The 288,358-nt window shown below is 45.0% G+C and overlaps 1 protein-coding gene and 1 long non-coding RNA gene across 5 annotated transcripts; one reads left to right on the forward strand and one right to left on the reverse strand.

The window, feature by feature from the left end:
- Nucleotides 1-39,955: 39,955 nt before the first annotated feature.
- TBX3 (T-box transcription factor 3) lies at nt 39,956-58,370 on the reverse strand. 3 transcript variants are annotated; one of them, XM_068239837.1, is made up of 7 exons: nt 57,155-58,370; nt 56,031-56,307; nt 54,677-54,823; nt 53,105-53,181; nt 46,879-47,036; nt 45,477-46,114; nt 39,956-41,747 (listed from the first exon to the last, which is right to left on the reverse strand). In XM_068239837.1, the coding sequence occupies exons 1-7, from the start codon at nt 57,544-57,546 to the stop codon at nt 41,322-41,324; spliced, it is 2,115 nt and encodes a 704-aa protein (XP_068095938.1). In that variant the 5' UTR covers nt 57,547-58,370; the 3' UTR covers nt 39,956-41,321. The 3 variants fall into 3 exon arrangements, with proteins under 3 accessions (XP_068095938.1, XP_068095948.1, XP_068095955.1); XM_068239847.1 differs by having other exon boundaries at nt 56,040-56,307; nt 57,155-58,367; XM_068239854.1 differs by lacking the exon at nt 57,155-58,370 and adding an exon at nt 56,962-57,131.
- LOC137521080 (uncharacterized) lies at nt 57,269-197,425 on the forward strand. 2 transcript variants are annotated; one of them, XR_011022023.1, is made up of 5 exons: nt 57,269-57,892; nt 156,528-156,567; nt 168,056-168,194; nt 186,310-186,446; nt 197,095-197,425. It is a non-coding gene; the product is annotated as an uncharacterized lncRNA (long non-coding RNA). The 2 variants fall into 2 exon arrangements; XR_011022024.1 differs by lacking the exon at nt 168,056-168,194.
- The last annotated feature ends 90,933 nt before the right edge of the window (nt 197,426-288,358 follow it).

A 288,358-nucleotide genomic window follows, 5' to 3' on the forward strand; every position in this document is an offset into this window, starting at 1 on the left:
CGGGGGGGGGGCTGTTGGGGGGGCTGTTGGGGGGGGGCCACATCCAGATTCCGCATCGGGGCCCAGAGGTTTCTAGCTACGCCACTGGACTTCAATGGGGAGGCGAACTTTGAAAACTAGAAAAATTTATGCCTGCCAGAAAAGTGATGGAAAAGATGTTTCAAGGGGTCTAACACCTGGAGGGGGGCATGGCGGAGTGGGATAGACGCCAAAAGTCCCGGGAAAAAATCTGGAATTGACGCAAAGCAGCGTTTTAAGTGCAGAAATCACATTGAATGCTACATTGCAGGTCTAAAGTGCTTTAAAACATCTTGCATGTGTATACATCAATCAGGGAGTGTAATTACAGTACTGCTTCACTCTGACACGTTGTGATGGCCGTGCTGGACTGGTGCGCACCATGGCGAGATTGCTCTTCCTCACTCAGTGATGTCAGGTAATGTCTGACTGCCTTATTAATTTTCTATGGTTCTTTCTCTACCACTGTTAAAGCTTACATCTATTTTTTTAAATACTTGTTCTGCTTGCTGTTCAGTACCTGCATCGAGAATCTTTTATGAAGGGCAAGTCTGCCATTGCGAGTGACCACAGGTAATGGTCAGGGAATCCTGGTTCGATTCCGGTCCGGAGTGGGAGCCTAAGAAATGGCTACCACCACCACACATCCATGGAAGGCAGCAGGCACGCTGTGGGCAAAGGAGCAGGAATGGCTACCACACACATCCAAGGAAGGCAGCAGGCACGCTGTGGGCAAAGGAGCAGGAACGGTTACCACCACACATCCAAGGAAGGCAGCAGGCATGGCATGCACGTCCCAAGGCAGTGACCAAAAATAACAATACAGGAGCACTTTCAAGGCCCTGCTGTATATGAGATGACTCAACTTTCAATCCTTTAATGAGAATCTGTTATGGTCTGCCATCCATTCAAGTGAAAGGTATGCACTGACTGCCAGGTATAATACAATGTGAAGATGCAGTGAAAGGTATGCAGTGAATGCAAACAGCTGTTTGTGTAGTGACGTCCGTGCTGGACTGGTGCCCACCATGACGAGAGTGCAGGTGATGGCGGCTTTCCAGCCCATATGGTCGCCGGGCTGAGGTAGCTGAATGACAGAACAGTGACTGTCAAGCTGATCAAATTTGGTCTGTCCACAATGAAGCAACGACCTTATTATCTTTGGTGTGCCACCCCCCGAGACACTCATATAGCCGGCGGTCATTGCTGCATTGTGATACGCAAGCTCCTTCACTGCGGCAAAGTAATAATCACGAAGGGGAATGGGCACATGTACATGCCTTTTATTTTGTTGTTGCAGCTGCACGTCGAGCAGCACAAGCCCCCTGTGACTCCTGCTGAGGCTGCCGCCTCCTCTTCCTCCAAAGAAACACCTTCCTCATCATCCGAGTCTGACTCCTCTTCCTCACACGACTCTTCCTCCTCCTCCCCCCTCTGTGCTGCCGCAGGTGTTGTGGAAACATCTGGTTCTGTTGAAAATTGCTGCCACAACTGTTCCTCCCATAACTGTTCCCCTTTATGCTCCTCCACAGCTTGATCTACCTCTCTACGTACAGCACGCTCCAGGAAGTAAGCGTACAGGATCAAGTTGCTGATGGTTCACTGCGACTCACCAGGTTGGTCACCTCCTTAAACGGCCGCATGAGCCTGCATGCATTTCGCATCAGTGTCCAGATGTTGGGCCAGAACATCCCCATCTCCCTAGATTGTGTCCTTTTACTGTAATTGTACAGGTACTGGGTGACGTTTTCTCCTGTTCTAGCAGTTAAGAGTAGGGATGCTCGCTGGATTCTTAATTCCGCGATTCCGGCAGGAATTAAGTCATTTCCGATTCCGACGGTCGGAATGGAATTGCTAAACCTCTAAAACGGAATTCCACGGAATTTTTTTTAATTCCGCAGAATTTTCCGGAATTAAAAGAAAAACTCCCTCTCTCTCCCTCTCTCTCCCTTTCCCTCCCTCTTCCTCCCTCTCCCTCCCTCCCTCTCCCTTCCTCTCTCTCTCTCTCTCTCTCCCCTCTCTCTCTCTCTCTCTCTCCTCACTCTCCCTCCCTCTCCCTCTCTCTCCCTCCCTCTCTCTCCCTCCCTCTCCCTCTCTCTCCCTCCCTCTCCCCCCTCCCTCCCTCTCTCTCCCTCTCTCTCTCCCTCTCTCTCCCTCTCCCTCCCTCCCTCCCTCCCTCTCCCTCTCTCTCCCTCTCTCTCCCTCTCCCTTCCTCTCTCTCCCTCTCCCTCCCCTCTCTCTCTCTCCTCTCTCTCCCTCCCTCTCCCTCTCCCTCTCTCCTCCCTCACCCTCCCTCTCCCTCTCTCTCCCTCTCTCTCCCTCTCTCTCCCTCTCTCTCCCTCTCTCTCCCTCTCTCTCTCCTTCCCTTCCTCTCTCTTCCTCTCCCTCCCTTTCTCTCTCCCTCTCCCTCCCCTCTCTCTCTCCCTCTCCCTCTCTCTCTCCCTCTCTCTCTCCCTCTCCCTCTCTCTCTCCCTCTCCCTCTCCTCTCTCCCCCTCCCTCTCTCTCCCTCTCTCTCCCTCTCTCTCTCTCTCCCTCCCTCTCCTTCTCTCTCTCTCTCTCTCCCTCTCTCCCCCTCTCTCTCTCCCTTCCTTCTACACTGCAGCAAATATGCACCTGTGAGGACATCCAGGATTTTACCTCCACAGATGAGGAGAGGAAACTCTACATCCTACTGGGGGAGGAGGAAACAACCGTCAAATAGCTGCCCGATATGTCACAGCCTGCCACCAACTGAGAGGAACATGATACCACATGGACTGTATTCCCCCAATACCCCCCTATGGACTGTATATCCCAGCCCCCCATATTGTCCCTTACACCCTCCACACACCTATGGACTATATACCCCAACCCCCTATATCCTTTCCTTATTCCACAATCCCCCCTCCCAATGTTAATGTTTTGTTTTGCTTTGGCAATGCTAAATGTATTTGGTCCTGCCAATAAAGCTTTTTGGGATTTGTATCTCTCTCTCTCTCTCCCTCCCTCTCTATCATCTTCTGGTATCATCTTCCAGGGAATTGTAGTTTTTTCAAAAGCCAGCTTACATACCATGGCTGGGAATTGAACCCAGGCTGGGCTGGGAATTGAAAGCCAGGCTGGGCTGGAAATTGAACCCAGGTCTCAGTGTGTGGTAGGCAACTGACTTAACCGCTATACCACCAACAACACTACATGCTGAAGCCAGCCTAGCATGTACCATTATGATCAATCCAAGAGAAAAAGTAGCATGTCAAAAGCCAACTCACTATGGCTGGGAATTGAACCCAGGCTGGGCATTGAACCCAGGTCTCAGTGTGTGGTAGGCAACTGACTTAACCACTATACCACCAACAACACTACATGCTGAAGCCAGCCTAGCATGTACCATTATGATCAATCCAAGAGAAAAAGTAGCATGTCAAAAGCCAACTCACCATGGCTGGGAATTGAACCCAGGCTGGGCATTGAACCAGGTCTCAGTGTGTGGTAGGCAACTGACTTAACCGCTATACCACCAACAACACTACATGCTGAAGCCAGCCTAGCATGTACCATTGTGATATACCCAAAAGAAAAATGAGCGCTCTCTCTCTCTCTCTCTTTCTCTAGGACTTGATGCCATTGAACTGAATTTTCAGCTTAAAACCATCAACGGATACCGGCAGAATTTCACAGGCATTTTCGGAATTCCGCCAGATTGAAAAGCAATTCCGTTCCAACCAAACGGAACGGAATGAGCAATTTCCGCCTAAAAATTCTGAAAAAGACAATTCCGCGGAAAGTGGTGACCATCCCTACTAAAGAGAGAGAGAGAGAGAGAGAGAGAGAGAGATGAATCTACCTGGCTATCTGGGGTTCTCTTCGGACAACTGTTGACACAAAAGGCAAGGCCATGCCTGCTGCTACAAATCCTTAAGCAAGCTAATTTTTCTCTTGGATTGATCATAATGGTACATGCTAGGCTGGCTTCAGCATGTAGTGTTGGTGGTATAGTGGTTAAGTCAGTTACCTACCACACACTGAGACCTGGGTTCAATTCCCAGCCACAGTGAGTTGGCTTTTAACACGCTACAAATCCTTAAGCGTCTCCTAAAATCCATCCCCTCGTCCACGCCGTGGGAGACGGGCAACGTCACACGTAGGGAATTGCCTATGGGGGCGAAGTACAGTGGGAACTTCGTGTGTCCCGTGACCGCTACGGTAGCTGTGAAGGCCCTGGAGGAATCCTGAAAGTGACGGCTAACGGGGCTCTGGTAAAAAGTCCTTGATCAGCAGATGTGGCGGAGAGGGAGTCCCTTGGAACGGCACTGACGGTGTAAAAGGCACCCTTTTCTCTGGGGTCAGTAAGAGAAACCGCTGCCTTGCGGAGAGGAATTCCTCAAAGGCTAAGGGATAAAACCCTGACAGAAAATAAGGCATGCCCAGAGGCCAAAAGGAGGCAACCCCTCCATTGGGCTAGGGGACTGTGGGCCAATCACCCGCATACCCAAAAATAAATGATTACAGAAACCTCAACAAAGAAAAGAAACCGGACTGATGAACTGAAGACGATTTTTGGCTTGAAAACGGTCACGAAAGTTGGTTTTTGGAATATAAGGACGCTAAGACAAACCGGGAAATTAAAGCAAGTGTGCTCTGAGATGATAAATTACAAGCTTGACATCTTAGGCTTGAGCGAGGTGCGTTGGAAAAACCATGGAGAACTTAAGACCCAAGAAGGACCCATCTTTCTTTATTCTGGCAACGAGGAAGGCAAAGACCACTTAGAAGGTGTTGGAATACTTCTAAGCAAGAGAGCAAAAAGGAGCTTGATCAAATGGGAACCCATCTCAGGGAGAATCATAACTGCTCGCTTCAAAACAAATATTAGAAATATAACAGTAGTTCAATGTTATGCCCCAACAGACACCTCAACTACTGAAGAGAAAGACCAGTTTTATACCAAACTACAAGAAACCTTTGACAAACAAAAGAAGAAAGACCTTGTCATTATGATGGGTGACCTAAATGCAAAAATAGGTTCCGACAATGAAGGAATGGAACACATTATGGGATCTCATGGTGTAGGAGACCAGAATGAAAATGGAGGAAGATTAGTAAATTTTTGTGCTGAAAAAGATCTTGTGATAGGTGGTACCATCTTTCCACACAAATTATGCCACAAGGTAACCTGGGTCTCACCCGACGGCACTACAGCAAATCAGATAGACCATATAGCCATCGCCAGGAAGTGGAGAAGATCTCTGCTGGATGTACGAAACAAGAGGGGAGCAGATGTGGGAAGTGACCATCACCTTGTCACTGCCACCTTCCGAATGAAGATCAAAACAGTAAAGATGTTATCACAAAGACATCCAAGGAGATACGACATACTAAAACTCCAAGACCAGGACAAAAAGCTAGAGTACAGAACAAAACTTCATAACCGATTTGAGGCACTTCGTGAGTTGGTGGAGGTGGCTGAGAACGACACTGCCGAGACTAGATGGACCAAAGTAAAGGAAGTGTACACAGAGACCTGTGAAGAAGTACTAGGCTTTAGGGAGCAGGGAAGGAAGGACTGGATGTCAAATGATACGTGGCAGAAAATTAAAGCAAGGAAAGAAACAAAGCTAAAGCTAAATTCCTGCAAAACAAGAGGCCAAAAGGCAATCCTCCAAGGGAAATACAACGAACAAGATCGAGAAATCAAAAAAAGTGCCAGAAGAGACCGAAGGCTCTGGGTAGATGAGCAGGCCCAAAAAGCTGAAAAGGCAGCAAAAATAGGAGACCTTAGAACACTGTACAATATAACTAAAGTTCTGTCAAAGAGGAAAGACAGAACAGGAAGTCATGTCAAGGATAAAGGTGGAGCAATCCTTACAAATGAGAGAGAACAGCTTCAAAGATGGAAGGAACACTTCCAGGAAGTTTTGAATAAGGATTGTAGAGAAAGCGGCCAACAATTTGAACAAGAACACCCAGAATGCAAGGAACACGACCCAAACATAAACACCGAAGCACCAAGGAAAGAAGAAATCATCAAGGCCATAGAGAAGCTGAAAAGCGGAAAAGCTCCCGGGCTCGATAACATTACAGCAGAAATGTTAAAAGAAGATGTTGAAATTTCAGCTGCACTTTTACAGCCACTGTTTGAGAAAATCTGGGAGGAGCATCAAATTCCCGCAGACTGGAAAAAGGGTGTCCTTGTGAAGCTGCCAAAGAAGGGTGATACAACGGTGTGTGATAATTGGCGGGGGATCACATTACTTTCTATTCCCAGCAAAGTATTCACAAGAATTTTACTAGATCGAGTGAAAGACCACGTGGATCAAAAACTCAGGAGAGAACAAGCTGGTTTCCGCAAAAACAGATCTTGCACAGACCAAATAAACACACTGCGCATTATAATAGAGCAATGTCTGGAACTAGGAGTCCCACTGTATTTGGTCTTCATAGATTTTCTCAGGGCATTTGACTCCTTGGAAAGAATGTCCATGTGGAAATCCTTAGAGAAATACGGAATACCAAGAAACCTCATAATTCTTATAAAACAATTTTATGAGGACTATACATGCCAAGTTGTTCACAATGGCATGCTAAGCGATCCAATAGAAGTCAACACAGGAGTCAAACAGGGGTGCGGCCCTCTCCCCCACTATATTCCTGATAGTAATGGATCTGGTCATGAGGAAGACATGTCTTGGAAACAGAACTGGACTACAATGGGGGCTGACACAACATATAGAGGATCTCGACTTTGCAGACGATGTTTGCTTACTCTCACAAAGTTTCCAACATATGGAAATAAAGTTAGCCCACCTACTAGAGGAGAGCCAGAGGGTAGGTCTGATGATTAACTGCAAGAAAACTAAAGAGATGAGATTAAACAGCAATGTTGATCCTAAACGAAAGTTCCAGGTGTATGGAAAACCTTTAGATACTGTGACTGAGTTTCAGTATCTGGGCAGCCTGATGACAATGAATGGTGGTGCCAGTGCGGATGCCAAAAGTCGAATCAAAAAGGCAAACGCAGCCTTCGTACAACTGTACCAAATTTGGAGATCCCATGATATTTCCACGAAAACCAAACTGAGAATATTCCAAAGTAATGTGAAGACAGTCCTCCTGTATGGATGTGAGACATGGAAGGTGACAGCAGAGATAACAAAAAGCCTCCAAACCTTTATAAACCGCTGCCTTCGAAGAATACTAAATATCTGGTGGCCAAATGTAATTTCAAATAAAGAGTTGTGGGAAAGAACCCAAGAACAACAAGTGGACTTGCAGATCAAACGCAGAAAGTGGAGATGGATTGGCCATACTCTTCGCAAGGACAAGTCAATTGAGAAAGAAGCCTTAAAATGGAATCCTCAAGGCAGCAGAAAAAGAGGAAGACCAAAGATAACTTGGAGAAGAAGTGTAGAGGAAGAAATAAAGAAGGCGGGGGCATCATGGACTGAGATAGAAAAAATCGCCCAGGACAGAAACCGGTGGCACACATTTGTTGAGGCCCTTTGCTCCAGTGGGAGACACAGGATTAACACACACACAAATCCTTAAGCACGCTACTTTTTCTCTCGGATTGATCATAATGGTACGTGCTAGGCTGGTTTCAGCATGTAGTGTTGTTGGTGGTATAGCGGTTAAGTCAGTTGCTTACTACACACTGAGACCTAGGTTCAATTCCCAGCCATGGTATGTAAGCTGGCTTATGAAAAACTGCAATTCCCTGGAAGATGATATAAGGAGGGAGAGGGAGAGGGAGAGAGAGATTTTTTTTCCGACGGAATCCGGAATTCCGCGGAATTTCGAACAAATCCGACGGAATTTTCATAGCGATGGAATTTAACACTGACGGAATTCGTGATTTCCGGCGGAACGGAATTTGCTGCTTCTGATCATCCCTAGTTGAGAGACGGCTAACTGTCCCACTGATTGTTTTTATTAATATTCCTGAAAGGTTCTAGCCTTCATTTTTAAGTATATTCAGGATAATGCACTCTTTCCATCCTTTCGTGGTTATTAATAGTATTTTTTCTATTTTACATATGTGACGTGTCACAGAGATATGAGCATTTGGCATGCTGTGTCACCAGAGGCGTAGCTAGGATTTTCGGCGCCCGGGGACAAAGACCATCTCAGTGCGCCCCCAGCCCCCACCCCTCCACCCACAGGTGGTTGTGCGGCATGTAAAGCGGGCATGGTCATGCAGATTGTGGGTGTGGTCATGGGTGGAGCTAAATGTACATTGTCCATCTGCACAACAGCAGGCTCCATATACAGTACAATCCCTTTATAGTGAATTTCAAGGGACGGGGCCAAGTAGTTTACTATATCAGAAATTTACTGTATTTGGCATATATTGTAAATTTTTGGGACCCAGGGACTGAGATAACTATATGAGGATAGGTCATACATTGTATAGTCATGCAGGTACATGATTGGGAACTGAGGACTGAGTTTACTACTGTATATCAGGATTGGTCATACATTAAAAACATAATGACTGTCACAGTGGATCAGATCTTTAAGATTCCCGACGACTCCGGGGAAAGTACCGCGATCTCTTGACTTCCCATTCACACGGGATGTTTAACATTACACATACCCGCCGCCAGAAGATGGATTGCTGAACACTCGTGTGAAGGGGGACGTCGCTGGATCCATCTTCCTCTGGTGAGTACTTATGAGTATTTAGCTTAACCACTTGAGGACCCACCCTTTACCCCCCCTTAAGGACCAGCGCTGGTTTAGGTGATCTGTGCTGGGTGGGCTGTGCAGCCCCCAGCACAGATCAAAGGGCACTCAGAGCGATCAGATCGCCCCCCTTTTTTCCCCACTAGGGGGATGATGTGCAGGGGGGGTCTGATCGCTCCTCCTGGCTGGCATTTTGCGGGGGGGGCACCTCAAAGCCCCCCTCCGCGGCGAAATCCTCCCCCTCCCTCTCCTACCTGCTCCCCCGGGAAATCTGGGCTGCACAGGACGCTATCCGTCCTGTGCAGCCAGTGACAGGACGTCCCCTGTCACATGGAGGCGATCCCCGGCCGCTGATTGGCCGGGGATCGCCGATCTGCCTTACGGCGCTGCTGCGCAGCAGCGCCGTACAAATGTAAACAAAGCGGATTATTTCCGCTTGTGTTTACATCTAGCCTGCGAGCCGCCATCGGCGGCCCGCAGGCTATTCACGGAGCCCCCCGCCGTGAATTGACAGGAAGCAGCCGCTCGTACGAGCGGCTGCTTCCTGATTAATTAGGCTGCAGCTGGCGACGCAGTACTGCGTCGCTGGTCCTGCAGCTGCCACTTTGCCGACGCACGTTATGAGTGTGCGGTCGGCAAGTGGTTAAAGGAGTCATCAGGCAAGTTAATAGTAAATAAGTGGTACTTACCGGGGGCTTCCTCCAGCCCCAAGCTCCCAGGATGTCCCTCGCCGCAGCTCTGCCCGCAGCCGTTCGCCGCAGGTCCGTCCCGGTCCCCGGCGATGACGTCAGAGCGACCTCCAGGTCGCTCTGTACTGCGCCTGCGCAGTCCGCTCCGTCCCATGTGGCGGTAATTGACAGCACCGCTCGCACAGGTGCAGTACAGAGCGACCTAGAGTTCGCTCTGACGTCATCGCCGGGGACCGGGACGGACCTGCGGCGAATGGCTGCGGGCAGAGCTGCGGCGAGGGACGTCCTGGGAGCTTGGGGCTGGAGGAAGCCCCCGGTAAGTACCACTTATTTTCTATTAACTTGCCTGATGACTCCTTTAAAGAGAACCTGAAGCGAGGGGGATATGGAGGCTGCCATATTTATTTCCTATTAAGCAATACCAGTTTCTTGGCTGTCCTGCTGATCCTCTGCCTCTAATACTTTTAGCCATTGACCCAGAACAAGCATGCAGCAGATCATGTGTTTCTGACATTGTCAGATGATCTGACAAGATTAGCTGCATGCTTGTTTCTGGTGTGATTCAGACACTACTGCAGCCAAATAGATCAGCAGATCAGCCAGGCAACTGGTATTGTTTAAAAGTAAATAAATATGGCAGCCTCCATATACTTCTTGCTTCAGGTTCCCTTTAAGCAGGATATATATATATAAGGGCAGCACGGTGGCATAGTGGTTAGCACTCTCGCCTTGCAGTGCTGGACCCCCATCTTCGAATCCCAGCCAGATCAACATCTGCAAGGAGTTTGTATGTTCTCCCCATGTCTGTGTGGGTTTCATGCAGGTACTCTGATTTCCTCCCACCTCCCAAAACAAACAGATAAGTTAATTGGCTTCCCCCTAATGCTGGGTACACACGATGCGATTTCCCGCTCGATCAGCGGGATCGATTATTTCTGACATGTTCGATTGGGTTTCGATCGATACAGCCGTCGATTGTGCATACTTAACATGCAAAATCGACGGCTGTATAGATGGAAACGCAAATGAACATGTCTGAAATAATCGATCCCGCTGATCGAGCGGGAAAGCGCATCGTGTGTACCCAGCATAAAATTGCCCCTACACTAGACGATACATACATAGACATATGACAATGGTAGGGATTAGATTGTAAGCACCTCTTATGCTGGGAATACACGGTTCGTTTTTGCCTTCGTTTAAACCTTCGATTCGTTCGGTAAACGAATCGAGTGTTGAAAACGTATGTGAAAATAGTCATAATCTCATTATAGTTTCGATTAATAGACCCCAAAAACGAACGACTAGTGATCGAACATGTTTGATATTATCTCTCTTTATCCATCTAATCGAGCCATTGGTAGGCTTGATGGCTGTTCAGATCGATTATATGTTCGTTTATGTTAGTCCGTCCCTGTAAAAAGGGATTTTCGTTTCGTTTCTTTGCAGCCTTCGATCATTGGAAAAACGAAACCATCAGAATCGAAAAAAAAAACGAAACCGTGGGTGGTGATATTAACCGTATGACCGATTATTTCGGGATCGAAAAGGACAAAAGGCACAATCGAAACGAAGGTTTAAACGAAGGCAAAAACGAACCGTGTATTCCCAGCATTATGCTGAACATACACGGTTCGAGAGTGTCCTTATCAATTGAGCCGCTGATGGCGCAATTGATAATATCCGACAGGTCCGATGACCCGCTGAATAGATTTCCCGCTCGATCCCCGCAGGCGGACAATCGAGCGGCTGATAAGGAGCGCCGGCGGGGACGAGCAGGGATCAAGCCGCTGGCTCGATACCGGCGCATTATCGTGCCGTGTATGCCCAGCATTAGGGACAGTTAGGTGACAATATACTCTGTATATAAACACACACACACACACACACCACACACACACCCCACACACACACCTCACACACACACACACACACACCACACACACACCACACACACACACACACACCACACACCACACACACACACACACACACACCACACACACACCACACACACACACACTACACACACACACACACACCACACACACACACACTACACACACACACACACCACACACACACACCACACACACACTACACACACACACACACCACACACACACTACACACACACACACACCACACGCACATGCACACCAAGCAGATCAAACATAGTGCAATTAGATTGCATATAAAGGAACACAATGACAAGGTTTACACTGTAGGTCACACATAATTAATCAATTTACTGCCCTGATAATGCCTCCCCGTGAGTCCTCTCACCAGTCACAGGGTCAGGGCTTTGGGAGATAAGCGTCCAGTGTGCTGATGCTGGCTTCCAGGGAGAGGTGTGCAGAGCCTGTCTCACACGCACAGCGGGCTAGTCTGTGTGACTGCAGGAGGAGAGGAGAACTGACAGCTCTTCAGTCTAGCAGCAGCCCCAGCCTCACCCATCCTCGTCCGGTCCCCATAGCTGGCTCATTGCTGCTGCTTGAAATGTTGCTGCCGCCCTTCTACTACTTCCTCCCCTCACCAGCGTGACCCAATCATCACACAGCACAACAGAGGGGAGGGGGTTGAAAGAGGAAGCAGCGTGTAGCTGTTGTTGGGCTCAGGCTGTCTGTATAGAGGATCGGGTATTAATTGATTCTCCACACAGCAGCAGCTGATGAGCGCCCTCAAGTCCCAGCGCCCCGGGGCATTTGTACCCCTCGTCCCCCCCATAGCTACGCGGCTGTGTGTCACGATGTCAAAAAGGTTGGGAACCACTGTCCTAGGAGATATCTCAGGAGAAAAGGTTTATTGCATATGGGCCTGTGTGTGTGCATACGTGTGCACGCACGTGGGAAGAGGATGGGGGGGGCACGAAAATCAGGTTTTGCTCAGGGCGCAGTCAAACCTAAGGCCAGCCTTGGCCTTCATCTGGTTGTAACAGAAATGGCTGTGCATCAGTGATTTCCCCACCAAATAACTCCTGCGAACTGTCAAATGTAGCGGACGTGGTACTTGGAGTAGCGCTGGTAGCTGCGGAAGATGAGGTGTTCTGTGTTAAATAGTCAACCACATCCTGACAATCTTGGGAGTTGATGGGACGTGCCTTCTTCTAAGCACTGTACTTTGGTCCAGGGCCGCATGAAATCACATCACCATGACCTCGCACAGACCTGCCAGGTGGCCTTCCTCTGGGTCTGCCTCTACCTCTGCCTCTACCTGTTTTGTCCGTTTTGTCCATATCGGGGGGATGAAGTGAAAGGTATGCACTGATTTGACTAATACAATGTGCAGTCACACAGGTGCAGTTAACAGGTATGCACGGAGTGGTATATCACACTGCGTGCACTCATGTAGGTATGTGGGTGCACTGAACACAACAGGTAGGTATATGCAGTGATGAGGTGGGTGCACTGAACACAACAGGTAGGTATATGCAGTGATGAGGTGGGTGCACTGAACACAACAGGTAGGTATATGCAGTGATGAGGTGGATGCACTGAACACAACAGGTGGGTACATGCAGTGATGGGTATTACAATGTGCACCTGTCACACACAGACAGGTAGCGGACAGGCACAGTGACACTGCGTGCGCTCAGCTCACATAGGTAGGTGGGTGCACTGTGAACAACAGGTCGGTAGGTATATGCAGTAATGGGTATAACAATGTGCACCTGTCACACACAGACAGGTAGCGGACAGGCACGGTGACACTGCGTGTGCTCAGCTCACATAAGTAGGTAGGTGCACTGTGAACAACAGGTAGGTAGGTATATGCAGTAATGGGTATTACAATGTGCACCTGTCACACACAGACAGGTAGCGGACAGGCACAGTGACACTGCATGCGCTCAACTCACTTAGGTAGGTGGGTGCACTGTGAACAACAGGTAGGTAGGTATTTGCAGTAATGGGTATTACAATGTGCACCTGTCACACACAGACAGGTAGCGGACAGGCACAGTGGCACTCCATGTGCTCAACTCACGTAGGTAGGTGGGTGCGCTGTGAACAACAGGTAGGTAGGTATATGCAGTAATGGGTATTACAATGTGCACCTGTCACACACAGACAAGTAGCGGACAGGCACAGTGACACTGTGTGCGCTCACGTAGATGGGTGGGTGCACAGTGAACAACATGTAGGTATATGCAGTGATGGGTAATGTGCACCTGTCACACACACAGGTAGTCACTGAATGTGCTGGGCCTGGCAGTGGCACACACAGTATGAATTATCAAGGCTGTCTATGCAACACAAGTGTCAGTGGGACACACAGAAAAAAAAAATCACAAGAACAAGATTAACTCTTAAAAGAGCTGTTGTGGGGTGCTATTTTAGCAAGAAGAATCAGCAAGGAGCAAGCTAAGAAGCCTACAAGAGCCTAACTAATCTGTCCCTATGAGAGAGTCTGCAGCAGCTGTCCCTTCTCTATTTACTGCAGGCACACGACTGAGTAAAATGGCCGGCGATGCCTGCCTTTTATAAGGGGGGAGTGGCTCCAGGAGGAAGTGTAGCCTGATTGGCTACAATGTGCCTGCTGACTGTGATGTAGAGGGTCAAAGTTGACCCTGATGGTGCACTATGGGGGCGAATTGAATTTCCAGTAAAGTTCGCGGTTCTCCGTGATCGTGAACCCCCGGAAGTTCGCCTGGAACCGTTCTTCGGCGAACCGTTTGGGCCATCTCTACAGTTGACATGTTTTAGACCAAAATGGGTTCTTATTCATAGCTCAGTAGATATAAATAGAACAGTAAAAATAAAGAAATGGCTCCAAAGTTTGGAAACAGTCGGTTAATCCAGTAATACAAGATGCAAAAAATGCATATACAAGATGATTTTAAAAAAAAGTAATAATTTACAGTAGATGATTAATAGAGAATACAAATAAGTCTTTAAAGGGAACCCGAACTGAGTAAAGTGATTTAAAATAAACACATGAGGTAACTTCAAATGAACATTACATAGTTACCTTGCCATCAGTTCATCTCAGAAGCTTACCATTTTCTTCTGACAATGATCCCTTCCAGTTCTGACAACATTTTGTCAGAACTGAAATATATCAGTTGCTGTCAGTTATATATCAGTTGCTGTCAGTTATAGCTGAGAGGACAACTGATGCCAGATGATGTCCATGTTTCCCTATGGCTCAAGTGGGCGATGTTACAGTTTAACAGTGTGCTGACCAGACAGCTGTTATGGGGTAATGGGCATTTTCAAAATGGAGGACGGAGAATTCATTTGATCACAGTGAACAAACAGGATGCAGGACAGGAGAAAGACGCTGAGGAGTAGACTACATGGGAGGTAAGCATGACTTGTGTATGTTTATTTTGACTTTTAATTTTCAGTTCAGTTTTTGTTTAAAAGAAGAATAAAAGAATAAAAAAAATGTGATCAAACAATACAGATGATCAGAAAATACAGATAATTAAAAGAAAAATAAGGATATATATATATATATATATATATATATATATATATATATATATATATATATATATATATATATATATATATATATAGTGATTGAATAAACTCGATGATCGGAAAACTTACTATAAAAAATAATTAAAGGTAATCTAGTATTAGCTGATCAACAGAAAATATAGATGAACAATGACTAAGAATGATCAAAATAACAAACACTTTTATAATCAAAACAGAAAAAAAAGAAGTTGAAGTATAGCTTGTCAAACATGTTCGCCGGTGATCGGCGCCCAGCGAATAATGATGACCAATCGCTGTTCGCATTTTATCGCTATTTTTCATGCACTAAATTCATGTTCATATTTAACATGGAAGTCAGTGGCTGCTGACTTTAGCGGCTATTTGTAAAGCCACCATATATGCTAGAGTCACCAAATGTGTATGGTATGTTAAGGAGAACAGTGGAAACTGTTTCTTTCAAAAAAATACCTGATATCGGGGTGCTCTAGGTGCTGGCTTGGGTGGTCATGATATGTGTGTGCAGAGGGTGGGGAGTAAAGCGGGAGCCAACGGCAGTATTGGAGATGGGAGCCTCAAAGAACCTTTGTATTTCCCTCCAGGGCTCCCCATTCAGATTCCCATTGGTCTGTTAAAAGACCAATGGGGAGCCATAGAAGGACTTGAACATAGCCTTAAAATAATAATTTTGCCATTTTAATTCAATAAAAATAAGAATGATAGAGACATTTCAGTTGTACTCATTCACACTTTCAATTGTGCTGATGATATGACATGACTGTACTTCAATGATCATTTTGTGCAATGTCAGATGCTCTGAAGCCCTAGTTCAACATTATGTATTATTGAATGACATATTTAGAATGAGATTTGGAGGGAAACCCAATTCAAGCTGGTTCACAGGGATTAGTGAGTTTTTAACAGTTTTGGCAAGCAAGAATCTCCATCAGGATATTCAAAGAGACACTTTAACATCAAAAAGTTCCCCTGGGGGGTACTCACCTCGGGAGGGGGAAGCCTCAGGGTCCCAATGAGGCTTCCCATGCCGTCCTCTGTCCCATGGGGGTCTCGCTGCAGCTCTCCAAACAGCAGCCCGACAGATGCGACAGCCTGTTCAATATTTACCTTTCCAGGCTCCAGCGGGGGCGCTGTTGCGGCTTTCGGCGCCGAAGTAGATGGAAATACCCGATCTAAGTCGGGTCCGCTCTACTGCACAGGCACCGGAGACTTGCGCCTGCGCAGTAGAGCAGACCCGACGTCGATCGGGTATTTCCACCTATTTCGGAGCCGAGAGCCACCACAGCGCCTGCGCAGGAGCCGGGAAGGTAAATATTTACATTGCCGCTGTTCAGAGGGCTGAAATGAGACCTCCAAGGGATGGAGGACAGCGTGGGAAGCCTCATTGGGACCCTGAGGCTTCCCCCTCTCGAGGTGAGTACCCCCCAGGGGAACTTTTTGATGTTATAGGTTTTCTTTAAGTTCTTGTATGAAATGCCAAAATACTCAGGAATATCTCTTCCATTGTTTATGGGAAAGCCTAGTAATTAAAGCAAACCTGTGATTTTGAAAAACACAAAAGTTAGATGTTGATAGATGCATAGTAACACATAGCTGCTCGTGCACTGTGTAGAAAGCCATGCACAAATAGCTCTGCACATTATAATGGAGCCAGAAATTGACCCCTCATTCCAGAGGCAGCAGACACATGTCTGCCAATCATCTATGCCTCCCACCTGGACCCCCCACCAACTATCAGAAATCCAACACAGCAGCCATTTTACACTCTGCCTGTGGCTGCTGTGAATGAGACTAGGGACAGAGCTGTACTGCTATTAGGGAAAGCGTTAGTTAGGCCTGTATTCTGTGTCCCCAGTGGAGTTTCTTGCTGCTACAGTACCAATTCACCATCTACACAATTCCAAGAGCCCTTCTAAAGGCTGTGTTATGATCTTGCAATATTTCTGTTTAGTGTGTCCACACAGTGCACTTTAGATGTTGCATACAGGTGCAGTTAGTGCTTAGTGCTACAGTAGTTCACCCTTGTTTTTCTTCTTCTCGCTATTGTTATATTGCAGTTCTGTGTGTCCAGTGCACCCAATAGCTGTTGGAGACAGGTCTGCCTGTCCTAGTAGTGCACCGACTTAATAAATCAATCGCCATTGTAAGGGCTGTTTTTCTTTTTCTTGCTAGTGTTATATTGCAGCTCTGTGTGTCCAGTGCACACGTTAGCTGTTGGAGACAAGTCTGCTGATCCTAGTAGTGCACCGACCATAACCGAATAATCCTTCACCACCACTACTGGCATCTAGTATCCACTACTGCCCCCCTGTATAAGGCCTCAGTGTAGAATCAGTGTTTTTTGTCACTTAACTGTCATTGAACTACCTCAGCACTACCATAGGGGCTTGAAAACCGCTATTGCCTGCACTCCTGCGAACATGCGCACAAGCACCACTACACACCACTACACAACAATTGCTGCCAAGAGGGCAAACATTTATGTCCTGGAGGTGTCAGCTAGCAAAAACATTGATTTTCTCACTTGATGTTAACAGTAAAGCTCTTTGCAGTTGTTTGCGGTGCATTGAAGCTGTATTTCATTTGTCAGTGTGAAGTGGTCCTAATCCTTACACTACTTTATCGCCGTGTACACGCGCTGGAGGTTTTAAAGCACCTAATTCCACAAATTTAGGAATGTACTGTGATTTCTGCCCTTTAGAGGTTAAAACACGATTCTGCGTCAACTACGTAATTTTCTGGTGAGACTTTTGCCATGGATCCCCCTCCAGCATGCTACTGTCCAGGTGTTAGGCGCTTTTAAACAACTTTTCCACCACTTTTGTGGCCAGAAACAGCCCCTATAGGTTTTAAAATTTGCCTGCCCTTTGAAGTCTATGGCGGTTTGCATGGTTCGCCTGTTCTCAAACTTTTGCGAAAAATTTGTGACCGTAAACCGAAAATGTGATGTTCGCTACATCACTACTGAGCAGTGTGGCCGCACTTGTACACCAGGACACAAAACAACAGAAATAGCCACATATTGAGAATTTTTTGGGGAAGATGTACAGGCTTCATTCTGAACATGTTCAATTACAAGCAGATTTGATAAAAAAAAATATTGAAAACTGTTGTCAATTTATTCTTCTTTTGGGAGATTTAAAGGGTACTTTGGGTAGGTTGGAAGTATAGTTGGGCTGGATGGTTTGATCCAGAAGAGAGTTCCCCTCTACCTCATAAAACCAACTCTCCTTAGCCTCCATGCTATTTCTGAGTTGAAATAAATATGAAGAAGCAGTTTTTTGTAGTATACTTTTTTGTATTATATTGTAAATGCATTATTTGATCTATTAGATTTATTTGATTTATTAGACCAGTGGTTCCCAACCTTTTTAGAGTCATGATGACACATCACGTCAAACATTTAGATCTCCTCTGCTTGTGACTCCTCTGACTGCTAGGTTGCTGCTGGCACAGGGGCTGCTACCAGCACAGGAGTTGCTACTGGCGCAGGTTCTGCTGCTGGCACAAGAGTTGCTGCTGGCAAAGGGCCTGCTGCTGGCACAAGGGTTGCTACTAGCACAGGGGCTGCTGCTGGCACAGGATCTGCTGCCAGATCTTTTCTCTATAAAGGACGTGGACTTCCTTCACTCACCACGCTGTGGTGCCAACTGAGTAATTTGGGCACTATAATTGCAAACCTGTGGAGTTAGCACCGGAGTTTGGATATTATCCAGTCAAGGTTTGGCTATTAGATAAGGTACCAGTGGTCTATCAGTGAAGGTAGCAGGGGCAAAACATACGGATAAGTTAATTGGCTCCCCCTAAAATTGGCCCTAGACTACAGTACTTACACTACATAATATAGACATATGGCAATGGTAGGGATTAGATTGTGAGCTCCTTTGAGGGACAGTTAGTGACAAGATATATATATATATATACACTGTACAGCGCTGCGTAATATGTCGGCGCTATATAAATACTAAATAATAATAATAATAATAATTTCAGCCAGATGCAGGTCATCTATTATGTAGCCGAATCCTGGACACCAGTGGCAGCAGCAGTGAAGTTATGTAAGTGCCACCCAGGGTTCAGATGGGTATCAACAATAACGGCTGGCAGGGGGGGGGACAATCGGAGCCCAGTGTTCGGTTATCATAATTAGTGATGTAGCAAACGGTTCGCCGGCAAACGGTTCCAGGCTTTGGTGGTTCGCTTTCGCCTGCACCAGGCGAACGTTTGCGGACGTTCGATTCGCCCCATAATGCACTATGAGGGTCAACTTTGACCCTCTGCATCACAGTCAGCAGGCACATTGTAGCCATTCAGGCTACACTAAGCCCTGGAGTCCCACCCCCCCTTATATAAGGCAGCCTCCGGCGGCCATTACAGTCACTCGTCTGCCTGCTATTAGACAGACTAGGGCGAGCTGCTACAGATTGTTCTCCTAGGGACAGATTATCTAGGTTCTTGGCTGCTTAGCTTGCTCCTGGCTGATTATTATTGCTTTTATAGCACCCCTCAACAGCTCTTTTCAGAGCTAATCCTGTACCTTTTTTTTTTCTGTGTGTCAAACTGACACTTTTGTTGCATGCACAGCCCTGCTAATTCATAGTGTGTGTGCCACTGCCAGCAGCCCAGCACATTCAGTGACTATCTGTGTGTGTGACAGGGAGCTGCACATTGTACTACCCAGTACTGCATATACCCAGTACCTGTTGTGTTTACTTAACCCACCTCATCTCTGCATATACCTAGATTTGTGTTATTTGAACCCAGCTCACTGCATCTAACTACCTGCTGTGTTGAGTGAACCCAGCTCACTGCATCTACCTACCTGTTGTGTTGAGTGAACCCACCTCACTGCATATAACTACCTGTTGTGTTGAGTGAACCCAGCTCACTGCATCTAACTACCTGTTGTGTTCAGTGAACCCACCTCACTGCATCTAACTACCTGTTGTGTTCAGTGAACCCAGCTCACTGCATCTAACTACCTTTACTGTTCAGTGAACCCACCTCACTGCATCTAACTACCTTTACTGTTCAGTGAACCCAGATCACTGCATCTAATTAACTTTATTGTTCAGCGAACCCAGCTCACCACATCTAACTACCTGTTGTGTTGAGTGAACCCAGCTCACTGCATCTAACTACCTGTTGTGTTCAGTGAACCCACCTCACTGCATCTAACTACCTGTTGTGTTTAGTGAACCCACCTCACTGCATCTAACTACCTGTTGTGTTCAGTGAACCCAGCTCACTGCATCTAACTACCTGTTGTGTTGAGTGAACCCACCTCACTGCATCTAACTACCTGTTGTGTTCAGTGAACCCAGCTCACTGCATCTAACTACCTTTACTGTTCAGTGAACCCACCTCACTGCATATAACTACCTGTTGTGTTCAGTGAACCCAGCTCACTGCATCTAACTACCTTTACTGTTCAGTGAACCCACCTCACTGCATCTAACTACCTGTTGTGTTCAGTGAACCCAGCTCAATGCATCTAACAACCTTTATTGTTCAGTGAACCCAGCTCACCACATCTAACTACCTGTTGTGTTCAGTGAACCCAGCTCACTGCATCTAACTACCTGTTGTGTTCAGTGAACCCACCTCACTGCATCTAACTACCTGTTGTGTTTAGTGAACCCACCTCACTGCATCTAACTACCTGTTGTGTTCAGTGAACCCAGCTCACTGCATCTAACTACCTGTTGTGTTGAGTGAACCCACCTCACTGCATCTAACTACCTGTTGTGTTCAGTGAACCCAGCTCACTGCATCTAACTACCTTTACTGTTCAGTGAACCCACCTCACTGCATATAACTACCTGTTGTGTTCAGTGAACCCAGCTCACTGCATCTAACTACCTTTACTGTTCAGTGAACCCACCTCACTGCATCTAACTACCTGTTGTGTTCAGTGAACCCAGCTCAATGCATCTAACTACCTTTATTGTTCAGTGAACCCAGCTCACTGCATCTAACTACCTGTTGTGTTCAGTGAACCCAGCTCACTGCATCTAACTACCTGTTGTGTTCAGTGAACCCAGCTCACTGCATCTAACTACCTGATGTGTTCAGTGAACCCAGCTCACTGCATCTTACTACCTGTTGTGTTCAGTGAACCCAGCTCACTGCATCTAACTACCTTTACTGTTCAGTGAACCCACCTCACTGCATCTAACTACCTGTTGTGTTCAGTGAACCCAGCTCAATGCATCTAACTACCTTTATTGTTCAGTGAACCCAGCTCACTGCATCTAACTACCTGTTGTGTTCAGTGAACCTAGCTCACTGCATCTAACTACCTGTTGTGTTGAGTGAACCCACCTCACTGCATCTAACTACCTGTTGTGTTCAGTGAACCCAGCTCACTGCATCTAACTACCTTTACTGTTCAGTGAACCCACCTCACTGCATATAACTACCTGTTGTGTTCAGTGAACCCAGCTCACTGCATCTAACTACCTTTACTGTTCAGTGAACCCACCTCACTGCATCTAACTACCTGTTGTGTTCAGTGAACCCAGCTCAATGCATCTAACTACCTTTATTGTTCAGTGAACCCAGCTCACTGCATCTAACTACCTGTTGTGTTCAGTGATCCCAGCTCACTGCATCTAACTACCTGTTGTGTTCAGTGAACCCAGCTCACTGCATCTAACTACCTGTTGTGTTCAGTGAACCCAGCTCACTGCATCTAACTACCTGATGTGTTCAGTGAACCCAGCTCACTGCATCTAACTACATTTAGTGTAGAGTGAACACCGCTGCATCCCACCAAACTCCACAATAGTGCATGACCTGGTCAGCAAATCCAGGAATCACAAGTGAAAAAGAAAGGGTCCGCACATGTCAATGAAGATTTCCTTTATTGTTGGACATATCCAAAACATCCAGGGCACACATCAGGTAGCTGACATGTTTCGGCCTAACTGTCCTTAATTATAGCTAACAAGATAATGGCCAACTAAACATATAAATAGAGTTATCAGTGCACTGCACCCGCCCATGAGTCCCACCCTCGTGGGGAGGAGTCAACTAAATGGGTAGGTGCATGAAAACTCAACACACACACTAATTATATCCTATACAAAACAAATGTACAAAAAAATAAAACTGCATGAATACAGAATAAAAACAAGAAACAACGTTCTAAAATATCCGCTGAATGACATAAAGTCAGAAATGGAGAAAATCAGACAATGGTAGTCAAATCCCATTTGGCATTTAAGCCATGTGGAATTCTAGTGTTCAATTCGAATATCCACACGGCTTCTCTTCGCAACAGTTTTTTGTATAGATCACCTCCTCTACTAGATGGCACAACTTTCTCAATCCCGCAGAATGAAAAGCTAGTCATGTCTCCTCTGTGAATATACCGAAAGTGTCTGGCCACATTACTAATGTTTAAAGTTTTCCAACCAGCACCCAAATAATGTTCGGCTACCCTTTCTCTCAAAGGCCGGATGGTGCACCCGTTGTGTTCTGTGAAACCACCTCACTGCCTATAACTACCTTTATTGTTCAGTGAACCCACCTCACTGCATATAACTACCTTTACTGTTCAGTGAACCCACCTCACTGCATATAACTACCTTTATTGTTCAGTGAACCCACCTCACTGCATCTAACTACCTGTTGTGTTCAGTGAACCCAGCTCACTGCATATACCTAGCATCCCCCCGAGATGGGCAAAATGGACAAACCAGGTAGAGGAAGAGGTAGAGGCAGACCCAGAGGAAGGCCACCAGGCACCTGTAGGTCTGTGCGAGGTGGTGTTTCTGTGATTTCGTGCGGACCTGGCCCAAAATACAGTGCTCAGAAGAAGGCACGTGCCATCTCTTCCCAAAACTGTGAGGACGTGCTTGAGTATTTAACACAGAACACCTCATCTCCCGCAGCCACCAGCGCTACAACAAGCACCACATCCGCTGCATTTGACACTTCGCAGGAGTTATTTGGTGGTGGTGAAATCACTGATTCACAGCCACTACTGCAACAACAAGAAGAAGGCGCAGGTACACCACCATACGTCTGAGTTAGGTGGCGATAGTATGGACGTTACGTGTGAGGAGGGGGGTGATGAACCACCTGAAGTTGATGCAGTTGAGGAGGTGTCTGAGGAAAGCGAAGCTGAGCAGGAGGATTATGATGACGATTATACGGATGCCACGTATGTTCCCAGTTGATGAGATGACCAGGGGGACAGTTTAGAGGGGGAGTCAGAGAGGAGTAGGAGGAGACGACTCCATGATAGAAGCAGAGGGAGCTCATCCTCAGAAACAGCTGGGGGCAGTGTCCAGCGCCATGTATCGCCAGCTATGGACAGCCAGCCAACATGCCCTTCAACGTCAGCTGCTGATGCCACCGTAGCGCCATCACCCCCCAGGGGGGCTCAGCGGTTTGGAAATGTTTTAACATGTGTGTCTCAGATCAGAGCAAAGCCAACTGTTCTCTCTGCCAGCAAAAATTGAGCCGTGGAAAGGCCAACTCTCACGTAGGGACAAGTGCCTTACGAAGGCACCTGGAGAAAAGGCACAAACAGCTATGGCAAGAACACCTGAGGAAAAGCAGCACCCAAAAGCAAGCCACCCTCCTTCTCCTCTTAATCCTTCAGGTGCATCATCTTCATCCGCTTTCTCCCTTGCACCTTCACAGCCACCCTCCTCCACACCGCCTCTTCCCTTGAGCGGTTCCTTCTCCTCTGCCCACAGCAGTACCCAGCTGTCCGTAAAGGAAGTATTTGAGCATAAGAAGCAAATGTCTGCCAGTCACCCTCTTGCCCGGTGTCTGACAGCTAGCGTGGCGGAACTATTAGCTCGCCAACTATTACCATACAAGCGGGTGGAGTCAGAGGCTTTCCGTAAGTTTGTGGCCATTGGTACACCGCAGTGGAAGATACCAGGCTGCAATTATTTTTCACAAAAGGCCATACCCAAACTGTACCATGCAGTTGAGAGGCAAGTGGTGTCATCTATTGCGAAGAGCGTTGGGTCAAGGGTCCACCTGACCACGGATGCCTGGTCTGCCAAGCACGGGCAGGGCCGCTACAGTACGTACACATCCCATTGGGTCAACCTGGTGACTGATGGCAGCAAGCAGGGAGTACATGGCTGCGCAGGGGACCGACTTGTCACACCTCCAGGGCTTGCAGGCAGGCCTCCAGCCACCTCCTCTCCGCCTGCTACCACCTCTTCGCTGTCGTCATCCTCCTCCTCCTCCTTGGCTGGTGCTGTGATCTCATCTCCAGCTACACAGCCCCCGCACCCCAGGGCCTATGCTGCATGCCAGGTACGACGGTGTCACGCAGTGTTTGACATGTCTTGCCTCAAAGCGGAGTGTCACACTGGAGCAGCTCTCCTCGCTGCTCTTAACAAACAGGTGGAGCAATGGCTGACCCCGCACAAGCTTGAGATCGGCAACGCGGTGTGTGACAACGGCAGCAATCTCATTTCCGCGTTGAATTTGGGAAAGCTGACACATGTACCCTGCATGGCACATGTGCTGAATCTGGTCGTGCAAAGATTTGTGTCCAAGTACCCAGGCTTAGAGGACATCCTGAAGCAGGCCAGGAAGTTGTGTGGGCATTTCAGGCGGTCTTACACGGCCATGGCATGCTTTGCGGACATTCAGCGTAGAAACAACTTGCCGGTGAGACGCCTGATTTGCGATAGCCCAACTCGCTGGAATTCCACCCTGCTGATGTTCTCTCGCCTGCTAGACCAGGAGAAAGCCGTCACCCAGTACCTGTATCATTACAGTACAAGGACACAATCGGGGAAGATGGGGATGTTGTGGCCCAACAACTGGACACTGATGCGAAATGCATGCAGGGTCATGGAGCCCTTAGAGGAGGTGACCAAACTGGTGAGTCACGCTGAGGGCACCATCAGCGACTTGATCCCCTACGCTTACTTCCTGGAGCGTGCCGTGCGTAGAGTGGTGGATACAGCTGTGGAGGAGTGTGAACGAGAACAGTTACGGCAGCAGGAGTCGTGGGAGCTATTTACATCCGAACCAGATGTTTCCACAACACCTGCGGCAGCACAGAGGGAGGAGGAAGAAGAGGAGTCGTGTGGGGAAGGAGAGGAGTCAGACTCTGATGATGAGCAAGGTGTTTCTGTGGAGGAGGAAGAGACGGCGGAAGAAGTACAACCGCGGCAGCCGTCACAGGGGGCTTCTGCTGCTCCACGTTCCCGTAGTATTTTTTGTCGCTGGAGGGAGGAAGGGGAGTTGCGTCCCATCACTGAGGAAGAGCAAGAGGAGATGGAGAGTATGTCTGCATCCAGCTTTGTGCAGATGGCCTCTTTCATGTTGTCCAGCATGTTGAGGGACCCCCGTATCAAAAAACTCAAGGCGAATGACCTGTACTGGGTGGCCACGCTACTAGATCCTCGGTACAGGCACAAAGTGGCGGACCTGTTACCAACTCAACAGAAGGTGGAAGGGATGCAGCACTTGCAGAACAAGCTGTCGATGATGCTTTACAATGCGTTTAAGGGTGATGTGGCTGCACAACGCAATCAAGGTACCACTGGCAGTAATCCTCCTCCTCCCAAGTCCACGCAGGCAAGGACAGGACGCTCCAGCGATCTAAGGGTGATGTCGGACATGCGGACATTCTTTAGTCCAACTCCTCGCCATAGTCCTTCCGGATCCACCCTCCACCAATGCCTGGATCGGCAGGTAGCCGACTACCTGGCCTTGAGTGTGGATGTAGACACTGCGAGCAGCGACGATGAACCCTTGGACTACTGGTTGTGCAGGCTTGACCTGTGGCCAGAGCTGTCCCAATTTGCCATACAACTTCTCTCTTGCCCTGCTGCAAGCATCCTGTCAGAAAGGACCTTCAGTGCAGCTGGAGGCATTGTCACTTAGAAGAGAAGTCGCCTAAGTCACGACAGTGTTCAGTACCTGACCTTTATCAAAATGAATGAGGAATGGATCACGGAGGGCTACTGCACGACCGAAGACTAAGTCAGTCCCCACACACAGCATCTCTGCCTGCAGGCCACTTGCCTTCTCCGCAACCACCAACAGGGTCCAGGACTCTAGGCGGATGCCTGAATTTTTAAGGCTGCTGCTAGCAGCATCCGCTACACTAATTTTTCGGGTGCGTGTACATGCCTGCCTAATTTTTCTGGCTGCACTGCGGGCTGCTGCAACAAAAAAACAAAATGCATGTACATGTGCCCATCCTCCTTCGTGATCATTACCTTGCCGCGGTGAAGGGGCTTGCGTATCACAATGAAGCAATGACCGCCGGCTATTTGAGTGTCTCGGGTGGGGGTGGCACACCAAAGATAATAAGGTCCTTGCTTCATTGTGGTAAGACCAAATTTGATCAGCTGGACAGTCACTGTTCTGTCATTCAGCTACATCAGCCGGGCGACCATATGGGCTGTAAAGCCACCGTCACCTGCACTCTCGTCATGGTGCGCACCAGTCCAGCACGGCTGTCACTACACAAATGGCTGTTTGCAGTCACTGCATACCTTTCACTGCATCTGTGACTGCACATTGTATTATACCTGCCAGTCAGTGCATAACTTGCACTTGAATGGATGGCAGACTTGCCCTCCATAACTGATTCCCGTTAAAGGATTTAAAGTTGATTCATTACAATACGGGCCTCAAAAGTCCTCCTGAGTCCTGTATTGTTATTTTTGGTCACTACCTCGGGGCGGGCATACCTGCTGCCCTCCTTGCCTGGATGTGTGGTGGTAGCCATTTCTTAGGCTCCAACTCCGGACCGGAATCACACCAGGAAGGGTTCCCCCGCCATTACCCATGGTCAGTGGTCACAATGGCAGACTTGACCTCCATAACAGATTCTCGCCGGAGACCAACCTGGTATATCGCAGTGAAGGCACCATCAGACTTGCCCTCCATAACTGATTCCCGTTAAAGGATTTAAAGTCAACTCATTCCAAAAACATCAGGGCCTCCCGGGTCCCGTATTGTTATTTTTGGTCACTACCTCGGGGTGGGCATGCCTGCTGCCCTCCTTTCAATGGATGTGTGGTGGTAGCCGACCGTTTGTTAGGTTCCAACTCCGGACCGGAATCACACCAGGAAGGGTTCCCCCGCCATTACCCTTGGTCACAATGGCAGACTTGCCATCCATAATAGATTCTCGTTGCAGGTACTGAACAGCAAGTAGAAAATGTAATGTAAAAAAATTAGATGTAAGCTTTAAAGAAAACCTGTACTGAAAATTAAAAGTCAAAATAAACATACACAAGTCATACTTACCTCCTGTATAGTCTACTGTTCAATCTAATTTTCCTCTCCTGCGTCCTGTTTGTCCACTGTGATCAATGGAATTCTCCGTCCTCCATTTTGAAAATAGCCATTACCCCATAACAGCTTCCTGGTCAGCACACAGTTAAACTGTAACATCGCCCACTTGAGCCATAGGGAAACATGGACACATCATTTCTCCTCTCAGCTATAACTGACAGCAACTGGTATATTTCAGTTCTGACAAAATGTTGTCAGAACTGGAAGGGATTATTGTCAGAAGAAAATGGTGAGCTTCTGAGAGGAACTGATGGCAAAGTAACTATGTAATATTTATTTGAAGTTACCTCATGTGTTTATTTTAAATAATTTTACTCAGTACAGGTTCTCTTTAACAATGGTAGAGAAAGAACCACCGACAGTTGATAAGGCAGACAGACATTACCTAACCAGACATCACTGAGTGAGGAAGAGCAATCCTCGCCATGTTGCGCACCAGTCCAGCACGACCGTCCCTACACAAACAGCTGTTTGCGGTGCGTTACACAGTGAGTTTGGTCTGTCAGTGTGAAGCAGTACACTAATTACACTACCTGATTGATGTATACACATGCAAGATGTTTTAAAGCACTTTAGGCCTGCAATTTAGCATGCAATGTGATTTCTGCCTTTAAAACGCTGCTTTGCATCAAATCCAGATTTTTCCCCGGGACTTTCCGCGTGTATCCCACTCCGCCATGCCCCCTCCTGGTGTTAGACCCCTTGAAACATCTTTTCCATCACTTTTGTGGCCAGCATAAGTGTTTCTAGTTTTCAAAGTTCGCCTCCCCACTGAAGTCTATTGCGGTTCGCGAACTTTTTCGTGAACCGAACCTTCTGCGGAGGTACGTGAACAGGGTTCGCGAACTGAAAATCGGAGGTTCGCGACATCTCTAATCATAATGCCAAAGAACAGATCAGATGCGGCTTGACACTTGGCTACATTATTGCTGGGCGTATGGAAGGGAAAAGGTTAGTGTTAGAAATAGCGCTGCGTAATATGTTGGCGCTTTATAAATACAATAAATAATAATAATAATAATAGGTGGGGGTTAGTGTTAGGTGTAGGTGGGGGGGTTAGAGCTAGCTGTAGGTATAGGGAGGTTAGTGTGAGGTATAGGATAATAGGAAGGATAATAGGATAATAGGAAGCCATTACTAAAATATCAGTAACATTACCGATCAAGTGAGAAGAATATGAAGGCTGCCATATTTATTTACGTTAAAGCAATACCAGTTGCCTGGCAGCCCTGCTGGTCTATCTGGCTGCAGTGGTGTCTGAATCACACCAGAAACAAACATGCAGTTAATATTGTCAAATCTGACAATAATGTAAAAAAATTTGATCTGCTGCATGCTTGTTCAGGGTCTATGGCTAAAAGTATTAGTGGCAAAGGATCAGCAGGATAGCCAGGCAACTTGTATTGCTTAAAAGGAAATAAATATGGTAGCCTCCATATAACTCTCACTTCAGTTGTCCTTTAAGACACTTAAAGGGAACCAGAGAGGAATGCTTCTGTAAAATAGAAAAAGGATTTTATACATACCTGGGGCTTCTTCCAGCCCCATAAGCCTGGATCGCTCCCACGCCGCCATCCTCCGCTTCCTGGATCCGCCGGTACCGCGGGCCTGTCACTTCCGGTGGACGCGGCCAATTGTCTACATCACGGGGCTCCCTCCATACCCGTACGCATGCGGCTGCGCAGTAAGCAGCCACAGGTGTACCTGTATGGAGGGAGCACCCTGTGATGCGGAGAATTGGCCGTGACCGCCGGCCGACTCGCGGCAATGACGGGACCCGGTACCGGCGGATCCAGGCAGCGGAGGATGGCGGCGTGGGAGCGATCCAGGCGTATGGGGCTGGAGGAAGCCCCAGGTATGTATAAAAGCTTGTCTTCATCCTCTATGGTTCCCTTTAATTGTAAAATCCTCTGAGGGTCTCCAAAAACAGTTTCTATGCAGATCCCATGTGTGTGTTTAAGTGGCTTAATAAGTGTTAGCATTTAAGAACACACACGGTATTTGCATAAAATCTGTTTTCAGCCACTTATTTAGTTGTATCATTTGTTCTTGTTATAAATACAAGGAAGGAATGAGTTATGGACTATAGGTGACTTACATGTATGTTCCAGGAAACCTGAAACCTTCAGGACTCCTTGGAAGTCAGAAGTACTCACGTCCCCGCATGTATTTGATGCATCCGTCTTCAGAAGTACTCGGGGATGCAAGTACTTCTGAAGATTGCTGAAGAGCCCCGAAGGGTGTTACTTCACTGGGGGGGGGGGGGGGGGTCAGCCGTGGGACCAGAAAATATAAAATAAATAAGTAAAATAAATGTTCATTTTCCTCCTTGATTGTTCCTCACCAAGGTAAGCTACAACTAAAATAAAACAGTTTTTAGTTTGTTTTTTTTATTATGGACAGCTGTCTCTCCAATACGATTGCACTGTCGTCTCAACAGCATATGGAGATCTCATCTAGGTATTTTAAATATATTTCTTACAAAAAAGTTAAGATGCATAATACACAAGACTTTATGAATTCCTAGTTATTGCAAACTTGCCAGCATCTTTAGTAAAAACAGGGGTTTAGCTAGGGCTAATGTGCTGTGCTGCTTACTATAATGATTATTGATGTTGTTGCTGTTGTTTACAAAAAGCCCACATATTACATAGAGCTGAATGTTCTGTTCTCTAAAGGGAATAAACTGAACACCAAACACTGTTTTGCTTAAATGGTTATAAGGAAGTACAATTTAGAAAAATCAGAGTAAGAAGCAATCTGAATTAAAACCACTTCACAACTAGAGCTATGGCTTAATTTATATATATATATATATATATATATATATATATATATATATATATATATATATATATATATATATATACCGATACTTACAAACAAGTTCTGTTCAAAATGATTGGAAGTCGTTTGTAGGTTGAGTTATGTGTTAAATACATAGTGAAACATGGATATAAGCGTTTATTTTTGGCCACTCTTATGGTGCCCATACATGGTACAATTTTTTTCATCCAATCTTACCATTTCTATGTAGTATAAGGGTAAATTAAGTGAATATACTGAAAGGATAATTTAGGCAGTTTCCTTATATTACATAAATGGTAAGATTGTATGAACAAAATTGTACCATGTATGGGCACCATAAGGCAAATAGTACAATGTGTTATAAACTACTTACGATGGGTTATACAATACCGTAACATATAAAAATAATAAAAGAACAGAACTGCATATTTTTTCTTTGTATTTATCAAACATTGTAACTCAAGTCATTTGTAAGTGGGGCACTGCCTGACTGTATGTTTTTGTTTTGTTTTGTTTTGTTTTGCTTTGTTTTTTCAGGACAAACTAGACTTTTTTGGGTCCTATTTTTTGCTAAGAATTATTCTGTTTTCTGTTTATTTTTGAAAGCACTCATTACGTTTATTAGTAGCAGAAGACAAATATTCACACTACAGAGGCTTTAGATGAAGTTTCAAAGGAGGTACATTGAGATAACAATAAATTGCAGATTGGCTGATATAGCACTAAGAAATGTTGAGGTTAGGTTCACAGTGGTCAGTAGCATAACACATGCATTATAATGAGCATGAACAGCAAAGGACACTGGACATAGACTAAATACAAAGCCTACATGCTGCGAGTTACAATAACTCGATAAGTTACAACACAATACAGTGAACAGGCCCATGTATGGGCAGTGAATTGACATGCAGAATTATTCTGCAACACTACTTTAAATAAATAAATAAATATATATATATATATATATATATATATATATATATATATATATATATATATATATATATCAGTAACTATAGAGGTGTGAGTGTTAAAATGTGGTGCAGTAAATGCATTGTTTCAGGTATTTAAAACAGGTAGCAAAGTGTTTCCGAGGACCATGTCTTGGCATTAGTTCAAATTTCAGGTAAATTGTATGAAGCTTTAACTTGGACCAATAAAAAAGGACAAGAAGTTATTCTGATTGGTCCAATTTCAAGCTGCATATAATTTACATGAAATTTGAATGTTAGGAGAAAATATTTGCATCTCATTTATTATCTCTAGTACAAAACATCGAGGTTGCAAAGTCAAGTAGTGTGCATATTCTGTATGTTTGGGGGTTATGCAGGTGGTAAGATTTTTATTTTATTTTTTAGTAAAATGTTGTATTTTCTGTCACCCACCTATAATTATGGCAATGTTATAACAAAATAGATATTTTAAGGATTTGTCCACAGGACCTATAGTACTTGTGGGAACTAACAGAAGGCTGTGCAGATGTAGCTGGAGATTCTGTTTGGTTTGTATGATCATATTCTGGTTCACCATGAACTTGTTGGGCAATCTGTAACATTAAAGGACGAGCAGACACTTAATTCTCTGAGAAGAGTGCAGTCCAGAGCAGAGTGGGTCTGTGGAGCAGGAAGTGACTGGTGACGTGTTAACATGGTGCTTTGTAAATGATTTTTTTTACTTAGTTAATTTAAGAGTTCACACGGCATTGTAAGTGTATATGCTCCCGTTTGGAATTGTAGACTTAAGTTCACAGCACAATGCACGAAGAAACGAAAAAAATGATGTATTCTTAGTTGTGGGAGTTGGGTGTTTTCTCCTTTGTAAACTAAGACATATACTGGATTTTTGTTTTCGACTGCAAGGGAACACGTTTCACTTCATAGACTGTAAATAAATGAGTTGAATTGCAAAATAAAATTGGTTCCAGCAGCCTAGATGTGTAGCATGCGGTATTTGTTGCATCCTTCATTACGCATAAATATTTTGCAAAGATTCTATTTCACCGGTAATGCTTAGTACAGTCAGTGCATGGCACAGAATGTTTTCTGTATCAGTGTGTCACAGCCCAACATGTACAGTGCAACACCCAGTGGCGCCACATAAATAAACCTGTAAACACATAGACGTCTTTGCGCAACTCATGCTAATAGATATGTATTATGTATGCATTAGTTGTTCAATAGCAGCTTTTATAGGTGGAATACTTCTCCTCGTTTGACTCGTAAACCTTTGCTACAGGAGACAAGCTGCACGCTTACGTTTTCTCCAGCAGATGGCGATATTTGAACACAATTGAATTCACCAGTTCAGGTTTCCTATGAGAGAATCTCTGGCTGCTCGAGTCCCAGTCAAGCAGGTGAACCTTTCCTCACTGATTGTGCTGTACTGTACATCCAGATAAGGTCTCCTCCATCAATTAATCATATTATTTATAGTTACGCTGTTACTGCTGTAATTTATTTGCTATTTTACAAATACTGTTATTAAAAAGATACTCCTAGTTCAAAGCAGGAGCCGTAAATTAATGTAAAATTGCTGCCAGCAATGTCTACAATTAGAGTGGGCTCCAGTATATTAAACACTAATGTATATATTATTTCACTACACTAATATATTATTTCTGTTTATCTTTAAACCTGAAATATAAACAGGAATCATATATATATAATTGATTATTTACAAATAAAACGTAGGCGGAGGAAAAGTACTTGTTGGATACAGTTTCCATACAAAATCCTTCATAAAACATAAACACATAATACATAAAAATAACAAATGTGCCATACAGTATAATTTTACTGCGCTGATCTTAACATAAATGTAATAAACTATTTTATTCCAGCTACACATTTTTTCTCCAAACTTTATCGAAAAAAATGTATTTTGAAAGTTTGAAAAATAAAGGGGACTTATAAAGTTCAAGAATCCAATTTGTAAAATACATTTATTGATACATTTTTATTAGTGATTAATCCAGCATAATTTATTGTAATGATGCAAGTAATATCTGCCGAAATATTATTAACGACAACATCTAAATTAAACAGCTTTCAATGCAGTGTGTCAGGACCAGAAATACTTATTTCGATAGCTATTTACATGTTATTATATATATGATGTGTCAGTTTATCAGATAGATAGATAGATAGATAGATAGATAGATAGATAGATAGATAGATAGATAGATAGATAGATAGATAGATAGATAGATAGATAGATAGATAGATAGATAGTGATGTACGTAATAACATAGTTTGATGGAAAAAGAGACATCCGTCCATCAAGTTCAACCAGGAGGAAAAAAAACAAACAAATAAAAATCCTGAACCCGGACATATCCCAATTGTTCCAGTGTTAACGTAATTAAATTGCCTATGTTTCATGTCAGTTCCTGCAACACCTGACAGCTGAAAGCTCTTTGTAGGTAAATATTTTTCTTACACATGATATGTGTATTATAGATAGATAGATAGATAGATAGATAGATAGATAGATAGATAGATAGATAGATAGATAGATAGATAGATAGATAGATAGATAGATAGATAGATAGATGATTAAGTGGATAATTAGATAAACATATATAGTATGTTACTATATTGAACTATAGTAATATTTCAATGGTTAAAAAAAATATTTAGTGAGTGCAGTGAGCTGAACATGAGTGTAACAACGTAAATACAAGATATATAAATAATGTGTGTGTGTGTGTGTGTATGAATGTATATATATATATATATATATATATATATATATATATATATATATATATATATATATATATATATATATATATATATATATATATTATAATTAGCCGTGAATATGTTTCTATTTATCCTCTGCTTTATAATTAGCCAGTTGTAGGTTATAAAAATGATAGAGTGGTACCTGCTGTATACTTATCTCAGGTCATGACTTTGGAAAGTTTCCAGTTTGCGGACACAGGACAGCCGGAGTGTATATAGGGGTATTTACAGTAGCATTCTGTCCCTTTTACTGAAGCCTGACAATATGTTTTGGTGAACAAACAGCAGGCAGAGGAGTTGAGGCATGACACAAACAGGCCGGCCCTAGCACTGTGGAGGTGCGAGCATTGTTGTCTGGTACTGGGGAGGAGAGGACAGCTCCATCTGTCAGAGGCCACTCTGCCACCAGACTTTACATTTCCTGGGGAAACACAACGCACGGCTTTCTACCAGACACCAATTATCTGCCCTGCTGGAAAGATCAATTGTGCTTTTTGTACATAGCCCTGTAATCAATTCCCTGCACTGCGCCATGTCTTCCATCATAGGCATGTAATTGCGCACACCGTCCACTTGCGTTTGCCAATGGGTATTGGCGCTGTGCGCCTTTGGAACCCCCTGACTCCATGCATACAGCCTGGTCGGCAGAACCCATATTTCTCAGCAGCCAGCCAGTCACCCATAATGGAGAAATATTCTCCATAAGAGGACCAGATTGAATTTCAAGGTGGATGCAGAGCTCGCCGAGTCTTCATTATTTAATAAGGAAATCAGCCAGACTTTAAGTACTCTCATTTTTCCCTTAAAGTTGAAATAATAATAATACAAAGAAAATACACGTGAAGTCCGCGTAGCATGAGACAGAGCAGAATAAATAGCTGGGGAGGGTATAACGTGTCACAAGGCGAATGAAAAGTGGATTCAATTTCAAAGATCCAACGTGAGTTCCTGAATGCTAAACAGCAGCAGCTATGGCAGCCCGTCTGTTCTCTGCACATATTCACAGTCACTTGCTGATTTTTCTTCTTTTTTTTTTTTTACTTTTTCCCCCCTTGAAGTAATGGAAGGCCTAAGTTACCAGTCCATTATCCCCTGCCCATCACAGGCTAGTACATATCTCAAATACAAATGCTTATAACTAACTTCAATCACTTCCATAAAGTGTACACTAAAATAATAATAATAAACAGCAGAGGTTTATGTGCGGCTGTGGACGCCGCTAGAAAGGGCTTCTTGAAGTCACTTGCATAAAGGATGAGTCCTATTTAAGGTGGTTTTTATAGCCATTTAGATCTTTATCAGCTAGTTCTGCATGTGAGCTGTCCAGGGCCCTGTACTTCCCCAGCCAGCTACAGTGACTGCTCACAAGAGTCCCAATGACAGATAGGCGTAGAGGAGCCGGCCCTGAGTGCTCACTGTCTCTGTCTGTCCGTCCCGTGGCTCCTGCTGACTATCTCTCCATCTACCCCCCAGACTTCATTCATCACAGCAGCAACAAAGATTGATCATCACACGCTGCCGGCCTGCAATCATCTCCCAGCAATGAGTGCGATCAGGGCGTACAGTCACTCACCTCTGCTGTTGGCCACTGTATAGGGCGCTCACATGGGATAGAAGTGACACCACTATCAATTGAACAAGAGTAGAAAATACGCATTAGCTATGGGCTTGTCCTTTTGGAATATATATATATATATATATATATATATATATATATATATATATATATATATATATATATATATATATATATATATATATATATATATATATATATATATATATATGGTGCAGACTTAATAGTTACAGTGACAAAAGTGAGGTGATGATTACAATGTATAACAAAATCCAACACACAAAAGGGTGGGAGAGCCCTGCCCTTGCGTACTTACAACCTGGGGGGGGGGGGTCTTCAAGAGGAGAGGTGGGGTAGTAGGATACACGCAAAGATATATTGTTGATTTTGTTTTTTGTTTTTGTTTTTAGAAAGCCCGAAAGCGAGGCGGTTGAGTGAGAGTGCTGGTCTAGACATGTTTATTTTTTTATTTGCATACACACAATTTTGGAGGGTGTTTATATTATATTACTTTGTATATATTTTATTACACCTAGGGAAACACAATATAGACCTGTTGTGGTTTGGTTTGTCCTCTGCACAGACTATTTGATTGCATAACGAACCTGATTTTCCACGTGATTGCAGTTGATAAAGGTAACGCCATGATGAACAAGCAGTCTGCTGGTCACCGGTTTTAACGATATCACAAAGGACGGGACGTTTATGTCAGTTAAACAATCTCTTCTCTCTCTAGACCAGCAGAAAAGGGGAAAAAAAGCTTTTGCAAGCGGTTATTTTATATCCTGCTGCAGTTAAAACAGAACAGATGTAATACACGTTTTGAGGAGATGGGGAAGGAGTCGAGAATCTGTCGCTGAAAAGTATTGGATTTTAATTTACAGCATTTTGCTGAGTTGATGAAGATAAGGAAGAGATGATGGAATTGCTTCCATCTCTGTATCGCCCGTGTAATGATAACCCCACTGGGCTCCTCCTGCATTCTGTAATCTACTATTGCACAGTGTATTTTGCGATGGTGGCAGTATGGCCAGCGCTGTGTATTCACCTGGGCAGCTGACATATTTGATAGACTGCCGAGTTATTCCTTTCATTTGCACAATCATTGAAACCCTATTAATACCTCCATAAATTATAGCATAGTGGATATGGTTATCTAATTATAATGGTGATCAATCGGTGCTGGTGTTGCCGGTATATTGCTCATTGTACATTCAGGACCGCAGGTTGGGTGAACAGCGACCTTGGGGAAAGGTCAGCGCAGGCACTGGGGACAGGTTAGCACTGATGTGACCCGGAGAGAGCTGCCAGTGATGGGCCTGACCTCTCTGTACTATCACACTGACATCTGTCTATGTAGCGTGTCTCCTACATAGGAATGCTAGACGGCTAACAGACGCTCATCTGTACTGAGCCGCACTCTGACATGTACATGTGTTCCCTGTGACATGTAGAAGGCGCCTTACATAGTCTATATTAACTCCCGTGTCCTGTCACGTACGGTGCAGTATAGATTGTGTGTTACCGCACAGTCATTGTCTGTCTAGTGCTCAGTTGCCGAATCATGCTCCATTCTTATTAAAAAGGGTGAATCTATAGACGAATATTGTGTAATGGGGCTTATTTACTGAATTAGTCATTTATAAGTAATAACGCAACCCCCTAGTCAGTCTAGCCATTTCATCTATGGAGTTGATTCCCTTGCGTTCATCCTCTGGAGTCTGGCCATGTATTTTAAAGTAGGAACAGAATCAGATGTGAATTTCCACCTTCGGGCCGGCGCGCTGTAAACGTTCTTCTGTAGCCGATGTTGGAGGTCACTATCGGCAGTGGTACTTTCATATAGTGAATTTGATTTCTCAAATAATGGAATAATATTCAATAGCAGAATTCGCGTAGTCGAGTCTCTTTAAGAAATAAATTGTATAACAGATAAAACTGAGCACATTTAAGTGCTATACTTGATCACTCACAATGTACTGGATATGTTTGTATTTTCCAGCAATAGCGTCTGTTAGGAGACATGAGCTAAAGGAAATCATTTTACGGTGTGGTTGTATCACTGCACAGCACATCCCTCACCTGCCCCCACCCCCAATCCCACCGCTCATAGCTGATGTGGCCCAAAACAAAAAAAAATAAGACATATTTTACGTCTTCTTGTTTCGTCTGCCGGATCTTAAAGCTGCACTGCGTTCTATTTCACTGCAGAGTGTCTGTATATGGAATCCAGAAGAGAAAACAGCCAACCCCCACCCCCTCCTCTATTTTTGGGCAGGGGACAGTTTCGCTGCTGACCACAAGGTGGCAGTGGGGGACAGCGCAATTTCACTTAATCCTCCCCTCCAGCTTTCAACAAGCTGAAGAGCCATAAAATGATCGGGGATATCAAGCAAGGCGCCAGGTGAGTAATACGCAGGATAATCCAGAGATATGACTCGCTTTACTCATACCCACCAGCGCCACTATAGTTACTCATTAACCTTACTACCTACAAATAAGATGCAGGGAAGAGCGGTGTGGAGACAGGCTCTAAATATTTGTTTTTAATTAACCCTTTGAAGCAAGGAGAAAGGGCGAAAGATAGTGTGGTGACTGAAGGTTGCTATAAATAAGGCACTAGAGTGATGAGCTTAGTGATTTCTAGTAAGTGGTTATTATAGGAAGGAGATCTTTAGATTTATGAACATATGCAGCCTATCTACCGATGTATCTAGCTATGTATTTCTGGATCACACGTAGCTGACAGGCGTAGGTCTGGACTCGGTCTGGAGTGTGCTGGGCACATGGGCGACACACTTGGTCAGGAGTCACTGATAGGCTGTCTACCTTGTCACTGGGTGTGTGTACCACCAATGCAGAGAGCACTCTCCTAACAATAATCATTGGGTATAAAAGTAGAATGATACATGCGAAAAGTACCGTCTTTCCCTTTATCATGTATATATAAGAAGCGCTACAGCCTTATTGGGCAGAGAAATCTTAAATAGGTTTCCTTTATCAACTCTCAATACAACTCTCCTTTCAGGCTAGCATGGGAAATAAATTATTGATAATCGATTCTGCAGCGTTAAATATGTACTTTTATTATGTGTCATTTGTTGTATTTGTTTTTTGCTATACCATAATAGAGTTTATGCTTTTTTAAGGAACTTCAAGACACCTTTTTCGCTACTGTGAATTTATTTATAATTAAACATACTGTATTACCTATTATTTATAATTAAATATACTCCATAGAATGATAGATAATTTATTTGGGTACATTTTAACACACTACGCAAATATATAATTGTGATTTACAAATAACTGAAAATATGACATCTAATTAAATCACTGCTTCCGGTATTCGGGGTAAATGTGTATAATTTTATTAGTATCTATATAATACGTTTTTTAAATTATTTTATTTGTATTATTATTGGTCTGATCAGATAAGGAAACCTGACAAACGATGTGTGCTTTCTCCCAAATATTGGACCGTGCTGCGTTTATAAAAGCCACATTTTGGAGTTCCAATGAAACAGCCATGCATATATAAGGTATGGCACAATAAATAACATTAGACTATAGATAATATCTCAATAAAAACAAACGAGATAATATCGTCATAAAAGCATAAAGGACAACCTTGCAGAAATGTAATTCTAGTGTCTGGAATGGCTCAGCCCCAAATATGAAAATCGAATCTTTCATTTATGTCATTTTTTTTCTAGTCGAGGAAGTCTTGCATTTTGTTAGTTTTTATGCTATTTTTAAGTTTAATAAGAGCTATTTATTAAGGAATTAGTTCTGTGCAGTCGGTAATTTATTTTACACAGGATAAAAAAAATATAAGCGCTCATGTTTCATTCTTATCGATAAGCTAAGCCACATCAGTAAAATCTTAATAAAGCAGTTACCAGCGAGATGTAAAAAAAGGCAAATTCTTCATCTGATTGTTATTTGCAGTCTGGCAGGCCTGGCTTCTCTGTGAGCCAAATCTCATGCTTTAAATCTGACTTTATGAACAGGAAACATTAAGTCACCTGCTAAACGCACAGTCCAATAATCATTTCTATAGTCCAATTATTTTCGTGTCCCTGGGACGCTAAAAAAAATGTAATTGTTGTCTGGCTGGAGAAAATAAACCACTATCATAGTTATTGGGGAAAGAAAAACGTATCTTATCTCTGATACATCACAACTGTCAGTGGGGGTTACCCTGCGACTTCTCAGGAGTTACAAAGAGCAGCTGTTTCTGTCTAGGCTGGCTGCGATTGTGCTGCTGGATGAGGATCATTACAGAAGGCAGGACGCGGGCCAGGGACTGTCTTCCGGGGTTTCAATTCCTCCCTGTCCCCCTCTCCCCCTTCCTGCACATGGATATAAACTATTAGGGGGGGGGGGGGGGCGTGTGTGTGTGTGTGTGTGTGTCTTTGCTGCTGAGATATTGATACAAACAGAGAATGAAACACGTTGCATAATAATAATAATTATATTAACAACAATTTTCATTTCTAAAGATCAAACAAACACACACGTGAATACCCATCAGACAGGAGACTACCCCATAACATCTGTAACCCCCCACCCCACCTCCGCCGTCTCAAAACTATTCTTAAAGTATTGCTTATGACACTTCCGGTCGCATACAAACATTCGCACAGGCAGTACACAATTCAATAAAAAAAAAAAGATTTATTGAAACTCGTTGAGACTTTCAAAATAAAGAAATACAGGGGGAAACAATACCTATGAAACATTCATTACATCGTATGTATAGAAGTAGATATTTAGACCTTCATATATTATTAGGCACACAGCTCAGGGAGAAGCTGCACACAGACAGAGCAGCAAGTAAGAACCATGGCAGGGTGACACAGAGATGCTGGAGACTGGAGTAGCCATTGCCTTGCTGCTGAAATGTTCGCTAATGCCGATACAAGCCTTGCTGTACTCTTTCATGGAGTCTTGCCTTCCAAGGGAACGATTCGGGAAGGATCCAATGGGTGTACACATCATAGCTGTCAGTCATCAGAGCACCGTGCACTGTACACGTGAAGCAGGAATGTGCAGCAGCCCTGTGAAGAGTCCCTGTCATTCACAACACCCTCTCTCGGCTGGGAATATGGACTGTAGGACTGAAATGGAAATGACTTAACCCTCTCTGTGCCGCACAAGTTTGTTGTTGTTTTTTTTCCTTTTTTTTAATTTTTAGTTGCTGTCCATTTGGCACCCAATAGGTTTAACACACTCCTAAATAAAACACAATTCGAGGCTTATGTACAAAACTATATACAATATAAATAAATTAAAGTTTAATAGTCAGAAGAATCTGTATCCCAGGTATGTACAGGAGATGCCAAATAATTACATAAATACTATTTCATAGATGCCTCCCCTTCAGAAACATTATGCCCTGTTATTGCATTGCATGTGTGTGAATATATATATATATATATATATATATATATATATATATATATATATATATATATATATATATATATTACAAGAGGGAGGATGGGTTTGCTTTTTCCAGATTGCCAAGCAGGAACTGGGGGTGCTCAAGGGCAAAAGATTGTTCAGCATGCAAGCGTGGGCTTGGAACACCACAAAACTACTACAAAGACATACGTTTTCCTGTAATGTACACTAACAACCATATTATCAATTGCCATAACCGGGGCTATGTATAAATTAACCGATATTCAAGTTTTAGTAGTGTGCAGTGAAGCTGTGTTCTATATATATCAACATATCCTCTGTTTACACCCAGTGAAGATATTTTACTCTACTAAACATGCAGGTAAGCACTTGTCTTGTCAAGGGCTGGGTAGTGGTAACAGATACCTTGATATGATCTGGTTAGCAGCTTACAAGCAACCCTCTCTTCTGCTGTTTCCAGACTGAAGATAGCAGTGGACTGAACGTGTGTGCACAATAGTGTAACTAGGACATGGCGGAGGTACGTTTCTGGATCATACAAAGTGCAATAAGAAATCGAGTATGGAATGAGACAAGCTCATCATACCTCCCCCCCCCCTTCCCCCTCCCCACCAGCAGGATTTAATGCTGTCAGGGGGAGCCACTTCTTGATCTGTCCTGCTTGGAGTCCAGTCCACTGACAAGGCGCTGGATGTTTTGCAGTTCACTGCTGGGCTCCTTGTCTGGACACAGTTTGGGGGATAGAGAAACAGATCCGGAGGACAGCGTTGAAGATCTGCTGGTCAGTTCAGAGTCCAGAGCTGCAGAGGCAGGGCTTGGTACCAGGCTGGGGCCCTTCCCGTCTAGGGTGCCGTTTGGGAGAGAGTGGAGGGCAGTGGTCAGGAGACTATTGCTTTCAGGGATGGGCATTGGGAACGAATACGGATTGTACCTCAGCCTGGGGCGCATTGCATTCAGGAAAGGGTGTCTATGGACAGCAGAGGACGCTGCAGCAGCTGCTGCCATGTAGGTGTAGGGATAGGAGAAGAGGCCTCCAAAAGGGGACATGGCCAGACCCTGAAAAACATACAATAATGGAAATATGTCAGTACAGCAGTATGCAACATACATGAGAAATACAAAAAAAAGCAGGAATTTTATAAGGAGTGAGAGACAATGAAGAGATTGAGGGGGGGGGGTCTCCATATTATTTCCTATAAAATGGGGAGATAGGTCTGCAGGTTTATTTTCTATAAGGATTGTGTTAGAGCAGTGTTTCTCAACATTTTATTGGTATGTACCCCTTATAAAACCCTGTATTCACCAAGTACCCCCTAGCATAGTAAACATTATCACAAGTGCCCCTTGACAAATATATATTTAATCATAGGACATGATAATTGGTTCTGAACGATTTCCAAACATGTACTATTACTTTTAATTAGCTAAAACAATAATTTTGTGTTGTTTAAATAAGATTTACCATCTTCTAAAACTCTAAATTTGTTATTCTTGGTTAAGTATATCAAGCCTGAGTACCCCTTGGAACTATCAGAAGTACCCCTTGGGGTACGTGTACCACACGTTGAGAACCTAGGTGTTAAGAGGACACTCTTTTCTCAGGGGCAAACCAAAGATTTTCAAGGGGGGTTGGGGCGATTCCTGAAAGGTCTCCCTCAGCCATGCACAATACAGTATAATATGGTAGGATGACATGGTACACATAATGCAATTTCTCGACCAACTGACATCGAGATCGATCAGGAGCAGTTTGGATACAGATAATAATGAGGACAGCCGACATTGGTAATGATGCGGAAAGTGAAGCATTCACCCAGCAGGGCAGAGGGCTGTGCTCGTACCTGACTCTGTTGAGTTCCCCAGAGCTGCTCCATGCAATGTACACATGCTGCTGCTCCATCCAAAGTCAACTGAAGCAGGGAAAGAGAGGGTGCAGTGCAGTGAGCAGCAGGATACCTGCAGATATTCTGCTGTCTCAACTTGTGCCTGTCCCCAGACACTGCACTGGCCCTGGTCTGAGGGGGGATTCTGGGCAGCTGTAACCCCCCCCTGCGTTTGGCTATGGAACTTCTACATAGTGTGTGTAGATCCTGAGTATTAAAAAAAAGGGGGGGGGGGGAAAGGGGGGGGGAGGGATTCTAGATTATTATTCTCTAGAAGGTGGAGGGAGAGATCTTAACTATACTATCTATAAGATGAAGGTCCTGAGACTCTGAATATTACGCTCTATAAGGTGGTGGTACTAACTATTACTTTTGTATATGGCGGGGGTACTGAGTATTACTCGGAGGGGGGTACTGAGTATAACTGGGGGGGGGGGGGGAGTGTCTGAGTATTACTCTCTACACGGTGGTGGTACTGAGTGTTATACTCTATAAGGTGGTAGTGGTCCTGACTCCTGAGCATTACTCTCTGTAAGATGGTGGTACTATTACTTTCTATATGGTGGAGGTACTGAGTGTATTACCTGGGGGGGTATGTCTCAGTATAATGCCTAATACACACGGTATGTTTTCCGTGCGGTAGACGGATCAGACAAATAAAATGCGTCATAACCGATATTGCTCTCGATCGTTTCCACGGCTGGAATTCTCATAGCGGTGAATGGAAAAATAGAATAAAAACGAATGACAATAAGAAAATTGAGTGCAGAATCGAGTGCGGAATTGTGCCGCAAAAACGATCGGGTCGGAGAATCGCACGAAAAAACCATAACGTGTGTACCCAGTATTACTCTCTACAAGGTGGTGGTACTGAGTTTTATACACTGTAAGGTGGTGGTAGTACTGAGTATTACTCTCTATAAGGTGGTGGTGGTACTGAGTATTGCACTCTGTAATTAGGCTTCTTGCACACTGCAAGCGATTCCGATTCAGATTCCGCTTTTTAATCAGTTTTTACATCCGATTCAGATTCCGATTTGCAGTGTGCAGGGAGCAAACTGCAAATCAGAATCGGAAGTAAAAACAGATTAAAAAGCGGAATCTGAATCACTTGCAGTGTGCAAGAGGCCTAAGGTGGTGGTTCTGAGTTTTGCTCTCTATAAGGTGATGGTATTGGGTATTAGTCTTTATACGGTGGGTGAGGGGTAGAGAATGAGACAGACAGATTGAATGTATTATTCTGCATAACGGTTTCAAAAGGTACCCAATTAGGACTAGGATTTCTTAAGGGATAAAAAATAACCTGAAACTCATTTACTAAAAACTATGCATAATACAATTCTACCTTTTTGTAAGAAAAGGTATGGGCAATTATTAAAGGGGAACTGAAGTAAGAGGTATATGTGGGCTGCCATATTTATTTCATTTTAATCAATACCAGTTGCCTGGCAGCCCTGCTGATCCTCTGCCTCTAATACTATTAGCCATAGCACCTGAACAAGCAGATCAGGTGTTTCAGACTTTAAAGTCAGATCTGACAAGACTAGCTGCATACTTGTTTCTGGTGTTATTCAGATACTACTGCAGAGAAATAGACCAGCAGAGCTGCCAGGCAACTGGTATTGATTAAAAGGAAATAAATATGGCAGCCTCCGTATACCTCTTACTTCAGTTCCCCTTTAAGCAGAGGCGGAAGGAGGTGTGTGTGTGTGTGTGTGTGGGGGGGGGGGGGGGGGGGTAAGAGAAGGAGAAGAGAGAGTTTATACCATCAATGAACCACTATTCTGCACTCCTGTATTGAGGCAGCATCAAATATCATTAATGTTGGGCACAATATAAACTACCCTGAGAAGAACTAAAATGTAAGCTTTGAAATTGTGTTTAGTGTCACCTTTTAGCGCCTGTATACACTAGATTATTCCACAATGTGTGGAGGTCATAATTCATAATTCATGACACATATAACACATTAATCAGCCGCAGAGATCATGGCTCTGTGAAAGGAAAGGAGGCCTGAGATGAAAGGAGAAGGGAAAAGCACTGCCATGATTATCATCATTATCACACACATACTCTACTACACACATACACAAATATTTATATAGGTTTATTTATTTATTTTTTTACACATACACACTATATACACACATACTGTAAACACACTGTATACACACACATGTATTTTAAACACACACTGCTCATACACATGCACATGGTGTACACAGGTACACACACACACACACACACTGCTTATATACACCATATATACTCATACTGTAAACACACTGTACACACACACACACACTGCTCAGTCATATGCACTTTGATACACATACTGTAGACTCTCAAACACCTCAAACACTGTACAACCAAACACACAGTAAATAAACCCACCCACCCATTAGTACACCCACACTTTACACACACTGTACAACCAGACACACAGTAAATACACTCCCCCACTTAGTACACCCACACTGTACAGTTGTCTACATTCTCCTGAGGATTTTCTGTTGTAGCCCAAATAAATAATTAAGTAGCTTCTACTGGACGTGAAGATTTGTATTCAGGGTAATCTGCCTTGTTCATCATATAGGTGGCCTGGATATGTGGATTTCTACATAAAAGGTCCGTTCTGTGAATGGCTTGTACATGAACAGCCTCATCTCTCTGTGAGCTAAAGGGGGAACGTTCCTAACTGCTTGTAGACACATTTCACCAAATGCATCTAAAAGGGCAGCCGACACGGCCACATGCCCCATAATCTACCCATGTTCAGAAGTTATTATTACTACATTTGCTGCTCGACTATCCTTGATGTCCTTTGACAATCTCATTCTGTAGACTGTAAGTAACATAAAAGAAAGGTTGACGTTTGTATAATGATTTGCTTGGTGGATACCTGAGAGGCGAGGACGTGCTGCTGGAGGTGGAATGGTAACGCTGACGTCCCTGGCAGCCCTTGCGATGAGGAGGCCATCACTGAAGAATCTAAGCTGTTCACTCCTGATGCAGCTCCCGAAACCGAGGCCAACAATGGACTCATGCCAGCAGCCATGCTGGAAAATGCCCCTCCCATTGCAAACTGGCTGGGATGAAGAAGAAGCGGGTGTGTAGCTCCAAGGGGGTTAAAGAACTGCTGCCCAGTTAAACCAGGAGGGAATCCCAGGTTCTGTAGATGGGCTTGGCTTAGATGGTGGGGGCTGCTGTCTGTCTGCACAGTTAGAGGTGGGAAATGTTCTTTGTGGTGTTTAGGCTCTTCCAGTTTATGTGAATCCCTTGTGGGACTTTTGAGGTCCTCCACGCTCAGGACTCTGCTGCTGGAGGAGATCTGCCCGGGGCTGTGCCTGGAGTCTGCAGGATTCTTCTCGCTCCTACCCCTGCTGCCTACCTCCGAGCTGAACGGGGAGGACTTAGTCGGGCTCCTCATCTCCTTTGGGTTCTCAGAGGTGGTGGTTGAGATTTTGGCCGAGTCACATGTGTCGTGACCGGCCTCATCTTTACTCTCATCCTCACTGTCCCCATCGCTGTCACACAGGCCTAAGGAAGCACATAAGAACAGTTTTAGCGACAATGTATTAAAGACGCCTCTTTTACTTTATTCCCTGTTCTATTCAAACATCCAACTTCAGATAAGCAAAGTGGAAATAAATGGGCAAACAAATAAATGCCAATCCCCCAAACTCTTTTTCATGCAAAACCAGGAAATGACAAAAATTGCTGCCTCAGTCCACCAGCCTCTGCTACTAGAACTGTCTCTTCTTCAGTAGTGGAGTGGAATGCACTGCAAAAGCTGTTGTCATACAAGTAGCATAAAAAATAATAGTAATAATAATAAATAATAATAAAATAAATTATTAATTACAGCAACAACAATAATATAACAACACAAGAATAAGGAATAAACATTAAATTATGATTGATGATATATGATATGTATTATTATTATTATTACTACTGTTGTTGTTTTACATACTTCATATTGCAGTCAGAGTGCCGGTACTGCACAATTAAAGGCACCTTTCTCCCTGAATATGGAATGTAGGAAACAAATATTTGCTTGCCACCACCACTACCTTACTAAAATTCTCTGCATTGAGCGCAGTTTTCAGTGTGTGCATTGGAAGGGTTAATCGCAGGGAGCCGCCAGCCGCAGCTTGCCCTGACTTCTTCCTGTTAACCTAGGGAGCCCCATTTAAGCACAAGATGTGGGATTAGCAAATGGTTTGTCGGGCATCGCGTATGTGATCTCAAGAGGGTAGGGGGTTCTGAGTGATGGGGTTAATGGGAGATTAGGAATGTACCTTTAAGGTTTGAAGTGCCCACTGCAGATGCGGTTGGAGAGGAGGTCTGGGCAAAACATTTAAACGCGGTCTGTTCACTGGAGGATTCATCTGAGCTGCCATTATCTTTCTTCTGCTGCTCATCAAAGGCTCGCATGGACTGAAGGGTCAGTTGTTTCCTTGAGAAAAGCAAATTGCACATTAATGTGTATAATTCCCCTCCACAGAATATAAACAGCCGGGAGACAGAAGTATTTGACCTCTGGTTTAATGTCCTCCCTCCTGGAGACCTCACAAACCCCGGCACTGTGGAGAGCGGGGGCCGGCCAGACCTGGGCAGGGGTCTCATAAACCTCACACGTCTCTACACCTTGATCACTCACAAAGTGCTTTGCTAAGTAATAAGAGGGTGATTTACTCAAGGGAGGACATTGTGCGCCAGCCCGGGACTCCTAGATGCTACCCTTTAGGCCCAAATTCAGTATTCAGATGGGCCAAAAGAGCTAGAGGACGCACAGAGACACAGTCCAGGGGGGCTGGGCTAACCCTAGCATTGGGACACAAAATCACATCTTGCCCATCTACCAACAGGCATGGGCCCTTACTTACTCAAATCACTTTTTCTCTTACATTTTCTCCTAGGTGATAAGTTTCCATCTTCTTTTTAAAATATCTTTTAAGGTGGTGCAATTTGAAAAAAGGTCTAAAAAGTAGGCGAAAAGTACTGTCAAAATTGATCTGAGTATTTTGTTGCTTGCTGGTGGCATTTTACTGATAATGTGTGAAATATCCCCTGGAAGAAAACTTATAGAAATGTGAATTGAAGTGCCCAGGTGCAAATAAAGGGATATCAGAGGTAAAGTCTAATTTTATTCTACCGAGAGAGACCACAAGAGAAGCAGCGATAAAAGGGAATAATGATCATACTAAATGCCCCCCCCCCCCTCTCTCTCTCTCTCCTTTCTTCACTTCTCTCTCTTTTCCTCTCTTCTCTCTCGCCATCTATCAGTGGCCATATGTGCAATGTATATAACCTGCTGCAGACAAGCACCTAGCCGAGAAAAGTTACAGAGAAAGACAAAGTAATCTTGCAGTTGGGTAACAAAACAAACACATGAAATGGCTTCTATTAGGCGCTCGGGTGAGATGGGCGAGTTATGTGACAGCACAGTGTCAGTCTGCGTTTTCTATCAGAGGTGTAAGAAATTCTTGGACGGACAGAAGATGCCCTCGGTGTGGTAAATCACATGAGGGCAGCTTGAAGCTGGACTGGAAACAACTCTAATTACAGGGAGATTTAAGATCGCTGCCAGCAGTGCCAGCCATAGGTCTATGCACTTAATTCTGCCTCGGGTTTTACAAGCATTTTTTCATATTCTGTGTAAATATTACAGCGAAATACTCGCACGGGGTAAAGAGGAAAAAAGAGAGCAGCCGCTGAGCGCATTGGAGCGCTCTCCAAATATATGATGTCGCTTGGCGCAGCGTTTTATCTGGATGTGCAATAACATTTGCTTTCATATTACTGGCAAAGCCAAAATACGCAGTGCCCCCACCCCTCGTGTTTATTTTAACTACGTTTGGTTTTATGACGAGATTTTTGAAAACTGTATTTTTTTTCTTAGCCATTTAACAGAAACGAACATTTCCTCATAACTTTCACGAGGAATGAATAAAATTAACAACTGGAAAAGCAAAAACACTGACCAAAATATTTCAAGCTCCTACTTACTTTATTGTGTTTTATAATTTTCACTAAGTGGTTAGTAATGTAATGGCATACAAAGAAGCCTGCTCCTACAATTAGTATACAGCACAATTTCATACTCGTGATACAGAGTAACCTGCATACTATGCAGTGTACACATTAGGACTTGCTCATAATACAAAGTAACCTATGCACACCAGTCTCCTCATAATACAATGTAACACTGTACACGTGCTAATGTGCTCATAAGAAAAGGCAACATACACACCAGTCTGCTCAAAATACAATGTGGCCTACACACCAGTCTGCTTATAATACTATGTAGCCTACACACCAATCTCCTCATAATACAATGTAACCTACACACCAGTTTGCTCATAATACAATGTAACCTACACACACGTCTACTCATAATACAATGTAATTTATAACACACCAATCTGCTCATAATACAATATATCCCCACAAACTACTTTGCTCATAATAACATTTAGCCTAAATACCAATCTGATCATAATACATTACCTGCATACACACATTTGCTCCTAGTACACTATTGCCTGCAACACACTAATCTTCTCATAATGCAATGTGACATACATACACCAGTCTGCTCATAATACAATGTAACCTACACACAACAGTCTGCATCACACACACACACACACACACACACACACACACACACACACACACACACACACACACACACACACACACACACGACAATCTACTTACTATATACTGTAACTTGCACATACAATGCTAATAGTAAAATGTAACCTGCTCATAATACAATGTAACCTACACACACACATACACACACACACACACACACCAATCTGCTCATTATACACTATAACCTGCACAGACCAATACTCTCCTAATACAATGCAATCTATACAAACACACACACACACACACACACACACACACACACTTACACACACACATACACACACACACACACACACACACTCACACACACACATACACACACAACAATCTGCTCATAATACAATGTAACCTGCACACACCAATCTGCTCAAAGTGCATAGAAACCTGCACACACCAATCTGCTCACAATACAATGTAACCTGTACACAAAAATCAGCTCCTAGCACAATGAAGGCTGCACACACCAGTCTGCTCATAAATGCAATGCAACCTGCACACACCAATCTGCTCATAATGCAATGTAGCCCATACAAAACAATCTCCCAATCTCCTCGCAATACAATTTAACCAAACAAATCACTTCATAATACAATATAACCTACACACTCCAATCTGCTCAAAGTGCAATGTAACCTGCACAAACCAATTTGCTCATAATTCATTTCAACCTACACACATCAATCTCCTTAAATACAATGTAATGTGCATGCAACAGTTTGCTTATGATACAATGCAAACACCACACTTACTACATACACTACTACTTGTTCATAATAAAATATAACTTACATATACACAGTAGCATACTCATAATACAATGCATTCCTGCGTACAGCACATTTTGCTCATGAAACAATGAAACATCAATTCAACAGCATGCTCAGGATAGAGTATAGAGTAAATAGCAGAAAAAAACAAACAAAAACAAAAAAAACAGTTTTCTCATTATAATACAATTTAACCTAAGTAGCAGATTGCTCATGATAGTGTGTAGCTTACACACATCAGTGTGCTCAGGAAACACTGTAACCTACACACACACACACACACACACACACACACACACACACACACACACACACACACACACACACACACACACACACACACACACACACACACACACACACACACACACACACACACACACACACACACACACACACACACACACCAGTATACTCAGGAAACAGTGTAACCTACACACTAGTCTGCTCAGGAAACAGTGTAACCTACACACTAGTCTGCTCAGGAAACAGTGTAACCTACACACACAGGTGTGCTCAGTGAAACATTGTAACCTACACACACCACTGTGCTCAAGGAAACAGTGTAACCTACATGCAACAGTGTATTCAGGGAAACACTGTAACCTACACACCAGTCTGCTCAGGAAACAGTGTAACCTACACACACCAGTTTGCTCAGGGAAACAGTGTAACCTACACATACCAGTCCTCTCAGGGAAACAGTGTAACCTACACCAGTGGCGGGCGTAGCTAAGGAGCTGTGGGCCCTGATGCAAGTTTTACAATGGGGCCCCCAAGCACTCTAAACATAACAATTGATATGGCGCACCAAAACCTGCCAATGGCAACTACAGTGTCAGAGGTGCAAGAAGGGGATGGGGAACAGTTTGTTAATGATTACCACTATTCAAAGTATATATAGAAGTGATTATTGAGTCCGCCAGGAGAAAAGCGCGATATAAATGTTCTGTATTTGTTTGTATTATGAGCACAGGACCAATAGAAAGCTAATACTGTAGTTGAGGGAGAGCCCTTCGGAGCCCCTCTGGCCCAAGGGCACCTCTGCAACCCCTATTGCTACGCCTCTGACCTACACACACCAGTCTGCTCAGGAAACAGTGTAACCTACACACACCAGTCTGCTCAGGAAACAGTGTAACCTACACACACCAGTCTGCTCAGGGGAAAAGGGTAACCTACACACAACGGTCTGCTAAGGGAAACATTGTAACCTACACACACACACACACACACACACACACACACACACACACACACACACACACACACACACACACACACACACACACACACACACACACACACACACACACACACACACACCAGTCCACACAGGAAACAGTGTAACCTACACACACCAGTGTATTTAGGGAAACAGTGTAACCTACACACACCGGTGTGCTCAGGAAAAAGTGTAACCTACACACACCAGTCTGCTCAGGGAAACAGTGTAACCTACACACAGCAGTTTGCTTTTGATACAATATAGAATGCTTACAGCACAATTTAGTTCAAATACAATGCAACTTGCTCACAGCAGTTTGCTTATAACACTGTGTGTGCCTGCATATACAACATCATAACACATTGTGCACTGCACACATCACAGCTACCTCTGAATACAGTATAACTTGCAAACATCACTGCAAAGTAGTCTTAATGCAATACAACCTAAACTACAGCACAACGTTCATATAATACAGTATAGTCTGCAAGCACAACTGTACCCTAATACATCCTGAACACAGCTGAGTGTGGTCATAAATAATACAGTGTAACCTACATACACAATAGTCTGTTCACAATACACTCTGACCTGCACACATTACAGCTGTGTAACAACTAAGCACAGGCCAATGCAAAGTGTTCATAATCCAAGGTAATCTCCATACATATACAACTGTCTCAATAATGCAATGGGAATCACAACAATCACATCACAACTTGATCATAATGCAATATAGCCTGTAAGCAAAACAGCTTGTGCCTCATACAATGTAACCTGCAAACATCACAATACAACATAACCTGTACACAACACAGCTTGCTGATATTAACCAGTGTAACCTGTAAGCACAACAGTGTGTCCCTCATACAATGTGCACACACCACAGTTTGCTCTCAATACTGTTTAGCCTGCATATACAACAGCTGGGTTCATCACAATACAGTAGGGCCCACACATATCACAGCTGTTTCACAATACAGTGCAGCTTGCACACACCACTACAAAGTACCCATAGTACAATGTAACCTGCACACAGCTCAGCTTGTCTATAGTACACAGTGTAACTTGCACAGACAACAGCCTGCACCTCATCAAGTGTAACCTACAAATACAAGAGCCTGTTCACGAAACAGTGAAAAAAATGCACACACCACCAGATTGACCTCATTATACATATTAGACATTTTCAATATGTATTAAAAGTAAAGTAAGACACATTGTTCAAATCCTTTATATATATATATATATATATATATATATATATATATATATATATAAAGGACTTTACTTCCACCATTATACTGAACTGGAAAGACCCTTTGGCTATATAATATAGACTGTATTGTATATGACGAAATATTGCTAAAACAATGTTTGCTCTGGAGTATACTAATTTAATACAAGATATTACAACACTAATAATCTTGTGATGCAATATCTACAGTTACACACATGTAATTACTTTGCATATTACACACACGAACACACACACAACTTTGCATCTTAGCAAAACGCATTACTTCTCATACACAAACTACACTACCGAATCTCCACAGCAACTGTGTGTATCATTGCACCAATAAATATGTATGGGGAAAAGTAGCACGGAAGTGTAATGAGCAGTAGTTTGAACATAGAAACTGGGAGGAGAAGACGTGTACCCCGATTTCCCCCCACAAACAGTATAGCAGTATATCCCCAGAAGCTGTGTATTTTACTGCAGGCACTGAAAATGTATCACACGGGTGCAATTGTCAGAACCTACATCTATGGAGGGGTTAATGAACTTGTGACTGCTGTGGTAAAGCTGTCCCTTGGTCCCTATCTCATACAATACACACAAAAGTAGGGGAAAAAACTCACCTCTTCTCCCTCCTCCCATTGCCCGTGTCACGGAATCCTTTGGCAAAAGGGTTGTTATCGATTTTTAATTGCGTGATCTGCGGGCAAAGAGTGGCAACAGACATCCATTTAGATACATCAGACAGAAATGAGATAATTTACGGTTGGTGTAACGTGTACCCTAATCTATGCTCACAAGACCTTAATTAGGATTAAAAAAATAATATATAACCATAAACATTTCCCTAATGGGTGATAGTACACGAGGACAGCTCAGGAATTGAGGCACAGAAAGATCAGAATTGACATAAAAAGCAGCGCGGCGTTACTGTAAGTTCTCAGAGGGCGCCTCTCGGTCTTTGTTGAATAGCTCGGTGTGGGATAGGTTAAACTTTTGGCATGGAACTAATGTTCGGCGTGTCTCCAGTCTCTACAAATCGGTAGGAACTGGGGCGCTCTGTAGGGTGCTCGGGCCTTGCTTCATTAGGGACTTCTACTTCCACCACAGGGCAAATGTTTTTTAAATTATAAAGGGGACGTGGATCGGGATTGTGCAGGGAGCATTTGTTTTCAGTTATCTCCCTCTCTCTCTCTCCCCCCCTCTCCTCCTGTCTCACCTTAGCAGAGCCAAGCCAAAGTCACTACATAATGGAGGTTTATTGAACGTCGACTACAACTACAGGATTCCTCAGGGGGGGATTCGTTTAAAAACAATCATGTAAGGAACGATACTGAAAAAAACTTTTTTTTTGAAAAAAACAAACAAACTGAAGGCTTTAAAGTAAAGTTTAAATATCTGCCTATGGATCGATCATGTGGTTTTCTTTTGTTTGTTTGTTTATATTTTTAAAGCATGTTTAACGTTTAACTTCTCAATAATTTACTCTCATAAATTCCACCCTGGCAAACGTGGGCTCCTTTCTGATAGCAAAACAAAGAAATCAATTCAATATTTCCCGATATGCTCTGCAACTATTTGGATTTGTCTTCTACTCCCTATTCCAAAAGTGTCCACCTTGTGTTTACCTACAGTAAATAATATCACACTGACACCAAAGCACAGTCAATACACAAGAACGACCACAAATGCTGCGGCTTGCGTTCAATGGAGATTCTCGATGTCTAGAGAGTTTTAATGAGGTTGGAAAGTGGTAAAAGATTAAATAGAAGCTTGACGTAAATCTGGCGGTAGGTAAGATGTCCTAATCAAGGCCCATCAGACGTCCCCGGTCATATAGTGAGGCAGAGATGTAGCCAGCACAGGCCATATAACTATGTTAAACATCTCAGAGTCTCCATATTGTTAAACATTTACAAGCAACACATACGTTTACCACTTTGATCTTTCTCAGGCATACTTTGTACTGACAAAAGTGGAAAGTCCACTGTTTAAAGTGCACAGTGATCTGCTAGGCTGATTCCCTGAGTCCAGCATAGAGCGATGATGTTCCCTGTACTAGATAAGGTAGGCATGCTGGGGGAAGCTGGGGGAGGGGAGGTCTACCTTCTAGGATTCAAAGTATCAATGCATAATAAAATCTTGGTGGAAAAAAGCCAAACCACGTTGGATAAATCCCTACACAAGCTCCTTACCTTATCATTCTGGTATGCAGTCACTGCAATGAAATCGGTCTCGGGGAACACATAGGTTCTGAATGTGCTGTAGGGTAGTTTGAGAATATCATTGGCTCGCACTATATGGAACCGGGGCTGATACTTGTGCATGGAGTTCAGTATAGTCTGCAATACAAGACAGAAATCAGTCAATTCACAGAAGCTTCGCACTGCCAATGACAGATCTGGGGACATCTAATTTCTTAAGGTCCTCAGAAAATTATCTGTGGCTATGCAGTGTGTTCAAACACAAAAAAACAAACACTGATGTTTTATAAATAGAGCTGTCTAAAGACAATTAGAAAAAACGTAACACTGCAAGTTTGGCTGTTATTAGAATGTCAGGCGGACAGCAGCATTTGTATAAGCAAAGAAACACAAGAGAACATGAATCATATGGGAAAAACAGAACAAACTAATGTTATCCCCAGGACAACCTACCAAACGCCTTCAGAAAACTCCCTGCTTTACATACTGAGGCAATTTATACATGTCCCAAAAATTACGAATATATATATATATATATATATATATATATATATATATATATATATATATATATATATATATATATATATCAACAAAGATATATACTACGGCACTACGCCCTGCGAAGCAGTTTCAATACGTGAAGACAAATAATATGGGTAAACAGAGAGAAGGCAAAAAGCACGTATAAACCCTCTATTTTTTTTCGCAGACTAAAAGCAATCTGACATAATTTATCACCCACTCTCAACTAATCAACGTGCTTATTTTATCTCATTAATAAGCCGCTTTCATCAACTGCAGTAATAAAGCTATCAATTCCACTGAAGAGAGCAGAAAATTAATTTGCATCTAACTCAGCCATCGATTATATGTTTGAAGGCTCACACTTTATTATCTGTGCTACCCCCGCAGACCCGGGGCCCACAGCGGCGCCTTCATCTCCTGCAACTAAAAATCACTTTACCCGAAAATCACTTTTTACTTCTTTTTTAAAAAAAATTTTTTTTATCATTATTGTCACACTTTTGTGTACACACAGTTATAACTTGCCCAGCTGGGGGAGGCGTAAGTGGATATGTAAAACTATCTCAAAACTAGTAATTAATATAGAGGGGGGAAGTAAGTTCAGGGTTATTTAATGATGTGTTAAAATGTTCCAAAGAGAAATGGTTAATCAAGGACGCGATATATTATTATGGCTGGACTTTTCAGTGCAGAATAAATACATATATATAGAAAATACAATCCCCATTTCCTTGTCTAGAAAAAAGAAATAAATAGCAAATGGCACATGGAGAGGGTATTGTGTTGTTGAGGTGTGAATTAAAGGAGTAATGCTGACCATACTCACAAATCCATGCTTGTCGGAGATATTGTTAGTGAGTTTGAGTTTATGGAAGGTCACCACTTTGGACATCCATTGCTCCCCAGTGGCCGGGCTGTCCGGGTGGATATACATCCTCTTGGGCATCTCAGGGTCAGCCTTGCCAGCCACCATCCATCGGGAGTTATGGAACTTGTATCTGCAGTCATCTGCAGCCACTATATCCATGAGCAGAATGTACTTCGCCTTCTTGTCAAGGCCTGTGCATCGCACCTTAAATGGGGGGAACATTCTCCTAGGAACAGGAAAGAGTTGCATATCTGTTCAATAATTACTATAACTGTAAAATATACTTATTTAATCGTAAAGTCCTTGCGTGGGCTTTATTACGAATGCAGTGCTAAAAGCTCAACTCTAGAGTTCTGCAGTTAAATACCTAACTTTGTCATTTTTAATCAATGAAGGAGTTAAAAGGTCCTGTAAATCTCGGGATATTCTAGTCTACGGGTTTTGCATATAAAAAGTGAGTATCTTGGTTTTATTCCCATTGAGCTCTGCGACAGACGTATACACAAGCTGCATGCGGAGGTGTACACGTTTAAACTTTTGCAGAAGGCCCCATGTCAGTGTCTGTAATACTGTAATAGCGATTAACCAGGAAATGCATGACATCATAAAAGTATCATCATTCTCCTCTGGTCTTTGATGCAAAAACTCTGACCACAACAATCACAGATAGGTAGCGAGGTCACGGGGGCCACACTCACCCTCGCCTCACCCCATTAAAAGCCTTTAAAAAGTGGAATCACAGTAATAAAACTGCGGTATGCGTGTCAGGACAGTTACAGCGCACGTTTCATATATATATATATATATATATATATATATATATATATACACATATATATACATATACACATAATGCTGCAAGCTGTGACAAGGGGATTACCTGTGCACTCTGACAAGGTATCTTTCCTCCTTGGCATGACAACAATAGATCTTTGAAGTGATAGGTGAAGAATTTCCATTCAGCCTATTATCTTCTCCTAGAAGCTCCTCACTGTCTGCACTTGGAGAGTCTGCATGTATGTTTAGTGCTGGGGCCAATTAATAGATAATAAAAACAAAAGGCTATGACTCACCTCCCTGATTTGGTGATGACCATCTCGGTCCCCCTCTTGTGGAACTGTTCCCAGAGATCCTTGGCTTCCAGATGAACTTTTGGATCGTCTTCAACTTCTTCTTCTGGTTCAAGGGTTTTGAGAGGCCTCAGATGAGAAGCTGCTTGGTGACCCAGAGACGAAAAGGGGATGCCTGCCTCTGCGGCACCCACTAATTGATCCATGATGGGCTTGGCTAGGGCACCAGGAAGGGAAAGAGCAGCCCCATTGGGTGGCAGAGCCAGGGTTGGAAAAAAGTGAGGCTGGTGTCCAAGAACTGCACTCATTGCAAAGTCCGGTGCCCGGTGGGAGAGAAATGGGTGGTAAGCCATGCTTGACCCTGAAATGACTGGATCTCTCATGGATAAATTCATCCACGCCAACTCTTTGGATAGCTCAGCTCAGGACTTTGTCCAAACTAAGGGACCTTCACAGGTACATAATAAGTGCAGCTAGAACGTCCTGGAAACTACAATAAATAAAACAGGCCGACAGAAAATGATCAGTCCAATAAAACAAAAAAAAAGAATGGAACTCCAGATGGTGACGCGCAGAGGAAACAGAGTTAAAATCCCACAAGAGCCAAGGACACTCCTTCACAAGAGTCCACCTTTGTGCTGAGAAGTGTGAGGGATCCCAGTCCCAGATACCTTGTCCTTCTGCAATCAGTCTAGCTCCCTGCAAGTCCTCTTCCTTCTTCCACGTCTGCAGCCTGGTAAGGTAAGAAGAGCACTATGTATATATGTTAGATTTTGTAGTTGTCTCCTCTGTGTAGACCTAGACTCGCTTCCCCTTCAGCATGCAGGCTCCCCTTCTGTGTAGTAGCTTCTCTTGTGCTGGGAGAAATGTTATAGTACAGGAATATTCAGAGAGATGAGAAGGAGGAAGAGGGAGAGTGAGAGAGGGGACACAGAAGGAGAGAAAATAGAAAGAGGGACACTCTCAGCTCCAAGTATTCTCTGTGTGAATGCACTCTCTCCTTACACCAGATCCTAGGGATGTGTTGTGGCAATGCAAGAAGTCCAGACCTAGTTGATTGGCCCTTTGACGCTTTTGGACCAATTGTGTGGCTCCATAGGCGTGGTTTTGACAGGTCTGGTGGACGGGGACAGGGTTGAGTTATAAAAAGAAGGTGTCGGAAGCTGTAACGTTGCAGCAAAGCATCACTACTACATAATGCCGTGTGAATATGTCAACATGATCAGATGGGAGGGGTTAGAGCAGGAAGGTGTAGGGGGTGGAAGAACAGAACAAGCTATTCAATCACTGGCAGAGAAAGTCAGTAACCTCTAGGTGGCTTTGTAGGAAAGACAGAGAGAGAGGGAGAGAATAAACACATACACAGGCAGCAGCAGCAGCAGCACACAGGGGGAGGGGAGCAGCCTGGAACTGGATGTGTCCACAGAGGGCAGGCTTTTCCCTGACACCCCATCTGCAGCACTAGGTTCTGTTCCAGAGCCTTTCGACCACTTCCAATTTTGACTTATCAACAGCCTCTCAGTGGGGCTCCCATTTCATCGCCTTGTTCTATAGTACAATGGCAGGAAGGATAAGTGCGAGCAGTTCAGAGACTTGGGGCTGGACTGAGGGAAGCTGAGACTCTAGTGTAAAATCTGACACATTGACATAGACACGCGTGTGCAAAAGTGGCCAGGGTCACGTGCACCATAGGGCCTCATTCTGTGCATATACTGCCGAGGAGTGCATCGTGTGGACATGTATGATTTATGAATGACTTGAAGTTACACACTCACACACTTACGTTTCTGTCTTTCAGCTTGAATGCCATTTTGTGTACCATACATCTAGCAATTTGGCTGTACGATCAACCATTCGAATCAATAATTTTATTAAATCAAAAGAGAATAGAATGTGTTCCAGCATGTCAGATGGATGAAAAGTGGCTAATATCATGTTGAATCGGCCAACTTAAAGTAGCCATACAACTAGCAATTCTGATTCAATTGACAAAGCAATAGACTTTATTAAAGAATCGATTTCAGTATGGTTGATCAAAAGTCGATCGACTAGTGACCCACACGCTAAAAGCGATATCCTATGCGATTCACATTCATATTTGATTTGACTAATGTTGTGTCTCCTTGCTCTGAATGCAAAAATTGATTTAGAGTCGATCGAATGACAAGTGAACTGTAGCCGATTCCTGTGCGATAGACCGATATCTTGCATCCTGCTCAATTGACTAAGCTGGTCGATCCAACATGAAATCAGCCACTTTTCATCACTTGGGAATTCTGAAATACACTTGATTCTATAAAATGATCTAATCGAATAGTCGATTTTTCAGCCAAATTGCTAGATGTATGGCCACCTTTAGTCAATAGAGCATGATATTGGTCGATTGCACAGGAATTGGTCGATTGCACATTCAATGGACACTGAATCGATTTTTGCATTCAGAGCATGGAGACACAACATCAGTAAGATCAATTAGTAAATGTGAATTGCACAGGCTATTGCTTGTAGTGTGTTTAGGCCACTAGTTGATCAACTTTCCCTCAACCCCACTGAAGTTGATGGCCCGATAAAGTCAATCTCTTATGCTGGGAATACACAGCTCGATTCTGGGCCATTTAGATGTCTCGATAGATAATTTCCAACATGTCCGATCTCCCAACCGATTGTTTCCGCGCTCGATTCTGCATGGAGAACAATGGGAGAAGATAAGAAAAATAAGCGGAAGAGAATCATCTGCAGAATCCAGCGCGGAAAACGATCAAGCGCGGAATCGAGCGGCAAAATCGAGCCGTGTATGCCCAGCATAAAAGTGGTCATAAATCCATCGATTTTGCTGCAGGATCCACCTTCTCATTCAAGCATTTTATTGAATTGAGAGAGAATCAAGTTTGTCCCTGTGTGCTTGATCTATGAACACTGGCCGATATCAAATTAACTAAGGTGGAAGATATTGGTTGATTGATCAGGAATGTATAGTATTCACATGATTTTGATCGACAAAGAATCAATTTTTGGTTTAGAGCATGGAGGCACAGATCTAATGTGCAGGAGAATAGAAAAAGACCTTATTGTGGGCCACTAGTGTAGAATAGAAAAATACCTTATTGTGGGCCACTAGTGTGGTGGGCCAGTAGTCAATCGACTCTCAATCAACCTCACTAAGGGCCCTTTTCCACTAGCAGTCGCTAGCGTTCACGCTGAACGCTAGAGATTGCTGAATCGCAATTCCGCCGATTTCCCGACGTTTGCGGCCGCGATTTTATTATGCTATGCACTGCATTGCAAAATCGCGGCAAATATCGATCCGCCGCGCGTTCGCGTTCCCGTCAAAAACGAATCACGGTAGTGGAAATGACCTACCGCGATTCCTATGTTAAAAAGCAAACCGTAGCGATTGTAAAATCGCTAGCGGATTGTGACTTTACGATTTTGCGCTGGTGGAAAAGGGCCCTATAGTTGATTATCGATGGATTTGTAGATTGAATCCAAATTGCTACGTGTATGGCTACCTTTAGTTGATGAAAGTCAAATCCCTAGATGTATGGCCACCTTAATAATTCTAAAGTTTGCACTGAATCCTCAGTAAACCTTGTTGGCGCTGGACGTGAGTGTTTTGGTGTGTCCGTCCAGACACCCCCCTTCCCAGGAGGTCTGGTTGGAGAAAGTGTATTTAGTAGGGATAAGGCTTGTAATCTGCGAGACATCAGTGTTTCTTCTCTGCACTAATTCCGTGTGATATCTCACCCTGGGATCACTTGGACAGATTGCCGACACTGTAGCCTTTCTTCACCCCGGCCCCTATCTCTGCAGTAATCAAGACATCATTTGTAAGACACAGCGTGAAATGTCCAGTCCCCAGCTCTGCTGCCTTCTCCCCTGACACAGAGGGGAGGGGGACAGAGGAAGGGTTAATCCTGTTGGGAATATAGCCACTAATGCCTCCCATCATACAACTGCATTATCTAGTCCACTCTTCGTGATTGAGCTGTCACAGGAGTATTGATTTTTATTGTGTCTTCTACAATACCCGTATAATCCTAAACATTTAATGCTCATGCTATAATCACAATATTAACTGCACTACACCATCGCTCCAAATCAATCCCTGCCCTTATTAGTCTGTAAAAGCTGGCAGCCAAGGAGTTAATTGTGTGTGTGTGTATTCACCCCTTTCTGTGAAGGAAGGGGTTAAGTGGTAGATGGGAGAGCAGATTGTTAGTGAGGGGAAGAAAGGAAAGGGGCAGCAGCATTGTGAGCTAAATGCAGTGAGATAGGAGCGGAACATCTGAAGTGATTAGCTCTCCCAACATCGCATTTTTGACTCACATACTTAAGAGCATTCGGCGCCAGCCTGGTCAAGTCTGTTTAGTGGCCAGAGTCTCGGATCGCTCTCATTCACCAGGATATATTGAATGGGAGGGGGGCTCAGTCTGCAAGGAGAGGGAGGAAGGCCAGCCTGCATCCTTCAAGCACATGGAGCTTGCCCGTGTTTATAGAATATCTTACACACATTTTCCCCTCTGGGGAAAAAGTGAAAAGTTTACATATATATATATATATATATATATATATATATATATATATATATATATATATATATATATATATATATATATATATATATATATATAATTATTATTATTTAGTATTTATATAGCGCCGACATATATATTCACAGTAAAGTTTTAAGATGAAATTCCCTCTAGGCAACAAGACACTGGCACTCTTTTCCCAGCGCTGATGGTTACTTGTTTTTTTTTGTTAGTTATGGTGGGGACTGGCAACCACCGGGCCCCGAGACTCCCCCCAGGCCCTAGGCTACAGCCTAGAATTATATCTCTCTATCTATCTATCTATCTATCTATCTATCTATCTATCTATCTATCTATCTATCTATCTCTATATCTCTCCAGGAGTCACGCCGCTGAGCCCTTGTGGTGACCATCAGAGGTCTGTAGCCTTTAGCTGCACGTGTCGCTTAATTAGCTCCAATTTTCACCTTTTCTGGCCACAAAGACTCACACAGCACAGGAGGTGCCCCAGTCTCTGCCCTGCCAGAACTGTCACATTTTACTGCCGCCCGGGATGTGCACAGCGGGGATAAACACACGACCTGATTGTGTTTGTGGAGGGGGCGAGGGGAGGGTGTAAAGGCTAGTATGGGCTAGCACCTGTACAAAATGCCAGTTACGTTATTTTTTAGCTGAGGAAATGAAATGCTCAATTAATTTAGCAATTATGGTGCTAAAAACACTCTTTCTGCCAATCACTAATAGACGCTGTATAATAGATGCAGTGCCACTTTCATAGAACTGTGCATCCTGTGGCCCACATCCATTATTAATGCTGCAGTAGTAGCAGAGCCTTGTGAGCAGCAGACAGCAGTCTGGCCCATTCCTAGAGGCTTGGTCCTGTTTGCGCTCTGTCCTAATAGTCCTGTGCCTGCCCTCCCTAATGAGTGACCTCCCATCCTCAGCTCCCTGGAGTCTAGTATTGTGTAAGGAGGCTGCAATAATCTAGGATCAAAAGCAGGAAGGTGCGAACCGGCTTTGTGTCCTGTGACCGCCCTACTCACCCTCCCGAGTGCGATAAATCTACACTGGCGCCGACTGTGTGCTGGGTGATTAATTTGCAAGCAAACAAAGAAAGATGTGATGACCAGCCATTCTAGTTAAATATTGGCCCGTTCTACCAGCTACTTGTTATCCACTCCTTCCATCTACTAGGCAAAGTCCAGGAGCATCCCAAGGCTCTGCTCTCCACGATGACAGCTATTTGTTGTGTCTGCTGAATAGGGCGCAGAGTATGCTGTGGTATTCACTCCGGTAATCTTTAACCTATCAGTCTGCTTTTAGCACCATATCTGTATAAAGTGTCGTCTTGCTCCATCCACTAATGTTTATCTAATCAAAACAGACATAGACAATTGTCATAAAGTGTAAGCAACACACAAAGTACTCGAATGCTTTCAACCATATTAGTCGACTGTAATCTGTGGGCTCTCTTCACACACCACAGGCAGCACCCTGATTGATTGGGCATGCTGGAAGAGTCAAGACCTGGTTGAATAGTTTGAAAGGTAGCATACACTTTAAGGCCTGTACATACGCTAGATTAATGTTGGATGAGTCGGTCGATAACAACCACCTCTGCTGATAATCTGGCGTGCGTACAGCAGCCCCTGACCATCACCCAGCCAGTCCACAGATCCACCAGGTGGATGAACTCAGCCAAGCAACGCCCAATAGCTTTGTCCTCGTCGCTCGTCCTGACCGCTGACGGTTGTCATGGCTGCACCGCTCTGTTGGTCATCAGCCCTCCCGCATTGCAACAGTAGGCGTCGTAAACCTGTAGTCTGAATCTTCATCTGTACAGCCTGGGTTTAGCGATGTCACCAGAGGGATTGGCTCCTGATCCCCATCTGGCGAAAACAATCAAGCGTGTGTATGGGTGTTAAAGGAATCATCAGCCAAATTACATGAAAGCCAATTTACTTACCTGGGGCTTTCTCCAGCCCCTTGCAGCTGACTGTCCCACGCTGATAGCTCAGTTCGCAGCCGCCGGCCTGGGGTCCCCGCATGGTGCAGAGGACGACCACAAGGTCAACCAAGCCCACGTTGTACGCGGCATACTGCGCAGTGAGCCGCAGAGAACGTGGGCTTGATTGACAGCGGCGCTCGCGCAGGCTCAGGAGAGGACGCCTGGTGAAACACCGTGCACGGACCTTAGGTCGGCGGCAGAGCTTCAGCGTGGGACATGTCAGCTGCAAGGGGCTGGAGAAAGCCCCAGGTAAGTAAATAGACTTTCATGTAATTTGGCTGATGATTCCTTTAAGAAGCATATAGCAAGAAATTACATCATCATGATTTAAAAGTTCTTGCTAGATATACATATAGTATGATCAGATTGTTTCAAACTGAACAGATAAAAACCAACCAACTAACTAACTAAAGGTGGCCATACACTGGTCGATTTGCCATCAGATTCGACCAACAGATAGATCCCTCTCTGATTTAATCTGATCAGAGAGGGATCGTATGGCCACCTTTACTGCAAACAGATTGTGAATCGATTTCAGCCTGAAACCGATCACAATCTGTGTAGCTGCCGCTGCTGCCGCCCCCCCCCCCCCCCCTCTCCGCATACATTACCATTTCCGGCCGGTGCGATTCCCCTGGTCCCCGCTGTCTTCTTCTCTGCTCCGGGCTCCAGACCGTTCCTGCAGCTACTGAATTTCCTGTCCAGGGGAAGTTTAAACTTCCTGCCGGGACAGGAAGTTCTATGTAGCTGCAGCCGGTCCGGAACCCAGCGCGAAAGAAGACAGCAGGGAACCAGGGGAATCGCACCGGCCGGAACAGGTAATGTATACCCGCTGTATTGCGTCGGTCATCGGGCATTCGAACAACGCTATCGACGCACTCCCAACCCGCCGGCGATCGAGAGAAATCTTCCGCACGGACGGATCGACGGGAATCGACGGGAACAATCGATTTCGGACGGAAATCGATCGTTCTGTCAGCGGTGTGCGCGGCAATTTCACAGCTGAATCGATCACTGTGATCGAATCGGCCGTATATCGGCGGGAAAATTGTTAGGTGTATGAGCCCCTTAACTGCAAGAGTCAATATAATTACATCCCAACGTAATGCAATTATATTTCTACGGTATGTTCACTTTGAGTGTGGTGCAGCAGGTTTCTGTTGGCGGAATGGACACCTTCCTGAGTTTACCAGACAACATGTGCGTTTACAGTGGCAATGAAGCATGCGTTCAATGTACCTTATGCTTCACTGTATGCATTGTGTTCCACGTCTAATGTGTGCTGCGACTTTTCACTACTGCTGCACTGTGATCTTATCGCAATGCAACGTGCATAGTGTGAAAGGAGACTAAATCATGCCTGATCAGTTCTTTTTTAACCAGGAAACAAGCACTGCATGCAACAGAGATGTGCTGCAAGCAGCTAATGATTTTGGTTTGAATGAACACACGTTAGATAAATATTTATCTGAACCTTATTAAAACGACCAATTAACAAGCTTTTGACCAATTTTTGGCAAGCAACTGCGCACGACCGACCGTCACCGATGGCAACAAACAACCAATATCGGGAGTCAGTCATGATACATCATGTTGGATTTTTTTTGACCAACAATCATTCACCAAAGGGTGTGTGTACAGCTAATTAACAATATATAATGGTCTTGTTGTGTACAGCGCACACACCACAGTAGATCGTTCATAATTGTTCATGTTTATACAGATATCGTCAATAGTTTCAGTTAATTGCACCTCAGATGTCACTCTCGCATCTGTCAATTCCTTCTTTCTTGGATCGTTCATGTGCATATATAGGTCAGGCTTTTAAGATCGTTAACCTTCCACCGATTGATCGTTAGCCAAATTTCATTTAGACCAATTTTCAGGGCTCATTCACACCATGTGTGTGTTATAGCGTAAGTTAAGCAATGTATTGGATTCACAAGCCAAGCTTTGTGCTACCAGACACTGTACACTACACTTACATTACAAATGATTGGTGATATGATACTGTTGTGCATTGCTAAAAAAGACCAATTTTAAAGGATACCCGAGGTGACATGTGACATGATGTATGACATGTGACATGGGTATGTACAGTGCCTAGCACACAAATAACTATGCTGTGTTCCTTTTTTTCTTTCTCTGCCTGAAAGAATTAAATATCAGGTATGTAAGTGGCTCACTCAGTCCTGACTCAGACAGGAAGTGACTACAGTGTGACCCTCACGGATAAGAAATTCCAACTATAAAACACTTTCCTAGCAGAAACTGGCTTCTGAGAGCAGGAAAGAGATAAAAAGGGTCAGTAGTTCTTAGATTTTAGCTCTGGCATACTTCAATGAATGTGTCATTGAGCAAAAACAATAAAACAGTTAAAATTTAAAAAGTAGATAAAACTGTGGAATATCTTAAAAAGTCATTTTTAGGAGAAGGAAGATATATACACTAGTTTATTTCATTCATTTATTTTTGCCTCGGGTGTCCTTTAAGATCTATTGCAACATACTACATAGTTACATAGTTACATAGTTATTTTGATTGAAAAAAAAGACATACGTCCATCGAGTTCAACCAGTATAAAGTACAACACCAGCCTGCTCTCTCACATATCCCTGTTGATCCAGAGGAAGGCGAAAAAACTACATGCACATCATCACATTGGTTTCATTGTGAACTTAGCCTAAGGCTATATTTCCACTATGCTCTGAATGCGTCTTGTGTGATGCAATGCCGTCACAGCTGTGATGCGTCTTGCAGCAGAATCCCTCCAGCTCCGCTATGCACGGCTATGGGTTTCAGATGGGTGACGGGAGATTATGCTGCATGCTGTCATATTTTTACCCACATACAAATTCGCTGCTCTCTGTTGACTTCAGTAGACTGCTAAATGGCATCTGTATGCGTGTGTGGGCAATCGGGTGTTGAATGATTGTTTCAGACTGCAGTTTATTAACTAGCCATGACACAATGTATGAGCTGCTCACCTTTGTGATTGCTTCCCCTTCCTCAGGAACTTAAAGGGATACTGTAGGGGGGTCGGGGGAAAATGGGTTGAACTTACCCGGGGTTTCTAATGGTCCCCCGCAGACATCCTGTGCCCGCGCAGCCACTCACCGATGCTCCGGCCCCGCCTCCGGTTCCCTTCTGGAATTTCCGACTTTAAAGTCAGAAAACCACTGCGCATGCATTGCCGTGTCCTTGATCCCACTAATGTCACCAGGAATGTATAGCACAATCCCAGTATGGTCTGTGTCTGCGCAGTACGCTCCTGGTGACATCAGCGGGATTAAGGACATGGCAACGCAGGCGCAGTGGTTTTCTGACTTTAAAGTCGGAAATTCCAGAAGTGAACCGGAGGCGGGGCCGGAGCATCGGTGAGTGGCTGCGCGGGTACAGGATGTCTGCGGGGGACCGTTAAAAGCCCCGGGTAAGTTCAACTAATTTTCCCCCGACCCCCTACAGTATCCCTTTAAAGAGAAACCATAACCAAGAATTGAACTTTATCTCAATCAGTAGCTGATACCCCCTTTTACATGAGAAATATTTTCCTTTTCTCGGATCACCAAGGGGCTCTGTATGGCTGATTTTGTGGTGAAACCCCTCCCACAGTGTGATGTCAATGCCTCACAACACTGAGGTACTGACATCACACTGTGGGAGCCTTGTTGCATTATGGGAAACAACAGCTGTTTCCAACTGCAAAAAAATCAAGCAGCATCTCCTTCCAGTGACATCACCTGCCAGCAGTAAAAATGTCACCATATGATAAATATCTGAATGTAAATCAGGGAGAGGAAACATTTTACAATGGGCAAACACTGACTTAATCATTTATACATAATTATTGTAAAAATTAAGCACTTTTGTTATTACATTCTTTTCACTGGAGTTCCTCTTTAAAAGGAAGTGAAATAGGTGTTGGGTGACAGTAGTCAGTCCCACCAGATCACAAGAGGGTAAGTCAGTAACAGTCAGGCAGGGATGAGCAGAAACTACGCCAGTGCGAATTTACGCATCATAGTTCGCATCTACGCATCGTAGTTTGTAGGTGAAGTTTGAAAACTACCCTTACAAATTTACGCGTAGCGAAGCACCGCTACGCGTAGCTTACGCTCACTATGCGTAGTTAACGTGTGTATTGCGTAGTGAACTACGAATGCGTTACTCGCGGCTAATTTTCCGCGTGTGATTGTATGCATACAAATTTACGCATTGTCAAGGGGAATGTACGCATAGAAGAGTACCCAATATAATCATTTAAATAGAAATTAATGCGTAAAATTTTCTGCATACTGGCATAAGCATCGACACAAACTACGCTTCGTACTACACGTAATTGCGTATTTTAACGCGTAGTCTACGAAATGCATACGAAGCGAATATTTGATTTCGAAGCTGTAGAGTGGCAAAGCGTAATTGCGTAAAACTACGCGTAGTTCCAGCGTAGCGAAGTTGGCTGACTACGACCATCCCTGCAGTCAGGGCTGGATTTCTGGGCAGGCCATAAAGGCCAGGGCAATGGGTGAAAAAAGTTAGAATTGTGGCAAGATTCGGGAGAAATAAGAGGCCACATGTCTAAGTTATCCCTGTTCGTCCTTGGCAATTTTGCTTTGCTCTGTGCATACTTTCTGCAGCCTGAATTCTAAAGTTCCCTGCATCTCCCTCACTTACTGGAAGCACAATGTGATAACTGTCACAGAGTCCTCTGCTCCATCTGCTGTCTTCTGATGATCTCGGGACATACAAGTTGCATTGATCATGCATCAGGGTTGTAGAGAGTAGAACTAATGATTTTCCTGCACAGCACACATTTACTGATGACAGACAGGGAATGTAAGGTCCATTTTACCCCAGCTGGTAACAATGTACATATTTTAGATAATTGACACAATAAGGATGGATTGATTTTGCTGTGGATCACTAGAGGGTAGGCCAGCAGATCACTGGAGATGAGGCAAGCAACATTGGGGGACATTGTGCAGTATATACTGAAGATATTGGGCCGAGATGAGCAGGATGGATTGCTCTTGCTGGTTATCACTAAAGGGGAGTCCACTGGACTACCAGAGAGAGGAAGCCAGCAACTTCAGGGTGTCATACATAGTTTAGAAGAAATTATGAGGAAGAATTGTTTAGGCATAGGATCTAGTCTAAAGTGTACCCATTGCTTTTAATTTTGAGTTTTGTTGACACACTATATTTCTGTCAACCAAACTGTCCATTTCTGATTGTCTAGGTTCATTGGGAAAACATTAAAATTGTGTGCAGGTACATATACACCCTAGATTCAACTCAGCTGAATAAAGACTCCTAGGGCAGGGGTGTCAAACTCAGGTACTAAATGGGCCAGAATGGGAACAAGTCACTAAGGAACTAGGAACAAGTCACTAGGGATGTCGTCAACATGAAATTTTGTTTGCGATCCGTCATTAACTTCAAAGGGCAGGCGAATTTTAAAACCTATATGGAATGTTCCTAGCCACAAAAGTGATGGGAAAGTTGTTTCAAGGGGTCTAACACCTGAACTGTGCCATGCCGGAGGGAGATCCTTGCAAAAAGTCCCATCAAAAATTATGTAATTGACTCACAGTTGTGTTTTAATCTCTAAAGGGCAGAAATCACAGTACATTCCTAAATTTGTGGAATTAAGTGCTGTAAAACGTCCTGCGTGCGTACACGGCGATAAGGTCGTGTAAGGGTTAGGCCCGGTTCACAGACAGATGAAACGCCTCATTTAGCAAACCGCAAACAACCGCAAAGAGCTTGAATGCTAACGTCAGGTCATTGTTTTTGCTGGTTGACACCTCTAGGACATAAATGTTAGTCCTCTCGGCAGCAATCTTTGTGTAGTGGTGTGTAGCGTCCGCCGTGCTTGTGTGTACGTTCGCAGGAGTGCAGGTTTTCCAGCCCCTATGGTTGGGCTGAGGTAGCTCAATGACAGTTGAAGAGAAACTCCGACCAAGAATTGAACTTTATCCCAATCAGTAGCTGATACCCCCTTTTACATGAGAAATCTATTCCTTTTCACAGACAGGCCATCAGGGGGACCTGTATGACTGATATTGTGGTGAAGCCCCTCCCACAAGAAACTCTGAGGACCGTGGTACTCCTGGCAGTTTCCTGTCTGTGAACCTTGTTGCATTGTGGGAAATAGCTGATTACAGCTGTTTCCAACTGCCAAAAAAGCATGCAGCAGCTACATCACCTACCAACAGTAAAAATGTCACCATGTAATAAATGTCAGAATGTAAATCAGGGATTTAAAAGATTTTACAATGGGTAAACACTGACTAAATCACTTTTTTATTACATTAGTTTCACTGGAGTTCCTCTTTAGGTGACCCCCCAAAAAACTCATACTGCACTGAGGCCATATACAGGGGGCAGCAGTGGATACTAGATGCCAGTAGTGGTGGTGAAGGATTATTGGGTTATGGTCGATGGACTACTAGGACCAGCAGACCTGTCTCCAACAGCGAACGTGTGCACTGGACACACAAAACTGCAATATATCAATAGCAAGAAAAAGAAAAACAGCCCTTAGGAGGATGAACTACGCACTGACGGCACCTGTCTGCAACAGCTAAAATGCACTGCGTAGACACACTGAACAGCAATATAACAAGATCAAAACACAGTCCTTAGAAGGCTACATTATGTAGATGGAAAATTGGTACTACAGCAGCAAGAAACTCCACTGGGGACACAGAACACGGGTCTAATGCTTTCCCTAATTGCAATACAGCCCTGTCCATAGCACCCACAGTCAGAGTGTAAAAAGGCTGCTGTGCTGGCTACGTGTGTGTGTGTGTGTGTGTGTGTGTGTGTGTGTGTGTGTGTGTGTGTGTGTGTGTGTGTGTGTGTGGGGGGGGGGGGGGGGGGTCAAGGTCCAGTTCAGGTGGGAGGGATAGCTGATTGGCTGCCATGAGTCTGCTGCCTCTGGGGTGAGGGGTTAATTTTTGGCTCCATCATAATGTATACCCTCAGGCAGGGAACACACTACATGCGTTTCTGCGCGTTTTGCCGCGAACGGCAAAACGCGCACGATTTTAGAGGCTATTGAAATTAATAGCCTAGCTCGGGAAACGCTGCGCCGCATGCGTTTGTGCACGTTTGCGTTCGCGTTTTTCTCTGCGTTTTGTACCCGCACAGTTTTCTGCTTTTTTCCGCACATTGCATGACACTACATGGCATGCAAACGCAGAAACGCAGAAACGCACGCGGAAAAACGCACGCGTTAGACGCGACCGCAAAACCCGACGGAAACCTGGGAAACGCAGGGGAAAACGGCCCTGCAAGTGTGTTCCCTGCCTCACAGAACAAGGTACTTGGTATATAGCTGAGCAGTGTTTCTGTACAATGGGTGTTCTTAAACACGTGCATGAAAAAAGGGCGGCATGAAAAAAGGGCCTGGTTGGATAACAAAATGGCGATGGTGGATAACAAAATCTGATAACGATAAACATCATTGTCAAACTTGGTTAACGATAAATACCGTTGTAAAAACAGACGGGAAATAATAACGAAAAGATATTAACGTTAAAAATTGTGACGTAATTCCATAATACAGCTTAACCAAACCCTTCTCTCATACAGAACCCTCCCCTGGTGGTGCCTAAAATGAACCACTCCCCTAGGGGCGCCTAAACCTAATCCCCCCCCCCCAAGTGGTGCTTAAACCTAACCCCCCCCCCCCCCCCCCCCGGTGGTGCCTAACCCTAACCAGAGGCGTAGCTAGGGTTTTCAGCGCCCGGGGACAAAGACTATTAATGCGCCCCCTAAGGTGAAGGGTCGTGACCAAATGTGGGCGTGGTTATGGGTGCTCCACATTTGGTCACGCCCCTTCAAATGTACATGGAGGTTAGCAGGCTCACGCTCACCCACCCTCCCTCAGTATGTACCTTCCAGCATGTTCCAAGACAAATTCAGCAATCATTAGCCCCCCCCCCCATCAAGACAAATTCCGCAATCATGAGCAAACATGAGGCCCCCAACATGACCAACTCAGCAATCATGAGGCCCCCAACAAGACAAATTGAGCAATCCTGAGGCCCCCAACAAGACAAATTCAGCAATCATGAGGCCCCTAACAAGACAAATTCAGCAATCATGAGGCCCCTAACAAGACAAATTCAGCGATCTTGAGGCCCCCAACAAATCATGAGGCCCCCAACAAGACAAATTCAGTAACCATGAGGCCCCCAACAAGACAAATTCAGCAGTCATAAGGCACATAAATAGACAGAATTTCACATAAATAGGCAGAATGCCCCCTTAATATGGTAGACACCTCTCACCTGGCAGCAGTTCCCCAAAATACACTCAATCTGACAGCAGTGCTTCCCCAAAAATAGGTAGCCCCAGGTCTATAGGTGTCCCCAGAATAGGTGACCAGCAGTATAGATGTCCCCAGAACAGGTAGCCAGGGGTAGAGATGTCCACAGAACAGGTAGCCAGGGGTATATGTGCCCAGTATATGTAGGCAGGGGTATGTGTCCCCAGTATATGTAGCCAGAGGTATATGTGCCCAGTATATGTAGCCAGGGGTATATGTGCCCAGTATATATAGTCAGGGGTATATGTGCCCAGTATATATAGCCAGGGGTATATGTGCCCAGTATATGTAGCCAGGGGTATATGTGCCCAGTATATGTAGTCAGGGTTATATGTGCCCAGTATATGTAGCCAGGGGTATAATATGTGCCCAGTATATATAGTCAGGGGTATATGTGCCCAGTATATGTAGGCAGGGGTATATGTGCCCAGAGTAGGTAGCCAGGGGTATATGTGCCCAGAGTAGGTAGCCAGGGGTATATGTGCCCAGAGTAGGTAGCCAGGGGTATATGTGCCCAGAGTAGGTAGCCAGGGGTATATGCCCAGTATATGTAGTTAGGGGTATATGTGCCCAATATATGTAGGCAGGGGTATATGTGCCCAGAGTAGGTAGCCAGGGGTATATGCCTAGTATATGTAGTTAGGGGTATATGTGCCCAATATATGTAGCCAGGGGTATATTTGCCCAGTATATGTAGTTAGGGGTATATGTGCCCAATATATGTAGCCAGGGGTATATATGCCCAGAGTAGGTAGCCAGGGGTATATGTGCCCAGAGTAGGTAGCCAGGGGTATATGCCCAGTATATGTAGTTAGGGGTATATGTGCTCAATATATGTAGCCAGGGGTATATGCCCAGTATATGTACTTAGGGGTATATGTGCCCAATATATGTAGCCAGGGGTATATATGCCCAGAGTAGGTAGCCAGGGGTATATGTGCCCATATTGGTAGCCAGGGGTATATGCCCAGTATATGTAGTTAGGGGTATATGTGCCCAATATATGTAGCCAGGGGTATATGCCCAGTATATGTAGTTAGGGGTATATGTGCCCAATATATGTAGCCAGGGGTATATATGCCCAGTATATGTAGTTAGGGGTATATGTGCCCAGAGTAGGTAGCCAGGTCAGGTGTCCCCCTCCCCAGCAGGAGGGGAGCAGCGCAGAGAAGAGGAAGAGCTGCTCTCCCTTCCTCGCTGTCCCCTCCAATGTCCGGGTGGCTGGCAGCGGCGGGCGGAACTCACCTCCTTCTCGTCGCAGCGCCGGATGGATCTGCCGCTACTCTGGTCTGGTCCAGACCAGAGCAGCCGCTGCGCACCCGAACTTCCGGCCGGCGCTGGAGCGAGACGGAGGTGAGTTCCGCCCGCCGCTGCCAGCCACCTGGACATTGGAGGGGACAGCGAGGGAGGGAGAGCAATTAAGGTGAGGGAAGGAGGGGGGAGATGGCCCCCCTTCCCCACCGTCCGCACAGCTCTCCCTCTTCTCTGCGCTGCTCCCCCCCGCAAGAAAAAAAAAAAACCCCGAAGCGCAGCTGGGCGCCCTTGGGGACCAGGCGCCCCGGGGCACTTGTCCTACCCCGACCCCCCCCTAGCTCCGCGCCTGACCCTAACGACTCCCCTTGTGGTGCCTAACCCTAACAACAACCCCTTCTGGTGTTGCCTAAAACTAACCGGCGCCTGGGTGGTGCCTAACCCTAACCACTCCCCCTGGTGTTGCCTAACACTAACCACTGCCTCTGCAGAAACACCCTTTTCCACATAGAAATGATAATATCTTTGATAACGTAAAATCTGTACATACAAACGAAATAATATAAAAAAAACTATAACGTTGCAAGCTTCTTAATCGATAACATACTTCAAAAACTTTAATGTTCTAATGATGTTAACGATACTTATTGTGGTGCTGTTTTTTTCTGCTTTTTTCACCGTATTAATGATAATTGCATTAAAGTCTATGGTGGTGCCCTTTTCGTCCACCCTCAGCCGGCGGCCATTTTTCCTGCTACCTCTTAAACTGTACATCTAAATGATCACTAAGAAATTTCTCAAGCATTAGAAATATAAAGTGTGTGCATACAGTCTGTACAAGACTGAGAGTGTACCTGAAGAGGCATTTGACATAATGAGATAACCATAGCGTACTAGTCCTACTTATACCTCATCTGAGATTTGTCCAGGGGCGTAGCAATAGGGGGTGCAGAGGTTGCGACCGCATCGGGGCCTTTAGGCCAGAGGGGCCCCTAGGGGCCCTCCCTCAACTGCAGTATTAGCTCTCTATTGGTCCTGTGCTCATAATAATTACTTCTATAGATACTTTGAATAGTGGTAATCATTAACAAACTGTTCCCCATCTCCTTCTTGCACCTCTGTCACTGTAGTTGCCATTGGCAGGTTTTGGTGCACCGTATCAATTGTTATATAGAGAGTGCTTAGGGGGCCCCAATGTAAAACTTGCATCAGGGCCCACAGCTCCTTAGCTACGCCACTTTATTATTATTATTTTTATTTTTTTTACTTATATAGCGCCAACATATTCCGCGGTGCTTTACAAAGCACAATAAGACGAAAAGGGGAACATAGATACAACTAACAAATGTACAGCAGAGTTCCAAGCAGCACAAATATTGTTACAAAGCAGTAAACATTAGGAGGGTGACCCTGCCCTTGCGAGCTTACACTCTAATGGGTAGTGGGGGACACACTAGGTTAGGGGGTGGAGGATGGATGAGGCAGTGACCCTTTGCCTCTGATTACAATGTGACAGATAAGGGCTATAGAATGTTATAAGCTTGTCTGAAAAGGTGTGTTTTAAGAGTGCGTTTGAAGATGCCCAGGTTTGGAGCATGACGTACCGGCTGTGGAAGAGAGTTCCAGATAAGGGATGATGCTCGTGTAAAGTCCTGGATACGAGCATGAGAGGAGGTGATCAGCTTAGAGGCCAGGAGAATTTCTTGGGAGGAGCGAAGGTTGCGGCCTTGCGGGAGGGACAATATCTTGAGATTAGTGAGGAGATGTATGGAGGAGACAACTCGCGGAGGGCTTTGCATGTTAGAGTCAGGAGTTTGAACTGGATCCTCTGGGTAATAGGTAACCAGTGGAGAGAGCGACAAAGTGGGGCTGCATCAGAAGAGCGTGTGGAAAGGTGAATGAGGCAGGCTGCTGAATTTAGAAGGGATTGGAGAGGTGCTAGCCTGTTTTTTGGTAGACCACAGAGCAGGGTGTTGCAGTAGTTGCAGCCACTTGATTTGTCTATTGTTTTTTTACATTTAAAGATCTAAAAAACGATTGCATTTATTCATAAAAATGTGGCACTAAGCAGTCAAATGCAGCCCAGCTCTCCTGAATAATAAATGGAGACCAGAACATGTCTGTTTGGCTGAGAAAATACTGTTGATAACAAAGGCAGGGCTGTAAATTCCAAACAGCTATTACCGGTATTTATTTGGTTAGCAGCCTATCTTGTCTGCTGTTTAGAATTTAGTCTTATGCTGGGGATACACGGTACGTTTCTGTACCGTGTATCGACCAGCTGATCCGGCCAGCTGATAATATTCAGCTGGCCCGATCATGCCGTTCGACCCCCGCCCGCTCCATCCTCGCAGGCGGACAATGGCAGGGAATCGATCCGCGCGCACGCGTGGACGAGCGGGGACGCGGCTCGGGTCGATCCGGCGGCTAATCGAGCCGGTCGACCCGTGTGTCCCCAGCATAAGAAATCCCTTAAACTGAAAAAAATAATAGAAGGAGACTAAGTTCAGGTTTTGTTTAAGAATGGATGGCATGTATGCACACATGTTTGACTATTCATAAAAAATAATGCCAACCCAAACCTTGTTCTTATGAAATATCTTCCATGAACACGCACTGTGAGCAGACCTGCCTTGTTTTGGGAAAACAATTATTATTGTCGGTTTTACCCACCTCCATCAAACAATTACGTACACAGATGTCTTTACTGGCTCAACTGATTGGAGGAATATTTTCCACATAATTGCATCATTCACCAAACCCTCACACTAAACCTTCCCTAACCTGACTTGACCTTCCTGAACCTGTGAACTGGTTACACTTACCCAATGGCATTGGGAGTGTCTGGGAGTGTCAATACTTGTGCCTTGTAGAGCTGAACCAACGCTCTACATATCCAACATGCATTGCATTGCCACCAGTCTATCCCTACAATACAAAGCTGCAAAGATTTTACTGTATTTAGAAATTAAACTTTTGATGGACAAAAATTTGCAGTCTTTTTCAAAATCAGTCTTTTTCAACACCATCTTCTGAGCTTGTCAAAACTCTGGCAAGAAGCAAACTACAAATATGGAAATGTTCAACCAGTTGTTTTTTTCCTGTATGCTATGTTTGAGCCTCCTGCTTCCCATCCCTTCCCCATCCTCGCAGGACTGTAGTACCTGTAGGTAAACCATCACAGGTTACCTGCAATTCAGACTGAATGAACTCAAACACTTGTTTTAGCTGTTAAAATATTACATTTTGTATAGGAGTATATCAGCACTAATCTGTGTCTGAGCACTACAGAAATATTTGAAACTGCAATGTCCTGGTTGAATTTAGGAGGACATTGAAACATTATATTGAGCACTGACCAGTGTTAAGCCTCATCTACACGCGTAGATGAGTCGGCGATCCGGCGGCTCGATTAGCCGCCGGATCGCCTCTTCCACGTCCCCGTCGCGTCCACGCTCGCCCGCGCGTGTGCCGAATTCGATACCTGCTCATCCCCGCGCCGCGCCGCTTATCTTCCGCTCGATTCCCTGCCGTTGTCCCCTCGCGGGGAATGAGCAGGGAATCGGCGGTAGCAAGATCCGACCTGTCGGATCTTATCAATCGAGCCGCATTAGCGGCTCGATTGATAAGCCACATCGCCGCCTCATCTACGCGTGTAGATGAGGCTTTAAGGTGGCCAGACATTAGACAATAGCCACCAGATAGACTATCAGGATGGACCCCTCTCTGATCAGTTCTTATCAAAGAGGTAGCTATTAATATCTGCCCACACACTGCACACAGATTTCCCATTGACAATAGCAGGAAATTCACTGGATGTCTACCATACTAGCGCTGCCTTCACCTGCTGGGCCCCCAGACCCTCCCTCCATGTAAATGTGTACCACCCCAGGCCCACAGTGTGTGTGGAAGCAGTGATAAGCTCATCTATCTGCTGACGCACCTCCTCCAGTGTACTATGCCTTCTCTCTGTCTCATCAGGGCGACTACCCCATGACCTGACGGCACGTGCGTGACCTCGTACATGCTTTCAGGCATCCAGTTGTAAAGAAGAGAGGACACTGGTCCCTGGAGGAGGTGTGTCCTGGCAGATAGGTGAGCTTAACACCACTTCCACACGCCATGGATCTGTGTCTGTGACCCTGTTATGATCGTATCTATGAAAAATCCACCACACTGATTGAGCAATTCACATGCTCAATTGGTGTGGTGGATTTTTCATAGATATGATCATAACTGGTTTAGATACAAGTACAAATCAGATTCTTAAATGCTGTAGATCACTTAAATACTTTTGTTTTGAAAATCTTTTCTTTTTATCTGAGTCCTCTTACTGAAAATGTGACTGTTGTTCACTAAAATTCACACCATTATTAGGCACCTTTAATCTTTTACAGTATTAGGTCAAACTTTAGGAAATAACTGATTAGTACAGATAGTCATAGTCAATGAGTTTTAGCTACAAATGGGGCCCTGGGGCAACAGTAACCTGGGGGCCACCCTGACAATGGGTTGCAGCTTTGAAGCAGCCAGGAAGGACCAGTCAGAGAATGTAAAAGTTTACCAGGAAAATCGGAATACCGTGGACATTTTAGGCCAATCACAAGACTCAAAAATTTCGGAGTCTTGTGATTTGTCTAAAATCAGAATCAGAATCAATTTATTTTTGCCAAGTAAGTTTGCACCTACAAGGAATTTGTCTTGGCAGTTGCTTAACAAACACAAACAAAAACAATACAAGGACAGACAGTGTGTATATTACAAGTCAAGGACATTATATCTGCAGTATTCCGATCTCCGCTGTAAACTTCTGCATTCTGTGATTGGTCCAATACTTCCGAGTCTCGTGAATGGCCTAAAACTTCCATGTCTTGGTAATGCTGTATTTCTGCACTCTGATTTCTGATTACCACTGCAGAGAAACAATTTCTAATCATACATCGGAATCCCACAGAAATTTTTCAACCACCCCTACTTAAATTCTATATTGTATGCTATTTGGCAACAGAACTAACCACCTAGCCATTGTGCCACCCATGGATTCTGAATTTCATTTTCTTTATGACTGACAAATTATTATTATTAGTAGCATTATTATTATTTACATAGCGCTAACTTCTTCTACATAGCTTCCTGGCAATCTGTCAGTACTGTTTCACAAAGGTGTCTTGCCTTCCTGTAGATTCAAGTGGATCCGAACTCTTTTTAATTCCCCCTTATTTGTGTCTATTCACGAGTTATAATTTGATCTCTCCCCTGTGTCACATGACAGCCATGGCAGAGATGGGACATAAGCTAATTTGAAAGCACAGGGTGTTAACAATATGTCTGCTTCCATAAAAAGCAGGAAGTAGAAACACTGCAGATTTATTTCAAAATTTGTATCAGCTGTAACAAATATTTTTTTTTGTTTAAAGGTAATTATGCTGTTGCTTATCTTTTCAAGCAGAGAGGAAGTTCTGAATTCAGGTTTGCATTAACTGAGGATGCAGGATTTTAAATGTTTATATATTGTTCAACTAATTGGACATTTTTATTTCTTTTCAACCCAGTTAACCATGTAACTATTTAAACATTTGATTCCCTACACAAGTAGATTTATGCAACAAGGTGCAAAAAAAAAAAAAAAACAGAAACAAAATAAGCTTTAAGTGTACAAAATAATGAAATGCTTTTGCCACTCAAAAACATACCCCTAAATATTTTCTCAGTGATTGTCAATGAAATAAGGCCTATCGCAAGCTTGAGATTTGGGAACATTCTGCTTTTATTGAGTGACTTTCTTTCATTTGTTTCCTCTGTAGTAAAGGCCCTTGTTGTTGTGGAATTTATTGCATTTAGCTTTCTCTACTGTTCTGCTAAGAAGGGAATGCTGAGGGTTAGTAATGAGCAGTGAATCAGCATACACATTTTTACTTCTGCCTTTTAAATGGTGCTGTAGTTGGGATAACTAGCGATAATGATCACTTAGAGTATGGACATGCCTGCGTGGGCTCAGGCTGGCTACAAATCTAGCTCAGAGCTGACATTAAAGCACACATGAGCCAAACACATACAAAGAAAATAAACATATGAGCACAATACTTACCCCTTGCAGATTATTTTCAACATCTTCTTTCCTCCCTCCGTTGTCCCGTTTATCCGTGGTTCCACTCTGGAAACCAACACCCCATCTAAAATGGCACCAACCCAGATGTCCTGGGTCCATGTTTCTTTGTGGAGACGCAGGAATCGGGAATCATGGGCGTGAACATGGTAGGGAAAGGGCAGACTAACGGCACATTACTAGCCTTTTTCTCTTTCAAAGTTTGCCAGCCATTTTCTCTTTCAACGTTTGACTTTTTCCAAAGTGAAATCAAGGGGAGCACGGAGGGCAACAGATAATGCACAGAGGCATATATCATTATTTAGTATTTATATAGAGTCGAGCCAGGGAAGCTCATCCGGATCCGGGTAAACCCGGGTATCCGACCATTTTTCCGCTATCCGGATTCCGGATACCTGGGGCCGGATCCGGATAGCTCTATGCGGGTATCTGGCCGCATAATTCTGATACCCGCGGGTACCCGACTGTAACAAGGGAGATGATGTCATTGAGCCAATCAGAGGGCTCCCAGCCAATTAGAGGGCTCCCAGCAGAAGCCCTAGCAACCAATTACAGAGGGGAACTCTGGCCAGCCCCACCTGACCTCATTGAGCCAATCAGAGGCCTCCCAGCCTAAGCCCTGGCACCCAATCACAGAAGGGAACCCTGGCCAGCCCCCCTGTGTAATAAGGAGGGCTGGCATGATGAGACAGATCGTCCTTGCTTGTGTGGCTGGTTGGCTGGTCACTGACAGACTTGCTCCAGTGCTGTTGGCTTAGCAAGTGCTGCCTGTATACAGTGATAAACCTAAAGCTTTGAGTGCTAAACACCTTCACTACACTATTGTTCTATTGTTTTTTTGTAGCTAGCTAATGTAATTGTTTGATTTCATTCACTCAGTTAGGTCCTGTCTGTGTTTGTGTGTGCTGTGCAGGCCAGCAGGACAGTATAGGTTAGGGAATAGGATTACTGTGTTATTGTATTGTATTATATAGTTAGTTAGTACTGCAGTTAGTTGTTAGAGAGAGTAGTACTGTGTTAGCTTACTACAGATTACTGCAGTGCTGCTGTGCTGAGCATTGTCAGTGTGACAGTTAGATAGATAGGGCCTGATTCACAAAGCGGTGATAACTCAGTTATCACGTCTAAAAGACTTTAGGCGTGATAACCTTTGCACTAGCAGAGTTATCACCTCTTTGTGCTGCTGATCGCGCAAAGCTCCCGGGCGCAAAGTTTTGCGCGTGCAAATGCGCAGGCGAGCGCGCAAAGTCCCATAGGGCTTAATGGTTTTGGGCGCGGGAGCTTTGCGCGAGTTACTTTTGATCACGCCTAAACTAAGTTTTGTGAATCAGGCCCACAGTGTGCACTGTCTGTCCTCTACTCCAGGGGTCCCCAACCTTTTTCGGCCCGGGGACCGGTAACCGTCCAAAATTTTCTCTGGGGCCCGCGGGGGTTGGGGGGGGGGGGGGGGGGATATTCGCGGCGGCACAGCAAGCACAGTTGCCCCAGTATAGGGAGCTAGTATAGAGACCCAGTATAGCTAATATAGTGCCCAGTGTGCCCCAGTATAGCTAGTATAGTGCCCCAGTATAGCTAGAATAGTGCCCCATGTGCCCCAGTATAGCTAGAATAGTGCCCCATGTGCCCCAGTATAGCTAGAATAGTGCCCCATGTGCCCCAGTATAGCTAGTATAGTGCCCCATGTGCCCCAGTATAGCTAGTATAGTGCCCAATTATAGCTAGAATAGTGCCCCATGTGCCCCAGTATAGCTAGAATAGTGTCCCATGTGCCCCAGTATAGCTAGAATAGTGCCCCATGTGCCCCAGTATAGCTAGAATAGTGCCCCATGTGCCCCAGTATAGCTAGTATAGTGCCCCATGTGCCCCAGTATAGCTAGTATAGTGCCCCATGTGCCCCAGTATAGCTAGTATAGTGCCCCAGTATAGCTAGAATAGTGCCCCATGTGCCCCAGTATAGCTAGAATAGTGCCCCATGTGCCCCAGTATAGCTAGAATAGTGCCCCATGTGCCCCAGTATAGCTAGTATAGGGCCCCATGTGCCCCAGTATAGCTAGTATAGTGCCCCATGTGCCCCAGTATAGCTAGTATAGTGCCCCAGTATAGCTAGAATAGTGCCCCATGTGCCCCAGTATAGCTAGAATAGTGCCCCATGCGCCCCAGTATAGCTAGAATAGTGCCCCATGTGCCCCAGTATAGCTAGTATAGTGCCCCATGTGCCCCACTATAGCTAGTATAGTGCCCCAGTATAGCTAGAATAGTGCCCCATGTGCCCCAGTATAGCTAGAATAGTGCCCCATGTGCCCCAGTATAGCTAGAATAGTGCCCCATGTGCCCCAGTATAGCTAGTATAGTGCCCCATGTGCCCTAGTATAGCTAGTATAGTGCCCCATGTGCCCCAGTATAGCTAGTATAGTGCCCCAGTATAGCTAGAATAGTGCCCCATGTGCCCCAGTATAGCTAGAATAGTGCCCCATGTGCCCCAGTATAGCTAGAATAGTGCCCCATGTGCCCCAGTATAGCTAGTATAGTGCCCCATGTGCCCCAGTATAGCTAGAATAGTGCCCCATGTGCCCCAGTATAGCTAGAATAGTGCCCCATGTGCCCCAGTATAGCTAGAATAGTGCCCCATGTGCCCCAGTATAGCTAGAATAGTGCCCCATGTGCCCCAGTATAGCTAGTATAGTGCCCAATGTGCCCCAGTATAGCTAGAATAGTGCCCCATGTGCCCCAGTATAGCTAGAATAGTGCCCCAGTATAGCTAGAATAGTGCCCCATGTGCCCCAGTATAGCTAGAATAGTGCCCCATGTGCCCCAGTATAGCTAGAATAGTGCCCCATGTGCCCCAGTATAGCTAGTATAGTGCCCCATGTGCCCCAGTATAGCTAGAATAGTGCCCCATGTGCCCCAGTATAGCTAGAATAGTGCCCCAGTATAGCTAGAATAGTGCCCCAGTATAGCTAGAATAGTGCCCCATGTGCCCCGTATAGCTAGAATAGTGCCCCAGTATAGCTAGAATAGTGCCCCAGTATAACCCCCCACGTGCCCCAGTGTAGGCCACCCTCCGCCCCGCGGCCGCCGCTCCTCCTACCTTATGAGCTGGCGGCCGCTTCCTGTCACAGATTCCCGTAGCCGCTCTCCTCTGTACAGCATCTTCTATTTACAGCAGCGCGTCGCACGGCTGCTGTAAGGAGGGAAGGAGGCGGGCAGCGGTTCCCATGGTAACGGCGAACGCCGCTACAGGAAGCCCCGGGCCCAGCCTCCTTCCCTCCTTACAGCAGCCGCACAGGAAGCGCTGCTGTAATAGGAGATGCTATACGGAGGACAGCAGCTACGGGGAATCAGTGACAGGAAGCGGCCGCCAGCTCATAAGATGACAGGAGCGGCGGCCGCGGGGGGAGGAGGGGCGAGAGATCAGACTCGGTGCGGCCCAGCTGGCAACTGCCCACGGACCGGCAGTGGGCCGCGGCCCGGTGGTTGGGGACCCCTGCTCTACTCTGCGGTCTGTCACTCCGTGCTGATTTGATTTAAAGTCCAACCCCAATTTCATTAAAGTAAAAGTACCCCACATCATCTGGTGAAATCATCATCACGTATAAATTGTACTATGTCTGCTGGCACCGGCAACCGGGGGAGGGGCAGCAAGGGCAAGAGGACAGGGAGTAACATTACGGCCACCCTCAGAAGGTCTGCCGTGTCAGTGTCGACCCCAGCGGGCAGCCTACCCTCAGTCAGCGAACTTTTCACTCCAGGCGCCACGATTGAACTCAGGGCTGTTAGCTGCAAGGAGTTTGAGGAGGATGTTCTGGGTTTTGAGGAAAGGGGGGGGGGGTAGGATGTTGATGATGGGATGAAGGACTGTGACTACCATCCACAGGATGGGGGTGTCAGCTCTGACTCTGAGGAGGAGGATGCGTCGGTGGGTTTGGCACGAAAGGATCAGCATTGCAGACAGTGGCCGTGGAATGCGGGACCCACCACATCCTTCTGCCGCTACCACCAGCCGCAACACTCAAACCCCAATGGCGACAGGGAGAAAAGCCGCAGCATCCCATTCAGGCTGCAGGGGAATGTTCACCTCCCCAATCTGGCGGCTTTTCACTCTGCCCTCATTGGACAGCAAGTTTGCCATATGCAATGTGTGCAAACTACAGATGAGCAGAGGTTGTGACCCCTACAAGTATGGCACCTCCAGCTTCATCACCCATCTGGCCAAAAAACATGTTGTTGAGCATGAGGAGTTTAAGAGGCTGAAGCAAGCTGGCGCTGGCTCCCACCGCCACGGTGCCACAGGCCACTGCTGCTGATACCACCACCTATATTCAACCCAAAACACAATTGCAGTGTCATTTTTTGGAGGTGTCTGGACTGAAAACTGTCATGTCCCAGTTGTGCGATTGGACTTTAGACACAATGGGCTTGATTCACAAAGCGGTGCTAACTGTTAGCACGCCTGTGAAAACCCCCTTAGCACGTCTAAACTTTACGCGCGCAAAACTTTATGCGCGTAAAACTTTACGCGCGTACTGCACAGAGCACAGGGCGCACCGCGCGAAGTGCCCATTAAAGCCTATGGGACTTAGCGCGCGTAAAAACTTTGCGCGCGTAAAACTTTACGCGCGCAAAGTTAGCGCACGATCTGATTGAGAAATCCGGTGCTAACCTACTTAGCACCCTGGTTAGCGCGTCTAAAGACTTTAGACGTGCTAAGTAGGTTAGCACCGCTTTGTGAATCAAGCCCAATGGGCTTGATTCACAAAGCGGTGCTAACTGTTAGCACGCCTGTGAAAACCCCCTTAGCACGTCTAAAGAAGCTTTTCGCGCATAAAACTTTACGCGCGCAAAACTTTATGCGCGTAAAACTTTACGCGCGTACTGCACAGAGCACAGGGCGCACCGCGCGAAGTGCCCATTAAAGCCTATGGGACTTAGCGCGCGTAAAACTTTGCGCGCGTAAAACTTTACGCGCGCAAAGTTAGCGCTCGATCTGATTGAGAAATCCAGTGCTAACCTACTTAGCACCCTGGTTAGCGCGTCTAAAGACTTTAGACGTGCTAAGTAGGTTAGCACCGCTTTGTGAATCAAGCCCACTGTGGGCTGCACAACCGCTGTCTGGAACCTAGTCATGATGTTGACAGCTTTTTTTTTTTTTTTTCATTTTATGTCCACCAAATAATAAATTAGTGTTTCCCTTTAAAAAAAAACATGATGCTACATGCATCATTTACCCTAAAAACCCTTTTAAAGATATTTAAAGGGCACTTCCGGTTTTTCTATCCGGATACCCGAATAGGTCGGGTACCCGCAGGCAATTTGGGCGGATATCCAAATTCACTCGGATATCCGGAAGGTCGGATCCGGATATCCGACTCGGATCTGGGTATCTGGGTACCCGGATCCGGGCGGGTTTCAAAAAGTACTGCCCAGGCAACCCTGACATCTTCCACCGCATTGTACAGAATATATGGTCTTGTCTTGTGAGTATGTAGTCTTAACTGTTCCTTTAAAGGGGCTCAGAACCTTATTCCTACCATAGTATAGGGACCATTAAGGAGGAAGCCAATTAACTTATTTTTTGTTTGTGTTTGGAATGTGGGAAGAAACCAGAGTGCCTGGAGGAACCTCAGGGAGACATGAGGAGTACATGCAAACAAATTCCGTGCAGATAGTGCACTGGCTGAGATTCAAACCAGGGACCCGGCACTGCAAATCGAGAATGCTAACCACTACGCCACCAACTAATTAGGCAGCACACCTCTGTGCTTAGTTACTTAGTTAGCTACTTGTGTTAGAATCAAGTATACTTTTTAAAGAGTACATGAAGTGAGAGGGATACAGAGGCTGCCATCTTCATTCCAAATGTTTGGAATGGTTTTCCGAGTATAGTAAAGAAACAAATTATAAACTAAATAGACAGAAAACAACAGTACTAGATTTAGGATGCTCATCACAAACAAGAGAGAGCATAAAAGAGCATTCCAAGTTCCAGTGGGAAAAAAGAACAATCAAATATTTGGGAGTGAATAGATGCGCACAATCAGAAGATCTTTATAATTATAATTTTAGAAATATGTTGGGAGAAAGTAAGGCAATGTTACAGAACTGGGATGGCTCAATTTTTAATATATTAGGAAAGATCGCAATTATTAAAATGATGATTCTACCTAAGATATTGTTTCGATTGCAGTGTGTGCCTGTATCGCTCCCGGATAGGTGGTTTAGAGCATGGAGTGCTATGCTACAAAAATGTATCTGGTCCAGAACTCGGCGCAGATTATCTTACTCCACGATCTCAAGAGGTAAGAGGTACGGTGGCATGGCTGCTCCGGATATTTATCGATATTATGTGGGCATTCATTTATTACGGATATTGGAATGAAGAATTAATGATAACAGTAGAACTTGGGTGAGACTGGAGGGCGATGATCTGCGCCGAGATTCATTGGAATCCTTGGTGCCACAAGAAATCAGACGGGCTGTACTATCTCCCTCGCATCCATTATTAGTACCGTCGCTAAAGGTTTTCTCGAAGATAGTTAAACAATGGAACCATAGTGAAGGTCTTTCTCCGATGATGACTCTTGCGGCTGTCCCCGATTTTGCTCCAGCAAGAGATAGAGCTTGGTGTACGGCCAACAAAATTGATGCAGATGTGAGATTTATCCACATTATTGGTAGTAAAAAAATTAAATAGTCCATCAATTTTGGACAGGGGGGTCTTATCAGCTTTTAGTAAGATACAACTATCTAACTTCTGGAGAGTGTATATATAAAAAAAAGAAGCAATAAGACACAATGTAAATTTATACGAACAGTGGTTTTTGAGAAAATTGAGGCCAACAAACGCATTATCAAAGATTTGTAATTTACTGGATGAGATCTCGCACAGGGCACTGCCCGCATATGTGTCCAAGTGGGAAAAAGTAGATGGTATAAAATTGGATGAGGAGCTATGGGATAAGATTTTCCGCTCGATATGGATTACATCTTATACAGGTACTCAGTTAACCCAATACAAACTAATAGCAAGATGGTACTTCACTCTGGCAAGAATGGCAAGTAATGGCCTAATAGTAAATGATCTATGTTGGAAGTGCAATAGTCAGCGTGGTACCTTGGCACATATGATGTGGGAGTGCCCTGAAGTGAGAAGTTTTTGGAGTGGGGTGGAAAGTTTTTTTAGAGATAAATTTACCATGAATCTGACCATCGATATTAAGGAGGCTTTGTTTGGTATGTTGGACGGGGTTCAGGAATTGGGTCAGTCACGAGAGTCATTGTTAATCCTGGGAACAGCGGTCGCAAGAAGACTTATTATAAAATTATGGAAAGCACAAGAAAGACCATCTGTCCAGGAATGGGTAGCTGAAATGACAACAATTCTGGAGGAGGAAACAAGTAGTGAGATGGCTGAGGAAGGAGAGGATAAAATACAACCCACCCCTAGAATAGGGAAAGAAATAGGTACACTATGGGTTAGTAGGTTATAATTTCAATGTGATGGCATGAAAGGCTTGATCCGGAATATATGGATGGTGGGAGCAAATGGATAGGTGAATGGTTGGATAAATGGATTGAATGAAAGTTGTAAGATGTTTGAAGTGGGGAGGGGGGAGTAACTTACTGTTGAAATTTGGAGTAGGAGTTTTTGAAAGTGTGTTTTTACTATATTCTAGCGGCTCAATTTCATAAACAGATCCCCCAATGGGGACCTTCTTCTCCCTTTTTTTGGTAAAGAAGGTAGTGGGCCTCAATAGTTCATAGAGGGGGGGAGTGGTTTGCTTAAATATGACCCTCATATTTATTTTTGGAAGGTCCGGATCTGTTTTTCGTACACTATTATTATAATAAATGAGTTCATAGGAAAACTCAAACCATGATGCAAACCACCCCCAACCATGGGATGATTCTGATGAAGCCAAACTAATAGTTGGGGCCTGGCTTTGGTAAAGCTGCTGAGTTGTTCTTATCAATCGAGCCGCTGATGGCTCGATTGATAAGATCCAACCTGTTCGATCACCGCAGCGGATCGATACCACGCTCGATCCCCGCGGGCGGACAATAGAAAAAAACAAAGCGCTGATAAGAAGCGCCCATGGGGATGAGCGGGAATCGATCCGAGCACACGCGCGGATGAGCGGTGATGCGCCGGCATCCAGCCGTTGGCTCTATACCGGCGCATAAACGCACCGTGTATTTACAGCATTACAGGTAGATATTTCTACCACACACAGCATGAAACCTATTATGCCCAATACTCACGGGCAACATTTGTGGCCTGTCGCTAGCACACTGGAGCGTGTGCGCGTCAGGCCGGCGACAGCTCGTCGCCAGGTCCCTCCGCATACACACGGCGGAGGGACCTGGCAACTGATGCGGCGGAAGCTGTCGCTGTTGATCCTCTGCCCGCCGGAAGTGCAAGGTATTCCCTGCTTGTTGCTGGCGCTAGTCCGCATACTCACGCGGACTAGCGACAGTTGCAGCGGAGTTGTGGCGGCAACTGTCGCCAGGCGATTGACTGCGCCAATCGCCTGGCGACATCAGCGACGAGCGACGGTTCGGGGTGCGCGCCCGTGCCACGCCTTATACTCACGGGCGTGTTGTGGCAACAATTGTAGCCCGTGAGTATGGACCATTAGAAATCAATTGAACTGCAGCATTTCACAAAGAAACACTATGAGGCTGTTGATCTATCACCACTCCTCCCAGCCTTTGATCTGCATATATTCCTTTTACGGATGATTGTATTAATTTTTTTTTTTTTGCATGCACTACAGTTACCAATAAAAATAAATGTAAACCTTGTTTTACAAAAATGTGTTCTTGAATATCACTTATATCTAGTATACCATTATTGATGTACATAGAAACACTTATACAGTAAAAGAGTTCAGAACATGTATGCTGGAAGGTATTATATTCTCATACTAAAGTACACTGGGATGTTAAGTACTCAACCATGAACTCCTCCTCACCCATTTGATTCACCACAACAACCTCGTATTCGGTATGTTAACCTATATAATGGGAGATTTCAATTTGCAAGGCAACAGCCATGTATTCCTGATGCCATTATGAAAAGGCTTTACTTTGTAGTATATCCATAAGGCTCTTCAGGGCCTGCTTGAGCCTAGTGGAGGCACAAAGCTAATGAAATGGTACAGGCAGGTGTCTGCAAGTGGTAGAGTTGTCCAACCCTAGTAGATCCTGTATTGTAGAACAGTACATCAGTGCACAGGTCTCACGCTCTAATGCAGCTGCATTAACTGGTTTACCTTTCTGCATCTCTGTTAAAGCATACCTCCCTTAATCTATTTAAGACCAGGGAAGGTATATAATATCAAAGCTTACTAGGACAAAAAAGCCCTGCTGTGTTCATTATTTTAATGGCATTTATCTGATTGCACTGAGTGCAAACTAATGGCTTGCCAACTTGGAATCTCCAAATCTTGATATTTGCAAGTTTCAGGATATAGTGGTATATATAAATGTTACCTAGGACGGACCTCTAGGGTGATATAAGGGTGTAAAGCTAGCTTCACACTAGTCCTAAAAATTTACTGTTTTCCAGAGCACAAATAAGTGAACAAACGGATTCTACGTTATTTATGGAATCTATTCAGAAATGTCAATTTTCAACAAAACTGTTGTCTTCATTGTTGAATAATGCAAGATGGTGGTAGAATAAAGACAAAAATATAGGGCATTGTACAAAAAGGCTGCAGCTTCTGCACACACAACTGTTCTGCTCGGGTAACGCCGACACAAATCGAAAGAAATGTAAGCCCAGACCCCTCAAAACACTAAGAAAGCAGGAAGTTATCATCAGGTCTCTTTTGCTGTCTGCTGTCAAAAATGCAAAACACATACTACAAAAAACACCAGCAGCAATTAAAAAATGTATATCAACTGAAACAGCGGATCCAGCTTCTTACTAAAAAAAAGCTATCTAAATATAAATTTGCCTTCTTGAAAAAAGGTATTTGCAGTTATTTAGCTTTATGTGGACAAGAAAGATCTACCATGATGCATCACTGCTGAATATGCAAATCTTCCAGGCACACATTCAGAACCTCCGGAGTGCCAATTCATTTTACAGAGCCATACTAATACACTATTTAATTTTAATAAAAGAAAAGAGACAAATCTGAGAGACAATAAAGTCATGCTGGCAATCTTTAATAATAAACACAAAAAACATTTCCAAGCTAAATTTATACTGTAGATTGCAGATGATGCAGACCAAATGAATGTTGAGATAGCCTGACTGACTGTATCTCCCTCTGATCAAATGTTATAGGTTCCTGTTGCCCATCTTGTAGCTCTAGGGCTAGGCCCATATGCAGTCATTCAGTAAGGCATTGGGACTGTTTGACCCATAAGGGTAAAACATAAATTACAATATCAGCATGCCACAACATCATTTTGAAGAAAAAGCAACTCTTCAATAAACTGTTAGGGCTGGTTCACATTGGGATGAATCTTCAGCACTTTGCTGGTCGGCGGCGATCAGCAAAGCTCTCCTACAATGTATCCCTATAGATACATACACACTGCAGCGGTTGCAATTTCGATTAATCGCAAATGTGCTGCATGCAGCGTTTTGGGGCGATTGCTCTGTGATTTTCGTTCTATTGAATGGGAATCAGAAGCGCAAATCTCACTGAATCGCAAGATTGTGTCCGTAAATCACAATCGTGGAGCCTAGTGTGAACCGACCCTTAGGGCTGGTACACGCTAGAACTGGAATACGGTAAAATTCATGATGAAATGAACAAAGAAACATGCCCCACAAATCCTATGTTTAACATAGGCTCTGTTCAAATACATGCTGATATATCGGTCTAGTGTCCATTCTTATTGCTGCAATGCCTGTGTAACGCAATCTCACGGCATGCATGACTTTATAGGCAAGGCATATGCTTCGGATGCCTTGGGAATTAATGAAAGCCTATGGGAATTGACAGTCATTCTTACTAGGTTTTTTGCCATATACATTTGTTCACTTTCTTCTGTTCTGTCACCTTCTGTCACCTTCTGTCTTCTTCTATCACCTCCTTCCTTCTTCTACATCACCACAGAGGCTTGGGGCTGCTGCTGCCACCAGGACAAGCATATATACTGATTGGAACTGCGGCAGAAACATAACCACTGGGGCTTCCCATGTGATTGAAGCATAGCAATGGGAATCCTGCCTGCCCAATCAATCTTCCAAATGATTTCCAGCCAAAATCGGTCTAAAGCATCGATCGGACATGCTAGAAAATCTCAGTTGCAACTGCTCGATTGGGTTTGCTGCAGTAAATGGCATTCGATATCACCATGACAGACGTACTGGATGGTCTACCCCAAGTGTCAAAGAGTACCTCCCCATGCCGCCTCTGGTAGCCACTGTCATTGCAAGCACCTGTGCCATGTGGCACCAGGCACATGTGCTACATCACTACATGTGAGTGGTGCCATGTGCCAGGCACTCGCGGTGATGAAGAACTTTATTGATGCCACTGATATAGACTTTACTGAGCACAGGCACCTTGGATTAAGGGGCCCATACACTCAGCCGATTTTCTGGCCGACCGATCGATCCCGATCGATCGATCGATTGATCGTTTGCAAATCGGTTGGCCAATCGACCGATCGATGGCCGATTTCGTTCGATTTCGATGGATTTCCATCGAACTGGCAGGGTGGAAAATTTAGGTCGATCTGATGAGATTGCTTATCAGTTTGCATTGGCCTTAATGGAAATCTGATGGCAAAAAAATGGCATTAGATCGAATTTCAATAGATTTCAAACTGAAATCTACTGGAATTCTATCCTGGTAAAAAATGTTCTAAAAACGCATCAGATAGATCATCAGATGCATTTCTTATCTATCTGCTGCCAATCTGACTAGTGTATGGGCACCTTAACACTTGGGTGACACTTAAACACTTGGGAGGGGGGGGGGCGCTAAGCAGGTGGTGAGGACAGACATTGGCACTAGGCCGATTTCTGATAGATTTCATGCTGAAATCTATTGGAAATTGGTCTGTGGTGTATGGGCTGGCAACAGAACCCTTTCTGAAAAGATTCATTCAGAGAGGGGTCTGTCTCATGGTTAATCTGCCCATAATTCGAGTGATGTATGGCTGCTTTTAATCCTATCACATATTCAGGCAAAATCCCCCATTTTTTTTTACTACTGTGTATGTCTTTTGGATGATAAACCATCTGAAATTTACTAGTAGTTCATCAGTGTAGGTCATATTGCCATGCAGTGGTTTGAAATCTGGGAAAGGGGGGCTCTAAGGATGACCTTGTTTAAATACACATTGATGGTCAAACCAAACAGTACCCTGTGCACTCATTTTTCACGTAGAGAGCTCATGAGCTGTGTATATGTAGGCTTTAGCTATTGGTGATGCTAAATTAGAGCAGTATATAAATATGGCTGGAGAATACTGACCAACTAACAATAATTAACCTATACAGATTAGCTATATCACTTTCAGTTAGGTAACTATCTCCCTCCCTAAATCCTACACAGCAAAATCACTTAATGCATACTGTAATAATGTAAATAGCAATCCACTAATTAGGTGGCCTTTTCTAGACAGAATCACCATCCCCAGGACTTAAATCACACGTCCTGACTCCTGATCTCATTGATTGTTTCAGACAAACAATAGTAACAAAAGGAACAGCAGTGAAAAGTAACTAGGCCCTTTCATTAACCAGAAAGATGAGTCTACTCTCATTACACATTCATTAGACTAGTATATATGAAAGTGGAGCCCTCAGCCAATTAGGAATAAACACTCAAAAGCCAAAAAAAAGCTAAATGTGATCCTCTATCATATTAACAGACAATGAACCATCTAAACACATATTAATGTGTGCGTTAACTACAAAGCATACGTTACTCAATTTTCATAAACCTGTTTACATAAAAAGCTCTGGGTGACACATATGGAAAATGATATATAGCAGTGCTTTATAGTTTGTGAAAAATGTAACGTTTCTATATTTTGTATATAAATGTGACCTGAAACATTGTCTGATTTTCAAAAAGGTCCTAAAAGTAGTTAAATAAAAAAAATGAAACAAATAGGGACGGACAATCATGTTTATGGAAAAAAATATCTATTAAAGCCAATGTGAATTGAAAAAACAAAAAACAAAACAGATACTTACCTATAGAGAAGGAATGCACTGGGACCTATAGAGCCTTCCTGTTCCTTTCACGGTCCCCTCATTGCAGCGCTGTCACCGCATTCTAGTCTGCCGCCATTGGGAGGCTTTAGAAGTCTTCATGAGCCCAAGTGCTCCTAAAGACAGGCAGCTCTGTACTGTGCATGCATGAGCTCGGGAGAAAGCACGCTTGCGCAAATGCAGTAAGGACCCTTCCTTCTTCAGAAGCACTTGGGCTCCCAAAGTCTTCCGAAGCCTTCAGCCGCATCTACACGCGTAGATGCGGCGGCGATGTTCCTTATCAATCGAGCCGCTGATGCGGCTCGATTGATAAGATCCGACAGGACGGATCTCCCCACCGCCAATTCCCTGCTCGCTCCCGGCGAGGGGATAATGGCAGGGAATCGAGCGGAAGATAAGCGGCACCGGCGGGGATGAGCGAGAATCGAATCCGGCGCACACGCAGCGAACGGGGACGCGGCGGGCACGTACGGGGACGCGGAAGAGGTGATTCGGCGGCTCATCTACACGTGTTCCATGGCAGCACAGAGAAGTATTCGACTGACTGATCGGTCTAGAATTGCTTGTCCATGCGTACTACTGATCAGCTGTTACTACAAACATTTATTGGCAATTATACGGAGAGCATGATTCTTGCTGCACAATGTCATTGGATCATTTTTTTTTCAATAAATATATAAAAATGTATAATTATTTTTGTTTTAATAATTTAACTTCATCTACTTTTAAGGACTGAATGTTTTAGGTCCCATTCATATAAAATCATAGAAAATTATAGGGTTCATGAACTTTCAAACTTCACTGCAAATGCTTGATATGGCTGTGCAAAAAGTAAAAAGGAGGCATAATGTGGGAAATATTATACAGTAACTGGCCCCTTCATTCATTTCCATAGCAAAAAGAAACTGGTATTTTGGTGCCTTATTTTACCGTACCTAAAATGGCTGTCACATAAAAAATATAGGTTTGTAAAAATTAATATAAATTGCATTTGCTGACAAAAATGTTACTGTTTGTAAAAGCCCTAATTATGCTGAATCCAACAATATAAGATATGTATAGGTAGCCAGGTATAGGTGCCGCCAGTACAGGTAGCCAGATATAGGTGCAGCAAGTTTGGGTAGCTTGAAATAGGTGCCGCCAGCAAAGGTAGCCAGATTTAAGTGCAGCCAGTTAATGTTGGGCGAACAGTGTTCACCACTGTTCGGGTTCTGCAGAACATCACCCTGTTCGGGTGATGTTCGAGTTCGGCCGAACACCTGGTGGTGTTCGGCCAAACTGTTCGGGTTCGCCCGAACTGCTGAATGCCCGGCCGAACAGGGCCCCTGTTCGGCCGAACAGGGCCCTGTTCGGCCGAATACGGCCCCCCTATGGGGTCGCAGGCATAAGGGGGGAGCATGCCTCGATCGCGGGGGGGGGTGGGGGGGGTCGGAAATTCCCCCCACCCCCTCCGCTAGCGCTCCCCCCTCTGCCCACTTCCCCATACAAAAGTTTGACGAAAGTAAAATAGTACCGGTGGTGGTGGCTGGCTGCTGCAGTGGCTGGCTGGCACTATGAAGTGACTGAGGAGGAGGAGTCGGAGTAGGACGCGTTGAGGGAGGCCGGGCAGCGGGCGGTTCAGCGGTAGTACCCTTGTGGTACTTCCGCCCTTTCTCTGACCTCACGTCCTCTGCGTGATGACGCATACGAGGGTACGCGTGACGCGTACCCTCGTATGCAGAGGACGTGAGGTCAGAGAAAGGGCGGAAGTACCACAAGGGTACTACCGCTGAACCGCCTGCTGCCCGGCCTCCGAGCGGGGAATCGATCTGCACGGTCATCGGACCTGTCGGATCATGTCATCTCAACCCAATAGAGTATCTTTGGGATGTGGTGGAACGGGAGCTTTGTGCCCTTGATGTGCATCTTACAAATCTCCCATCAACTGCAAGATGCTATCCTATCAAAATGGGCCAACATTTCTCAAGAATGCTTTCAGCACCTTGTTGAATCAATGCCCCGTAGAATTAAGTCAGTTCTGAAGGTGAAAGGGGGTCAAACACTGTATTAGTATGGTGTTCCTAATAAACCTTTAGGTGAGTGTAGGTGCAGCTAGGTATGGGTGCCGTCGGTACAGGTAGCCAGGTATAGGTGCCGCCAGTACAGGTAGCCAGATATAGGTGTCACCGGGGGAGGGGGGCCTAAATCATCCTCCCTCGCTCTCCATGGGCCCCCCTCCTGTACCCCCCCACCGAGCTGGAACAGTGGTGCGGTGTGTAATTAACTCACCCGATCGCTCGGTCCATGCAGTGTCCCCACTGGCAGCAGGCTCCTCTATGGCAGCCCGATCTCTTTATGACGTAAACGTCATACAGGGAAACAGGAAGTAGAAAGATCACCTGAACAGAGAGGGATATGGAGGCTGCCATATTTATTTCCTTTTAAATAATACCAGTTGCCTGGCAGTCCTGCTGATCCCTTTGGCTACAGTAGGGTCTGGATCACACACCTGAAACAAGCACGCAGCTTGCAACTGATTAAGTCGGACTTCAGTCAGAAATATCTGATTTTCATGCTTGTTCAGGGTCCATGGCTAAATGCATTAGAAACAGAGGATCAGCAGGACTGCCAGGTAATTGGCATTGTTCAAAAGGAAATAAATATGTAATGCCTGGAATACATGAAGCGATAGCTCCTTATCAATCGAGCCACTGATGGCTCGATTGATAATATCCGACAGGTCCGATGACCGTGCAGATCGATTCCCCGCTCGATACCCGCGGGCGGACAATAGCGGGGAATCGAGCAGAAGAAAAGGAAGCGCCTGCGGGGACGAAAGGCAATCGATCCGGGCAGCCGTGGGGACGCTTGGGGATACGGTGGGAGTCGATCCGGCGGCTAATCGAGCCGCCGGATCGCTCCGTGTATTCCAGGCATCAGCCTCCTTATCCCTCTCAGCCCAGGTGTCCTTTAAGGAAGAGTTCACTTCACTGAGCTTTCTCACATATATCAGCAATATTTGACTTTGACTAACTGAAATGAATGAACAATCCATGAGTCTTGGATTTGTTTTCTACTGGAATCTATACAGTACAGTACAACTACCATTCTTGTACAATACAATACAATACAATAACATTTCTATAGCGCTTTTCTCCCATAGGACTCAAAGCGCTTGTAAAAGGATATGAGAAAACAGTCCATGCAAGCACCTACAGCTATCTGCAAAGATACTGTGGGCTTGATTCACAAAACGGTTCTAATTGTAAGCACAGCTGTTGGCACAGCTTTTCACACGTTTTAGCGCGTTTTCGCATGAAAAAACGGTTTTCGTGTGAAAAACGGTTATCGCACGCAAAAATTTGCATTTGCGCGCTAACGCGAATTTTTCGCGCGTTAACGTTCACGTTCGTGCGAAAACGTGAATTTATAGTGCAAACATGACAGTTTTGCGCGATAACCATTATCACGCAAAGTTTCACGCAAAACACTTTTCACAACGTGCTAACAGTTACCACTGTTTTGTGAATCAAGCCCCGTATGTCTGTTGAAACAGTGCCAATGGTCCTTGCTAGAGTTGATAAACTCCTGCAGATGCTGTGCTGATACAGAGAGGAACAAGAGTTTCAGTATTCACTGCTGAGATCTTTAAATTGATTTCGGGCTGAAATCAGTCAAATGCATGGATCGGGAATAGTGGAAAATGGCGGTTGCAAGGGCTCGATTAAGCGTATTAGTGTCGCCCTTTGCCTGCATGCAGTGTTAAAGGCTCACCTATCCACCAGCATGACTCCTGGATTCCTCCGGTGTCTGCCATCAATGCGAGCACCTGTTCCTCGTGACACTGGTGCATGTTGTGATGTCACTACCAGCGCCGAGTCACGTGGTACAGGCGATGCAGTGACGCCAAACACCGGAGGAGGCCAGGAGGTGTGTTGCCGGAGAGGTGAGACTTTAACACGGAACATGGGCATGGGGGATACTTATATCTCTTGGCAGGTGGACCTGGCAGGTGGAGGCAGGAACATATTAGAATTTGCTGTGCAGTGTGTGGGCAGTCAATAGATCCCTCTATGATCAGATTCCATCACAGAGGGATCTATCTAATGTTCGATCTGGCCATATAAAGAATGATGTATGGCCACCTTTAAAGGGAACTTAAACTGAGAAGGATATGGATTTTTCCTTTTAAAATAATACCAGTTGCCTGACTCTCCTGCTGATCCTGTGTCTCTAATACTTTTAGCCACAGCCCCTGAACAAGCATGCAGATCAGGTGCTCTAACTGAAGTCAGACTGGATTAGCTGCATGCATGTTACAGGTGTGTGATTGAGCCACTACCACAGCCAAAGAGATCAGCAGGACTTCCGAGCGAGCAAGTGGTATTGTTTAAAAGGAAGCATCCATACCCCTCTCAGTTAAGGTTTCCTTTAAGGCTTGAGCTTTAAGCCTTCCATCTTTTTTTTCCTTATGCTGGGGATACACGGTACGTTTCTGTACCGTGTATCGACCAGCTGATCCGGCCAGCTGATAATATTCAGCTGGCCCGATCAAGCTGCTCGACCCTCGCCCGCTCGATCCCAGGGACGAGCGGTAATCGATCCCCAGCATGAGTCTCCTTTTATGTGCTGGGGCATACACCTATGCTCTATTGCAGTGTATCCAACCTGATGCATTGAACTGTCGGGCATAAAATAAAAAATCAGGTAAGCCAGCCAGCCAGGTGTTCAGTAAGCCAGCACCTATTCAGTAGGAGACCTTAGGCAAGTCTCCCTAACACTGCTACTGCCTATAGAGCGCGTCCTAGTGGCTGCAGCTCTGGCGCTTTGAGTCCGCCAGGAGAAAAGCGCGATATAAATGTTATTTGTCTTGTCTTGTCTTGTCTTATTTTTATCTGGTAAGCAAGTAATAAGGATGCTAACCAGGCAACCCAAAAGTTAAAATCACTATTACTTTTCTTGTTAAATGATCATTCCTCAGTTTACCTGACTTATTTGGTATACACAACATTTGGTACACAAAAAGGAAGTTGCAGGGCATGCTGGGTTGTCCTTTTTTTGCTTCTCTATTTCCCCTCAGACGTAACTAATGCAGCCTGATTGGCTGAAGCCTCTTTCCCTCTTATTTTCCCCTCCCACACCTCTGTTCCTCTCTGATTGGCCAATATTTCTCATGCTGAGACAATGCACTTTCTATAGTGAAGAATGGGCAAATCAGGCAGAGGAGAGTAAAGGAGGAAATGACATCAGGATTGGCTTAAAAATAGCCACACTTAAAATGGGAAATGCTAAGAAGGATTTTCTCTTTCTTTACTGTAGAAAAATCACTGAACTCAAAACATGGACAGTGCAATACATATGTTATGTAAGCAGAGCAAGTATTTACCTACTTATATATGTGTTTTTTTTCTGAGATAGAATGGCTGACAGCTCCAGTCCTCTTTAAAGGGGACACCATTCTACTACAGTGCTACTGTGAAGCATACTTTCATACTCTAATGCTGGGGATACACGGTACGTTTCTGTACCGTGTATCGACCAGCTGATAATATTCAGCTGGCCCGATAATGCCGCTCGACCCGCGCCCACTCGGTGGACAATGGCAGGGAATCGAGCAGCTGATAAGGACCACTGGCGGGGACGTGCGTAAATCGATCCGCACGCACGCGCGGACGAGCGGGGACGCGGCTTGGGTCGATCCGGCGGCTAATCGAGCCGCCGGTCGACCCGTGTATCCCCAGCATCAGGGCTCATTCACACTGAAGGCATTTTTGGCTTTTTTTCGCACGAGTGAGCTTTTTAAAAACGCCCCCCCGACCGCGTAGACAATGAATGTCTATGAGAAGGTTCATATCAGCGCGGGTCGTGCGCTGTGCTACTAGCAAATTGGTGTGTGGACAATTTTCGGGCAATTCCGCCTCAATAGAAGGTATAGGAGAAACGTAAAACGCTCACAAAATCGCATTGTGCAGCAATTGCATTCGTGTTTTTAAGAATAAATACATTGTATTTATACTTTTCTGGGTCAAAGGGTTCACTTCCTGACTTGCGCCAGGGAGTGAATTAAAAAAATGCTTGGGAAAAGTGCTTAGAAAACTGCTTAAAACAAATTGCCCACCCAAGCTCCAGGAATCGAAAAAAAATGTGTCAAAAACCGCCCAACGCTAACGGCCACGCAAATGGAATGCTGTGTGAACAAGGCCTTAGGGCTTGTTCACACTACAAGAGCTTTTCTGTGGGCTAGTTCACATTAAGGGCATTTTTGCCCTTTTTTCAAGCGCAGTCAATTTTCAAAATCACCCTAAAAATGCTTGTGCAATGATTCCCTTTGAAAGAATTCATTTGCGATCCGCTCAGCAAAGTGGTGCTTGTACTTTTGCGGTGCCTGTACATTTTTGGGGCGATTTTGCCTCAATGGAAAGTATAGAAAAAAGCCAAATGCTCAGAAAATCGCTTTGTGCAGTTATTACGTGAGCGTTTTTAAGAATAAATAGATAGTATTTATTCTTTTCCGGGTCAAAGAGTTCACTTATTGACTTGCATCAGGGAGTGAATTACATAACTGCTCTGGAAAAGCGTATAGAAAAGCGCTTTTACCAGAAACGTAGCACGCAGTGGCGTGTCGGGAGGGAAAAAAGGGCACAAAAACGCTTGCTTTTCCATTTTTAGGTGTGAATGAGGCCTTAGCACTTTGTGATTTTTAAAAGCTCTTGCTAATATTATCCTGTGTGTGTGTTCTCACTGGAGCGATGTGATTTTGTAAAAATTCCCCATAGGATTGCATTAGCTAGAGCCTTTCAAAATCACCAGCGCTTGAAAAGCTCTTGTAGTGTGAACAAGCCCTTACTTAGACAATGTATCTTGATATGACATGTAAATGCAAAAATTGTGCCCAGAAATCACAATCACGATTTTGCGGAAATTATACAGTGACTGCGGTTTGTGAGAATTGCATTGCAATCAGCACTTTTGTGAATTTCGCTAATTCCAAATGCTGTAGTGTGAACAATCCCATGGGGATACATTGTACACAATGCTTTGCTGATCACAGGTGATCAGCAAAGTGATGCAAAACGCCTGCAAAGCACCCCAGTGTGAATAGGCTCTCACAATCATATTTCGTTACTTTGGGTCACATCTGCTTATGAACTGTTTGGTGTCAGGCTATTAACTGAAAGCAATACATTTTTAAATGCTGTATTGTTTTTATTGCATAGGTGAATACAAAGCTGTCAGGGTAGTCCTGCAGATTATTATGATTTTTTTGTGCTCAGAGAAGCGCTGCATGCGCCATTTTTGAGACAATTCCGCCTCAATGGAAGGTATAGGAAAAATGCAAAGCGCTCACAAAATCACTTTGTGCAGCAAAGAGTTCACTTCCTAACTTGCGTCAGGGAGTGAATTACAGACTAACCAAAAAACTCATGGTGAACCAGAACTCATTGGAGTGTGTAAGGGGCTACAATGGTCCAAAAAGGCCCCTTACTAGAATGCATGGAAAACAAAAGTTTGCTTTCTTAAAACAGAAAGTATTTGCGATAATTCAGGTTGGAGTGAGCTCCGAGATGTCTCCCAGTGCATCACTGCTGAATATATGCAAATTTACCATTGTCGTCCTTAGAAGCTACAAAACCGCTCGGGAAAATGCTTAGAAAACCGCTTAGCACAAAAACGAATCACCCACCCGAGCACCACGCGAATGGAATGCAATGTGAACAAGGCCTCAAAGTGCTTTTTCAGCAAAGGGCTTGTATGGTTCTGGCATAATTTACTGTATTTTTCCGACCATAAGACCCTCCTGACCATGAGGTGCAACAAAGTTTAGAGGTCAAAAACCAGGGAAAAAAAATTAAAGCTAAACCTAGTGCATTCATGGTGCAGAGGGTCTTGTTAAGCTGTAAACTGTCACTAAATAAAGTGGGCATCACTAGACAATAAAATATAAGGAGCAGGATGTCTGTGCTGCAGTGTATCTCAACCAGACCTTGTTATGGCTCCCGCAGACAAGATATCTGGTGATCACTTTTAGCAGCATATACAAAAAGTTAAATTGTGCTTTTAATGAACTGTGCTATATACATATAATACATATAAGTGAAAATAAACAGTAATCTCTCCCACAAACACACAACAGACTAGCAAAATACATACAAACTATACAATATTACAATACTCATAAAATTGAGGTACAGGATCAGGTAACAGGAGCAAGCCAAGGTCAGACACGGGCAGATCAGGGTAACTAGTACAGAGCAGACAGAATCAGGTAACAGGAGCAAAGCCAGAGAGCAAACCAAGGTCATAAACGGGCAGATCAGGATAACAAGTACAGAGCAGAGAATCGGGAAGTGAACCAGCAACAGAAGCCAAGCTAACTGAAGATCTGGCCATTCTGCAAGGGGTGTGGTTGTCTGAAATAGGAAATGGTTGACTGCCAGGAGAACACCTGTTGATCAGAATCACAACCATGTCCAAACTGAGATACACCATCTTGTGGTGAAACTGGAAACTGCAGGTAACATTGTAGCAGAGCCACCTGTTGGTGACTTGTGATATCACCAGCAGTTGAAACAGAGTGCAACAGTCTTGCTGTAGTTATGGACCTGTCCCTCCAAGAATCCAGATGCAGCAGGAAGTCCAAGTCAGAGCCACTGTTTTAAGGTAGCCAGGCAGTGTATGTGGCCAGGAAAGGCAGCCCATCAAGCACCATAGCCCACAGTAACACCATGTATAAGCCCTACATTTCCCATATGCATACCAGCTTCCATAACTTTGTGAGTGGGAAGCTGGAGAGGTATAGCCGGGTGTCAGTTCGGTGCACACCAGCTGGTGTGGAAGCAGCCACACAGAGAGATCCTTCAACAGGCATCTGGAGGCCATCGACCAATCGGGCAGGGGTGCTGCCACTAGACCCCCCCCAATCATGGTGGCCCATTTGTTAAATGGTGCTGATGGTCTCACAGAAGGGACCACGGCTCTGTAATTATGGCCAAACACTGCACTTGCTCACTGAGAAACATGTAGGGCTTACATGTGGCAATACTGTGTGGGCTTAGGTGCTTGTTGGTTTGCCCTCACCTCCCCTGGGACTAATGGCAGCAGACAGCTGCAGTATGTAGGTACCTGTGGGGGGACACCTGGGACTCTGAATTCTATTATTTGGACCATAAGATGCACAAACTAAGCCAACCTTGCCATTACCACATAACACCAATCCTTTGCTTACTCTTCTGGCTACCCATAAAATTGAGAATCCTCTTCAAATCATGCTAATGTTCAAATCTTTACATGATGGAGGCCCCAGATACCTGAAGGATTTGTTGCGTCACTCCTCCCACAACTGGATCTAATTTGATCACCCTGAGTCCAACTCAAAACCTTTGGAGCCAGAGCCTTCTACTACCACTACCCTTTTGAAAGTGTAGCTACACCCAATTAATAATGCTGCATGCTTGTAACGATCAGTGTCAGCACACAGAGAGAATCTGATTATTGGTGATCTGCAGTATCTCCAAGAATACAGATATATACCTGATTATTGATGATCTGCAGAATCACAGATAATCCAAGTATAACTAACCTCTGGACACCTATATAGTGTGAGTGTTTGGTGCAACAGTAATGACTTTGAGTAAGACCACCCGAGGAGCAGGTGGTCTTTGGCAGTATGGGCGATACCGCCTTCTGAGAAGTGCAAAAACCTTCCAGCAGCCTGAGACCTCCAAAGGGGTGGAGTCCCAGGCTGAAAGTAGGAAGGACCTGTGAGTGAGTGACACCTGAAGGTGGATGTCACTAGCAGGTCTGGAGACTATCTCTTAAGGAGAGAGAAAGCTCTCAAGGTCAGGCAAGCCAGGTCGGCAACACACGGACAGACAAGGTACAGAGACAGAAGGCTGATTCAGTATCCAAAGGCAGGCAGGGTTGGCAACAGATAATCAGATATGCGTAGGTACCGAATCAGAAAGCAGAGGGATAGTCAGAAAAGCAATAGGACATAACAGATATCAAACAATGCCTAGTCTTGGGTGTGAGGTCCGTGGTCTCTACACCCTGGAACTAGTCTGGAGTATAATATGATGGTGCACAGTATCCCTAGTCTTGGGTGTGAGGTCCGTGGTCTCGACACCCTTGAACTAGTCTGAAGTATAACAGAATGATAACACAAAGTCCCTAATTTTGGGTGTGAGGTCCGTGGTCTCGACACCCTGGAACTAGTCTGAAGGATAACACAATGATACACAAAGTCCCTAATCTTGGGTGTGAGGTCCGTGGTCTCGACACCCTGGAACTAGTCTGAAGTATAACACAATGATAAACAGAAGTAATCTGGCTCGGTGTGAATTCCCAGGTCCTCCTGGTTCTAACACACTGTAGGATCTGACTAAGGTCTGAGTGCTTCCACGTAAGTGTTCGCAACGGCAGACAACCTGAAACTGACCAGCAGTGACTATATATAGAGCAGCGCTCTCCGACGCCACCCATCAGTGATTGACCAATAGTCAATTGCTCTGAGGTCAGCTGACCAACCTGGTCAGCTGATCCCTCCTCGGCTGTCATAAAGGTTCTGCCTCTCAGCGCGCACACGCGTATTTCTCAATCCGTGTGAACTAACAGACCCAGCCACACCAGACGCACGCTGCTGCGTGCAAACCGCCATGCTGGACGCGGAATCAGCCGCCTTGCTGTCAGTACACGCGGCGGCTTTTCCGCGTTTCATTACAATGCTGTTGTATTACTATATTACACGCTGAGCAGGGAGGAAGTATAGCTGCAGCGATGGACACAAAGATTATATTTTATGCAGTAGAGGGAGGAGGTGGGTGTGGTCAGGTGATCTGTTCTGTGCTGAGGAAAGAACTTCCACTTTGATGTCAAGAAGGGTTTACAGGAGCAACCTAGGACATTTTAAATATACCTATTGCAAAAAGTACAGATGTGCAATGAAAAGAAGATGGTGCATTCCTAATTAAAGGAATTTACTATCATATTCACATGTATACAAATGGAAGGCTGAAATAAAGCTCTAATAAGTATACTTTATCTAGTTTACATAATGTAGAAATGAATTAGGCATGCAATAACAAGAAGCTGATCTGCTTTGTCACTTTAGTGGTTGGTTCACAGAATGCACATAACAAATTATTTCTCCTTATCTATTTTTCACCTTATCTGCATAAAACCTATTAAGCTTCTAACAAACAAAAAAGTACTAAAAATTAGATAAAAAAGTAACAACAAAGCTAAATTAATCATGAACAACTAGTTTGGGTAAAGTTTTTTTTTTTTTTTCTTGGAAAATGCTGAAAAGTAAATGTATAGTTTAGGTGAGGTTAAGGCTACATTCACATTAAGACGTTGCGCCTTGATGCAACGTTAAAGTCGCACCGCAAAGTACCAACGCAACGCGGCCAAAAAGTCGCAACGCAGCGTTACAACCGCATACAGCATGTATAGTAGAAAATACAGGCAATGAAGAGTATGTCGCCAAGTGTTACTGAGCATGTGCAAACTTTCATTTAACGTGCAGCGTTAGACACCATTGCAACGTCTGCACTGTGAACAGGCCATTGATTTTTCATTGCTGTGAGTTATTCTGCGTTACATGTTGTTTTAACGTGTGACTTTAACGTCTCACTGTGAAAGAGCCCTATGGACAAATAAGGATAAGTTCACAGTAGGACGATGCGGTGCTGTGTTATAAACTCCCATAACACAGCTTACTGCAATGCAATTAAAACTCTATGGGCTTGATTCACAAAAGAGTGCTAACTGATAGCACGGCCGTTTTTGCGCAAATTTTCGCATTTTGCGCAATTGCAAATTTTTTCGCGAAATAATAACGTTTTCACGTGCAATCAAGTTTGCGCACAAAAACGTTATTGTTTCGCGTGAAAATTTGTGATCGCGCGAAACGCGAAAACGGCCATGCTATCAGTTAGCACTCTTTTGTGAATCAAGCCCTTTGTGATGTTCACAGTGTGACATTAGCGTTGCATTGTAATAATGTGTAGTGTTATTTATTTATTCATTTATATTTATTTATTTAGTATTTATATCGTGCCGGCACTGCACAGATATTGGCCTCAATTCACTAAGCTTATCTCCTGTTTTTAATAACGTTTCTATAGTTATCACCATGGTGATAAGGCATGTAGTATTCAGGAAACATTTTACCTCAGGCAAACCTAAAGTTAACTCTTCTGTCTTTAAGTTAACTCTTCAATCCTTAATATAACTCCAGAGTTAAAGACAGGTTGTTAATTAACTGCATGTGAAAAAAAACTACAGAGGAGGTAACTTAAATACAGAGAAGGTAAATTAACTACAGAGGAGGTAACTTAAGGAATGAAGAGATAAGATAACTCTCTCACTGTGTGGAGTTATGTTTTCTCTTGCCTTATTATTAGAAGGGCTCACAATCTAAGCCCGATTCCCTACCATTGTTGTGTCTATGTATGTATTGTGTAGTGTATGTATCATAGTCTAGGGCCAATTTTAGGGGGAAGCCAATAAACTTATTTGTATGTTTTTGGGATATGTGAGGAAAGCAGAGTGCCCAGAGGAAACCCAAGCAGAACATACAAACCCCTTGCAGATGTTGAAATGGCTGGTTATTCGAACCGTGGACCCAGCGCTGCAAAGCGAGAGCACTGCTGCAGTGCTTTACCTCTAAACACACACGTTACCAGGTACAGGAAAGCATACTTTTCATTGACTGTATGCTTTACTGTACCTACTGTATGCAACGGTAATGCAGCGTTAATGTGCATTACCACTTTTTTGTTTTTACATCGCAACGTCCTACTGTGAACATAGCCTAATTCATGAGATAAGTTTTGTGAAACAGCTTTATGCCTGATGTAGCATTATGCTGTGATGTTTGCTTTTACAAACAGCTTACTCTACCAAGTTTAATGCCTAACTAATTCCAAATGACTTTAATGGAAGGCACATTTTTTTTTACATAGTGCCACATAAAAATATAAACCTAAGATTACTGTACAAGCAGTACATAGTTTTACATTAACAAATGCAAAATGAATCTTTCACGTAACAATGCCAATGTTTACACATGTAACAAATTGGAGCATGAAAGGCCACATCAATAAGTGCACAATAAAATATATATCTTGGTTTTCAGGGAGATGCAAATAATTCCACGTTGCATGTAGATGCCATGCAAATTGTATGCAGCTTGACATTTGTTGATATGATCACTGCATTTTGAAGCTGAAGAAGTGTACATGACCTTTGCAAGGTGGGGCTACTTGCATCTCAATGACCCTCTATAGAGGTTTCCAGTACATTAAGGTGCGTACACACGCACTACTAAAGAGAGCGGATCGTTCAGAACAGCCTTAGCAGTCTGCAGACAGACTGTACACATGCACTACTGTCGGGAGAACGACTGCCCAGCGGGATGGTCTGACCGTCGCTCTCTTTAGTAGAGCGTACGCAACCTGTAGTCAGGGCCGTTTCTTGGGCAGTGCGGGTAGGGCGACCGCCCTGGGTGCAGACCGGCAAGTAGAAGAAGGGGGGCACAGGCAGAAGGACATAACCGCTAAGGAGCTGGTGACGCGCGGTGCAGGCAAATGGAAGAAGAAAGATTACCAGCGGGATCACCTTTCTTGACTCCTCCTGGGCTGTCTGCATCAGACGTCAAGTCATCATCACGTCACCACCGCGTGATGACACCTGATGTCCTGTTGCGGTACTGCAGGCTGTCAGTGTGCGGCGCCCATGGAGGAGTCGGCTTTCCGGGCTCTCTTCACCTGTGTGTTTTCCTGGTCTCTGCTTCCTCCTGGATCAGCGGCTGGTGGTTACTAGTAAGTAGGCAAATCTACTTGCGACCTGTGGCTGTTTGACTGTCCCTAAAGAGTAAGGGTTCGCGGGTCCATGGAGGTGGGGGGGGGGGCGCAATTTTTACACCCTCACCTTGGGTGCAATTTAGCCTAGAAACTGCCCTTCCTGTAGTGTATGGTAGTTGCACATACATACTATTTGTTAGTAAATATACCCAGCAGTGGGGGGGGGGGGGGGAGGATCTGCCCTGTAACCAGCACAAGCTTATAATTACCTCTGTGATGGTCAAAGCCAGCACAGTATACTCCCCAACAAGAAGAATAGAGATGGCCCGAACAGTTCGCCGGTGAGCAGTATTCTGCAAACATCGGCTGTTCGCATTCGTGGCGAACAGCAAACATTTGGCATGTTCGATTTGTTCCCTGTACATTATCATTGAGCTAAGCTTTCACCCCTTTCCTCACAGTCAGCAGACACGTGGCAGCCAATCAGCTAGCACCCCTACCTGGACCCCCCACCCCCTATCAAAAAGCAGTTGCGGTGGCCATATTGGATCAATTCTCTGCTGGCTGCTGACTGTTATGCTGGGTACAGACGATACATTTTCCCGCTCGATTTTCCAACCGATCATTTTTTCCGCTCGATTTTGCACTCAATTCTGTGCTCGATTCTCTTATCTTCCGCTCATTTTTCTTATCTTTTTCCATTCACTTCTATAAGAAATCGAGTGCAGAATTGATCGGAAGGAATATCGGACATGACGGGAATTATCTATCAAATCCATCTATCGAGCGGAAAAACGTATCGTGTACCCAGCATTAGTGAGAGCAGGGACAGACTTGCTGCAGATAGGTAGGGAAAGCATTAGCTAGGCCTGTGTTCTTGTTCCTCACTTGCTGTGAAAGCACTTCAATCAGCCCTTTTGACGGCGAGTACATCGGTCTGCTGTGATTTTTTTGTGTGTGACACTCCAAAGCCCACTGACACCCAGAGCTGTGTGCACACTACTGCTGTTGCCTCATTATGTTACAGGCACAGAACCACTCCAGTGCATTATTATTTCACTGTATTCTGATAGTACTATTGCATTTCTCTGTTTGTGACACTCCACAGCCCACTGACACCCAGAGCTGTGCATAATGTGATTCCTGCCCTTTAGGGATTAAAACCTGACTTTTTGTCAACTCCATAATTTTTGGTGAGACTTTTGGCATGGATCCCCCTCTGGCATGCCCCTGTCCAGGTGTTAGACCCCTTGAAACAACTTTTTCATCAATTTTGTGTCCAGAAACAGTAGGTTGTAGGTTTTAAAATGTGCCTGCCCATTGAAGTCTATAGCGGTTTGCCAGATTCGCGAACAGTTCTCGGAAGTTCTCATTTGCCGTTTGCAAACAGAAAATTCTACGTTCACAACATCTCAGTAGAGATGGCCCTAACCTCCGATTTTAGGTTCGCGAACCTCCATAAACATTTGCGAACTTGCGAACTTTTGCGAACCGCAATAGACTTCAATGGGGAGGCGAACTTTGAAAACTAGAAACACTTATGCTGGCCACAAAAGTGATGGAAAAGATGTTTCAAGGGGTTTAACATCTGAATTTTTGCATGGATAAGTGGGATAGACGCCAAAAGTCCCGGGGAAAAAATCTGGATATGACGCAAAGCAGCGTTTTAAGGGCATAAATCACATTGAATGCTAAATTGGAGGCCTAAAGTGCTTTAAAACATCTTGCATGTGTATACATAAATCAGGGAGTGTAATTAGAGTACTGCTTCACACTGACACACCAAACTCACTGTGTAAAGCACCGCAAATAGCTGTTTGTGTTGGGACGGCCATGCTGGACTGGTGCGCACCATGGCCAGAGTGCAGGCGATAGCGGTTTTTAAGCCCATATGGTCGCAAGGCTGAGGTAGCTCGATGACAGAACAACAGTGATTGTCCAGCTGATCGAATTTGGTCTGTCCACAATAAAGCAACGACCTTATTATATTTGGTGTGCCACCCCCCGAGACACTCATATACCCGGTGGTCATTGCTTCATTGTGATACCCAAGCCCCTTCACCACGGCGAGGTAACGATCACAAAGGGGAATGGACACATGTACATGCCTTTTGTTTTGTTGTTGCAGCCGCAGTACAGCCAGAAAAATTAGGCAGGCATGTACACACACCAGAAAAATGATTATAGTGGCCACTGCTTAAAAATTCAGGAATCCACCTGGAGTCCTGGTGGACCCTGTTGGTAGTGGCGGAGAAGACAGTCAAGTGGCCTGCAGGCAGAGATGCTGTGTGGGGACCAACTTAGTCTTGAGGCAGGCAGTCACACAGCGTCCAGGCAGAGATGCTGTGTGTGGGGACTGACTTAGTCTTCGGGCAGGCCTGAGCGTGCTTTGCTGACCAGGCATCCGTGGTCAGATGGACCCTTGACCCAAAGCTGTGTGCCAAAGATGTCACCACTTGCCATTCAACATCACGGTACAGTTTAGGTATCACCTTTTTTGATAAAAAATTGCGGCCTGGTATCTTCCACTGCGGGGTGTGGCTTTGCTTTTGTGTGCTGCTTTTCCTTAGGTGGTCATCCCATTGCAGTTTGTGCTTTCCTAATCATGTGCCTTCGTAAGGTAGTTGTCCCTACGCGGGTCTTGGTCTTTCCACGGCTCAATTTTCGGTGGCAGAGAGTACAGATGGCATTGCTCTCATCTGAGGCAGACACACAAAAACATTTCCACACCGCTGAGCCCTGGGGTGATGGCACTTTGGTGGTGGCAGCCGACTGAGTGCTAAGTGTGGTGCCAGAATCAGAGCAGGAGGAGGAAGATATGTCACGCTTCCGTGCGGAAGCTGAGAAAGATGAGGTGTTCTGTGTTAAATAGTCAACTACATCCTGACAATATTGGGGGTTGATGGCACGTGCCTTCCTCTGAACACTGTACTTTGGTCGAGGGCCACACAAAATCATGACAGCGCGACCTCGAACAGACCTGCCAGTTGGCCTGCCTCTGGCTCTGCCTTTTGTTTTGTTCATATTGGGGGCGATGAAGTGAAAGGTATGCACTGACTTGACTAATACAATGTACGGTTACACAGGTGCAGTGAACAGATATGCAGTGACTGCTGGTACAACAATGTGCGGTTACACAGGTGCAGTGAACAGGTTGCAGTGACTGGTATTACAATTGTGCAGCTGCCTGTCACACACACACACAGGTACCCTGAACAGGTGCAATGACTGGTGGTATTAACAATGCGTGCGCTCACGTCGGTATAGGTAGGTAGGTAGGTGCACTGAACAGTGAACAGGTGCAGTCACTGGCGTAACAATAGGGCCTGCAGCCCCTGCCCCCCTCGGGGGCCCGCTTGGGGCTGTTTTGTGGGCTGGAGGGGATGCAGCATGAGGGAAAAGCCATGCTGCACTTCGGCGGGGAGGGGGGACAGTCCCCCTCTCCCTCACCTCGGGCTCTCCCCTCTGCTCTCCCCTCCAGTGTTTAATAGTTTGTGTATGCAGGTGGCGGGCAGCGCTAGATACATACCTTCCGTGCGTTCCAGCATGGACGTTTCTCCCTCTAGTGTCTGGCACGACTTCCTGTATAAACAGGAAGTTGCGTCAGAGGCCAGAGAGAGGAACATCCATGCTGGAGCGCACGGAAGGTATGTATCTGCCGCTGCCTGCCGCCTGCATACACAAACTATTCAATGCTGGAGAGGAGCGCAGAGGGGGGAGCCCGAGGTGAGGGCGGGGGGACCATCCCCCCTCCCCGCCGAAGTGCAGCATGGCTTTCCCCTCATGCTGCGACCCCTCCAGCCCCCAAAACGGCCCCAAGCGGAACCCAAAGGGGGGGGCCCGCTTAGTATTTCTGCAGGGGGGCCTGTTGGGACCTTGTTACGCCCCTGGGTGCAGTGATTGGCATTACAAATGTGCAGCTGCCTGTTACACACACAGACTGCAATTACAGGTGCAATGACTGGTGGTATTAACAATGCGTGCGCTCACGTAGGTATAGGTAGGTAGGTAATTAAACAGTAAACACCCCGATACTGCGCTCATATGGGGATAACAATGTCCAAATTAGCAGGCAAAAACACCACCAATCAGTCTCATATAAACAAGGTTAAAATGGTGGGTGCGCTCCTTCCCAGATGCGTGTAACATCAATCAAAGTCTGTGGTATATATGGATAGGCGCTCAACGTTTTGCTTGCACATCAGTAATAAACAGAGAAGAAGCCCCCCCTTCGGGCAAAGACTCACCGAATGTTGCGCCCTATTGGGCCCGCGGCTGTTTGCATGTGCGAGGAAGCTTTTTTATTACTTTATCTACTGATCTATCAGCTCTAGCCAGCAGGGTTTCCCCCCTTATTATACCTGGAGGGTGAGCGATACGGCAGAGGTGTACGCCTTGCCGCTAGCTGAGTACAGAGTGACTCCTGCACCCCCTGATCCGCTCTAGTATGTAGGGGACTGGCTGCTGATTACATATGTTTTATTATCTGTCTGCCTCATTGGCAGTATTTTTTACTCATTTGAATAAATTTTTACACTTTTATGCTATGTGGAGCATCTTATTTGCCCAAACAGACTTGGAATAGCGATTGGAGGATTGCCAGAGAGGCTGCGGGGTGGCTAATACCCCGGAAGTGAACACGGGCCCAATAGGCCGCAACATTCGGTGAGTCTTTCCCCGAAGGGGGGGCTTCTTCTCTGTTTATTACTGATGTGCAAGCAAAACGTTGAGCGCCTATCCATATATACCACAGACATAGGTAGGTAGGTGCATTAAACAGTGAACAGGTTCAGTGATTGGGATTAAAAATGTGCAGCTGCCTGTCACACACACAGGTAGTAACTGAATGTGCTGGGCCTGGCAGTGGCACAGTAGGAATTAAGGTGCCAAAGGCCAGCTGCGACTGAGGCTGCATTTCCACTTGTGCGGTGCGAATCGCCGCGGTAAAAATTTGCGTAATTCGGTATGCGGTATGCGAATTCTGATGGCTCTGCCATGCAAATTTTTTCTGCACAGAAAAACGCAAAGGAATCCTGATAAGTGGAAACAGTCCCATTCACTTATATTGCTATGCAAATTCGCATGCGAATTCGCGATAGTGGAAATGGGCCCTGACTGACAGGGCTGTATATAATGCAAGTGGGACACACACACACACAAAAAAAATAGATCACAAGAACAACATTAGCTCTCAAAAGAGCTGTTGAGGGGTGCTTTTTTTTAGCAATAAGAATCAGCAAGGAGCAAGCTAACAAGCCTACAAGAGCCTAACTAAGCATTCCCTACTTTCCCTATAGCTCTCTCTGCAGCAGCTCTCCCTTCTCTAATTACTGCAGCCACACGAGTGAGTGAAAAGGCTGTTGCTGTCTGCCTTTTATAAGGGAGGGGGGTTCCAGGAGGGAGTGTAGCCTGATTGGCTACAATGTGCATGCTGACTGTGATGTAGAGGGTCAAAGTTGACCCTAATGATGCACTATGGGGGCGAATCGAAGTTCCGCAAAAGTTTGCGGTTCTCCGCGAACACGAACCATAGAAGTTAGCCCAGGAACCGTTCGCTGGCGAACAGTTTGGGCCATCTTAAGGAGAGGAGCAGCATACAAATGGCTGCCAAGGCTGGCTGGCTCTAATCTCCCCATTTCATTCACAGCTTCACTGCCAGTGCCAGAGGCAGGGGCGTAGCAATAGGGGGTGCAGAGGTAGCGACCGCATCGGGGCCCTTGGGCCAGAGGGGCCCCGAAGGGCCCTCCCTCAACTACAGTATTAGCTCTCTATTGGTCCTGTGCTCATAATTATCACTTCTATAGATACTGTGAATGGTGGTAATCACTAACAAACTGCTCCCCATCCCCTTCTTGCACCTCTGACACTGTAGTTGCCATTGGCAGGTTTTGGTGCGCAGTGGCAATTGTTATGTATAGAGTGCTTGGGGGGCCCCACTGTAAAACTTGCATCAGGGCCCACAGCACCTTAGCTACGCCACTGGCCAGAGGAGTTGGGAACTTATGCTATTCAAAATCATGATTTTTGTATCTAGATACTGGAGCTGCTATACCTTTATTTTATCATAGCCATTTTTTATACATGTATGTGACAATTACAGGGTTTAGTCAAAGTGTATTGATAGATATGTTCCCAGTATGGGGTATATGAGGGGAGGAGGTGTAGAGGAGTTGGAAGAGGGCAGACTGAGAGCAGATTGAGGTTTCTATTGATCTATATATATTTATTTCCATACTGACATTCACACTCACACACATCACATTCACACTGCAATGTGGTACAATTTCCACGAGCAAACATTTTTTCTTGATTTTTTTTTCCCCGGTAAAAGGCACAACCCAGAGCAATGAATCGGAGTCTACAGAAATAATGCCGAATTTAATATTACTGATCAATGCAATGAAAATGGTCGGATATCTAATGACAGCTTTAACCCACAAGAAAGTATCGTGCAGTCCTTCCCTGAACTAATGATTAGCTTTCCCAAAATGCTTCGGAGTGACAACCCCTCGATTTATTATATGCAAAGCGCCCGTTTATTTCCTGAATGATGGCGCTGTCAGTCAATATGATGGCCGGAACCTCCACTTACCAATTAAACAGACAGACTAGATGATTGCCTGGCTGGCTGGGATCTGCTCTGTGCCGCCTGCGATCTCTGGGGTTACGGCAGGCGCGCTGAAGTCTTCACCAGTGCGGTGCGGGGGGAATACAGCGCGGGATACGGACTGGACTGGTCTTGATATACACGCAGCAGAACTTTGGCTGCAATACTCACAATACTCACACCTCTGTTAGCTCCACTGGACAATTTATCAGAGCAACCTAGGCAGGGTCAACCAGTAATATTGTTGTGGTAATAGTGTGTAATATTGTTGTAATATTGTTGCAGTAAGAGTGTTGCGGCAAATACTGCGTATTATTATTATTATCCCTTCCTTTGTCATCCTGGGTATCTTGTAACTTTGAGAGCTGCAAGCTTATTCTGACAACTTCTGAATTAAATGATTGATCAACAGCGATTTACAGCAAGTCTCTTCTTCACCAGATTGCCCGAATTCTTTGGCTGAAGGCTGCAATCTTTTTTAGGTTATAGAGCAGGCGCCAGCAGATTTAGGTTGTCCCTACTGCTCGGTTAACCCTCCCTACCATGGCTTGCTGAGAATCCCAGCTATATGACGGTTGTTGGGAAAAGAAGGGGGGGGGGGTGTATACTGTGTCCCTCGGGAGGGGTTGTCCCTCACCTGCCAGCAGTGGGGTTATCAGAGAAGGCTGTAGGTACTCCAGGAGGAGGGGGGTAAGTGCATAGAGCCAGGGGATCCCATCTGATATATGCTGTAAATAACTTGCAGTATGTGTGTGATGTGTGAGTTACTGGCTGTGGCTGGCCCCTATCTCACATTTCTTAGCATGAATGTTTAAGCAGAGACTAGATAGCGTTTAGCAGGCAGATGATGAGGCGAGATGAAAGCTGCCTGCTATCAGATGGAAGGTGATGCTGGGAAGTGTGAGGATGAGGGCGCTGGCAGCAGCCACATGCTGTGACGTCACAAGGTAAGTGTCAGACTCTGGCCCAGGCAGGCATGAGTTGGTGCTGGGAGTGAATGCTGTCACTCTGGCTGCTCTGCTCTCTTGGCTATGTCGGTGTGGGAGGGAGATTGGTAGCTGACTCGTCTTTAAAGGGGAACCATTAGCGGCCCCCACACACTCAGCACAAGTCTATTTGATCCAGGGGGCAGATGACAGATTTACTTTAAGCAAGTTTCACATGCCATATTGTACTTAAGCAATCGATTGATACCTTAGGAGAATATCGAGAGAGGTTAAAGGGCCATCGCTAGCAGAAGGGCATGAAGAACGTAATCTGCCTGCTGTCAATAAGTGGATGACAAGCACAAGAAGTATGGTCCCCTTAAAACTGCTGAACTAACACTCGTCAGGCTGCTCAGGACACGTTTTGTCAATGTGGTGCCACTATCAGGTTCCTGCTGAGCCTCATCTGGACAGACATAAACATGTGTAGAGGGGACAGCAGGGTCTGCAGAGGGGTCACAGCAACAGGAGTAGCGCCTGGCAGCTCACACAGATCACTGATCGGGTCACACCACCAGTCTACCTCTCCAGTTATATACCACATATACCTTGTGGATTCCTATATATACAATGCATGCATTAGTTTCAGAGGGCTGAGCCACAATCCCCCCTCGCCTGGATCCGGCGGTGTAACCCTAGCTCTCTGTGCAGCCCCCCACCCATATGTTTTAGCAATATTCGCCATCGATCTTTTTTTAACCATTTGTAGAGCGGGCTCCTGTCTCCTGATCGCCAGCCGTACATAAATATCCTCCTCCGGCACTCATAGGCTAAATACAAATCTCTCTCTCTGATAAATGTAATCAGAGACTTCAAAAGATGTCTGTGGGTTACAGCAAGCGCAGTCACAGCCAGAGTAAAGGTGCCCATACACTCGTCAGATTGGCAGCAGACAGATAAGAAATGCATCTGATGATCTATCTGATGCGTTTTTAGAACATTTTTTACCAGTATAGAATTCCAATAGATTTCAGTTTGAAATCTGTTGAAATTCGATCTGATGGCATTTTTTTGCCATCAGATTTCCATTAAGGCCAATGCAAACTGATAAGCAATCTCATCAGATCGACCTAAATTTTCCACCCTGCAAGTTCGATGGAAATCCATCGAAATCGATCGAAATCGGCCGTCGATCGGTCGATTGGCCAACCGATTTGCGATCGATCGATCGATCGATCGACCGCGATCGATCGGTCGGCCAGAAAATCGGCTGAGTGTATGGGCTGCTTTAATATAGGGGATAGCTTTCCTTCCTACTGGCCTGGCTTTCATTACTAGAGAATGCTCTACTTTCCAGTCTCTTCATATACTCACCTTCACCCCACTGACTGCACACACAGCCACTGCCTCGCCTCCACACCTAACTGCCTGCTTCTGCTGTCACACAGCTGCTCATCTACCTCCTATGCACAATGCACGCCGCACTCCCTTCCATCGCACTCGCTTTGCTTTGTATTAGCTAAATACTTTTACTAGGGACTTGAATTTAGACTGTAGAAATTAGTATTTATATTATTTCATAATCATGCTATCTTACTGCCATTTCTCTCTCTCCTCCTATCTTTCCTAATGCCGAAATACAATGCAACGATTATATAAATGTGGAGGAAAGTAAGACATAATAATAATAATAATAATAATAATAATAATAATAATAATAATAATAATATAATGAATGTGTGTCATTCTTCTCTGCTAACAACTCGATGACAGATAGGGCAATTAAATGGCAGCAATCTATAAGGGCTTTCAGGTCCCCTTAAGAAAGCGAATACTGTGAAGTGTTAGTGGGCTAGCGAGCCAGACTCCATTAACTGAACTGAGGGGTCTCACAGGCTGAGGTGTTTGCGGGGAAATAAAGGGAAACGTAACACTGAAAATCTGATACATTCATCCACTCCTTGCATGTTAATGGAGAATGTAAAAGGGCTTTTAGAATGGTAAAAGAAAAAAAAAAGAAAAGTATAAAAAAACGCCGTAAAACAATAATAAAAAAATAATAATATTAATATATAAAAATAACTGAGGCGTTTCTTTTTTTCCCTTTTGTACAATATGATTTTTGTAATTGGCAAGTGATGATGATTAGCGAGCAGCTAATATAAGAGGGTTCTCTTGGTACCCTGTGGGATAAAGCAGGGTCCCTGTGCTGAGACCGGGGAATGTCAGCTAATATACAGAACAGCCAGCGCACTATCCGCACAATGATATTTAGTTTAGGACGGGACGAGATAGATGTTTAATGTGAAGTCAGAGCTGTGAGGAGAGAATATGTATTTATCAGTTTCGCGGAAAATGTAGGCGTTATAGAGATAATAATGATAATAATAATTATTATGAACAATACTAGTTACCAGCAGAATGTGATTTAGGTGTGCGGAGTACAGAGACCCCCCCCCAATATCCCCCTCACACCTTATCAGTCCGCTGCCTGTCTGTGTACCTTCATTACACACTGGGCACACATTCACTCGTAATTGCTTGCTTTACATTTGCACGTGGCTGTTCAATTACAGTAACAATTTTAATATGTTTAACTACTGCGACCTATAGTGACCTTATAGATAATATGGCCTCGGCGGGTGGATATGCTCTTATGATTGCAGATTAAACCAAGTATTCCAGGGACACATCTAGCAAAGTACTGAAATGTTCTTGTTATAGCAGCAACATATATTGCGGGGATGGCACAAAGTGTTCCCAGATATGGACACTTGTTTTGGGTGGTATAAGCGTACTGTAAACAATATTGCTATCTATCTATCTATCTATCTATCTATCTATCTATCTATCTATCTATCTATCTATCTATCTATCTATCTATCTATCTATCTATCTATCTGTCTGTCTATCTATCCTATCTCCCATCTACATATCTCATTTTTGTATTATAAATATAGTAAAATGACCTCACATTTAGAATCCCCTTTCTAAATGAGATTACTGAATGTGACTTGTAGTATGATTTGTATTTTGGTTGTTTAAACAGACGATTCTGTTCTCCAAATATTTACTTTACAATATTATTATAAATATTGTTGTATCTCGCCTTTATCTTACTTACCCACTTTAATATGGTATTATTTAATGGACTTCTCTCTCTCTCTTCTCCGCCCCCCCCCCCCCCCCCCCTCTCCCTCTCTCCGCTCTCCGCTGTACGTTTTACCACATACGATAGTCAACAGATGGATTTTCTTGCTATTAATTATCCCACATAGGAGCTAGATAGTGTGGAGGGAGAGTGCCTGTGCCCATCCATGTGGGTGTCAGTCTCATTGTGACAGGCGTGTTGCAAACTGCATTAATAGAACGCTCCTCAATACCTGTGTTGACAACAAGGTAGCGAATGACCTCAAACAGTGAGACCTGTCTGGCGAGTATATGCAATGAGTCAATAGAACTTTCCATAAAAGGATGTGGATGGATGTATATACCAGTGGTGCTCAAATACCCCTTTTAAAAATTCGAATTTGGTCGAATTCGAATAGTAAATTATTCGAGGTCAGTCGAATATTCGAGTCGAATATTTTTTACTATTCGATTCGACCTCGGACTTCGAGCTCACTATTCGAGTCGGTATTCGAGCTCACTATTCGAGCTGACTATTCGAATTGGCCCAAAATAGCTTCCAACACTTGTTTTGAGGGTGAATGATGCAAGAAACATCTTTTTTTCCAAGTAACAACAGCAAGTGATTATGTGGGGATGTTCCTTTAAAAAAAAATGTGGAAAGAGAAGTTGTGTCCTTAATTTGGTTCAGTAGTGTAGTGTTACTGTATATACTTGTTCTTCTTCTTCTTTATCTTTCTTAATCTTCTTCTAGATCTTCTTCTTCTTCTTCTTCTTCTTCTTCATCATCTTCTTCTTCTTCTTCATCTTCATCTTCTTCATCTTCTTCTTCATCTTCTTCTTCTTCTTCTTCATCTTCTTCTTCTTCTTCATCTTCTTCATCTTCTTCATCTTCATCTTCTTCATCTTCATCTTCTTCATCTTCATCTTCTTCTTCATCTTCTTCATCTTCTTCATCTTCTTCATCTTCTTCTTCTTCTTCTTCATCTTCTTCTTCTTCTTCTTCATCTTCTTCATCTTCTTCTTCTTCTTCTTCATCTTCTTCATCATCTTCTTCTTCTTCTTCATCTTCATCTTCTTCATCTTCTTCTTCATCTTCTTCATCTTCTTCTTCATCTTCTTCTTCTTCATCTTCTTCTTCTTCATCTTCTTCTTCTTCTTCTTCATCTTCTTCATCATCTTCTTCTTCTTCTTCATCTTCATCTTCTTCATCTTCTTCTTCATCTTCTTCTTCTTCATCTTCTTCTTCTTCTTCATCTTCATCTTCTTCATCTTCATCTTCTTCTTCTTCATCTTCTTCTTCATCTTCTTCTTCATCTTCTCCTTCTCCTTCTTTTTCAATATCGTCTTCTTCTTCTTCTTCACGTATTTCTCTTTTCAAATTTTTTTTTAAAGAAATGCAGCTATTTTTGAGCGTAACAAATAGCTGGTGGGCGCACGCATGTTGGAAGCGCCATTGTATGTGCTCCCTGGCAGTGGAAACACAAAGACAGCAGGAGGTAAATTCAGCAGCAGGAGGAGGAGGATGAGTGTGTGGCAGCAGGCAGTCAATGAGGCAGGCAGCTCGCCGTGACATAATAGCCCTGGTACCTAGCGGTGATACCAGGGCTGTAAATAAACACAACAGGAGGTCCCAGACAGCGGTCGTGCAGCCCACATTGTGTCCAATACACAACTGGGACAACACAGTTTTCAACCCGGGCACCTCAGAAAAATTAAACCTTTTTTTTTTTTTATTGGTTTTTTTTGGTTTTGGTTTTACAACCAATATAGCTATTGTTTTGACGTAATAGCTGGTGGCAGAGTGGCAGCAGAAGGTAATTCTGTGTACCCTGGCAGTGGGAAACACAGACAGACAGCAGCAGCAGGAGGAATGGAGGAGCAGTGTGAGCAGCTATTGTTGTGACGTAATAGCTGGTGGCAGAGTGGCAGCAGACGGTAATTCTGTGTACCCTGGCAGTGGGAAACACAGACAGACAGCAGCAGCAGGAGGAATGGAGGAGCAGTGTGAGTGTGGCAGCAGGTAGGCAGCGTGACATAATAGCCCTGGTACCTAGCGGTGATACCAGGGCTGTAAATAAACACAACAGGAGGTCCCAGACAGCGGTCGTGCAGCCCACATTGTGTCCAATACACAACTGGGACAACACAGTTTTCAACCCGGGCACCTCAGAAAAATTAAACCTTTTTTTTTTTTTATTGGTTTTTTTTGGTTTTGGTTTTACAACCAATATAGCTATTGTTTTGACGTAATAGCTGGTGGCAGAGTGGCAGCAGAAGGTAATTCTGTGTACCCTGGCAGTGGGAAACACAGACAGACAGCAGCAGCAGGAGGAATGGAGGAGCAGTGTGAGCAGCTATTGTTGTGACGTAATAGCTGGTGGCAGAGTGGCAGCAGACGGTAATTCTGTGTACCCTGGCAGTGGGAAACACAGACAGACAGCAGCAGCAGGAGGAATGGAGGAGCAGTGTGAGTGTGGCAGCAGGTAGGCAGCGTGACATAATAGCCCTGGTACCTAGCGGTGATACCAGGGCTGTAAATAAACACAACAGGAGGTCCCAGACAGCGGTCGTGCAGCCCACATTGTGTCCAATACACAACTGGGACAACACAGTTTTCAACCCGGGCACCTCAGAAAAATTAAACCTTTTTTTTTTTTTATTGGTTTTTTTTGGTTTTGGTTTTACAACCAATATAGCTATTGTTTTGACGTAATAGCTGGTGGCAGAGTGGCAGCAGAAGGTAATTCTGTGTACCCTGGCAGTGGGAAACACAGACAGACAGCAGCAGCAGGAGGAATGGAGGAGCAGTGTGAGCAGCTATTGTTGTGACGTAATAGCTGGTGGCAGAGTGGCAGCAGACGGTAATTCTGTGTACCCTGGCAGTGGGAAACACAGACAGACAGCAGAAGGGCAGTACACAGCAGCAGCCCACTGTAGGTGTGAAATGTGTGGCTGCAGGCGACGTAATAGTCAAAGTGAACCAGGCTGGCTTAGTGAGCAGGAGCCAGGAGGTGGTAAAGGGTGGTAAGGCACATTAACGATGGTACTAAGTTCCGGCAGCCAGTTCATGTCCCCCTCTCGCCGACAACAGGGGCCAGGAACTCGCCTTCCACCCACGCCTGGTTCATCTTGAGAAACGTCAGTCTGTCCACAGACTTGTGAGACAGACGTGAGCGTTTCTCGGTGACCACGCCACCAGCTGCACTGAAGCAGCGCTCGGACAGCACGCTGGAAGGGGGGCAGGACAGCACTTCCAGGGCGTACTGCGCCAGCTCGCTCCAGATCTCCATGCGCTTGACCCAATACTCCATGGGATCAACAGGGGCATCGCTGTCAAGCCCGCTGTAGGACCCCATGTAGTCAGCCACCATGCGGGTCAGGCGCTGGCTGTGACCGGAGGAGGATGCTGCTGCATGCATCTCCTCTCTAGTCACTGCTGCCGGAGCCTCTACAGTCCTGTAGAGCTCGTGGCTGAGAGACAGCAGGTCTGTGGGGCGCTTGCTGCTGCTGGATGCAGGCACCTGCTGCTGCCTCTGTGCTGGCTGCTGGACAGTGGGGGTGGAAGGCTGGGGGAAGGCTTCCTCCAAGCGCTCAACAAGGGCCTGCTGCAAGCTCCTTATTTGTTGCGCTGGGTCTCCTCCTGCAGGCGGCAGGAACTGGCTCAACTTCCCCTTGAGGCGTGGGTCCAACATCATGCTGATCCAGATGTCCTCCCTCTGCTTCATCTGGATCACCCTGGGGTCCCTGCGCAGGCACGTCAGCATGTGCGCTGCCATTGGGAAGAGGCGGGCCACGTCTGCTGGCACATCGACGTCAGTGCTGTCCTCCTCATCCTCCTCCTCTGCTGCCTCATCCTCTCTCCACCCCCGCACCAACTCAGCTGCACTGCGCTGATCCCCCTCATCAGCAGCCAGGTCAGGGACCTCCACCAAGTCCTCCTCCTCCTCCCCCTCAGAGGTGGACTGTGCAGCTGCTTGCCGCTCCTGCTGGTCCAAGGCTGCCGCTCCCTGTGCCAGCAAAGCATCGAGTGCCCTGTTCAGCAGAGAAACCAGGGGCACCCACTCGCAGACCATAGCATGGTCCCTGCTCACCATGTTTGTGGCCTGCAGGAAGGGAGCCAGCACTAAGCACACCTGCTGCATGTGCCTCCAGTCATCATCGGGGACGATGGACGGGATGTTGCTGGTCTTGTCCCTTCTCTGAGCTGCGGAAACAGTGGCCAGGGCAAGGTAGTGGTTGACAGCGTGCTTCTGTTCAACCAGACGCTCCAACATCGCCAGGGTGGAGTTCCAGCGAGTCGGAACGTCAATGATCAGCCGATGGCGTGGCAGATCCAGCTCCTTTTGCACGTCTTCCAGGCTCGCACAGGCTGCAGCCGAGCGCCGGAAGTGACGCACAACGTTCCTTGCCGTTTCCAGCAGCTCGTCCATCCCCTGGTAGGTGCGCAGGAACTTCTGCACCACCAGGTTCAGCACGTGGGCAAGACAGGGGATGTGGGTCAGGTTTCCCCTGTCTATGGCAGCAACCAGATTGGCCCCATTGTCGGACACCACCTCTCCGACTCTGAGGCCTCTGGGGGTCAGCCAAATCCGCTCCTGCTCCTGGAGTTTGGCCAACACGTGGGCTGCCGTCAGCTTGGTCTTGCCAAGGCTGACCAAGTGCAGCAGCGCTTGGCAGTGGCGGGCCTTCACACTGCTGCTGAGGCGGGGGGTTTGGCCAGGTGTGGCGGAGGATGGCAGAGGATCGGAGGAACCCGCTGCAGTTCCCCTGACCCTGCGGGGTGGCACCACCCACTGTGTTGCTGCTGCTGCTGTGCCCGCTGCTGCTCTCCCATCCTCACCCCCTTCCACCAAGCTGACCCAGTGGACAGTGAAGGACAGGTAGCGGCCTGTCCCGAAGCGGCTGCTCCAGGAGTCCATGGTGACGTGGACCCTTTCACCAACCGCGTGCTCCAGCCCTCGCTCCACATTGGCCATCACAAAGCGGTGCAGTGCAGGAATGGCCTTGCGGGCGAAGAAGTGTCTGCTGGGGAGCTGCCAGTCTGGGGCTGCACAAGCAAGCAGCGCCCGCATGTCGCTCCCCTCCTGCACGAGCGTGTACGGCAGGAGTTGGGAGCACATGGCCCGTGCCAGCAAGCCGTTCAGCTGCCGCACGCGACGGCTGCTGGGAGGCAGAGCCCTAACCACCCCCTGGAAGGACTCGCTCAAAAGGCTCTGGCGTGCCTTTTTGCTGGCACGGGAATCAGCAGACGGAGCAGAGGAGGCCACTGAGGACTGGCTGCCAGAACAGGCCTCAGTGTCGGCGGCAGGAGTTGCAGAGGGGGGAGGAGCAGGGCGTTTCCGCACTCCTGCTGGTGCTGCTGGAGGAGCAGGAGGGCGGGTGGCTGCTGTTGCTGCTGCTGCTGCTGAAGGCTGTGCAGTGATGGGATTGGTGCCACTGCCAGCACCAGATGCCTTCAGCCTCTGGAACTCCTCATGCTGGTGGAAGTGTTTCGCAGAAAGGTGGTTGATCAGCGAGCTGGTGCTGAACTTCAAGGGGTCTGCACCTCTGCTCAACTTCCGCTGACAGTGGTTGCAAGTGGCGTACTTGCTGTACACTGTGGGCATGGTGAAAAACCGCCAGATTGGTGACAAAAACATCCCCCTACGGCATGGAAGCGCTGCTGCCTGTTTCCCTGTGGTGGTTGGGGGGGGGGGGGGGTCTTGGGTGCGGCTGGTGGTGGTACTGGCTGATGCTGCTGCTGCTGCTGCTGAGCCTGAGACACCAGCAGGCTGTGGGACGCTGCCAATGCTTGCAATGATGCGCCTCCTTGCAAGGCCCACAACCGCATCCTCCTCCTCCTCCTCAGAGCTGCTGAGGACGACATCCTCTGGATGTGTTGGCACCCAGTCTCTGTCTGTCACCGGGTCATCATCATCATGCCCCTCCTGAAACATGTCCTGCTCTGATGATGACCCCCCAAACTCCTCTGCTGATGCATGGATGGGACGCTTGACTGTCGCCACAGTCTTGCTGTCCAATCCCTCCTCCCCCAAAGTGCCCATCAGCATCTCCTCCTCCAAATCGCCAACAACAGCATTCAATTGACTCATCATGCCTGGGGTCAAAAGAGTGCTGAATGAGAGGTCGGCGACTGACGGTGAACTGGCCTCCTCCCCAGACCCTGCTGGGCGGCTGCTGCGAACAGGGGTGGTGGTGGTGGTGGTGGTGAGGGTGGAGGCCTCGGATGCAGAGCTGATGGCGGGCTGCTCATCCTCCGTCATGAGTTGCACCACAGTGTCTGCATCCTTTTCCTCAATGGGACGTTTCCGACCCGGCTGGAGGAAAATGGGAGCAGGTGCTACACGCTGCTGCTGCTGTGTCTCTGCAGCGTGAGTTGCAGATGCTCCTCCTGGGCGGCGCCCAAGGCGTCCACGGCCAGTGGCTATGGGAGGAATGTTAGCCACTGACGCTGCTGCTGCTGCTGCGGAACTGTGCATGGTGGCGCGCCCGCGGCCGCGGCTTGCCACAATGCTGCTCCCTCTCTTCCTGATTCCCTTGCTGCCCTTCCCCTTGCCCAAACCGCGCTGGCTGCCACTTCCAGACATCTTCAATGTTTTGGGCGTATAGACAAAAGTTTTGTAAAAGGGCGGGTGAAAAGTGGGGTACTTTAATGGAGTGGGTTGGTTGGTGAGGTGACTGAGTGAGTGTCCCCTAGTACAGTAAGTAAGTATTAACAGTCAGGAAGTACAACTAGCAGTTACAATAATCAGTAGTAGTAATCACAAGTAAATTTAGTGTGTGTACACTCAGACAGTGAGTGCACGCACGCAGGAGCTAGTAGCCTATGGACACAGTGACTGAGTGTCCTAGACTCCTAGTACGGTAAGAGTAAGTAAGTAGTAACAGTAAGTAGAACTAACTAATAACAATAATCAATCAGCGATCAGAAGGAAATGGAGTGTGGGTGGTGTGTGTGTACACTCAGACAGTGAGTGCACGCACGCAGGAGCTAGTAGCCTATGGACACAGTGACTGAGTGTCCTAGACTCCTAGTACAGTAAGAGTAAGTAAGTAGTAACAGTAAGTAGAACTAACTAATAACAATAATCAATCAGCGATCAGAAGGAAATGGAGTGTGGGTGGTGTGTGTACACTCAGACAGTGAGTGCACGCACGCAGGAGCTAGTAGCCTATGGACACAGTGACTGGGTGTCCTAGACTCCTAGTACAGTAAGAGTAAGTAAGTAGTAACAGTAAGTAGTAGAACTAACTAATAACAATAATCAATCAGCGATCAGAAGGAAATGGAGTGTGGGTGGTGTGTGTACACTCAGACAGTGAGTGCACGCACGCAGGAGCTAGTAGCCTATGGACACAGTGACTGAGTGTCCTAGACTCCTAGTACAGTAAGTAGTAACAGTAAGTAGTAGAACTAACTAATAACAATAATCAATCAGCGATCAGAAGGAAATGGAGTGTGGGTGGTGTGTGTACACTCAGACAGTGAGTGCACGCACGCAGGAGCTAGTAGCCTATGGACACAGTGACTGAGTGTCCTAGACTCCTAGTACAGTAAGAGTAAGTAAGTAGTAACAGTAAGTAGAACTAACTAATAACAATAATCAATCAGCGATCAGAAGGAAATGGAGTGTGGGTGGTGTGTGTACACTCAGACAGTGAGTGCACGCACGCAGGAGCTAGTAGCCTATGGACACAGTGACTGGGTGTCCTAGACTCCTAGTACAGTAAGAGTAAGTAAGTAGTAACAGTAAGTAGTAGAACTAACTAATAACAATAATCAATCAGCGATCAGAAGGAAATGGAGTGTGGGTGGTGTGTGTACACTCAGACAGTGAGTGCACGCACGCAGGAGCTAGTAGCCTATGGACACAGTGACTGAGTGTCCTAGACTCCTAGTACAGTAAGTAGTAACAGTAAGTAGTAGAACTAACTAATAACAATAATCAATCAGCGATCAGAAGGAAATGGAGTGTGGGTGGTGTGTGTACACTCAGACAGTGAGTGCACGCACGCAGGAGCTAGTAGCCTATGGACACAGTGACTGAGTGTCCTAGACTCCTAGTACAGTAAGAGTAAGTAAGTAGTAACAGTAAGTAGAACTAACTAATAACAATAATCAATCAGCGATCAGAAGGAAATGGAGTGTGGGTGGTGTGTGTACACTCAGACAGTGAGTGCACGCACGCAGGAGCTAGTAGCCTATGGACACAGTGACTGGGTGTCCTAGACTCCTAGTACAGTAAGAGTAAGTAAGTAGTAACAGTAAGTAGTAGAACTAACTAATAACAATAATCAATCAGCGATCAGAAGGAAATGGAGTGTGGGTGGTGTGTGTACACTCAGACAGTGAGTGCACGCACGCAGGAGCTAGTAGCCTATGGACACAGTGACTGAGTGTCCTAGACTCCTAGTACAGTAAGTAGTAACAGTAAGTAGTAGAACTAACTAATAACAATAATCAATCAGCGATCAGAAGGAAATGGAGTGTGGGTGGTGTGTGTACACTCAGACAGTGAGTGCACGCACGCAGGAGCTAGTAGCCTATGGACACAGTGACTGAGTGTCCTAGACTCCTAGTACAGTAAGAGTAAGTAAGTAGTAACAGTAAGTAGAACTAACTAATAACAATAATCAATCAGCGATCAGAAGGAAATGGAGTGTGGGTGTGTGTACACTCAGACAGTGAGTGCACGCACGCAGGAGCTAGTAGCCTATGAACACAGTGACTGAGTGTCCTAGACTCCTAGTACAGTAAGAGTAAGTAGTAACAGTAAGTAGAACTAACTAATTACAATAATCAATCAGCGATCAGAAGGAAATAGAGTGTGTGTTGTGTGTGTACACTCAGACAGTGAGTGCGCACACGCAGGAGCTAGTAGCCTATATGAACAGTGACAGTGAGTGTCCCTACGGGTACAGTAAGAGTAAGTAGTAAGTAAGTACAACTAACAATAATCAATCAGTAATCAGAAGGAAATAGAGTGTGTGTACACACAGACAGTGAGTGAGTGCACACACGCAGGAGCTAGCTAGTAGCCTATAAACAGTGACAGTCAGTGAGTGTCCTACTCCTAGTACAGTATAACTACAATACTATTAGTAAAGGACAGCAGAAATACTGGTATAGATGATGAGAGAAATAAACAGAGGACAGCTGCCCACAGAGGCAAGGCCCCCCTGAGGCCTAAACCTGTAAGCTTGCAGCAGCTGCCTGTCTCTAATGTAACACACAAGCTACTAACTAAAATACAATGTCTATCTAAATAACAACAATACAGGTGTATATGGCAGGTGTAGGTGAGCAAAAACGCTAGGTAAATGAACACAATAGAGCACTTGCTAAGCCAAAGCACAAAGGAGCAGATCTCTCTCTGTACAAGTCTCAGGCAAGCATGGAAAACCCGAACATGGCGGCCGCTATTTATAGGGTAGGGGCTGGCCAGGGTCCCCCTCTGTGATTGGCTGCCGTCAGAGGGCCTGGGAGCCCTCTGATTGGCTCTAAGCACATCAATCTGGGCTATGACGCTATTCGAGCTCGGTACCGAGCTCGAATAGCGCCGGTTTGCTCGAATAGCTCGAATAGTGAATGGGCTATTCGAGTGTTCTCGAATAGCCCATTCGAATAGCTACAGCTATTCGGAGCTCGAATACCGAGCTCGAATAGCTGAAAAAGAGCTCGAATATTCGAGCTACTCGAATATTCGAGCTCTGCTGAGCACCACTAGTATATACATTATAGAACTGCATATGTTTTGAAAACGGCAAGTTACACACTGAATGGGATGTTTATTTAGCCACATTAGCAATGACCTTTCACATTAATGTCTAGTCTAAACACAGCACACATATTTATTTGTCTTTGGATCACACTGGAGTGATAGGGATAGGATCTGTATAGCAGCTTTTTGTGTCATTCTTATTAATGTACAGGTAAACGGATAAAGGTGTAGGATGGTTAATTGCATGAGACATAATGTAAAGATGGCAATCCTGGAAATGGTCACAACTAGCCTTGGAAGCCATTGCTGAAAGCAGGTGTCTGTACACAGCATTAGTGGCACAGTACAATTAGGGATCATCGATGAGATGCAAATAATTTCTCCTTGCATTCAAATGTTATGTAAATTATATGCAGCTTGAAATTGGACCAATCAGAATACATTTCTGTCGATTTTTATAGGTCCAAGTGCAACTTGCATAACTATAAATGAAACTTGAATGCAAGGACCCATTTATTGCATCTCAAAAATTTTTGAAAACGCATGTGAATATTTCTAATAATGTTTCCAAATGCACAATCTCTGTGCAGTCGGAGCAAAAAAATAAAACCAGGCATTGCTGCTTTTTATTCACACATCACATGCGATTCCCTATTACCAACAGTCAGCTGCTCTCAGATAGCTGTCGGCCAGCAGTGCAGATTTTCAGACTCATATTTGACCCCTGCCGGAAAGTTCTGCAAACCCTTTAGGCTGCATTTCCACTTATGCGGTGCGAATCGCCGCGGTAAAAATTCGCATGCGGGTCCATGCGAACTCTCATGCGAATTTTCATGCGAATTCGCATGGATGACAATGCATGCAAATTTAACCATGGCAGTGCTGGTGTGCTTTTCCATTGTTTCTATGCGCATGAAAATTCGCATAACCAAACCTCATGCGAATTTCCTATTAAATACATTGTATGCGATTCGCATAGCGGTATGCGAATTCTGATGGCTCTGCCATGCAAATTTTTTCTGCACAGAAAAACGCAAAGGAATCCTGACAAGTGGAAACAGTCCCATTCACTTGTATTGCTATGCAAATTTGCATGCAAAAAACGCATGCGAATTCGCGATAGTGGAAATGAGCCCTTAAAGAACTAGACAAAACAAAACAAACAAAAAACACTTTGTTGTCTGTTTCCCATTGGCAAAAACGTTAGTGTCCTCTCACACTGCATCAGTTGTGTTGCAGAATAATAAAGTGTTAGGCCTTGTTCACATCATAAATCGCAATCGCTGATGCCAGCGTTTTGCGATTTTGTGTGCAACTTTTTTTTAGCACCTTCTGGCACTTACCTGCACGTTAGCTTTTTTTTTACATCGCTTTTTTAAGCGTTTTTGCAGAGCAATTTGTCTTTTCACTTCCTGACATCAGTCAGGAAGTGAACTCTTTGACCCAGAAAATAATAAATACAATGTACTTATTCTTAAAATCGATTGGGAAATCGCTATACTAAGCCCTTTTAAAGCGCTTTGCGATTTCCCTATACCTTCCATTGAGGCAAATTGCCCTGAAAATGGTACAGGCAGTGCTTTGGTGAGCGGATCGGAATCGAACCACTCATATGTGAACACTCTCATAGGGAATGATTGTACAAGCGCCTTTAGGGTGATTTTAAAAATCGTAGGCGCTTAAAAAAACTGAAAATGCCCTTAGGCTGCTTTCTCACCAAGACATTGCGTTTAGGGGACGTTATAGGTCGCATAACGTGCCCCTAACGCAACGCCTGGTGGTGGTGGAGGAGGACACAACCAAGAGCCGCGTTAAAAGCAGCTCTTGGTGCGCCTGTTCTGTCGGATGAGCTGTGGAGACCATGTGAGTGGAGCTCTCCGCATCACGTGGTCCCGTTAGCCAATCAGCGGCCGCTCCAGGAAGTAAACACTGCAAATGCAGTGAATAATAAGTAGCCATGTGCCTGGCTATGTAGCGGACTCTCCCCGCCTCCTCTCCGCCCATAAAATAAAATAAAAAATCACCCATACTGAGCATGTGCAAACAGTCTAAAGCGGCTTAAGCCGCTAGAATGCACAGTATGCTGCACTGCAAAAGAACGTGCCGCGTTACTGTGTAACGCAATGTGGGCACTGTGAACAGCCCATTGATTTTTCATTGCTGCGCGGTGGGGTGCGTTACAGGCTGCACTAACGGGCGCCTGTAACATCTTACTGTGAAAGCAGCTTTAGGGCTCGATTCAGTAAACGGTGGTAACCCAGTTAGCACGCCTAAAGGCTTTGGGCGTGCTAACCAGGGTGCTATGTAGTTAGCACAAACAAACTACTTAGCACCGTAGTTAGCACATGCAAACTTAGCACCGTAGTTAGCACATGCAAACTACTTAGCACCTTAGTTAGGACATGCAAACTACTAATTAGCACCGTGCTAAATAGGGTGCTAAGCTCCATGGTTAGATACCCCTGGTCTTGCTAATTATGATCTTGTAAAAGATAGAATATTTGGAAATTTAAATTCAATCTGAGCTCTTTATTTTCATGTGACGATCATTATATTATTGTTAACAATGGTACACAAAAGAGATGCTGCGCACCTTCCTCTTGTATTGCTTTTATTCAGGCATTCCACTAACAGCCAGCGTAAATGACATGAGAAACAAAAGTAGTCAAACCTGTATTCACGAGGTGCAGGAGTGGATGGGGAAGAGGTGACCCGGGGATGTATGGACGGCACTACAGCCGTTTCACGCCGTCGGGCGCTTGCCCGACATACGCACGTGAGCAAGCGCCCGACGGCGTGAAACGGCTGTAGTGCCGTCCATACATCCCCTGGTCACCTCTTCCCCATCCACTCCTGCACCTCGTGAATCCAGGTTTGACTACTTTTGTTTCTCATGTCATTTACGCTGGCTGTTAGTGGAATGCCTGAATAAAAGCAATACAAGAGGAAGGTGCGCAGCATCTCTTTTGTGTACCAGTGTGCTACAGTTTGTGCTCTGCACTAATCAAGGCCTGACGCACTTCCTTTTGCTTGAACTGCCAACCTAACAACACAGGTGCAAGCACATGGGGTGAAGCCAACGCAGACTTACAGGAACTGGCCCCACCCCCTCTTTAACAGTTGAGTGCCAAGTGACTTTTTGTTTCTACAGTGTACCATTATTGTTAACAATACCTCTCATCTTCCACAGTGATAATTGATGCTGAAGCTTCTGTTGGAAAGTTAGGAGGCGCACTGCTACACTGCATATTCTGTCATATGTTCCTTTTCTTTGTTGAATAAACACTGATTTTTTTTTAAAAAAACTAGGGTGCTAAGTAGTTTACATGTGCTAACTACGGTGCTAAGTAGTTTGCATGTGCTAACCACTTAGCACAAGCAAAGCATGTTAGCACATGCAAAGTGGCTTTTCACTGGCGTGCTAACACTTAGCACCCTTTTCTGAATCAAGCCCTTAGTGTGAACAAGCCCTTATAGAGCTCCTAAAGCTGGGTCAACTGGTGTGCCACATCAAATGCAGTGGCGTAGCTATGGAGCTCAGGGCCCCGGTGCGAGATTTACATTGGGCCCCCCCCCCCCAAGCACTCTATACATAACACTTGATACGGCGCAACAAAACCCGCTAAGGTCATCTACAGTTTTAGAGGTGCAAGAAGGGAATGGGGACCAGTTTGTTAATGATTACTACCATTCAACGCATCTATAGAAGTGATTATTACCACCACAGGACCAATAACCAGCTTATACTTTGGTTTAGGAATGGCCCCATGGGGCCCCTCTGGCCCTAGGGCCCCGATGCGGTCACTACCTCTGCACCCCCTATTGCTACGCCCCTGATCAAATGATCCTTTCCCATTTGGAAGTCCATTGTCTAGAGACTGAATCCTACACTTCACTACACATGTAGGGCAAGTTCCCATTATGTGTGAACATACATACAATTACATGGGTATGTTCACATCTCTGTGTCATACCAGATCACATTATCCAAATGTAGACATGGTCAGAAATGCTGATTTCTGATTCCGCAGAAATTTAGATTTCCGCCAATGCCAATTACAAATTCCGCTGATTTACGATTTTAGTTTTCAAGTTCCATTTTCCAATTTGTGGTTTTTTTGGTCATTTTTTGCATTTTCTCATTGGCCAAATACTTCTGAGTTGATCCTGCACTCTCTGATTGGTTCAATGCGTCCAAGCTTTGTGATTGGGCTAAAACTATTGAGTTGCGGTAATGCAATATTTCTGCCGAAATCCAATTTCCGAGTTCCGATCGAAAATGTGGAAATTTCAATTCCGCAAAATCCGAATGGGCAGCCCTGTACAAATGCATTTTCTACAGCCCTTTCTGGATATAGTGTGTGGCAACGTGCATATTACATAGCAACTGTTCATGCTATGCAGAGTGCATAGTATTTATCCCGATTTGTAGCACCAGCAATGCCATACTTTTCATCAATAGATTGCTTGATATCAATCAAAATATGTTATAGGCAATAGATGTGCTGCACAGAGCTTCCTTCTTTACACAGATACTGTATGAAAGTCCTGCATGGGTCTGTTTTGCAGACTACTCCAGATCTAAGCTGTGGCGATATGATCTGCTCTCTACCTGCTGCAACCCATAATTCAAAAGGAAGCCTACATCTCGGCCTCATCCAACCCAGCCTGTGAGGTCTGTACATTAAATTCAACATGAACTAGCTTTTACTACTTCAGTGTTAGCACTCAGCTACACCCAATTTCTGCACAGATTGTGATCTGCCACCTTCCTTCCCATTTCCTTCTGTATGGAATTATTTCCCAGTGTGCCCCATCCTTGCCCAGAATTAGGGTCTGCTCATTACTTATGCTGGATACACACCATGCGTTTCCGCGTTCGATGCGGCCGTCGATACGCATCGATTCGATTATTTCCGACATGTCCGATTCAAGCTTCGGTGGATCGTTAGGTCGATTTGCCATACTTTACATGGCATTCGACCTAAAAATCATCGAAATTCGTTCGGAAATGTTCGGAAATAATCGAATCGACGCGTATCGACGGCCGCGTGCGACGCGGAAACTCATGGTGTGTATCCAGCATTAGAGTGATCTGCACCACCCCTGCCCTTGTGTCCAGTGAGCTCTCCCTCTCCTCTACACATGAATGCAGATAGAAAAGGGTGTATCACAGAAGCATGCAGCCAGTTAATGTGCCCACATTCAGGAAACACCTGGCACTGGGTATGAAAGTTTCCATCACTATGTGCCTTCCATACATGGTCCCTTTACAGGCATCTGCAATCACATGACCAAGCAAGGGAGGCACAATATAGAATTTTCAAAACTATATTTAACAGTGAATATTATGTGTGATTAGTCATTCAATTATCAGGAGAAAAAAAAAATTAAAAGGATCAGTATTGTGAAAAGTTGTAAAATTAAAAATGCCTCTTTATACACAAGACCTTTGTCCCAGAGTAAAATGCACCATCAATTATGTGTTTCCTGCTTGCTGTCACTTACAATTTGTAGTAAAATTTGACAGATCGGACAGGTTTTGAAGTATCCCATTTCCTCGTGGGGGATTCTCAGGGTTTTTTTATTTTCAAAAGCACTTACTGAACAGCAGTTGCACAAACCAACTGGTGAAATCGTGTGCAAGCTAGTAAGGAGGCAGCTGAGAATCCTCTATGAGGAGATGGACTGGTCTAAAACCTTTCAGATTTGTACTGTTATTTCGGACAGGTCCGTTCAGGTTACCAAACAATTTTCCGATTGATTTTGTGCTGAAATGATCGGAAATACTGTCAGAAACCTCAATGGACCTGCTGGAAATTAGCAAGGTGTGGAGATTTCCAGGGCCATAGTGATACAGATGGCCCTGCTAACCATGTAGTGCATTATTTGCTGCTGTACCAGCGATAGAGAAATTCTGGCTCCACCTAGGATCTATCCCTGGCCTGTACTTCCCTCTTAGCTAATTGACATAATACATGCCACTTTTGCGAAAATGCATTTACATTAAATCTTTTTTAGTATTGTGACAAAAATGGCAAAAAAAGTAATCTTGCTCTTCTAAATGCATACATATCATTACGCCAGTGGGCAGTTGGGTGCAGGGAGAGATGAAAGATGGCTCACCCTGCTGACCCTGAAATTCTGAGCGATGTCAAATACTATTCCTCCTCTGTGTAGTAGAAACTCCGAAGAAGGGGGGTTTAATTCAGGGTCCGGCTATTGCACCTGAATTACTGGTACTATATAGGTGTAACGATTGTGGAGTTCTCTCCGTGATCAGCGCATAAGACGTGCGCTGACACTGCAGAAATCCTCCACAAGCGTATAATTTGCGGGAACCCAGCAAAAGGTGCAATGCACCTGTAGAGGGAAATTCCTGTCGACAGAGGGAGCTGTGGAGTGCAGAGGAACAGCTCCTCTGCCCTGCCACACACGCCAGACAGGAATTGCACGAAGGGAAGAAACGCAGGGAAAGATAGCCCTGAAAGAGATTGAGCAAAGGGACAGATTGTATGTGTGTGCACCAAACTAGTCGCCAACCCGCGACAGTGCATTTACAACAGCAGATATGAAGTAGGAACGCAATCGTGGGAGAGGCGATTGCCAGAGGTGACACAAGGCTACAGCAAGGCAGAGCACGAGAGTAGCAAAGGCACAGCAAATCATACAATGAGGAGATAAGGAAAATAACAAACGCTAACTAAACGCGAACACCGCACTCATTCGCAACAGTGCACGCGTTTATGCGCAGACCCCGCGTGATAAGCACAACAGGGACAAGCACGCCTAACTAACCACCGACAGACAAACATAAAACAGAGGACGCGAGCGCTTGCTTAACGGTTACCTCACCGAGCCTCCAGCAAGCGTTCGTAGCAGACAAGACAGATACACGGAAACAGGAATACGTAAGAGATACGATCCACTGCTCTTTCCGTCAGAGCGAGTGCGATCCAAGAAAGGCAACAACAGAACAGAAGGGCCTACCAGCAACAACCGCTGCTCTGGTTAGCACCCCACAGACAGACAGAACAGGCAATACAAATAATGCAATCCTAACTGCACTAGGGAAACCTGCCTAGTGCAGTCCCAGGAATTACTCTAGGCTAATCTTCAAACAAAGAGCAAGGCTGACACTCCAGACGAGTGTTCCACAGGACTAACTCTTATGACCAGCAACTTACTGTGGGAAACATAGCTCTTTATAGAGCAAGCCCACAAAGGATATGGCTAGGCAATCTGCATGACAAACGTATGCAAATTCCTCAGCAGCAAGCTGCACAACTGACAAAAGGTCTCTCTTCCAGAGACCTGCAGAATGCAGACCTGAACAGTGGTCAAAAGGCTGCCTGCCTGCGCAGGCAGCCCAGCGGATCCTCACAATAGGGTGCACAGTATGTGCCGAGATAAGCTGCTTTGCTTTTATGCTGGCCATTATGGGTTGATCAAGCAACTGTATTACGCCAGTAAATACTACGGCATAATCACGCTGGAAGCACCAAAAAAGCTAAGTAAGACTGGTGCTTTTGGCAAGAGTTTCTTGGCGCCGGTTGCTGCATTAGCGTAAATTGGTTGGCGTTGACTGGTGCTTTCAGCAGGTACTGACAGGCATTGACAGAATCTACGTGGTGTTAAAGGCCTTGCCTAGTATTGACTGACTCTTTAAACAGGTGCTGACTTTGCTTTTAGTGAGCACTGACTGACACAGACTGGAGCAAATTTGTGGTGACCATTCCTGGCTAGGGATTTATTAGTGCTGCTGGCATTGACTCCTTCAGAGGTCAATCACCAGTACTCACTAGAGATGGCCCGAACGGTTCGCCGGCGAACGGCTCCCAGCGAACTTCCGGTGGTTCGCTTTCACCATCTAAGGTGAACCTTTCCGAAAGTACGGTTTGCCCCCATAGTGCACCATTAGGGTCAACTTTGACCCTTTGACCCTTTGACCCAGTTTGCTGATGGTGTAATGGTTAAGGGCTCTGCCTCTGACACAGGAGACCAGGGTTCGAATCTTGGCTCTGCCTGTTCAGTAAGCCAGCACTAATTCAGTAGGAGACCTTTGGCAAGTCTCCCTTACACTGCTACTGCCAATAGAGCGCGCCCTAGTGGCTGCTGCTCTGCTCTGGCGCTTTGAGTCCACAAGGAGAAAAGCGCAATATAAATGTTATTTGTCTTGTCTTGTCTTGTCTCTACATCACAGTCAGCAGGCACATTGTAGCCAATCAGGCTACACTCTCTCCTGGAGCCACTCCCCCCCCTTATAAAAGGCAGGCCCCGCCGGCCATTACACTCACTCGTGTGCCTGCATTAATTAGAGAAGGGACAGCTGCATCAGACTCTCTCATAGGGAAAGATTAGTTAGGCGCTTGTTAGCTTGCTCCTTGCTGATTCTTATTGCTAAAATAGCACCCCACAACAGCTCTTTTGAGAGCTAATCTTGTGATCTATTTTTTTTTCTGTGTGTCCCACTGACACTTGTGTTGCTGTTGCATAGACAGCCTTGCTAATTCATACTGTATGTGTGCCACTGCCAGCCAGGCCCAGCACATTCAGTGAGTACCTGTGTGTGTGACAGGTGCACATTGTAATACCCAGTACTGCATATACCTCTAAATGCCACTAAATAAAATTGTTAGGGTCACACACCTTCTAAGGTATACAAAACTTCATCTTTATTGTTGCATAGCTACAAACCCCCCCATAAATACCCACAATATCACCACATAGGTCCCAAACAATTTAAAAACAGCAATTGCGGAGCTTTCACAGCTACAGTATATGCATGTAACCAATGTAAAGTGATGCTAATATATAGGTATAATTTCTCCTGGCCAGGAATAAACTACGCCACCATCACATTCATCCGCGTATACTCCCTCCTTTCACACTTGTGCCAAAGCTGTTGCATAGCTTGGGGGGCCCCCCTGTGTCAGAATAATGGTTTCCAGTGCACTATAATCAGGCAAGATAAAGTTCCATTCACTGTACACAGTTCATCTGCCGCCGCTTGTAGCCTGGCAGCATTGGTTAATCTCACCCCTCCAGTTGTCAGCTATTGTCCTCGGTATGTCCCGGGTCCTTGATTGGGTAGCCAGTCACTCCTGCTTTATTCGCGCTGGGGTCAGCACGACCACCTCACAGCGCTATTTCCGCAAGGTAGAAGACGCCAGCCCGGGATCCCACTGTGAGAGGGATGCTGCGTCACACGCATCCGCATTGGCTCCGCCCACCGACGCATTTCACGTCCTCATTGGACGTTTCATCAGGGTGTGTCCATGCCTATTCCTGTCCCGTCCTAAATATCCTCCTTAGCCCCGCCCCTTGTCTCCGTTGCCATACCATTTGCTTCTATGCGGAGGCTTCTCCTGGGGCGGGTTCAAAACGGATATCACCCATTTCATGGAGATTGTTATGCAATAAGCACACATCAACCTACCTGTTGTGTTCAGTGAATCCACCTCATCACTGCATATACCTACCTTTTGTGTTGAGTGCACCCACCTCATCACTGTATATACATAGTTACATAGTTACATAGTTATTTTGGTTGAAAAAAGACATACGTCCATCGAGTTCAACCAGTATAAACACCAGCCTGCTCCCTCACATATCCCTGTTGATCCAGAGGAAGGCGGAAAAACCCTTACAAGGCATGGTCCAATTAGCTCCTAAAGGGAAAAAATCCTTCCCGACTCCAGATGGAAATCAGATAAAATCCCTGGATCAACATCATTAGGCATTACCTAGTAATTGTAGCCATGGATGTCTTTTAACGCAAGGAAAGCATCTAAGCCCCCTTTAAATGCAGGTATAGAGTTTGCCATAACGACTTCCTGTGGCAATGCATTCCACATCTTAATCACTCTTACTGTAAAGGACCCTTTCCTAAATAAATGGCTAAAACGTTTTTCCTCCATGCGTAGATCATGTCCTCTAGTCCTTTGAGACGGCCTAGGGACAAAAAGCTCACCCGCCAAGCTATTATATTGCCCTCTGATGTATTTATACATGTTAATTAGATCCCCTCTAAGGCGTCTTTTCTCTAGACTAAATAAACCGAGTTTATCTAACCTTTCTTGGTAAGTGAGACCTTCCATCCCACGTATCAATTTTGTTGCTCGTCTCTGCACCTGCACTAAAACTGCAATATCTTTTTTGTAATGTGGTGCCCAGAACTGAATTCCATATTCCAGATGTGGCCTTACTAGAGAGTTAAACAGGGGCAATATTATGCTAGCATCTCGAGTTTTTATTTCCCTTTTAATGCATCCCAAAATTTAGTTAGCTTTAGCTGCAGCTACTTGGCATTGAGTACGATTATTTAACTTGTTGTCGATGAGTACTCCTAAGTCCTTCTCGAAGTTTGATGTCCCCAACTGTATCCCATTTATTTTGTATGGTGCTAGACCATTAGTACGTCCAAAATGCATGACTTTACACTTTTCAACATTGAATTTCATCTGCCATGTATGTGCCCATATAGCCATCCTATCCAGATCCTGTTGCAATATGACACTATCTTCCTGAGAGTTGATGATTCTGCACAATTTTGTATCATCTGCAAAAATAGCAACATTGCTCACTACTGCATCTACTAGGTCATTAATAAATAAATTGAAGAGCACTGGACCCAGAACAGACCCCTGTGGTACCCCACTGCTAACAGTCTCCCATTTTGAGTACGATCCATTGACCACAACTCTTTGTTTTCTGTCCATTAGCCAGTTCCCTATCCATGCACACAGACTCTTACCCAGTCCTTGCATCCTCAACTTTTGCACCAGACCTTTGTGGGGAACAGTGTCAAAGGCCTTTGCAAAGTCCAAGTATATCACATCTACAGCATTCCCAATATCCATATTAGCATTCACTACCTCATAAAAGCTGAGCATGTTAGTCAAACAGGACCTGTCTTTAGTAAACCCATGTTGATGCTGAGAAATAAGATTATTTTCTAGTATGAAGTCATGTATGTCATGCATGTCATGTCTCTTAGTAACCCCTCAAATAGTTTGCATACAACTGATGTTAAGCTTACAGGTCTATAATTTCCTGGATCAGATTTTTTGCCCTTCTTAAATAATGGGAAAACGTGGGCTGTACGCCAATCCACTGGGACTCTGCCAGTTGAAAGAGATATACCTTCCTGTTACCTTCCTGTTGTGTTCAGTGCACCCACCTACCTACGTGAGTGCACGCACTGTGATATACACCTACCTACGTGAGTGCACGCAGTGTGATATACCACTCCGTGCATACCTGTTAACTGCACCTCTGTGACTGCACATTGTATTAGTCAAGTCAGTGCATACCTTTCACTTCATCCCCCCCCCCCCCCCCCAATATGGACAAAACAAAAGGCAGAGGCAGGCCACCTGGCAGGTCTATTCGAGGTCGCGCTGTCGTGATTTTGTGCGGCCCTCGACCAAAGTACAGTGTTCAGAAGAAGGCACGTGGCATTAACCCCCAATATTGGCAGGATGTAGTTGACTATTTAACACAGAACACCTCATCTTTCTCAGCTTCCGCACGTAAGTGTGACATATCTTCCTCCTCCTGCTCTGATTCTGGCACCCCACTTAACACTGAGTCGGCCTCCACCACCAAAGTGCCATCACCCCACGGCTCAGCGGTGTGGACATTTTTTTGCGTGTCTGCCTCAGATGAGAGCAATGCCATCTGTACTCTCTGCCACCGAAAATTGAGCCATGGAAAGACCAAGACCCGCGTAGGTACAACTACCTTACGAAGGCACATGATTACAAAGCACTACACAAGCCCCTTTAACGTGGCAAGGTAATGATCACAAAGGGAAATGGGCACATGTACATGCCTTTTGTTTTGTTGTTGCAGCTGCAGTGCAGCCAGAAAAATTAGGCAGGCATGTACACTTACCAGAAAAATTAGAATAGCGGCCGCTGCTAGCAGCGGCCTTAAAAATTCAGGAATCCGCCTGGAGTCCTGGACCCTGTTGGTGGTGTCGGAGAAGGCAAGCGGCCTGCAGGCAGAGATGCTGTGTGGGGAGTGACTTAGTCTTGGGGCAGGCAGCCAGTCACACGGCGTGCAGGCAGAGATGCTGTGTGTGGGGACTGACTTAGTCTTCGGGCGGGCAGTAGCCCCCCGGGATCCATGCCTCAATTATTTTGATAAAGGTGTCTGGGTACTGAACACTTTTTGTGACTTAGGCAACTTCTATTCTCAGTGACAATGCCTCCAGCTGCGCTGAAGGTCCTTTCTGACAGGATGCTTGAGGCAGGGCAAGACAGAAGTTGTATGGCAAATTGGGACAGCTCTGGCCACAGGTCAAGCCTGCGCACCTAGTAGTCCAAGGGTTCATCGCTGTTCACAGTGTCTACATCCACAGTTAAGGCCAGGTAGTCGGCTACCTGCCGGTCCAGGCATTTGTGGAAGGTGGATCCGGAAGCGCTAAGGCGAGGCGTTGAACTAAAAAATGTCCGCGTGTCAGACATCACCATGAGATCACTGGAGCGTCCTGTCCTTGCCTGCGTGGACATGGGAGAAGGATTAATGGCAGTGGTACCTTTATTGCATTGTGCTGTGACATCACCCTTAAACGCATTGTAAAGCATAGTTGCCAGCTTGTTCTGCATGTGCTGCATCCTTTCTGCCTTCTGGTGAGTTGGTAACATGTCCGGCACTTTGTGCCTATACGGAGGGTCTAGTAGCGTTGCCACCCAGTACAGCTCATTCCCCTTGAGTTTTTTTATACGGGGGTCCCTCAAGAGGCTGGACAGCATGAAAGACGACATCTGCACATAGTTGGATGCAGATGTACTATCCATCTCCTCTTGCTCTTCCTCAGTGATGTCAGGTAAGTCCTCCTCCTCCCCCCAGCCACGAACAAAACCACGGGAATGTCGAGCAGCACAAGCCCCCTGCAACGCCTGCTGCGGTTGTTCTTCTGCCTCCACATCCTCCTCCTCCAAAGAAACACCTTCCTCATCATCCGAGCCTGACTCCTCTTCCCCACACGACTCTTCCTCCTCCTCTCCCCTCTGTGTTGCCACAGGTGTTGAGGAAACATCTGATTCTGATGTAAATTGCTCCCACAACTGTTCCTGCCGTAACTGTTCCTCTTCACGCTCCTCCACAGCTTGATCCATCACTCTACGCACGGCACATTCCAGGAAGTAAGCATATGGGATCAAGTCGTTGATGGTGCCTTCACTGCGACTCACCAGGTTGGTCACCTCCTCAAACGACACGAGCCTGCATGCATTTCGCATCAGTGTCCAGTTTGGGGGCCAGAAATTCCCCATCTCCCCAGATTGTGTCCTTCTACTATAATTGTACAGGTACTGGGTGACGGCTTTCTCCTGTCCTAGCAGGCGAGAGAACATGACCAGGGTCGAATTCCAGTGAGTCGGGCTATCACATATCAAGCATCTCACCGGCAAGTTGTTTCTCTACTGAATGTCCGCAAAGTGTGCCATGGCCGTGTAAGACTGCCTGAAATGCCCACACAACTTCCTGGCCTGCTTCAGGATGTCCTCTAAGCCTGGGTACATTGACAAAAAACTTTGAATGACTAGATTCAGCACATGTGCCATGCAGGGTACATGTGTCAGCTTTCCTAAATTCAGCGCGGAAATGAGATTGCTGCCGTTGTCACACACCACGTTGCCGATCTCCAGCTGGTGCGGGGTCAGCCACTGATCCACCTGTTTGTTAAGAGCAGCCAGGAGAGCTGGTCCAGTGTGACTCTCTGCTTTGAGGCAAGACATGTCTAAGATGGCGTGACACGTCGTACCTGGCATACAGCATAGGCCCTGGGGAGATGGGGCTGTGTAGCTGGAGAGGAGATCTCAGCACCAGTAGAGTTGAAGTGCCACTCAGCCAAGGAGGAGGAGGAGGATGACAGCAAAGAGGATGTAGCAGGAGGATAAGAGATGGTAAGAGGCCTGCCTGCAAGCCTTGGAGGTGTCACAAGTTGGTCCGCTGCACAGCCATGTACTCCCTGCTTGCCATCGGTCACCAGGTTGACCCAATGGGCTGTGTAAGTTATGTACCGGCCCTGACTGTGCTTGGCAGACCAGGCATCCGTGGTCAGGTGGACCCTTGACCCAACGCTGTGTGCCAGAGATGACACCACTTGCCTCTCAACTTCACCATACAGTTTGGGTATCACCTTTTTGAAAAAATAATTGCGGCCTAGTATTTTCCACTGCGGTGTCCTAATGGCCACAAATTTACGGAAGGCCTCAGAGTTCACCAACTTGTATAGTAACAGCTGGAGAGCTAACAGTTCCGCCACACCAGCCGTCAGACGCCGGGCAAGGGGGTGACTGACATGAATTGGCTTCTTCCGTTCAAAGATTTCCTTCACGGACACCTGGCTGCTGTGGGCAGAGGAGCAGGAACCGCTCAATGGCAGAGGCGGAGTGGAGGAGGGTGGCTGTGAAGGTGCAAGGGAGAAAACGGCTGAAGATGATGCACCTGAAGGAGGAAGAGGAGAAGGAGGGTGGCTTTTCTTTTGTGTACTGCTTTTGCTCAGGTGCTCTTCCCATAGCTGTTTGTACCTTTTCTCCATGTGCCTTCGTAAGGCACTTGTCCCTACGTGAGTGTTGGCTTTTCCACGGCTCAATTTTTGGAGGCAGAGAGAACAGATGGCATTGCTCTGATCTGAGGCAGACACATTAAAAAATGTGCAAACCGCTGAGCCCCCCTGGGGTGATGGCACTATGGTGGCATCAGCAGCTGATGTTGAAGGGCATGTTGGCTGGCTGTACATAGGTGGCGATACATGGCGCCGGACACTGCCACCAGCTGTTTCTGATGATGAGCTCCCCCTGCTTCTTTCAGGAACTTGTCTCCTCCTACTCCTCTCTGACTCCCCCTCTGAACTGTCCCCTTGGTCATCTTGTCTATTAGGAACCCATGTGGGATCCGTATCATCATATTCATCATAATCATCCTGCCCAGCTTCGCTTGCCCCAGACACCTCTAAAACTGCACCAACAGCAGGTACTTCATCATCCTCCTCCTCACACATTACGTCCATAGTGTCGCCGCCTAACTCAGACATATGAGGTGGTGTAACTTGCTTAGCGCCTTCATCTGGTTGTAACAATAATGGCTGTGAATCAGTTAATTCCCCACCAATTAACTCCTGTGAAGTGTCAAATGCAATGGATGTGGTGCTTTTAGTAGCGCTGGTGGCTGCAGAAGATGAGGTGTTCTGTGTTAAATAGTCAACCACGTCCTGACAATCTTGGGAGTTGATGGGACATGCCATCTTCTGAGCACTGTACTTTGGGCCAGGGTCACATGAAATCACATCAACACAACCTCACACAGACCTGCCGGGTGGCCTTCCTCTGGGTCTGCCTCCACCTCTGCCTGTTTTGTCCGTTGTGTTCATATCGGGAGGGGGGGGGGGGGGATGAAGTAAAAGGTATGCACTGACTTGACTAATACAATGTGCAGTCACACAGGTGCAGTTAACAGGCATGCACGGAGTGGTATATCACACTGCGTGCACTCATGTAGGTAGGTGGGTGCACTTAACACAACAGGTAGGTATATTCAGTGATGAGGTGGGTGCACTGAACACAACAGGTAGGTATATGCAGTGATGGGTATTACAATGTGCACCTGTCACACACAGACAGGTAGCGGACAGGCACAGTGACACTGCATGCGCTCAACTCATGTAGGTAGGTGGGTACACTGTGAACAACAGGTAGGTACGTATATGCAGTAATGGGTATTACAATGTGCACCTGTCACACACACAGGTAGTCACTGAATGTGCTGGGCCTGGCAGTGGCACACACACACTATGAATTATCAAGGCTGTCTATGCAACACAAGTGTCAGTGGTACACACAGAAAAAAAAATAGATCACAAGAACAAGATTAGCTCTCAAAAGAGCTGTTGTTGGGTGCTATTTTAGCCATAAGAATCAGCAAGGAGCAAGCTAAGAACCCTACAAGAGCCTAACTAATCTTTCCCTATGAGAGTCTGCAGCAGCAGCAGCTGTCCCTTCTCTATTTACTGCAGGCACACGAGTGAGTGTAACGGCTGGCGATGCCTGCCTTTTATTATGGGGGGGGGGGGGGGAGTGGCTCCAGGAGAGAGTGTAGCCTGATTGGCTACAATGTGCCTGCTAACTGTGATGTAGAGGTCCAAAGTTGACCCTAATAGTGCATTATTTATTTATTATTTATTTATTGTACTTATAAAGCGCCAACATATTACGCAGCGCTGGATATCAGTTTAGGTTACAGACAATATTTAGGGGTGACATACAGCAAAAAACATGAATAGAAGAAAGACCAGATCATGCAGCACAGTATGAGTACAAGGTAATGCTTAGTCAGTCACTGGAGGGGAGCATGGAGATTAGGCAAGTTGGGTTCACTCAGATGCATAGCATGGGTTCACAGTAATGGAGGTGCTTGATCAGGTAGGACACAAAAGGAGGAGGACCCTGCCCAAAGGCTTACAATCTAGAGGGAAAGGTAAGGACATGAAAGGTAGGGGACCAGAGTTCAGCTGTGGGTTTAGAGCACTTGTGAGGGGTAGTAGGCCAGAGTGAAAAGGTACGTTTTGAGGGCTTTCTTGAAGATGTTGAAGGCGCGGGCTGCCCTAATGGGTGGAGGTAGGGAGTTCCATAGTGTTGGAGCAGCTCTTGAGAAGTCCTGGAGGCGTGCATGGGACTGGGTGATGCGGGGGGCGGTTAGGCGAAGTTCATTGGAAGAGCGGAGTGAGTGGCTATGAGTGTACCTCTGAGTAAGATCGGAAACGTAGGTTGGACAGGTTTTGTGGACAGATTTGTAGGTCAGACACAGTATCTTGAATCTGATTTTGGACTGGATAGGAAGCCAGTGTAGGGATTTAAGGAGGGGATCCGCCGTCGTGGAGCGATGGCAGCAGTGGATAATTCTGGCTGCTGCATTCATGATGGACTGCAGTGGGGCTGTTCAGGTCATAGGGAGACCAGACAGCAGGGCATTGCAGTAGTCAAGGCGGGAAATTATGAGGGCATGGATGAGCAGTTTGGTGGTGGCAGAGGCCAGGAAAGGGCGTATCTTACAGATGTTACGAAGGTGGAAGTTGCAGGACTTTGTGAGGTTTTGGATGTGGGGAGTGAAGTCCAGGGTGACACCCAGACAGCGGGCTTGAGAGGTAGGGTGAAGGGTAGTGTGGTTAACAGTGACATGCACATCTGGGAGGTTCATGGATGGCCGGGGTGGGAAGGAAGATCATAAATTCTGTTTTGTCTAGATTTAGTTTCAGGAACCTAGCGGACATCCAGGAGGAGATGGCAGATAGGCAGGAGGAGACCTTGTCCATGGTAGTGGTGGATATGTCAGGGATGTGGAGGTAGATCTGGGTATCATCTGCATACAGATGAAACCCTCACTCGACCCCTCGCTACCCTCCAACTACCGTCCTATCTCCCTCCTCCCCTTTGCCTCAAAACTCCTTGAGCGTCTGGTTCACAAACGCCTGACCCAGTACCTCAATGCTAACTCACTGCTAGACCCACTCCAATCTGGATTTCGGCCTGCCCACTCAACCGAAACTGCTCTCACCAAAGTGGTCAACGACCTTGCCTTAGCTAAAGCTGAAGGTAAATACTCCATTCTCCTCCTCCTTGACCTGTCAGCAGCTTTTGACACAGTAGATCATCCCCTACTCCTCCAGTCCCTCCAGTCCTTGGGCATTCACGATCTCGCCCTGTCCTGGCTTTCATCCTACCTCTCCAACCGCTCCTTCACGACCACATTCAATGAGTCCTCGTCCACCCCCAACCACCTCTCGGTGGGAGTCCCCCAAGGTTCGGTCCTTGGCCCCCTACTGTTCACCCTATACACATCCTCCATTGGCAAGGTTATCTCCTCCATGGGTTTTAACTACCATCTGTATGCAGATGACACCCAGATCTACCTCCACACCCCTGACATATCCACCACTACCATGGACAAGGTCTCCTCCTGCCTATCCGCCATCTCCTCCTGGATGTCTGCTAGGTTCCTGAAACTAAATCTAGACAAAACGGAATTTATGATCTTCCCACCCCGGCCATCCACGAACCTCCCAGATGTGCATGTCACTGTTAACCACACTACCATTTGCCCTACCTCTCAAGCCCGCTGTCTGGGTGTCACCCTGGACTCCACACTCTCCTTCACTTCCCACATCCAAAACCTCACAAAGTCCTGCAACTTCCACCTTCGTAACATCTGTAAGATTCGCCCTTTCCTGACCTCTGCCACCACCAAACTCCTCATCCATGCCCTCATAATTTCCCGCCTTGACTACTGCAATGCCCTGCTGTCTGGTCTCCCTATGACCCGAACAGCCCCACTGCAGTCCATCATGAATGCGGCAGCCAGAATTATCCACTGCTCCCATCGCTCCACCACGGCAGATCCCCTCCTAGAATCCCTCCACTGGCTTCCTATCCAGTCCAGAATCAGATTTAAGATACTGTGTCTGACCTACAAATCTGTCCACAAAACCTGTCCAACCTACATTTCCGATCTTACTCAGAGGTACACACCTAGCCGCTCACTCCGCTCTTCCAATGAACTTCGCCTAACCACCCCCCGCATCACCCAGTCCCATGCACGCCTCCAGGACTTCTCAAGAGCTGCTCCAACACTATGGAACTCCCTACCTCCACCCATTAGGGCAGCCCCCTCCTTCAACATCTTCAAGAAAGCCCTCAAAACTCACCTTTTCACTCTGGCCTACTACCCCTCACAAGTGCTCTAAACCTACAGCTGAACTCTGGTCCCCTACCATTCGTGTCCTTACCTCTCCCTCTAGATTGTAAGCCTTTGGGCAGGGTCCTCCTCCTTTTGTGTCCTACCTGATCTGGCACCTCCATTACTGTGAACCTATGCCATGCATTTGAGTAAACCTAACTTGCCTAATCTCCATGCTTCATCCAGTGACTAAGCATTACCTTGTACTAATACTGTGCTGTGTGATCTGGTTTTCTTGTATTCCTGTATTGTCATATTGCTGTATGTCACCCCTAAATATTGTCTGTAACCTAAATTAATGTTCAGCGCTGCGTAATATGTTGGCGCTTTATAAATACAATAAATAATAATAATAATAGTTAAAACCCATGGAGGAGATAACCTTGCCAATGGAGGATGTCTATAGGGTGAACAGTAGGGGGCCAAGGACCGTACCTTGGGGGACTCCCACCGAGAGGAGGTTGGGGGTGGACAAGGACTCATTGAAGGCGGTCGTGAAGGAGCGGTTGGAGAGGTATGATGAAAGCCAGGACAGGGTGAGATCGTGAATGCCCATGGACTGCAGGGACTGGAGGAGTAGGGGATGATCTACTGTGTCAAAAGCTGCTGAAAGGTCAAGGAGGAGAAGAATGGAGTATTTACCTTCAGCTTTAGCTAAGACAAGGTCATTGACCACTTTCGTGAGAGCCGTTTCGGTTGAGTGGGCAGGCCGAAATCCAGATTGCAGTGGGTCTAGCAGTGAGTTGGCATTGAGGTACTGGGTCAGGCATTTGTGAACCAGACGCTCAAGGAGTTTTGAGGCAAAGGGGCGGAGGGAGATAGGACGGTAGTTGGAGGGTAGCGAGGGGTCGAGGGAGGGTTTCTTGAGCAGGGGTAGTACAGTGGCCTGCTTGAAGTCTGAGGGGAAGGTGCCTGTGGATAGGGAGAACTTGAACAGGGTAGTGAGGACTGGGACCAATTCCGTGAAGTGAGGCTGGAGTAAATCAGAAGGGATGGGGTCAAGGGGGGAAGTAGTGGTATGGGAAGTCTGCAGTAGGTGGTTGACTTCCTTGGTGGTAGTAGGAGTGAAGGATGTGAGGGGAGGATATGGTGGAGGAGGAGCTGGTTTGGAGGGGGTGGGAGGTGAAGATTGGAGATTGGATATTTCCTGGTCGATGGAAACAATTTTGTTGGTGAAGTGGGTGGCTAAATCTGTGGCAGAGAGGGAGGAAACGGAGGGGGGCGAACCGAACTTCCGCAAAAGTTTGCGGAGGACCTAAACAGAGGAGATTGCAGAGAAAGCAGGGGTCGGTGCGGGCTCCTACAAGAGCGCACTGCGGGCCCAGTCGCCTCTGTGGCATCTGCGACCCCTGCTCCTATGCCAGTGCTCAGGCCACCACCTATACTGGGGATACTTATACCCGGTTACCTATACAGAGGGCACCTAGTCCTGGTAACCTATACTGGTGGCACCTATACCTGGCTTCCTATACTGGCGGAATCTATAACTGGCTATCTACCTACCTATCCTTACTGAGGGTGTTTTTGTTGTTGCAATGCTGCTTTTTTCGGCGCTGTCACAGCAGCAATGCTATGCTGCATGCCCTGCATAGTGCTAACCAGATGTAGCAGTTGCCAGACCCTGAATTACATCTCCCTCTAAGTTGCATCAATTTGAAAGGGGGAATTGTATTTAACGCAGCCGGGTAGTTTAGCGGCAGCAGGGAGAGCCGTCATTTGGCTCACCCTTTTCCAAACTGCTCTGTGCCCAAATAAGATTCTCTCCCTAAACCTGGATACCTATACTGTGGGCCCCTATACTTGGCTACCTATACTGGGGGCACCTATACCTGGCTACCTATACTAGGGACACCTATACCTGGATACCAATAATGGGGCACCTATACCTGGCTACCTATATTGGGGGCAGCGATATTTGGCTGCCTATAATGGGGGCACCTATACCTTGCTTCCTATACTGGGGGCACCTATACCTTGCTTCCAATACTGGGGCACCTATACCTGGCTTCCTATACTGGCGGAATCTATAACTTGCTATCTACCTACCTATCCTTACTGAGGGGTTTTTTTTTTGTTGCACTGCGGCTTTAACATGCAGTGCAAATTATTGGGGTAGGGGCACATCCTCACAAGTATGCCCCTGGCAGCAAAAAGTCTAAAACCGGCTCTGCGGATAGGATGATTGCACAGGCACAGCACTGGGCTCTGTATTGCAATACTTGGCTGGGGAGTGCAGGAGGGGAAGGCGGAAGGCGGAACAAAGTTGGACAGGAGGAGACACAAAGGTGGACAGCAGGGGGCACAAAGAGGAGCACAAGGAGTCACAAAGGGGGACAGAATAAGGCACAGGGGCAGAGGTGGCACAGAAAGATAGAAGGAGATCAATGGGGACAAAAGGGAAGCACAAAGAGGGACAAAGGGAGGCACAGGGGACCTAAGGAGGCACAGGGAGACACAAATTGATATAGGTGGACAGATGGAAGCACAGGGGGACAGAAGGAGGCACTAGGTGACAGAAAGAGGCACCGGGGGACAGAAGGAGGCAGGAGGAGGACAGAAAGTGGATTAGGGGGACCGAAAAAGGCACATAGGGACAGATACTGCCAAAAGGGGCAGAAGAAGGCACAGGGGGACAGAAAGTGGCAAAAGGGGACAGGAGGAGGCACAAATGAATTTCCTGCCTGTCAGTTGCCCATGTAAAAGAGGCCATATTGTCAGTAAAAATAATTTAAAAATGTCTGCATGTACGGTAAATGGATGGGATTTGTGTACTGTATTAGTTGCTGAAATAATTTAGTAGCAGTTTCCAGTTGCTGTCTGTAGTTGACAATAGAGAGAGACACATCTTGCATACATGTGAACTACTAACATATAGGTGTCAGGAGTCAGAAGGACACCATACATTATTACATGTGGCTTCAGTGACATTTGGTTGACTACCGATCACTGCTGTGCACAGTCAGCAATACACCAGACACCAGTAGACTTCTGATGCATTATCGATCTGACTATGGTCACCACTAATTTTGTACCACTGGACAGGGCCGCCATCAGAAATTTTGGGGCCCCTCACACATCATCAGGTCTGGGCCCCACCTCCCTGGGCCCACTCACTGGTTGCTGTGCCCGCCCACTAGCCAACCGAACCCCCGTGTCCGTGCACGAAGTGCGCTGCGGCGAAAAATGTGCATGGCTCCGACACTGAAATAAGCGGCATGCACAGAGTGATGTGGCAAAAGTGGGCGTGGCCATGGCATGTTGTGGGTGGAGCCAAATACTAGCAAAATACACGTAGTACTCGGTTAACAATTGAGATAGGGACTTGTAGGTCCGTTCTTATCCTTTATCCGTTCTCTTTTGTCCCCCTCTTTTTCTCCGGTGCCTCTTTTGCCCCCTCTGTGTCACCTCAGTTTGTACCTCTTTCGTGTCCCTCTGTGTGACCTCATGTTCTCATCTCTTTTCTCCCTGTGCCTCTTTTGTCTGCCTCTGTTTCCCCTGTGCCTCTTTTATCCCGCTGTGTTACCTCTTGTCCCCTTCTGTCTCAGCTCGTCCCCATGCCTTAGCCAGGTATAGGTTCCCCCAGTATAAGTAGCCAGCTATAGGTGGTGGCCCAGGATAGGTAGCCTGGTGTAGATGCCCCCAGTATAGGTAGCCTGGTATAGCAGGTTCCCCAGTATAGGCCAGCAAGATACAGGTGCCTCATACTGTAGGTGGTGCCCCGGTATAGGTAGTCTGGTATAGTTGCCCCCAGTATAGGTAGCCTGGTATGGGTGGTGCACCAGTATAGGTTAGCCAGGTACAGGTGCCCCCAGTATAGGTAACAAACTATTGGCGCACCAGTATAAGTAGCCAAGTATAGGTGGTGCCCCAGTATAGGTAGCCAGGTATAGGTTGTGCCCCAGTATAGGTAGCTGGGTATAGGTGGTTCCAACCCCAGTATAGGTCACCAGGTATAGGTGGTGGCCCAGTATAGGTAGCCTGTAGCCAGATATAGGTGGTGCCCCAGTAAAGAAAGTCCGCTGTTCAAGCACTGATGTCACTCTTCTCTCAGTGCTGGAATGCGGTGTGCTGGTTAGTGAGCCACAGGCCCACAGCCAGCACATGCAGCCCTTCCAGCCCTTTGGGGGGGCCTCGGCCCCCAAAAGCCCTGGGCCCCTCACTGCAGTGTCAGTTGTCCCCCCCTGATGGCTGCCCTGCCACTGGATGCAATATAAAGCTTAGCCTTAAGCTGAGTACTCACCACCCAACGGGTCCAGTGATGTCCCTTTGACGACGATCGTTCAGGGATGCCTCTTCCTGCTTGTGACGTCAACCGTCGCTACATGTTAGGCGCAAACAAGAAGTCAAGTGATTGTTGCTACCGGCGTGCATCACTGAATGTCATTCGCGTGAACGTGTGCCTGTACTCATGTCACGAAATTGCAGAAATGACCGCTCATCACTCAAAAAATTGTTGGAAAAATCAGTGGGAAAATAGCGTGGTGGGTATGGGCCTTTAGCACTGCATCTGCCAACATCCACCTTCCTCCCACCCACCACCATTGATCTGATAAAGAACGTTTTTTGATCCACATGGTGATCGAACTTTGATGAGGAGGGGCTTTGATTTTCAATAGATTTTTGTTAGACTCAATGATTTTATTGAGGTGGCGGTACACTTATCGATTTTCCCTGTTGATTCCTGGCAGATTCAATCACTGCTAGAAACCGATGCACCGGTGTGTCGGCCTGATCAATGCTTTGATTGATTTCAGTTGAAAATTGTTTGCATCAATTGATTGCACCTGATGGAATCACTCACCTTACTCATATTAGTGAAAAACTATTTTTGTAGGATCACTCATTGGTCCTTCTAAAGAACAGATCAATAGTAGCAAACTTTTATCAATTATTTTTAACACATGTATTAGTATTATTGCCTGCAGGGAGTCTGCTGCTATGGAGGTAGAAGAAGGGGGGATGACACATGGTGCTCAAAGGAGTAGCGTCAAGTAGGCAGGGTGAGGAATACAATAGATTCATGGCCAAGACTGCCCTTAGAGTAAACCTGAAGTAAGGAAACTTAACCAATACTGCCATTGAGGACTGTCTTGGCCAATAACCTACCATGTATACAGGAAGCCCCTCACATTCCCTAAAGATCTGGTATATTGGATCTGTAGCGACACAGACACCGACCAACCAATGTGTACATAGTCCTCCTCACCTCTCCTGCCAGAAGTTGCTATGTTATGTGTCATGCATAATCCCTCTTCCTCTAACTCCATAGCAACAAACATGCATATCTGTACAGCACTCAGCTCTGATCTGCCTGAGAGATCGATCCCTGATTCCTGCGGACAATGGTATTAATAAGTGTGTACAAGTAGTAAGTACCTGGTGCAGGATCTGGTGCTGGTTAAGGAGGAACTTCAGCCTAAACAAACATACTGTCATTAAGTTACATTAGGTAATTAAAATAGATAGGTAATATAATCTCTTACCCACCCTGTTTTAAAAGAACAGGCATATGTTTGATTTCATGAGGGCAGCCATCTTTTTGGTTGAAAGGAGGTGACTGGGAGCATGAGACACAGTTCCAACTGTCCTGTGTGCTGATCACCCCTCCCAGTTGCTAGGCAATGTGAATTTCAACGTAGGGAATCCCATCATGCTTTGCACAGCATCAGGGAAAAAAAGCCTGGGCAGTTTTCTTTGATGGGTGGAGCTTAGCTAAAAATGCAGCTAAAAATGATGCTTTGGTAAGAAAAACGTTCTGATGCTGTGAAACTGTTAAAGAAACACAAAGCCTTTTCAGTTCTGCTGAGTACATTTTTAGTCCGGAGGTTCACTTTAAGAGCAAAGGATTTCACAAAGTTGTACCATTTTGCTAGCTGAATATACCACAAAATGCCAGAAATCCTTTTCAGTGTAATCATGCCTTTAGCAGCTCCACTTGTAATATGAAGACAGAAGGGGACACTGCGAGCCCAATATAGTGCAGTATGTAGTAAAAATATTGGGGAACAAACATACATCAGAAATACAAGACAATGTTCAGTGATGACATTCAATAGTAGACATACAAATATATACATAGTTAATATGTAGTTTGAGATATCTCTAAAGGTGGTACATGTGCATATGTTAAATTACACTATATATAAGGTATGCACAATATCAAGATGCCAACTCATCAACTAGCCTGAACATGGATAAGACAAAATAATTAAACTCTAAGGAGGCATAATCGTGGGGGTAAAAATTGGTTCTAGTGTTTAAGAAACTGCTATCATCCTCAGCCTTTCTTTTGCAACCTTATCTTAGTTGTTTAGAGAATTTCAGTTGGACCCAAAAACCTCAAAAAAATAAGTGCAACTATTCACAGTAACGGCTTGTGGATCAAGGAGGTAAAAGGTGACTAACATGAATGGTCTGCAGCAATAAAAGACCTTGTCCTGTATTGGTTTAAAAAAGCAGGAGATAATCAAAGGTGCCATTACTATAACAGGAAAACACACCTGATGTGGGCCAGGGAACATTATCATTGAACCCCTGGTAAGTGGAAAAATGTTGTTTCATTTAATTAATCTGGGTCCCTTCTACACCATGCTGTTGTCAGGTCCAGAATATGACACAAGCAGCACAAATTCATGCTAGATGTGAACCTTACAAGCTGGTGGCAGAAGAATAAGGGTCTGGGTCTATTCTCATGGGATACACTTGGTCCACCACTCCACCTGGTACACTTATGGCTACAGTGTTCCCAGACACATGTGGCCATCTTCAACACGTTACCCTGTCACTGAACTTGATTGGTTTGGAGGAATACAGTGGCTGCCATCTTCATTCCCTTGTAAACAATGCCAGTTGCCTGGCTGTTATCATAAACTTTTGGCTTTAAAGCATCTAATCTGCATGGTCATTCTTGGTCAGTGACTTAAAGAAGATCCGTAAGTAAAAAAAAATCCCTCTGGGGATACTTACCTTGGGAGGGGGAAGCCTCTGGATCCTAATGAGGCTTCCCCTTTCTTCTCCATCTCCGTGATCTAGCGCTGGAAGCCCCCAAATGCCGGAGATCCAGCGCAGGCACAGTAGCGACGCTCCGGCAGAAATAGTCAAGCTGATCAGGTCCGCGAGTCACCTGCGCAATAGAGTGGACCCGGTTGGGCTCGACTATTTACGCCAGAGCCCAAGTGGAGAGCCGATACTGCTCCTGTACTGGAGCTGGAGAAGGTAAATTGCTACAGCACCTGTGCCACTTGTCGGCTGTGGCTTCCAGGGCTACAGGGATGGAGGAGGACAGGAGAAGCCTCATTAGAATCCAGAGGTTTCCCCCTCCCGAGCTAAGTATCCCCCAGAGGTTTTTTTTTTACTTTAAAGTGTTACAAACTCAACATCAGCACAGAAGTCAGGCAACTGGCCTCCTGGAGTGTCTGTCTGTGTGTGTTTGGTTGACTATGATGCCTGATGTGGCAGTTTGGTTCATAAGCATGTTTCAGAATTAGCAATGTTTGTAGTGTTCATTTGGATTCTGCATTGGGCTGTGGCAGGGCCGGTTTCTATTCTAGGGGTGATCTGGCATCGCCTGCTATTTTCTGGCATGCTTATCTGTACTGCAGTACAGATCCTGCTGTGTATGTATTTGTGTGTTTAGAAAAATCTTTTGATAAAGTCTTGTACACTCAGTCTTGTACACTCTAGACACTTCTCAGTTGAGGCAGTTAGTTGAGGCTGCCTCTACCTAGAATCTGTTATGTAGACAGGGGCCCCTGACCTACCTTCGTGCTCCAGCCAGTGAACAGACTGGTGGATTGACTTGGGCGAGCAACGGCATCTGTACAGTCTCACCCAAGAAAACAAGTCCTGTTCCTCCCTGGCAACAGTCCTCATATGTGTGTATGATACTAAAGTCTAACCAGTAGCTGTTCTTTGTTTGTAGAATCCACTGTTTTTTAGAAGTTAATGGTACATGTATGTGGATTCAACAGGTATTAAAAAAGGCTTTAAAACTATCAACAAACTGATTAACAATGTAAATACAGTATATTTGATAACTGACAATGAAACAGTAAAAATATGATAGAGGGTAGCAGAAGCATGCAGTTTACATGTAGCTGTGGCTGTCAGGCTCTGTTTCTCCTGCCAATGCTCATACCATTGTGCAGTATCTCCTACCTGGCATTCTTTCCCACTAGTACTGGAATAATGATTATGTGCCTGAATGCTTCATTAATCACTTAGCGGCAAGCTGAACATTAAAAGTCCTGCTAGAGCCTATTAATGGCTCCAGGGCATTTAAATGCTGCCGTGCACATCCACTTGCCCGCTGCTTGTACCCGCTGGGACACGGAGATCTTCAATTGGGGAAGGGGAAAAAACATGCCCCTAACCAAGAGCAATGCCTTGAATGGACATGAACCCAATCAGGGGCCATGTCCATTCATAATGACAAGAAGTGGAACAAACATGGAAATCAGGATAGTGTTTCTAGCACCATCACATGGCAAAAAGTTAAATTACACACACACACACACACACACACACACACACACACACACGCACGCACGCACGCACGCACGCACACACACTAAAAATTAAATTAAAAATAAATAAAATTAATCAATTCCAAAGGCCAATATTTTCCTTAGGGACTCAGCTTTTTTTTAATATGTGTTTTATGAGGGTATATTACTGTTATTTTACTACATAAAGGCTTGTAATTATGAACTGGACTCAAAAAAAGGAACTGAAAAATTACTCCTATATTTCCAAATAATATATTGTCGCCATACATTGTGATAGGGTCATAATTTAAATGGTTTAATAACTGGGGCAAATGGGTAAATAAAATGTGTGGGTTTTATCCACAGAAGGACGTTTTATTTTAAAACTATAATGGTTTTCTGATTTTTCCTGTTAAAATGCATTTACAATAAAGTCATTCTTAGCAAAACGTACTACCCACAGAAAGCCTAATTGGTGGCAAAAAAAAGAAAAAAGCTATAGATCATTTTGTTGTGTTGAGTAGTAATAAAGTTATTGGTGAGTAAAAGGGAGGAGTGCTAACAGGTGAAAATTGCTCTGGTCCACCAGGATAACAACCCCTTGGGGGTGAAGTGGTTAAAGTGAACCTGAGGTGAAAATAAACTTATGAGATCAAGTATTATATTTGTAGTATGGATTAAAGATAGAACATTAGTAGTATAGAAAAGAGCCTCATATTTTTATTTTCAGCTTCTTAACTTTATTTTTAAGATTGCGTCAGATTGCCGCTTTTTAGAATCCACACTCTGCTTTAGTTGAAAAGGATACAGAACTAATGACCGTTTGAACTTTTTGTCAACGCCTCTCACCTGATTTTGCTTCTATTCACTAGTCAGGAAACCAGACTGAATTCTGACAAACTGTCAAAAGCTCTTTTACATAGATAACAACTCAAGTTTTTTTTACTCTTGCTGTACTGGAAACTAGAGGGACTTTATTGTTTTCCTTACTAGGGCTAGGGCTTACTAGGGCTTACTTCAGAGTTTTCCTTACTAGGGCTAGTATTATATGTACCTATGTTTATCTCATCATTCCATGTGTCACTTCAGGTACGCTTTAACCAGGGGCGTAACTAGGCCCCACCGGGCCCCCCTGCAGAAATTCTAAGCAGCGCCCCCCCTCCCCCCAGGGCCCGCTCAGGGCCATTTGGGGGGGCTGGAGGGGTCACAGCATGAGGGGAAAGCCATGGCCACACTCGGCGGGGAGGGGGGACGTCCCCCCCCCTCACCTCTGGACTCTCCCCTCTGCGCTCTCCTCCAGCTTAAATTACTGTCTGGGCAGCGGCAGCTACATACCTTCCTTGCACTCCAGCGTGCGTTCCTCTCTCTAGTCTCTGACGTGACTTCCTGTATAAACAGGAAGTTGCGTCAGAGACTAGAGAGAGGTACGCACGCTGGAGCACACGGAAGGTATGTAGCTGCCGCTGCCCAGACACTGCCCGCCGCTGCCAAGACAGTACTTTAAAGAGAAACTCCGACCAAGAATTTAACTTTATCCCAATCAGTAGCTGATACCCCCTTTTACATGACAAATCTATTGAATTTCACAAACAGACCATCGGGGGCGCTGTATGACTGATATTGTGGTGAAACCCCTCCCACAAAAAGCTCTGGGACCGCGGTACTCTGGGCAAACTGCCACAATGTAACAATGTTCACAGACAGGAAATAGCTGCTTACAGCTGTCTGTAACTGCCAGAACAGCTAGAAGCAGCTACATAACCTGCCCACACTAACAATGTCACCATGTAATACATGTCAGAATGTGAATCTGGGAGAGGAAAGATTTTACAATGAGCAAACACTGACTAAATCATTTATACATAATTATTGTAAAAATGAAGCACTTTTTTTATTACATTATTTTCACTGGAGTTCCTCTTTAAGCTGGAGGGGAGCGCAGAGGGGAGAGCCCCGAGGTGAGGGATTGGGGGAACGTCCCAACTCCCTGCCAAGTGTGGCCATGGCTTTCCCCTCATGCTGCGACCCCTCCAGCCCCCCCAAAACGTCCCCGTGCGGGCCCCCCTGCGGGAGCAGGGGCTGCAGGCCCTATTGTTATGCCAGTGGCTTTAACAGAGAACTCCATGAAGTATTACTGGGAATGGGATGGATTAGGAATAACATTTCTTCCTTTATATTTAAAAAGCATTTTTAACTTTCATTATCAGCTGTGCAAGGTTAAATAATCTCTAGCTGTCCATGCCATGAATGAGTCTGGAGATAACCAGAGAGATGGATTATTTCAACTATAGTTGCAAGGACAATATTTTTATCTTTAAAAACAACAGAAGCTGACCTCTGCTTGTTTTTTATTGGTTAAGCGGCAAACAAGGTAAATAAACAAGTTCTATTTAAAGCAACTTCATGACATATAATGTTTCAGCAGAAATGCTATTTCTTATGTCTTTGGAAACATTCTATAATCAGCACTGATATAACTAGGAGGATATGTTTACTGTACATAAAATTTCCTGGAGTACTAATTTAATGCTATGTTTTCCTGCAGGAGTTATTTACAAGTGAACTTAAAGGAAACATCCATAGAGGTAAGATGGCAATACTGTTTGATCTCAGTGATGGCTAACGCAACAAGTACACTTTCAGTTACGGTTGCCTGCAGGGATCGGGATTCCAATCACTTCATTTTCATACTCTAATGCTTTCTCTTATGGCCCATACTCACGGGCTACAATTGTCGCCGCAACAAGCGGCGCGTGCGTGTTGCGGCGACAGGTCGCCCGTGAGTATGCGCCGTCGCACGGGCGCGCACCCCGAACTGTCGCCCGTCGCTGATGTCGCCAGGCGATTGGCGCGGTCAATCGCCTGGCGCCAGTCGCCGCCGCAACTCCGCTGCAACTGTCGCTAGTCCGCGTGAGTACGCGGACTAGCGACAGCAACCTCCATTGAGGTATGCGGAGCTTCCGGCGGGGGGAGGAGGAACGTCGGCGACAGCTTCCGTCGCGCCGCTGGTCCCTCTTCCGCGTGTGTACGCGGAGGGACCTGGAGAGAAGCTGTCGCCGGCCTGTCGCTAGCACGCTCACGTGTGCTGGCGACAGGCCACTTTTGCAGCCCGTGAATACAGGCCATTACAGGTTGTGCACACACTCCTATTCCATCATGAGTTGTGGCAAGAAATCCCTGTGTTTTGTCTTGTAGTGTGGATCTGAGATGGTGGCAGAAGGCAGAAAGCACTTGGTAGGGTTCTTCTTTTAACAATAAGAAAGGCTTTAGGGCAGAGGCAGGGGACTGTAGAAGAGATCTCCCTGAAAAAATAGAGCTTTAACTATTTGTTTTTCTTTCTTAATTTAGGCCTTCTGTCTCACTTTTATGCTTAAGGCCTCGTTCAGACTATACGCGCTGCCGTGCACATTTTGGCAGCGCGTATAGTGTGCGACACGCAAGAACGGTAGAAGGGCATAGACAGCCCTTCTACCGTTCCCATCATATGCGCTGCATGGCAGCGCGATTGCGCTATCGCGTGCTGCACGCATTTTTGGGAATCGCAGCGCAGATCCCATTCATTGTAATGAATGGGATCTGCAGCGCAGCGCTTAGGAGCGCAGATGGCGTGCGATCGGACGCGTTGCGTTCCAATCGCACAGCCATCTGCGCTAAATGATGTGAACGAGGCCTGACTATTTTTATTCATTTCTTTTTTAGACAGACCCCCTCCCAATGCCATCTTACAGCTAAAAAAGAAAATAACCATTTTGTCCATTGCCATTGCTGAAATGAGGACTTTTTGGGGAGCAAACCAATGCATGCCTAATATTGTTTATTATACTCACACCACACAAGGCCGATAATGCAAGAGAAATGTGTCTTTATTTGACAATGGCCTTAAAAAATGCTGTTTCTGCTATGCACAAAACCAAGGGTAAAAGAAATGTTGACATATAAAGTATGTGCTGCCAATATTTGGCTTCTGGGGGTCCAGTGTATGCTGTTTGGAGTCCCAGAAATGACCATTTAATGATTACATCATATAAAACAACACGCAGGGCCGGTTCTCTCATGAAGCCAGGTGAAATATTTACATGGGGCACAGTGGCGTAGCTAAGGAGCTGTGGGCCCCGATGCAAGTTTTACAATGCCCCCCCCCCCCAAGCACTCTATACATAACAATTGATATGGCGCACCAAAACCTGTCAATGGCAACTACAGTGTCTGAGGTGCAATTAGGGGATGGGGAACCGCTTGTTAATTACCACTGTTCAAAGTATCTATAGAAGTGATTATTATGAGCACAGGACCAATAAAGAGCTAATACTGTAGTTGAGGGAGGGCCCTTTGGGGCCCCTCTGGCCTAAGGGCCCCGATGCGGTCGCTACCTCTGCAACCCCTATTGCTACGCCCCTGATGGGGCAGCATGTTTATACTACATGTTTGACTGCATGCTGTTAGTGTAGTGTAGGAGCAGAAGCAAGAGGTGAGCGAGGTGAAGAGGTCATCATTGGGGAAAAGCAGCTTGTTGTGATGTGAGGAGTCTGGCAGTGAGTGAGGAGGGGGGAGGCAGGGGAGCAGCAGTGTTTCATTTGATTTGTATAGCAGAAGGGAGGAGGTGGCTCTGCTGTCCTGACAGAGGAGGAAGGGAGTGGCTGAGGGTGAGCAGTTTGTTTGTCACAGACTCACAGCCAGCCAGTGTGCTATTGTGTTGAGCTACAAAATGTCATGTAAGAACATTAAATGAAGCAGAGTGAATTGCCAGGTGCTGTGCGGTCATTCCAAATCCAAATTGATTATGTAAAAAACAAAACTTTGCATTATTATAGTGCAGAGAGTTAAGCATTAGTGTATTTTTTCTCTACCTAGTTGTGTTGAGTCCTCTGTCAACAGCCTTGATTGAATGACAGTGAATGGTAAAATGGTTCTGCCTACTTCCTGGATGAACTGTGTGGTTACAGATATATTCACACACTAAGCTACGTGCTTTAACTTTTTTTTTCAAGAACAGTAACACACATTTATATGGAAAACCTGGTACAATAACCCCTAAGAACAAAAGCAACAGTGAATAGGTAATGCTGAAATGTGCAGACAAGCAGCAGTCCTGTTCAGTGCCTGGTCTAATATTCTGCATCTGCAATTATAACTGTAGTAGTAAAAGACCCACAGCATGAAGCAATAAAGTAAAATGTATTTTCATCTATAATGTTAAAGTACTCAGTGGCTGGTCCAATATACAGCAGTTATAAATGTAGTACAATAAGCTGCACAATTAAAAAAAGAATAACAGTAAAAATGTACTCTGCACAGCACTAATTTAACGAATCAGAGCACCAAGTTTAGAATGTCTCTCACAAGAAAATGGCCCTGAGTGAGGTCATATACCTACTGATCACAGGTGTCCAACAGGACATCTGTCACCACAGACATGGTTTCTGGTATCTATTTCCAGAGACAGACTGACTGGCTGATACAGTGGCTCTGGGCATTATGGTATAGGTCACTGAATATTTCTGTGAGCATTATTATTCATCGGTTCTGGATTTATCAAACAGAAAACTCAGCATCCTGGCTGAATGTAGCTTTTACCCATATGCCGACAGCAATACTAGTATTCATGTGCCTGCCTGCAGAAAGACTTCTTTACTAAAATACAGGTCTTCCTGCATTTATAGAAAAATGACCATGGGTGCCTGCTTGCAGCTGTGATTGCACAATTCTTAATTCACTAGCCTATACTCCAACCTGACCCAGGCAAGCATTACAAACTTTTTAAAGTAGACCCAAACCAAACATTTTTTTTATTAAAAATATTTAGTTGCACCACTGTGACACATACAAAGATAAATAAACACTCCTTCAAGCCTATGAGCATTTCAATGCATGTTTTTCACCCTTCTCTTTTCATGACTAGGGTTATACAGGTGGCAGCCATTAGCAATTCCTCCTTTGCTGGACACCTCCTACTCCACCAGTCTGCCGGATTCTGTCCCAGCAATATGAAAGGAAGGGAGGGGTTTCTCCAATAAATGTAAACTATTTTATATGTGTCATCAAGCAGCTGAAAAAAGGCTGCTATTTATTATTAAAATTTAGAAAATAGATTTTATTTCTGAAATCTTGTCTTTTTAATTTGGGTCCACTTTAAAAAAATGAATTTGAAAAAAAAAAGGCAGATTAGTAGGATTACATACAGTATGTTCTCCAATTAACTCTAGTCTGGGAGAACCTTGGGAAATTGGGCCAAGTGGGTGTCATACCTCCCAACTTTTTGAGATGAGACAGAGGGACACTTAAGCCACATCCCTGACCATGCCCTCATCACACCCCTAGTCATGCATACCATAAAGATTTCATAAAAAGAATATGTTGTTTTATAATTCAGACCACACTGGTCCCTTCTACCCTGGTTCATTTTCCTTCATATTAACATTTTAAAATTAGTAATATATCAATTTAAAGAGACACTGAAGCGAGACTAAATCTCGCTTCAGGTCTTATATATAGCAGGGGCACGTGTGCCCCTGCTAAAACGCCGCTATCCCGCGGCTTAACGGGGGTCCCTTCACCCCCAACCCACCCCCCGCAAAAGTTGGTCGTAAAATGGTCGCTGGGAATCTTCTTCCTGGAGGCAGGGCTAACGGCTGCAGCCCTGCCTCCCAGCGCGTCTATCAGACGCGCATCGCCGCCTCTCCCCCGCCCCTCTCAGTGAAGAAAGACAGAGAGGGGTGGGGGAGAGGCGGAGATACGCGTCTGACAGACGCGCATGGGGCAGGGCTGCGGCGGTTAGCCCTGCCCCAACCAGGAAGCGCTCCCCCGCTGCATGGAGGGGGTTTGGGGGGACAGGGACCCCCGTTAAGCCGCGCTATAGCGGCGTTTTAGCAGGGGCACGCATGCCCCTGCTAGCTATGAGGTCTGAAGCGAGATCTATTCTCGCTTCAGACTCTCTTTAAAGGATGGGAATAAAGTTTAGAGTCAATCAAACAGGTTTTTAGTACAGAAATGTATATATTTACATAGAAAGAGGGACAAAATCCTGAAAGAGGGACAAATAAGAAGGAAAGAGGGACAGGGCTCCCAAAGAGGGACTGTCCCTCCAAAAGTGGGACTGTTGGAAGCTGTGCAGGTGTGACTGTAAGTATAAGCTTCAAATGTAAGGGTGATTCAAAGACAGGAGAGGGTGGTAAGTTGAGCAGATAAGAATGTAATATCATTCTAACGGTAGCTACAATTGTAAACATAGATGTCTCCCTCAGCTGGACACATTTCTTGCCAAAAATTGAATCATGTATTGCCAACCTTAATAACATTGTCTTAAAGGGACCTGAGCACCACATTGAATTAAACAGACCTCTGCCTAATGGAGGTTAGTCAACGGTGTGAGTTTTGTGGTGGGAAGCGAGCATCTACTTACCTATGGGAGATGATCTCTAGCCCCTCGTCTATACACGCACCTCCATCTTGCTTCTTGAGTGCAGCAGAACCTCACAGCAGCAGTGGTGATGTCGCTGACCCCCAACTGGGAGATGTAATCACATTAATTACATTAACGTATTACATCTCTCTGCATGCATTACAAATGTTGGGGACTTGCAACATCACAGCTGCTTTCAGTTGCTTCATCTGCGGCACATGAAGAAGCAAGATGGAGGTGCATGTATAGACAATGGGCTAGATAGCATCACCCCTACAGGTAAGTAAATGCTCCCCCCCCAATACACACCATCTATGAACTTTGCCAAGGAATACTACTATCGGTACATATACTGTATACTACCCCACCTCTTGACCCCCATTCCTTTTGGATGTAAGCTCACAAGGGCAGGGCTCTCTCACCCTTTTGTGTCTTGGAATTTGTTACACATTTTATCCATGAAGTTACTTTGAATTACCAATTCGGTATTTTGTATATTGATGTACACCATGGTCTGTACTATGTACCCCATATTTGTTTTTTACATTGTACAGCGCCATCGAATATGTTGGAGCTTTATAAATTAATAATAATAATAATAATAATAATAATAGTATTTAGTTTAGGAGCACCCAGGTGCTCAGTTAGCTTTAAAAGGTGACCCCCTCTTGGACCACTGCACAAAGCAGTTTGTTTTTGCTCACTCGGCCTTTTAAGAATATCTCTGAAAAAAATCGCAAGCAACCAATCATGTGGATTAACTCAAACAATTCACAAATGAAATTACCTATGTTATCCTTAAATCCTCAGACAATGAGAACTGATGTCACAGAAGGCAAAACAGATACAAAATGACACATTACATGCAGCCCAGCAGGTCTAAGTATCTAATAGCTATTGACAATTAGGACTAGGAACAAAGCCAGAAACTACAAGAACAATATATTAAATTGCACATTTTCGTTATGCTACTCCTATCTTAGAGAACATCTATAATAGTTCTGCTGGGTTTATGCTACACAACTGGCCTAGAGTCTTACTTGTGCCTGCACACTGTCATCCGCAAATTATGGAACAAATGGTCGGTGTAGCTTATCTAAAAGTCTGACAGTCACTGATATATGTGTTTGTCTCAAATAAAATTAATTCTGAAGATATTAGTTTAGTTTTTTTTATTAATTCCACTGAGCAAAAACCTAGATGAGTTTCTTAAAATTAAATTTTTACTCCAGATAACTTTTTTTCCCAGTTTCTTAAAAAGTAATTGAGAGTTAAAACCTCTGTAAGATTTTTTTTATTATTACCTGTGCTTCACGTGGGTGTGTTTTTTTAATGCTGTTCAATCAAGTGACAACTGTGATATGTCACGATTATTACTTGAACAACATTTAGGGATATGTTTTCAATATGGTCAAAGAAAAAACAAAGGATAAAAAAAACACAAAAAAACTGATTAAAAGGGAGGTAGTATGTCTCGATAAGTCTAATTTCAAAAACAACTTTTATGTTCACATTTCAAAAAAGATTCCAATTGTAACGCGTTTCACAGAAGAAATCCGCTTCCTCAGGCAAAATGATTGGAGTGTTAGACACACCAAATCATGGAATGACAGATACGCCAATGATTTTGACTGAGGAAGTGGGTTTCTCCCATGAAACATGTCGCAATTGGAGTATCAATGATTGGGAAAATAGTGGGAAGAAGTAAATAAAAAAAAAAAAAAAACCAAGACATTTGTGGTTTTTGAGAAAATCAAAGTTTTAAAAACTCAAAGAAAAAAATATTTTTTAACTTGGTAACATTTTTTTTTTCATTAACCACTTCGCATCCAGACTTTGTTTTCCCCTAATGGACCAGAGCAGTTTTGACTGGTGTCCCTTTTTAATCAGCAATAACTTCATCTGTACTCGTGCCACTTAAATGATCTATATATCGTTTTTTTCAAGACAAACTAACCTTTCATTGGGGGGTATTTGGTACCAAGTAACATTTTCCTCTCTATGCATTTTATTGGGAAAAAGTGGGAAAATTTTTTAAAAAATGCATTATTTCTCAATTTTGACCAATTTCTGTTTAAAAATAAAAAGTGCTATTGACATAAAAACTGTGCCACCAGTTAAAGTTGCCCCAGTATAGATATCCAGATGTGTCCCCAGTATCACCCCCCAGTATAGCCAGATGTGTCCCCAATATCAGCCCCCCCCAGCATAGCCAGATGTGTCCGCTGCATTTGCCACCCCCAGAATAGATTGACAGATGTACCCCCAGGAATAGTGCCCCTCTTTATAGCCAGATGTGTCCCCGGGATCAGGATTACCACATTATAGCCAGATGTACCCCCAGGATTAGCGCTGCCCCCCATTATAGCCAAATGTGCCCCTAGTATTTGGTTATGACCCCCAGTGCCCAAATGTGCCAAATTATTAAACCCCCCCTCCCCTTAGTTAACTAGATGCCCCCCAGTAAATATGTACTTCCCCCTTTACATATCCTACCCCCCGCTCCCCATTATTGATAGCCAGATGTTCACTCCCTCATCAGGCAGCCCCCTCCATACACAAATCATAAAAAAAAATTCCTCCAGCAAGCAGCCTCACTCACCTTACCTAGTTTCTGTGACTATCCTGAAGTCCAAGCCTCCGATCCCCGCTCTGCAGTCAACCACGTAATGCCGGTAACCCGGGTCCCGGCTTGATGACGTCATCAAGCCGGGACTCGGGTAGTCGGCAATACGCGACTGAATGCAGAGCGGGGAACGGAGGTTTTGGCTTCAGGATAGTCACAGGAACGAGGTAAGGTGCACGGAGGGGGACAGATGAAGGATCGCTGCAGTTGACTACTGCAGTGATCGTTCATGGGAGGAGGGTGGACTAATTGGCTAAAAGGGAACATGTTCCCTTTTACCAATTAGTAATGCAGCTGAAAGTGCCAGGGGGGGGGGGGGGGCCTCTCTGAAGCGCACCCAATCGTGCACAGTAGGGCTGCAAACGTAGTCAGTATATCTACGTCATGGTGGCTTGGAGGGTGACGTAGATATAGTGAGCTGTGGAGAAAGTGGTTAATTGTCTCCAAAATGACCCAAAAAAAGTTTTTCTTTTAAAAAAGCAAATTTCACATTTTCGTGAGAATATGAGTAATTGCTAAATGATGGAACATTCTGATTTTGGATCGTAATCGTGAATTTGATGCAAAATTGCGATTATGTGAAATTTGAGCTCAACAATACTGGCAAATACCGCTGCTACAGGAGGAGGAAACAGTTATTATTAAGCATTGATATCTCTGTATAAAAAGTATATGACAGCAAAATATGTGTCTCCTAAAACAATATGCAATTACAGTATCTGTCAGCTATGGTGGGCCTTAATAAGGAGTTTCCCCTGCCCAGAATGCTCCATGGAATCCTGTTTTGCCTCCCTCTGGACCAAAACTGCCGGAGGGTTTGGAAGCTTGATCTAGATGTACGCATGTGTTTCCATTTCAACCTAGTTAAAACTCAACTCCAATCCTTTTAATGTTTTCGGTATACATGTGAAAAGAAGATAATCTTATCAATGTGTGTTTCTTTCTTTTTTTTTTGTTTAGTTTAGTTTTTTTTTAAAGTCTTTCTATGTATGTGTTTTTTCTTTCTGTCTGTTTATTAGCAGGTCATCTTTGTAAGTTATATTTTATTTCAATGGACCTTCAAACAGATTGAACTGAGCTGTGAACTAAATGTATCCGAGTCCCAGACATTGCTTTACGGGTCAAATCAGAGAAAGAAAATCACTTCCATGCCGCTGCAGAGAATACGCATTCTCCAACAGGACACATCCTGGGCAGAGTGCAGCAATGGATAAACATCTAAACAAGATGGAAATGTTACAAATGCTATGGAGAACAGAGACAAGCCACATGAGAGGGAAGGAATAGGAAGTGGTTCTAAAAAAACCCAGTCATGTATCATACCCCTTACTCCAGCTGTTTTACATAAAACATCTCATTATGAGAGGAGATGGGCTGAATGCATTGTGAACCAGCTGCTGAGAGGTCAGACAAGCTCTCAGGACATGGGAGCAGATACTGGGCATCCAACCACAGGACCACAACCAGCAGTCAGCTGTACTTCTTAGACTACAACCTCAATCACATGATAAAACATTGATCAAGAGAAGTCAGATCAAGCAAGGGGGAGTGCCACAAGAACAACATTCCATAGCTATGTGTTGCAGTGGCCACTGGTAACTGAAAATGTTTATACCCAGATTTACTCAAACAAAATAAATAATTAGGCACACTGTGTTCTTTTGAAACAACCACCACAATGGTGGACGTTTCAAAAGAGATCAGAACGTAATCCTTTGGGTGACAGTTTTGGGATTGAATGCTGCACAGGCGCTCTGCTCTGTTTGTGTGTTTTTATTGGGGGGGGGGCTTAGGGGCTATTTCTATGAGGAGGAGGAAGGCACAGCCCACAATAAAGCTGCTTCCAGTGGGAGAGGTGTGAAGAGAAACAATGCACAAAATTATAACAGGCAGCAGCAGCTTTAGTTTTGGCAGGTGATCTGTATGGAATGTTCATTTACTGAGAGTTCTGTGCACAGAGGGATATATTGCTTGCTTGGCCATTGGAAAAAGCTGTTATTTCCCACAATGCAATGAGGTTAATAGACAGCAAACTGTCCTTGGTCATGACATCACACTGCGGGAGGGGTTTCACCGCAGTATCAGACATACAGACCCCTCTGATGATCTTTTTGAGAAAGGGTAGCTATTTCTCATGGGAAAGGGGTATCAGAAAGGGGTATTGGGATAAAGTTCAATCCTTGGTTAAAGTTCCTCTTTAAATCTCTTCTGATCTCTAATGCAAAAAAATTAGACTGGGTTCAGAAAGATCTACCATTCTTCTAGTCTGTGGCCAAATATAAATAGACTAGCGGACCCGCGGTGTAGCATACACCGCATAAGAGGGTAGCAGGCGGGAATTAATTCCATACTATGTAATATATCATAAACCTTAAAGTGTACCTGAGACAAAAGGGTTGAAAAGTTTTACACATACCTGGGGCTTCCTCCAGCCCCCTCCTTGCAGATCGCTCGCTTGCCGCCGTCCTCCGCCTTCCGGATGCTCCGGTAGAAGCCCTGTTATCTTCAGCCAGTCAGCACTTCCCTGACACGTTGCCGCAGTAGTACTGCAAAGGCGAAGAACGCTGCCAGCGTGGGAAGTGCAGCGTGGCATGCAAGTGGCCGGGCTGTGTATGCGCAGTACACCCATCTGGCTGAAGATAACAAGACATCTGCCAGAGCATCGTGGAGGACGACGGTAAGAGAGCAATTTGCGTGGAGAGGGCTGGAGGGAGCCTCATGTATGTATGATGCTTTTCAACCCTTTTGTCTCAGGTTTACTTTAAAGATGATATAACTGCCTATGTGTATTTTTTCCCCTAAGCGTTAGCTATTGGAGGATGATTGGGGATACATTAATCACCTGTCAGCTGTTAGCCTCAGATGTGTCACTAACCTCCGGGCCTAGCTACTCATCGTTACTAAGTAGAGGGACTGGGCAAAGAGGGTTGACAGAGTGTTACACAAGGAGCAAGGCATAGTGGGTGGGGTGAATGGTAAGAACAATGCACTTGGCCAGCACTCAGCTAAATTGATCTACTAGGCGGATAACCAACCAATGCGCCAAGGGGTATTAGGAGCCATTCTCAGCAGTGGTGGTTATTATGGCCCAACTTGGCTGAGTTTAATCCTGCCTGTATAGAAGGGCTTTGCTTGTAATCTTGAAAGACCAAAATTGTCTATCCAAGTGTTTTTAGTACTGCTGTATCACTGTGTATGTTAACATTGTATAAGATATTAACAAATATGTTTAGAATTTAGTATTACTGTTGTAGTAAAGAAGTTTCTTCAACATTATAATAAAAAGTCTCCTGACTTGTTAATATAGGGGTCTGGTGCATTAACTAGGGGTAACATTTCCGTATAGAGGCTACTGCAGCAGTGTACCGTGAGTTACACTATTAACATGACCCACCAGTGGCGCAGCAATATGAGATGCAGAGGTTGCAACCTCACCGTGGTCCCTGAGCCACCGGATCCCACGAGGGACCCTCCTTTATCCATCTCATAAGCTTTGCATTGGTGCTATGCTGGTAGTGAACACCTCTATATGTGCATTGCATAGTGGTAATACTTAACAAACTGTTTCCTTACTCTGATTACACCTCTCTGACACTAAAACTGTCTTTGGTAGGTTTAGGTGCTCCATATCAATAGAGTGCATGGGGCCCTATGTAAAACTCGCACTGGGGCTCCAAGCTCCTTAATTATGCCACTGTGACCCACGGTGCTCAAATATCATGACTGTTGCTACGGTAACTTGCTTGACTATATATATTGGTGTGTGCTATCTCTGTATGGCATTATTACTGCTAGTTCGTGCATCAGGTCCCAGGTCCTGTAGTTATCCTCACAACATTGCAGTAAAACAAGGCCCTTCTTGAATGTGCAATTCATAAGAAGAAGCTGTGTGCAAATATTAAATTAGATTTGTTTTTTTTTTGTTTTTTTAATATTATACTGATAATAACAATCTAATTTTAGTAGAAAGCACAACACTAATTATAATTGATAAAACAAACATTTATAATACTATAATAGCTCAAAATATTTTGGTGGTCTGTTTTAGCCTCTGGAAAGCAGCCAAATGCAACAAAATGTTATAGAAATGCCACGTTGGAAGGCCTAAAGCTAAATACCCACATGAAGATGGGTCAAGGGATCAGCGGCAACCAATGACCATTCCCCAATCCATCTTCCCGATCACGGTAATGACGGTGCAAATGATTGTTCAAATGAAAGTTCAAACAATCAGGGTAAAATGTCCACGGTGGTTGATGAAGATCTGAACGATCGGCGTTTCAATGATCCGACATGTCGGTCATGATCGCCACACGCTTAACTAACTTTAGTAAAATGATGTTACACAATATCATAAAAAAAAATCACTCATCACACAAAAAGGTCTTCTGGTGCAAAAAAGTCACTGCAAAAATCACATCGTAGGTATGGATCTGAAATTAAAAGCTGACATAGGAAATACACAAATCATTCAAGTCACAGATTTGTGAGGCCCCTAATACTGTACATAATACTGCTACAGAATCACTAAGGGACATTTATGGGACTCAAAACAAAAACAAAAAAAGTGTTATTTTGTAGTATGAAACTTAAACTTGTCAGTTTAGCAAACAATATAAGCTATGCATTGGTCTGCATCAGAGCCCCAACTAGCAATATTAGTTGTTTTACTCTCTGAGAAACAAAGGATGTCCGCACGATGTCCTAACGATCAGGTTCCTTTATTATGGACGTATCCAAGCAAGCTCACATCATATAGCTGACATGTTTCGGACCAAAGGGTCCTTACTCATAGCTATGAGTAAGGACCCTTTGGTCCGAAACATGATTCGGACCAAATAAACATAATAAAGGAACCTGATCATTAGGAAATCGTGCGGATTGGCCTACATTGGTCCTGGCACTGTCTTAGGGGAGTGTGAGCGGTTTCTCCAGTGGCTTTACCTAGTTGTTTTACTCTGCTGGTCCCTGGATTCCGTCCATTCTTGGCTATGAACCGCATCGTCATATAAGACTACAACCCCTCCTCACTTAAACTGAGTTCACAGTAAGCACCCTTTCTGCTTGACTGTGATCCCTATGATCCATGTCTATGGCATGGAAAATACAGGAGGAAGCTCATGCAGTAAAAGAGGAGTAGGCCAACGTCTCTATCTTCTGGGACCTGTGGGCACTCCACTAGGCTTTGTGGTGACAGCCATATTATTATTATTTAGTATTTATATAGTGCCGACATCTTCCGCAGTGCTGTACAGAGTATATATTGTTTTGTCACTGTCCCTCAGAGGGGCTCACAATCTAGTCCCTACCGTAGTTTTATGTCTATGTATGTATCATGTATGTATCATAGTCTAGGGCCAATTTTTAGGGGGAAGCAAATTAACTTATCTGTATGTTTTTGGGATGTGGAAGGAGTACTCGGAGGAAACCCACGCAGACACAGGGAAAACATACAAACTAGCTGGGATTCGAACTGGGGACCCAGCGTTGCAAGGTGAGAATGCTAACTACGCCACCGTGCTGCCATATGGTTACTCATGCACACGGTTAAAGATGCGAATAAACCATGGTCACCTGTCGCATACAAATATTGAAGGTGACCATGGTTTGGTCCAAAAATATGCTCTGCTGACATTGTGCAGTGGGTGGGAACAGTCATGGGAAAATTAAACTACACAATGTATTTCGAAAGGTAGCAAATAAAGATATAATTAAAAAAATTGAATACTTACCTCAGTAGTAGGAAGTCATTGGATAATCCAGAGGGTTCCCCATCCCTCTTGACCACACCAATCCAACATCAAGACGTTCTGAACATATTTGACAAATTGACAAGAGCTTTTTAAATATGTTCTTGTGGCAGTGCTCCTATATATGAGCATGGCTGTGCAAGTGCAAGCATGGCCCACTCTTGTGCAGTATTAGTAGCCAATTGTACATGAGCATCTCTGTGCAACTACTCAGATGTGGGCTCTGAATGCACCTACACAATGCGACCGTGCTCATACATGGATGGGAGTACAGCCGTAGATGGTAGATCCCAGTAGTCATTGGTAGGTGGATGAGGATCGAAGAAGCCTCTGAATCTGGTAAGTATCTAACTTTTTGTAACGATCGGTGTCAGCACGCAGAGAGGATCTGATTATTCGTGATCTGCAGTATCACCAAGAATGCAGATATATACCTGATTATGGATGATCTGCAGAATCACCAATAATACAGATATAGTTCTAACCTCTGGACACCTATGTATACTCGTGAGTGTTTGGTGTAACAGTATGACTTTGAGTAACGCACCTGATGAGCAGGTGATCTTAGACAGTATAGGCAATACTGCTCACTGAGAGCACAGAACCTTCCAGCAGCCTGAGACTCTCCAAGGGGTGGAGTCAGGCTGAAGGTAGGAAGGACCAGAGAGAGAACTCCTCCGTAGGGAAACTATGTGGATATACAAATTAGGCACACTCTCCCCCAATGGCCTCAATTCAGAAATAAATTTTTCTGTATATTTGGATCCTTATTAGTCTGTCCTATTGCACAACATTGCATTTCCCACGCCAATCCCTATATGATATCACATTACCTATTGCACTTTGTCCTGTCTCTGGCTAATATACAGCACTGTGTGTGCTGTGCAGGAGGTGAGACGCGTAATATTCATGCCCCACTTGTTGTGTAGCCAAATGGAGGTGAGGAGAGAAGGTAGCAATATATGTGAGGAACACATTGAGAGACATGTAAAAACTTAGATAGTGTTTGGGAAATGGTGTGGATGGAGCGCTGTGTATGAGTAGGAACTTGGATATGGATCATATCTATTGCAGCAATGCTTCCTCCTTTTGCAGTAAAATGAGTGGTCCTAAATATACCCAATGATACTTAAGGAAATATTACTGCTCTTGTGCTTTTTGAAAATATGTAAAAGATATATGAAAGTATGTTTCAAGAAATGGGCATCCCTGCCAACAACAAAGATGGCGTCCGTGGACGTACCAGCTGATCGCTGCCTGGATATAAAGAGGACTGACCATCCCCTTCCTTTATAAGCCACACCCTGATGAAGCCCATTGGGCGAAACATGTAGGTGGGAGGAGCTACAGGAGGCCGGCCTCGCCCACTGGTTTGAGCCCACGCCGCTCGGAGAGCGTTTTCTACTGCTCCTTGCCGCCATTGCCGCTGCTGCGGCGTGGATGCGCCGATCCAGTGCCACTGATGTTCATCACCAGCATTGATGAGATGACCAAGCCTGCATGCATATGGTCCTAACACCCGGCACAGATCCACTGGGACACGTAAGAGACAGGGGCACTCTCCCCTTGGACAGTATAGAGTGCATCACGCATTGCTCAAATTGGCTGATGAAACCAATACCATTGCTATAACAGCTTACTAACTTGCTTGCTTTCTATAACTGGCATTGATGAGAGATACCGGCTGAATAATAGACGCTGCTGTGCTATATAACTGGTTATTGCTGTTGTCTCAAGTGGTTGATTTGTGCAGCTTGCAAACCCACATATGCAATGGACTGTGCTTTTCTTCCCATGAAATCTGCACAAAAATGAGTCTTGAAGCTGGCTAGCTATTCATCTGTTTTTCTCTCAGTTTAGATCGGATTTAGCTTTGGACTGCTGTGTCGACATTAGTTCCTCACCCAGAGCTCTGAGGTTGTTCTCAAATGCATGCAATTGCTCCTCAATTGATGAATGTCATGTATGGATGGATATGATGCGTGCGTGGGATGCAGGGGATGTCAGGTCAATCCTTGAGTTCCAAGTGTTTTTAATGTGTTTTATTAGAAGTTCTCTGATTCAGTCTGTGACTGCTGTTTTTCTACAATAAAGTAACCCTTTACATGTGACTAAGCGAGGCCTCGCTTTAACTTTATTTGGCGGAAGAATTTTTAGGTATAACAGAATGATAACACAAGTTCCCAAGTCTTGAGTGTGAGGTCCGTGGTCTCTACACCCTGGAACTAGTCTAATGAATAACAGAATAATAACACAAGTAATCTGGCTCAGTGTGAATTCCCAGGTCCTCCTGGTTCAAGCACACTGTTGGATCTGACTAAGGTCTGAGTGCTTCCACGTAGTGTTCGCAACGGCAGACAATTTGAGAGTTGCCAGCAGTAACCATATATAGAGCAGTGCTCTCTGGCGCCACCCTAAAGTGATCAACCAATGGTTACCAGCTCTGAGGTCAGCTGACCGGCCAGGTCAGCTGATCCCCCCCTTGACCATCATAAAAGTTCTGCCTTTCAGCGCGTGCGCGCGTATTCCTAAACCAGCCGCCTTGCTGTCAGTACATGCGGCGGCTTTTCCGCGTTCTGCCATGTCACTAGATCCATGCTTCCGCGTGCAGACCGCCACGTTGGATGCGGAATCAGCCGCCTTGCTGTCAGTACACGCGGCGGCTTTTCTGCGTTTTCTCACACTTTTCTTTCCCCCCCCCCCCCCTCACAATAAAATAATCAATATTTAGTGTGGTGTACTGTACGTTGCTAAATGTTTTTTTTTTTTTTATAGATTTCAAACAATAATCCTGCTGTCATGGATGTGATATAACTTTTATGTTATGGTTGTGATAGGGCTACCTTGTCTTACGTTTCTGTCAGACACCCCTTGTTAGCATTGTATGCAACCCCGCTTTATAAATACAATAAATAATAATAATGATAGTGGCCCATTCGTGGTGTAAGAATGTGTCTGCACATCTGGGCTACATTCCTCGTGAGTTAGTTCCTCCATTAGAGAAGCAGAGGAAGCTGGAAGCAATTCTTCCTTTTAGTGACCTGCATTACTGCTTTACAAGGCTGGGTTCCGTAACAAGAGTATTAGAATTTATCCATAACTATTACATGCAGAATCACAGTCACTGATGAAATATCATTATTCATGTTACGCTTACTATAGACCTTTATTTATGAAATTGCAATCTAACAGGCAGTGCTGATAAGGTAAGGTATTACCTTAGGTTTGGGTAATAAATAGCAGACAGCTTAATTCTGAACTTGTATTATCTGAAACCTTTTATATTGCCATAAGTGTTTAGATTAAAGGAAATCTACAGTTTAAACAACATCAAAAAATGATCAGCAGAAAATAGGTCTTAAAGGACCACTGTAAGCTATAAAAAAAAAAAAAAGAGTTTAACTTACCTGAGGCTTCTGCAAGCCCCCCGCAGACATCCTGTGCCCGCGCTGGGACAAAACAAATCCGCGCAGGAGATTTGGGCACTCACTGAGTAACTTGGGCGCCATCAAAAGACAGAGCTTACTTTTAAAACACTGTTATTTGGCCACCAGCAATGGCTGGAAGCCAAATAACATCATTCCCCTCTATCCATGGCAGACTGGGGGGGGAATACTAATTAACGCCGCCGGGATTTGTGCAGGAGCAGGGTAAGACGTATATCGGCTTTATCTTGCGCCCAAATCTCCCGATGGCAGATTCATAGGTATGCCCTCTGGTCCCCCGCCGCAGTTCACTTCCATTTTCTGCGACTCTAATATTGCCGGCATTTGCGCATGTGTGAACCTGGCCATGCACGTCCTCACTCCCACTCACGTCGCTGGGAGCACCCTGTGCAAGCGCAGCATGAGGTTTTCTCGTACTGCGCCTACGATGTGAGAGGTAGCGGGGATGCGCGCGGCGACATTAGAGATGCAGAAAACAGAAGTGAGCCATGGCGGGCGACTGAGGATCATTTTGACCCGTAGCTGGCACAGGAAATCCGCAGGGGGGCAGTAGAAGATCCAGGTAAGTTAACACCTTTTTTTTATTAGCTTACAGTGGTCCTTTAAGAATATCAGTTCATGCTTACTTTTGTGTACTTCATTTTCGGATCCACTTTTTGAGAGAAAATGTGATGATTCACATCAGATTAAAGGCTGCTCCAACTCCAAAGCCTGCTTTTAATACAGGCACATCTGTGTATGCTCAGCACTGGCTGCTATGACTGAGGACTGGGCGATCTGAGCAGAAGAATGAACATTTAGTTAATGACATGACTCAACACAGCATATCACCATTACTACATTGTATTATTTTGAGTGAAAAAGTACATAATGTAAAAACATTGCTCCTTACTAGAGAATTGAGTGGCAAAATTCCAACAAGTATTTTCAAGTCGGAATTGCAGAAAATATGAATTTGCCCTCTCTAGGGTGCTGCATTTCTGTCATAATTACAAAGCTCCCAAACATACAATTGTCACCAGAATTGCTACTGTGATCAGAGGTACCAGTGGGAACATGCCCTAAGAAAAAAATAATACATTGTAATTTTGCTATACTTCAGAGAGAAGATTTTGTTGGAGAAAATGCATTTTTAAAACAGCAGGGTCAGCCATACTATGCCAGAAAAAACACATATACAGTATAAGTGTAATAATCAGTGTAAGCAACAACCAGATCTCTGATTATGTAGTGATCTGCAGAATCACCAATAATGCAAGTATAGTACACAGATAAGTGTGATACTTAATTGCACTGTGTTTTGGTGCAACAGTAATTACTGACAGATTTGGCAGGAGCTCACCAGAGGAGCTGGCGGGGACTGTCAGTACAGCAAACACCTCGCCAGTGACGAGGGCTCACTGGTGAGTAGAGAGGTCAGACAAATCGAGTTCGGCAACAGGCAGGCAGATAAAGTACAGAATCAGAAGGCAGAGAGTAAGCGGTAACCAGGCAGAGTCGGTAGTAAGATCAGATAGGCTAAAGTAAAGAATCACTAAGCAGGAGGGTAGTCAAACAGAGCTAGGAGTCATATACAGATAATCAAATACATTAAACTAACTATAGATAGATGTATATTGCAAACACTGCATATACATCTATCATGCGCAGGAACCTGACTAGGTCTGAGTGCTCACACGAGGCATTCGCAACAGCAGACACCCGAGGAATGAATCCTCTGGGCTTAAGAGCCCGAGGAGAGCCTGAGGCACGCCCTCCCTGTGCCTGGCCAATCAGGAGCTGCGGGTGCCTGGCGTGACGTCAGCTGACCCTCCGGTCAGCTGAGCCGCCTCTTCCTCGCACAAAGTAAGAAGAGAGGGTGCAGAGCGGCACACTTGTCCTAGTGATTTTCGGGTGCTTGACCTGGGACGCTAAGCATCATCCAGACTGATATCCAAGAAGTAGAAAGGTTGGTCAGCACACCAGCTTCTCAATTAGCAAAATTTAATGTGTCATATGTCAACACTACGGTTAACAATTGTTTCGGGGCCACAGAGGGTCCCCTTCTTCAGAACAGTGCAGACATTTTGCTTATTGAGAAGCTGGTGTGCTGATCAACCTTTCTACTTCATCCTCGCATAAAGGTTGTGACGGTGCACACGCGCACGCGTCAATGCGACCTTATGGGAGCCCGATATACCCGTCTTCGGCGTGCTAGACGCCCGGGGCACGGGTGGCGAGACGGACAGGGGCACAGAGGCAGCTGCGGTGGCGGTGCTGTTCGCCGCAGCTGCCTCACCAATTGTTACAATAAGTAGATAACTACTTGTTCTACTTATACAACAGATGTATTGCACTGTCCTCGTTTTGATTTAATTGATATAGTAAATAAAGAGAATTCTGTTCCTGGCATCTGCCATCTTTATTCCTTCTGACTGAAGCCAATCCTGATGTAATTTCCTCCCTGACCCCCCCCCCCCCCCCCACCGAATCTGTCATAGCTAGCTTTCTTTATAAACATGTGAGAACAACAAGATCAGATTTCACACTGGTTCACACTGAACTGCCCTCAGCCAATCAGTGAGGGGCAGGAATGTGGAGGGGTGATGACAAGCTACCCTCTTGTCCAGTCCTTGGCGATGGCGAAAATAGAGCCAGGCTGACTGAGATAAGATTTATTACAGCAGAAACATTTCTTAATAGATTGGAGTGCTTGCAATACAGGATAAGGTTGCAGGCCCTCTTTAAACAAGAGCGGGGTAGTATTATGACACTTTCAGCTCACGCAGATACACGTCATAATCCCCAATAGATTTTTTTTCAGCTGGTAAAATGTTTTTTTTTAAAAAAAGAAAGCGTTTGGGGTCTCCCCTCCCAAGCACTGTTAACCCTTTTCCCCTATGCAGGCTGCTATTCCCAGAGGAATTCTTGGTCTCCCGAGCATAGCAATACCAGTTTACATACTTCATAACACCAGTTTACATACTCCAAACATTACAAGGAGTTCTACAATTGGTAGATGGAATTCTCCCTCTCCCCCTCCCTCCCTAGTCGTGCACCCTTAATCCATGGTAAAGACAAAGGGCTCAACCCACCTGCAGTGGGAGACTTGTATTGGGGTCTAAAGGGACTTGAACACCTTGCACATATACTGAAAGGGACCTGAAAACCAAATATATAAAATAAACCTCCCCCTATGGGAGGTTCATAAATGGTGCCATGTGGAGAGTTGGCAGGCATTACATATCTTAAAGACAGGGGGCTGCTATATAGCCCTCTGTCTTTATGCTGGCATCCATCTTCTTCCAGGGAGACCCACAGCTGAAAGCTTGAAGCGTCCACAGAGGTGTTGCATGCTCTGGACTGCTGCAGTGCACCACGGGAGATACAGTCCTTCAGTAGGAGTAAATCTCACAATGGGCAATGAACTACTCATTTTGAAGGATTTTATCTCCCCATATGTATTGCAGGGGCCAGGAGTGCACACAACACCACCAGAATCTTCAATCTGCAGTACCTGTGGGTCTTCCTGGAAGGGGATGGATGCCAGCATAAAAAAGTGGGGCTAGAAAGCAGCCCCCCCCCCCCCCCAAGGGGAGTAATGCCTGCCAATCCCCCGTCCACTGGCACATGCAATTTAAGAACTTCCCTAAGGCGGAGGTTCATTATATATATATATATATATATATATATATATATATATATATATATATATATATATATATATATATATATATATATATATATATATAAAACAAGGAGCTCAGAAGGGGTCACCAGGTATCTACCACATTTAAAGGGATATTGTAGGGAGGTCGGGGGAAAATGAGTTGAACTTACCCGAGGCTTCTAATGGTCCCCCATAGACATCCTGTGCCCGCGCAGCCACTCACCGATGCTCCGGCTCCGCCTCCGGTTCACTTCTGGAATCTCAGACTTTAAAGTCTGAAAACCACTGCGCCTGTGTTGCCGTGTCCTCGATCCCGCTGATGTCACCAGGAGCATACTGCACACCCACAGACCTTACTGGGCTTGTGTTATATGCTCCTGGTGACATCAGCGGGATCGAGGACATAGCAACGCAGGCGCAGTGGTTTTCAGACTTTAAAGTCTGAGATTCCAGAAGTGAACCGGAGGCGGAGCCGGAGCATCGGTGAGTGGCTGCGCGGGCACAGGAAGTCTATGGGGGACCATTAGAAGCCTCGGGTAAGTTCAACTCATTTTCCCCCGACCCCCCTACAGTATACCCTTTAAAGGAATCAGTATAAGTGTACATTAGGATCCCCAATACAAAATTAAACTAGATTTAGAATTTTTGAAATAGTGCTTATGGTCATCAAGCTCTGAACCAACAATGCAGTCTATTTAAAGTAGTAAAACTAAATTGGAAACCATTGCCAATTTCTTCAAGTGACAATGGTTCTTAGGTCTCAAGAAGCAACAGATGACACTCTATTGTGTGCTCTCACTTTCAGGTAATTGGAGAAACCTAGACATTGTTTAAAAAAATTAACAAAAGCCCTTTAGCTATGTTATTTGCTCGAAGTGAAATTGAACTGAAATTGAAAAAAAAAATACATTTTAGTTCCATTTCAACTAAAATAGCAATTTTTCAGCAAAACATCAGCTCATTTTAATGATGATCTCAAAATAGCTATTGTGCACCATGGATCTATAAAAAAAGTATTTGCAAGATCTTTAAGTGCAAATACAAACTGTGTAATAAATCCTGGATCCAAACCAAGTATGCATAATCCATTTTGTTCATGAGAAAATGAACAAAACTATCACCCAAAACACGATCTTTGGCTTTGAGAGGGTGTCAGCTCTCTGTAGATTTGTTCTCATAATTCTCTGTATATGTTGTACATGGTGGGTTGGGGGAATCAAGAAGAATCGAAAACTATGTACCCATGTCGCAATTTGCCTGACCCTTTCCCAATGACCGGTGATTTTTTGAGTGACGAGCGGATGTTTACGCAACGTTGCGATGTTGGTACAGGTGCACGATAATGCGATTAGCGTCGCACAGCGATAAATGATCGACATGGCAGATCGGATCTTTAAGGTTCTGCAATCGTTTGACTTCCCATTTGTGCCCATCGTGTAACATCCTGACGTCGAGTATACCAGCCGGCAGGAAGATGAATCACTGGATGCTCGTCATGAGGGAGACGTCGCTGGATCCATCTGCTTGGGTTTTTGCAGTGAGTATAAAGCCCCATCTACACGATGGGACATTGCAGCGATCCGGCGGCTCGATTAGCCGCCGGTTTGCCTCTTCCGCGTGCCCGCCGCGTCCCCGCTCGCCGCGCGTGCGCCGGCATCAATACCCGCTCGATTCCCGCTCGTCCCCGCGCCACTTATCTTCCGCTCGATTCCCTGCCATTGTCCCCTAGCGGGGAGCGAGCAGGGAATCGGCGGAAGCAAGATCCGTCCTGTCGGATCTTATCAATCGAGCCGCTGATGCGGCTCGATTGATAAGGAGCATCGCGGCCGCATCTACCCGTGTAGATGCGGCTTTAGGCTTAGAGGGGAATACAATATTGATTAGCTAAATAAATCCGACATTGAAGAGAAGCAGTGGCAGCAGGCAGGGAAGCTTGGGACCCTTTCAGTCAGATTTTGGAAACTATGGATGTTCTGCTCTTATGATAGAAATACACGGGTCCACTTTTTCCAACAGATTCAATCACTGTGATCGAATCTACCATAATAATCTTAACACTGCCACCTGTCCAATCAATTCACTCTGCTCAATGTCATTAGGAATATTTTTTATTATACATTTATACAGTGCTGGCTATTTCCTATGACCTTTACAAAATATACTGAATAATTCATATCATTAACTGTCCCTCAGTGAAGCTCACAATCTAATGGTCCTACGACTGTTATAGTCTAAAACCTCATACTAGTACTGTCACCCGCAGAGATCAGGATTCCATCCTTTGGGAGACAGTTCGGGGATGGGTTTTGTAAAGCTGTGTCACTGTCCTAAAGGTTAGCATCATGCCGCCTCCCCAACTCCATAGCAACAACACACAATGCCTGTTGGTATATGGGTGGGGAGGAGGAGGGACAGTGCTTGACACATGATAGAGCAGCTTCCAGGGGGCGGGGAGAGGAGGAAAACAATTCTCTGGAGGGTCAGTTTGATAATCCGGATCTTTAGGCAACATTAGGGGACTCCAGTAAATATGCTAAATTTTAACTCCTGTAACGGCCACCTCAGATTAGTTGAATCTATGTGTACAAAGGCTTATCTACTTAATGTAGTCAAGTGGTAGTTAGGGAGAAGCCAGTTAGCCTCCTAATATTAGTTTGTGATGTAGGAGGAAACCAGAGGCAGAGGATCCTGGAGGAAACACACAGATGGCATCCTGGCCAGCATTCAAGCTCAGGCTGTAATGTTGCAAGGTTAGTATGACAGCCTGGGCCTATGTCTCCACATACATGCCGGATGGGGAATAGAGATGTCGCGAACCTCCGATTTTCGGTTCGCGAACCGGGTTCGCGAACTTCCGCAGAAGGTTCGGGGAAAAATTCGCGAACCGCAATAGACTTCAATGGGGAGGCGAACTTTGAAAAATAGAAAAAATTATGCTGGCCACAAAAGTGATGGAAAAGATGTTTCAAGGGGTCTAACACCTGGAGGGGGGCATGGCGGAGTGGGATACATGCCAAAAGTCCCGGTGAAAAATCTGGATGTGACGCAAAGCAGCGTTTTAAGGGCAGAAATCACATTGAATGCTAAATTGCAGGCCTAACGTGCTTTCAAACATCTTGCATGTGTATACATCAAACAGGGAGTGTAATTAGAGTACTGCTTCACACTGACACACCAAACTCACTGTGTAACGCACCGCAAACAGCTGTTTGTGTAGTGACGGCCATGCTGGACTAGTGCGCAACATGGCGTGATTGCTCTTCCTCACTCAGTGATGTCAGGTAATGTGTGACTTCCTTCTCAACTTTCCATGGCATTGTTAAAAAGCTTACATTTTGTTTTTAATTTACATTTTCTACTTGCTGTGTACTTGTTCAGTACCGCTACAATGAGAATCCTGTGGAGGCGGGCAAGTCTGCCATTGTGACCCCGGGTAATGGCCGGGGAATGAGAGGTTTGAATCCGGTGTGGAGCCTGAGCAACGGCTACCACTACACATCCAAGGAGGGCAGCGGGCAGGCATGCACGCCCGCCCGCCCCGAGGTAGTGACCAAAAATAATAATACAGGAGGAGGACTTTCGAGGCCCTGCTGTGTATTTGAAATGAATGTACTTTAAATCCTTTAACGAGAACCAGTTATGGCGGGCAAAGATGACACCACATTCCTTTCACGAGAATCAAATGGAGGCGGGCAAGTCTGTCATTTGTGACCCCGGGTAATGGCCGGGGAATGAGGGATGGAATCTGGTGTGGAGCCTGAGAAACGGCTACCACTACACATCCAAGGAGGGCAGCAGGTAGGCATGCACGCCCGCCCCGAGGTAGTGACCAAAAATAACAATACAGGAGGCGGACTTTCGAGGCCCTGCTGTGTATTTGAAATGAATTAACTTTAAATCCTTTAACGGGAATCCGTTATGGAGGGCAAGTCTGCCATTGTCACCGCGGGGAATGAAGGTTGGATTGCGGCCCGAAGTGGGAGCCTGCTGAGACCCATGCTGTAGCTGCCCTGACCGTGCTTTGCAGACCAGGCATCTGTGGTCAGATGGACCCTTGAGCCAGCGGAAGACAAACCAAGTCGAAAGCATTTGCCAAGAATGTTTTACGGAGGGCAAGTTTTTTTGCCCTTTTTTAATTTTTTTGAAAATGATAGATGGTTGTATTTTTAAATTGTTTGAAAGTTTAGATGGTTGTATTTTTAAATTGTTTGAAAGTTTAGATGGTTGTATTTTTAAATTGTTTAAAAGTGTATCCATTCTTCCTCCCCCCAGCCACGAACAATACCATGGGAACGTGGAGCAGCAGAAGCCCCCTGTGACGGCTGCCACGGTTGTTCTCCGCTGCTTGTCTTTTGAGGGGTGCTTCTTTTCCTCAGGTGTTCTTGCCATAGCTGTTTGTGCCTTCTCTCCAGGTGCCTTCGTAAAGCACTTGTCCCTACGTGACAGTTGGCCTTTCCACGGCTCAATTTTTGCTGGCAGAGACAACAGATGGCTTTGCTCCGATCTGAGACACACACGTGAAAAAATTTCCAAACCGCTGAGCCCCCCTGGGGTGATGGCGCTACGGTGGCATCAGCAGCAGCTGACGTTGAAGGGCATGTGTGCTCCCTGGCCATAGCTGGCGAAACATGGCACCGTGCACTGCCCCCAGCTGTTTCTGAGGACGAGCTCCCTCTGCTTCTATCATGGAGTCGTCTCCTCCTACTCCTCTCTGACTCCTCCTCTGAACTGTCCCCCTGGTCATCTCCTCTACCGGGAACATATGTGGTATCCGTATAATCGTCATCATAATCCTCCTGGCCAGCTGCGCTTTCCTCAGACACCTCCTCAAGTGCACCAACTTCAGGTGGTCCACCATCATCCCCATCCACACACGTTACGTCCATACTATCGCCACCTAACTCAGACGTATGAGGTGGTGTACCTGCGCCTTCTTGTTGTTGTTGCAGTAGTGGCTGGGAATCAGTGATTTCACCACCACCACCAAATAACTCCTGCGAAGTGTCAAATGCAGCGGATGTGGTGCTTGTTGTAGCGCTGGTGGCTGCGGGAGATGAGGTGTTCTGTGTTAAATACTCAATCACCTCCTCACGATTTTGGGAAGTGATGGCACGTGCCTTCTTCTGAGCACTGTATTTTGGGGCAGGTCCACATGAAATCACAGCAACACCACCTCGCACAGCCACAGACCTGCCGGTGCCTGGTGGCCTTCCTCTGGGTCTGCCTCTACCTCTTCCTCTACCTGGTTTGTCCATTTTGTCCATCTCGGGGGTATGCTAGCTATATGCAGTGAGGTGGGTTCTCACTCAACACAACAGGTAGTTAGATGCAGTGAGGTGGCCAGGTGGGTTCACACTCAACACAACAGGTAGTTAGATGCAGTGAGCTGGGTTCACTCAACAGTAAAGGTACTTAAGATGCAGTGAGGTGGGTTCTCACTCAACACAACAGGTAGTTAGATGCAGTGAGGTGGCCAGGTGGGTTCACACTCAACACAACAGGTAGTTAGATGCAGTGAGCTGGGTTCACTCAACAGTAAAGGTACTTAAGATGCAGTGAGGTGGGTTCTCACTCAACACAACAGGTAGTTAGATGTAGTGAGGTGGCCAGGTGGGTTCACACTCAACACAACAGGTAATTAGATGCAGTGAGCTGGGTTCACTCAACAGTAAAGGTACTTAAGATGCAGTGAGGTGGGTTCTCACTCAACACAACAGGTAGTTAGATGCAGTGAGGTGGCCAGGTGGGTTCACACTCAACACAACAGGTAATTAGATGCAGTGAGCTGGGTTCACTCAACACAAGGTTAGGTATATGCAGTGATGAGGTGGGTTAAGTAAACACAACAGGTACTGGGTAGTTAGATGCAGTGAGCTGGGTTCACTCAACAGTAAAGGTACTTAAGATGCAGTGAGGTGGGTTCTCACTCAACACAACAGGTAGTTAGATGCAGTGAGGTGGCCATATGGGTTCACACTCAACACAACAGGTAGTTAGATGCAGTGAGCTGGGTTCACTCAACAGTAAAGGTACTTAAGATGCAGTGAGGTGGGTTCTCACTCAACACAACAGGTAGTTAGATGCAGCGAGGTGGCCAGGTGGGTTCACACTCAACACAACAGGTAATTAGATGCAGTGAGCTGGGTTCACTCAACACAAGGCTAGGTATATGCAGTGATGAGGTGGGTTAAGTAAACACAACAGGTACTGAGTAGTTAGATGCAGTGAGCTGGGTTCACTCAACAGTAAAGGTACTTAAGATGCAGTGAGGTGGGTTCTCACTCAACACGTAGTTAGATGCAGTGAGGTGGCCAGGTGGGTTCACACTCAACACAACAGGTAATTAGATGCAGTGAGCTGGGTTCACTCAACAGTAAAGGTACTTAAGATGCAGTGAGGTGGGTTCTCACTCAACACAACAGGTAGTTAGATGCAGTGAGGTGGCCAGGTGGGTTCACACTCAACACAACAGGTAGTTAGATGCAGTGAGCTGGGTTCACTCAACAGTAAAGGTACTTAAGATGCAGTGAGGTGGGTTCTCACTCAACACAACAGGTAGTTAGATGCAGTGAGGTGGCCAGGTGGGTTCACACTCAACACAACAGGTAATTAGATGCAGTGAGCTGGGTTCACTCAACACAAGGCTAGGTATATGCAGTGATGAGGTGGGTTAAGTAAACACAACAGGTACTGGGTAGTTAGATGCAGTGAGCTGGGTTCACTCAACAGTAAAGGTACTTAAGATGCAGTGAGGTGGGTTCTCACTCAACACAACAGGTAGTTAGATGCAGTGAGGTGGCCAGGTGGGTTCACACTCAACACAACAGGTAGTTAGATGCAGTGAGCTGGGTTCACTCAACACAACGCTAGGTATATGCAGTGATGATGTGGGTTAAGTAAACACAACAGGTACTGGGTAGTTAGATGCAGTGGGCTGGGTTCACTGAACAGTATACAGTAAAGGTACTTAAGATGCAGTGAGGTGGGTTCTCACTCAACACAACAGGTAGTTAGACTTAGATGCAGTGAGCTGGGTTCACTCAACACAACGCTAGGTATATGCAGTGATGAGGTGGGTTAAGTAAACACAACAGGTACTGGGGTATATGCAGTACTGGGTAGTACAATGTGCAGCTCCCTGTCACACACACAGGCAGTCAGTCACTGAATGTGCTGGGCTGCTGGCAGTGGCACACACACTATCAATTAGCAAGGCTGTGCATGCAACAAAAGTGTCAGAAAAAAAAATGTACAGGTTGAGCTCTGAAAAGAGCTGTTGCTGGGTGCTTTAAAAGCAATATTAATCAGTCAGGAACAAGCAAAGCAGCCTAGAACCTAACTAATCTGTCCCTAAAAGAAAAAGTCGGCAGCAGCTGTCCCTTTCCTCTCACTAGCAGGCACACGAGTGACTGTAATGGCCGCCGGAGGCTGCCTTATATAAGGGGGGGTGGGGCTCCAGGGCTTACTGTAGCCTGAATGGCTACAATGTGCCTGCTGACTGTGATGCAGAGGGTCAAAGTTGACCCTCATAGTGCATTATGGGGCGAATCGAACTTCCGGAAAAGTTCGCCTGGCGCAGGCGAACGCGAACCCCCAATGTTCGCCTGGAACCGTTCGCCGGCGAACCGTTCGGTACACCTCTAATGGGGAAATGCTGTCTATTCAGGCAATAGGCTTGCCATCCAAATCACATTCGGACAGCATTCTGCAGTTAGCGGCTTCGCAACAGCACGGATGCTCACCCGGAAACGAACGTGGCACCCTGTGGAAACCGGCTCTCACTTAGCCACCACGCTGTTCATAGGTGGTTTATCCTTCTGAAGCATGATCTACATTTTCATTGTTAAAACAGCAGAATGATTTACAACTACATATTGTTATGCTGTACCGAGCAATACAAAACTAGCAGGACAATAATTTAGGACAACAATTTAATTGAGTTTCAGCAAAAGTCTAAAGGTGGCCATTAACGGTCCAATTTCTAGTGAAAAATTGTTTGAATGATTAGAAATTCTGATTGAATTGGTTGTAAATAATTGCAGTTGATGCGCACAATCGATTACAAACGATTATAAAAATAGTCCGAAATTTGGATTTTCTTGTTGGTTGTGATAGATAGGAAGCAAAGATTGGTTCATTGATGGTGTAGTGAATGATTTTTCATCCGATCAGAATTTCTGATCGCTCAAATAATTTTCCGCTAGAAATTGCACCGTTGGTGGCCACCTTAAAGGTGCCCATTAATGGTACAATTTTTTCACTAAATGCGATCTTTCAATGCGATTTGAATGATCGTAAGTAATCTGAAGGCAATTATTGATTGTTCACATTTACTGAATGATACTTTCTTAACCACTTTAAGACCGCCTCACGCTAATAGGCATGACCACGGTGACAGCCCCAGGACCGCCTAACAACAATTGGCGTCAAGTCCTGGGGCTGCAGTTTCCCAGGGAACGGCCGCGCGCATGCCCGCTCGTTCTCTGCCGCTTCACAGAACGGAATTCCATGATTAGCCTGCTAGCCGCCGATCGCGGCTAGCAGACTGCTTGTAAACGAAAGGGGAAAGAAATCCCCTTTGTTTACATGCGTACAGCCCTGCGGTCTCTAGCAGCGCTGTACGAGATCGGCGATCCCCGGCCTCTGATTGGCTGGGGATCGCCGTCCTCTCGTAGGCTGATGTGTATGAGAGGTGGAGAGCAGGACCGATTGCCGTCATGCTCAATTCTTCAGGCAGAGGGGAGGAGGGAAGGAGAGGGAGGGGGACGGCGGCAATGAGAGCCTCTATGAGGCTAAAGAAATAAAAAGTGACACCGGCGACAAAAATAGGAGGTGAGTCCGATCGCCATGCTTCTTAGCTGGGCTGTGCAGGAGGCTTTACGTTTGTAAAAATTGCATCGAAAGATCACATTTGGTGAAAAAATTGTACCGTTAATGGGCACCTTAATACAGATGAAATGCTGCAATGTAGTGAATGTGAATGGATCAGGGAGAATCCATTTTTGGTATATTGATGCCACACTCTACCTGTCCATGGCTGTGTTATTCAGCAGATGGCTTCTTAGAGCCCCCAGGACTCTTGGCTATATTTTCCTGTGACTGGAGCCAGCACAATGAGTGGATGAAATGTATAGGCACTACATGTGGTCATTTGGTGAAGGACAGACAGCTGCTTTAATACCCATGGCACCACTTTTGCCCAACATAAAATTCTCTAGCAGTGTCATTTTCATTTCTTATTTTTAGGAGATGCTGTAGAAGGGAGTTAATGTACACATATGCTCATCTTTCACCTTTTTTATGGTACAGTTCAATGGCTGCGCACAAAAGGTCACGTACATCCTAATTGGGTCAATGAAATCAATGTTTACTCCTTCCTGCCTGAGAGCTAATAAATGACATCCCCAACATGACTCTAACAGGTTCAATCTGAATGCCTTGAATTCTCTTTCCACAGCACAAGGGAAGTGACTGTGGCAGACTATGGTAATACCATCCCATGCCACATGACTGCAGGGGAAGAAGTGACACAATGTATCAGCTAAGGATGGGATTCTCTTGTATCATCAATATATCTTCTCACCAATATTTACGGTAATTAAAGCTGAAATACGCCAAATCAGTTTCTCAGACGTAGCTTTTCTTCATTTTTCTTTAAACAAGAGTAAATAGTAATATCTTTCCAAATGTAATAATAATCATGTTTCAATTATTTTAACAGGAAGAAATATACTTTGCTATATGATTCAATTATTATCTGAAAATGTTGCTTGAAAGGTTAACTTCAGACAGAGAGCCTGAATAGAAAGATGACATATTGTATATGTATTAAGTATTTCCCATAAAAGGATGTTTAATTCTGCCTAGACAGTCCTTTGGTGAAAATCAACTGAGCAACTACAATTTTTTTTAAGTGAACCTCCCCACAGCGGAGGTTTGCGATAGAGTGTGCTTGGGGGTTGGGGGTTGGGGTAAGCATCACTACTTATCTACGGGGTGCTGTTCCTCTGGCCCCCCATCCATAGGAGAGCTGCCATCTTCTCCAGCAACTTACAAATATGGCACAGCTGCAGTCTCTCCCTGGGTGACGGAGGATCCCAAACACAGTGGTGCCGCTAAGGTTTTTGTGGCCCCAAGCGGCACATAATTTGTGGTAGGTAGCCCTCCAGGATACGTTGGTAGCCAAAGGTGCACCCCTCACAGTATAGGTAGCTACCCCATGTATAGGTAGCCAAGATTAGTGTTGGGCGAACAGTGTTCGCCACTGTTCGGGTTCTGCAGAACATCACCCTGTTCGGGTGATGTTCGAGTTCGGCCGAACATCTGATGGTGTTCAGCCAAACTGTTCGGCCATATGGCCGAACTAAGAGCGCATGGCCGAACGTTCCCCGAACGTTCAGCTAGCGCTGTGATTGGCCGAACGGGTCACGTGTAGTGTTGGGCGAACATCTAGATGTTCGGGTTCGGGCCGAACATGGTCGCGATGTTCGGGTGTTCGAGCCGAACTCCGAACATAATGGAAGTCAATGGGGACCCGAACTTTCGTGCTTTGTAAAGCCTCCTTACATGCTACATACCCCAAATTTACAGGGTATGTGCACCTTGGGAGTGGGTACAAGAGGAAAAAAAATTTAGCAAAAAGAGCTTATAGTTTTTGAGAAAATCGATTTTAAAGTTTCAAAGGGAAAACTGTCTTTTAAATGCGGGAAATGTCTGTTTTCTTTGCACAGGTAACATGCTTTTTGTCGGCATGCAGTCATAAATGTAATACAGATAAGAGGTTCCAGGAAAAGGCACCGGTAACACTAACCCAGCAGCAGCACACGTGATGGAACAGGAGGAGGGCGGCGCAGGAGGAGAAGGCCACGCTTTGAGACACAACAACCCAGGCCTTGCATGAGGACAAGAAGCGTGCGGATAGCAATTTGCATTTTGTCGCCATGCAGTCATAAATGTAATACAGATGAGAGGTTCAATAAACAATAAACAGTAATTGGTGTTGTCCAGAATGCGCACAATGTCGCGTTCAATGCAGTCCTAGGCCGAAGAGGTCATAGCCTAGGGTCACAAAAACCTGTTTATTTGGGCAATTTCAATGGTAGTGATGCTGACGTACATAAATCTCAGCCATGGCCGTTAGCAACGTCTGAATTGCAGGTAGAAGACATATTGTTAGACTTGGATTCCAAAGATGGGGTCCCTACATCTCTGCAAACCAGAGTTACAGGGGTCCAAAATTGGTAAAATCCCCCATAGACTTTCATTGCCTCCCTATTTCACTTTCCAAAATCTCACATCTTTTCCAAGGGCAATTGCTCAGCAGTGGCAAATTTTCTAGCATTGTAGGGACCCTTAGGGGGAACATGACTGGTGAGTTTCGGGCCCCTAGGCCAAAGAGGTCATAGCCTAGGGTCACAAAAACCTGTTTATTTGGGCAATTTCAATGGTGGCGAGTCTGACGTACATAAATCGCAGCAATGGCCGTTATCAACGTCTGAATCTCACGAAATGTCTCATGCAGGTAGAAGACATATTGTTAGACTTGGATTCCAAAGATGGGGTCTCTACATCTCTGCAAACCAGAGTTACAGGGCTCCAAAATTGGTAAAATCCCCCATAGGCTTTCATTGGGCCTACTATTTACCGTTCCAAAATCTCACACCATTTCAAAGGGCAATGGCTCAGCAGTGGCAAAACTCACCAGTCATGATCCCCCTAAGAGTCCCTACAATGCTAGAAAATTTGGTACTGCTGAGCCATTGCCCTTTGAAAAGATGTGAGATTTTGGAAAGTGAAATAGGGAGGCAATGAAAGCCTATGGGGGATTTTACCAATTTTGCACCCCTGTAACTCTGGTTTGCAGAGATGTAGGGACCCCATCTTTGAAATCCAAGTCTAACAATATGTCTTCTACCTGCATGAGACATTTCGTGAAATTCAGACGTTGCTAATGGCCATGGCTGAGATTTATGTACGTCAGCATAACTACCATTGAAATTGCCCAAATAAACAGGTTTTTGTGACCCTAGGCTATGACCTCTTTGGCCTAGGGGCCCGAAACTCACCAGTCATGTTCCCCCTAAGGGTCCCTACAATGCTAGAAAATTTGCCACTGCTGAGCAATTGCCCTTTGAAAAGATGTAAGATTTTGGAACTGTAAATAGGAGGCCCAATGAAAGCCTATGGGGGATTTTACCAAATTTGGAGCCCTGTAACTCTGGTTTGCAGAAATGTAGGGAACCCATCTTTGGAGCCCAAGTCTAACAATATGTCTTCTACCTGCATGAGACATTTCGTGAGATTCAGACGTTGCTAACGGCCATTGCTGCGATTTATGTACGTCAGACTCGCCACCATTGAAATTGCCCAAATAAACAGGTTTTGTGACCCTAGGCTATGACCTCTTCGGCCTAGGACTGCATTGAATGCGACCCACGCATTGTGCGCATTCTGGACAACACCAATTACTGTTTATTGTTTATTGAACCTCTCATCTGTATTACATTTATGACTGCATGGCGACAAAATGCAAATTGCTATCCGCACGCTTCTTGTCCTCATGCAAGGCCTGGGTTGTTGTGTCTCAAAGCGTGGCCTTCTCCTCCTGCGCCGCCCTCCTCCTGTTCCATCACGTGTGCTGCTGCTGGGTTAGCGTTACCGGTCCCTTTTCCTGGAACCTCTTATCTGTATTACATTTATGACTGCATGCCGACAAAAAGCATGTTACCTGTGCAAAGAAAACAGACATTTCCCGCATTTAAAAGACAGTTTTCCCTTTGAAACTTTAAAATCGATTTTCTCAAAAACTATAAGCTCTTTTTGCTAAATTTTTTTTCCTCTTGTACCCACTCCCAAGGTGCACATACCCTGTAAATTTGGGGTATGTAGCATGTAAGGAGGCTTTACAAAGCATGAAAGTTTGGGTCCCCATTGACTTTCATTATGTTCGGAGTTCGGCTCGAACACCCGAACATCGCGGCCATGTTCGGCCTGTTCGGCCCGAACCCGAACATCTAGATGTTCGCCCAACACTAGCCAAGATGTCTAGTGTCTGAAACAATAGGAAACACAGCTCATTGCTAACCTGTTTGTAATGCAAGTGGTTAGGGTTTTCCTGCTTTCTTGATCACTGTAAGCTTGATATCATTCTCCTGAAGGTGTAGCTGTTGGGAAACTCAGGGATATGAGATCATTGCTCAACAGGACTGAAATGATTGGTTGACTGTCCTCTTATGTCTGTAGGCACCTGTGAAAATCAATTATCTAAATAGCTGCTCACAATTATTAGCCCCATCAGCTGAAGCTTCAAACGCAATGAGACTCCAGGTGTACATCTTAGTGTCAGGGCTGTGTACAAATCTATCATGGAAAAGAGGTGACTCCTCTCTGAAAAGTCCATGCATTCTTGATCTTTTATTAGATCTAGAACCTCAATCACAGGAAGAAATGCTCAGAAAGTCTGTGGGGTTGCTGCAGGTGACATGTTCAGTGAATATCCAGGATAAACAACATTTATTTACCAGTTCATCAAAAGTATATATACTATATATATATGTTACAGGCAAAGTACGAAATTCAGGCATTCTATAGAAAGCCTGACCATTTTAGGCAAAGTACAAAATGACTGTTTTTGTTACGTACTTTGCCTAGGCATTCTATAGAATGCCTAAGACAGGTTTGGCAAAGTGCGAAATTCTGTTTTTTTTGTTACGTACTTTGCCTATAGAATGCCTGAATTTCTCGTACTTTGCCTGTAACATCTATACAGTGAATGTACAACCGACCGCCTGTAGATGTGAGTGGTGTCTCATTTTCAATATTTTTTATTGGAATTTCCAAAAAATGTTTAACAATATGCCAAGACATATTAAAACAATATAAAAATAAACTTACTTTTTACATTACAGCAGTCCAATGAGAAATATACTGTTGATTTTTCAAATATACATTCAGTTTCAGTTATACATAAACAGTGTATAATAACTTTCCCTTACAAATCAATGGCTAGTATCTCTTAAGATGATTGCTGAGTTTAGTATACTTGTTGCTATTTAGTTCTTAAAAGGTTAAATATGTGCATCTCCACACTTTAATAGTCATTCAGTATCTTTACGCAAGAATACGCATAAAAATACGCATGAGTGCAACCCAATGAGGTTTTACGCATAATAACGCGTAAACGCGTAAAAAAAAACGCGTCAAACGCCACTGCTAAAACCGCTAAACGCGCAGAAAACGCCTAGTAAACGCGTAAAAAACGCGTAAATAGCGCGTAAATATGCAAATAGTTCAAATTTCAAGAAAAAATGTTTAAATCAATTTTAAACCATACATTTTTAAAGAAAGGATTGTTTATTTATCTTTGTAGGCCTAATAGCACCTATCTTTCCAAAATAACCTAAATGTCATTTTTGTTATTTTAAACAGTGATCCTGTTAGTTACATTCTAACGAATTCCTAAAATGTATTGTTAATTAAGGTTTAGTAGGAGCAGTACCTCTGGAGAATGGGGGCCTTAAATCCTCCCTACAGAGACTCCAGAGGACGCATCCTCTTTAAGTATTATTCCTATATACTTGCCGTCCCCACAGGATCACTGCTATCTCACTTAGCTGTTAAACATGAGTGGTGTCTCTCTCCTCTCCTCTCCTGTTATGTCTGCAGCTCTCTTTCTCTTCCTTACTTTAGTTTTTCAGTAGTGCTCTCTTGTCTGTGCCTCTGCTTTTGCTTTGTCAGTCTCACCAATGGCTGGTCTCTTCTTTAGTCTCTGCCTCCAATTTTCTCACAAAAAAATGCTTATTTCTTGCTGCAAGTAGAGCATTGTATCATGACACAAAACTTATTTTTTTCTGCATCGTGGCTTTTCAGGCTCCTCCCCCTCACTAGCCTTCAACTGCCAAAACCCAACTGCCAAAACCCAACTGCCATCACCCCCCCCCCCCCCCCCTGCACATGATGAACACAGCTTTTCTCTCTCTCCTCTTTCCTGCTCATGGGTTCCCTAACCCCCATTCCACCACCCCCCCTGTTACAGTCAAAGTGTGAAAAAAAGCAGGCATTCTATAGAGAACCGGGTATTCTACACTTTGCCTGAACGACTTCAGGCATTCTATAGAATGCCTAGGCAAAGTATGTAACGAGACTTACATTCCGTACTTTGCCTACCTAATCGCTGCAGGCATACTATAGAATGCCTGATTTCGTACTTTGCCTGTAACATATATATATATATATATATATATATATATATATATATATATATATATATATATATATATATATATACATACATACACAGCATATATATATATATGTACAGTATATATATATATATATATATATATATATATATATATATATATATACTTATATGTATGTATATATATATATATATATATATAACTATTTGATCTATAAATCCCTGTACAAATGCATGAGGATAGTCACCAGTGAAAGATCTTTACCTGACAGTACGGGTCTGACACTGTACAGACTTCAGGCTGGCGACGCACTCTGTTTCTATGCTGGCGGAGGGGAGGTGGAGGTATCACAGAGCAGTGTGAGTGACTTCATGCAGCAATGGGTTGAGTGGTGAGAACAATGCTTTCAGGTCAGCAATTGGCCAACTTGATCCACCCGTCGGATCGGTGACCGAGGCATCGGTGATGTGCTCAATTCTCGACAGAGGTGGTCATTAGCAACTTCTTTGGCTGAGTTTCATCTAGCGTGTGTACCGGGCTTTAGAGTGGTATGCTACCTGTTTCTTTTTTATTTATAGAATAGATACTTGAAATAGATTTGAATAAATATATAAATAGCTAAGGTTGTCTATTTCCTTGGCCACTCTGTTTTGCTTTTTTATTTGCAGCTGTTATTCTTTTTAACTGCTGTGGTGCTTACTCAAATACACCTTTAATATTTATAACATCCATCAATGAGTTAATAACAGTTAACAACATCCATGCAGGGAGTGGTACTCTAATAACTCTAAATTAATGATACTTGCCACCCACCCCAGTGCCAACTTAGCCAGTACCCAACAGAGAATCTTTCCAGCCCAATATCTCCTGCTTCCCTCAACATTTATACAGATCCATAAATATATAGATGGATAAGAACTGAATTGAAAAAAGCTTGAAATTAGAATGTTTTAAAAAGTTATTTTTGGGCAAAATATCTTCAAGTACAGTCTGCCTGACCTTACAGGCTTGTAATGCTGCAAATATATATTTAGGCAAATGAAGAGAAAGATCCGCACCACCTTCAGAAAAGCTTAGTCTGTTTTATTGGAAAAAAACATACAAATTTAAAAAGAACTTTAAGGCAGGACAGTCCACTGTTTCGGGCTCCTGCCCATCTTCATGCTGCCTAGTTCTGAAGTAACATACAAAAACACCAACATATATACAGAGAAACAACCAATCACTGAGTATATACTAATTAGAGGACCTGATGGGAAACAGCCTATTTACATATCTAGTCACACCTCCAACTCCCCCATTGGTGGATCTGAGCAAGATCCAAACATTCAAAAAATAACTGTCAATAATGGCTGAATAAAAAAATATCAAAATCAGGCATGCCTCTAAGATGTATTGGCAAGATATCAGCCAAAACGCCATGGTGGAATATGCTGAATAGCAGAAAAAAGAAAAAATCCAAAAAGTAACATTTTATTAAAGAAAACAAAACATCAAAATCCGCATGGAAATGACACATAAACGCATCAATACGACGCGACGCCATACCCGCATACGCGTATAGATGACGTAATAATGCATATCCTCTATCTAGACTACTGACGATCAAAAATACGCATCTATGCCGGACGTATATACACATGAGACAAGCGCTCAAAAAATGACGCATAAACGTATAAAAAATTACGTATCAATTAAACAATCGCCTAGAAAGTGCCACATGAACGCGTCCTAACTATACGCAATCTTTGCGACTAAAAATACGCGTAAAATTAACCAAACACCAAAAAATGCCGAAAAAATGCCGAAAAATGCCAAAAAAATGCCGAAAAAATGTCAAAAAAAGCAGAAAAAATGTCAAATAAATGCCAAAAAAATGCCAAGAAAATGCTGAAAAAATGCCAAAAAATGCCAAAAACATAAAAATGCCATATATGAAAAAGTCATGCCATATATGAAAAAAATCAATTCAGCACTTTCCACCAATGGTATATCAGATGATTGGTAGTATAATAAAAAATATCCAATAAAAGAAAGCTAATAAGGCCTATAAATATCTATGAGTCTATCAGTATCACCAATCTAGTCTCAAATCATACTCTTTATTTAACCCACTATTCACAGTGTCAAGTTCTCTGATCCATTTAGATTCTAACTTCAATAATCTAGACAATCTATCACCCCCTTTATTATCCTGTTTAACCCCATCGATGACACAAACCCTAAGCTGACTAACATTGTGTCCAAAGGTAGTAAAATGCTCTGAAACGGCCTGATCCATATTCTTTTTGCGAATGGTAGATTTGTGCGAGGCCAAACGATCTTTCAATCTCTGTGTCGTTTGGCCAACATAGCACTTACCACATGGGCATTTAAGCATATAAACCACCCAACGAGAATCACAAGTGTACCTATCTCGTATGGCATATCGTTTACCACTCATAGGGTGAAAAAAGGTATCACCCTTAATGAGGCTATTACAAATATGACATTGTAAACAGGGAAAAATGCCACATTGCTTTGGTTGTTTATTAATACTGATATCAGAATGAACCAATTTACTCCTAAGGGAGGGTGCTCTTTTGTAACAGAACATAGGGGGGCGATTAAATTCCTTAATATAAGGTAATGAATCCCTAAGAATATTCCAATGTCGTTTAATACAACGTTCCACTTGACTACTGACTACACTATAAGTGGAAACAAATGCAACCCTATCTTGTTTGTCTTGTCTACCAGAGCCTCCTCTTTTAAATTTGTATGTTTTTTTCCAATAAAACAGACTAAGCTTTTCTGAAGGTGGTGCGGATCTTTCTCTTCATTTGCCACAGTTTGAGTCCCATGGTGTCCGGGACTATTAGATCTGCACACCTGACCATCTGAAATTGATGGAAGCCAAGCAAGTGCGACTCCACACTCAAAATTACTGCAAATATATATTTACACATTCACAAGGGCTGACACTGCAATTTACCCCAAACTTAAAGTGGACCTGATCTTTTGTACAAGACATAAGGAAAATTTAGAGAAATGCACCCTGAGTGTATTTAGAGAGTTTTACCTGTTTAATTCCCTCTCATTTGTGTCTATTCACTAGTGTTGGGCGAACAGTGTTTGCCACTGTTCGGGTTCTGCAGAACATCACCCTGTTCGGGTGATGTTCGAGTTCGGCCGAACACCTGATGGTGTTCGGCCTTTTAGTTCGGGTTCGCCCGAACTGCTCAATGCCCGGCCGAACAGGACCCCTATGGGGTCGCAGGCATAAGGGGGGAGCATGCCCCGATCGTGGGGGGGGGTCGGAAATTCCCCCCACCCCCTCCGCTAGCGCTCCCCCCTCTGCCCGCTTCCCCATAAAAAAGTTTGCGTAAAGTTAAATAGTACCGGTGGTGGCTGCTGCAGTGGCTGGCTGGCAGTGGTGTGAGTGAGGAGGAGGAGTCCGAGTAGGACGCGTTGAGGCCGGGCAGCGGGCGGTTCAGCGGTAGTACCCTTGTGGTACTTCCGCCCTTTCTCTGACCTCACGTCCTCTACGTGATGACGCAAACGAGGGTACGCGTCACGTGTACCCTCGTATGCATTATCACGTAGAGGACGTGAGGTCAGAGAAAGGGCGGAAGTACCACAAGGGTACTACCGCTGAACCGCCCGCTGCCCGGCCTCAACGCGTCCTACTCGGACTCCTCCTCCTCACTCACACCACTGCCAGCCAGCCAGCCACTGCAGCAGCCACCACCGGTACTATTTAACTTTACGCAAACTTTTTTATGGGGAAGCGGGCAGAGGGGGGAGCGCTAGCGGAGGGGGTGGGGGGAATTTCCGACCCCCCCGCGATCGGGGCATGCTCCCCCCTTATGCCTGCGACCCCATAGGGGGGCCGTATTGCGGCATGTTCGGGTCCCCATTGACTTGTTTTGAGTTCGGGGTTCGGGCCGAACATGCCGAACATCTGGCCCATGTTCGGCCTGTTCGGCCCGAACCCGAACATCCAGGTGTTCACCCAACACTAGTATTCACAAGTTGTAATTTGATCTCCCCCCTGTGTTACATGACTGCCCATGGCAAAGATGACAGATAAGCCCATTTGAAAGCACAGGCTGTAAACAATATGTCTGCTTCCATGAATCCAGAAGCAGAAACTGTGCAAATGTATTTTAGGATTTGTATCAGCTGTAACAAATACATGTTTTCTTGTTTAAATGTTATTATGCTGTTGTGTATCTTTTAGAGCAGAGAGGTGTTCTGAGTTCAGGTGCACTTTAAAGGAAGGATGGGTACAGAGGAAGTGGTTGGTGCAGTAAGTGGAGAGAAAGAGACCTAGAACAATTTCCTATCAACTGAACAGAAATGCCAAATGAACATACAAATGCCTACAGGGTTTTTTGCCTAATCTTTTGTTCCTGGAAGGTTTTTTATGCCTCAAATTATATGGATCAGTCATTTGCATGTCCACATGGTGTCTTATTGTTCAATAACCAGTAAAACAATTGTTTATTGGTCATTTCTAATCAGCCAGAAAAAGAATCCTTTCTGATCAAGACAATTTGATTATCAGAATTGCACCGATAATCAATTAGAACTGGATATTTACATAGTTACATAATTTGGTTGATAAAAAGACAGCTGTCTATCAAGTTCAAGGCCTAACTAATAGACGTAACAGGAAGTTTTAATTGGTTGTGACTGTATATGGGTTGTGGGCAGGCATTTAGGACTTGAATCCTGTATAGTTATGAGAAGCTAGATGTACTGTACATGATTGTAGCTCTCAGTGCACAGGAAAACTAAAGTGAATTGTAGCCAAGGCCGCAAGGAAACATGGTTCATGTGTAGAAAAATCATAGCTGGCTACAGACCCAAGTGGAAACGTATAGTTCAAATTTTTATGTTTTATATATCAGTAATGCTTTTTATTTTAATTTTTGTTGTGGATGTGGAACTCCACATTGTTTGCTTAATGAAATGTAGATATGATTCAAGAAGAAAATATCCAGTACTTTATGAAACTACACCAATAACCTATGTTTCTCCCTTCACATTTTTTGTAGATACTTCAAAGCTTACACTTCCCGCACTTGAGTACCTCCATTCAGTGGATTTGTAAGTCCTTGCAAGAGTTTGCATTTGGAGGGCTCCAGAAACAAAACAGTGTTGGAGTTGGGGGGGATCAGGGTGGCTTTAAAATCCTATTAAACTTCGTAAGACCGAGCTTTTAACAACAACAAAAAGCCCAGCTTACACCACAGAAGATAAAAAGTAAATATGTGTAGGAAACTGTAGTTAGATCAATACAATTCTTAACAAAGCTTTGCACAGACTCAGAAGGCTGGAGCCCTTTGACATGCATTGCACATTAATTGGGCACTGTACAGAGCAGAGTGGGGGATTCAAGTTAATTAGTCTTGAAATGAATAAAAACCAAACATTATACCAATTGTCTGTGGTGACCGGTTTGTTAGTGGGGGATTTGGTCGATCAGCTTTTGTCCATGGTAAATTGGATTTGAGTGGGGCGGCACTGTGTCTCTCTGTGTTGGCTACAGGTTTGGTGCATGGGAAAAAAGGATAAAGCTGAAGCAAAGGAGCCTGTCCAGTCCTCATTATCTCATGTCTGATCCTATGCATGGAAGGAGGTGGTCACTTAATCAAGAGCCAACACTTTTGGATTCTCTGTGAATTTAACCCTATCACAGTTGGAGGTGACTGAATAGCAGTGAAAAGGTTAAAAGTGTGAACTTGTCAAGTATTCACAGTGTAGTTTGAGGACATCATCCCTGATTCCCCCCACTGCACACCCCCCCCCCCCCCCCCCACACACACACACACACAACACACACAACACACACACGGACACACACACACAACAGACACACAACAGACACAAAACACACACACACACAACAAACACACACACCAAACACACACACACACAAGCAACACACACACACACCACACACACACACACACACACGACTAGTTCACACTCTGCGAATCTTCAGCACTTTGCTGATCACTGGCGATCAGCAAAGCACTGCTAAAAATGTATCCCTATGGATACATTCACACTGCAGCAGTTGCGATTTTGATTCATCGCAAATCCGCTGCATGCAGTGTTTTGGGGGAGATTGTTCTGTTATTCTTATTCTATTGAATGGGTTATGGGAATCACAAGTGCAAATTGCGGCAGAATCACAAGATTTTAGTTAAAATTGCGAGCGCGGAGCCGACCACGATTGCGGGCTAGTGGCTCTCCAAGCGCCGAGTGTGAACTAGCCCACCCACTTTTTTTTTAATTCTAAGCACTGATGCTTTCACTTTTTGGCTTTTTTTATTGCTTACTAAAGGAAAATGTTATGATAATCTAGATGAAGTGTACAGAAAGTAATATGCACTGATTTTCAGAAGTGACTATTTTTCAAGTGAAGAGGCCAGAGTTGCTTTTTTGATTGTGTAAATAAATAGAGCTGACATTTTTTCAACAGCAACTTCACAGCAGCATTCATCAAACAGTACATATCACTAACTATTCCTCAGAGGAGCTCACAAGACAAGTTTAGGAAAACCAATAAATCTACCAGTATGTTCTGAGGATATGGGAACCTATGCAAGCACCGGAGGAACAAACAAACTCCATGCATTACAAGGCGAGGCTTGGCCAGTGTTGCTTTTCATGCGGTCAGGCTGCTATTCTATACTTGGAGCAAGATGCAGGAGTGTATTTTATGATTAAAGGAGAAGTAAAGCAAGTTATTTAAACTACTTGCAGTGTTGTTGCACATTCCAGGCCACTCAATTCATGCCAGGAGATGTAAGAACATCTCCTGGCTTCTGCTATGGCAGCTAGGGACACACGCTACTGCTGGGAGCTTCACTTTGTGGCACCTGCTGGTCTTCATGGAGAAGATGTATGTCAGCGTACAGAAGTGGAGCTAGTGAACAGCCTTCTAAAGGTAAGTAATGCCTGCAATCCCCCTCCTGCGGTACACCCCATTTACGAACTTCACATATTCTAATAAATAAAGTAGGTGCTAAGTTACCAAATGTTGTTATTGTTTAAGAAACTGTCTTTACTTCTCATCACCAATGTCTGAATAAGTTTTGAATATGTCTATGCTTATTCTGTTTTACTAGAAACTATTTTTAAGCGTGTCCACATTTTTGGGCAATGTCGCCCATAGCGATCGTTATTCAAATGGTAGGGTGATATTGCATGGAACAAGCGTTGTGCAGACATAGAATGCATTTCTGAGTACAATGGCCTCATTGCTCATGTCATAGCAGTTCACTAAACAATGCTGTTGGGCAGCTGCACACTGATTCTCGGCCAAATGGGGGTCATCCAGCATGTGTACAAGGTTTTAAAGGGTACACAAACAGTTCTCCAGCTAAAACTACCTTCAGGCCCGTATCCACTATTGTTTCAATGACTGGCGACTTTTTGAGTGATGAGCAAGCGAAGTTCAAAGTTCTGTGGATCGGATCTACAAGATCTCCAACAACTTGATGCAAAGTATTGCTTGACTTCCCATTCCCAAAGATTGCTTGACTTCCCATTCATGCCCGTCATGTAACGTCGCACATAACGTTGTACATACCCACCGGCCGGAAGATGGATCACGGAGCGCTTATCAGGGGGACGTCGCTGGATCCATCTTCCTCCATCGAGTGGTGAGTATTTAGCTTTAGTGTATTTTATTTTGGATATACAGGACCCAGATCAGAGCCCGATTTACCATAAGGCACTGTAGGCCATAAGGCAATGTATATATCACTAATGTTTTATAATTAGTGATAACGTTTTTGCTGATTAGGGGCTGACTCACACAGACGCTTGGCGGCATTTACCGCCAAGCGTTCGGGACTTGTTGGCTAAACACTCCCATTCAAGTGAATGGGAGCGTTTAGCATTGCGCGGAGTTCCGATCCCGTTTTAACGCGTTGTTTCAGCTGGCCCTAGAAGCCGCATCTGACGTCCAGGGCCGGCTAGTCGCCGACGTGACAGGAAGCCGACGATCGCCATACCACTGCCCCCGAACGAGACGTCACAGGACAACGCTGCTTGCCGGCCGCCCGCCATCCGTGTGAACCAGCCCTTAATAGGGATGGACATAGCTAAAATGTCAAAACTGTTCTAGTCCATAAGAGGGGAACACATGTAGGTGCACAAGAGAAAAGCAATGAAGAGAACTCATAACAAAGGCTAGCAGTTCAAGGATTTACAAGTATTAAGTTTTCTTTATAGTTTTTCATTTTCTGAAAAATATATATTCTATAAGCATACAATATTTTAATAGATACTGTATGTGTTTTGCAACATTATTTGGTGGAAGGACTTCAGACTAACGTCACTGGTTATATTCAATTCATTTGATTAGCCCTGTTACTAATTCCCGCTCCTTATTTGTGGGCTGATTTTCCACATTTACTTTAATGAATTTATTGAGGTCATGGATCCTTGCTATTTATGCACTTTCATCTGAGACATAGACCATTTCCAAGATATTATGGTTTAGTATTAGAAAGAATTATTACTCTTTTATATGTGGGGTAACTACATATCTGTTTCATGTATGTGGAAATGACTTCCTCTAGGAGACTGCTGCCGGGCCAGAATACTGCATTCTTCTTAATTAACAGGTAATTGAACACTCGGCAATGTCCTGCACATGGCTTGGGTAACACAGACTACTCTGTTAAGCATATTTCTAACCTTTCCTAAAACAAAGTTACAAGCGGGCTGGTGATCATCTGTTTTCTGTACAGTATAATACACAGGAAGTAGGAATAATTGAACCACACTGTCAGAATGGCTATGTGTAGTTTTTTCCCTGTGCTACATAAAATCCAAAGTGCAGACGCATTCACAAGAGACAGACGTATACTTCTCAACATAAACCATTTCACCTAATGCTGAATCTGTTCTTCTTTTCCTGCTTATAAGAAACGTGCACTGACCTGTTTTGCATCACATTATTATTGTAAACCGTGTTTTCTCTTTTGCATTCATTATTTTAAAAATTACCTATTCTTTGAGGTTTTCAAAAAGGAAAAAAAAATGCAAAAAATAAATGTGTCTTTTTGCCAAGCAAATGTTACTGTAGTGACATTTTTTTTAATTAAAGTGTGAGGAGAGTTTCCTAGATTTTACTGCTTGTTATTCTACTTTCTGCATGGAGTAAACATATGAGATACAAACAGATGTAAATACTGTTTTATGGAGGTCACAATATCCATGATCTCACCAAAACTTAGCATAAGCCAGCTAAACTGAAAGTGTAAAGCTGGCCATACACTAGGCCGATTTCCCGCCGATCTACAGCAGATTCGATTACTGGGATCGAATCTGCTGTCAAATCGTTAACGCTAAATTTCGATCTATTTCGACCCGAAATAGATCGGTCCCGTCGATCGCTCTGTGCTGGAAAATTACCGTTGATCGCCCGCGGGTAGGGAGCGTGTCGCTAGCGGCGTTCGAGTGCCCGACGACCGACGCAATACAGCTGCAATACATTACCTGCTCCGACGGTGCAACTCCCCCGGTCTCTGCTGTCTTCTTCTCCACTCTGGTCTGGTCTCCGGCTGGCTTCACTCAACTACCTGTCCCGGTAGGAAGTTTAAACAGTAGAGGGCGCTCTACTGTTTAAACTTCCCCCAGACAGGAAGAAGTGAAGCCTGCCGGACCCGGAGACCAGACCAGAGCGGAGAAGAAGACAGCGGAGACCTGGGGAGTCACGCCGGCGGAGCAGGTAATGTATGGGGGGCAGGGGTGCGGCGGCAGCAGCACCACCACCACCACATCCACAGATTGTGAACGGTTTCAGGCTGAAATCGGTTCACAATCTGTTTGCAGTAAAGGCAGCCATACGATCCCTCTCTGATCAGATTCGATCAGAGAGGGATCTATCTGTTTGTCGAATCTAATGGCAAATCGACCAGTGTATGGCTACCTTTAGCGTTTTGAACTCTACAATTCTTACCGTTTACAAAGTTCTGTTTACACTTTAAAGGACACATCTGAGCACCATCAAAATAAAAAATTCCACTTACCTGGGGCTTTCCCTCCAGCTCCTGCCGCAGCTCTGCTCCCAGCCAGTGACCCGGGGTCTCCTCTGGTGCAAGATGCCCACTACGCCTGCGCTTGTGGCTCTCAGAGTCGCGCTGACGTCATCCGGACTATACTGCGCAGTACGGTCCGGATGGCGTCAGTGCAACTCAATGAGCCGCATGGTGAAGTGCAAGCAGATGCCGACCTGGCGAGGAGGGGACCTGGAGGGGACCGGGAGCTAACGGAGCTGTGGCGAGGGCACAGGACAGCTGCAACGGCTGGGGGAAGCCCGAGGTAAGTGCATTTTTAATTTTTTATTGTGCTCGGACAATCCCTTTAAAGTGACCCGAGCACCATATCTTTTTTTAGGTTCAAAATAATGTGTGCCATTGGGGGCGGCTTTAGAGAGCATCATTACTTACCTACAGTGTGCTGCTCCTCTGGCCCCCCAGCTTGTATGGGAGTCACCATCTTCTCCACCCGACTGACACAATCTGGAGGATTTTGAAACTCCCAGCAGTGTCTATTTTGCAATGCATGCTGGGAGATTTAGTCCGTGGATGTTTACACTATACAAAGGTTTAACCACTTGGTCCAGAGCAGTGTGCCTGGTATAGGTTCACCCACTTTAGATAGCCAGGCAGAGGTATCCCCAGTATAGATAGCCAGGAATGGTGTCCGCAGTGTAGATAGCCAGGCAGAGGTATCCCCAGTATAAAGATAGCCATGCATGGGTATCCGCAGTGTAGAAAGGTGTCCCCAGTATAGGTAGAAGCCATTACTCACCTCACCTGGATCCAGCAAGGAGCAGCTCTCCCCACCTTCTCTCTCCATAACATTGAGGATCGCACTGGTGCTAAATTACAGGTCCCGGCTAGATGACATCATAAATTCGGGACCTGACACTAGAGGCAGAACTAGACTGGATGTGGGACATGTCGGGCAGATCGGAGGGCAAGCAACGCTCACTGGAGAAATGTCAAGAGATTTGAGTCTTGTCCTCTTCTTCTTCATCAGCCGCCGCTGCACTTCAGTGATCACTATGATCGACTGGCGATCATAGTGATCACGTAATCAGGAGCCAATCGCCATGGCTCTTGGTCAGTTAGAGGAGATGTCAGCTGTCATATGGCAGCTGAATCTCCCCTCTCAGGTGCATGCAATCACGTTTGGAGTGGCTCGACTTCAAGGTCGTTAGTTTCGTCCTATCAGCCACAGACAGCCACACAGAGGACATAACTGTAATGTCCTTGGTCCCCGAAAAGTAAAATCAATTAGATAGTAGATTTGATATAAACATCAGATTTTTAATAATAATAATTATCTAGTGGAATTTTATCAAAACTTTGGGCATTCCCGATCAGTATCTGAAAAAAAATGATGGATTGGGCAATGATTGGGAAGGGCCATTATTTGTACCAGTGCAAGCAATGATTTCATAGCTTTGTACTGAATTGGGCAGTCGATATTATATCAGATTTCTGCAGAAGTTTTTTTTATAATATCTATCTGTAAAAGTAGGTCAATGTAGCAAACAGTCAGTATCTGAAAGATAGCAGTCATGTATGTAGTCTACCACCAGATGTATAGTGTATTCCTAGTTTTACTGAGAATGTATCAGTCACATGTGATAAGGAGAGAAAAGAATTGTTTAGACAGGATATAGCAGTCTGGGTTGCATATAGAGAAGCATTCCTGTGACTTGCTTGAGAATTAGATTACAGTGAAGAAGAATCAAGATCATGTAGGAGGAGAGACACTCCTATAGAAATGTGTTCATACTTTTAGTTACATATACAATTTCTAAAAATAATAGACTTCTAGATTTCAGCCTGAGAACACGTAAAGCATTACTGTCCTTTTTCTATTACTGGAGACATAGTACACTTACTTACTACAACATACCTAGCATCATATTTTTCCTAACAGGTTATATTCACATAATTACACAGTTTGGTTGAAGAAAATAAATCCATCCATCAGTTCAACGATGGAAAAATAAATAAATAAACTACATTTCTGTTCTGCACCCTCACAGATCCGTTGATCCAAAGGAAGGCAAAAAACTTGAGCCAAATAACCTTCAAAGGGAAAAAAATTCCTTCCCAATTCTTCTCAGGGATCACCTAGTAATAACCATGGGTGTCCTTCAGTGCAAGAAAAGCATCCAAACCTCCTTTAAATGCAGATATAGACTAGAGTTTGCCAACCATAACTACTTCCTGTTTTAAATTATTCCACAGTTTAACCACTTATACTGCGTAGATCTGCTTCCTAAATAGATGGCACATTCTTTTTTCCTCCCTATGCAGAACATATCCCCTTGTTCATCAGGTCAGGTCACCTCTTGACTGTTTTTTTTTTCCAAGCTAAGTACACCCAGCTTGTCCAGTTTTTTTAGGTAAATGAGAACTTCTCTCCCTCTGATTAATTTAATTTCCAGTCTTTGTACCTGTTCTAATATGCAATGCCAAAAACTGTATCCCATACTCCAGATTTATATAAAAAGGGTGTAGTATACTATTATCTTGTGATTTTATTTCTTGGTTTTGCATCTTAGAATATTATTTGCTTTAGCTGCTGCTGCTTGGCATTGAAAACGTTTGCTTAATTTATTATCAACTAGTATTCCCGAGTCCTTCTCCGAGTCTGATGTTTCCAGCTACATGCCACTTATCTAATATACATTAGCACGCCCAAGCTGCTATGAAATTGTGTATAAGACCAGCACTCTTTCACAGCAAAAATATGAAAAATACAATTTATTCAGACATTTTTATTTGCTCAGTTCATAGTGACAAACCATTGCACGTATGGCCACAAACCATCATTCATTGACCTGAAATGGTTTAAGTCTTTTTATATGGTCCTTGCACAAATGGTAAAGACATATGGTAAATGCATTTATCTGCATTAAATTGAATTTGCTATCTTTTTGCCCATATGGCCATTGTGTGTAAATACTGTTGTAAAATGTCACCATTTTACTTATTGTTTAAAATTCTACACAATACTGTATCATCTGGAAAGATGGCAACATTACTCTGTATTCCAACTACTAGATCATTAATACATTGCTACACAGAGAATTGAATGTGTGCATTAAACACCAAGTGAACACCTGACACAACTGGCTAAGCAAATTTGGCCTGATTGGCTATTCATGAGGCAATGCTCATGCAAATATGCATTTGCTTTCGCATGCCAACTAATGCAGGGTCCATTAAACCAATGCCGCAAAACGGTTGCCCTGCGGGAATTAGTTAATGCTTCAATAGCACTATCCAGGAGCGCCACCAGGAGGCTTCCCTAAATTGAAAAGGATTGAACCTAGTACTTACCCTTGTGAGACCCCACTGTTATAATTACCCATTTTGAATATGATCTGTTTACCAACACTCTTTGCCTTCTGTCCTTTAACCAGTTCTCTATCTACATACATACATTTTCTCCTTGTCCCTGTATCCTCAGCTTCTGCACCAGGCTATTGTGTGGAACAGTGTCAAAAATCTTTGCAAAGTCCAAGTACATTGCATCCATGGCTTTCTTAAGATCTAAATTTGCATTCCTATAAATGCTGAGAATCCCCACTTTAAATTGCCACATCCACAGCTCAAGCATGGACTATGAGTGACAGAAATCAGGTGAGCTATTCATGCATGCATCAATAATTGGCTACAAGTGGATACTTTAGATTTCATAAGTCAATAACATGCTTAATTATTTGTGATCGCTTCCTATAGCATCTGTGAACAATGCCTACCTACATTTTTCAACTCCATGTTTAACCACCTTGCATCCAGACCTTGGGCCTGATTCACAAAGCGGTGCTAACAGTTAGCACCCTGGTGAAAAGCCCTTTATCATGCCTAAACTCAGTTTAGGCATGATAAGTTTAGGTGTGATAAGTTTAGGTGTGATAAGTTAAGGCATGATAAGTTTAGGTGTGATAAGTTTTGGCATGATAAGTTTAAGCACCAACTGCGTTAGCACCGCAATGCACAGCTGATCAAAAGTTTTGCGCTAGCAAAGTCTGGTGCACTTCGCATAGAGTTTAATGGCGCTGCTTTGCGTGCGGGGCTTTGCACGCTATCTACACTTATCTAAACTTAGCATGCCTAAACTTATCACACCTAAACTTATCACACCTAAACTTATCACGCCTAAACTGGCTTTTCACCAGCATGGTGCAATGGTTATCACGCCTAAAGTCTCTAACTGGGTTAGCACCGCTTTGTGAATCGAGCCCCTTGTTTCTCCCTAATGGACCAGAGCAGTTTTGACAGTTTAGCTATGTCTATTTAATATGTTATGTTACTAATATGTCTATTTAGCTATATATATTTAATCAGCAATACATTTATCCCTACTTAAAGAGACACTGAAGTGAGACTAAATCTCGCTTCAGGTCTTATATATAGCAGGGGCACGTGTGCCCCTGCTAAAACGCCGCTATCCCGCGGCTTAACGGGGGTCCCTTCAACCCCAACCCACCCCCCGCAAAAGTTGGTCGTAAAATGGTCGTAGGGAAAACTCTTCCTGGAGGCAGGGCTAACGGCTGCAGCCCTGCCTCCCAGCGCGTCTATCAGACGCGCATCGCCGCCTCTCCCCCGCCCCTCTCAGTGAAGGAAGACTGAGAGGGGCGGGGGAGAGGCGGAGATACGCGTCTGACAGACGCGCATGGGGCAGGGCTGCGGCGGTTAGCCCTGCCCCAACCAGGAAGCGCTCCCCCGCTGCACGGAGGGGGTTTGGGGGGACAGGGACCCCCGTTAAGCCGCGCTATAGCGGCGTTTTAGCAGGGGCACGCATGCCCCTGCTAGCTATGAGGTCTGAAGCGAGATCTATTCTCGCTTCAGACTCTCTTTAAGACACCTACATAAAATATATATCGTTTTTTTTTCAAGACAAACTAGACTTTCATTGTATGGCATTTCTCCCTCAAACAATTTTGTTTTCTAAGCATGTTAATGGGAAAAAGAGGGAAACAATAGAAAAAACACACTATTTCTCAGTTTTGCCAATTACAGTTTAAAAATAAAAAGTGCTACTGTAGATAAAAAACACAGATTTTGTTTGGCTATTTCTACCATTCATCATAAAACTTCGATTACCGGTATGTTCCTGTCACAATTTATAGTGAGGATATTTGATTCTGAAATAATGCTACAGTGTTTATTTTTTCACTATGAACTGAGAAAATAAAAGCATTTTTGGTAAATGGTAAAAAGCAATCTTATTGGCTCAGGGAACATAGATTCCCTTTCACCAATTAGTGCTGCATCAGATAATGCTAGAGGTGTGTACAAGAGCAATGCCCAATAGTGCACAGCTGTGCTTCTGCTACAAGACGTAAATCCATGTCACTTGTGGCTTAAATTAAGTCACATAGGACGTAGATATAAAGTAGTGGTGGATAATTAAAGAATTCCACAAAATATATGAAATAAAAGTATATAGTTATGTCAATTACTGCAATTATATATATATTTTCTCTCACCAACATTGCATCTTAAAATATTAAAACATAAAAAAAACAATTAATAAGCACCAACTGAAAATCAAATTAAGATATAGCTACTGAGACAAGACACGTCCACAAATGTCCAAATGAGCATCAAACAGAAAGAAATCATACCAGATCGCTCTTGATATTTTCTCAAAAGACACTTCAGTGCTAAACATAATGGTTGACCAACAATATATATGAAAAGGTGACTAAAAGATACCTTATAGCATAAACAAGGGTGATATCCTGATGAAGAGAAGTAAGTATATTTGAAAGCTTGCACTAAGAATATTTGCTCTTAGCGAACATCATTGCATTCCAGCGGTTCTGGAGGTGTGTTTAGCTTACAGGGACAACAAAGAATGATTTGCTTATTCAGCAGTGGTGCATTGTGGGAAACATCATATGCTCACTCCAACCTGAATAATAGTAAATACCTTCTGTTTTAAGAAGGCAAACTTTTGTTTCTCTTAGCAAATTAACATTATCACTTGTGGGTTCACTTTTCTAAAACAGTGATGGCACGTTACGAATGGGAACTGAAAGCACAAGTTTGTAGTTAGCAGGGGGTTGGATTAATTCTGTTTTCTTTTTGTTGTGCCTAGTGTTAAGATTTAATAAAAGGAAATAACAGTGTAATGACAGTTGTGTTTGACAACAGCCCAGGTATAAATTATATGGAGTAATAGAGCACAGGGGTGGTCCAAGTTATTTTCAGCCCGAGGCATGAAATAAAATGGCATTCTGTCTCACAACTAAAACAAACAAAAACAATAATGGAACTATTAATGGGAGCAGTCCACAAGAAACAAGTATAGGTAGGACTTTTTCCTCTTGATAATAAAGTTCTTAATTATTAACAAGCAGATAAATCTGTCACCTGCCCAGAATCAGTTGGGCTCTTGCATAAAAGAAAGGACTTAATGAGCTGTTACAAATTTATAGATTCATCCTGAAGCATTTGACAGATAAGCCTACCATAGACATTGAAAAGTGGTTGAAAATCCATTGAATGATCTTTATACATGCAAGACACATAAACATAAATGCTTGGCCAAGGGTATTTCTGCTTAGGTTTATGAGGGCCCATTTACAGTATGCATTCTGCGCAAAGCATTGGTTGGCGACACCCCTAAATCAGTCTTGGAGGGTTCATTATAACTTAATTGGGCCACACAACCAGCACAGCCAAATGCTGCTGGATGGATTTTAGCATAATGTCTCACTGGGTTGTAAAAAAGTACATAAAAGTCCAGCCAGCAGCAGTTGAGGTGCACTGTTCAACAATGTGCCCCCCTTAGAAGTATTGATTGTGTAAACATGTCCTAAATTCATGCATACCCACCAAAACTATATATATATATATATATATATATATATATATATATATATATATATATATATATATATATATATATATATATAATATATATATATATATAATACATTTATTAGTGTTTGCACTTGATAACAGAAACATTGAAATTCAGGGATTTTATAGTAGTAGTCCCTATGTAGATGATTTACGAAGATAGGTGCAAGGAAACCCTTATCAGTGGGGGAGCCACTGGCCCAGAGCAACCAATCATTTCAAAGCTACTAAATTAAGCCGAGAGTCTGACTGGCTGCTGTGACCAGCTCTGCTCCCCTTTTCCTACAGGTCACTTTACACCTGCCTTGAAAATCCAACCCTAGTATAAGTGCACTGTAGCTACAAGTTACGTATTTTGTGGCTACTTGTGGTGGGACAAGGTATTCAAGAACCCAAACCAGAGATTGTACAGTGTGCCCTCATTACCCCATCCCCACCTACACACATATTCTTTTCTAGTACTAGGGATGCTCATTCGGATTTCGCGGAAATGCAATTTCCGAAATTCCGATCGGAAATTGCATTTCCGCATCGGAATGTGGAAATCGGTAATGCAAGTGCCGTAGGCGGATTTCCGCCGGAAATCGCGGAAATTTCCGCTGGAAATCGCGGAAATTCCACCCGAATTTAACATCGATTTTCTCAAAAACTATAAGGTCTTTTTGAAAACTTTTTTTGCATCTTGTTCACAAGATTCAGTTTAATAAACCCTGAAAATTTGGTGTTTCTAGGACTTAAGGGGGCTTTGCTATTAACCGCTAAAGTCGGCGGATTTTTACTGTAATGTAAAATGCAGAAAGTTTGCATCTGCCAGTTTTCTGCATTTTACATTACAATAAAAATCCGCCGAATTTAGCGGTTAATAGCAAAGCCCCCGTAAGTCCTAGAAACACCAAATTTTCAGGGTTTATTAAACAGAATCTTCTGAACAAGACGCAACATTTTTTTTTCAAAAAGACCTTATGGTTTTTGAGAAAATCGATGTTAAAGTCGGGCGGAACTTCCGCGATTTCCAGCGGAAATTCCGCATTGGAATGCGGAAATTGGTAGCGGAAAGCAGAATCGGTAATTGGTACATGACGGAATATGGATTTACCGCGGAATCGGAAATTGACATTCCGACCATCCCTAACTAGTACACAGTGGAGTAGGAACACGGTTGCAGAGTGTTAGCAATACCGGGATGACCGGGATCCTGCTCCAGAAGGCCTGGTTTGGGCTTTCCTTCACTCAACAAACTCTTTGGTGGTACAGGGGTTATGATTAACCACTGTACCATGTGTCACAATATGTTGGAGCTTTATAAATACAATAAATAATAATAATTACCACTTTCTGTGCCTTGCATAGTTATAATCATGGATAAAAGTAACATCCACTGTAGACCTGTTCAGACATAGATGAGCTATGGCTCTTTTCCCTTGGGTTCAATGCATAGTAGTCACTTCATCCATACTTCAGTCATTTGATGTGAGGCATCACACCAGCTGCAGTCAAGGAAGAAAGACATTTCTGGTTAAGGTCAAAGGCAGGGACCTCTCTAGCTGTGATTGTGCACGATTTGCCGCAGACAGCAAAACACGCACAATTATAGCCTCACTTGGGAGCTCGCCATGACTGTCCATTTGCATTTTGCGTTTGCAATTTTCCATGCATTCTTAAATCCCACAGCTCTCTGCTTTTTCCATGTAGGATGCACGCATTCACATTTACAGTTTGTGCAGCTGCAAACAAAAAATTGTGGAATGAAAGCAGCAAAATGTTCACAGAAAACATGATCGCAAAAGCCAACGAAGACCCGGGAATCACAGGGGAAAGCGGGCGGCCCTGCAAGTGTGTTCCCTCCTTAAAGCGAACCTCCGGACTAAAAATCTACTCAGCAGAACTGAAAAGGCTTGGTGTTTCTTTAACAGTTTCACAGCATCAGAACTTTGTTTTTCTTACCAAAGTATCATTTTTAGCAGCATTTTTAGCTAAGCTCCACCCATCAAAGAAAAAAAGCCTGGGCTTTTTTTCCCTGATGCTGTGCAGAGCATGATGGGATTTCCTATGTTGTTGTTCACGTTACCTAGCAACTGGGAGAGGCGCTCAGGACACAGGACAGTTGGAACTGTCTCATGCTCACTGTCACCTCCTTTCAACCAAAAAGATGGCTGCCATCATGAAATCAAACATTTGCCTGTTCTTTTAAAACAGGGTGGGTAAGAGATTATATTACCTATCTATTTTAATTAACATAACTAATGTAACTTAATTACAGTATGTTTGTTTAGGCTGGAGTTCCTCTTTAAGCAGAACAGCAGAAGACCACACTTTTATTGATGATTTCTATTAGGTGGTGCACATATAGTGCTTATTGTTTCAACTATATCACCTGCAATTTTGGCGGCTGAAGGTGGCTGTTATGGCTCCTGTCCTTGGTGTTTGCGATGCATATGTGGGCATGTGCACTCTCGCTTTTATACAGTTTAAGAAGTTTCTTGGACACCATGTGGTGTGCATGGGCATCCATCACACCAATGCACATGCACAAGAATGCACAAAAATTAGGTGCTACATTCAAATCTGGTATTTAACGGACTAAGTAACAGCCATCCAGCTCTGCTACTTCATTGCAGTTTATTTCTAGTATCACTAGTGCCTTGATTCCTGTTTTATCTCATGTTTCCTGACCCTGGCTTGTTTGACCTCACTTTGATCTGTATACCTGTTGCTGACCCTGCTTGATCCTGATCAATGTTTGTCCGTTGCCTGCCCTGACCTTTTGCCTGTCTCCGTACCATGCCTGTCTGCCACCTGCTTCGACTTCTGACCTGTCACCAACTAAGTTGTCTGCTGCCTGCCCAGCTCTCCTCCAGCTTCCCGCAGTGGACTTAGTTGTTCTCTCTGCCTCTGGTGAGGCAATCCTGGGGACCACGACCTGGTGGCTGCAAAGGCATCACAGTTGTCCATTGTCTGCTAGGGGTGGCAGTCCATCATCTTTTGCAGGGTGTTCTCGAGAAGACCCATTGTCACTTAGACTCCGTATCCCGGGAGAGCCCCGTCAACCACTGGTGTCAGGGTCAACGGTTCACCCGTCCCCTAACAGTGGCCTACTAGTTCTCGGTTGCCATGGGCCATCTGGCTACTCTGTAACACTCAACTGAACAAAGCCCACAACATAGAGTCATATTAATCCATGCAATGCACCAATGAGGATCAAAAAATCTGAAATGGCTGTATGCATTTTGGTTTAGTATAGCTCTGTAAAATGAATATGCCTTATAGGCACCCTTTGCACTTCAGTATTTCTGAATGTATGTCAGGCTTTCAAGGACCCAAGGGAAAAATGTTCATATTCAGCAGTGTTGCATCATGGGAGATCTAACGTGCTGACACAAAGCTGAGTATTTGCAAATGCCTTGGGTATAGCTGATGTCTTTAATGACATCAGGGGCAGCTTCACACACTATAGATTCTTGGCTTCATACGGCCATCTCGGTCGAGTTTCTTCTATTGTGTGTACAAAGCTTCAAAAAGAAGTGAGAACTACTGACTAATACTCAATCTGACTGGCAAATAACATTTGTTAGATGGAAATAAGGAATGGCACTTTCCATATCTTCACTTTGGGTCAACTTGAATCTTAACTGCTTTAAATTATTATTATTAAACTTTATTTATAAAGTGCTAACATTTATAATGTTACCCTATCAAAATGTTTGCCCTAAAAATATATACTTACGAACCGTGTTAAAGGATACGCAAAGTGAGATCCTGCTGATCTCTCTGGCTGCAGTAGTATCTGAATCACAAACCTGAAACAGACATGCACTAATCCAGTCAGACTTAAATCAGTTCTTGTTTAGGGTTTATGGCTAAAAGTATTAAGCAGGCCATCTAACATTTTGTGGCCTGATCAACCATCCCCTCTCACTTTAGGTGTGCTTTCATATTTTTAACATCATTTAAATTTAGTTTTTACTAAAAAACACAACATATTAACCCTTCACAAGTTATTTTTGCAATTTAAATGAATTATTACTGTACTTATAATTGGCTTCCCATAACGATTGGGAATGATCATTTTGTCAATTTTCCAGCCCCGAAATGTCAAATCTCACATCCAATCATTCATAGAAACAGATTGCTATTTTCTGTAGTCACTAGTGTACAGACTACTCCCAAATTCCCATCTTCCTTCACGATTAAAGAGACGTACAAAGCAAGTAGCCTCCATTGTCTTTCTGCAGATTTCACCCATTTTGGATCAAAGAGGCTTTTTTTTCAGTTTTTCACTTCCTGAGCACTGTGATTGGCTCACAGAGATCAGGCGGTCATGAGCCAATGAGAACAGCTTCTGACCGATGCATGGAACTCCTCTGTCTTCTGACAATGCAGATGTGGGCCGGCGAGGACTCTTTAATGCATCCTGTGCTCGGTAGCCATTGGCAATAGAATTACGCTGCATCAGGCTAGGGCCTCCACAAGTGCGGCAGTCCTAAGCCGGTTAAGATTGACTAAGTGCGTACAATACATTAACATTAGAAACAAGCCAGCTTCCATAATTAAATTGTATGTTGTGTTTACATTATCAATTAATTGTGGGGGAAACATGCATTTTTTACCAGTGTTTCTGACTACAAAAAACATAAATCATAAATCATGCTTGCATCCATAGCAATATATGATAATTACACACCAAACCTTAAGTCTTCCACTGAGGTTAATGAGACCCTGCAATCCTGACTGTAGCATGGTTTACAAACATGAACTTTTGGTTTGAAATCCTGATGCGCTGAAGAGGGCTACCACTGCTCTAAAATGTAGCAGCAACTTGTAACAAGTTCTATTTTAGTACTTCTGAGAAACAAGCCTTTTTTCCATTATTATTATTATTATTATTATTATTTTATAAAGCACCAACATATTCCTTTATATAGTCAACTGCATATGGTTTTCTGTCTTTTTCATTTCTATACAATGAAGTAGCATGACATATTCACACTGATTGGTAAGTAGTTTAGCTAATAAAGCCTTATACAGATGCATGCAGTGTTCTGTTGAACTACAGTAGTGGTCAACCAAGTATCAACCAACTTGATAAACTGTTTGTGAGAAGGTGAGGACAAAAAATATTTGTAAGACTGAAAAAAATATCAAATCCATACCGTGATATGTCAGAAATAGCTGTGAATGACTGACTTCGAAGTGTAGTTGTGTGAACAGCCACCATATCTATCACATCAACAAAAAGATCAACAAGTTTGTAATACCACTTTACCCCCGCCTGTAAGAATTTCTCCGTCCCTTTTTCCATCCTTTAACCCCCAGGGATGGCGAAATCCGTACTTTCCGCGCTCCTGCCGCTGCCCGCGCTCCCGCTCGCTCTAGCGCTCACTCCCGCGGGTAAACACACCGTCGGCCGTTTGCCCGGAGATCAATGAACGGGAAAAGCCATTCCCGTTCGTTGATCTAAGCCCCGCAATGATCCGCTGCTTCCCCGTTAAGCAGCACGATCATTGTGAAAAAAAAAAACGTTCCCAGCCTCCTAGTACTTCCTCCAAGCTTCCGGAAGGACGCTTGGAGGTTGCATTAAACAAAAAGTTACTGTAGCCATCTTGTGGCCAAATAGTAAAACTACACCCTAAAGCATCTTTCACATCCAAATACATTACTTATACACAAAAAATTAACTCATTACCTCCCACACTCCCCATTTTTTTTTTTTGTAATAAAAAAAAATTAAAAAATTTACAATAAAAAAAAAATACATAAATAGTTACCTTAGGGACTGAATTTTTTAAATATTTATGTTAGGAGGGTACAACACTGTTACTTTATAAACTATGGGCTTGTAATTAGGGATGGACGCAAAACTGAAATAAAATGCACCTTTATTTCCAAATAAAATATTGGCGCCAAACATTGTGATAGGGACATAATTTAAACGGTTTTATAACCGGGACAAATGGGCAAATACATTTCATGGGTTTTAATTACAGTAGCATGCATTATTTAAAAACTATAATGGCCGAAAATGAAAATGAATTTTTTCCCACATTTTTCCTATTTTCCCATTAAAACATATTTAGAATAAAATAATTCTTGTCATAATGTCAAATATTCTGCATCATTTTATTACAGCTCATAAATGTTTATTCAAATCCAAACCAAAAAATTAAACATTGCTGAATGCCCCCGATCCTCCATTTAATTGCTACGGAACCTACCATTAACCTGTGCACAGGTTCCATAGCTGTCAAGAGAGCAGCCAGGGGGAGCTTCCCATGTCACATGACCAGTGTGATCGAGACACTATTGCAGGTTTGTTCTAACCTTCAAATTCTATACTATCGGGGAGAACAACTGTTGACAACTGGATCTGTGCCTCTGGTTTAGTATAAATGAGTTATTTAAACTGATTGGTAAAAAAAAACGTGTTAATGAAAACAGCAATCTATTAATTAAATTAAAAAATACCAATTATTTCTAAATAATGAATAATAAATAGTCATAATAATAGAAATAATAAAGACAATAGTATTATTGTTGTTGCTATTATTGTTGTTGTTAGTAATAATTATAATAATAATTATAAATGCAAACTGTGCTTTTGAAACAGTTTTATATGTGTCAAAATGGAACAAAATGTATGTAAGATTGTATATTTCTAGTTTGTAAGGTTCTGATTTGCTGTGATGACTTCTTGGTTATGATCATGACCAGCGCACGAGAGCTTTAAAAATCTATCAGCTGATCAAACTGATCACATGCTCCATTGCCATCCCTAATACATCAGAGCTATGATTGAAAGCTGTGTCATAGCACTAACAGCAAATAAAGACCAAGTACTGAGAGGTGGTTGTACTAGTGGAAGTGAAGTGGTAAATGCGCTGGATTAAATATTTGAAGCTAAATGAAAATGCTGTGTCCTTAAAACTGATACTAAGATTGTCAACTAAACTACAATACTGTATATAAGAGCAATACTCAGAGAAACTCTCACACTGCTAAAAGAAAAAAAAACTAGTCAGAAACTTGAAGAATTTTGTACTGCAGTTGCTGAAGTGGTTAAAACGAAGACTTGAATGTCCTCATAGTGGTCCATATGATCTGTCGCTCACAAGGCTGTATTTTTCCCAATGACTTTTGCTCTTTGCAAACAAATTGATCAAGTCTGCACAAAACTATGCATCTTCTTGAAAATTATCAATCATCAATAACTTGAAATCATTTTTAAATGGCAAGTATTCAAAAATGTGATTGAGAGTAATAGAAAACGTTCACATTAGTAGCAACTCTGGAGTAATGTTTCTTCTATTAGAAAAAGAAAAAGGGGTTTTTCTGCACAGTGGTGTATTTCGTGGTACCTTATTTAATGGTTGCATCTAGGACAGGCCATTGGGCTCACCATGCTCTTCGCTAAGTCCGTTGCTTGGCACCCTTGTTTTAACATGATTAGTGAGATGTTCATTTTTTGAGTTTGTTGTATACTTGTTGAAAATATCTTTCAACTTAAAGTGTAACTGTTGGGCATAAAATCAAAAATCAATTCTTTATTTGTATCTGGTAAACAAGTAATAAGGATGCTAACCATGAAATCCAAAATTAAAAATCACTCTTTCTTTTCTTCTCCATAAAACATAATTCCCCAGTTTCCCTTATTTGGTACATCTGCCGCAAAAAAAGGAAGTTACAGGGCATGCTGGGTTTTCTTTTTTTCTTCTTTACTTTTCCCTCAGACATAACAAATGCAGCCTGATTGGCAGAAGCCTCTTTCCTTCCCGTTTTCCCCTCCCACACCTCTATTACTCTCTGATAGGCCAATATTTATCATACTGAGACAATGCACTTTCTATTGCAGAGGTGGATGGGAGTGTCTGAAGACTGGGAGGAGGACGGGCAATGATATGCTGGGTACACACTATGAGATTTTCTGGTCGATTTACTGTCAGATCGATTATTTCCAACATGTTCGATTTGTTTTCCGATCGATTTCCGAGCATTTTCCGATCGATTCCTATTAAAGTGCACGGAAATCGATCGGAAAATGCTCGGAAATCGATCGAAAAGCAAATCGGACATGTTGAAAATAAGCGATCTGACAATAAATCGACCAGAAAATCTCATAGTGTGTACCCAGCAATACACAGACAGAGTAGGGGCACAAATGATGTCTGGATTGGCTTCAAGATAGACACACTCAAAATGCAAATCCTAAGAAGGATTTTATCTTTTTTTACAATAGAAAGATCACTAAAATAAAAATGTGCACAGTACAATACATATGTTATATAAGTAGAGCAAGTATTTATCTACTTATATATATATGTGTTTGTTTGTTTTTCTGAGATAGTATGGCTGACAGCTCCTCTTTAAAACAGAGCCCATGAAACGCAGTAGCTATTGGCTCACTTTCAAGTTGCATGCCGTTTTTATTAAATTTGCAGCAAACTTAGAAAGTAAGCATCTCACTCATAATCTGTCATGTGTTCCCCTTTTGGTTAGAGCTGCACAGCATCTGAAGAAGTCCTTTAAAGGTGATTGGAACTCCATTGTTTTACGTCTTCCATAAAACATATTGTTGACTGTGTGCCTGCTCAGAAATGTCTCTGACTTACTCTTACAATTTCCCTCCCCTCACCTCTACTTGAAAAAAAAATCCCCTAATGCAGCAGGCACAGGCTATTTCCTCTACTTCAGCAACAGCCAATAAAAAGAGAGAGGAATAAAAAAAAAATAAAAGGTAAAGGAAAAAGGGGGAAGATGGAAGGTTTACAATACTAGAGTGTGGGAATGTTTTAGAAACAGCTAGGATAATGATGATTGTTCTAAGGGCAGTATAATTTTTGCTTTTGCACAACATGACTGTGGTTGAGGCAATGAAATTTGGAAAGTTAAGTTCCACTTTAAATTTATGTAATAAATGTAGAATATCGCTGATATGACCAATGTAGTTCTGTAATGCTCAAGGACACTGTATTCTGTTCTGCTAATCCGCATTACAGTGTAACCAGCCATCTATTACAGGCACGAATGTAGTAACCAGAGAGCAGCAGTGCTAATATTGGCAGGGTAACAGCTTTCAGAATGTTAACATCCAGCGTTTTTCAGTGTGACAGTGTACATAATATTATGGTGCTCTCTCTCTCGCTCTCTCCTTGGCGAGCATCTGACATTTTTGCAAGCTCTCCGTGTTTCATGCCATAATGATTAGCCTCACCATAAGTCATAAATCCTGAACTGAGTAGGTTTAAATTTTATGTTTTACTACATCTGGTTTCAAAACCCATTACTTATCCTGTTTTATGGCCTCATTTTGGAAGCAAAAAGAGTCACTTCAAAGGGGAAATATATAGAGTTATTTATATGGAAAACACAACAGCCTTCCGTATAAAAGCAGCTTTTACACAAAGCTTGCAAACGGCAATTGCAGGAGAAAAGGGGGACTTCATAAACCCCACTACTGCTGCTGCCAACGCAGGGATTTGTCACTATTTCTGAAGCTGCACTAGTGTGATGACTGTGCATTATCAAAGCTGCAGAAGTTAGTATGGGGGTTCCTTTTTTTTTCATTATGAGCACAAATTAACTTTTTCACTGCTGGAGATTTTTCTTTCATTCTTTATAGTATGAAGAAAACACATTATGCACTTAATGTGTCTGGACAGTTTTCCAAGATTACTGGCACTTCTATTTCCCTATTCCCTGCGCATGCTGAAGAGTGCATATTTGCCAGCTTCAGTCAAGCCAAAGTAATAATAATCCAATAATCCAAACATTTGTATAGCGCTTATCTCCTGTTGGACTCAAAGCGCTCAAGAGCTGCAGCCACTAGGACGCGCTCAAGAGGCCACCCAGCAGTGTTAGGGAGTCTTGCCTTGAACTCCTTACTGAATAGGTGCTGACCCTGACCAGGATTCGAACCCTGGTCTCCCATGTCAAAGGCAGTGCCTTTAACCAGTACACTATCTAACCACAAGTACCGATTTTTCCCAAAAAATACTGGTTATGTAACCAACTTTTCTAAAGCAGTGTATATAGTTAAAATAGGAGTATCTAGCAGACTTGCGAAATGTACATGTCCTCTCCCCAGACCTATTCTCTATGGCATCATTCCATCACCAAAACTCCTGTGTCAGTCACTGCAAGCGAGAATGGTTGTCTTTGCATGCACTGTCCGCCTCAAAGCGCCTGACTTGGGCACTGCCATAGACGTGATGTTATTATGTCCACAGTGGCACATCGTAATTTTAAATACCTGAAGAACACGTCACGCCAATGGGCATGACCGTGGCAGCAGCCCCAGGGCCGCCTAATGCCAATTGGCGTCAAGTCCTGGGGCCGGCTACTGCAGGAGATCATGCACAGGTTGCGCGCATCTCCTGCTTGGGAGACAGAGCTCCGTCTTCAGTCTCCCAGCGGCCTGGCCTTTAGGAGGGTTTAGCACTGTTGTCCTCAAGTGGTTAAATGTAATTCAAGTTCAACTGACCGGGCAGCCAAGCAATACATAGGGCTGGTGCTAGAAATTTTAAAAGCTTTTGCTAATGCAATGCTATAGGGGATTTTTACAAAATCACATCACTCCAGTGTAAACACTCGCATAGGATAACATTAGCAGGAGCTTTTAACCACTTTACCCCCACAGGTACGGATATCTCCGTCCCTTTTTCCACCCTGTCAACACCAGGGACGGAGATATCCGCACCTCCCGCCACTCCCGCCGCTGTCCGCGCTCCCTCTCACTAGTGTGCGCGCCACCGCACTCGTGCACGCCGCCGCCCGCTCGCCCGGAGATCAATGAACGGGAAAAAACGTTCCCGTTCGTTGATCTAAGCCCCCGCAATGATCGGCTGCTTCTATGAGAAGCAGTGATCATTGTGAAAAAAAAAACCTGTTTCCCAGCCTCATAACACTTCCTGCAAGTGTACTTCCTGTACGCTTGCAGGTCGCATAAACAAAAAGTTACTGTGGCCATCTTGTGGCCATTTTGTGGCCATATAGTAAAACTACACCCTAAAGCATTTTTCATGTACAAATACATTACTTTTACACTAAAAATTAACTCATTACCTCCCACACTCCCCAATTTTTTTTGTAATAAAAAAAAAAATTACAATCAAAAAAATACATAAATAGTTACCTTAGGGACTGAACTTTTTAAATATTTATGTCAAGAGGGTATAACACTGTTACTTTATAAACTATGGGCTTGTAATTAGGGATGGACACAAAACTGAAAAAATGCACCTTTATTTCCAAATAAAATATTGGTGCCAAACATTGTGATAGGGACATAATTTAAATGGTTTTATAACCGGGACAAATGGGCAAATACATTTCATGGGTTTTAGTTACAGTAGCATGCATTATTTAAAAACTATAATGGCTGAAAACTGAAAAATAATGAATTTTTTCCCACATTTTTTCCTATTTTCCCATTAAAACACATTTAGAATAAAATCATTCTTGGCATAATGTCCCACCTAAAGAAAGCCTAATTGGTGGCGAAAAAAACAAGATATAGTTTATTTCATTGTGATAAGTAATGTTAAAGTTATAGACGAATTAATGGAAGGAGCGCTGAAAGGTGAAAATTGCTCTGGTGCTCTTGGGGTAAAACCCCTCAGTGGTGAAGTGGTTAAAATCATAAAGTCCTTAGAAAAGTTCTTCTGGTGTGCACCAGCCCATACTCATTGTAAGTGGCTATGTAGGTGTTTCTGGGTCAGGAAAGTGAAAGCAAGCTCAGTCCTGTTCATAAAAATTGTTGGCGCACACAAATCAGAAGCAAATTGATAAAATAAGGTTATAATTTGGTGATGAAAAAAAGTTATGGAAGGAATGGTAAAGGTCAGAGGCTGTGGCACCAAACTGGCACAAACAGCAATTTTGAGAGAATAACTGCAGGATCTTATGAACACACAAAACATTTCATAACAGGCTATTTGATTTTTGCTTGGCTAAAACAATCAGATGATTTACATAATTTAAAGCCTTCAAGCCTGTTGTGACAGACCCAACTCTTCCAACTATAAATGCCTGCTTAGCCGAACTACAGAAAAGGATGAGTGACAACTGGATGAGACTAAATGCAGATAAAACTGAAGTCCTTCTGATCGGAGGGCAGTGCATGACAACAAAACAACGTCACTTGCAGTCTTCACTACTGGGAATAGGAGGCACGGATCTACACAGCTCTGATCATGTGCATAGCCTGGCAGTTCTAATTGATGGGGATTTAAACTTCAGAACTCAAATCTCTGCTGTGGTGAAATCATCCTATTATCATCTATAGATCATCACAAAACTCAAGTACCTCATCCCCCCAGAAGATCTGCCAACCTTAGTTCATGCCTCCATTAACTATGTCCAGGCACCATGCGCGCTACCGCGCGCTCCCGTGGCCGATCGCACGTGTGCACGCGCGCTCCCGGCCCGCGGTTCGTTAGCCAGGCAATCAGTGAATCGGGCTACGGTGCTCGATCACTGATTCCTCTCCCCCGCTGAAAAAGCGACAGCTTCTCTCGGAAGCTGTGCCTTTTCTGGCTGTTCCCTCCCCGATGCGTCACTCTAAGCGTGTGTTACGCTTAGAGTGACGTCATGTAAACAAACTCATGGCCGCCATCTTGTGGCCAAAAAGTAAAACTACAACAAAAAGTAAAAAGCATTTAAATCAACACGCAATTAAATTAAAAAAATATGGTTTACATCCCACCCTCCCAAAAATACCCAAATAAAATGTTTAATATAAAAAAAAACAAAAAAACATTACAATAAAAAAAAAACATGTAAATATTTACCTAAGGGTCTAAATTTCGTAAATATCAATGTAAAGATGAAATATTTCTATATTTTTTTAATTTTAAACTTGTAAGTAGTGATAGATGCAAAACGGAAAAAATGCACCTTTATTTCCAAATAAAATATTGTCGCCATACATTGTGATAGGGACATAATTTTAATGGTGTATTAACCGGGACATATGGGCAAATACAAAACGTGAGTTTTAATTATGGAGGCATGTATTATTTTAAAACTATAATGGCTGAAATCTGAGAAATAATGAATTTTTTCAGTTTTTTCTTATTCTTCCTGTTAAAATGCATTTACAGCAAAGTGGCTCTTAGCAAAATGTACCCCCCAAAGAAAGCCTAATTGGTGGCGGAAAAAACAAGATATAGATCAGTTCATTGTGATAAGTAGTGATAAAGTTATAGGCTAATGAATGGGAGGTGAACATTGCTCAAGTGAAAACGACGGAACACGAATGGGTTAAATACCGACCGGATTATTGTAATGCTCTCTGCACCAGCCTTCCAAACAAGGACTTGTACCGCCTACAATTGATACAGAATACTGCTGCCAGACTGATAACTAACCAACCTCGTCACTGCCACATAACACCAGTCCTGCACTCCCTTCACTGGCTCTAGGGATGATCGGAAAGTGCAATTTCCGATTCCGCGGAAATCCGGAATTCTGTCAGAACGAAATTCCGTAACCGTTACATTCCGGCGGTATGTCGCGGAATTCCTTGTTCCGGCTGTACAATTTCAGTAATCTCATTTGAAACCTCTTTTTTTAAACATCGTAGGCCATGGGTCCTAGTGGCTGTTCCACTGGTCATTTTGGGGGGGGGGGGGGGGGGGGAAGAGCAGGAGTTGTCGTAGGCCATGGGACCTAGAGGTGGTTCCACGGCAGTCATAAAACATTTTTGTTTGCAGCAGCAGGAGTTGTCGTAGGCCATGGGACCTAGAGGTAGTTCCACGGCAGTCATAAACATTTTTTGTTTGAAGCAGCAAGAGTTGTCGTAGGCCATGGGACCTAGAGGTGGTTCCACGGCAGTCATAAAAATGTTTTGTTTGCAGCAGCAGGAGTTGTTGTAGGCCAATTATTGTAGTCATCTTATTATTGTATTGTATCATTATCTTATGAATCAGTGAGAGGGGCCTTGTAATTGTCACTGATCCATGATTCGTTCATTTTTATGAACATTAGTATGTCCACATTGTCTGTGCACAGACGGGTCGTTGGTCGGTGACCATCCCACCTGCAGCGCTAAATACTCGCTCAGAAAGAACTCTGGTGGCAGGGCATGCAAGAACCTCCAGTGCATACTAAGCGAGTTCAGGCCAGGTATCCAGTTGTTTTGTCCAATACTCCATGGGGTCATCATTACTCTCCATATTGTCTGGAGCACTGGCCAACCCCAAGTTATCATTAGAGCTGGGCCGAACGGTTCGCCTGCGAACGGTTCCATGCGAACTTCAGTGGTTCGCGTTCGCGTCCCGCAGGCGAACCTTTGCGGAAGTTCGGTTCGCCCCATAATGCACATGGAGGGTCAACTTTGACCCTCTACATCACAGTCAGCAGGCCCAGTGTAGCCAATTAGGCTACACTAGCCCCTGGAGCCCCACCCCCCCTTATATAAGGCAGGCAGCGGCGGCCATTACGGTCACTCGTGTGCTGCCTGCGTTAGTGAGAGTAGGGCGAGCTGCTGCAGACTGTCTCTCAGGGAAAGATTAGTTAGGCTTAACTTGTTCCTGTCTGGCTGCATACCTGTTCTGTGAACCCACCACTGCATACCTGTGCTGTGAACCCACCACTGCATACCTGTGCTGTGAACCCACCACTGCATACCTGTGCTGTGAACCCACCACTGCATACCTGTGCTGTGAACCCACCACTGCATACCTGTTCAGTGAACCCACCACTGCATACCTGTGCTGTGAACCCACCACTGCATACCTGTTCAGTGAACCTGCCACTGCATACCTGTTCTGTTCAGTGGACCCGCCACTGTATACCTGTTCATTGAACACACCACTGCATACCTGTTCTGTGAACCCACCACTGCATACCTGTGCTGTGAACCCACCACTGCATACCTGTTCAGTGAACCTGCCACTGCATACCTGTTCTGTTCAGTGGACCCGCCACTGTATACCTGTTCATTGAACCCACCACTGCATACCTGTGCTGTGAACCCACCACTGCATACCTGTTCTGTGAACCCACCACTGCATACCTGTTGTGTTCAGTGAACCTGCCACTGCATACCTGTTCTGTGAACCCGCCACTGTATACCTGTTCTGTTTTGTGAAGCCGCCACTGTATACCTGTTCTGTTTAGTGAACCCGCCACTGCATACCTGTTCTGTTCAGTGGACCCGCCACTGTATACCTGTTCAGTGAACCCGCCACTGCATACCTGTTGTGTTCAGTGAACCTGCCACTGCATACCTGTTCTGTGAACCCGCCACTGTATACCTGTTCTGTTTAGTGAACCCGCCACTGCATACCTGTTCTGTTCAGTGGACCCGCCACTGTATACCTGTTCAGTGAACCCGCCACTGCATACCTGTTCTGTTCAGTGGACCCGCCACTGTATACCTGTTCAGTGAACCCGCCACTGCATACCTGTTGTGTTCAGTGAACCTGCCACTGCATACGTGTTCTGTGAACCCGCCACTGTATACCTGTTCTGTTTAGTGAACCCGCCACTGCATACCTGTTCTGTTCAGTGGACCCGCCACTGTATACCTGTTCAGTAAACCCGCCACTGCATACCTGTTCTGTTCAGTGGACCCTCCACTGTATACCTGTTCAGTGAACCCGCCACTGCATACCTGTTGTGTTCAGTGAACCTGCCACTGCATACCTGTTCTGTGAACCCGCCACTGTATACCTGTTCTGTTTAGTGAACCCGCCACTGTATACCTGTTCTGTTTAGTGAACCCGCCACTGCATACCTGTTCTGTTCAGTGGACCCGCCACTGTATACCTGTTCAGTGAACCCGCCACTGCATACCTGTTCTGTTCAGTGGACCCGCCACTGTATACCTGTTCAGTGAACCCGCCACTGCATACCTGTTGTGTTCAGTGAACCTGCCACTGCATACCTGTTCTGTGAACCCACCACTGTATACCTGTTCTGTTTAGTGAACCCGCCACTGTATACCTGTTCTGTTTAGTGAACCCGCCACTGCATACCTGTTCTGTTCAGTGGACCCGCCACTGTATACCTGTTCAGTGAACCCGCCACTGCATACCTGTTGTGTTCAGTGAACCTGCCACTGCATACCTGTTCTGTGAACCCGCCACTGTATACCTGTTCTGTTTAGTGAACCCGCCACTGTATACCTGTTCTGTTTAGTGAACCCGCCACTGCATACCTGTTCTGTTCAGTGGACCTGCCACTGTATACCTGTTCAGTGAACCCGCCACTGCATACCTGTTCTGTTCAGTGGACCCGCCACTGTATACCTGTTCAGTGAACCCGCCACTGCATACCTGTTGTGTTCAGTGAACCTGCCACTGCATACCTGTTCTGTGAACCCGCCACTGTATACCTGTTCTGTTTAGTGAACCCGCCACTGTATACCTGTTCTGTTTAGTGAACCCGCCACTGTATACCTGTTCAGTGAACCCGCCACTGCATACCTGTTGTGTTCAGTGAACCTGCCACTGCATACCTGTTGTGTTCAGTGAACCTGCCACTGCATACCTGTTCTGTGAACCCGCCACTGTATACCTGTTCTGTTTAGTGAACCCGCCACTGCATACCTGTTCTGTTCAGTGAACCCGCCACTGTATACCTGTTCAGTGAACCCGCCACTGCATACCTGTTCTGTTCAGTGGACCCGCCACTGTATACCTGTTCAGTGAACCCGCCACTGCATACCTGTTGTGTTCAGTGAACCTGCCACTGCATACCTGTTCTGTGAACCCGCCACTGTATACCTGTTCTGTTTAGTGAACCCGCCACTGTATACCTGTTCTGTTTAGTGAACCCGCCACTGTATACCTGTTCAGTGAACCCGCCACTGCATACCTGTTGTGTTCAGTGAACCTGCCACTGCATACCTGTTGTGTTCAGTGAACCTGCCACTGCATACCTGTTCTGTGAACCCGCCACTGTATACCTGTTCTGTTTAGTGAACCCGCCACTGTATACCTGTTCTGTTTAGTGAACCCGCCACTGCATACCTGTTCTGTTCAGTGAACCCGCCACTGTATACCTGTTCAGTGAACCCGCCACTGCATACCTGTTGTGTTCAGTGAACCTGCCACTGCATACCTGTTGTGTTCAGTGAACCTGCCACTGCATACCTGTTCTGTGAACCCGCCACTGTATACCTGTTCTGTTCAGTGAACCCACCGCATCAGTGCGCATACCTGTGAAGTTAAGTGAACCCACCTACCTACGTGAGTGCACGCAGTGTGATATACCACTCCGTGCATACCCGATATGGACAAAACAGGTAGAGGAAGAGGTAGTGCCAGAGCCAGAGGAAGGCCACCCGGCAGGTCTGCGCGAGGTCGTGTAAATGTAATTTCGTGTGGACCTGGCCCACAGTACAGTGCTCGGAAGAAGGCACGTCCCATCACCTCCCAAGATTGTCAGGACGTGGTTAAGTATTTAGCGACACAGAACACCTCATCTTGCTCAGCCACTTCGCAAGAATTATTTAGTGTTGAAATCACTGATGCACAGCCATTGTTGTTACAGCCAGATGAATTTTCACCAGCTCATATATTTGAGTTACCCGGCAACACTATGGATGTAACGTGTAAGGAGGATGAAGGACCTACTGATGGTGCATGTTTGGATTTGTCTGAGGCAAGCGAAGCTGGGCAGGATGATTACGATGATGACGATGATAGGGATCCTCTGTATGTTCCCAATAGAGGAGATGAAGAGGGGGACAGTTCAGAGGGGGAGTCAGAGAGTAGTAGGAGGAGAGAAGTTGCTGAAAGAAGCTGGGGCAGCTCTTCGTCAGAAACAGCTGGTGGCAGAGTCTGGCACCATGTATCGCCACCTATGTACAGCCAGCCAACTTGCCCTTCAGCATCAGCTGCTGAGGTCCCCATAGTGCCCACATCCCAGGGTGGCTCAGCGGTGTGGAAATTTTTTAATGTGTGTGCCTCAGATCGGACCAAAGCCATCTGTTCGCTCTGCCAACAAAAATTGAGCCGTGGAAAGGCCAATACTCACGTAGGGACAAGTGCCTTACGAAGGCACCTGGAGAAAAGGCACAAACAGCAATGGGATGGCCACCTGAGCAAAAGCAGCAGCAGCACACAAAAGCAAAGCCACCATCCTTCTCCTCTTCCTCCTCCATCAGGTGCATTATCTGCTTCTGCCGCTTTCTCCCTTCCACCTTCACAGGCACCCTCCTCCACTCCGCCTCTGCCCTTGAGCGGTTCCTGCTCCTCTGCCCACAGCAGCAGTCAGGTGTCCGTGAAGGAAATGTTTGAGCGGAAGAAGCCAATTTCGGCCAGTCACCCCCTTGCCCGGCGTCTGACAGCTGGCGTGGCGGAACTGTTAGCTCGGCAGCTGTTACCATACCGGCTGGTGGACTCTGAGGCCTTCCGTAAATTTGTGGCCATCGGAACACCGCAGTGGAAGATGCCAGGCCGCACTTATTTTTCGAGAAAGGCCATACCCCAACTGCACCGTGAAGTTGAGAGGCAAGTGGTGTCATCTCTTGCGAAGAGCGTTGGGTCAAGGGTACACCTGACCACGGATGCCTGGTCTGCCAAGCACGGGCAGGGCCGCTACATTACCTACACAGCCCATTGGGTGAACCTGGTGGTGAACGATGGCAAGCAGGGCGCAGCGGACCAAATTGTGACACCTCCACGGCTTGCAGGCAGGCCTCCTGCCACCTTCTCTCCTCCTGCTACATGCTCTTCGCTGTCCTCCTCCTCCTTGGCTGAGTGGCAGTTCTCCTCTCCAGCTACACAGCCCCAGCTCCGCAGGGCCTATGCTGCATGCCAGGTAAGACGGTGTCACGCCATCTTAGACATGTCTTGTCTCAAAGCGAGAATCACACTGGAGCAGCTCTCCTGGCTGCTCTTAAGAAACAGGTGGATGAGTGGCTGACCCCGCACCACCTGGAGATAGGCAACGTGGTGTGCGACAACGGCAGCAATCTGCTTGCCGCTTTGCATATGGGGAAGCTGACACACATACCCTGCATGGCACATGTCATGAATCTAGTGGTTCAAAGATTTGTGGCAAAGTACCCTGGCTTAGCGAATGTCCTGAAGCAGGCCAGGAAGTTCTGTGGGCATTTGAGGCGGTCTTACACAGCCATGGCACGCTTTGCGGAAATTCAGCGCAAAAACAACATGCCGGTGAGACGCCTCATTTGCGATAGCCCGACTCGCTGGAACTCGACCCTGCTCATGTTCTCCTGCCTGCTAGAACAGAAGAAAGCCGTGACCCACTACCTCTACAACTACAGTAGAATGAAACAGTCTGGGAAGATGGGGATGTTCTGGCCCGACAACTGGACACTGATGGAAAATGCATGCAGGCTCATGTGGCCATTTGAGGAGGTGACCAACCTGGTGAGCCGCAGTGAGGGCACCATCAGCGACTTAATTCCCTACGCTTACTTCTTGGAGCGTGCTGTGCGTAGAGTGGCGGATGAAGCTGTGAATGAGCGTGACCAGGAACCGTTACGGCAGGAACAGGCATGGGACCAATTTTCATCAGACCCAGCTGTTTCCTCAACACCTGCGGCAGCACAGAGGGGGGGGGAGGAGGAAGAAGAGAAGTCGTGTGCAGAAGACGAGTCAGACTCAGAGGATGATGAGCAAGGTGTTTCTTTGGGGGAGGAGGAGGAGGAGGAGGGGACAGCGGCAGGAGAACAACCTCAGCAGGCATCGCAAGGGGCTTGTGCTGCTCAACCTTCCCGTGGTATTGTTCGCGGCTGGGGGGAGGAGGTTGACTTACCTGACGTCACTGAGGAAGAGCAAGAGGATATGGAGGGTACTGGATCCGACTTTGTGCAGATGTCATCTTTTATGCTGTCCTGCCTGTTGAGGGACCCCCGTATAAAAAAACCTCAAGGGGAATGACCTGTACTGGGTGGCCACACTACTAGACCCTCGGTACAGGCACAAAGTGGCGGACCTGTTACCAACTCACCGGAAGGTGGAAAGGATGCAGCACATGCAGAACCAGCTGTCAACTATGCTTTACAATGCCTTTAAGGGTGATGTGACGGCACAACGCCAGCAAGGTACCACTGCCACTAATCCTCCTCCCGTGTCCACGCAGTCAAAGACTGGACGCTCCAGCGATCTCATGGTGATGTCGGACATGCGGACGTTCTTTAGTCCAACGCCTCGCCGTAGCCCTTCCGGATCCACCCTCCACCAACGCCTGGAACGGCAGGTAGCCGACTACCTGGCCTTAAGTGTGGATGTAGACACTGCTGTGAACAGCGATGAGGAACCCTTGAACTACTGGGTGCGCAGGCTTGACCTGTGGCCAGAGCTGTCCCAATTTGCCATCCAACTTCTCTCCTGCCCTGCCGCAAGCGTCCTGTCAGAAAGGACCTTCAGCGCAGCTGGAGGCATTGTCACAGAGAAGAGAAGTCGCCTAAGTCACAAAAGTGTTAAGTACCTCACCTTTATCAAAATGAATGAGGCATGGATCCCGGAGGGCTGCTGCCCGCCCCAAGACTAAGTCAGTCCCCGCACACACAGCATCTTTGCCTGCACGCCGTGTGACTGGCTGCCTGGCCTGCCCCAAGAAGACTAAGTCGCTCCCTGTCCCTCCACACAGCATGTCTGCCTGCAGGCCGCTTGACTACCTTCTCCGCCACCACCAACAGGGTCCGGGACTCCAGGCGGATTGCTGAATTTTTTAGGCCGCTGCTAGCAGCGGCCGCTGTAATAATTTTCTGGTGCGTGTACATGACTGCCTAATTTTTCTGGCTGCACTGCGGGCAGCTGCAACAACAAAAGAAAAGGCATGTACATGCGCCCATTCCCCTTCGTGATCATTACCTTGCCGTGGTGAAGGGGCTTGCGTATCACAATGAAGCAATGACCGGCGCCTAGATGAGTGTCTCGGGGGGCACACCCACGATAATAAGGTCGTTGCCTCATTGTGGTCAGACCAAATTTGACCACAAATTTGATCAGCTGGACAGTCACTGTTCTGTCATTCAGCTACATCAGCCAGGCGACCATATGGGCTGTAAAGCCACCAAAACCTGCACTCTCGCCATGGTGCGCACCAGTCCAGCACGGCCATCACTACACAAACAGCTGTTTGCGGTGCGTTACACGGTGAGTTTGGTGTGTCAGTGTGAAGCAGTACCTTAATTACACTACCTGATTGATGTATACACATGCAAGATGTTTGAAAGCACTTTAGGCCTGTCATTTAGCATTCAATGTGATTTCTGCCCTTAAAACGCTGCTTTGCGTCAAATCCAGATTTTTTCCCCGGGACTTTTGGCATGTATCCCACTCCGCCATGCCCCCCTCCAGGTGTTAGACCCCTTGAAACATCTTTTCCATCACTTTTGTGGCCAGCATAGTTATTTTTTTTTTCAAAGTTCGCATCCCCATTGAAGTCTATTGCGGTTCGCGAACTTTAACGCGAACCGAACCTTCCGCGGAAGTTCGCGAACCAGGTTCGCGAACCTAAAATCGGAGGTTCGGCCCAACTCTAGTAATCATTGTGGCTACCCACATGTCGAGCCTTGATTTTAAAGTTTTAATCCAGGGGTCCTTACGGAGGCACTGGAGCATATGCGCTGCCATAGGGAAGAGATGTCTGCCATGAATCACCTCTTCCTGGCTGTCAGAACTGTCATCATGCTCCAGCTCCACATCAACTGAATCTTCTTCCCACCCCCGGAAAACGGGCTGTTCCGCTTCCACAAGCTCTGCCTCCTCATCCCGGACTTGAGCATGCTCACTCACTCCCCTACTTGACTGACCACTGTTCAGTAGGGCTTCCTCCCCCTGTTCGAGCAGTTTGTCAAGAGCCTTGTCCAGCATGAAGACAAGAGGGAGCACCTCTGATATGCTGCAGTGCTCCTCACTGACCACTTTTGTTGCCTGCTCAAACGGCTCCAACACTTTACACACCTGTCCAATCAGCTGCCACTGGTCCTCAGTAATGTATTACAGTGGCCCTGTTGTGGTGGAATATGTCTGAGACAGGTATAGCCTGACCGCCATGTGCTGCTCCCACAACCTCTCCAGCATGTGGTGGGTGGAGTACCACTGCGTCAGATAATTGGAAATAAGCCTGTGCTGCGGCAGGCTATGGCGGCGCTGCAGCAGTTTCAAGGCCGCGGTGGCAGTTGTGGAGCGACGGATGTGGGCTGACATTTTTTGCGCTGAGGCCACACCGTCCTTCAACCCATCAAGATAAATACTTAAAAACTTCTGGACTACAAGGTGGAAGATGTTGGACAAGCAAGGTAAGTGGGTATAGCCACCTTCCAAAATGGCGGCCAGCATGTTGGCACCATTATCAGACACCACTACATATGTGTCCAGTTTTCGGGAGGTCAGCCACTGCCGAATCTGATCGTGTAAGGCTGCAAGAATTACAGATCCGGTTTGCCTGTTCTCGTCCATGGATTACAGTTTCAGCACTGCTTGGCATCGATGGTGCTGCAGACCAGTGTAGGTGTGGGACCACTTGCTGGGAGGCTCAGCAACGGCAGACTGGCCTTGGCCCCTTCAACCCACGTGGCAGCACCACCAGCTGAGATGCCCCAGATCTTGCACCCTTCTCAGCAGCACCATGGAGAGTGACCCAATAAGCGGTAAAAGTTAGATACTTTCCCTGCCCATGCCTGCTGCTCCAGCCATCCATAGTGAAGTGCACCTTGCCACTGACAGCGTGATCCATAGACCAGCTGACACACTCCACAATGTGTTGATGAAGGGCAGGGATAGCATTCCTGGCAAAATAATGGCGGCTGGGGATCCGCCATTGTGGAGCAAGACATCAGTCTGCGGTAGGGGGCACAGTCCACAAACTGGTAGGGCAGCAGCCAGGAGCGCATTATTTTTCACCACAAACGGATCACTTGCAGGGAGCATCCGCTTCCCCTGCAACATTTCTGGCACAGAGGCCTGACGCTGGAACACTGGTGATTCAGAGGAAACCAACAAGGGTGATGACGAGGTGCTTGCCGAGGTCTGGGGCCCTCTTCCAGCCTGGTATGCAGAGGGATTTGAAGTGTAATGGGACTGAGCAGGTTGGATAGGGACCGGACAAGTAGAAAAAGAAGAGGAGGGGCCTGTTGCTGCTGCTTTTCCTCCACTCATCTTATTGAAATTTTTTACATATTCAAACTCCCGTCTGTGGTGGTTGCGCAGATGGCTTATCAGCCCTGAAGTGCCGAACCTGCTGCCCGATTTGCCTCTGCTCACCGATTTACGGCACACAGAACCGACTGCCCTGGATTCATCCTCTTCAAGTACAGTAAAAAAAATTCCATGCAGGGGACGTGCGTGCACGTGGAACAGTGGTGCGACTTGTTCTAGCATCTCAATGCTCAGCATTGGACTGTTGGCGGGTAGTGACAGACGGGAAAGCACTTGCAGGCTGCTGGCCAACTGTCTGTTCTGTTTCTCCAAGCTGTTCATGCCTGCTAGTGCCTAACCCACCAGAAGTGACTACATCTGATCAGCCGCCTCATCATCCAAAATATCATCCAGTTCAATAAGTGACTCTTCTGGATCCTCCACCTGGCCACCAAACACCTCTGTAGTTGACTGGTGGTGATGTTGACTGGTGACACTGGATGAAGAAAACACAGGGGCCATTTCTGTCACCACAGAACCCACCACTTCTTGGGACCTTGGTCCCATGGTCTCCTCAAATGCCTCATCCCAATCCTTCTGCACATCTCTCTCATCGACATAGGTGTGCTTTACTTCTGGAGGGGAGTACTGGGAGGAAGAAACCTCGTCAAGAGAAGCAGCTGCGATCGGGTTCTGGTCATAAGAAACCTGGCGGCTGGTGCTGCTGCAACTAGCTTCAAGTTCCTAAGACTGGGTAGAGGATTCCTGATCTAAACAATTCCCAACTCTCTTCGCCTCCTGCTCTGTCAAAATTTTCCTGCTTGCAAACACAGGGAAGACATCTTTGACCAGGGGGGGGGCGCTTCCCGCTGCTGCTGCCACCCTCAACCTGATCATGTACTTGACGTGATCCACCAACACCACCATCACTCCATTTCCTTTTAGGAGTGGCAGGAAATTGCTGCTGCTCTCGCTCCATTATTTTGGGGCCACAAACTTTATTGAGGAAGGGGTATGAGCGACAGAACAGATCAGAGGGCGTGAAATAAAGAAAATAAATAAAAAAAAAAAAACTAGCACACTACACTACAATCTATCACTCAAGCTAACAATCTACTGTCACTCTCTCAGTCACAAATACACCTAGCTAATACTACTACTAATATAGCTCACACTCTATCTAACTCCTCACAGAGTCTTTAAAAAGACTTTTGGTTTATATACAGTCTTTAAAAAGACTTTTGTTATATGTTAAAACAACTAATATGAGTCTGTCTCTCCTCTCTCTCCAACACCAGACTGAAACCCACAAGCTTCGTGACTGCACAGCTCTCTTATATACAAAATGGGTGGGATAGCTGCTGAAAGGTAGCTAGGGAGCTGGTTGCTAACGTAGGATTGGTTGTTTTTTCTTAAGACTCCAATTGGTGCAGAAATTCTGATTTTCATGCAGAAATCCTGTTGTCTTCACTTAGAAGCTTCTGTCTAGGGTCTTCCTTCTGATTGGCTTAAAAAATTCGCATTCCGACGAAGTTCCGCATAGCAATTCCGGAATTTCCGCTTATCGCTATAGCAATTCCGCTCCGATGCGAGAGAACGGAATCGCCAATTTCTGACCGGAATCATGGAAAACGGAATTCCGCGGAATGCGGTGAGCACACCTACTGGCTACCTATAAAATGGAGGATCCTGTTTAAGATTGGCCTACTAATATTTAAATCGCTACATAATTTGGACCCTGGATACATGAAATAAATGTTGCAGCTGTACAGGTTCTAATAATCTAGTCATACCCAGAGTCCATCTCAAAACTTGTGGTCCCAGAGCCTTCTGTCATGACGCTCTTTCATTTTAGAACTCCTTACCTCAGCAGATCAGGACAGCTGCATCTCTGGACGTGTTTAAATCCAGACTGAAAACCCACCTGTTCAGTTTGGCATTTGCAGAAATATATTTTTTGTTGTGTTAATACTTCATCCTACTACCATTTACTAAATCTGAGAGAGCCTAAGCGCTTTGAGTCCTATAGAAATGTTATTGTTTTTGTTAAAGACATTACCACTTTGGAATTATGTGTTTTCATTGAGACAAAAATTGGACTAAAAACTTAGGCTGGCCATACACTAGTCACTGTGGTCAACAGATAGATCCCTCTCCAATCATTATCTGATCAGTGAGGGATCTATCTGCTCCAAACCCGCCACACACTGCACATAGATTTTTGATTTAAAGATATAGATTAGATTTAATTTAAAGAGATAGATTTGATTTAAGGACATAGATTTGATTTAAACATGAGATCTATGAAAATCTGAAATAATCAGGAATTGTTTGCTGCATCTAATTCTAGCAGATTTGATCAAATGATCTAATTGGTTGAATATCAATGCAAAAAAAAAAAAAAAAATCAACAGGTGTATGGCCACCATTAGTAAGCAGTTTACTCTAAAATCATTCATTGCTTCTTCTATTTACTGTTAAAATAATGAAAAGTCCTTAAAATTAAGCTGCTAGTTGCTCTTTTTGGTGGTCTGCCAACTATTCAATTTTCATATTTGAAATCCTTAAAATCACAGTTATAGCTTTCCTACACCTGTTTTTACAGTGTTGCCTGAAAAATAAAGAAAGTAACATGACTGGTTGCTATGGGTCTAAATAATTAATCAGGGATATACCAAAGACACGGAAGATCAAAAATTGAAAAATTACTTTTTCTTTTTTATTTGCAAAAAGGTGCAGAAATATATACACAAAATCTTTAATCACGTAAAAAGTGCTTATGATTGATTGAAAAAAAGGCAACAACATCGATTTGTTTCGGGTTAGTAACCCTTCTTCAGGCCTTTAAATATATAGTGAACATCTACAAAATATAAAAACAACACAATTAAAAACTGTAATACAATAGAAAGAACTGTAGTACAATCTAAAAGGACATTTCCCCTTAAGAGTAAGAATAGGGGACACTTCCCCTTTAATAACAAGTGTGGAAAATAGAGTAACTCATAGTAGCATACAGTGGACAGAAGGACACCAATTGACGTGAAAAAGTGAGGGAGTGAAACATGATGAAGATGAAAGTGCACTACAAGAAAAAAAATTGTTTAAGAAGATGGAATAAAGAACAATACAATATTACACAAAATAGCCTATACCTGCACAGTTGGAATACAAGGTAGAAACTCATCTGGTCAAATATAAAGCCAGGGCAGACCACCTATAGATCAATGCAGGATCCAAATAAGCAAAAATAAATCCATTAAAAACGCTAACTAAATAACCTAAGCAGTCAAAGTCAATTTATCTCCTTAAAAGACACCAGTAAATAGATATTTGATAATTACCACAAGATCAAACAAAGAGCCGCATGGAGACCGGACATCCAAACAGGGTGGTGGCTATTCAACAAATGAATAGGACTTAAATACCTGCAAAGCTGGAACTGGGCATGCTCCATAGAGAGCACACCTGAACTTAATCTGAACTAATGCAGAGAAAGAACATGATGAAACTAACACACCATCCAATGAGCATGTATTATAGAAACAGATCAATGCTGCAATGCATGCATAATTGGACATGCGTAAACTCCGCAACAGTGCGGAAAGTATCTATTAACATACGTCTGACCTAATCCTGACAAAAATCCGTAACCTCTATACCCAATACGGAAGGCTATATAGGGATACTAAAGGGACATAAATAATAATGGCCACATCTAACGCAGAAATAGAATGCGCATAGTAACTGCCAATAATGTTATGAAAAAAAAAATCAGGTAAAAAAGTCGAACACCCATCTCCAGTACTCCTTACCAAAAAGGTGATAGAAAAACTTTCACACCAATTAGCTAGAGAAGCTAGAAGAAAAGCCAGAGAAAAGCTAGAAAAAAGCCAGAGAAAAGCTAGAAGAAAAGCTAGAAGAAAAGCTAGAAAAAAGCTAGAAAAAAGCTAGAAAAAAGCCAGAGAAAAGCCAGAAAAGAGCCAGAAAAAAGCCAGAAAAAAAGCTTAGAAAAAGCTAGAAAAAGGCTAGAAGAAGCTAGAAAAAAGCTAGAAGAAGCTAAAGAAAAGCTAGAAAAAAGCTAGAAAAAAGCTAAAGAAAAGCTAGAAAAAAGCTAGAAAAAAGCCAGAAAAAAGCTAGAAAAAAGCTAGAAAAAACAGAGAAAAGCCAGAGAAAAGCCAGAAAAAAAGCCAGAAAAAAGCAAGAAAAAAAGCTGGAAGAAAGATAGATAACAATATCATGATTACATATCATGAGGAATACAAACAAAATTACATAACAGCAAAGATAAAAAAGGGGAAATTATGGAAGATATTCGTGGTTCATACCATGGGGGGCCAACGTGTTCAAAAATTTTATCCAGAAGGCTTCTCTCTTCAAGAGATACGCCTGTCGATCACCGCCACGTCTGGATCTTTCAACAACCTCCAGGATCAAAAATCGAAGTTGACCCACAGAGTGTTTAGCCTCCCAAAAATGTTGGGCAACTGGGGACACAAGGGCAGATTGAGCTCCATTGCGTTCAAAGGCAACCTTGATAGTTGATCGATGTTTGCTAATACGTTCTTTAACAGGACGAGTGGTTTCACCCACATAGAATTTATCACAAGGGCATTTTAACCCATAAACCACAAAGCTTGAATCACATGTTGCATAGTGGCGTAGCTTAATGGGTGTCCCCCTCATAGGATGATTAAATTCCTTGCCTTTAATGACAAGTTGACAATTAACACAATGGAGCCAAGGAAAGGTGCCTACCCGCAATGGAGTCAACCTACTCTGTGATTTAACTACTGATGGTCCCACATCTGCTTTGACAACTATATCTCTAATAGATTTAGCTCTCTTATAAGTCATCATCGGTGGTTGTCTAAAAGCTGGAATATCTTTACTCAAAGATGACAGAACATACCAATGTTTCTTTACTAAATTGGTAATTTGATTGGACAATGTATTAAAAGATGTGGCCAGAACGATCCTGTCTCCATTTTTAGGGTGACCTGCTCTAGGGGACAAAAGGGAGCTACGGCTCATACCTGCCACCTCATTCCTTAAACGATACACCAAATTAGGGGGATATCCTCTGTCGATAAATTTTCTAGACATAGTTTCCAAACGACAATGTGACGTATTGGAATCACTAACAATCGGTTTCACTCGCATAAGCTGGGACTTAGGAAGCGATTCACGGAGTCTCTTGGGATGGAAACTACGGAAATCCAATAATGTATTGCAATCCGTAGGCTTGCTGTATAGATCACAGCTCAAGAGCCGTCCTATCATGGAAACATTAAAGGGAAGGTTCAGGGTGGCTCTTAAAAAAATAAAAATGCCCATCCACTTACCTGGGGCTTCCTCCAGCCGTGGGCAGCCAGGACGTGCCCTCGGCGCCGCTCCGCAGGCTTCCGGTCCCCTCCGGTGGCCGACCCGACCTGGCCAGGCCGCCTTCCAGGTCGGGCTCTTCTGCGTTTCAAAATGCGCCTCACGGGGGCGCGCTGATGTCATCGGATGTCCTCCGGGCTGTACTGCGCAGGCGCAGTAGTTCTGCGCCTGCGCAGTACAGCCCGGAGGACGTCCGATGACGTCAGCGCGCCCCCGTGAGGCGCATTTTGAAACGCAGAAGAGCCCGACCTGGCAGCCGGCCTGGCCAGGTCGGGTCGGCCACCGGAGGGGACCGGGAGCCTGCGGAGTGGCGCTGAGGGCACGTCCTGGCTGCCCACGGCTGGAGGAAGCCCCAGGTAAGTGGATGGGCATTTTTATTTTTTTAAGAGCCACCCTGAACCTTCCCTTTAACGTCTAAAAATGGAATCGCTCCATTGCTTATATTTGCTGTAAATTTGAGGAAAGAGGAAGCCTGTTGTAACTCAAGAAAAAAACAATCAAAAGACTCACGAGACCCCGTCCAGATAATGAAGATATCATCAATATAACGTCGCCACGTCAAAATAAACTGGCAGAATAATTCATGTTTATAAATCCAGTTTTTTTCAAGATCTTCAACGAACACATTGGCATATACGGGAGCTACATTACTCCCCATGGCAGAACCTCGTAACTGTAAATAAAAATCATCCTGAAATAGAAAAAAATTATTTTTAAGAACCATGTCCAACAAAGTCAAGACAAAAGTCATTTGTGCATTAATGACCTCAAGATCTTCCAACAGTACATTCTTAATAGCCTGTATACCTTCATGGTGGGGAATACATGTATATAAAGACTCAATGTCTAGAGTTATGAGAAGACAATTTTCATGAGGAAGTATGATATCTTTAATGGTGTTGATAAAGTCAGAAGTGTCCCGCAGGTAAGAGGTCTGTTTAATCATGTATCCGCGTAACACTCTATCCAAGAAAATTGCCACTCTACTGAAGACAGAGTCTATACCTGCCACAATGGGTCTCCCTGGTGGATGAAGGGGATCCTTATGTAATTTGGGCAAGCAATATATGACTGGAGTCACTGGTTGGTTATTGTACAAATAATCAAATAACTTCTGGTCAATAACTCCGTTGGACAAGGCCTCCTCGAGTACCAATCTCAGATCGGCCAAATAGGACATAGTCCGGTCACAATCAAGTTTGCAATAAACATTAGGGTCGCTTAATTGTCTTCTAATTTCATTAACATAATCAACTTTATTCATGACCACAACAGCACCCCCTTTGTCAGCACTCTTAATAACAATAGATGAATTGTCCTTAAGATTGGTCAAGGCATTCTTTTCCTCCTATTTCCTAACTCAGCAATATTTTTGGTATACTCCTCCTTAGGTAGTGTTTCACTTAATTTCATACGAATATCCAAAGCTTCAGTCTCCAGATCAGGCAAATTCTTATAGATCCACTCAATATATAATACAATAATGTCCAAAGACGATTTGTTGAGAATCCCTTCAAAACATATCAAAAAATCGGTATCGTCCTCAAACAGAAAGGGGCAGATCTGTGAACGGCCCCCTCTTGGAATACGTGATACTCTATAATATTAAGCTAGAGTGTTCCCATGCAAATCCAAATCAATAATACGTTTCTCTACTTTCTCCAACTCCTCAAAATCACACAAGCTGGTGGTGCCTTCAGACAAAAATTGACAATGGCCCTTGACTTTGCTTAATATACGTTGTACATCATCCTCCAAATAAGAAAAAGTATGAATGACAGTATGGGATTCCTCCACGAGCGTATTTAATTCCTTTGAGGACATTTAAAAAACAGAAAAAACTCAAAAATTCAGAAAAATGTTCAACAAAAATTGAAACATAAATCTCCCCAGTGGTACAGACCAGTAGTTAGTGTATTTGGGAGAAGCAAAACATACAAAAATCCCTGCAGGTGCACCACAAACACCAAGCTCAAAGTCTAAATAATTAATCAGGGATATACCAAAGACACGGAAGATCAAAAATTGAAAAATTACTTTTTCTTTTTTATTTGCAAAAAGGTGCAGAAATATATACACAAAATCTTTAATCACGTAAAAAGTGCTTATGATTGATTGAAAAAAAGGCAACAAAATCAATTTGTTTCGGGTTAGTAACCCTTCTTCAGGCCTTTAAATATATAGTGAACATCTACAAAATATAAAAACAACACAATTAAAAACTGTAATACAATAGAAAGAACTGTAGTACAATCTAAAAGGACAATTCCCCTTAAGAGTAAGAATAGGGGACACTTCCCCTTTAAGAACAAGTGTGGAAAATAGAGTAACTCATAGTAGCATACAGTGGACAGAAGGACACCAATTGACGTGAAAAAGTGAGGGAGTGAAACATGATGAAGATGAAAGTGCACTACAAGAAAAAAATTGTTTAAGAAGATGGAATAAAGAACAATACAATATTACACAAAATAGCCTATGGGTGACAACAGTAAATATGTTAGCCACATGAGTCTCTAGGTTACGGGCAAAGAACAATTCTCTCTCGCTCTGTACTAGGTCAGTGGAAGAGCTATAGTAAGGTTCTATTTTGAAGGCGCCATTGTATCTTGTGACACCTGGGCCCCTATCCAATTCACTTTTTCACCTGAGTTTTCTCCTAGGTGAAATTTTCAAACTTGTCAATAAAATGCCTTTTAAACCACCAACAAACAAACAAATACTCAAAATAATTTTTATAGTACTTTTTCACCTACTTTTTGGTACTTTTTCAATTGCAAAATTCTAAAAAGTTGTTATAAATCAAAGATGAAAAATTATCTCCTAGGAGAAAACTCAGGTGAAAAAGGGAATTGCATATGGCCCCTGGAGTTGTCAGTAGGAGTGTAGTGCTATCAAATCTGACACTAAGTTATCTCCCCCAGCCACTATCCCTTCCCAAATAAAATGCCAGTCCTCCACATCATAGTAATACACCATAAAATCTGCAACATAACTCAACTAATGTTAACAAAATATATTTCCCACCATGACCTAACCACTCCCCCCCTCAACATAAACTTCCCCAGGCTAAAAATAACGATTCCCTTCCATATCATAACAGTTCCCCCTCCAATGAAACCACAACCCCAAAAAAACTCAATTCCTAATGTAAAATAACTATTCCTCCTTCATGACATAGCAAACCCCCTGTAAAACTCTGTTCTCTTTCTATAAGTTAGAAATCTCCACACCACTCTAACTATAACCTAACTATAACCAACTCCAAAAAGAAAAAGCTTACAACAATTCACCAAATAAAGAAGATGACAATGAAATCCTGTACACCAAGAACACTTACAGCTTGATTCACTCACTGGCGCTAAGCCGGTTAGTGAGCCTAAACACATAGTGGGCGCAAACCACAGAGTTAAGTAGTTTGCGCCCATGTATCGCGCACAGCCCAGGGCAGTGCATGCACAGTCGGTAATAGTGCGCAGTGTGACGATAATGTTGCACAGGCAGCCACGTAAAGGATGCACCCGGTGCGACGAAAACGGCGCATCGGGTGCCCCCCGAAGCGGCGCAGTGATGCCGTTTTTACCACACCGGGTGCAACCTTTACAGGGCAGCGGGTGCGACGTTACCATCACATCGCGCACTATTACCGGCTGTGCGCGATGTAGCTTTGCGGGGCTAGTAGTGCCCGCAAAGCTACTCATGGGGCACTAAGTGGCTGTTCACTCCAGCGCTATTACTTAGCGCCGGTTAGTGAATCAAGCCCTTAATGTTTGCACCGAAACCATCTAGCTCCAAAATGTACAGAGCCATGTAAATGTCAGATTATATGACTGCTGTATAATCTTGGCACCTTTGTAGTTTCACCAAAACTGTGTTCAGCGACTCACAGAAATGAATCCCTGGAATAATAGATGCAGCTCTGGGTTCCTATCCACTTTTTTTATGTTCTATGTATTGTATGCAGTGGTGTAGCTAGTGAGCTTTGGGCCCCAGTGCATGTTTTATAGTGGGCGCTCTAATTCATGCCACAAGAATTGTTATGTATAGAATGCTTGGAGCGCCCAATGTAAAACATGCACTGGGGCCCAAAGCTCCCAAGCTACGCCACTGGCGCGCCACGCAACAAAACATGCCAGGGACAGCTGGAATAGCAAAGAGGTGCAAGCAGGTTAGTGGAAAAGTTTGTTAATGATTACCACTATTCAAAGCATACAGTATATAGAAGTGATCATTACCTTCATAGAACCGATGAAGAGCTAATACTACAGTTGAGGAAGGGCCCCTCTGGTCCCAACCTCTGCATCCCCTATTGCTACACCATTGATTGTATGTTAGCTTAAAACGTGAAACTTGCTGCTGCCCCTTCTGCATCATTTTCTATAAATGTTAAACTACAGCTCCTAAATAAATATTATACAAAAGAAGAAAACTGCTTACGAGACATGCATCGAGAAATCAATATGCAGCATATACTTTCTTTGACAGCGAACAAAGTCAGAGATTTCAAATAAAAAGTTCTACAATGTAATAAATGCACACTACCATTCAGTGTTTAAAAAAAAAAATAAAAAAAAAAATTACTGTTTGCAGCAAATGACAGATCCCACTGAAGGACTGAAGTTTCTTCCGCCCTCCCTTCCAGACCTTCACAACTTCAGTTAAGTAATGATGATCACAATAATGTATTCTGCATAACAAAGGGGGAAGATGTAACCTCAATCCCTGCTACCAGATCACAGTTGGACTGCTCCCCATTATTTAGATTACGTTGTTGCAGTTACCAGGAATGGAGAGTTAGTAAAGCTAAGTACCCACGTGCAGATCACGGCCAGATGGATCTGGAATCTTTGCCGACTAACATTTGTTCCCTGATCCATCTGGCCGAATCTGCAAGTGTACTTTATGACGTCTTCAAAGAATGGACAGCAAGGTGGTGTCGTGGTTAGCACTCTCGCCTAGCAGCACTGAGTCACTGGTTCAAAAACCAGCTGGGGCAAAATCTGCTTGGAGTTTGTATGTCCTCCCCGTGTTTGTGTGGGTTTCCTCTGGACACTCCAGTTCCCTCGCACATCCCAAAAACATACAGATAAGTTGGACTAGTCCATCTCTTCATAGGGAATTCTTAGCAAGGCTTTTATTCTTTATAAAGATATTCCCTAAAAAGGATTTAAACAATTATGCTGGATAGCTTCCCTGCTCCCTACACAGTTTTTTTGGCAGTTGGACAGAGCAACTGCCATTCACTAAGTGCTTTTGAAAATAAATATATCCCTGAGAATCCCCTATAAAGAGATGGACTAGTCACTTCTGTCAGATTTCTACTACCTACTGTAAGTGACAGCAACATAGGAGAAAAGTAATGTATGGCTCATTTTACTCTGGAAAAAATTTACTTCTTATTTGTATGTGTTTGCACATATTTTAAATATTATAGTTTTTCGCTGTAGTGCCCCTTTAATCAATTAAGCCTTGCATGCAACAGAATTGTGTACTAGACCCTTACACCAGTGATGTGGTCTCCCTGTATTATGGTAAGGGTCCCTACTCGTGTACGTTATATATGCCACCAGTGAGCTGGGCACAGGGTAAGCCGAATGACGGCTCACCCTGCTGCTGCTCAAGTCCCCAGCAGCGTAAAATACCATTCCCCCTCCAAGTCATCGCAACTCAGAGGGAGATCTAATTCAGGACCCGGCAATTGCTGGAGCCCTGAATTACCCTTAAAGCACCACTGTCGTGAAAATCTTAAAATGTAAAATATATGTAAACATACACAGATAAGAAGTGCATTTATCCCACAGTAAAATGAGCCATATATTACTTTTTTCCTATGTTGCTGTCACTTACAGTAAGTAGTAGAAATCTGACAGAACCGACAGGTTTTTGACTAGCCCATCTCCTCATGGGGGATTCTCAGGGATTTATTTATTTTCAAAAGCACGAAGTGAATGGCAGTTGCTCCGTCCAACTGCCACAGAAGTGTACAGTGAGCATGGAGGTTGATCAGAATCTTTGTATAAATCTTATTTCAGGGAGTGTCTTTCTAAAGAATAAAGGCCATGCTGAGAATCCCCTATGGAGAGATGGACTAGCCCAAAACCTGTCAGTAATGTCAGTAGGAAAAAGTAATTTATGGCTCATTTTACTCTGGAAGAAAGTGGTCCTTTAAGCACCCACACGGTATACCATTACTGCTGTGGGGTGACTAGTTTAGCATTCGGTGACAAGCGCCGTTTTTTTTAAACCACCTGCTCTGCCCTACTCTACCTCTACCAGTCAGCTTTTAAGCAAACATTTCATGTTCATAACCTGGGATTCCCACTGAGGCGGGCGCCGCCAGCATACAAATGAGGCAAGCCCCTGCTTTGGGCCTCTCTTTATATGGGGGCCTCGCTATGTCGCTGGTGGCCGCCGACCTCACCTCTGTGTAGCCCCAGGTGGTCCCCGTTATACTTACGCAACCTCGCTCCTGAGCAGACTCCTTGCAGCTCTCTCCTCCTATTGCGGGGCTGCTCTCTCCTCTTGTCCTCACCGCCGCTGGCATCCTGTTTCCATGGATACCTGACAGCGCCTCTAATGACATCAGAGGTGCCGCCGGAAGTAGCATGGATTCGGCGAGGTGGAGAGTTGGAGAGCCCGCCTGGCGAGAGGAGAAGATCGCACATAAATCAGTCTGAAATTTATTGTGAGCAATGGTTTAAGCATAATAAACATAGAACAAAAAATTGAACTGACTCTTGGGTGCATGCAGAAATATTCTTAATTATTTATTTTGAATAATTTAATTAGATCAATAAAGTAAAAAAAGATTAAGTATCAAAAATTGCATGGATACACAGACACAATACACAACAAATACATAACAAATACACACATACAAAAACACTCTTAAAAATTGGACAAAATATCCCAATTGAAGGGAGGCTGCAGTCCTCCTGACCTGGCCAGTTAAATGGTTTCTGTGGTGCTCACAAAGTGACACTGTCACCTAATGAGCAATTGTAACCACATATGTTGGTAACTCAAAATTGCAATTCGCCAAACTCCAAAAAATGCTCTAAAAAGCTCAAAAAATGCTCTAAAAAGCTCAAAAAATTCTCCAAAAAGCCCAAAAAATGCTCAAAAATGCCCATATGCAGCCAATCAATTAATTGCTGGAAAGAGTCCCGCCATGTATTATGAATGCAGGTAGTCCTGGACCCAATCGCAGTCACCCAGGAAGTCCACAAATCCGTGGGACTAATGTGTGCAGTCACCGTAGTGTAAAGCCTCTCTTAGCCCAGAGAAAAAGTTCCAGCACAGACAGGGATATCAATACATGCATCAAAACACCAATGTGGATGGTTCAAATGTAATCCAAGATGCAGTTAGATCAGCAGACATTGATAGCAGCAAAGCAGGCAAGCTGGGTTAGCTGGATTAGAAATCAGCAGTTTGGGAGCAATTAGGATGGTTCAAATGTAATCCAAAATGCAGTTAGATCAGCAGACATTGATAGCAACAAAGCAGGCAAGCTGAGTTAGCTGGATTAGAAATCAGCAGTTTGAGAGCAGTTAGGAGGCAGTTCACAAGCGCTGCATGAAATAATGCATAGTTACCATCCAATGTGGATGAGCCCAAGGAAGTACAGGCCTCTAATCCAAAATGCAGTTAGATCAGCAAACATTGATGTAAAAACACTTGGTAGTGGCAAAGCAAAAAAGCTAGATTAGCTGGATTAGCAAGCAGCAGTTTCTGGGCAGTTATAAGGCAGTTCATGAGCGCTGCATGGAGTAATGCATAGTTACCATCCAGTGTAGATGACCCCAGGGAAGTACAGGGTCTCTGGCTTACAGGAAGATTGCTGGGATACAGTCCATGAATAGACGCATAAGTGTCGACATGTTTCGCCGTTGCCAATGACGGCCTCTTCCAAGACAGCGTCCTTACAGCTCTCTAATCACTGACAGACTGTGCCGAGTATTTCAGCTCTAGACCACGCCCATCTCCACCCACATGGTACGCCTGATCAACTGCAAGAGACAGCCAATCACAGACGCACGGTGTCACACGCCGCTCAGCGCACCAAGGAGACGGACGTAAGCACACCGTGCGTCCCAGCATGGGGCGCAAACGAAAGTTCAGCGTCCCATTGACGGCGAGCAGGGGGAGAGGAGGGAGGCATGCAAAAAACCTCGGCACAGCATGGCATTTACCGTTTGATACCAGCATCCACACACGAAAAACATAATCAATCAAAATAAACATACAAAACAACCTAAGAAAACAAAACAAAGACAAAAAGGCATCCCGAGGGGCCCACACAAATATTCAAATCAATATTTATATACTAGTACTATTATCCATCTTAAACAGAGGCTCAAAGATTAGACCATATAAATGTAAAAACAGTATTCTCAACTTATGTGAACCTACATAACACATTCCTATTGTAATAAGTGGGACCCATGCGCATAAACAAAAGGAGGGAAAGAAAGGTTTAAGCAGTTTGAGCATAGTCCCTCCTTCCTTGTATGTATGTCCTAACAGCCATTACGATCTGGCTGAAGGCTGTAGCTCTCCTGCCCCATGTGCCAATACAGCCCATTTATCGAATGGTGTAAGTAGTGCAGTTTAGTGGTGCTCAAATACCCCTTTTTAAAATTCGAGTTTGGTCGAATTCGAATAGTAAATTATTCGAGGTCAGTCGAATATTCGAGTCGAATAATTTTTACTATTCGATTCGACCTCGGACTTCGAGCTCACTATTCGAGTCGGTATTCGAGCTCACTATTCGAGCTGACTATTCGAATTGGCCTTAAATAGCTTCCAACACTTGTTTTGAGGGTGAATGATGCAAGAAACATCTTTTTTTCCAAGTAACAACAGCAAGTGATTATGTGGGGATGTTCCTTTAAAAAAAAATGTGGAAAGAGAAGTTGTGTCCTTAATTTTGTTCAGTAGTGTTACTGTATATACTTGTTCTTCTTCTTCTTTATCTTTCTTCTTCTTCTTCTAGATCTTCTTCTTCTATATCTTCTTCTTCTATATTGTCTTCTTCTTCTTCTTCTTCTTCTTCTTCATCATCTTCTTCTTCTTCTTCATCATCTTCTTCTTCTTCTTCTTCATCATCTTCTTCTTCATCTTCATCTTCTTCATCTTCTTCTTCTTCTTCATCTTCATCTTCTTCATCTTCTTCTTCTTCATCTTCTTCTTCTTCTTCATCTTCTTCTTCTTCTTCATCATCTTCTTCTTCTTCTTCATCATCTTCTTCTTCTTCTTCTTCATCTTCTTCATCATCTTCTTCATCTTCTTCTTCTTCTTCATCTTCTTCTTCTTCATCTTCTTCTTCTTCATCTTCTTCATCTTCTTCATCTTCTTCTTCTTTTTCATCTTCTTCTTCATCATCTTCTTCATCTTCTTCTTCATCTTCTTCTTCATCTTCATCTTCTCCTTCTCCTTCTTTTTCAATATCGTCTTCTTCTTCTTCACGTATTTCTCTTTTCAATTTTTTTTTTTAAAGAAATGCAGCTATTTTTGAGCGTAACAAATAGCTGGTGGGCGCACGCATGTTGGAAGCGCCATTGTATGTGCTCCCTGGCAGTGGAAACACAAAGACAGCAGGAGGTAAATTCAGCAGCAGGAGGAGGAGGATGAGTGTGTGGCAGCAGGCAGTCAATGAGGCAGGCAGCTCGCCGTGACATAATAGCCCTGGTACCTAGCGGTGATACCAGGGCTGTAAATAAACACAACAGGAGGTCCCAGACAGCGGTCGTGCAGCCCACATTGTGTCCAATACACAACTGGGACAACACAGTTTTCAACCCGGGCACCTCAGAAAAATTAAACCTTTTTTTTTTTTTTTTTTTAATGGTTTGTTTGGTTTTGGTTTTGCAACCAATATAGCTATTGTTTGACGTAATAGCTGGTGGCAGAGTGGCAGCAGAAGGTAATTCTGTGTACCCTGGCAGTGGGAAACACAGACAGACAGCAACAGCAGCAGGAGGAATGGAGGAGTAATGTGAGCAGCTATTGTTTGACGTAATAGCTGGTGGCAGAGTGGCAGCAGAAGGTAAATCATCTGTGTAGTGTACCCTGGCAGTGGGAAACACAGACAGACAGCAGCAGCAGCAGCAGGAGGAGGTATGGAGGAGTAGTGTGAGTGTGGCAGCAGGTAGGCAGCGTGACATAATAGCCCTGGTACCTAGCGGTGATACCAGGGCTGTAAATAAACACAACAGGAGGTCCCAGACAGCGGTCGTGCAGCCCACATTGTGTCCAATACACAACTGGGACAACACAGTTTTCAACCCGGGCACCTCAGAAAAATTAAACCTTTTTTTTTTTTTTATGGTTTTTTGGTTTTTGGTTTTACAACCAATATAGCTATTGTTTGACGTAATAGCTGGTGGCAGAGTGGCAGCAGAAGAAGGTAATTCTGTGTACCCTGGCAGTGGGAAACACAGACAGACAGCAGCAGCAGGAGGAGGAATGGAGGAGTAGGCGAGCAGCTATTGTTTGACGTAATAGCTGGTGGCAGAGTGGCAGCAGAAGGTAAATCATCTGTGTACCCTGGCAGTGGGAAACACAGACAGACAGCAGCAGCAGCAGCAGGAGGAGGTATGGAGGAGCAGTGTGAGTGTGGCAGCAGGTAGGCAGCGTGACATAATAGCCCTGGTACCTAGCGGTGATACCAGGGCTGTAAATAAACACAACAGGAGGTCCCAGACAGCGGTCGTGCAGCCCACATTGTGTCCAATACACAACTGGGACAACACAGTTTTCAACCCGGGCACCTCAGAAAAATTAAACCTTTTTTTTTTTTTATGGTTTTTTGGTTTTTGGTTTTACAACCAATATAGCTATTGTTTGACGTAATAGCTGGTGGCAGAGTGGCAGCAGAAGAAGGTAATTCTGTGTACCCTGGCAGTGGGAAACACAGACAGACAGCAGCAGCAGGAGGAGGAATGGAGGAGTAGGCGAGCAGCTATTGTTTGACGTAATAGCTGGTGGCAGAGTGGCAGCAGAAGGTAAATCATCTGTGTACCCTGGCAGTGGGAAACACAGACAGACAGCAGCAGCAGCAGCAGGAGGAGGTATGGAGGAGCAGTGTGAGTGTGGCAGCAGGTAGGCAGCGTGACATAATAGCCCTGGTACCTAGCGGTGATACCAGGGCTGTAAATAAACACAACAGGAGGTCCCAGACAGCGGTCGTGCAGCCCACATTGTGTCCAATACACAACTGGGACAACACAGTTTTCAACCCGGGCACCTCAGAAAAATTAAACCTTTTTTTTTTTTTTATGGTTTTTTGGTTTTTGGTTTTACAACCAATATAGCTATTGTTTGACGTAATAGCTGGTGGCAGAGTGGCAGCAGAAGAAGGTAATTCTGTGTACCCTGGCAGTGGGAAACACAGACAGACAGCAGCAGCAGGAGGAGGAATGGAGGAGTAGGCGAGCAGCTATTGTTTGACATAATAGCTGGTGGCAGAGTGGCAGCAGAAGGTAAATCATCTGTGTACCCTGGCAGTGGGAAACACAGACAGACAGCAGCAGCAGCAGCAGGAGGAGGTATGGAGGAGCAGTGTGAGTGTGGCAGCAGGTAGGCAGCGTGACATAATAGCCCTGATACCTAGCGGTGATACCAGGGCTGTAAATAAACACAACAGGAGGTCCCAGACAGCGGTCGTGCAGCCCACATTGTGTCCAATACACAACTGGGACAACACAGTTTTCAACCCGGGCACCTCAGAAAAATTAAACCTTTTTTTTTATGGTTTTTTGGTTTTTGGTTTTACAACCAATATAGCTATTGTTTGACGTAATAGCTGGTGGCAGAGTGGCAGCAGAAGAAGGTAATTCTGTGTACCCTGGCAGTGGGAAACACAGACAGACAGCAGCAGCAGGAGGAGGAATGGAGGAGTAGGCGAGCAGCTATTGTTTGACGTAATAGCTGGTGGCAGAGTGGCAGCAGAAGGTAAATCATCTGTGTACCCTGGCAGTGGGAAACACAGACAGACAGCAGCAGCAGCAGCAGGAGGAGGTATAGAGGAGCAGTGTGAGTGTGGCAGCAGGTAGGCAGCGTGACATAATAGCCCTGGTACCTAGCGGTGATACCAGGGCTGTAAATAAACACAACAGGAGGTCCCAGACAGCGGTCGTGCAGCCCACATTGTGTCCAATACACAACTGGGACAACACAGTTTTCAACCCGGGCACCTCAGAAAAATTAAACCTTTTTTTTTTTTTATGGTTTTTTGGTTTTTGGTTTTACAACCAATATAGCTATTGTTTGACGTAATAGCTGGTGGCAGAGTGGCAGCAGAAGAAGGTAATTCTGTGTACCCTGGCAGTGGGAAACACAGACAGACAGCAGCAGCAGGAGGAGGAATGGAGGAGTAGGCGAGCAGCTATTGTTTGACGTAATAGCTGGTGGCAGAGTGGCAGCAGAAGGTAAATCATCTGTGTACCCTGGCAGTGGGAAACACAGACAGACAGCAGCAGCAGGAGGAGGAATGGAGGAGTAGGCGAGCAGCTATTGTTTGACGTAATAGCTGGTGGCAGAGTGGCAGCAGAAGGTAAATCATCTGTGTACCCTGGCAGTGGGAAACACAGACAGACAGCAGCAGCAGCAGCAGGAGGAGGTATGGAGGAGCAGTGTGAGTGTGGCAGCAGGTAGGCAGCGTGACATAATAGCCCTGGTACCTAGCGGTGATACCAGGGCTGTAAATAAACAGAACAGGAGGTCCCAGACAGCGGTCGTGCAGCCCACATTGTGTCCAATACACAACTGGAACAACACAGTTTTCAACCCGGGCACCTCAGAAAAATTAAACCTTTTTTTTTTTTAATGGTTTGTTTGGTTTTGGTTTTGCAACCAATATAGCTATTGTTTGACGTAATAGCTGGTGGCAGAGTGGCAGCAGAAGAAGGTAATTCTGTGTACCCTGGCAGTGGGAAACACAGACAGACAGCAGAAGGGCAGTACACAGCAGCCCACTGTAGGTGTAAAATGTGTGGCTGCAGGCGACGTAATAGTCAAAGTGAACCAGGCTGGCTTAGTGAGCAGGAGCCAGGAGGTGGTAAAGGGTGGTAAGGCACATTAACGATGGTTCCGGCAGCCAGTTCATGTCCCCCTCTCGCCGACAACAGGGGCCAGGAACTCGCCTTCCACCCACGCCTGGTTCATCTTGAGAAACGTCAGTCTGTCCACAGACTTGTGAGACAGACGTGAGCGTTTCTCGGTGACCACGCCACCAGCTGCACTGAAGCAGCGCTCGGACAGCACGCTGGAAGGGGGGCAGGACAGCACTTCCAGGGCGTACTGCGCCAGCTCGCTCCAGATCTCCATGCGCTTGACCCAATACTCCATGGGATCAACAGGGGCATCGCTGTCAAGCCCGCTGTACGACCCCATGTAGTCAGCCACCATGCGGGTCAGGCGCTGGCTGTGACCGGAGGAGGATGCTGCTGCATGCATCTCCTCTCTAGTCACTGCTGCCGGAGCCTCTACAGTCCTGTAGAGCTCGTGGCTGAGAGACAGCAGGTCTGTGGGGCGCTTGCTGCTGCTGGATGCAGGCACCTGCTGCTGCCTCTGTGCTGGCTGCTGGACAGTGGGGGTGGAAGGCTGGGGGAAGGCTTCCTCCAAGCGCTCAACAAGGGCCTGCTGCAAGCTCCTTATTTGTTGCGCTGGGTCTCCTCCTGCAGGCGGCAGGAACTGGCTCAACTTCCCCTTGAGGCGTGGGTCCAACATCATGCTGATCCAGATGTCCTCCCTCTGCTTCATCTGGATCACCCTGGGGTCCCTGCGCAGGCACGTCAGCATGTGCGCTGCCATTGGGAAGAGGCGGGCCACGTCTGCTGGCACATCGACGTCAGTGCTGTCCTCATCCTCCTCCTCTGCCGCCTCATCCTCTCTCCACCCCCGCACCAACTCAGCTGCGCTGTGCTGATCCCCCTCATCAGCAGCCAGGTCAGGGACCTCCACCAAGTCCTCCTCCTCCTCCCCTTCAGAGGTGGACTGCGCAGCTGGTTGCCGCTCCTGCTGGTCCAAGGCTGCCGCTCCCTGTTCCAGCAAAGCATCGAGGGCCCTGTTCAGCAGAGAAACCAGGGGCACCCACTCGCAGACCATAGCATGGTCCCTGCTCACCATGTTTGTGGCCTGCAGGAAGGGAGCCAGCACAAAGCACACCTGCTGCATGTGCCTCCAGTCATCATCGGGGACGATGGACGGGATGTTGCTGGTCTTGTCCCTTCTCTGAGCTGCGGAAACAGTGGCCAGGGCAAGGTACTGGTTGACAGCGTGCCTCTGTTCAACCAGACGCTCCAACATCGCCAGGGTGGAGTTCCAGCGAGTCGGAACGTCAAGGATCAGCCGATGGCGTGGCAGATCCAGCTCCTTTTGCACGTCTTCCAGGCTCGCACAGGCTGCAGCCGAGCGCCGGAAGTGACGCACAACATTCCTTGCCGTTTCCAGCAGTTCGCCCATCCCCTGGTAGGTGCGCAGGAACTTCTGCACCACCAGGTTCAGCACGTGGGCAAGACAGGGGATGTGGGTCAGGTTTCCCCTGTCTATTGCGGCAACCAGATTGGCCCCATTGTCGGCCACCACCTCTCCGACTCTGAGGCCTCTGGGGGTCAGCCAAATCCTCTCCTGCTCCTGGAGTTTGGCCAACACATGGGTTGCCGTCAGCTTGGTCTTTCCAAGGCTGACCAAGTGCAGCAGCGCTTGGCAGTGGCGGGCCTTCACGCTGCTGCTGAGGCGGGGGGTTTGGCCAGGTGTTCCGGAGGATGGCAGAGGATCGGAGGAACCTGCTGCAGTTCCCCTGACCCTGCGGGGTGGCACCACCCACTGTGTTGCTGCTGCTGCTGTGCCCGCTGCTGCTCTCCCATCCTCACCCCCTTCCACCAAGCTGACCCAGTGGACAGTGAAGGACAGGTAGCGGCCTGTCCCGAAGCGGCTGCTCCAGGAGTCCATGGTGACGTGGACCCTTTCACCAACCACGTGCTCCAGCCCTCGCTCCACATTGGCCATCACAAAGCGGTGCAGTGCAGGAATGGCCTTGCGGGCAAAGAAGTGTCTGCTGGGGAGCTGCCAGTCTGGGGCTGCGCAAGCAAGCAGCGCACGAATGTCGCTCCCCTCCTGCACGAGCGTGTACGGCAGGAGTTGGGAGCACATGGCCCGTGCCAGCAAGCCGTTCAGCTGCCGCACGCGACGGCTGCTGGGAGGCAGAGCCCTAACCACCCCCTGGAAGGACTCGCTCAAAAGGCTCTGGCGTGGCCTTTTGCTGACACGGGAATCAGCAGACACAGCAGAGGAGGCCACTGAGGACTGGCTGCCAGAACAGGCCTCAGTGTCGGCGGCAGGAGTTGCAGAGGGGGGAGGAGCAGTGCGTTTCCGCACTCCTGCTGGTGCTGCTGGAGGAGCAGGAGGGTGGGTGGCTGCTGTTGCTGCTGCTGCTGCTGAAGGCTGTGCAGTGATGGGTGTGGTGCCACTGCCAGCACCAGATGCCTTCAGCCTCTGGAACTCCTCATGCTGGTGGAAATGTTTAGCCGCAAGGTGGTTGATGAGCGAGCTGGTGCTGAACTTTAAGGGGTCTGCACCTCTGCTCAACTTCCGCTGACAGTGGTTGCAAGTGGCGTACTTGCTGTACACAGTGGGCATGGTGAAAAACCGCCAGATTGGTGACAGAAACATCCCCCTACGGCATGGAAGCGCTGCTGCCTGTCTCCCTGTGGTGGTTGGGGGGGGGGGCTTGGGTGTGGCTGGTGGTGGTACTGGCTGATGCTGCTGCTGCTGCTGCTGAGCCTGAGACACCAGCAGGCTGTGGGACGCTGCCAATGCTTGCAATGATGCGCCTCCTTGCAAGGCCCACAAGCGCATCCTCCTCCTCCTCCTCAGAGCTGCTGAGGACGACATCCCCTGGAGGTGGTGGCACCCAGTCTCTGTCTGTCACCGGGTCATCATCATCATGCCCCTCCTGAAACATGTCCTGCTGGGATGATGACCCCCCAAACTCCTCTCCTGATGCATGGATGGGACGCTTGACTGTCGCCACAGTCTTGCTGTCCAATCCCTCCTCCCCCAAAGTGCCCATCAGCATCTCCTCCTCAAAATCGCCAACAACAGCAGACAATACCCTGATGGTGCCTGGGGTAAAAAGACTGCTGAGTGACAGGTCGGCGACTGATGGTGAACTGGCCTCCTCCCCAGGCCCTGCTGGGCGGCTGCTGCGAACAGGGGTGGTGGTGGTGGTGGTGGTGGTGGTGAGGGTGGAGGCCTCGGATGCAGAGCTGATGGCGGGCTGCTCATCCTCCGTCATGAGTTGCACCACAGTGTCTGCATCCTTTTCCTCAATGGGACGTTTCCGACCCGGCTGGAGGAAAATGGGAGCAGGTGCTACACGCTGCTGCTGTGTCTCTGCAGCGTGAGTTGCAGATGCTCCTGCTGGGCGGCGCCCAAGGCGTCCACGGCCAGTGGCTATGGGAGGAATGTTAGCCACTGACGCTGCTGCTGCTGCTGCGGAACTGTGCATGGTGGCGCGCCCACGGCCGCGGCTTGCCACAATGCTGCTCCCTCTCCTCCTGATTCCCTTGCTGCCCTTCCCCTTGCCCAAACCGCGCTGGCTGCCACTTCCAGACATCTTCAATGTTTTGGGAGTATAGACAAAAGTTTTTTAAAAGGGCGGGTGAAAAGTGGGGTACTTTAATGGAGTGGGTTGGTTGGTGAGGTGACTGATTGAGTGTCCCCTAGTACAGTAAGTAAGTAGTAACAGTCAGGAAGTACAACTAGCAGTTACAATAATCAGTAGTAATCACAAGTAAATTTAGTGTGTGTACACTCAGACAGTGAGTGCACGCACGCAGGAGCTAGTAGCCTATGAACACAGTGACTGAGTGTCCTAGACTCCTAGTACAGTAAGAGTAAGTAGTAACAGTAAGTAGAACTAACTAATTACAATAATCAATCAGCGATCAGAAGGAAATGGAGTGTGGGTGTGTGTACACTCAGACAGTGAGTGCACGCACGCAGGAGCTAGTAGCCTATGAACACAGTGACTGAGTGTCCTAGACTCCTAGTACAGTAAGAGTAAGTAGTAACAGTAAGTAGAACTAACTAATTACAATAATCAATCAGCGATCAGAAGGAAATAGAGTGTGGGTGGTGTGTGTACACTCAGACAGTGAGTGCACGCACGCAGGAGCTAGTAGCCTATGGACAGTGACTGAGTGTCCTAGACTCCTAGTACAGTAAGAGTAAGTAGTAACAGTAAGTACAACTAACTAATTACGATAATCAATCAGCGATCAGAAGGAAATAGAGTGTGTGTTGTGTGTGTACACTCAGACAGTGAGTGCACGCACGCAGGAGCTAGTAGCCTATGAACAGTGACTGAGTGTCCTAGACTCCTAGTACAGCAAGAGTAAGTAGTAACAGTAAGTAGAACTAACTAATTACAATAATCAATCAGCGATCAGAAGGAAATGGAATGTGGGTGTGTGTACACTCAGACAGTGAGTGCACGCACGCAGGAGCTAGTAGCCTATGAACACAGTGACTGAGTGTCCTAGACTCCTAGTACAGTAAGAGTAAGTAGTAACAGTAAGTAGAACTAACTAATTACAATAATCAATCAGCGATCAGAAGGAAATAGAGTGTGGGTGGTGTGTGTACACTCAGACAGTGAGTGCACGCACGCAGGAGCTAGTAGCCTATGGACAGTGACTGAGTGTCCTAGACTCCTAGTACAGTAAGAGTAAGTAGTAACAGTAAGTAGAACTAACTAATTACAATAATCAATCAGCGATCAGAAGGAAATGGAGTGTGGGTGTGTGTACACTCAGACAGTGAGTGCACGCACGCAGGAGCTAGTAGCCTATGAACACAGTGACTGAGTGTCCTAGACTCCTAGTACAGTAAGAGTAAGTAGTAACAGTAAGTAGAACTAACTAATTACAATAATCAATCAGCGATCAGAAGGAAATAGAGTGTGGGTGGTGTGTGTACACTCAGACAGTGAGTGCACGCACGCAGGAGCTAGTAGCCTATGAACACAGTGACTGAGTGTCCTAGACTCCTAGTACAGTAAGAGTAAATAGTAACAGTAAGTAGAACTAACTAATTACAATAATCAATCAGCGATCAGAAGGAAATAGAGTGTGGGTGGTGTGTGTACACTCAGACAGTGAGTGCACGCACGCAGGAGCTAGTAGCCTATGGACAGTGACTGAGTGTCCTAGACTCCTAGTACAGTAAGAGTAAGTAGTAACAGTAAGTACAACTAACTAATTACGATAATCAATCAGCGATCAGAAGGAAATAGAGTGTGTGTTGTGTGTGTACACTCAGACAGTGAGTGCACGCACGCAGGAGCTAGTAGCCTATGAACACAGTGATTGAGTGTCCTAGACTCCTAGTACAGTAAGAGTAAGTAGTAACAGTAAGTAGAACTAACTAATTACAATAATCAATCAGCGATCAGAAGGAAATAGAGTGTGGGTGGTGTGTGTACACTCAGACAGTGAGTGCACGCACGCAGGAGCTAGTAGCCTATGAACACAGTGACTGAGTGTCCTAGACTCCTAGTACAGTAAGAGTAAGTAGTAACAGTAAGTAGAACTAACTAATTACAATAATCAATCAGCGATCAGAAGGAAATGGAGTGTGGGTGTGTGTACACTCAGACAGTGAGTGCACGCACGCAGGAGCTAGTAGCCTATGAACACAGTGACTGAGTGTCCTAGACTCCTAGTACAGTAAGAGTAAGTAGTAACAGTAAGTAGAACTAACTAATTACAATAATCAATCAGCGATCAGAAGGAAATAGAGTGTGGGTGGTGTGTGTACACTCAGACAGTGAGTGCACGCACGCAGGAGCTAGTAGCCTATGGACAGTGACTGAGTGTCCTAGACTCCTAGTACAGTAAGAGTAAGTAGTAACAGTAAGTACAACTAACTAATTACGATAATCAATCAGCGATCAGAAGGAAATGGAGTGTGGGTGTGTGTACACTCAGACAGTGAGTGCACGCACGCAGGAGCTAGTAGCCTATGAACACAGTGACTGAGTGTCCTAGACTCCTAGTACAGTAAGAGTAAGTAGTAACAGTAAGTAGAACTAACTAATTACAATAATCAATCAGCGATCAGAAGGAAATGGAGTGTGGGTGTGTGTACACTCAGACAGTGAGTGCACGCACGCAGGAGCTAGTAGCCTATGAACACAGTGACTGAGTGTCCTAGACTCCTAGTACAGTAAGAGTAAGTAGAAAGTGAAGTCCGCACGATGTCGATGAAATCACTATGGCTTTATTCAATAGTTACACATACAAGCTAAGAACCAGCACCACATGCTGACATGTTTCGGGCGTTACACGCCCTTAATCATAGCATAGGCGCAAATGAGAAAGGGTGACTCATAAATAGAGTGAGGTTACACCCAATACCACATGCTCAAGTGACCCCACCCACAAAGAGTAGTGCATATAAAACAATGAAGGGGGAAGGAGTGAAAAAAGGGAAACACAGTAAATCCCCACATTGAGATAATCCAATGTATAAAAACATTATAAAAAGCATAAAAATACAAATGCATGCGATTATGCACCAGGTGACATCAAGCAGCATAAATTTAAGCCCCTACATGGAATACAAAAGTTAACACATGTGATCATGTATACACTTATGTAAAAACAAAAGGCAAAAAATATATAATATACACTTGAATGATCATGCGATCCGTCTAGGTGACAGTATTAATGTCCCATCTAGCGTTAAGCCCTCCCGGTGAGCGTGTCCCTAATTGGAAAATCCAATAGGCCTCCCTGGTGAGGAGACGTTTGTAAACGTCCCCTCCTCTCACAGGCCTTAGGACACGCTCAATACCCTGGAATGAGAAAGAGGACATGTCACCCAAATGGACCGATCTAAAGTGCTTCGCTACGTTTGACACTTCCAGAGTCAGCCAACCAGCCCCCCTATAGTGTTCAGCTATACGTTGTCTGAGGTGTCTAGTAGTGCACCCCACATATTGAAGATGGCACGAGGAACACGAGACAAGGTAAATCGTGCCCCTCGTGTCACAGTTCATGTATTGTTTGATAGGAAAGGTTTTACCATTGCAGAAAGAAACAATAGAACGAGTGGGTGTATGGACAGCACAATAATGGCAAGTTGAAAAATTGCATCTATAAGAGCCAGGGGTGGTAAGCCAGCACGGTCTTTGCGTGCTAGAGGAAAGAAGGCTAGGTGACAAAATGCTCCCAAGTGTGGGGGCCCTCCTACTGGCAAATCTAACTCCCTGCTTAATGATCTGATTCAGAGTTTCGTCCGCCTGTAGCACGGGAAGGGATTTCTTCACAATCTGCGTAATTTGTTGATATTCTAGACTATACGTGGTCACGAAGGTCGTATCATTATTGAATCGTGGCTGCACTCTGCGGGAGCCCGAAGTCAATAATTCCTCCCTAGTTCTCATCATGGCCCGCCTCCTACCCCTCTCTATCATCCACCTAGGGTAGCCACGCTCCTCAAGACGCAACCCCACAGTGTCCAGCTCCACGCCAAGGGCCAAGCCATCAGAACAATTCCGACGTGCCCGGATGGACTCACCCACGGGAACTGCACGGATGGTGTGGGACGGATGGCAACTGTTGGCCCTCAGGGTGGAGTTGCCACTGCACGGCTTGCGATACGTGCCAGAAACCACAGAGGCAGAGGCAGGGTCCCCCTTCAATGTGAGGTCAAGATAGTTGACCTCAGAGGGGGTCCACTGAAAAGTGAACACTAAGTTCAAAGAGTTCGCATTAAGAAGCTCCACGAATTTATGTGCCTCGTCGTGCGTGCCGTCCCAGACGACCAACAGGTCGTCTATATATCTGCCATACCACACAATGTGACTCGAATAAATATTGGAGTCACCAAACAAATGGAGCTCCTCCCACCAGCCCATGTATAAGTTGGCCAGTGAGGGAGAAAATTTCGCTCCCATTGAAGCTCCACAGCGTTGTACATAAAAATCAGATTCAAAAAGAAAATAATTGTGGGTAAGCAGATATTGGACGGCACGCCCGACGAAGAACTGAAGGTCCGTAGAAAAAGCGGAGTATCTCGCCATGTGATAATCCAAAGCATCCAAAGCGAGAGCATGAGGAATGCAAGAGTATAGTGACTTAACATCAATGGCTATCCAACTATAGTGGACATGCCATTGAAAGTGTAAAAAACTGCTAAGCACATGCTTAGTGTCTCGTATGTAACCGGGAAGACGTCGCACTAAAGGTTGTAGGTGTTCATCTACCCAGTCGCCCAGGCGCTCCCCCAGAGAGCCTATCCCGGCCACAATTGGCCTGCCCTCTGGGGGAAACCCCTGTTTGTGTATCTTGGGCAGGTGATGAAACACCGGGACAACAGGCGAAGACACAGCGAGATACTCCGCTAGTCGCTGGGAGATTACTCCCAAGCTTTCACCCAAGGACAAGAGTGAAAGTAGCTGTCTGCTAAACTCCGCCGTAGGGTCACATCTCAGAGGAGAATAAGTGACCACATCCCGGAGCTGCCTCAGTGCTTCCATGCGATAAACATCCCTATCTAGCACGACCACTGCTCCCCCCTTATCCGCATTCCTAATGACAATACGTACATTATCTTTAAGGGAGGAGAGGGCCCGCTTTTCGGCCGGGGAGAGGTTATCGCGGAGGCCCAAGGCTTTAACAGAAGCTAGTTCGAGTAGTTCTCTTTCTACAACCTCCTGGAAAGCATCAACGGGGGGACTGCGGGCAGTTGTCGGATAAAAGGCTGGATTGCGGATAAAGGTAGGCCTGACATCACTTTCAGAAACCAAGGGGACAGTCTCTGAGAGCAATTGCTCCAAAGACAAAAGTGATTTAGTGTCCCGAAAGCTTCTTATATCAGGCAAGACCGCACCTCCACCATCAGATAAATCATGCTCCGCTCCAGCCGCAGTCTGCCCGTCAATAAAATGCTTTCTCAGAAGAACAGACCTAACAAATTTGTTCACGTCTATGAGTGTGGAAAACACATCAAAGTGGGTAGAAGGGGCAAAGGAAAGCCCCCGTGAAAGTAGTGCGAGCTCAGAGGAGGACAAAATGGTGGCTGAAAGATTAACAACTGTATGGGTGGCGCAATCAGGAACTGAAGTTACTGGTCTATGCTTCCTGTGTTTTATACCCCCTCTCCTCGTCCGCCTCGACCCTTTTTCTTGTTGTATTTGTATTTGTTGTGCCTCTTGTGCTGGGCGGGTAGGGAAGGAATGGACTGCTGGTTTTTTGACAACTGATTGTTGGAACCTGTAGCAGGATTTGTGCCACCAATTGCCCCATATGCCTGTACTCCAGACGCATCCGATAACTCTGACTGAGAGTCAGACGTTTCGGGTGAGCTGAAAGTAACCTTCTTGGACGGTTTATTTCTGGGTTGACGGGAGGTAGGTCTAGGTGACCGAAAAGTAGCCTCCCAACGACCCCACTCGTAAACAACACCCTTATTGTAATCGTTGACATCACGTAAATACTTGACTCGTTTGGTGTCGGTGATCAAAGACTCAAGCCTCGACACGCTGTCTAGCAGTCTCTTGTTTAATTCATCATACTGCTGCAACGTGTCGAGTTTGGAAAGAGTCCCCTTGATCTCCGAAACCTGCAGTCGTAAATCAACCAATCGTTGTTCCTCATAGACAATAATCAATTTCATCAATTTGATTGAACAATCGCTCAAAATGGCGTTCCATTCCACAACAAAATTATCTGAGTATATAGTGGTCGGAACCTTCCTAATTCTCAAGCCACGTGGAATAATATTTTCCGCCACGTATTGCTTGAGACTGGTGAGGTCCCACCACACTTTAGTCTCTTTCAACATAAGATCCTCAAGTTGTATAAAAACAGATTTGAGCGTTGCCTCTGAGTTAATATTAAAAGAGGCTCCCAAATGTCTCGAAAACACTGCTGCAAACCTCGAGGATCTATCAGGATCATAGTCCAAATCGCCAAGTTCAATCAAATGGTCATCAGAAGGCACAGAGTTCTGTAGGGAGGTATGTCCTTGTACTGACAAATCAGGCTCAGTCACACCCACTGTAAAGCCAGTGGTACAAGGGGCACCCAGAATGGGATGAACAGTGTGTGGTGGATGTACATCCTCAAAGGAAGCATGTGCTGCTATATATGCGGCTGCGGACAGATTAGATAGACCAGTCACTGTCCCCAGATCACTAACCTTTGAATCCGCTTTGATGGCTCCCTGAGGTGAATCAATTATGGCTTGAGACTCCTGCGCATTGTCCTGAGGATTGTCCCATAGACCACGCACCAGCTGCACACAATGTGGTCGGACCTCCAGAGGAGGATCTAGGATTTCGGCAGAAGGAGGTAGAGAAGGCCGATCAGACAGGGGCAAAAACCTGCCAGAGATACGGCGGGGGGCAAGCGGAACGCTTCCTCCCTGAGGTATGGTGTCAAGAGACAGCCTACGTGAGGCTGGTAGCTTAGACCGGGCGCCTAGCTCTGACATCATCAGAGGCGCACCGGAAGTCAGGGGAATCCGCTCGGCCAGGGCCTCCTCCGCAACTGGGGACCAGCGCACTCCTCCAGCAAGGAGGTCGCCACCCGGCAGCTTGACCGCAGGGAGAATAGGGGCCACAGCCAAACCAGGACCCTCCACCCCGGAAGGGGCCAGCGACAGACACGGAGCAGGTACACTTGTAATGCTGACTGCAGCTGTAGATGATGTCAAAGTTTCAGAAGGCTGTGTTCCTGCTGTTGAAGGCACTGCTGTTTGGATAGCAGCTGTTTTACGGACCAAGTCCAGATTGCGCTGTGCAGCATGGGTGGAAGACACTACCTTCTTGGATGATGTAGTGAGAAGCACTTTAGTGGAAGTAGTATCCTTGCCTGATGTGCAACAAGAGGCATTGCTGCGTAATGCCGTGCAGTGGCAACTCCACCCTGAGGGCCAACAGTTGCCATCCGTCCCACACCATCCGTGCAGTTCCCGTGGGTGAGTCCATCCGGGCACGTCGGAATTGTTCTGATGGCTTGGCCCTTGGCGTGGAGCTGGACACTGTGGGGTTGCGTCTTGAGGAGCGTGGCTACCCTAGGTGGATGATAGAGAGGGGTAGGAGGCGGGCCATGATGAGAACTAGGGAGGAATTATTGACTTCGGGCTCCCGCAGAGTGCAGCCACGATTCAATAATGATACGACCTTCGTGACCACGTATAGTCTAGAATATCAACAAATTACGCAGATTGTGAAGAAATCCCTTCCCGTGCTACAGGCGGACGAAACTCTGAATCAGATCATTAAGCAGGGAGTTAGATTTGCCAGTAGGAGGGCCCCCACACTTGGGAGCATTTTGTCACCTAGCCTTCTTTCCTCTAGCACGCAAAGACCGTGCTGGCTTACCACCCCTGGCTCTTATAGATGCAATTTTTCAACTTGCCATTATTGTGCTGTCCATACACCCACTCGTTCTATTGTTTCTTTCTGCAATGGTAAAACCTTTCCTATCAAACAATACATGAACTGTGACACGAGGGGCACGATTTACCTTGTCTCGTGTTCCTCGTGCCATCTTCAATATGTGGGGTGCACTACTAGACACCTCAGACAACGTATAGCTGAACACTATAGGGGGGCTGGTTGGCTGACTCTGGAAGTGTCAAACGTAGCGAAGCACTTTAGATCGGTCCATTTGGGTGACATGTCCTCTTTCTCATTCCAGGGTATTGAGCGTGTCCTAAGGCCTGTGAGAGGAGGGGACGTTTACAAACGTCTCCTCACCAGGGAGGCCTATTGGATTTTCCAATTAGGGACACGCTCACCGGGAGGGCTTAACGCTAGATGGGACATTAATACTGTCACCTAGACGGATCGCATGATCATTCAAGTGTATATTATATATTTTTTGCCTTTTGTTTTTACATAAGTGTATACATGATCACATGTGTTAACTTTTGTATTCCATGTAGGGGCTTAAATTTATGCTGCTTGATGTCACCTGGTGCATAATCGCATGCATTTGTATTTTTATGCTTTTTATAATGTTTTTATACATTGGATTATCTCAATGTGGGGATTTACTGTGTTTCCCTTTTTTCACTCCTTCCCCCTTCATTGTTTTATATGCACTACTCTTTGTGGGTGGGGTCACTTGAGCATGTGGTATTGGGTGTAACCTCACTCTATTTATGAGTCACCCTTTCTCATTTGCGCCTATGCTATGATTAAGGGCGTGTAACGCCCGAAACATGTCAGCATGTGGTGCTGGTTCTTAGCTTGTATGTGTAACTATTGAATAAAGCCATAGTGATTTCATCGACATCGTGCGGACTTCACTTTCTACATCCTTGGATCTGAGGTCTTGGCAGCCTGTTTTCTGCACTGTCGATAGACGGAGGTATTGAGCGGAGTTCCACATTTCTATTACAGTAAGAGTAAGTAGTAACAGTAAGTAGAACTAACTAATTACAATAATCAATCAGCGATCAGAAGGAAATAGAGTGTGGGTGGTGTGTGTACACTCAGACAGTGAGTGCACGCACGCAGGAGCTAGTAGCCTATGGACAGTGACTGAGTGTCCTAGACTCCTAGTACAGTAAGAGTAAGTAGTAACAGTAAGTACAACTAACTAATTACGATAATCAATCAGCGATCAGAAGGAAATAGAGTGTGTGTTGTGTGTGTACACTCAGACAGTGAGTGCACGCACGCAGGAGCTAGTAGCCTATGAACAGTGACTGAGTGTCCTAGACTCCTAGTACAGCAAGAGTAATTAGTAACAGTAAGTAGAACTAACTAATTACAATAATCAATCAGCGATCAGAAGGAAATAGAGTGTGTGTTGTGTGTGTACACTCAGACAGTGAGTGCACGCACGCAGGAGCTAGTAGCCTATGAACACAGTGACTGAGTGTCCTAGACTCCTAGTACAGTAAGAGTAAGTAGTAACAGTAAGTAAGTAGAACTAACTAATTACGATAATCAATCAGCGATCAGAAGGAAATAGAGTGTGTGTTGTGTGTGTACACTCAGACAGTGAGTGCACGCACGCAGGAGCTAGTAGCCTATGGACAGTGACTGAGTGTCCTAGACTCCTAGTACAGTAAGAGTAAGTAGTAACAGTAAGTACAACTAACTAATTACGATAATCAATCAGCGATCAGAAGGAAATAGAGTGTGTGTTGTGTGTGTACACTCAGACAGTGAGTGCAGTGCGCACACGCAGGAGCTAGTAGCCTATATGAACAGTGACAGTGAGTGTCCCTACGGGTACAGTAAGAGTAAGTAGTAAGTAAGTACAACTAACTAACAATAATCTATCAGTAATCAGAAGGAAATAGAGTGTGTGTACACACAGACAGTGAGTGAGTGCACACACGCAGGAGCTAGCTAGTAGCCTATAAACAGTGACAGTCAGTGAGTGTCCTACTCCTAGTACAGTATAACTACAATACTATTAGTAAAGGACAGCAGAAATACTGGTATAGATGAGAGAAGTAAACAGAGGACAGCTGCCCACAGAGGCAAGGCCCCCCTGAGGCCTAAACCTGTAAGCTTGCAGCAGCTGCCTGTCTCTAATGTAACACACAAGCTACTAACTAAAATACAATGTCTATCTAACTAACAACAATATAGGTGTATATGGCAGGTGTAGGTGAGCAAAAACGCTAGGTAAATGACCACAATAGAGCACTTGCTAAGCCAAAGCACAAAGGAGCAACTCTCTCTCTGTACAAGTCTCAGGCAAGCATGGAAAAACCTAACATGGCGGCCACTATTTATAGGGTAGGGGCTGGCCAGGGTCCCCCTCTGTGATTGGCTGCCGTCAGAGGGCCTGGGAGCCCTCTGATTGGCTCTAAGGACATCAATCTGGGCTATGACGCTATTCGAGCTCGGTACCGAGCTCGAATAGCGCCGGGTTGCTCGAATAGCTCGAATAGTGAATGGGCTATTCGAGTGTACTCGGATAGCCCATTCGAATAGCTCCAGCTATTCGGAGCTCGAATACCGAGCTCGAATAGCTGAAAAAGAGCTCGAATATTCGAGCTACTCGAATATTCGAGCTCTGCTGAGCACCACTGGTGCAGTTTGCTGCTCCAGGGCAATTTCAGACTGATTTATGTGCATGGGTGTGTACCCTACAATGGTTGAACCTGACAGTGCCTCAGCAAGAATCCAAGGTTAAGAGCATAAAATGTTTGCTTACAAGGTAGAAGTAGAGTAGGGATCCTTACCATAATAAGGGGACAACTCATTACTGATGTAAAGGTCTAGTTCACAATGCTATTGCATGCAATCCATCTTAGAAGCTGTTAGAAATCATGTACTTTCATTTTCTGCCTGCTGGTGGTAATGTTGAGTTGAATTACCCTGGATTTCCACCATCCACCAACAGGTGGCCTGGTGTTACTGTGCTCAAGGACTTGCAGTTGGGACACAGAGGCATATTCCCTGCTGCAGGACATGCCTCTGAGTCCCCCACGCGTCACTCTCTGTCCCCCCACCGCCATTCTATAACTCCCCAAAATTAGCGACAAGTGATTGTTTTGAGCAGGGAATACCTCTCCTCCCTGTTTCAGTGTCTGTATTGCTGCACACTGTGGTCCTTCCTTGTTCTTCCGTTCAGGCTTGTGACACTTATGCCTCCTTTTTTCAACCGCATAATTTTGCAACCTACAGCAGTAGTTTTTAATACTTCAGGTGTTCCAGCTTGGTGTGAGTGTGATGTGTGCAGAGGGTTAATGATTGTTAGTTTTGTATGTGAACCATGTGTTTTCATTAGCAGTATGTCCTCCTTTCCTGCTCTTGCCTATGTGTCTCTCTTGAGCTCCTCTCTCTAATCAATTCACCCTTCTCTTTCTCTTCTTCCTTTCCATCTGGCTCCTTATAATTAGAGCCCTCGGCTGGAGCTCAGTTGTATAAATGAAGCTTGTCCATTTTGCTGTTCAACTTGGCAGATATGCTATATGTACAATAAGAAGTGCTGGTCTGTTGGATTACGTTCATGGTTTCAACTAATTCCCCTCCATCAGGTTGGTTCCTATCCCTATTGAAAATATCCAACTGATTCTACACTTTATTTTGTCCAAGAGGCTCTTTTCTTTGTTAGGATAAGAGATGAGAGCTGGTCCATCATATGTTTATTTGCAGGAGAGAAAAACAAGCTATCTAAGGCTATTAATTGGGCAGAATATTGTTAGAGGGAACACTAATTCCCAGCCATGTTCCATTAGAGGTACATTCAGTGCTTCATATTTTTCACTGTACAGAAGTACATTTATGGAAATAGAAAAACATCAGTTTTATTTCTCACCCATTTTGTTTTTTACCCTGAAAATGTATATGTAGTACATTGTAGAGTTTTTTTTTCCTGTTTTCTTCCCATAAATTGTTTCTATTTATTATTAATTTGATGATTCTTAGAACAAATTGTATGGTGTCTAAGCAAAGATGTGCAATACTTAATATATACTAGCTGATGGCCCGGTGTTGCCCAGGTATGTATTTGGCTGGTGCTGACCCCGCCGACTTTTTCTAACCTTAACACACAATTACGCAATTACTCAATGACCTTGTTTGTGAGTTTTGTGGTCTTTGGCATCAATAATTTGTATTGAAATGAAACAAATCTGAATGGCTGTGGCTCCATCCCCTTTTCTGAATTTGAACCCTAGTCACCCAATGACCAACTGTACCAGGTTTGAGGCTTGTGCCATTAACAGTGCAAGAATGGCAGCAATTAAATATTCCCCTTGAAAATCAATAGGTGAATTTTGATTGGCTTTTGTAGGCGCCACCCACTTTTCTGAATATTAATCCCAGTCACCCAGTGACCAACTGTGCAAAGTTTGAGAACCCTGTCATTAAAAGTGTAAGAATGGCTGCAGTTTCTATTTTCACTGTCAAATAAAAGTTTTTTGGGCTCAGCCTACTTTTTGTAACATTGACACACAGACACTCAATGACTAAGTTTGTGAGCTTTTGGGTTTCTGGCATAAAAAATGTATTGATGGAGGCAGTTTATCCAGCAAATATATCTGACTGGTTGTTTGTGGCAAGTTTTGAAAACCCTGCAATTAACAGTCTAAGAATGGCTACAGTTTACAGTTTCCCACTGAAAACAAACTGAGATACAGTCTTTCAGTGGAAGGGTCATATGCTTTGCCAGTCTGATAACTGAGGCATCTGTGACCAGAGCGTTCTCTAATGGTTTAGACTCTTCTGAAGGTAAAGGATATAACTTGGATAGCCTGTTAGTTAAAGCGGATCCAAGATGAAAAACTAACTATAACAAGTAACTTGTCTTTATATCTTATCTAAAGTTTAGATAGTTTACACAGCAAATCTATCTGCAAACAGCTTCAACAGTTTATGATTATTTCTTCATGTGATACAGTGAGAGAGAGCGGCCATGTTCTGCTTATGATCATTACACACAGGCAAGCTACTCTGCATCTCCAGCCCTCAGCTTGTGGAAACTTTACTCCCCTCTCCTCCTCCCTCCTCCCCTCTGCCTCTGAAATCTCTGGCTAGTAACACCTCCTCCTCCTCCTCCTCATGCCCAGACTGAGCTCCCATAAGCACCATCTACATGGGTCTTAGAGTGCCTAGGCGCTGGAGGAGCTGTGGGTGAGGCTTGTTTAGTTTATAGGGAATTAGGGTATTAAAACAAAAAAAAAGTATTTGGCTTAAAGAGACACTGAAGCCTCTTCAAATCCCACTTTTTATTTAACATTTATCTTCAACACTATCAGCCCTGCTAAAATGCCACATACCCGTGGCAGAAGGATGTTTACAAACTCTCCAAATGCCGGGGCAAAAGTCCACGACTTTCTTGATTGTGGGTTTTGCTGCCCAGGGAGGCAGAGCTTTGAGCTGCAGTTCTGCCTCTATTCACGTCAATCACCGCGGATCTCTACCCCGCCCCTCTCAGTGAAGGAAGACGAGAGGGGCGGGGAGAGGCAGCAATAAGCGGGGATTGACACGCATGGAGGCAGAGCTACAGCCCAAAGCTCTGCCTCTATGAGGAAGAGCTCCCCGCATTTTTCCACAAGGATTTGGGGGGTTTGTAAACTGCTTTCTGCTGTTGGGATGTGGCGTTTTAGCAGGGCTGATAGTGTTGAAGGTAAATGTTGAATAAAAAGTGGGATTTTAGGAGACTTCAGAGTCTCCTTAAGAAATGCCCTATAAACTGTACGAAAGGAACACAACTGTGCAATAAGTAAATGTTTATCTCTGATCTACTTTAACAGAGGCTTTTTTTCTATCTTCTGCAACTCCTCTTTTATCACATCCTCTATTTCTGCCATGAAAGAAAAGGTACCCTTCTCTTCGCACACTTCCCACCCTCAGACCATCACCTTCACAACTTTAACCTCCTCACGGAAGGCACCTCCAAACTACCCACGTACCCACCTGGTCAATGGCAGTGAGACCTATGCAAGCTCAACCTTAGTGTCCTTGCTGACCCCCTCCATGCCCTCTCCTCCACTCTCCCCACCCTAACCTGTCCTAATCTTACTGCAGCTCAGTATTGCCAAACTCTCTCATCAGCCCTAGAGGAAGCTGCTCCCCAAATATTCCGCCGCAACCGCCCCCCTAACCCCCAGCCCTGGTGCACTACCCATACTTGCAACCTCCAGAGGGTAACGCGCCACTGAACGGAAATGGAGGAAAACTTGACTTAACCAGGATTTCCTACAGTACAAGACTAAGCTGCTTCAGTTCCACACTGCACTTGCTGATGCTAAGCAAGAATACTTTGCCAAGCTCATCGGAGCACAAGCTTCCAACCCCTGGCATCTTATTGCCACTTTCAACTCCCTGCTTAAACCCACCCCCCCACCCTCAGTTTCCTCCCTCTCTGCCACAGATTTAGCCACCGACTTCACCAACAAAATTGTCTTCATATGTCAGGAAATATTCAATCTTCAATCTTTACCTCCCACCCCCTCCCATCCAGCTCCGCCACCACCCTATCCTCCCCTCACTAGAGATGGCCCGAACGGTTCGCCAGCGAAGGGTTCCCAGCGAACTTCCGTGGTTTGCGATCGCGGCGAACCGGGAACTTTTCCGGAAGTTCGGTTCACCCCATAGTGCGCCATTAGGGTCAACTTTGACTTGTGATAGTCAGCAGGCACATTGTAGCCAATCAGGCTACACTCCCTCCTGGAGCCACTCCCCCCTTATAAAAGGAGGTTCGGCCCATCTCTACCCTCACCTCCTTCATTCCTATTACCATTGAGGAAGTCAAGCACCTACTGCAGACTTCCCATACCACTACCTCCCCCTTGACCCCATCCCTTCTGATTTACTCTAGCCTCACTTCATGTATTTGGCCCCAGTCCTCACTACCCTGTTTAACCTCTCCCTATCCACAGGCACCTTCCCCTCAGACTTCAAACAGTCCACTGTACTACCCCTGCTCAAGAAACCCTCCCTTGACCCCTCACTACCCTCCAGCTACCGCCCTATCTCCCTCTTCCCCTTTGCCTCAAAACTCCTTGAGCATCTGGTTCACAAACAACTGACTCAGTACCTCACTGTTAGACCCACTACAATCTGGATTTAGGCCTGCCCACTCAACCGAAACAGCTCTCACCAAGTCAATGACCTTGCCTTAGCTAAAGCTGAAGGTAAATACTCCATTCTCCTCCTCCTTGACTTTTCAGCAGCTTTTGACAAAGTAGACCATCCCCTACTCCTCTAGTCCCTCCAGTCCATGGGTATTCAAGACCTCGCCCTGACTTGGCTTTCATTCTACCTCTCCAACCGGCAACCACTCCTTCACAACCCGCTTCAAAGAGTCCTTATCCACCCTCTACTACTACCACCTCTCGGTGGGAGTCCCCCAAGGCTCGGTCCTTGGCCCCCTAATGTTCTCCCTATACACATCCTCCATTGGTAAGGTTATCTCCTCCATGGGTTTTAAAGGAATCATCAGGATAAAAATAAAAAATCAGCTTTAGTCACCTGGGGCTTTCTCCAGCCCCTTGCGGCAGACTGTCCCACGCTGACTGCTCTGCTCTCCGCCGCCATCCCAGGCTTCCCGCACGGTGCAGAGGAGGACCCCGAGGTCATCCTTACTGTGCCTGTGTGAAGCGCCGCTGTCAATCATGGCCATGTTGTCTGCGGCGCACTGTGCAGGCGCAGAAGTCAGACTGAGCCCGACTGAGCCGCGGACCAGAGGTTGACTGCGTCTGAACGGAGGACTGCGGGAGGCATGCAAGGGACACATCCATGCTTATGGGGCTGGAGGAAGCCCCAGGTAAGTAAAAAACGGCAGGATGACTCATCTCTGGGTCTCTTTAACCACTTTACCTCCCTTGCTACGCTTATCTACTCCCCACAAAACTTTACTTGAATCTCAGGGGAGTAGATAGGCGTACTTGTGGTAAACAGTGTGCTGTATGCCCAATAAGCTATCTGATTATGTATATAGGGTATCATTTTAACCGTGACAAGTGAGAGAATAGATTTTGTGGTGTTTGACAACTGAGGGATAAGTCATGTGATTTTTTTTACCGGAAAACTGAATGAAAAGCAATAAAACTGTTATTTACATGTACTCTATACCCCTAAATAAATACTAGTAAAAAAAAACAAAAGTGACATCATTGAAAAGAGAATACATAGTTACCCTAGGGACTTAGCTTTTAAAATATGTATGCCATGAGAGTGTATTACTGTTAATCATGAAGATAAGGGCTTTTTAATTACTGATAGAGTACAATGAGAAAACAAAAAACACAAACCAGAAACTAATATATTATCGCCATACATTGTACTAGGAACATTATTTAAATGTTGAGATAACCAGGACAAATTAGCAAATACAATGTGTGGGTTTTACCTATGGTAACATTGTTTATTTGAAAACTATAGTGCATGGAAATGGAGAAATAGTGTATTTTTTCTTTTTTTTTCTCATTTTTCCCTTTAAAATGCACAGATAATAGCATAATTGCTAAAAGCAAATATCACCCTCACAAAGCATAATTTGTGGCAAAAAAACAAGATATAGATCATTTACATCTGATGAGTAGCAATAAAGTTATTGGTGAATGAATGGGAGGAGCGCTGAAATGTGAAAATTGCTCTGGATTTTAAGCAAAAAACCCTGTGGAGCTGAAGTGGTTAAGGCCTTTTTACCTCCAGAGTGCAGTTTTTGCTGTCTTCCCAGGCTGAAAAAAAATAGTCATAATATGACTATTTAAAAATAATGCACTCCAGCTCCATTAGAATACCTACCTGATAGACACTTACCTATGAACTTGTTGCTGGTATGTATTAGGTGCAACAGTGTCCATAGGGATAGAAGCAATATCATGGCTGTAGAGTAAAAAGCAGTTTAGTTAGAAGTGTTATATAATGAAAGAAGGATAGGAAGCAAGATGAAACCTCGTAAGTACTTTCTCCTCTGGATAAAAGGATCAGCAGCACATCAGCTCTGAAAGAACAGACTGAATAGAGGCGCTAACCGCCACCATGCTGCCATAAATATTGCCTCCCAAACGTGTGGAGGAAGGAGGCAGGCACACCCCCCCTGGATGAGCGCTCTTGCAGCCAATAGGAGAGCAGAAGTGCAATGCGGCCGATAGCCGCTGCCCGTGGCTAGTTATGCCTACCACTGCCGCATCCTATGACGTCATGCGGTTCACAGACAGCCAGAGCTGGAGTGCACACCAAGGGAAAAGAGAAAAGAGGAGAGGAAGCCAACAGAGAGACACTGGCACCAAGACTCTGTTAGGGTCTATAAACAAAGGTGCTCGGCCAAAATCAAGCATTATATGGGTGCTCCATAGTACCCCTAGAGGTCCAATAACACCCCCCCAAGACCAGCAGGACGGAGTGCCCCGCTTATACCTAATTTATAGGTCGGAACAGAGGCCTTCACACAAGGGAGGAAGATGTGTGGTGACTGTAAGACATTCAGGTAGGTGTAAAAAGAAAAAACATTTTCTGTGCTGAACACAGGTTGATCCTATGAGGTGAGGACAAAAAAACAAAGGCAGCAAGCACCTCCTCTCAAACTTATTTAAATATTTACTGATCCTATGAGGTAGTTGGGGCGGAACCACTTCCAATGTGCTGCCATGGAGGCATAAGGAAAAAACATTCAATCTACTTTGTAAATGTTTAAATATAAAATGAAACCATAGGATAGCTAAAAAAGGGTCATTATTAGGATTAGGAGGATAGATAAAATTGCTTATATCATCAGTTTATTTCCACCTCGGGGTCACTTTAACATCATATCATATGGTCTCTGAATGGATAAACAATAAACGCTAATACAGATTGCTCTGATGAGTCATGGTGTAGTAACTACATTTAATTTGGACAAAGAATCACAGTTCTTTTGATATTTGGGGATGGAATCAGTGTAATTTTGATTTCATTTTATTAGTTATGTGAAATTAGGTTCACAGGATATACTAATGTACTTTAAACAGATTTCCACAGAGATACAGTGGGATGCGAAAGTTTGGGCAACCTTGTTAATCGTCATGATTTTCCTGTATCATTGGTAATCATTGGTTGTTACGATAAAAAATGTTAGTTAAATATATCATATAGGAGACACACACAGTGATATTTGACAAGTGAAATGAAGTTTATTGGATTTACAGAAAGTGCACAATAATTATTTAAACAAAATTAGGCAGGTGCATAAATTTGGGCACCACAAAAAAGAGATGAAATCAATATTTAGTAGATCCTCCTTTTGCAGAAATGACAGCCTCTAAACACTTCCTGTAGGTTCCAATAAGAGTCTGGATTCTGGTTGAAGGTATTTTGGACCATTTCTCTTTACAAAACATCTCTAGTTCATTCACTTTTGATGGCTTCCGATCATGGACAGCGTTCTTTAACTCACATCACAGATTTTCAATTATATTCAGGTCTGGGGACTGAAATGGCCATTCCAGAACATTGTACTTGTTCTTCTGCATGAATGCCTTAGTGGATTTTGAGCAGTGTTTAGGGTCATTGTCTTGTTGAAAGTAGTGATGGGCGAACACCTGGATGTTCGGGTTCGGGAAAGTTCGCCGAACATGGCCGAGATGTTCGGCATGTTCGGGCCGAACCCCGAACTTTCCGAACATCCAGCTTTTGGGGGCCATATGGGGTCGCAGGCATAAGGGGGGAGCATGCCCCGATCGCGGGGGGGGGGGTCGGAAATTCCCCCCACCCCCTCCGCTAGCGCTCCCCCCTCTGCCCGCTTCCCCATTCAAAAGTTTAAGCAAAGTACCTGTAGTGGATGGCCTGGCAGTGGGCGGCACTGTGGAGTGAGGAGGAGGAGTCCGGAGAGTGACGAGTTGAGGGAGGCCGGGCAGCGGGCGGTTCAGCGGAAGTACCCTTGTGGTACTTCCGCCCTTTCTCTGACCTCACGCCCGCTGCCCGGCCTCCCTCAACTCGTCACTCTCCGGACTCCTCCTCCTCACTCCACAGTGCCGCCCACTGCCAGGCCATCCACTACAGGTACTTTGCTTAAACTTTTGAATGGGGAAGCGGGCAGAGGGGGGAGCGCTAGCGGAGGGGGTGGGGGGAATTTCCGACCCCCCCCCGCGATCGGGGCATGCTCCCCCCTTATGCCTGCGACCCCATAGGGGGGCAGTATTCGGCCGAACAGGGCCCTGTTCGGCCGAACAGGGGCCCTGTTCGGCCCTGTTCGGCGGCCATTAGAAGTTCGGGGCGAACCCGAACTTAAAAGGCCGAACACCATCAGGTGTTCGGCCGAACGCGAACATCACCCGAACAGGGTGATGTTCTGCAGAACCCGAACAGTGGCGAACACTGTTCGCCCAACACTAGTTGAAAGATCCAGCCCTGGCGCAGCTTCAGCTTTGCCACTGATTCCTGAACATTGGTCTCCAGAATCTGCTGATACTGAGTGTAATCCATGCGTCCCTCAACTTTGACAAGATTCCCAGTTCCTGCACTGGCCACACAGCCCCACAACATGATGTAAGCACCACTATAATTTACTGTAGGTAGCAGGTGTTTTTTCTTGAAATGCTGTGTTGTTTTTCCTTCATTGGGAGGATGCCCAAATAACCAAAATAACTCAATTTTAGTTTCAGCAGTCCACAGCACCTTATACCAAAATGAAGCTGGCTTGTCCAAATGTGCTTTAGCATACATCAAGCAGCTCTGTTTGTGCTGTGGGTGGTGAAAAGCCTTCCTCAGCATCACTCTCGCATACAGCATTTCCTTGTGTAAAGTACACCGAATGGTTGAACGATGCACAGTGACTCCATCTGCAGTAAGATGATGTTGTAACTTGTAAGTCTTTGGTGCTGGTTTGTGGGTTGACTCTGACTGTTCTCACAATTTGTCACTTCTGTTTATCCGAGATTTTTCTTGATCTGCCACTTCGAGCCTTAACTTGAACTGAGCCTGTGGTCTTCCATTTCCTCAATATGTCCCTAAATGTGAAAACAGACAGCTGAAATCTCTGAGACAGCTTTCTTTATCCTTCCCCTAAACCATGATGGTGTACAATCTTTGTCTTCAGGTCATTTGAGAGTTATTTTGAGACCCCCATGTTGTTACTTTTCAGAGAAAATTAAAAGAGGAAGGAAACTTACAATTGACCCCCTTAAATACTATTTTTCATAATAAGATTCACCTGTGTATGTAGGTCATGGGTCACTGAGCTTACCAAGCCAATTTGAGTTCCAATAAGTTGTTCTAAAGGTTTTGGAATCAATAAAATGACAACAGTGCCCACATTTATGCACCTGCCTTATTTTATTTAAACAATTATTGTGCACTTTCTGTAAATTCAATAAACTTCATTTCACTTCTCAAATATCACTGTGTGTGTCTCCTATATGATATATTTAACTGACATTTTTAATTGTAACAACCAACGATTTATACGGGAAAATCATGACGATTAACAAGGTTGCCCAAACTTTTGCATCCCACTGTACGTATAGATACAACAATTTGTGGGCATGCATGCACCAATAGATTTTCACCAAATGCTTTAGAGTCAATGGGTATGAGAAAACACATTTTCATATAGATTAAGATTTTGCAGAATTACACATTCAAATTACTACTCAATTTTAAATTAATTTCTCCACAGTTTAAAATTGTGGATGATGAGTTTGTATTGTGATTGAGAATTTCACTGCAAAATTACTGCTATGCAAAATTCGAGCTCATGACTAGTAATGAACAAACATTAGCTCATTATGCAAAATTCCTTTCAACTAGAAGCAGAAAGTTCATCAACCAATTAGAACAGAGAACTGCTAAGATCGGTTAACCAGCAACTAGTAAGTATACACAGCTTCCTGTTAATACATTAGATTTCTATTTTTGGTTGAGCAGTGAGTGGATATTGAATTCACTTGTTATGAATACCATATTGTAAAGTAAAATGATATGGAACATGAGAAGGTGCAAAAGCGGAAAAAAAAGTAATGTCATTCAAAAATGGCATTTTTTTTAGATAGTTTTAGAATGCCCCAAGGAATAGCCTGAAATAGTAAAAAGGTGTAAAGTATCGGAGGTTAAAAAAGAAAGATAAGGTTGTTCAAAACTGGAAAACATTGTAGGTTGTGCAGAATAGCCATCTTTTCGGGAAACAAGAATTGGGTTAAAAACTTACAACTGTGCTACAGCAATGGAGATTGATGCTTAACAAAACAACTACAAGTGTTTGATCTTTCAAAGTGGAATAAAGGTGTTTCATTAAACATTTAAGATAAATAGAATTATACCTATATATAATACAGCCTGCTGAGCTTAATTAATTTCTTGTTACCTAGCAAACTCATGGTGAACCAGAACTAATAGGAGTGTGTAAGGAGCTGCAATGGACCTAAAAGACTTCTTACTAAAATGCTATGGAAAACAAAAGATTGCTTTCTTAAAACAGAAAGAATTTGCAATAATTCAGGTTGGTGTAGCTCCGAGATTTCTCCCAGTGCATCACTGCTGAAATATGCAAATTATCCATTGTCGTTCCTGTGAGCAAGCCACACCTCCAGATCTGCTGAAATGCAATGATGTGTCAGCTTGTTAATATTACAGAGCCACAATAATCCAACTGCATACAGATTGTTTCAGATTGATTGATCCTCATCAACGCATGGCATGGATTAATGTGACTCTATGGGGTAGGACTTTAAAGGTAACACCCAGAGGTACAGAGTACCTAGCAAGCTCATGGTGAACCAGAACTCCTAGGGGCTACAATGGACCTAAAAGCCCTCTTACTAAAATGCTATGTAAAACAAAAGATTACTTTCTTAAAACAGAAAGAATTTGTGATAATTCAGGTTGGAGCAAGCTCCGAGATTTCTCCCAGAGCATCACTGCTGAAATATGCAAATTATCCATTGTAGTCCTTATGAGCTATAATAATAATATAATATTAATAAGCTGACACAATCATTGCATTCCAGCAGATCTGGAGGTGTGGCTAGCTCACAGGGACGACAATGGATAATTTGCATATTTCAGCAGTGATGCACTGGGAGACATCTTGGAGCTTTTTACCACAAGAAACTGAGTGTAAATCTGTGCAATGTATGACTAATGGCTTGGAAAGATTTAACATGAACATGAATTGTCAATTAAAAAAAATTACAGGAATCTATGATCTGCCTTACAGCACTGGGTCCCCAGTTTGAATCCCAGCCTGGGCACTATCTGCATGGAGTTAGTATATTCTCCCTGTGTCTGTGTTGGTTTTCTCTAGGCAATCTGATTTCCTCCCACATCACAAAAACATGCAGATAAGTTAATTGGCTCCTCTCTAGACTTACCCTAGACTACGATACATACACTACATGATATATACATGGACATATGACAATCTAGGGAATAGATTGTGAGCCCCGTCTGAGGGACAGTTAAGTGACAAGATAATATTCTGTGCATTGCTGCAGAAGATGTCAATGCTATAGAAATACAAAGTAAATAATAATGCTATATTTATGCTAGTGATCAGTAGTGTTGGGCGAACACCTAGATGTTCGGGTTCGCGAACGTTCGCCGAACATCGCCGCGATGTTCGGGTGTTCGCGCCGAACTCCGAACATAATGGAAGTCAATGGGGACCTGAACTTTCGTGCTTTGTAAAGCTTCCTTACATGCTACATACCCCAAATTAGCAGGGTATGTGCACCTTGGGAGTGGGTACAAGAGGAAAAAAAAATATTTGAAAAAGAGCTTATAGTTTTTGAGAAAATAGATTGTAAAGTTTCAAAGGAAAAACTGTCTTTTAAATGTGGAAAATGTCATGTTTCTTTGCACAGGTAACATGCTTTTTGTCGCCATGCAGTCAAAAATGTAATACAGAGAAGAGATTCCAGGAAAAGGGACCGGTAACGCTAACCCAGCAGCAGCAGCACACGTGATGGAACAGGAGCAGGCGCAGGAGGAGAAGGCCATGCTTTTTGAGACACAACAACCCAGGCCTTGCATGAGGACAAGAAGCGTGCGGATAGCATGCTTTTTACCGCCATGCAGTCATAAATGTAATAAAGATAAGAGGTTCAATAAACAGGGACCGGGCGTCAACGCTAACCCAGCAGCAGCAGACGTGATGGAACAGGAGGAGGCGCAGGAGGAGAAGGCCACGCTTTCAGGTGCAACTCAGGCCTTGCATGAGGACAAAAAAATGTGTGCGCAAAGCAATGCAATGAGTAGTTTTCAGGACACAATGGGCTATTCGGAGGAGCTATTCCCACCCCCACAATCTTCTACCTGTGAAAGGTCAATGGAACAGCCACAAATGTTGTGCCCGGATTCACAACCTTTTTCTGTGGAAAATGCACCTCGCACTGAAATGCAAGGCGAGGCCGAGGATTAACATGACGTCAACAACTCAACATGACGCAAAATGGGGGCGGAACAGAAAGCTGCTTTCAATGTTTTGAAGGCCTTAATTGCCTCCGGTGGCCAGTTAGATGCATCATTCATCACACCCAAATCCCAGAGCAATGTGTGCAGGAATTTGAATCGCAGGAGGTGTACCGAGATCATCTGGACAAGTGACCAAGTGACCAAGTGACAAGTGACCAAGTGAAAAGTGACAAAGTGACCAGTGACAAAGTGACAAAGTGACAAAATGACAAAGTGACAAAATGACAAAGTGACAAGTGACAAGTGACAAAGTGACAAGTGACAAGTGACAAAGTGACAAGTGACAAAGTGACAAAATGACAAAGTGACAAGTGACAAAGTGACAAGTGACAAGTGACAAAGTGACAAGTGACAAAATGACAAAGTGACAAAGTGACCAGTGACAAAGTGACAACTGAGAGGTTGTTCTGGGGAGCTCCACTGCACTCAGTCGCATATGAGGAGAGGTCTCGTCGGGACTGCTGATCCTCCTCAGCTTGCTCAAAGCCTTGAGGGTTCCTGAAGATCCTCTGCTTGGAGTTCGCCGGGGTTCAGCTTGGTGTCGGGGTCGGCGGCGTCCTCCTCACTCCAATGTGGCAGATCTTCTGTTGAAGGAAAAAAAAAACATTGTTAAAAGTCCAGTACCGCTTCTGAAGGACTCACCAAGAGATGCAGGAGCGCTTTAATCTAGCGCACCATCGCTCGCTGGGTGATGTCCCTCCCTACGCGCTGGAATTCTACGCTGCACATGCTAGCACGCTTTTGCGCAGTGCCGGGGCGCATTCCAGCAGCTAGCTACCAAGCTTCTGTGGATCTGATTGGGCCACCATGTTGGATCTCTGACAAGTCCTCCAAAATTTTGAGCAATCCATGTTGCGTGACTGAGCAGTGACAACTCTACAGTCAGCATTACAATACCACTGCTGTGTTTACTGAAGAAATCAATGTTGAAGATGGAAACCGCTGGCATGATGCAAGTGGGGGATTCTGAAGATGAAAACGATCAGCGTGATGATACCAACATCAGGCAACCTGCCTCAGGAAACGCTGGTCCCCGCTATGACAAAGAACAGGACGAGGAACAGCTGGAGTTGGAGCAGGAATTGGATGCCCCCACTGCCGAGGGACAGAGCGGTGCACGTTGGACTTCCACAATTTAGCGGGAATGGACAGCAGAAGAGGAAGAAAGTGATGCTGGTGACGAATATGGTGCATCACAACAATCACAACGCTCACAAGAACATGAAGACAGAGGAGTCTGGCAGGACTCTCTGGCACACATGGCTCAATTCATGCTAGACTGCATTGAACGCGGCCCGCGCATTATTCACTATTCATTATTATTCATTATTCTGGAATCTGGACAACACCAATTACTGGGTTTATACCCAGTTTATACAAACACAATGTTAAAAAACTGATTGAAGAAAGTGTCAGACAGGTCAAAAATGGAACAATTCCAGCAGGCCCTTGAGGATGGAGACTTTAGAGAGGAGATTGACATCCTCCTCCTTCTCTAGCCAGTTGTACGCCGACAGACTGACTTCAGCAAACCCAGGAGGACCAGGAGGGCAGCAAAGAACACAAGCTGCTGCTAGTGCCGAAAAGGGAATGGTATTGGCAGTGTCCTTGGAGTGGGAACATTTTCTGACACCCATGCAGCAGCCCACAGAACAGCAATCGGGCAGTTCCACGTCCTCCAACACCAATCGCCTGGAGAAGATGGTCAAGGTCCAGGACTACATGTCAGATGGCGTAGCTGTGTTGAACAATCCATCTGCAGACAGACGGTGAGTGTGACAGGCAGCACAGAAGGACCATGGCAACTCACTCATAGTACCACAGTTTGATAGTGCTGCCCAAAAAATTATATGGATCCGTGGACCCGGGCACTGCGGGCAGTACTGGGAAGTGGGAACGCAGATTTTAGTACCTAAAGACACGATACAACATGTTTTCTGGGGTCGGACTCTGAGGCACATACAGATGGTCCCGATCATCATCCTCATCATACAACTCTTCTACTGAGTCTGACCCACCCACCACCTCTGCCACCCCAACATCCCCAGACACAGACCCCTCATCGTCCTCAACATTAACTTGGGATGCTGGCCTGAGCCAGACCTCCTCCTCCACATCAGGCCCCATCATCTCCTCAATGGCAGCCCTCATTAATCGCTCTGGCGACGGACCGATGGACACAACGTTCTCCTCCGGGGAGGGCTGCTGCTGACCACTGGCTGCTGGGGTGGATGTTATAGCTTGCGTGGGGCGTTGGCTGTTGCTGTTGTTGGGAGTGCTGCTCACAGCGGAGGTCTCTGAGGAACTCATGGTGAGCTCATATAGTGGTTAGCGGTGAGTGGAGTATTACTGATCCCAGCAATATACACACTGACTGGCAGAGTACGCAATGCTATATAGTCTGGCTGAGCGGTGTACACAGAGTGGCAGTACACACAATGCTATATAGTGTGGCTGAGCGGTGTACACAGAGTGGCAGTAAACAATGCTATATAGTCTGGCTGAGCCGTGTACACAGAGTGGCAGTAAACAATGCTATATAGTCTGGCTGAGCGGTGTACACAGAGTGGCAGTACACACAATGCTATATAGTCTGGCTGAGCCGTGTACACAGAGTGGCAGTACACACAATGCTATATAGTCTGGCTGAGCCGTGTACACAGAGTGGCAGTACACACAATGCTATATAGTCTGGCTGAGCCGTGTACACAGAGTGGCAGTACACACAATGCTATATAGTCTGGCTGAGCGGTGTACACAGAGTGGCAGTAAACACAATGCTATATATAGCGTGGCTGAGCGAGGTACACAGTGGCAGTACACACAATGCTATATAGTCTGGCTGAGCCGTGTACACAGAGTGGCAGTAAACACAATGCTATATATAGCGTGGCTGAGCGAGGTACACAGTGGCAGTACACACAATGCTATTTAGTCTGGCTGAGCCGTGTACACAGAGTGGCAGTAAACACAATGCTATATATAGTGTGGCTGAGCGAGGTACACAGTGGCAGTAAACAATGCTATATATAGTGTGGCTGAGCGAGCGGTGTACTACTGTTCCCAGCAGCGACACACAATGACTGGGGGGGACCCTGGCTAGCGTGGCTGGAGAGCGAACTACCCTGCCTGCCTACCCAAAGCTAAACCCACAGACAAATGGCGGAGATATGACGTGGTTCGGGTATTTATTTACCCGAACCACGTGACCGTTCGGCCAATCAGAGCGCGTTCGGGTCCGAACCACGTGACCCGTTCGGCCAATCACAGCGCTAGCCGACCGTTCGGGGAACGTTCGGCAATGCGCTCTTAGTTCGGCCATGTGGCCGAACGGTTTGGCCGAACACCTGATGGTGTTCGGCCGAACTCGAACATCACCTGAACAGGGTGATGTTCTGCAGAACCCGAACAGTGGCGAACACTGTTCGCCCAACACTAGTGATCAGCAAAGCTGCCTACCAGCAACTTTTGGGGTGGCCAGCAACCTCTCAGTGGTGCTGTCAAAGAAAATTCACATAAGAACTGTGGATGTTTTCCCCTGGAAAGTAGATCACTTGTCCTATACCATAGGTAAAGAAATCTCATCACATAATGTATAAAAGTGGAAAGAAATAACATAAACAAATGTGTTACAGTTAACTGGAAAGGGATTTCTGGAGCAACAGGAAATCTGTGCTACAAAATAATCCATATTTCAACAATTGCAATCATGAATTAGAAACAATTGACCAGCAAAATAACAAAACGTTTTGTATAATGTCTAACATTTTGCATACAAAATTAAAATTGTACAAACACCAACAATTTAGCAGTAGAGGTAGGATGGGCTGTTGCTAGGTGACTGTCCTAATCTCTAGGACAAATATTATTTGCAGAGCATAGATTCTTGCAAACTTTACATTGTTTTGCAACAGCTGCTAAGTGGTTGCTGAAGAGAACTTCAGTCTGTCTGTCTCAGAAAGACAGCAAAGGATATATCAGAAATAATTTTTCAACTTTAAAATAGCTAAAACTATAGGATGCTCTAGAGGAAGGGACCCGATGAAGAGATAAGTAATGTCTCCTGTGAGTTCTGAGAACAACTGTAAATATCTCTTCAGTGTAAATATACAAAGGGATGGGACAGTATCAGCCACAAGTAAATCTGAGTACAGTACATGTTGAATATGCGGTTCTAGTCTTTTACTAAGGGTGATATGTACACCCTACATACAAAGACAAGCAGCTGACCTGCCTGCTACAGCAAAGGCCAGCAAACAGAGAAAGTATCTCATGCTGAATGAAGGGCTAGAGAATCATTATGTAAAGAACTAAATTCAAGGGTAAATCAATATCTCAAGTTGAACTGTACTTATGGAGTAGGGTTAAGAAAATGTTGCTCTTTTAATTAGTGTACTTACTATATACAGATTGTGGGAATAAGGACAAGAATAATGATCCTAATGCTGAACCATATTAAAACTCCAGCATTGAACTTGCGAAGCTCTGAAATATAACCATAAATAACTCAAACACGGTCCGTATACCTCCAGATTGATACAATTGGAACACCTGACATTAAAAGCAGATACAGCAAGGGGAAGTTAAAGTGTACCAGATACTCTATAACATAAAAGTTTTATACAGTACATACCTGGGGCTTCCTCCAGCAGCCATCAAATGAAATACATAGAGGGCGCACTTCTCTTGCACACTGGCCGAAGTTACAGGACTCCACGACTGGCCGAAGTTACAGGACCTGGTAGTGGAGATACAGCAGGCTGAGGACATCGACGTGGGAGCGATCCGTGTGCATGGGACTGGAGGAAGCCCCTGGTATGTATACAACTTTTATGTTGGAGCTGTCCCGATCTGCTGAGGTAAGGCGTTCCATAGTGTTGGAGAGCATGACAGAAGCCTCTGTGACCAAAAGTTTTCAGGTGGACTCTGGGTATGACTAGATTATTAGAACCTGTGGATCTGAGATTGCTGGGATTGCTACGCAGTTGCAACATTTCTTTCCTGTATCCAGGGCCCAGATTATGTAGTTATTTACATGTCAGAGGCCCATCATATATACGATCCTCCATTCTATAGGTAGACAGTGAAGGGAGTGCAAGATCGGTTTTATGTGGCAGTGACAAGGTTGGATAGTTAACATTCTGGCAGCAGTATTCTGTATCAGCTGTAGATGGTACAAGTCCTTGTTTGGAAGGCCAGTACAGAGAGCATTACAATAGTCCAGTCAGAATGAATGTAATGAAGAGGCATAAGCTAATTTTGGCAGATCTTCTAGGGGATGAGGTGCTTGATTTTTGTTGTGTTTTTCAGGTGGAAATAGGATGGTTTCACACCAGCAGAAATGTGAGTTCTGAAGTTTAAATCCCTATCAATTACAATTCCCAAGCTGCACACATACTCAGAGCTGTGTAGATCTGTGTAGACCCTAAGAGAAGTTGTTTTGTAGTGATGCACTTCCCTCTGTGATGAGAAGGTCTTCAGTTTTATCTGCATTTAGTCTCAGCCAGTTGTCACTCATCCACTGCTGTAGTTTGGCTAAGCAGGCATTTATAGTTGGAGTTGGGTCTGTCACACCAGGCTTGAAGGAAAGATATAATTGGGTGTCATCAGCATAGCAGTGGAATGTCAGGCCATGTTTTTGGATTCGTTTTCCAAGCGGTAACATGTAAATCGTGAAAAGCAGAGGAAAAAGGATTGAGCCCTGGGGCACCCCATACTTAAGTGGGTCAGAGATGGACAGGAAGGGCCCCATAGATCACATCACCTAGAAACTAGTATTGATCATAATGAATAATCTTGTTTTCATGATATTTCACATAATGTTTGCAAGGACAATTCTGATTACCATTTCTATTTTATGGGTAATCTTGATTTTACGTAATTTTGTGTAATTTTCACACAATTGGAAGTGTAAGGCTTGGTGGTGTATTCTCCACAGTCAGCATGCAACGCATGAGCTGGCGTGGAGGAGGTACACACACTAGCACAAGGAAACAGGCTATCCCTAGTATAGTGGAGGGGAGGACTGACTCCAATAGGAGATTGTGGCGCACAGAGCCGGTGCAGATCTGACAGCCACAAACAATGCTTTCGTTATTACGTCTCAGCACAAAGTAGCGCTGAGCGCATAAACCAGAACTGAGGAGATCAGGACAGGTAGACAGAATGAACGCTTGCTAGCTAGCGGCTACTTAGCGACAGCAAGCGTCCAAAACAAAACAGACTGGAATGAGGCAGCCAATGCGATTGCAGCGATGGCGTGCCTCACTGAGGGCTGGTGCACACCAAAACCCGCTAGCAGATCCGCAAAATGCTAGCAGATTTTTAAACGCTTTTTTTTATTTTTATGAGGCGTTTTGCTAGCGTTTTGCGGATTGCTGCTGCGGTTTTCAGTATAGTAGATTTCATATATTGTTACAGTAAAGCTGTTACTGAACAGCTTCTGTAACAAAAACGCCTGCAAAACCGCTCTGAACAGGCGTTTTTCAGAGCGGTTTGCGTTTTTCCTATACTTAACATTGAGGCAGAAACGCATCCGAAATCCAAAAAATGCCTCACCCAGGCATTTTTCGTTTCTGCAAAACGCCTGCCGCTCTGGTGTGCACCACCCCATTGAGATACATTGACCAAGCAGATCCGCAGCCGCAAGCGGATCTGAAAACGCCCAAAAAGCCGCTCGGTGTGCACCAGCCCAAAGACAGGACAGGATAGTCAGGAAATAGCAGGATCAAGATAGATGAACGTAACACAGACAAATATACAATAAGTATGTTTTCCTAGCGTATTACAATTACAGCTATCAATGAAACTATTTGTAACGTCTGACTAACATATGTATATATCGGCAATGAACCGATATATGACATAAGCAGGAACGCTGACTAGGACTGGAGTAATACAGGGAACAGGACTCAGAAGGATTCGCTATCTCCTCGCAGAGATGAACGCAATCCACAAACGGTAACAGAACAGGATTCAGAAGGATTCGTAATCTCTTCGCAGAGATGAACGCAATCCACAAACGGTAACAGGACAGGATTCAGAAGGATTTGTTATCTCCTCGCAGAGATGAACGCAATCCACAAACAGGACCAGGAGCAGGATACTAGCTCAGCACGGGTGCTCACGATACGCGCAAACTACCAAAACGTGCTGGAAAGCTGACTAACTGCACACAGGATATAAACAGTTCGTGTACGTATACATCAGCGACACTGATGTATCAACATAACATGAATACAAGGAAAATAATAAACGTGCTGGTATGCATATATATGGGCAATGAACCAATATATGATGCAAAACCAGCAAAGTATCTTTAGAACAAGAAACACGATCGGGGGCTGAAGCGACAGCAAGACAGGCTTAAACTGAAGCTATGAAAACCCGAGGAGTCCTGCAGGAAGCAGATCTTTATACTGAGGTCATCCAATGGGAGCAGACATGCAGATTCCCACACAGGTGAATGATAATCAGTCACAAGCTGACAGCAGGGAAAGGCAGACAAAGCTATGCAGCTTGCATGAAAAGAGATCAGAACTACCTGAGCTGCAGCACTACTACTTCCAGCAATGCCTGCTGCAGCAGCGATCATTACAGTACCCCCGCCCTTAAAAGCAGATTCCAGACGCTTTTCAAAACTGAAATTCCCAACAAAACAGTCTGACTGATAATTCATGATGACCGGGACAGCCCGGCAAGACCGAATTCCAGAATCAGTCCCCACAAGACTGGACCCATCAGAACCAGAACCTACAGAACCATGCCCATCAGTACTACAAGCCCCAGTGTGACACCCATCAGAACCATGATTTCCAGAAGAAAGCCCTCCGAAACTCCCTGAGCGATACCCACCGCCTTCCAGGAACCGTTCAAAAACGCCAAAGCCTTTGCAATGCCCACCGGGACTGTCTTTACCAACACAAAACCCACTGTTGAACCAGTCCAAGGCACCAGGACAAGTTTTCTCAGAGACCTCCCAGAACACCTTGAAGCTCCAAAGAGATCCCCATAGGTCAGAACGCCCCTTAGGCTCACATGGAGAACTATCAAGAACCCCTATGGAACCTAGGGCAATTCCCGAGTCAGGGCCACAAGGACAAACATCAAGATCAGGGCTTTCAGGGACCAGAACCATCTCTGGGCATGCAGGCAGACTGGCAACATCAGAACATGTTCCCACTAAGGAAGCATCAGAGCACGCTAACACCTTAGACGCACTTGGGCATTCTGGCACACAAAGAACATCTGGGCACACTGGCACAAGAGAAACCTCTGGGCATGTCAAGGAACTGTGAGCCTCAGGGTCAGCCAAGACAGGACCAAAACCAGGACTGGCCAAAAAAAAATCATCATGACTAGACTTCGCAACTACTGGACTTTTACACGAGAATGCAGGGTCAGACTTAGATGTCGCTGATTCCAGCAAAGTCAGTAACAAATCAGATTCAGGGGCACTAACAAGACAGGACAAATCTTCTGATGTATGCACTGAACCAGATAGGGACTCCACAACTACCTCTGGACTGGACAGAGACTCATCTAATACACTGGATTGGAGCTCATGAGGTGCTGCAGAACAAGTCAGTATTGCAGCAGCCCCCACTGGACTAGGCAAAACTGAGGAATTCCCTGAACAGGAAGGGGACTCTGGAACCTCTGCCACAGCGGCCAGAGAACCAGAATCTTTCAGGATACAGGGCTGGGTTTCAGGAACACTCATCAGACCGGACTGAAATTCTGAGATTTCTATTATTTTGACCAGAGAATCAGAATTATCCATGTTACAGGGCAAGACTTCTGAAACATTCAGAGGACAGGGCTGGAGTTCCTCGGCTGTTACAACACTGGAGAGGGACTCAACAACATTGGTTAAATCAGATTGTGTACAGGGCAAGGTATCTAACACACTTGCTGACGAGGACAATATTTCAATGGCTTCTGCTTTGCTGGGCAGAAATTCATCAAGTTTTATTAGAGCAGACTGTAATTCCAAAACAGCTGCTAGACAAGTGAATATTACTGCAACACCAACTGAGGTAAGCAGTGCCTCAGACTCCTCTGCTAGAGGGTTTGAAGTATCCAAAGTACTGGGTGAAGCATAAGACTCTGCGACCACAGCTTCCATCTCTCCTTTCTCAAATGGAGGATTCCAAGCATACTTAACAGGCAGATCATGGTTTGCAGATATGATTGTAGTAGGGACAGATATTGGGTTAATTAGCAGGTGATTGGCAGATTCCTTATTCCTAAGAATCTCCAATACCTGTAGCAAGTGCTGAACTGTAGTGTATGCAAACTTTCCTTGCTTCACAAATAAGTTGATTTGTTCAATACTCTGTAATATCTCCTCATAATCATACTCAGATAATTCTTTTAAACAAAAATCTTTATTTTCCCTAGCCAGGGAGGAAAGTTCATTAGTAGTTTCATAAGTCCATTTAACTCCCCTGAAAGACAATTGCATTTCATTATCTGTTAATGGTAGAATCTCATTATAGGTCTCAGTCGCTAAGGATAACGACTCTGCAGATCGGACACGTTTATTTAGAACGTTTGCGTTTTGCCTTAGACCCTGCTGTTTTTGGTGATTTATTCAAGGCTGCAGGAAAATTATCAGTAACACTTTCTGCTTGCTGAACATTTTTGCAAGCAATTGAAGGAGAAGCTGATTGGCCTGCTGCCAGGAGTTCATTAAGAGGAAAAGGCAATGGATCTATGCACAACCAGTTATGGATCACAAACGCTAGAAATTCCAGCGGTCTCTCTTTCAAATCGGAATGATTGAGAACATCAAATGCCCACTGGAATAATTCCCCTTTAAACAAAATATAACTTAGTTGGAGTGCCCAGGTTGAAACAGGAGTCGCTTGGAGATCGGGATTGGCCAGGAACCTGGCACATTCAGAGAAAAACTCATTTTCTGTTTCAGAGTTAAGTTCTTCAAATTTCTTAAAGGAACAGGAACCATAATTAACAGTGTCATACTTTCTGGGAATCCCCCCCCACAATGGGGATTTGTAATGGGGTTTTCATAATGTAAGGCTTGGTGGTGTATTCTCCACAGTCAGCATGCAACGCATGAGCTGGCGTGGAGGAGGTACACACACTAGCACAAGGAAACAGGCTATCCCTAGTATAGAGTGGAGGGGAGGACTGACTCCAATAGGAGATTGTGGCGCACAGAGCCGGTGCAGATCTGACAGCCACAAACAATGCTTTCGTTATTACGTCTCAGCGCAAAGTAGCGCTGAGCGCATAAACCAGAACTGAGGAGATCAGGACAGGTAGACAGAATGAACGCTTGCTAGCTAGTGGCTACTTAGCGACAGCAAGCGTCCAAAACAAAACAGACTGGAATGAGGCAGCCAATGCGATTGCAGCGATGGCGTGCCTCACAAAGACAGGACAGGATAGTCAGGAAATAGCAGGATCAAGATAGATGAACGTAACACAGACAAATATACAATAAGTATGTTTTCCTAGCGTATTACAATTACAGCTATCAATGAAACTATTTGTAACGTCTGACTAACATATGTATATATCGGCAATGAACCGATATATGACATAAGCAGGAACGCTGACTAGGACTGGAGTAATACAGGGAACAGGACTCAGAAGGATTCGCTATCTCCTCGCAGAGATGAACGCAATCCACAAACAGTAACAGAACAGGATTCAGAAGGATTCGTTATCTCTTCGCAGAGATGAACGCAATCCACAAACGGTAACAGGACAGGATTCAGAAGGATTCGTTATCTCCTCGCAGAGATGAACGCAATCCACGAACAGGACCAGGAGCAGGATACTAGCTCAGCACGGGTGCTCACGATACATGCAAACTACCAAAACGTGCTGGAAAGCTGACTAACTGCACACAGGATATAAACAGTTCGTGTACGTATACATCAGCGACACTGATGTATCAACATAACACGAATACAAGGAAAATAATAAACGTGCTGGTATGCATATATATGGGCAATGAACCAATATATGATGCAAAACCAGCAAAGTATCTTTAGAACAAGAAACACGATCGGGGGCTGAAGCG

Source organism: Hyperolius riggenbachi, chromosome 1, assembly GCF_040937935.1.
Source record: "Hyperolius riggenbachi isolate aHypRig1 chromosome 1, aHypRig1.pri, whole genome shotgun sequence".
NCBI classification, from domain to species: Eukaryota; Metazoa; Chordata; class Amphibia; order Anura; family Hyperoliidae; genus Hyperolius; species Hyperolius riggenbachi.

Bases quoted from the DNA above. Each gene is read 5' to 3' on its own strand.
- TBX3 (XM_068239837.1), bottom strand. From the start codon at position 57,546: ATGAATTTATCCATGAGAGATCCAGTCATTTCAGGGTCAAGCATGGCT. The intron at 56,308-57,154 runs GTGAGTCATAGC...TCCTGTTCCTAG, and splicing joins GTCATCACCAAATCAGGGAG to GAGAATGTTCCCCCCATTTA. The intron at 53,182-54,676 runs GTAAGGAGCTTG...CTTTGCCCGCAG, and splicing joins CTGCATACCAGAATGATAAG to ATCACGCAATTAAAAATCGA.